Source organism: Macaca thibetana, chromosome 15, assembly GCF_024542745.1.
Source record: "Macaca thibetana thibetana isolate TM-01 chromosome 15, ASM2454274v1, whole genome shotgun sequence".
Lineage (NCBI taxonomy): Eukaryota > Metazoa > Chordata > Mammalia > Primates > Cercopithecidae > Macaca > Macaca thibetana.
Genome location: NC_065592.1, coordinates 58,652,161 through 58,927,911, shown reverse-complemented (window position 1 = coordinate 58,927,911; position 275,751 = coordinate 58,652,161). Strand labels below are relative to the sequence as shown.

The 275,751-nt window shown below is 39.2% G+C and overlaps 3 protein-coding genes and 1 long non-coding RNA gene across 9 annotated transcripts; 1 reads left to right on the top strand and 3 right to left on the bottom strand.

Annotated features, from left to right (window-relative positions):
- Positions 1 to 62,608: 62,608 nt before the first annotated feature.
- On the bottom strand, positions 62,609 to 101,418 carry LOC126937622 (uncharacterized). 2 transcript variants are annotated; one of them, XR_007719794.1, is made up of 4 exons: positions 99,922 to 101,418; positions 97,275 to 97,357; positions 93,442 to 93,569; positions 62,609 to 63,077 (listed from the first exon to the last, which is right to left on the bottom strand). It is a non-coding gene; the product is annotated as an uncharacterized LOC126937622 (long non-coding RNA). The 2 variants fall into 2 exon arrangements; XR_007719793.1 differs by lacking the exons at positions 62,609 to 63,077; positions 93,442 to 93,569 and adding an exon at positions 92,428 to 93,399.
- Positions 101,419 to 101,482: 64 nt separating this feature from the next.
- On the top strand, positions 101,483 to 219,308 carry MTAP (methylthioadenosine phosphorylase). 4 transcript variants are annotated; one of them, XM_050761140.1, is made up of 10 exons: positions 101,483 to 101,721; positions 114,194 to 114,280; positions 115,470 to 115,528; positions 116,782 to 116,949; positions 129,660 to 129,762; positions 146,277 to 146,516; positions 151,011 to 151,133; positions 208,429 to 208,537; positions 217,004 to 217,062; positions 219,162 to 219,308. In XM_050761140.1, exons 1-10 carry the CDS (start codon positions 101,689 to 101,691, stop codon positions 219,219 to 219,221), a joined length of 1,041 nt encoding a protein of 346 aa, XP_050617097.1. In that variant the 5' UTR covers positions 101,483 to 101,688; the 3' UTR covers positions 219,222 to 219,308. The 4 variants fall into 4 exon arrangements, with proteins under 4 accessions (XP_050617097.1, XP_050617099.1, XP_050617098.1 ...); XM_050761142.1 differs by lacking the exon at positions 151,011 to 151,133 and having other exon boundaries at positions 101,538 to 101,721; XM_050761141.1 differs by lacking the exons at positions 208,429 to 208,537; positions 217,004 to 217,062; positions 219,162 to 219,308 and adding exons at positions 141,753 to 141,836; positions 153,677 to 157,345 and having other exon boundaries at positions 101,550 to 101,721.
- Positions 219,309 to 243,473: 24,165 nt separating this feature from the next.
- On the bottom strand, positions 243,474 to 269,620 carry LOC126937619 (cyclin-dependent kinase inhibitor 2A). Of its 2 annotated transcripts, none has more exons than XM_050761170.1 (3): positions 269,447 to 269,620; positions 246,603 to 246,909; positions 243,474 to 243,960 (listed from the first exon to the last, which is right to left on the bottom strand). In XM_050761170.1, exons 2-3 carry the CDS (start codon positions 246,904 to 246,906, stop codon positions 243,947 to 243,949), a joined length of 318 nt encoding a protein of 105 aa, XP_050617127.1. In that variant the 5' UTR covers positions 246,907 to 246,909; positions 269,447 to 269,620; the 3' UTR covers positions 243,474 to 243,946. The 2 variants fall into 2 exon arrangements, with proteins under 2 accessions (XP_050617127.1, XP_050617128.1); XM_050761171.1 differs by lacking the exon at positions 269,447 to 269,620 and adding an exon at positions 250,356 to 250,769.
- On the bottom strand, positions 267,342 to 269,027 carry LOC126937617 (tumor suppressor ARF-like). Its single transcript, XM_050761168.1, has one exon. It carries the CDS (start codon positions 268,979 to 268,981, stop codon positions 268,592 to 268,594), a length of 390 nt encoding a protein of 129 aa, XP_050617125.1. The 5' UTR covers positions 268,982 to 269,027; the 3' UTR covers positions 267,342 to 268,591.
- Positions 269,621 to 275,751: the final 6,131 nt, after the last annotated feature.

The window sequence follows — 275,751 nt, the reverse complement described above, 5'->3', positions numbered from 1 at the left end:
CTTCCTCCTCCCTCAAAGTCCTGAGACTACTAGCCACCAAGTTATGTCAACGCTCCCTTCAGGATTTGCCTCTAATTTTGTCCACAGTGTCCCATTCCCTCTGCCATTTATTTCGTTGCTCCTGATCATTTCTCACCTTCGCTTTTGCAAAAACCATCTAACTTGTCATCCATACACCAGGTAGATCCCTTTATTCTCTGAAACATTGCCAGAATGATCTTCCAAAAAAAAACCCTGCTCAAGTTGCCTCCTTCTAGTATGTTCCAAAGGCTCCCTCATATCACTAAGACTCCAAAACTCCTCAGCATGGCAACCGAGCCCTGTTATAGATTAGCCCTCTAAATTTCTTGGTACCACATTCATCTCCTGCATATCATACCACATATCTTTCACTCCAGGCACATCAAGTTCTCACTTTTCCTTCCCTACTTTTACACAAGTTTGTACCGCTTTCTCACATCCACTTCCCTTCATTACACCTGCAGTAAGCTTAGCTCGTTCCAAACACAGAACAAAGACAGCCTCCTTGCTTAAGAATTCTCCACTTCTTGCTCCTCAAGTGTCAGAACAAGAAGATTATTTGTAAAAGCACAATGCACACTGATTTCTACAAAAAAAAAATGTAAGACATTAAAGATTTTAAAAATTGATAGGATTTCAAGGTAATGGTTAAGAGTTTGGAATCAGAGCTGAGTTTTAGATCCAATTTCCTAGACCTAGTTGTGTTATTTAGGGGAAGTTACTTACGTTTATTGCTTCAGTTTTCTCATTTGTGAAGTAAAAGTGTTTCCACCATAAAAGATACTTGTGAGGATTTTTTAAAATCACGTATATAGAAGAGCTTAGCACAGTATCTAGAATATAATAAATATTCAACAAATGATAGCCATTATCATTCTTATTGCTATTGATGGATTAAATGGTTGCATGCAGAATGAAAGAAAAGTATCTAAAGGTTAGGTATTGTAGAGAGACAAAATAACTTTTCTGATTAAGTTTGTGAAAAATAGAAGAGGATAGGAATTAATGCATGAGAATGTGGATTACAAATTAAAATCTCTACCCCATTTTTACAAATACGTAGTTTGTAGAACAAGAAATCAACATATATAAGAACACCAGAGAACCTAGAAATATCTATTACTATAAAATTGCACAAACTAACTATAAAAGTGCAGTATTGTTTGTAAACTGGCACCAATCTAAAATTTTGTATATAGACAAAGGTAATTATTGTACTAGTTTCATTCTAGGTCACGAGACAAATGATTTACCTTTTTAAACAATTATTATGTTTACAGTGCTACTAACAACCAATGTTGTATCCAAAGAGTCTTCAGTGTTCTGGGGTAAAAAGGATAAAACAGAAATTACCCACTGCCAGATTTAAATTGCTTGGTCTTGTGGCTTGTATTAAAAAATGATGCAAATTTTTTTCATCAATACATTGGTATATGTTTGAATATAAAAATATTTTTATTTAACAAGTAGTAAATATTGCCAATCTAGGAAGATGGGCTGTGTTCCTCACTTATCCCGGGAACACTGCTAAAAATCTTTGATTTGGGATAAATCAACATTTTTAGGTCCAGAGCAAACAACAACAAAAAAGTTTACTAAAACTGTCCACTTCTTCCAATTGTCTTAAGTTTATACTTATAAAAAGATTATAAGGTCATCACACAAGACGACTATTCAATTTGATTTTTTTAATCAGTCAAAATTGCTTTCATGCATTAGATATAAAAATATTCAATATAAAAAATAACTTAGTGGTTAAGTTATTGTTTTCAATTTTGAGTCAGTTTGGTCTAAGAAATAATAGTAATAACAATAACAAATATTTCCTTACAAGCATCAATGTAATTTTCAAAAATTTCCTGTGAATAACACTTGATTTATTTCATTTCCCTGCATATGAAAGTTCCACGGAGCCATGAATATGCCTATATTACTCTAGATAGAAATGAGTCTATTGGCTTTGTCTAAAACAATAGACTAACAATAAATAATTATTTGTAATATAGATAAATTCGTCTTTGCTTTACAGAGGAATTAGATACAAGATTTCCAATATGTTCTCTTACTAATAAATCTTAATCTTTTTGAACTTATAAATCCCTTTGTGATCTAATTAAAAGCTCTGAAACTTTCTTTCCAAAAAATAATACTTGAATTTGCATATAAACCACATTTTGAGTAGTCTTATCTACTCATAGACTATGAAGTTTGTTCCATGAATCCCAAGTCAAGAAGCACTCCCCTAGTGTATTTAGAATTTAGTTTAACTGTCTTTGAAATCCAATTTCCAAATCACTTTTTAGGGGCATAAACAGTATAAAATGGCCAGCTATCTCTAAGAAAAATACAGAGTCTTTTGGAAGTTAAGAGACCTCTTGGTGCCTAACACAAGCTTTATAATGGGCTTCATAGATGCTGGAGACTCAGCAAAGCCTGCGTATCCCGTTGGCTTCAGCAGGACTGCCTGCTGCTGGGGCTTGCCTTGGAAAATCATCCTCAGCTCGCCTCAACTTCTGCCCTTCCTTTACCTGGGGTAACATTTCGCCTAAATAACAACCAAGTGAGAAATATCTTTTGTTTGTACTCTTTTCCTATTTATTCATGCTGTGAAAATCTTTAGCAGGTATGATTTGATGAGTGCCTCTCTCTATGATATTTTTGCTTTCTGAATCTGTAACTTAGTGATAGCCTTGTGTTACATGTCAAAAGCATTATTTACGCATTTATTTAACAAATACTTACTGAGCTCCTACTCTATCCCTAGCACAGTACTATAATGGGGGGGGGGGGGGTCCAGTGAATAAAATCAGAGTCCCTACCCTCATGGGGCAGATAGTCTATTGCGAGAGATAAATAGTAATCAAAAGGAATATCACAAATAATTACAAGAATCATAGTGCTATGGAGGAAAGGTACATGGAGCTATGAAAGGATATAATTGCCCTGTCGGACAAGTCAGGAGGTCAAAAAAAGAATTGGATATGCTGAAATTTGAAGAAAGAGTTAACCCGGTGGAATGGACAGGAGTACAAAAGCATTCCTGTACAAAAGCCTGTGTCCTCTTCTGTGTCCTGACTTGCTTTTGCCTTACTCTGTGCTCAGATATTTGCTTCTTGCCAGAACAGCCTGTACAAAGGCCCTGTGCCTAGAGAGCAAACTAATTACAGGTACAGCTATAGTTCATACAACTTTTGCTACTATGTACTTTTTAAATCACAGACTTAGGACCTTAAGGTGCCCCTTAGACTGGAATTGCTCCTCTCCTTCTGTGTCTAGATGTGGAGGCATATGTTTAGCTGGAAGGAGGAGCTGTGGATCGCAGCATGAGAAGAGCTACCTACCACCAGTTGTGTGCTTCTGGACAAATCACACAATCACTAACATTTCAGGTCTTGTTTTCATTGGGAGAATCCATACAGGAACATTTTAGCAAATATCTTTTTCAGGTAGTTGTAAAGAGACTTACAAAGTATAGTGGATATAGGTGGTGGTGATAATTTCTGTGGTAGAGGTGGTATTTCTCTTTTAAATCAGCTTTTCTAAAACTGAGTCCTGCTCAATGTTCGGCATAAAATAATTAAATGGCAACCACAGGCTTCTGCTGTTGTGAGAGGGGCTAGACATGGAGAGAAGCTTTTTAACTTTAAGGCAAGGTATATGAGTCTGTATAAGAGAGCAGCCATGTGTTGGCTTTCAAATAGAACACAGAGCCAGTGTGCGTGTTGAAGGAGAGGAGAGGTCTTTAGAAATCTCCTCCTTCACAATATGCACAGGAGGGTACTGGTCTACAGAGAGAAGGCGGCCTCCAAAGACAACATAGTTTACAGCACAGGAAGTTCAGGTAAGAGAGCTAGAAGTGGGAATCTGCAAAACATTTCAAAAGGAAGCAAAATTTTTGGAAGTGTCAAATAAGAACAATGAAGATGTTATACTTTGTGCAAGTTTAATGTTTTGGCCAAGATTTCAGCAAGAAAAACATCTGAGCACAGACCAAATAAAGTAAGGAGAAAGCAAGTCAGGACACAAAGAGGATCCTTGCTGGACCAGCATAGCATCTTTTCCCCAGAGGCAAGGAGTGGCATCATCCTAGCTTCATTTTTTTCTTTTTTTTTTTTTTTTTTTTTTTTTTGAGACAGAGTCTCACTGCCGCCCAGGCTGGGGTGCAGTGGCACGATCTCTGCTAACTGCAACCTCTGCCTCCTGGGTTCAAGTGATTCTCCTGCCTCAGCCTCCCAAGTATCTTGGATTTTGGGATATACCACCACACTCAGTTAACTTTTGTATTTTTTGTAGAGACGGGGTTTCACCATGTTGGCCAGGCTGGTCTCGAACTCCTGATCTCAGGTGATCTACCCACCTCGGCCCCCCAAAGTGCTGGGATTACAGACATGAGCCGCTGCATCTGGCCCTAGCATGATCTTTAGAGGCGAGGAGTGGAGTGTCACCTCAGCACCCAGTTTATGCTCTTCTTAGTGTGTAGAATGCGCACAAAGAGTAAACTTTACCCTGACCTCATATCGAAATAGAGGTTCAGATATTCTCAGCAAGTCTTTTTGCCTTTATGAATTCCTGTGTAAAACAAATTTTTACGAAGAGATACTTCCACTTGGTAAATCCTTCCTGATTATTATCCAAGACTTTGGCGTGGAGATTAAACATAATCCGCTAAGGAACCACCCTAACCAAATTCTGTCTTGATTTCTATTTGGTAACCTATGTCTTAACTTAAATTACTTCTGTTAAATTTTAATGTTCCCAAATAACTTCTGAAGTAACTTTTCTATTTACAGCCAATGAGAGTGGGAACAATTCTGATAGAATCAGTTACTTCCAATACTTATTGATACATTGCTTTCTATCTGGGACCTAGCATTACTTACCTCACTCACAGACATGGTTAACATGTACATAACCTACTGGTCTATGTTACACTGTTTCACGTTCCAGCTGAACAATACTTCCCTTTAAGAAGCATCAGAGAACCCAAATTACTACATGATACCTGACTCAACTTGTTCCTCTATTGTAGCATAAGATTAAAGCATTTTTTCATCTACTTCTCCCCCTAACCCCCAGTCCTTCTTAATCCTCTATCTGGCTGATTCATAACAGCTGTTAAATAACTAGACATTTAGGTAAAGGCAAACTGAAGCTATAAATCAATGTGTGTGATTTAATAACCAACTCTTTCTGGCACAGCTTGCTCATACCGTCTTGGTTTGCTTTTTTTATGCTGACTTCAGCTGCAGCATCTGTATGAAGGGGTTTAGCACAATTGTAAATACTAATCTCCAGGCTGCCAGTGTCATTATGGAAATAGATACAAGTAAATGAAACTCACAGTACATTTCTAGAGACACTGTGGGTGATTTTGAAGACATATGTATCTTCCCAGCTGTTACAACCTTCCTGAATGTGAATATTTCTTAGGACTGTCTCGTTGTAAACTACAGAAACCAGCATCAGCTAGTTTAAGCAGAATAGGGGAATTAGAAGGATACAGAATGTCCAAAATGTCTTATAGAACCCAGCTGCAGGGATGCAGTGGGGCCTCAGGAAGGGGCTGACACCGGAGCCTAGAAAGCCATCGAGATTTTCTCACCATTTTACCTCTCTTCCTCTCAGTCATTTCTCTTGCTGTCTATTGACTGGTTTCCTCCACGTGGCAGACATTGGCTAGTTGTTCAGCAAATTCCTTTTTTTTTCTTCTGGGGATATATCTAGACCACATGGGACATTAGATGTAACCACGTAGCTCAGTTCTGGCTTCCACTTCAAATTCTGACCTATAGGCTCCCATGAAATTCTGTACTCTCTATCTCTCCTAATCTACCGGCAGAACGATGAAAACTAAGGCCTTGGAGGAGGTTAGGAGCCACAGGATAAAAGGAGATTGATCCCTGAATAATTGCACGTCCCCTGCCGTATCATCAACACCTCTCTCCTCCACCATGGACTTGGTGTTACTGAGAAGTGAAGTGCTATCTGTTAAGTTCTACCCTATTCCATTAAGCTATTAAGATTTGAAGATTTATCTTTTATTGCAGTTAGTATCACTCTAAATTTTCTTTCCTTGTGTGGAAAATACCCAACCTGTGGCTTCAAAGCTTATAATTTACAAATACAGCCTCCTACCAACGAGAAAAAAAAAAAAGCCTTTTCTCAATTGGTCTCAATTCCAAATTTTCAAAAATCAGACCCGGATTGAACAAACGGGTAAACTCCTACCCTTGATACCCTCAACTTTGGTAAGGGAGGTGAGGTTGTCATGCACAAAGTGGCCACTAGAGGGTACAGTATGTGAACATGAGCTTTAAAACCAAGACTGAGCCTTGAGTTCTTGTTTTAGCTCTGCTGCTAACTTGTTGAGTAGTCTTAATGATTGCACTTAACCACTTTAGGCATCAGTCTCCTCATATCAAAATGAGAAATTTAGATGAAATCCTTTCCAAAATATTTTCCTACTTTAGTATTATATAACCCATAAGATTTCTTACTATGCTCAGAAAACAACTCTTACACAACAAAATCAGAGTTTCCCTGAATATCTTTTGCAGTTTAGCACGCAATGCTCAAAATATCACAGCATTTTTTGTGGCTTCCCAAATATCTTGCTTAGTGTCCTAACATCATAGGAATGAATAAGGATACCATTCTAAAAGTTAATCGTATATTCTTTGTGAAGTACACTAATGGCTTCCTCTGCTGAACTTTCTTAAGAATTTCATAATTTCTAGGACTGTAATTTCTAGGACTAGATTATACTATATACATAATCATATACTACGTGTTGATTAAGAGCACAGATTCCAGAGCTGGATTGCCTGGGTAGATCTCAAGTCTACCATTTACTAACTGTGGGATAATATTTACTTTACAGAGTCATTGTGGGGATTTTTAAAAATTATATATATGTGGCTCTAGCACCTAAGTGTTCAATAAATGTTTGCTTAAAAGAAGAATTTCACTTCTTCTATTGTAGTTATTTAAATGTCTGTCTACACCAATAAACTTTGAGCCCCTAAAAGCCAGATACCCAGTTTACTGAACTTCTTGTGATTCAGACTCTAGCCTAGAATTTAAGCACATATCTGCTTAATAAATAATTTTAAATGAGTAAATGAATAGATGAATGGTACTGTCATGGAGCACTGAGTTTGCCTTACAAAAATACAAATAATCTATATTTTTGTCATTTTAAGTTCCTTCAATTAGTTACTTTTTATTACAGATAATTCTTCATAGGCTAGAGGAACATTCCTTTATGAACAGCCTTAAGGTATGGCCATTCTTCCACCGCAAGATTGATCGCATGAGGCTACAGATTAGCATTACTTGGGGAGTTGGGGAGCTCTTTAAATATTCTGATGCTTGGGTCCCACCCAGACCTAATAAATTAGAATCTTAGTGGTGGGGGTAGGGCCTATGCCTCAGGATATTTTTAATGCTCCCCTGGGCAGCAGTCAGACTTGAGAACCTCTATTCTGGCTTATCTGTTTATTTTGCTGTGATATATTAAGGATATGTTTCTTTCATTTTTGTAACTTATATTTTTTACCCTTTCACTTGTTCATCACAGCCCATTAGGCATTGTGTTACTCAGAGTTCTCCAGAGAAGCAGAACCAACAGGATATGTGTGCTTGCATGTGTGTATGGGTATATCTATGTGTTTGTGTTCGTGTGTGTATGCATGTATGTGTGTGAACCGACAGGATCTGTACCATATCCTGTTAGTACACATATCTTCATATATATAAGAAGAAAGATTTACTTTAAGGAAGTGGCTCACACAGTTGTGGGGGCTTGGTAAATCCAAAATCTGCAAGGGTAGACCAACAGGCTGGAGACCCAGGGAAGAGTTGCAGTTCGAGTGCAAAGGCAGACTGCTGGAAGAGTTCCCTTTTGTTCTGAGGAGTTCAGTCTTTTTCTACTAAGGCCTTAACCTGATTGAATGAGTTTCACCCACATAATGTAGGGTAATTTGCTTTACTCAAATTCTACTAATTTAAATGTAAATATCATCTAAAAAATCATCACAGAAAAATCTAGAATAATGTTTGATGAAATACCTGGGTACTGTGTGACCTAGCCAACTTGACACATACAATTAATCATCACAGGCACTTGGGACCTCAATTTTTGCCATTTCCTCTGCTTAAAAATGTTTTCCGGTAGCTCCACGTATGCTTCAACAGGGCTTGCTTTTTGATAATCTCCTTCCTGTGGTGGGGATTATGACTGCTCTCCTAACAGAAGCAGGAGAGGCAAACCTGAAGTGGGAGGGTTAAAAGTCTGACTCCAAGTCTTTGCTATTGTGAATAGTGCTGCAATAAACATACGTGTGCATGTGTCTTTATAGCAGCATAATTTATAATCCTTTGGGTATATACCCAGTAATGGGATGGCTGGGTCATATGGTACATCTAGTTCTAGATCCTTGAGGAATCGCCATACTGTTTTCCATAATGGTTGAACTAGTTTACAATCCCACCAACAGTGTAAAAGTGTTCCTATTTCTCCACATCCTCTCCAGCACCTGTTGTTTCCTGACTTTTTAATGATTGCCATTCTAACTGGTGTGAGATGGTATCTCATTGTGGTTTTGATTTGCATTTCTCTGATGGCCAGTGATGATGAGCATTTTTTCATGTGTCTGTTGGCTGTATGAATGTCTTCTTTTGAGAAGTGTCTGTTCATATCCTTTGCCCACTTTTTGATGGGGTTGTTTGTTTTTTCTTGTAAATTTGTTTGAGTTCTTTGTAGGTTCTGGATATTAGCCCTTTGTCAGATGAGTAGATTGCAAAAATTTTCTCCCATTCTGTAGGTTGCCTGTTCACTCTGATGGTAGTGTCTTTTGCTGTGCAGAAGCTCTTTAGTTTAATGAGATCCCATTTGTCAATTTTGGCTTTTGCTGCCGTTGCTTTTGGTGTTTTAGACATGAAATCTTTGCCCATGCCTATGTCCTGAATGGTACTACCTAGGTTTTCCTCTAGGATTTTTATGGTATTAGGTCTAACATTTAAGTCTCTAATCCATCTTGAATTAATTTTCGTATAAGGGGTAAGGAAAGGATCCAGTTTCAGCTTTCTACTTATGGCTAGCCAATTTTCCCAGCACCATTTATTAAATAGGGAATCCTTTCCCCATTTCTTGTTTCTCTCAGGTTTGTCAAAGATCAAATGGCTGTAGATGTGTGGTATTATTTCTGAGGACTCTGTTCTGTTCCATTGGTCTATATCTCTGTTTTGGTACCAGTACCATGCTGTCCATCAGTGACAGATTGGATTAAGAAAATGTGGCACATATACACCATGGAATACTATGCAGCCATAAAAAAGGATGAGTTTGAGTCCTTTGTAGGGACTTGGATGCAGCTGGAATCCATCATTCTTAGCAAACTATCACAAGAACAGAAAACCAAACACCGCATGTTCTCACTCATAGGTGGGAACTGAACAATGAGATCACTCGGGCTCAGGAAGGGGAACATCACACACCGGGGCCTATCATGGGGAGGGGGGAGGGGGGAGGGATTGCATTGGGAGTTATACCTGATGTAAATGACGAGTTGATGGGTGCAGCACAGCAACATGGCACAAGTATACATATGTAACAAACCTGCACGTTATGCACATGTACCCTACAACTTAAAGTATAATAATAATAAATAAATTTAAAAAAAAAAAAAAGTCTGACTCAAAAGCACACTGTCACAATAGCCTGGGGAAGGTTCTGCATGGCTGCCTTTGTCTGCCAGAGTTCTCTTGTTTCACACTCATCTCCCTGAGAATGTCTCTTAGAAGACTCAGCTGCTATGTCAAATGAACGTACACATTCATCTGTTCTTATGGGAATTACATCCAGGAAATCTTGATTAAAACCAGATCAAAACTGCCAATGTAACCAAGAGATTCTCCTCTGGAAGTGACACAATAACTGTCAATACGCAATTGTACTTTCCAAAAATGATGATTCCAAAATTTGAATCTAATCAGAGTTCTGAACAAAAAGTTTACATGGTGTTTTCCTTGCTTGAATGAATGAAAATCTACTTTAGAATCCAAATACTTGTACAAACCTTACCTGTGATTCCAAAATTGATATTATTTTGGAAAAGTATAATTGTTAAGCAATAGTTTTTCATCTAGATTGAGCAGTCAGAATATCAGAGGATCTGTATCCCCATAATTATTGGAAATGTGCTCAATTCACTTGGCCCCAAGCATTTAAAAATAGGTTTTGTATAAAAAGTCTGTAAAACAGATTTTGTGGCCAACATACTTTCACAACAAAAGCCCAAATTAGAATAGTGTTTAGACTGAATTGGAGTTTTAAAATAGTCAACAATTTTTGGTTAATCTCTCTTGAATCTGTTAGATAATCTTTATAATTTTCAAATTGAGGGACTTTATCTCTGATTAAACTGAATGCTTTATAGATTGATTAATTCTATGAAATTTTGAGATCTTTGAATAATAACTTCTGGCTTATGTATTCATATGTTAAACCATGCATCATCTTTATAATTGAGCTAAATTACCAGTAACATATGACTAATAATCCCACTTATTAAAAGGATAATTGCTAGCTTCAAAATTAATACTACTATCCCAATCTAGGGACCAACTGCTGCTAATGTTACAATGGCATGGAATGCCTCCTCCAAACTAAAAGGATCACTCTGCTGACTGACTAAAAACTTACTGTAAAAATTGAGTCATAACTCTTTTTAACAAAATAAAATGTTTGTAGGGCATATCTTTAGCTCAAAGTAAATTAAAATTAGGCACAATTTCAAAACTGTCATCAGATTTTTAGGGATGGGGAGCAAGCTGGTAGATTAGGAAACTACTGACTCCCCTTAAGAGTACTGGAAACTACCTGGCTGGAAATATAAAACTACTTACATCAGGTTTTCTCATACTGCCTTAGAGTTTTAGACGATTTACATGGCAGACGAATATAGCATAAGTTCTCAAGCAATGTGTCAAGATCACTTGCAAGGTACATGACAAACCGTTATTATGACAAGAATGAAAAATATGAAGCTATAAGATTTGTAAAACTGTTTCCTCTCTCCCCTTTGCCCCTACTTCTAAAGAGAAAGGCTTCTTGCTACCTGAATTAGTACTTTGAATCCCTGCCCCTGTGTTTTACAGAATGCAGGTAAAGAGGGGACTTAAAAATTAATAGAAGGAAGACAAGCAAAATTGATCTACAGGCTAAAGAGCTAAGCCAGAAAGCAGAGGGGAGAGGGATAAAAATTTAATTAGAGTGGGCTTGTGAGAGTTGTTGAGGGAAATATGAAAAGAGAGATAGTTGGAGGCATCTGGGGATATTTTGGAAAAACTAAAATAGAGATGAGGAACAAGGATTTATTTTAATGATATTTCCTGTGCATTATGAATGTAGGGTCTTTTTAGCATTTCAAGATAAACGAACTAAAGAATAAATTGCTTCCCAATCATTTTGAATCCCAGGCTGATGTTTCTCTGAATGTGATTCTTTGCAGACAAAGAACCACTGAGAGGCTAAGTTTTATTTAGGTTAGATCACTAACAATAAAAATTTACATATTTTTTTAAAAATCAGAGTAACCTTACTTTTATTCAGTTGCACTCTGCTATGTTTCCATAAGTAGGAAGAAAAAGGTAAAGTTAAAGCTCTCTTGCCAGAAATGACACAGCCCATAATGGCAGCTGGTATTCATGTATTGTTATTAATTGTGGCAGTTTCAATGTATTGGTTACAAAACAAACTATTAGAAGCAAGAGAAGCAAAGTTGATCTACATTATACATACCATAATCTCTAAAAAATATAATCTGCTCTAGTCTCTTCTATCATTGATATAAAGAAATACTTGAGCCGGGCACAGTGGCTCATGCCTATAATCCCAGCACTTTGGGAGGCCAAGGTGGGTGGATCACTTGAGGCCAGGAGTTCAAGACCAGCCTGGGCAACATGGCAAAACACTGTCTCTGCTAAAAATACAAAAATTAGCCTGGTGTGGTGGTGCATGCCTGTAATCCCAACTACTAGGGAAGCTGAGGCATGAGAATCGATTGAACCCAAAAAGTAGAGGTTTCAGTGAGCCAAGATTGTGCCATTGCACTCCAGCCTGGGCGACAGAATGAGACTCTATCTCCAAAAAACTAACTAACTAACTAAAAACTTGAGACTCGATATTTTATAAAGAAAAGAAGGTTATTCGTTCATAGTTCTGCAGGTTCCACAGGAAGCATGACGGCATCTGCTTGCTTCTGGGGAGGCCTCAGGAAACCTACAATCATGACGGAAGGCAAAGTTGGAGTAGGCATTTCACATGGCCAAAACATGAGCAAGAAAGTGAGGGGGAAGTGCCACATATTTTTAAACATCAGGTCTCATGAAAATTCACTCATATGAGACCTGGTTGTTTTAATGTGAGGACAGTATCAAAGAGATGGTTCTAAACCATTCACCAGAACTCCAGCCCCTTGATTCAATCATCTCCAACCAGGCTCCATCCCCAACATTGGGATTACATTTCAATAGAGATTTGGGTGGGGACATGCACCCAAACTACATCATTCCACCCTTGACCCCTCCCAAACTCATGTCCTGCTCACATTTCAAAATAAAATGTCTTCCCAATAATCCCCCAAAGTCTTAACTCATTCCAGCATTTACTCAAAAGCCCAAAATCTGGAGTCTGATCTGAGACAAGGCAACTCCTTTCTACCTATGAGCCTGTAAAATATAAAACAAGTTAATTACTTTCAAGATACAGTGGGGGTACAAGCATTTGGGTAAACATTGCAATTCCAAAAGGAAGACATTGGCCAAAAGAAAGGGGCTATAGGCCCTAGCAAGTCTGAAACCCAGAAGGGAAGTCATTAAATCTTAAACTCCTAAATAATCTCCTTTTACTTCATGTTCCACTCCAGGGCACACTTCCGCAAGGGGTGGGCTCTCAAAGCATCGAGTAGCTCTGCCTCTGTGGCATTACATGATTCAGTCCCCACAACTGCTCTCATGGGCTGGTGCTAAGTGCCTGGAACACTTCCAGGCACACAGTGCAAGCTGTCAGTAGATCTACAATTCTGGGGTTTGGAAGATGGTGGCCCCTTCTCGCAGCTCTGCTAGGCAGTGCCCTAGTGTGGACTCTGGGAGAGGGCTCTAACCTCACCTTTCCCCTCTGCACTGCCCTAGTAGAGTTTCTCCATACGGGTTCCATCCTTGCAGCAGGCTTCTGCCTAGACACCGTGGCTTTTCCATACATTTTCTGAAATCTAGGTGGAGGCTCCCAAGCCTCAACTCTTGCATTCTGCACAGTCGCAGGCTTAACACCACATGGAAGCTGCCAAGAATTATAGCTTGCACTTTCTTAAACAGCAGCTTGAGCTGTATCTGAGCCCCTTTGAACCATGATTGGAACACGAACAGCAGAAATGCAGGGAGCAGTGTCCCAACAGTGTACAGGGCAGTGGGGCCCTGGGACTGGCCCATGAAGCCATTCTTCCCTCCTAAGCCTCTGGCCCTGTGATGCAATGAGTTGTCTCTTAAATCTCTGAAATGCCTTTGAGATATTTTTCTCTTATCTTAGCTATCAGCACTTGCCTTATTTTCAGTTATGCAAATCTCTCTAGCAAGTGGTTCCTCCACAGCCTGCTTAAATTCCTCTCCCAAAAGAAAATGTTTTTTTTCTCTGTAACATGGTCAGGCTGCAAATTTTTCAAACTTTTATGCTGTTACCCTTTAAAATGTAAGTTCCAACTTGAAGTCATTTCTTTTCTCCTGCATATAGGAACAGATTGTTAGAAATAGCCATGTCACTCCTTGAACACTTTGTTGCTTAGAAATTTCTCCTGCCAGATACCCTAGGTCATCACTCTCAAATTAAAACTTCCACATATCCCTAGGGCATGGACAGAAGCCAGCCAAGCTCTTTGCTAAGGCATAACATGCATGACCTTTGCACCAGTTCCCAATAAGTTTCTCATTTCCATCTGAGATCTGGTCAGCCTGGCCTTCACTGTCCATATCATTATCAACATTTTGATCACAACCATTTAACCAGTCTCAGAGAAAGTTGCAAACTTTCTCTCATCTTCCTGTCTTCTTCTGAGCCCTCCAAACTCTTCTAGCCTCTACCCATTATCCAGTTCCAAAGTCACTTCCACACTTTCTGGTATCTTTATAGCAATGTTCTACTCCTCAGTACCAATTTTCTGTATTAGGCCATTTTTTTATTGCTATAAAGAAATACCTGAGATTAGTAATTTATAAGAAAAGAGGTTTAATTGGCTTATGGTTCTGCAGGCTATACAGGAAGCATGGTAGCATATGCCTCTTGGGAGGCCCCAGGAAGCTTTTACTCATGGCAGAAAGCAAAGTGGGAGCAAGCACTTCACATGGCAAAAGCAGAAGCAAGAGAGCAAGAAGGGAGTACTGCCCTCACAATGGTTACTGAGTTCTCACAAGATCTGGTCACTTAAAAGTTTGAGGCACCACCCCCCTTGCTCTCTTGCTTCTGCTTTGGCCCTGTGAAGTGCTTGCTCCCAATTTGTCTTCTGCCATAAGTTAAAGTTCCCTGGGGCTTCTCCAGAAGCAGATGTGGCCATGCCTCCTGCACAGCCTACAGAACCATAAGCCAATTAAACCTCTTTTCATATAAATTACCCAGTCTTAGGTATTTCTTTATAGCAATGCAAGAATGGCCCAGTATACCCCACCAAGTTTGAATCAGGAAGAAGTAGAAATCCTGAACAGACCAATAGTGGGTGGTGACATTGAATCAGTAATAAAAAATATTTCAACAACAAACAAAAAAGCCCAGGACCAGATGGATTCACAGCCAATCTCTACCAGACTTTCAAGAAAGAACTGACACCAGTCCTACTGAAACTATTCCAGAAGATTTAGAAGGAGGGCATCCTCCCTAACTCATTCTAAAAGCCAGAATCACCCTGATACCAATGCCAGGAAAGGACACAATAAAAAAAAGAAAGCTACAGACCAATACCCCTGATGAACATAGATGCAAAGATCCTCAACATAATGCCATCAAACCAAATCTAACAGCACATCAATAAGATAACTCATCATGATTAAGTGGGTTTCATTCTAGGAATTCAAGGATGTTGCAAAATACCTGGGAATATATTTAACCAAGAAGGTGAATGATTGCCACAAGATGAAAGAAATTGTAGATGACACAAACAAATGGAAAAATATCCCATGCTCATGGATTAGAAGAATCAGTATTGTGAAAATAACTATACTGCCCAAAGCAATCTATAGATTCAATGTAATTCCTATCCAGATACCATTGTCATTTTTCACAGAACTAGAAAAACAAATTATAAAATTCATATGGAACCATGAAAGAGCCCTAATAGCCAACACAATCCTAAGCAAAAAGAACAAATCTGGGGGCATCACATCACCTGACTTCAAATGATACTACAAGGCCATAATAACCAAAACAGCATGGTACTGGTGTAAAAGTAGACACACAGACCAATCGAACAGAATAGAGAACCCAGAAATAAAGTCAAATACTTACAATCAACTGATCTTCAGCAAAGCAGACAAAAACCTGCACCAGAGAAAGGACACCCATTCAATCAATGGTGCTGCAATAATTGAATAGCCACATGCAGAAAAATGAAACTGGATCTCTATCAATCACCATATACAAAAATTAACTCAAGATGGATTAAAGACCTAAATGTAAGACCTGAAATCATGAAATATTGTAGAAGAAAACCTAGGAAAAACTCTTCTAGACATTGGCATAGGCAAAGAATTTATGACTGAGACCCCAATAGCAAATGCAACAAAACCAAAAACAAATAAATGAGACTTAAACTAAAAAGCTTCTGCACAGAAAATAAATAAATAAAAGAGTAAATAGACAACCTACAGAAAGGGAGAAAATATTCGCCAACTATATGTCCAACAAAGGACTATTATTCAGAATATACAAGGAACTCAAATAAGCAAAAATAAAGAAATATTATCGTTACAAAGCAGGCAAATGACGTGAACAGGTATTTTTCAAAAGAAGACATACAAATGGCCAAAAAAAAAAAGGAAAAAAAATGCCCAACATCACTAATCATCAGAGAAATGCAAATTACAAACACAGGGAGATACCACATTACTCCTGCCAGAATGGCCATTATTAAAAACTCAAAAAACAACAGATGTTGTCACAGATTCAGTGAAAAGAGAACTTATACACCATTGGTGGAAATGTAAATAGGCAGAACTTCTATGGAAAACAGTATGGAGATTTGTCAAAGAACTAAAAGTAGATCTGCCATTCGATCCAACAATCCTACTTCTGGGTATCTACCCAAAGGAAAAAAGTCATTATATCAAGGACACCTGCACAATTCACAGTTGCAAAGATATAAAACCTACCTAAGTGCCCAACAGTCAATTAGTGGAAACAGAAAATATTATATATATACACACCAAGGACTACTATTCAGCCATAAAAAGAATGAAATAATGTCTTTTGCAACAACTGGGATGAAACTGAGGCCATTATCCTAAATGAAGTAACTCAGGAATGGAAAACCAAATATCATATGTTCTCATTTATAAGTGGGTATGCAGGGGCATACAGAGTGGTATAATGGACATTGGAGAATCAGAAGTGGAGAGAGTGTGATGGGGGAGAGGGATGGAAAATTGCCTATTGGTTACAATGTATGCTATTCAGGTGATGGGCACACTGAAATCTCAGAATTCACCACTGTACAATTCATCCATGTAACCAAAAACCACTCGTACCCCTAAATCTATTGAAATTTTAAAATAAAATAAAAAATGTTACCTTCATATTGTTTTCTATCTTATTGATGGAATTTTAACACAGCTGGTACTAGAGTTGGGGGTAGAACTCAGAATTTTTTATTAAAAAATATATTATAATGACCATACTATCACTAATACAAAAAAAGTCAACAAAAACTTAGTACCGTTAACATTTCCTTCATTATCTTTTCACCAGATACTCAGATATGTTATAGGAAAATAATTTTCATGGTAGACAAATTTTTTTATCAACCAGTTAAACTGTCATCAGTATTTTCTATATCAATTAATAACTACATTATTTGATTAAACACCAGAATTCTCATTCCCTAGTATTCAAAATATGCTTCATGGACCAGCGGTACAGATGTCACCTGGGAGCTGGCTAGAAATGCAGAATCTCAGATTTTACCCAGCTCTACTGAATCGGAATCTGCATTTAACATCGTGCAATGTGATGAGCTGTATAACATTATAGCTTTTGAAGCACTATTCTAACTTACACAATTTTTTCAGGCGAACCAGTGACTACCTGTAATAGAATCGTCTAGAATGTTTGCCAAATATGCATCTCCTAGATCCCACCTGAAATCTAATAGGTCCTTCGAATCCAAGTTTTTAAAATAATATTCTATGTGATTGTGATGCATATTAAAGCATGATGAACAAGGTGCTGTGCACTTTTGTGTTTCAATATTTTTACCCATCTGCTGCTTTATTTATATTTAGCTCGAAGCCCATAATCACACGGTTATTGAGTTTGCTGTACTTAATTGGGTTTGTTGCATTTCCTTCATTTCTGTTATTACCTCACCCTTCTTAGGCTATCCAATGCATAGATAGGCTCATTACACTTGGAAAACCTTTTTGGGCTATTCTTACAGGCTTTTCCTGTCTTTCTATATTTCCATTCAATGATTGGAGAAAAAAGGTTGAAAGTGGATGAAAACTAGGTTCCCAGGGCTTTTTATATCTTGAATGTAAAAGTCCCTCCCAAAGAGCCACCAAGAAACCTCTCTGTAGCTCTTTCCTTGGAGGACTTTTACAGAAAATACTTTTTAAATTTACTTCCAAAATATACTTTAAATTCATAACAGAATGCTAAAGACTTTCAGCCTAGTTTAAGAAAAAGGGCAATGCAAGAAAAACTACAGTAATTACTTCCAGTGCCTTCTCTACCGTCTATTAGCTATTGGCCTTGGGCAGATTATGTAACCTGTCTGAGTCTCCTTGCCTCATTTGTGAAATGAGGATAATGATACCTGCCTGAAGGTTGGGCATTGCTCCAGATTGTCCCTTGGTAACCCTTCCAGCTCTGACATCCATGATTCCATTATTCTGTCAAGTCAACATATATTGTAGTAATCACCATTTTGTGTTTCCATATGCCTGGCTTCTTTCTTTTTCTCTCCAATTTGTCATCTCCTTGCAATCACACATGCACACTTCTCTCTTATAACTATTTCTATTATCACACATGCAAACTCTTTCCTTATAACTATTTCTAGTGAAAATGAATTTAGAACATTGTTTTGGAGAAATTTACTTTCACCATAAGTGTAAAATATACTTATTTTTAAGATAATTAGCCTGCCACAATTAAAAAGCCATGTGTCTATTAATTATCTGGTTAAGTGGATGCAGATGAAATAAATGGGTGTGGATAAAGACCCATACTTGAGATATTTAATAGAAGCCACTTAATGTAACTACCCACTGAGCTCATCTAAAATGCATGACAATAAAATGGTAAAGTAGAGCCTCACAGGTTTCACTTGCAGTGAGAACAATTCGGCAAATATCACTAGTGAATAAGAAATCAGTAAAATTCAATGAGCTACTGAAACATGCAAGCTGAACAGATAGTTCCTTTAAATATCTGAATATGAAAAATGATCTGATCTCATATACATTTGCTGAGTTAATTAGAACTAAAAAAAAACCCTCTGAACTCTGTTTACATAGCCTCTTACATTTTCCAAAGTAGAGTAATAGAAGGGAAAGGTGCTTGTTAAACTACAGTAAGACTTGTCTAAGTGACCACTTGTACTTTGAAGAATTCTTGTTCAACATTCCCTGAACGCTACACTTAAGCAGCTGCTATAGTAGTGTGCTTATAAAAGACTTTGTTATACTTGTTTCTTGCTATGTATCATGACTGCATGATATACTTACTAAGAGCAGAAGCACTGGAATCAGACAGACCTGCATATGAATCCTGGCTTACCACCTATGTAACATGGGGCAAATGTAAGTTTTCTCATCTGCAATAACACTAATAACACCTTCCTTAGAAGAATATTGAGGATTAAAGGAAATAACGTATATAGGTCATGCATTTGTCCATTCTTTTATTCAACAACTGCTTACTCTGTGCCATCTATATGCCAGGCATTATGTGAGTGCTCAATATTTAGCAGGGCATCAGCTACACCAGCCCCTACCTTCATTGAGATGACATTCTGGTAGACATATCTGCCTGTTGCATAGTAATCACTACTGTTGCTGTCATTGTTGTTTTTTTCCTAAATGTATATTACTTTAATCCAAAATTAAATGCTAAAAATACTATTAAATATTTTAAAGGCACAACAATAAATAAGTACTTTGCCCATGTTGACATCTCCCATGTCCACATGCAGATCTTCTGAACTCAGCTCTTATGCGAAGGAACTAATCCTGAGCTAGACAAGCAGGACTGAGATTCCATCAAAAGGAATAATTTAAAATGAGTTTTAAGATTAGAGTTGTATTGAAATTGCCCAAAACAGCAGTATAGGATGATGCTTAAGAACATGAACTCTGTAGCCATTTGATTAGGTTTGAATTCAAATTCTGATATTTGCTAGCTTAATGACTTTGAGTAAGTTACTTAATCTATTTCCACCTCAATTTTCTCATATGTAATACAGGAATAATGATAGTTCCTACCTCAAAGAGTTGTTGTAAATATTAAATTACATGAATTAACTCATTTAATATTTACAACAACACTTTGAGGTAGGAACTATCATTATTCCTGACTTACTGTTTTATAGGTTGTGTAGACTTAAGAATGCCTACACATTAACATTAACATTATTAAGTGTATAATGCTAATTATATGTATTAGATGTGTTAATTAAATGTATAATTATACATATAATTGTATAACATACAAAATTATACATATGTAAGGTATACATTATACATATATAATGTACATCATATATACAATGTATATATAATATACACTTAATATAAATGTATATATAATATATACCTAATATGTGTATCTATACACATTATATATAAAATGTGTGCATACATTATATATATTATACATTATATAATGTATAATATTAATGTTAGAGATAAAGAAAACTTTAATAATGAGAATTTCACTTTAAAAAGTATGATATGCCTGTAATGGTTACATTGTTAAAAACAACATAATTTGAAAATATTATTTCAATATTCAAGAATTAGTATCCGATTCAGCAAAGAAGTCACTGACGTAATTTATTAACCAATAAAGTGAGGCTCTGACTTACATTTTCATTACTTCACTTTCATCTTGCTAATTAATGTAAATGAAAATATTAACCAACATTCATGTTGGAACTTGTTATGGGACTGATGGTTTAGAGAGAGCTACTTAGGTGAAGGACAGAAACATTTTTGTGGGAAGATGGCAATGTCACCAGTATTCATTAGGTGAAGCAGCAGTGTCATCATCCCCCAAAAGTATTTTATCCAGAAACTATTCAATAATTTTGCTTTGTCACTCTTTGACAGGCCAGAAACAACAATAATCTGGAAAGGGGGGACACTGTTCTTATGGAATTTGTACTGGGGGCTCATAAGACATTCTATTTCTCCCTCTCCATAACCCCTTTTCAGGTCAAGTTAAATTTCCTTTGTTATCCTGAGTTTATAAGGCTAGGTCAATTTTTCTGTAATACTTTTTTCCAGTTGAGGAAATTATACTTTGGATTCAATAATATGTACCCACAAGGGAGAGAATATGGATTAAAAAATAAACTTAATAATATAACTTAGAATACTCAGTCTGGAGGGGACCTGAGAGATTGTCTGATCCACTGCAGTATTGACCATATTCACATTATACTTTCATAATGTGCTTTTATTGTCAGGAAGATTAATGACATCAGGTGTTTATAATACTCTTTTCTCTTAGTTGTGTTTAAAATTTTCCTTTATAAAAGATATTAAAAGAAAGCTAACAAAATATTATTTATATAGAGAGAGTATATTAAATTGTTCTTAGCACCATCTATACTGACGAGTCTTTGAACAGATAACTATCAGCCTGATATGAACTTGAAAATTATTGATCATTAATATTGTAGAAAAGTCTATGTTTACATAGCTTCAGACCATTTTAGCACAAGTTGGAAGGATTTACAACATTGTCTCTGTCTCTTATCATCTCATCTGATCAAACTTTGTTCACTTCTTTCTCACCCAGATATGTCATCAGATTACTTTAACGCTCAAATTTCAGAAAGAGCAGAGCAAACCTCTCAAAGTTTGAACCCGTAACTATTCTAACTGACAGCTCTATTGATGGCTGGGTTAACTCTGGAAAAATTTGTCACTCATCTTCTTTAATCTTGTCACCCACCTACCACCAACACTAGCAACATTCTCCCATTTTAGTGGTCTCTCATACATTTCCAGAACTGATAATATTTCTAGGAAATGTGTAGCAATGCTTCTCCTAATAAACCCCCAGCTTTCATTTTTATATTAATATAAGGCAAAATGTATGTATCCTGTCAACATGTTTCATAGCCCTGAACCCAGACTTTTAGTTCTACGGAAATTACAGTTAATGTTAGAGATTAGGTCTGGTGCTTTCGAAGGCATGTTATACAGATTATTATTAGGCATTTGACAGAAAAAGGACTGCTTTACTGCAAGAATTCTGAGAACCTTAATGTGCTAACAAAACTGTGATTTCCTAGAGGGTTAAAGAACACAGCATTTTCCAAATGTATGTGCTCATGGGAACCTTTTCCCTGGAACACCCTTTGGGATCAGTATTTTATGAAGTATGTTTTGGTAACTAATAACATCCTCAAATAAGATCTAGAGAGTAGTAGTTACTTGTCCAGAATTCCTCAGATATATATGGTAGAACATAGGTATATAGGGTCTACTTGGTAGACTAGAATCCTTGAGTAATCTTTTGCACACCCAGGTTTTTAATACTTTTATGTGGGTCCAGCCACACCATTTTCTTGGTTCTTATAATAATCAATGGACCATGTAGACCTATTGACCAGTAAGAGTAAATGTTGCTGTAATGTGGAACCTTATAAATGGGGCTCAGTACAAGGGATCTCTAATTTTGTTAAAATGGAAGATAAAAGGAGGGCCCTAATATGTCCCAGACAAAAGATACAACAAATAGCAAAAACAAATCATTCAACAAATTTTGTTGGGCATTTTTAATATGCCACGCACTGTGTTAGGCCCTCAGTTTAAAACCGTGAACAAATTAAACACAGCTCCTGGCATCATGAAATTTACTGTCTAATGAGGGATACCCACTAGTGAATATGCAACAATGCAATATAGGTATAGGTTGAAGTCAAAGCACAAATGAGGGACAACTAACTCAGACTTGAAAGGGAGAAGGTTGAATAACACTTCACAATGATGTTCAAGATGACTCCTAAAAGGTGAGAAGGACTTAGGTGAAGGTGAAAGGGGCTCAGCACAAAGGGCTCTAAACTAAAAGAATATCTTCAAAGGCCCTAAGATTAAAGAGAAAGTCGGGCAGGCAGTTTGTCATCCCAGCACTTTGGAAGGCTGAGGCACGAGGATTATTTGAGGTCAGGAGTCCAGAACAGCCTGACCAACATGGTGAAACCCTGGCTCTACTAAAATACAAAAACTCGCCAGACGTGGAGATGGGGGGCGCCTATAATCTCAGATACTCAGGAGCCTGAGGCAGGAGAATTGCTTGAACCCAGGAGGCAGAGGTTGCAGTGAGACCACACCACTGTACTCCATCCTGGGTGACAGTGAGATTCTGTCTCAAGAAAAAAAAAAAAAAATGAGAGAGAAAGGGAGAGAGAACATGATATGCTTGAGGAACGGAGAGCGTCTGAGGTAGAAAGGGTGGGAGGTGAGGCTGGAGTGATAATGCTTGCTGGTAGAGATTTGGGGTGTTGAAGTGATGAGATGGGGAACCACTGGCCTGTTTTAAGAAGAGGAGTTCTGCATTGAAAGGCTCACTGGAGTGCTGAGTGGAGAACTGGTAAGAATAGAAAAAACCGGCTGGAAGGCTATTGTACTTATCTTAGGAAGACATAATGATGTCCTATGCTAAGGAAGTAGCAGTGTGGATTGCGAGAAGTGAGAAGAGTGTGAGGTGAACTAGCAGAACTTGGCGGTTGACACGTTGAGAGGTAAAACGAAGCAAGTAAAGGATAAACTAGAGATGGCAAACCACTCACAGAGTAAGAATGCCAGTGGGAAGAAAACATCTGAAGAAGAAGAAATAAGAATATATTAACAGATAGGTTAAGAGGAGACTTTTAAGATCATATTTCTTAAGTTAGCATTCCATATAAACCAAATGCAAAATGTATATTAAAGATGCATTTATGCCTCATGTCATATTGTCATACTACTGTTACACATCAATAGGAAGCATAATGGTAGATATTTCCTTTGACATAAGTTAGTAAAATTTGAAAACAATATTTGCTCCTCTCCTGGAAATTTTTAGATTATTTCTAATCCTTAACTAATGGGCATTATCCTGGCTTTCTTGGTTTTAAACACATATTTTGATTACATAAAAGAAAAACTAAATCTAGAGTTATCAGGCAGAAACAAATATAAATTGTGAGCTATAGATGAACTAAATTTTCTGACTTTTTAAAGGCATTGTATGTTGTTTTATACTTCCAGATTGCCTTATGCACCTCTTAAAATCTTTTTCTTACAGTTGGTATAAACCCTCTACGTGGAAATACCTACCATTATAGCAGCTGGTATTTATAGCAAGTAACAAGGCTGAATTAAACAATTATTATCTCCATTTTGGAATGGTTTATTAAAACAATAAAATCCTTTAAAGAAAGTACTGCATGTTGCCCAGGCACGGTGGCTTACGCCTGCAACCCCAGCACTTTGGGAGCCTGAAGATGGCCGATCGCTTGAGGTCAGGAGTTCGAGACCAGCCTGGCCAACATGGTGGAACCCTGTCTCTACTAAAAATACAAAAATTAGCTGGTGGGTAGTGGCGCGCACCTGCAACCCCAGTTACTCAGGAAGCTGAAGTAGGAGAATTGCTTGAGCCTGGGAGGCGGAGGTTACGGTGAGCTGAGATCCCGCCACTGCATTCCAGTCTGGGCAATGGAGTGAGGCCCTGTCTCAAACAAACCCCAGAAAGTACTGCATCTTTTTTTTTTTTTTTTTTGAGACGGAGTCTCGCTTTGCCGCCCAGGCTGGAGTGCAGTGACTGGATCTCAGCTCACTGCAAGCTCCGCCTCCCGGGTTCACGCCATTCTCCTGCCTCAGCCTCCCGAGTAGCTGGGACTACAGGCGCCCGCCACCTCGCCCGGCTAGTTTTTCGTATTTTTCAGTAGAGACGGGGTTTCACCGTGTTATCCAGGATGGTCTCGATCTCCTGACCTCGCGATCCGCCCGTCTCGGCCTCCCAAAGTGCTGGGATTACAGGCTTGAGCCACCGCGCCCGGCCAGTACTGCATCTTAAATGATGCCCAAGTAATACTAATTTTGTTTTTGCTGCTTCTTTTCAGACAGAGTCTCGCTCTGTGGCCCAGGCTGGAGTGCAGTGGCGATCCCTGCTCACTGCAACCCCCGCCTCCAGGGTTGAAGCAACTCTCCTGCCTCAGCTTCCCAAGTAGCTGGGATTACAGGCGCGCCACTATGTCAGGCTAATTATTTGTATTTTTAGGAGATATGGGGTTTTAAGAAACAGGACCAGCTGGATTTCGTAGGCCGACTAAGAATCTCTAAGCCTAGCTGGGAAGATGACCACATCCACCTTTAAACACAGGGCGTACAACTTAGCTCACACCCGACCAATCAGGTAGGAAAGAGAGCTCACTAAAACGCTAATTAGGCAAAAACAGGAGGCAAAGAAATAGCCAATCATCTATTGCCTGAGAGCACAGCGGAAGGGACAATGATCAGGATATAAACCCAGGCACTGGAGCCGGCAATGGCTACCCTCTTTAGGTCCACTCCCTTTGTATAGGAGCTCTGTTTTCACTCTATTAAATCTTGCAACTGCACTCTCTTCTGGTCCATGTTTGTTACAGCTTGAGCAGAGCTTTCCCTCACTGTCCACCATTGCTGTTTGCCCCCTCCGCAGACCCACAACTGACTTCCATCCCTTCGGATCTGGCAGGGTGTCCTCTGTGCTCCTGATCCAGCGAGGTGTCCATTGCCACTCACAGTCGGGCTAAAGGCTTGCCATTGTTCCTGCACGGCTAAGTGCCCGGGTTCTTCCTAATCGAGCTGAACACTAGTCACTGAGTTCCACTGTTCTCTTCCATGACCTACGGCTTCTAATAGAGCTATAACACTCACTGCATGGCCCAAGATTTCATTCCTGGAAATTCGTGAGGCCAAGAACCCCAGGTCAGAGAACATGAGGCTTGCCACCATCTTGGAAGTGGGCCCCAGCCATTTTGGAAGTGGCCTGCCACCATCTTGGGCGTTCAGGGAGCAAGGACCCCTTAACACTTTCACTGTGTTGGCCAGGCTGGTCTTGAACTCCTGACCTCAAGTGATCCACCTGCCTCAGCCTCCCAAAGTGCTGGGATTATAAGCGTGAGTCATCTTGCCTGGCTATTTTTGGAATCAAAACTAGCAACATGAAAAAGTGACCCCTAAAAGTTATTTAAAAATTAAAACACACTTTGGGAGGTCGAGGTGGGTAGATCATGAGATCAGGAAATCGAGACCATCCTGGCTAACAGGGTGAAATCCCGTCTCTACTAAAAATACAAAAAATTAACCAGGCATGGTGGTGGGTGCTTGTAGTCCCAGCTACTCCAGAGGCTGAGGTGGAAGAATGGCCTGAACCCGGGAGGCAGAGCTTGCAGTGAGCCAAGATCATGCCACTGTACTACAGCCTAGTCAACAGAGCGAGACTCTGTCTCAAAAAAAAAAAAAAAAAAAAAATTAAAACAGCCCATAGCAACGCATATTCCGAAAATAAATTTGATTTGGCAAAACTATCACAAATTTTCACATAAGAACTCTGATAAATTCCTAGTGTTGAAAAATAAGAACTTGTACCCTCCATATTAAAGGAAGGATACCAAAAAATAATAGAAATCTATTTTAAAAAAGAAAACGCATATCCAAGATTGAAGAACTGCTTTTTGTGTTTTACTTATCTATTTCCATTTTGTCTTAAATAGCATCTTACAGTATTTGTTACTTTCTTTAAATGAAAGTGGTGGGAAAAAATTAAAGAAAGGAATTCTCATTCACTTCCTCCCAGTTTTATGGGAACTACCTCCATATGTATTTAAAATGTCATTAAATGGTGAAGAAAGTATTTTTCTGATCAGAACATTTCAGAAGTGAAGTGTACAAGCACAAAATGCCAAATGCCGTGAGGCTTTATATCAGCAGCCATAGGAAATCTGCTGCTCCTCTCGTAGTATGGAGTATGCATAGCTTGTCCACTCACATTTACAATGAGTTGGCAGTTAAAACTTAACTATGAGTTTGAAGACACTGAAGAACATTCAGAGCAGCCAAGAATAGAGGATGCAGAGGGAAGAATAATTCATTGTGGTAAGTCTATATTTGCTGCTACTTTTTTCTCTTGGGCATTTGTTGATTCACAGCTCAGTGCGCCAAAGCCAGGGAAAGTCATGTTTTAAACTCTGTGGCAGTCTCACTGTGGGGGAGATCAAAACTTAGACTTCATGACTACAAAGATTAGTCATTACTGAAGGAACTAAGAAAAGTGAGCCCAACATTTGGCACCAATTTCATTTCTAAAACATTTGTTAATCCCTAAGCTATGCATTAGTGATAGGAGACAAAAAAAAAAATGAAGTTCATACCATGTCAAGGAAATACTGCCTGATAGATATTCCAGGATTTCACCCAAAAGCCTTAAAGGCTTAGACTATAGGAATAAAGACAAATTATAAACATATCAGTTTTCACAAATTGTGAAATCTAGTTTCAAATCAATTAGTTCCCTAACTGAACTGAGGTATCCAGCTGGTACTATATTGTCCTACTAAAAGAAAATTAAATTCTCTTTGGAGAAAATTAACATCTCCAACAATTTTTCATAAACAATGTTCAACATTCAATCCAAATTGACAGGTATATCTGTACAAAGAATCACATTACTGAAGTCAAAGAGCAAAAATAAACAATGGAAATAGATCAATAAATAATACAGATACGACCGGGCGCGGTGGCTCACGCCTGTAATCCCAGCACTTTGGGAGGCCAAGGCGGGCGGATCACAAGGTCAGGAGATCGAGACCACGGTGAAACCCCGTCTCTACTAAAAATACAAAAAATTAGCCGGGCGCGGTTGTGGGCGCCTGTAGTCCCAGCTACTCGGGAGGCTGAGGCAGGAGAATGGCGTGAACCCGGGAGGCGGAGCTTGCAGTGAGCCGAGATCGCGCCACTGCACTCCAGCCTGGGCGACAGAGCGAGACTCCGTCTCAAAAAAAAAAAAAAAAAAAAAAAAAAAAAAAATACAGATACTGAAGTTATCAAACACAGGCTTTAAAAAAACAGCTATGATTAATATTTTCAAGAAAACAGATTTAGAGTATATAAAATTTTACTAGATAACTAGAATCTATAATAAAAGGCAATTTAAATTATGACTTTAAATATACAATAACCATAATTAAAATTCAATTCAAGAAACAGGTTTAATACCATAGACAGCAGAATGCAGAAGCAATTGCCTGAAGCAGAGTTCAATATAAAGTATCAAAATTCATGTAAGCAAGACAAAAGGAGGAACAAAAAGGAGCATAAAGGACATCTGAGACTGACAGAAAAGATCAACATATGTGTAACTGAAGTTCCTAAAGGAGAAGAAAAGGAATACTGGGCAAAAATTTTGCAAAACTGATGAAAGACACCAGAAATGTAAGTAACCCCAAGCAGGATAACTACAAAGAAAACCATGCTTACAGACATCATTATAAAACAAACCACTGAAAGCCAAAAACAAAGAGAAATCTTAAGACCATTCAGAGGAAAATATTATTACCTTCAGAGGAATAACAAAAGACCAACAGCTGACTTTTCAAATTTTTCAACAGAAATGTTGAACAACAGAAGAAAATAAAATGACATTCTTAAAGTGCTAAAAGAAAGTAATTGTCAATTTATAATTTTTCATCTAGGAAAACTGAGGACAAAATGAAAATGTCTGGACAAATTAAAAAAAAAAGAATTTTGTTGCCACTACTGAAATAATATATTTAATGGAGTTCTTTAAGCAGAAGGAAAATTACTCCAGATGGAAGGTTAATCATATAAGATGATAAAAAGAGCACAAGAAAAAATAAATAGGTAGGTAAACCGAAATGAATATTAACTGTAAAAAATGGATGAAATGATTTCAAACTACAACTTTGCAGATTGAAACACACTGCCCATGCAGACTTTTATGCCATAGTTTAGTTGTTGGGCTATGATGGAGATAAGCACAGGATACTATGTGAGGACAGCAATAGCACCTGGATACCTTGGAGACACACAGGGAAGATCTTCCTGAGAAAGTAATAGATATATATCATCTCTGGTTACTCCCCTTTGTAAGTTCTTTGCTCCTGACAAATTGAATAGTCCACAGTTTCTTATACATATTGTACCATTTCTTTACTCATGATGTTTGCTTATTCTATTTTCTCTGACTAAAATGCAAACATCCCCTCCACCTCACCTCCCAATGTCCACATATTCAAATCTTTCAGGCTTAAAGCTCTGTACCGCTATCATTGTAAGCCTTCTCTGGCCATGTTCCACCACCATCCCTGACACCTCAACCCAAACTTCAAGAATTTCTTTCTTTTTTATAAGGAATGTATGTTTATGTTATAATTCCTATTAGGATTTAGGTTGTTCGGGAACATTTTGTCTTATTCATCATTGCTTACCCTCCAATAAACATCTGTTGAATAATGAATCAATGGATGGATGGATAGATGGCCAGATAGATGGGGAAGCCATTAGGACCATCCTCCAGGTAAGTATAAATTTTGCTCTGACTTGGCACTTGCTTAACTATAAATCAAGGCTCAACATGCCATTTTCTCTCCATTCCTGCTTTTTTCTGGTTTTAATCACACAGTTGCTGAATCATCAAATGCTATAGCAGAAAAATATCCAACCTAGTAAAAATTCTCAGTAGCTATTTTTGACTTTGAAGCCAGTTAGAAACATACTATTAAGGGAAAAGCGATAAGTTGTTAATATTATGGTTTAATGAAGGAGAAATATAGAACAGAGCTTTCTAATATATTTAACTGGTTTGTAATTTGTAGAGTAAAACATCAACAAGTACATGCCCTTGAAATCCATAAATCTCTCTGTATTGTTTTATGTCCAGGTCAGTACAGAGAGAATAAACAATATCCATAGTAAAATGAAAACAAAATATCAAGTTTTTCTTTTGTGGAATGCACAGGCCTGCATGAAGATAGATTAATTTTATAAAAATAATCTATGTTCAGTCATGGACAGATAAAAACTGCCACCAATACCAGCAATTTAAAAGAGAAACACTGCCTGAACTTACAGATACACAATGAAACAAACCTCCTTAATGGAACACATGTAATATTTTCAATGTTTTTCTGGTAAATATTCAAGCAGATGATCTAAGCAGGTCAAAATTCTCAAAAGTGAGTCTTGATTTTCTAATTGAGGGAATTTAGAAAGATGCGTTTTGGCATATGTGCACTGAGTAAATCTTCTATACTCCTTAGAAGAAAGGATAAGCAGGATTGATAACATATCCCATTAAGTTTCTTGGGTAGACACAACTACATGCCTACCTAGTATCTATTCTCCATTTCTTAAATTAATGATTTTCTTGGAGAGCTCAATGTGCTCAGCTTAAAACAGAACAAAACAAACAGAAAACGCATGCATTTCATAATCTTTCTTGCAGCTAAGGATAGGACAGGTGACACAGGTCTGGCCAATGAATGTAAGCAGAAATCAAGTGCACATTTCTGACATTTTTTTCTTGGAATAAACACTATTGTCTTCTTCTTTCCCCCTGTCTAAAAAATATAGACACAATTGCTAGAGCTGGAGTTTCAACAGCCATCAGCTAACTACAAGGAAAGTGCCAAGAACATTGCAGAAATCTCTGTTCTGATCTCCCAAGGTGTGAAACAAATGCTAATATAGCACACTACCAGACTTGCCATGTGAGGAAAATAAACATGTTTTTCAAACCAAAACTTTAAAGGTTTTCAGTTACATTTATAGCTGAAATTTAATCTCAGAATAAATAATTCCTTGAGAACATAAACCAAACCATTTCTTATCTTTTTCTTCTCCCAACTTCCTAACATACACTGTTTTCTCAACAAAATAGGAATGAATTAATAAGTGATTGAATGAATTAAGCAACCATTCCACTATTTATAGCAATATGTATTTGAAATTTCTAGAAAAAAAAAGCAAAGTTAAAAACTATGTCAGGTAAAATTACTTGAATTCAAAATAAACTACTGAACATTGTGAGTCACAGAATATATATTAAGATACTTTAAAAGTGGTCACTGTTCTAAGATCTGTCAGTGAGATATAGACCTCTATGACAGCTAGCCTCCTTCATGAAGAAGAGGCATTAAAATTTTGAAATCAGATCTATTATAATTAACTGCTTTTCTGTAATTACCTAGGTCAGAAATGGAAAGGAAGTTAACATGACCATGGAGAAAATCAGCAGAATCAATCTTAGGATAATGGAGAACGTAGAGGCAGAGGAAATACAGTAACAGAATTAAAGTTCAGCCCTTCCTTCCTCAAGAAAGTCTCCAAACAATATACAAAGATTGACAGATAAGGAAATGAAGTGTATCTCCTTTTCTCTTCAAGAACTTGTTGTGTCAAGGACCCCTGACTGCACTGGTCAATTTTAGATTTCAGAGAAGTCTAAACTTTTGAAAAGTAGCTCAGCATTATGAAAAAATTAGAGACTCCTCTACACTCTGCTACTTGAAGAGTAGCTCCTGGACCAGCAGCGTTAGCATCAACTGGAAACCCGTAGAAGTGCAGAGTCTTGGGTCCCATCTCAGACTACTGAATCAAATGATTCTTTTGTAAATTGAATTTTGAGATATACTGTACTAGAAAACCTTATTAAATATTGTCTGTTTGATGTTTGAGTAGTTATTTGACTATACTTCTCTAAGTTTTAGATGTCAAATAATTTTTTAGAATGTCTCTCTCAACTTTTCCACACAATTTTATAAAATGATTACTTTTTAAATATACTCTTGAGAGAAGCTGATAATGAAAAAAAAGTGAGCCCTCATTTTTCCCTGAAGCTTGGGAAGGCATGTGCCATTCACTAAAAATTACATTTACTAAATCGAGAAACTGGATCCTTTGGTAATGTGATATACTTTCTTTTGTTTTCTGTTTAAGGGTGAGGTTTTGACTGTGTCATTTAAGGGCCTACAAAGTCCTTGGAAATTTAAATTAGTCTTCTCTCCCTTTTATCAATGTACTTTCACTTGCAGGCAAGCTCTAAATGAATGGCATGAGGAAGAGCAGATGACTTGACTAGAAGGCAGATGATTTATTTTCCTTGAGTTTACCATCATTTTCAGACATTCTTAAGGAAAATAAATTATACAGAAGTAGGACATTGGAACTCTTTGCTGACATGGCCTATCCCAAGAATGATACAACTGTGAGTAAAGTTATTGTCTCTACATTCCTTCAAAGAAACATGTCAGGGTAGGAACAGGATGGTTAATTTACCAAGGGCTTGCTTCTCCCGTTCACAGGTGTGCATATTCTTTGGAAGTAATGGTTGCAGTTTTAAACACTATATCCCAGATGTGAAGATAAAATATAACTTCTTTATTTTCTCTGTGACCTATTATATTTTCCTTACTACCAGGGATGGGGACACTATACTTTAGTTCAACTTCATAAATATAGCCTGATTCAATAAATAGTCTATTTGGTAATTGTTTAATCTTTTTTAGGTAAAAGGCTCCGTACTTCAGATTCCATCTACCCCTGCCCAGCTCCTCACCAAGAACACCTTTGGATGAAGAGGAAAGGTATGGGGTTTACATGACCTCATGATACCCTAGGAGAGCGGTGCTCTTGAAGTCACACTTTGTGTTGTCCTCTCCTTTCTCTGCTGAGGCAAGGCTGTTTTGGATTGCTCTCCCTTTCCAAATAGTCCCTCTCTCAGTCACATCTAACTGCGTCTGAGTGATTTAGCTTCACCATGGATCACACTGATACTGCAGACCCCTCTAAGACTGTGGCATGTTCTTCATTTATATTTTGGCCTCGGCTACCCAACCCAGTTACTTGATGCCTTGCCTCAAGGCTCAGTGGTAACTCACTGCCCACAAATCAGATTCCTTCAGCCTCTGCAAGGAACATGCAGGCATCCCTGACTTCTTCATCTGCCTTCCTTGCTACCTTCAGACAATGAAGTGTGGCATTTTCCTTGGCCATGAAGGAAGTAGAAGTCACCAAGGTAGAATTCTACAAAGTCAGTTTGGTGGAGTAGAAAGAGTACATGAGCCTTGTATTCTGTCTTCTTGCTCTTTTTCTCTCTTCTCCTCCAACATCTCTAGAAATAGAGGGTGCAGATTTCTGGCTTTTCAATTTCCCTACACCAGTACTACCCAACCTAATGCCAGGCCATGGACTGTCACTGGCCCACAGTAAGATACACACAAAAATCAAGAGTAAATTTCTAGATACAATTTAACAGGATAATTTCATATCTACCAAATGTGATTTAAAATGTTAGACTTTTATTTTATGTGTCTTTGTTTTTCTATTTAATTTTTCTCATAACTCATTTTTATTGTATTTTTTAAATTATAGTGTGGGAGCTAAGGGAAAACTTCCTCTTCAGCCTCTAAAGAAGCAGTCCCCAACCTTTTTGGCACCAGGGACCAGTTTCATGAAAGCCAATGTTTCCACAAATTGGGGTTGGAGGTTGGCTTCAGGATGAAAGTGTCCCAGCTCAGATCATCAGGCATTAGATTCTCATAAGGAGTGTAACCTAGATCCCTCACATGTGCAGTTCACAATAGGGTTTGTGCTCCTATGAGAATCTAATGTCACCACTGATCTGACAGGAGGCAGAGCTCAGGCGTCAATGCTCGCTAGCCTGCTGCTCACCTCCTGCTTTACAGCCCGGTTCCTAATAGGCCATGAAGTAGTTCCTGTCTGTGGTCCAGGGGTTGGGGCCCCTGCTGTAAAGTTTTGCTTAAAAAACATCAACTGACAAAAGGCAGATTAATTGGAGAAAAGGCATACAAATTTATTAACATGTACATGGAGAGAACCACAGAGTGACTCCTACAACCCCTCAATGGGATGCAAAAGCTTACTTACCATCTTGAGGTTACAGAAAGAATGAAGGCTCAAAGCATGACCAAAAAGGTTATGGTGGTAAATCAGGATTTACTGGCAAGACAGGTAAGATGGAGAGGAGGGACTTGGCTGGCAAAGATGGTCTTGTTACCTAGGTGAAACCTCACAGGTAATAAATATCCCTCCAAGAGAATAAATGGTAAATATTTCTTTCAGACCTTTAAAGGTATCAGGCTCTCATTAATCTTTCCTAGATGCGGTCAAGGGAAGGTCTCAGAGAAAGCCTGGATGCATCAATGTAAATTTTCTCTTTAGATGCAAATCTCCACAAAACAGCTTTGCAAGGCTACTTCCGTTTGCAGGCCCTCTGAATAGCCGTCTCAAAATACATGAAAGAAGTGTCTATGGGAGTGAAATATTTTTATTTCTTTCAATAGAACAAGATGTGTTAGAAACGTTTTAAAAGTTATTTCTCCCACAGATAGTTTGAGAGGCACTGCTCCTCACTGCGTCTGCTCTCTATTCTGCAAGTCTAAGGAAGAGGATCATCGATGGAAGGGACATCCTGTCTGTCCTGCTCTCTGCACTACGGAAGAAACATTAGGAGTCCACCAGATTTGAGTCTCGGTATGCTACAAAAATGTGACTTCTTTTCCTGACAAAGCCTGGATTTTGAACCTATTTTCAAGTTGTAGATGCAAGCTAAAATCTAATTTGATAGTCAAAGCTGGGCAAGGACTCCCCTGTGTTCTGGTGGGGACTATGTTCTGACACCTTTTCCCTGAGGCACCGAAACCCATTGTTTCAACGAGTGGGAAGCCCTAAAGCAATGTGACCTACAGGATAAGAAGACATACCAAAAAAAAACATCCTGAACTTGCTGATGTAAGAAGGATTGGTTGGAGAATGGCTCTACTTCAAGAACATCTGAAAATGATGTTTTTCATAATCTTAAAAAAGCTTATATCAGTAATCAATACAATGCATCCCAAGTGACCTTATTTTTGTGCAAGAGAAGAAAAAAATATCTAGAAAATCATTTGCATTCATATAAACTTTACAATGCCTGAAACAAATGTTTAGGCCTCAGTCTTTTCCAGTTCAAAGACCAATGAAAATAATTTGTAGACCACATTTGAACAACCACAAATTGAGCACTGTTCCTAAAGGAAGCTTTTGCAGCTGGGATGCCTGAAGCAGTTCTGGCATTAAGTGGGTGAATATTATTAATATTTAATTAAATTTCTAGCTGAGCATCCTGCTGAAAGACTCTCTAAAAACTAGTCTAACATCCAAACCTGACAAAAACAAGAAATGGGGAAACGATTCCCTATTTAATAAATGGTGCTGGGAAAATTGGCTAGCCATAAGTAGAAAGCTGAAACCAGATCCTTTCCTTACTCCTTATACGAAAATTAATTCAAGATGGATTAGAGACTTAAATGTTAGACCTAAAACCATGAAAACCATAGAAGAAAACCTAGGTAATACCATTCAGGACATAGGCATGGGCAAGGACTTCATGTCTAAAACACCAAAAGCAACGGCAACAAAAGCCAAAATTGATAAATGGGATCTAATTAAACTAAAGAGCTTCTGCACAGCAAAAGAAACTACCATCAGAGTGAACAAGCAACCTACAGAATGAGAGAACATTTTTGCAATCTACTCATCTGACAAAGGGCTAATATTCAGAACCTACAAAGAACTCAAACAAATTTACAAGAAAAAAACAGACAACCCCATCAAAAAGTGGGCAAAGGATATGAACAGACACTTCTCAAAAGAAGACATTCATACAGCCAACAGACACATGAAAAAATGCTCATCATCACTCGCCATCAGAGAAATGCAAATCAAAACCACAATGAGATACCATCTCACACCAGTTAGAATGGCAATCATTAAAAAATCAGGAAACAACAGGTGCTGGAGAGGATGTGGAGAAATAGGAACACTTTTACACTGATGGTGGGACTGTAAACTAGTTCAGCCATTGTGGAAAACAGTGTGGCAATTCCTCAAGGATCCAGAACTAGAAATACCATTTGACCCAGCCATCCCATTACTGGGGATATACCCAAAGGATTATAAATCATGCTGCTATAAAGACACATGCACATGTATGTTTATTACAGCACTATTCACAATAGTAAAGACTTGGAATCAACCCAAATGTCCATCATTGACAGACTGGATTAAGAAAATGTGGCACATATACACCATGGAATACTATGCAGCCATAAAAAAGGATGAGTTTGTGTCCTTTGTAGGGATACGTATGCAGCTGGAAACCATCATTCTCAGCAAACTATCGCAAGAACAGAAAACCAAACACTGCATGTTCTCACTCATAGGTGGGAATTGAACAATGAGATCACTTGGACACAGGAAGGGGGTCATAACACACTGGGGCCTATTGTGGGGAGGGGGGAGGGATAGCATTAGCAGATATACCTAATGTAAATGACGAGTTAATGGGTGCAGCACACCAACATGGCACATATATACATATGTAACAAACCTGCACGTTGTGCACATGTACCCTAGAACTTAAGGTATAAAAAAAAAAACTAGTCTAACATCATTAATCTAACAAAATAAGGGCCAAATTAGGAAACAGAAGAAGGCTACAGTTTTATCATTGTACTGACTTATCTTAGAGGTAATGTTGACTCTCCTTAGAGATAGTTTCCAAAATACTGTTACTCAGTTGAAGAAAAGCTAGACCATGCTCAAGAATAATCGTTTTGAGATTGTCTAATGCCCCACAACCTCCCTGCAAGTGCCATTTTCTTACAACCACCTCTTTTTCAAGGATTCAATTCCCTCCAGTCTGCCTGCCAGCCTTTGTCTCAACTCAATTAAAAATGGCAAGGATATGACTTGGTTTATCTACCCAAGTTGATGGATAACCAATTAGACTTTAGTGTGACTGTATATATTTCTATACACACTCTATATACTTCTCAAGAAGTATTTGTAGATCTATTGTTTGTCTTTGATCTGCAATTGTAGACTAAAAGGTCTTTTTTTTTTTCCTATTAGTAGACTTCAGATAACCACAAGCCATAGGCGGTCTCTCTCATTTGAAAAGAGAGAATCTTTTCTTCAAGGACAATGTCTGGTCTTCCCAACCCAGACGGTCCCTGCTTCCTGAGAAGATGTATTTTGTTTGTTGTTGTTTTGAGACAGAGTCTCTCTCTGTTGACCAAGCTAGAGTACAGTGGTATGATCATGGCTCACTGCAGTGTTGACCTCCCAGGCTTAAGCAACCCCCAACGTCAGCCTCCTGAGTAGCTGGGACCACAGGCATGTATCACCACACTTGGCAAATGTTTCTATTCTTATTACAGACAGGGTCTCCCCATGTTGCCCAAGCTGGTCTCTAACTCCTGAGCTCAAGCAATCCTCCTGCCTTGGCCTCCCAAAGAGCTGGGATTACAGATGTGAGCCACCATGCCTAGCTTCTATTAGTAATGTCAGTAAGAGGGTACTGCCCTTCTCTACCAGCTCCTAAAATTAGGTAGGGCTGTGGCCTTCTTGCCTTTGAAGATGACATTCCCAATGACAGTTAATATATTAAAATATATTCACATAGATTAAATATAGTATATGTAATTATATTGTCTAAATTCTGCTACACCTGATGCTTTGATATATTGTCAAATTTTGTAGACATTTCTTTCATTTGGTAGCTTTATTTATTTTACTTATTTTAATGTATGTATTTCAGTGTGGTAGTTTTCTTATTTTGATGCCAATTTGTTTTTAGCGGTCTAATATTTTTATTAGTTGTCTTGGGTCAGGTTTCCTAGAAGCAACACCTGAAATGAAGATTCATGAACAAGTGGTTTGTTACAGAAGGATTCCTAGGAGAAAATGATAAGGATTTGAAAGAAGTAGTGGGGAAGTCAGGACAAGCCTGGGAAGAGGAAGAAGCCAAGCAAGGCTGCAATTGCAGGTAAAGTCCCAATCTCAGCCTAATCCTGTGGGGAGTTCTAGAGTATAAATCACATGGCAAGGTTTGCCCCACTTGTTGAGGCAAAGAAGTCAGGCTTTTGTACCCTTCCATCAGTCAGTCACCAGCTGTCAGCCAGTGGATAGGAATATTCTCAGGCACTTCCCTCACTGGTGAGACAGTTTATATATCCAAAGACAGTCCTCTGCAGAGGCAAGAGAGCCTTTAGCAAAAGAGAATATAGAAGCTGAGGGGACAGGGCATAGTGCTGGTGAAAGGAATTGGAGAGGGAAGCACCTGGGCAGGACAAAGAGTGTTCACTACAGCAGTCATTGAAAAGATCATAAGCACCATGCCTGGAGCACCGAAAAGATGAAATAAGCCTTGAAATCCAGATGGGTTCTGGCATATCACAGGTCTGCTAGACTTTTCTTTCCTCTCCTCTAACCTAATCTTATCTTTTACTCCCCCTTTCCATCCTTTGCCAATGACTTTCTGAAAATTGTTTGTAATATCTGGTACACCTGAAGAATCTGTTAGGTCCTCAGTATTAAACAGAACAGATAAATGTTTTTGCATCCGATCTGACAAAATGAAGGACACAAATTTAAAAAATGATTCTCTATTTTTAATCTTATAATTTCATATTTACCTCTCTCATTCTTGGATTGGTTCTTACTCAACAATAGCTTCCAACATTTTAACCTGGAGTTGTTCTCACTCTCTTACTAAATGATTTGAATCTGATTCCAGGAATAATGCTGCCACCCTATTTATAATACACTTACACCTCCAATTGATTCCTTTCAAAGTGCAATCATCAGATACAGATGTAAAGCTTTCTACTTCATAATGTATAGGAATGTAAGAGACTATCTCATGACAGGAAAAAGACTCTACAGAAAAACTTTTTTTTGAAACCCCATAGCCCAGACAGTAGCATGTTATTTTTGGTGAAGAATTCTCTTAATTAGTGCTCAATGGAGAACCAAGAAGGGAAAGAGGAAGGAGTAACCTTTGAGGACAGACTCTTTTCACTGATGTTGTTTAGGATTGCAAGCACCTAGTGTTTACGAAAAGCAACGGGCTTTTAGTTGGTTCTAATTCTCAGCAGGCAATTCATCCCCTTATTCCTTGAACCTCAGGCAGATCGCTTCTACTGCCACCATTCCTCTCCACTTTGGTTTGCTTTTGGGTGATGCAGTTTGTCCTAAGACCAGTGAGTTCCATGAGTATTATCACATTGTCATTCCTTTTGCTGTAAAACAAGTTCCTTGGATGAAAGCCCTATTAAGAAGGATATGATGACAGTGAATAAGGCACACTATCATCCAGGAATAGTGGTCTCGGCAAAAGCACTGCAAGCGTGGAAGGCAAATTTGAGTTTAGAATACATCTCTGTTCCATGTGGACACATCTCTGCCGTCTCCAAGTGGTCGGCTATTTTTCCCAGGAATCATATTGTATCAGGGACTCATCATTGGCCTCTGTGCTACAGCAATGGTCATAGCCAGATCAGCCTTGTTGATGTGATGTGGCTGAGCTCATACATACCCATATTTATGACATTATAAAAGTTTTGTTTTTGATTCCTGATTTCAGTTTTCAGTTCAAGGCCCTAACTTATTGTTTTCTTTTAATAAGCTCTCTAACACAGTCAGACACAGTTGACACACTGTCTATAACCTTTGTAACCACCATTATTGCATAGCAATCAGATGCCACCTGTATGTGATCACTCAAAACCTTGCTCTCCATCACCTAACACCATCACCAATGATAACTTTAGAAATTGTGGCACTGCTACCTGTCACCCATTAACAGGGTGCAATTTCTATCTAGCAAGGAGTTTATTCATGTGTGCATAAAACATGTGAGTCACCATAGTTTCAGAATCTTCTCCAGAATGTCTGTCTCATAAGGCTACTCTTGGTACCAACTACTATATCAGGCAGGGTCTTAACAAGAGAACAGAGCACAGAGCAGGGTAGAAAAGGTGGATAATGGAGCCAGAGGACAGGCGGGCCAATTCACAGGACACTTAACAAGGGCAAGTAATCAAAAACGTATTTATATTAATGTTTCTAGAAAAGAATTCCTATTGGTTTTGTCATTCTTTCTTAGGCATACACGCATGACTCTTCCTAACCTTTTCTTCTCTTATTCCACAGTTCTAGCTCTTGGCTTTCCATCAATATCACACCAATTTGATTTAAAGCCTGACTCCACTACTAGATTAATAGCCCAGTAGAGTGAGCACTGCAGAAGTCTTCAGTGGTAGCACCCATGACCATAACAAACTGTGTACCTAGGAGCTATTTATTTGAGTTTTCAGGACAAGCTCTACACAGATACCTCTACTTTTCTTAAAATTGTTGTATTTTTTTTTCAGCATGTGGGATGTTGCTTGGTCTAAACATGATGAGGCATGGCATAATAAGCATCAGGAGAGTCAGGAAAATGTAGGGGGGAAATTTGTCAAGGAAAAGAGAACAAATAACTTTCTGCCAGATCTTTCATTCCAGACATGCTGGAAACTCACACCATCATAGACTTTGGTAGTCAAAGCAAACTTTGAGTACTGCTAAGAAACCTTTGACATGTGTTAATTGGCAGTCCATGTTGCTTCTGATTCAGCATAATTTATTAAGCTTTTTGGCATGTCTGTTAGGAGTTATGAAGCACAAAAACTCATGCCTCTTTTAAAAGAGAAAAGGTCCGATTAGGTGATTGTGACAATTTACAACAGGATCAAGAAAGCTGGCACTTAGCAGTCATGGGCCACAGCTGGCAGCTCAGGACCTTGTGGTGGGTAGAATGCACAGCACAGATGTACCCATGAAACTAACATACAGACTTCTGCTTAGGGAAATCACAGTTTTACCTACATCTTACTCACATGCTATTGCATTGTCAGGGATGGTTTCTTCTCAGTTTCTCTAGATCTAAATCAGATGCCCAGTGTTTAATACCACCTTTGAATCAGTGCCATCAGTGACCAGTTGATTGCTTAGTACAAAAATAGTTCTCCAAAGACAGAGATATGGCTAAATCCATTTAAATTTTAAACTCATTGTCTTTCATGATCTGATTAAAGCCATTAACCTAACCATCCAACTCATAAATGCATTGCAGAGATGGGACGACAGGGTGCAGATGGACTAGTATAATTTCTCCCACAAGTGTTCCTGAGTGTTTGTTGTCCTGCTCTAGAATACCACACTGGACCTTCCCACACCACATCATATCATATTCAGTCAGTTTCCTTGCTAGTCCAGGGGAGATGGGAGGAAGCTTATTTTAATCTCTGGCTTTATTCCAAAATAAATATTCACTTCAGGTGTCTTAATTGCAGTGGGAAGTAACTCTTGTCTGAAAGGCATTCAATTTAGCAGGCATTTGTTGAGAGCCTACTATACGTCCAGCACAGTCCTAGGCACTTTGGATACAACAATGAACATAAACAAAAAGTCCCTGTCCTCATGAAGCCTATGTTCCAGAGGAAGAAGAAAGATGTTTTAAAAAATACTTAGAATAGGTCAAGTATATAAAATGATGACCAGAGTAATGAAAATAAAGTAGAAAAAGGAGTATCAGGGAGACAGGTAGGGGTCAGTTTTAAATAAGGTGGTCAAGGAAAACTTTATAGAAAAGAAGTCAGCATTTGAGCAACAACCTGAAGAAGGTGAGAGAAAGGGTTGCATGGAGATCAGGGAGGCCAGTATAGCTGGAGCATAGAGAGGAGCTCAAAGAGATAAAGAGGAGCCATTGCTTTGTTGAAATTGACTGCAAGGAGGCAAAGGCAGAGGCAGAGAATTCAGTCAGGAGTCATTGCAGTGACCCAAATGAGAGATGATGGTGACTTGGGCCAAAAGAGAAGCAGCTAAGTGATGAGAAATGGTCAAATTTCAAATATATTTTTCAGCTAAGGCTGACAGGATATGCTGATAGATAGGACATAGCATGGAAGAGAATAAAAGGAATAAAGCTGGATCCTGATGCTTTTGGACCGAGAAACTGTAGGACTGTAAGTAGAATCACCTAGCAAAGAAACTAAGGCAGATACAAGATGGATTTATACATTTATGCTCACATGCAAACGGAAGGTGACATGTGGCTATTTGCTTATGTCTTTCATACATCAGCACGAATTAACTACTGGAGCGTGTCATTTAAAGGACAGGATATGGTCTGCACACATTTAAGTTTAACAACAGTAAATATTATTCCTGTCTGGTTAATTGGGAGTTGACATCACCCTCAGTCAGCCTGTGGTTGAGTTTTGCAGGGAAAATGCCACTGAGTTTTCTCAGTCTTAAAAAAATAATATATGCTTTTATCTGACCTAAAGTCAGGAACTATAAAAGAAGAAATGCAAACTTGGACGCATGAGCTGAAATGAAATAGCATAGCAGATTACTTTGAAGTTGAGGATTTAGTGCAAAAATAAGTTTATCCTGTTGTAAAATTTTAGCCATAAGTATCTTTTTTTTTCAGAGTGTGTTTTTTTTTTTCTTCCTCACAGTTCTTGGCAGTTTTTTACTCTCAAAATGTGGGCAAGGTAACAAAAATTTGGTTTAAAAATTTGGGCAAAAGTAACAAAATATATAAATTGTGTTATTCTTTTTTCCCCGACAATTAGCCTTATGCTTTTCAAAAACAATCCCAATGTTTATCTCTATTTCCAAGGAAATACAAATCTCTGAGAACTTCAAGGATCACTATTTTGCTTTACTGTTCTCATGTCCTTAGTTCCTTGTTGTAACTACCTGGTACAACAGTTTTGAAATCATGTGAAAGAGGTATGGAAAAGTAGGAAAAAACCCAACCTGAAGCAGGTCAGATTTGGAAGTGTAACCATGGGGAAGTGACTAGAACCCTTTAAGCCTCAATTTACATAAAGGATAGTAATAGATAATATTATTGGATAATTATGGATAATGATACCTGGTTGGGTTGTTGTAAGGGTCAAAATAATTAACATGTACAAACCACCTATGCAAAAATGTGGAATGAATATCAATAATTATTACTTTCAGCATTTTCAGGAGATATAGAAACAAACCTTCAGTGGACATTGCCAAATTTTTAAAGAAATACAATTTTGAGATTAGTCCAAATTTACAAAACCAATTTTACTCTATCATAAAATAAGGCCTAGCTTTTAAGAACAAATGAGTAGCATTATTCCATTTCTCCTGGGTTTTTCCCGCTCATTTTTAAGACCCACGCAGGGCATCACATGTTTCACAAATGTAATCTGTCCGTGCTTTGTTTCCTAGATCACAATGCCAAACACAGAAGTCTAGTCATCACTAATCATTTGATCAAGCCCTTGAATCTGACAATCTCAAACTATGTTATCACGCAGAAAATAAGCAGATGATTCTGTAACACTAAAGAAAAAAATAGTTTCTTTAAAAAGTCTATTCTCCCCTAATGAAAGAAAGAATGTGGTGGACATTGTCTTAGCCTGCTAAGTGTGCCTGCCCTGTGTGCTTCCCCAGACAGACTCACCTGCCTCACTGATCAAAGGGTTGGGCACTGACAAACCGGTCACACTCCTTCCCCAGAATTTTTCAAAAGTTTTAAAAATTAGTTTGAGGGTATATTTGAGCTGAAGTCAAGGGACAGAGCTCACATTCATTGTGTAGATCAATGACACTCAAAGCATGGTCCCAAGCCAGCATCATCAGCATCATCTAGAAACTTATTAAAAATGCAAATTTGGGGGCATCACCCTAAACCTAACTGTGTGGGAAATTCTGGGGACAGAGTCCAGGAATCTATTTTTAAAAACCTTTCAGGTGATGCTGGTGCACTTAACTTTGAAAACCACCAGGGCAAACTAATCCTGATACGTAAGTCTTTTATCATATGAAATTTCTCTATTGAAGAAAAATAATGGAACCCGTGGTATATCCAAATATTTGTAGCTCTACCACAACAAAGTCCTCTACTACTTGCTCATACATATGATTTATTAAACTACAGAAGGAAAATGTCTTGAATGTATGCTAGTTTCTCATTTTAAGGACCTTTAGAGTTACAGATTAAAGGATAATCATTTTCTTATGTCTGAAACCTCCAACTACCCAATTCTCCCTTCATAACTGAATTTTTTACAGATTTAGATCTTGCCTATATTTATAACTGCTGCATACAGTCCAACAAACATAATCCACACAATAAGTTTGAATCTGAACTCTTGTGCAAGTGTCCCTCTGCACTGTGACTTTTAATCAGGAAGTTACAAAACAGCCATTTTTAATAACAATGCTATGTGTAAGATGTGCCATGAGATGTAGTCTGTCAATGTGTTTGTTCCTGAGGCCTCAAGCTCAAATTTTCAGGCAGTTAACAAATGAGCAAAGCATGCTAAGTATGAGACAGTAGGCAATGGTGGGGACGGCAAGCTGGAATATGCCTGAATGCATTTAATCCAGAGATTATATTCAAAAATTGTGAAAATATGGTATAGGCCAAGTGAAATGTCAGTTATTGGATTCAAGTTACAGGCTGTATTTTATGAACTTTGGTTTATTCCTACTGCATTCTTGTAGTTGTACACTTTTGGACTTAGAAATAAAGTGATCCCAGACCAATCACAGAAGCCACAAAGGACTGCTCTATGGAAAACAAGTGTGTTCCTTACTTCACTGCTTCTTATCCAGGTCAGTCCTATCTAAGAAGCAGGCTCAAAGTTTAGGTGAAATTTTCTTCTTTTTGTGGCAGTTTGATTGAGATATAATTCACATACTCTATGTTATAAGATGAATTGTGTCCCTCTCCTCCCCACTCCATCAAATTTATATGCTAAAGTCCTAAGCCCCAGTAATTCAGAATGTAACTGTATTTGGAGATATGGTCTTTACAGAGGTAATTAAGATAGAATGAGGTTATTAGGGTGTTCTAATCCAATATGACTACTGTCCTTAGAAAAAAAGGAAATTTGAACACAGACATGTATAGAGAGAAGACAATGTGAAGGCAGGAAGAAGACAGCCAATGACAAGTCAAAAAGAAAGACCTGGAACAGGTCCTTCCCTCATAACCCTCAGAAGGAACCAACCTGGCCAACACCTAGATCTCAAAGTTCTAGCCTCCCATTCTGTGAGATAATACATTTCAGTTTTTTAATCCACCCACAGTCTATGGTACACTTTGTTATGGCAGCCCTTGCTAATGAATATGCCATACAATTTAACACCCCACTGTCAACATTAAACAGATCAACGAGACAGAAAGTTAACAAGGATATCCAGGTACTGAATTCAACTCTGCAGCAAGCAGACCTAATAGACATCTACAGAACTCTCCACCCCAAATCAACAGAATACACATTCTTCTCAGCACCACATCGCACTTATTCCAAAATTGACCACATAATTGGAAGTAAAGCACTCCTCAGCAAATGTAAAAGAACAGAAATTATAACAAACTGTCTCTCAGACCACAGTGCAATTAAACAAGAACTCAGGACTAAGAAACTCAATCAAAACTGCTCAACGACATGGAAATTGAACAACCTGCCCCTGAATGACTACTGGGTACATAACAAAATGAAGGCACAAATAAAGATGTTCTTTGAAACCAATGAGAACAAAGATACAACATACCAGAATCTCTGGGACACATTTAAAGCAGTGTGTAGAGGGAAATTTATAGCACTAAATGCCCACAAGAGAAAGCAGGAAAGATCTAAAGTTGACACACTAACATCACAATTAAAAGAACTAGAGAAGCAAGAGCAAATACATTCAAAAGCTAGCAGAAGGCAAGAAATAACTAAGATCAGAGCAGAACTGAAGGAGATAGAGACACACAAAAAAAAAACCCTCCAAAAAATCAATGAATCCAGGAGCTGGTTTTTTGAAAAGATCAACAAAATTGATAGACTGCTAAGAAGACTAATAAAGAAGAAAAGAGAGAAGAATCAAATAGACGCAACAAAAAATGATAAAGGAGATATCACTACCAACCCCATGGAAATACAAACTACCATCAGAGAATACTATAAACACTTCTATGCAAATAAACCAGAAAACCTAGAAGAAATGGATAATTTCCTGGACACTTACACTCTCCCAAGACTAAACCAGGAAGAAGATGAATCCCTGAATAGACCAATAGCGGGCTCTGAAATTGAGGCAATAATTAAGAGCCTACCAACCAAAAAAAGTCCAGGACCAGACAGATACACAGCCAAATTCTACCAGAGGTACAAGGAGGAGTTGGTACCATTCCTTCTGAAACTATTCCAATCACTAGAAAAAGAGGGAATCCTCCCTAACTCATTTTACGAGGCCAACATCATCCTGATACCAAAGCATGACAGAGATAAAACAAAAAAAGAGAATTTTAGACCTATATCCCTGATGAACATCGATGCAAAAATCCTCAATAAAATACTGGCCAACCGAATCCAGCAGCACATCAAAAAGCTTATCCACCATGATCAAGTGGGCTTCATCCCTGGGATGCAAGGCTGGTTCAACATACACAAATCAATAAACACAATCCAGCATATAAACAGAACCAAAGAAAAAAACCACATGATTATCTCAATAGATGCAGAAAAGGCCTTTGACAAATTCGACAGCCCTTCATGCTAAAAACTCTCAATAAATTCGGTATTGATGGAACGTATCTCAAAATAATAAGAGTTGTTTATGACAAACCCACAGGCAATATCATATTGAATGGGCAAAAACTGGAAGCATTCCCTTTGAAAACTGGCACAAGACAGGGATGACCTCTCTCACCACTCCTATTCAAAATAGTGTTGGAAGTTCTGGATAGGGTAATCAGGCAAGAGAAAGAAATAAAGCGTATTCAGTTAGGAAAAGAAGAAGTCTAATTGTCCCTGTTTGCAGATGACATGATTGTATATTTAGAAAACCCCATTGTCTCAGTCCAAAATCTCCTTAAGCTGATAAGCAACTTCAGCAAAGGCTCAGGATACAAAATTAATGTGCAAAAATCACAAGCATTCTTATACACCAGTAACAGACAAACAGAGAGCCAAATCATGAATGAACTCCCATTCACAATAGCTTCAAAGAGAATAAAATACCTAGGAATCCAACTGACAAGGGATGTAAAGGACCTCTTCAAGGAGAACTACAAACCACTGCTCAGTGAAATAAAAGAGGACAGAAACAAATGGAAGAACACACCATGCTCATGGATAGGAAGAATCAATATCGTGAAAGTGGCCATACTGCCCAAGGTTATTTATAGATTCAATGCCATACCCATCAAGCTACCAATGAGTTTCTTCACAGAATTGGAAAAAACTGCTTTAAAGTTCATATGGAACCAAAAAAGAGCCCACATCTCCAAGACAATCCTAAGCCAAAAGAACAAAGCTGCACGCATCATGCTACATGACTTCAAACTATACTACAAGGCTACAGTAACCAAAACAACATGGTACTGGTACCAAAACAGAGATATAGACCAATGGAACAGAACAGAGCCCTCAGAAATAATACCACACATCTACAGCCATCTGATCTTTGACAAACATGACAAAAACAAGAAATGGTGAAACGATTCCCTATTTAATAAATGGTGCTGGGAAAATTGGCTAGCCATAAGTAGAAAGCTGAAACAGGATCCTTTCCTTACTCCTTATACGAAAATTAATTCAAGATGGATTAGAGACTTAAATGTTAGACCTAATACCATAAAAACCCTAGAAGAAAACCTAGGTAATACCATTCAGGCCACAGGCATGGGCAAGGACTTCATGTCTAAAACACCAAAAGCAATGGCAACAAAAGCCAAAATTGACAAATAGGATCTCATTAAACTAAAGAGCTTCTGCACAGCAAAAGAAACTACCATCAGAGGGAACAGGCAACCTACAGAATGGGAAAACATTTCTGCAATCTACTTATCTGACAAAGGGCTAATATTCAGAACCTACAAAGAACTCAAACAAATTTACAAGAAAAAAACAGACAACCCCATCAAAAAGTGGGCAAAGGATATGAACAGACACTTCTCAAAAGAAGACATTCATACAGCCAACAAACACATGAAAAAAATGCTCACCATCACTCACCATCAGAGAAATGCAAATCAAAACCACAATGAGATACCATCTCACACCAGTTAGAATGGCAATCATTAAAAAATCAGGAAACAACAGGTGCTGGAGAGGATGTGGAGAAATAGGAACACTTTTACACTGATGGTGGGACTGTAAACTAGTTCAGCCATTGTGGAAAACAGTGTGGCGATTCCTCAAGGATCTAGAACTAGAAATACCATTTGACCCAGCCATCCCATTACTGGGGATATACCCAAAGGATTATAAGTCATGCTGCTATAAAGACACATGCACATGTATGTTTATTGCGGCACTATTTACAATAGTAAAGACTTGGAATCAACCCAAATGTCCATCAGTGACAGACTGGATTAAGAAAATGTGGCACATATACACCATGGAATACTATGCAGCCATAAAAAAGGATGAGTTCGTGTCCTTTGTAGGGACATGGATGCAGCTGGAAACCATCATTCTCAGCAAACTCATAGGTGGGAATTGAACAATGAGATCACTTGGACACAGGAAGGGGAGCATCACACACTGGGTCCTATTGTGGGGAGGGGGTAGTGGGGAGGGGTAGCATTAGGAGATATACCTAATGTAAATGACGAGTTAATGGGTGCAGTACACCAACATGGCACATGTATACATATGTAACAAACCTGCACGTTGTGCACATGTACCCTAGAACTTAAAGTATAATAAAACAAACAAACAAAGTGTCTAATTCAATAGTTTTAGTATATTCACAAATAGGTGCAACCGTCACCATTAGTCAATTTTAGAACATTTTCATCACTCAAGAGAAAACCCTGTGCCTATAGCTATCAACATCCTATCACCCCATCCTTCCCAGCACTAATCTAGTTTATTTTCTTTATAGATTTGCCTGTTCTGGTTCTGGATGTTTCATATAAATGGAATCATATAACGTGTGGTGTGTTCTTGGTTTTCTTCATTAGCGTGATTTCAGGATTCCTCATTGTCATCGTATGTATTAGTCAAGAAGTAATGCATTCCTTTTCATGCCCAATTACTACTCCATTGTATGAATATACCACATTTTGTTTATCCGTTAATCGGTTAATGGATATTTAGGTTATCTCCACCTCTTGGCTATTATGAACAATGTTGCTATAAATATTCATGTAGAAAATTACTTTATAAAGAGAAAAGCTGTATGTTTTGAGGGGAAGCTAAAACCTGTACTAAAAGAACATAGTGATGAAAACTCCAATTTTTTTCAGTTGACTTCTGGCAAATTTCTACCTTTCTTATTTTCTCTGGGGCCCTTCCATGATTCTCACTTTAAACAAGCTATCATCATCTACACTTGCAGGCTGATTCATGACCTATTTGTTCAACAATTACATGGCACTGAGTTTACTGAAGGATATATGAGGACCCTCAGGGGAGAAGGAAAGGGTCATTTTAGATGTGGCATCACATCCATTATGAAGCTCAGGCTGGGAAAAGACATGGGTGAATGAGTGGGTGGGTGTGGGTATAAAGGGTTGAATTTGTGTTCAGAAGCATAAAAAGACTCCCCAGCTGTGGAGGGCTGGCCAAATTACATTCAATTTGAATGTACTGGTGGAAGAGCTGCCAGACAAGAAGAGGTATTTCAGTGAGATACAGTAAACCTAGCCCATTAGTTCATTAGGCTATTCTTCAGTGCTCACATAAAGGTGTGATTTACAAGAACTCTATTTTACAATTAGTTGTAATAAGAGCCAATAAAGAATGAGAGATTGGAAAAGTCATGGAAATCTTGATTGTTGCAAAATTATATCATGGAGAGTCTGAAAAAAGAAATTTGTGTGTACATTGATATAGCAGGTTGCCAAGTCGATGTCTCAACTAAGAGTTTCTCCCAATTAGTTTGGCATGGGAATGTAACTTCTAAAATAAAAGCATTCTCATAGTAATAATATACTGGTGGGAGTGTACATAGTGTGTGTATGGCAGCATTGTGAAAATAATAGTTTCATAGCGTTGGATCAGCAACTTACTATGTGCCAGATATGACACTAGAAGCTGGAGATGCTGTTGTGAAATAAGATAGACACGGTCTCTGCCCTCACATTGTCCCAGAAAAAATTATTTACCGACTTGTGGTTAGTGAATTGTTCCTGACATGCCTATTGGAAATTCCAGTCCCATAGAATGTGGTTAGATAGGTAATGTTTCTCTTGTGCCTTTGAATATTCTGATTCTTAAATAACAATGGAACAATCTGAGCACCCATATGTACCAGATATTACACTAGGCACAGCAAGTTCAAGAATCATTAAAATACTTGGCTCTTGCCTTCAAAGAACCAACAATGAAAGATGAACATACACCATATACATAATGAAAGATTCTGTAATAGAGGTATAAAAAAGTGAAAGCACAGAAGTTACTCATTCTTGCAAAGAGTATGGTTAGTCGCAGTCCAGAGGAAAAGGGTTGGGAAGTTTTCACAGGAAAAAGTAAGGGTTGAGCCAGATCTTTAAGACTCAAAAGGATTTAGTCAGATAGTGAAACGAGCGAAAATAATTCCAGTAAAAGGGAATAGCTTGAGGAATGGCCCAGAGACATGACAGTGGTGTTTGGAGAAATGGCAATTAGACAGACATTCTGTCTACTCGTTTCCCTGTTACATCCCAAAAAGGAAAGACTCAGACCCAGAGACTGTTCTGGTTAAATGTTTCAGTGTAAAGTTAAGACCGGTCTACCAGTCTTAACTATCATTTGAACACCTGGAAAATCTCTAAGCATATCAAAGCATGCACGGCTTTCTGAGGCTTACCACATATTAAACTTGAATTTCTATACAAGCAGATGACAAGTTTAATAGGCAAATAATCTTGACGTATAGGATCCCCCATGTCAACACTAAGTTGAGACTCAAGTTAAGGAAGTACAGTATGTCCTTTAGCAAAATTGATAGGCAGTTCTCAGTTTTACTGTGGATGACTTTAACTTGAGTATAACCGATAATGCTCATACCATGGATTTCTGTAAGATAGATTACTGCAGGTCAAGGGCAAACTACATCTGATGGAGACAGCATAGAATAGTGATAAGCTCTGAAACAAAATTGTCTTGGTTTTGAACCCCAACTCTTTTACCTGTTAGGCTTGACCTTCCTGAGTCATACAAAGTCGTTTGGCCTCAATTGTGGATAACAACTGCACGTGCTCCAAGGGGCTGTCATGAGGATTAAATAGTACATGTAGTGTTCAGCCTGATGCATGTACAACATTGGCATTTGCAAGCTGTTGTCATAAAGTAATGGTGAAGAATTTGAGCTTCCTAGATCTTACCTAGATCTAAATCCTGCCTCTGTCAGATCTTTGACAATTTTCTTAGTTTCTGTGCCTTGATTTTCTTGTCTAAACCAAGAGAAAATAGCACAGAGTTATTGCAAAGATTAAATAAGAAAGTATATATGATATGATTACCACAATACCTAGCACATAGTAGGTCTTCAAAAAGGCAGTTCTTGTTAATATTATATAATTTACAATAAGAAAAATTTTGTTTTCTCATAGTCATATTTTCTAAGCTTTTTAAAATTAATTTTGAATACATTATTGGTATCTAATAAGAACCTATGGTTGGCCCTTTTGTATAGTAAATATACACTGATGACTATTCATTTGTATTAAAAATTTTCCCAGGTAGCTTCTGCTTGACTAAAGTATTTCCTCCTTTCTATTTTAGGATTTAGCCTTCATATAATTAATATCTATTAATACATGTGTTTGCTTTAGGGAAGTGTTGGGATTGGCCTCCCTGGAAAGCAGACCCTGTGATGTACCAAGAAATGTGAAAGGTATATTTATTGGGAAGTAAAATGAAAGAAAAGAAGGCAGGATTGGGCAGAGATAGCCATCAAACCTGTTGCAGGCTGACAAGGTCTAGGCCAAAGTGGAGATGTAGAGCAAGATTTGCTTGGTAATGTCATCAAGAGCTTGGTGGAAAAGGCTAAGTCCTTGTTACCCCTGCCTTGTTCAATTTCTGGCCAGAGCCATCCTGAGAAGTATAAAACCTTGGCCACCAACACCTTGCTTATTCCAGAGTTCCCCAGATGGATTTGCCCTTTACTTGAAAACTAAGATGGATTGTGAAGGTGATCATAGCTGAAGGCCTTCAGCTAATGGAGTTCATCATAGCAGCAAGTCCCTTCTTGAAGGGACATCCGAACAGTGGGTGTCTGTGTCTACTACAGAAGATTTCAGGAGGTAATGGTAGTAACGGACCTAATTTAGTACTTCCCTACATTTTCTTAGCCTCGCCTATCCCTGGACTTTAGCCACTTTCTCAATGAAGAGTCCCAGCCACCTCCAATACCCCTGCACCTCTTAACACTAGCAACTGCTTCAGCTCCCCTGGGATGAGATATAGGTTCATATTCAGCATTTACTGCACTCCCCATGGCAGAAATTGCAGCAGCTCTGATGCTCATCCTAGGCAGCCAAACTTACAAAGGCTTTGGTTCTTCACACTTCTGAGCTCAGATGAGGCCCATGCTACATCTGAGGACATGGGATCTGGCCAGGTAACACGACCTGCTAGAAGTAGAGGAGAGTTAATGTCCCATGGACTGAACTTTGATCAATGAGAAACAGAAGATAAGGATTAAGCAAAAAAAAAAAAACAAAAAACAAAAAACCTCTTCTACTCCCTTGTGCTCAATGGAATGTCCCTGAATGCAGTGATTCCATATAGCCTACATGGATGAAGTCCCACAAGATTGAGCATTCATCTTTGTTTTCTTATGACATCATGGCCAGCTTAAAAACATACTACCTTGCATTTTCTTTACTTTTATCCCAACTTCATTTCTCTTTTATTCTTCTCTCTTGCTTCCCAGTTGCAAATAACTACGTTATATTTTAGTACACACGCTGAGGTTTGGCTCATTTCCCTGGGACCTGGCCTAAGAAAACAATTAACAACTGTTCAGTGCCTACTATGTTCCCAGTACTGTTCTAGGAGCTTTAAATGTATCCTCTCATTGTCTTCTCCAAACAATCCAATGACCTAGGTATTCTTAGTATCTTCATTTCTGTTTTATAGATGATGTGAGAAACTAGGGCACAGAAATGTTGGGCAACTTTCATAGGCTTCTACAGCTAGTAATTAGCAGATCTAGGATTTGAACACAGTCTTGACTCCAGAGCCCAGGCCCTATTCTGTTTCTGCAGTTGAATTTGATTCTCAAGTCTGTCTCTAAGTTAAATACTCATATATGGTGCAATTCCATGGCAAAAATGGAAGCCACATGTCATCCAATGGAAGTGCTGCTGAGCCAGACGTTATGTGAAAAATGTTTATCTAACCAGAAAAGTTGAGCCAAGTGAAGGAATATCAACCAAAAGTGAGATCTTTGGAGGAACAATTTGAAGGTCTGGATTCTCTCTGGCTTCCTCAGTTTAGTTAGCCATTTAAATTTGGGTAAAGCACATGATCATTCTATGCTTCAGTTTCCCTGGCTACAGTATGAAAATACAATTCCTAGGCTGCCTGTCTCTCATCACTTGTGTAAGAACTGAATACATTATGACTAGGAAAGCATTTCTAAATACTAAATTGTTATTATCATCTCCATAAGAGTAATTTTATTAATAAAAAGCTTACTAACTTTAATGTTACTAAAATTTAGATCAACTTTTACATCTCAGAAAAAAGGACTGAAGACACTAGACTGATATAACACGAATTTAAGACAATTAACAAAAGTAAGGCAAAGGGAAAAGAACAGTTGCAAAGCAAACACGTAGGGACAGATCAGTGCGTAGCATAAACGCCATCCTTGCTAGTGATAGAACACACATTTTGTTCTATGCTTTCTGGCAGCTGACACAAGGAAGAAAACACCATCAGCTACTGGGGTTCCAGTATCCACAAATCGATAATGAACCGATGGCCTGAAAATTTCTGAAACTGACAGCAGAGACAAATTTCACTATTGGTCTGCACAAAGAGGACATCACAAAAATAATGAATAATATCCTCGATAATATTCTAGCAATACATGCATTTTTCCCTCAGTATAGGCTGATGACAACACACCAGAGTGTGACTGTATAAAATAACCCTGAAAAGAGCCCACTCTGAAGCAGTCTGCAGCCTTCTGGCTCAATCCTGGGTTAGCTTTTAGAATTCCTAGACAAAACAGAAGCTTATACTAACAATAACAATAACAAAAATATTAATAGCTAATTCATTCATTTATTCAACTGATAGTGAGCAACTCCATGAGCTAGGCACTGAAGATACAACAGTGAACAAAACACATAAAAATCCCTGCTCCCATGGAGCTTCATTCTAGGCAGAGAAGATAGAAAATAACAAATAAATAAGTTAAATACATAGTATGTTGGTAATGATAAAAAGAAAAGTGGAATATTTATCATTACCCATGTGGAAAAATAGAAAAGTGAGACAGAAAGGCAATACAAGAATTAAAAACAATTAAAGTCGTGGTATATGTTCTCATACAATATATACCCCAGAATGCATGCATAAACCTGAACCCTTTAGAGACTATAATATTATGAGGCATTAATGGTTTTTGTTTTTTCCAAGTGGCTTTCAATCAGTAACTGTATGTTAGCTATATGAAGGTGAGTATACATATATATTGTGAAAGCAAAAATTGAATCCGACAAAGTTAAACAGCAAGGATAAACTTTATTCAAGGCAATTACAATAGGAGAGAGAGGCCAGAAATCAGCCTGCTCAACACCACTATAACAAGGGGTGGGAGGAACTTTGGGACTAGTATGAGCTAGTGGAAGGGAACTAGAGAACACTGGAGGATGGGGGCACGTTGATCACTGGGGTGTGTGAAGCACACTGAGTTTGCAAAATACTTTTCTCTGTGATTAGGTTATCTCTGCTTGCTAATTGGCACCCACTGAAGTTAGGCTCCTACCCTCCCTTAGAGACTGGTAGACAGGGGTGCTATCTTTCATGATTATTACATTTCAAAGGGTTGGCTCACATCTCCTTGAAAAAGACTTCCCTGAGTAGTACAACAGGCAAGAGGCTTTTAAAAATATTTACATCTCAAAAGGGTAGAGAAAGGATTTACAATTACAATTTTTTCTTGTGTAAATGCTCTAGAAAAAAAAGAGGTCAGGGGCTCAGAGTCTGGAAGAAGCCTGTCAAGTTTAGTCAAGCTGAGGGAAACATCAAGGCCTCCTTGATCAACAGGTATACACTCACATACACTTGCTTCTAATTTATCTTTAAAATATATGCTATGCTATCAGTGTTCAAAATGTTTTTTCTTTATTGTGCCATATTTATCTGACAGAACCTGCACAGTAAGCATTTTTAAAGTATGTTATAATTGCATGAAAATCACCTTATATCACAAATGATGATATAACCAACAGCAAAAATAATTCTTTGTACATAATCCATCATTGCTAATAGGATAAAGGCAAGTCAATGGAAGTATGATACAGGTGTTCCATAAATGTATTTGTGTAGATTGATTATTGAAGTTTGCTTGATTTCATGCTCCATGCATTTCTTCTTAAAGTATCAGAATATGTTTATTAAATTATTTTTTGCATTTTAAGAGCTTCTGGGGAGTATGTCTGGATGTTCTTTTTTTTAATTTATTTATTATTATTATTATACTTTAAGTTCTAGGGTACATGTGCATAACGTGCAGGTTTGTTACATATGTATACTTGTGCCATGTTGCTGTGCTGCACCCATCAACTCGTCGGCACCCATCAACTCGTCATTTACATCAGGTATAACTCCCAATGCAATCCCTCCCCCCTCCCCCATTCCCATGATAGGCCCCGGTGTGTGATGTTCCCCTTCCTGAGTCCAAGTGATCTCATTGTTCAGTTCCCACCTATAAGTGAGAACATGCAGTGTTTGGTTTTCTGTTCTTGTGATAGTTTGCTAAGAATGATGGTTTCCAGCTGCATCCATGTCCCTACAAAGGACACAAACTCATCCTTTTTTATGGCTGCAAAGTATTCCATGGTGTATATGTGCCACATTTTCTTAATCCAGTCTGTCACTGATGGACATTTGGGTTGATTCCAAGTCTTTGCTATTGTGAATAGTGCCGCAATAAACATACGTGTGCATGTGTCTTTATAGCAGCATGATTTATAATCCTTTGGGTATATACCCAGTAATGGGATGGCTGGGTCATATGGTACATCTAGTTCTAGATCCTTGAGGAATCGCCATACTGTTTTCCGTAATGGTTGAACTAGTTTACAATCCCACCAACAATGTAAAAGTGTTCCTATTTCTCCACATCCTCTCCAGCACCTGTTGTTTCCTGACTTTTTAATGATCGCCATTCTAACTGGTGTGAGATGGTATCTCATTGTGGTTTTGATTTGCATTTCTCTGATGGCCAGTGATGATGAGCATTTTTTCATGTGTCTGTTGGCTGTATGAATGTCTTCTTTTGAGAAGTGTCTGTTCATATCCTTTGCCCACTTTTTGATGGGGTTGTTTGTTTTTTTCTTGTAAATTTGTTTGAGTTCTTTGTAGGTTCTGGATATTAGCCCTCTGTCAGATGAGTAGATTGCAAAAATGTTCTCCCATTCTGTAGGTTGCCTGTTCACTCTGATGGTAGTTTCTTTTGCTGTGCAGAAGCTCTTTAGTTTAATGAGATCCCATTTGTCAATTTTGGCTTTTGCTGCCGTTGCTTTTGGTGTTTTAGACATGAAGTCTTTGCCCATGCCTATGTCCTGAATGGTACTACCTAGGTTTTCTTCTAGGGTTTTTATGGTATTAGGTCTAACATTTAAGTCTCTAATCCATCTTGAATTAATTTTCGTATAAGGAGTAAGGAAAGGATCCAGTTTCAGCTTTCTACTTATGGCTAGCCAATTTTCCCAGCACCATTTATTAAATAGGGAATCCTTTCCCCATTTCTTGTTTCTCTCAGATTTGTCAAAGATCAGATGGCTGTAGATGTGTGGTATTATTTCTGAGGACTCTGTTCTGTTCCATTGGTCTATATCTCTGTTTTGGTACCAGTACCTGCTGTTTTGGTTACTGTAGCCTTGTAGTATAGTTTGAAGTCAGGTAGCGTGATGCCTCCAGCTTTGTTCTTTTGACTTAGGATTGTCTTGGAGATACGGGCTCTTTTTTGGTTCCATATGAACTTTAAAGCAGTTTTTTCCAATTCTGTGAAGAAACTCATTGGTAGCTTGATGGGGATGGCATTGAATCTATAAATAACCTTGGGCAGTATGGCCATTTTCACGATATTGATTCTTCCTATCCATGAGCATGGTATGTTCTTCCATTTGTTTGTGTCCTCTTTTATTTCACTGAGCAGTGGTTTGTAGTTCTCCTTGAAGAGGTCCTTTACATCCCTTGTCAGTTGGATTCCTAGGTATTTTATTCTCTTTGAAGCAATTGTGAATGGAAGTTCATTCATGATTTGGCTCTTTGTTTGTCTGTTACTTTAAAATGCTTTGTGACACTGAAGATGTCACATATGATTTAAAAAAATAATAATAATAATAATAATAGCCCTGAACATAACCCCCGTAGCCTAGGAAGAAATTTAATAGTATTTACATAGAAGTTATCTTGGCATCCATTTCTCTACCATGTGCAAGAATCAGTTTTCAATTCAAACTCAGTCTGGAAGCTTTTCTTCCTTCCAAAGGGAATAGAATTAACAATTCCCCCTAGTTCTACTATTACGGAGATTGTAGACAGAACAGACTGAATGAAAGATAGCAGTCAGATGATGCCCAAGAGTGACAAAAAACAGTAGATCCAGACAAACAGAAAGGTAAATCATTCTGGAGGGGTCTTGAGGCCAACAGTGTGGGGGACCATCACCTTCCTTCAATACACTTCGAGATCTAAGTAAAATAATTCAATAATCAAGATTTTTTTGCTATTACTAACAAACAGGTATAAAAAGAAATGATCATTTTAATGAAGGTCAGTTGGGAACAGCAAGAATCATAGAAATAAGTGGGCTATAGATAACAAATGAAAAGAAACACAAATGAAACCAAATTGGACATACACTTTGCTAACTGTTGGAAAGGAAGGATTAGAAATTTTGACAGAAACCTACAATTATTTTACTTAGAGTTTATAAATAATTATGCTTAAGGTACTGTAACTTCTATACAGTTTCCATCCCAATGTGCTGTTTCAATTATTTCAACTAAAACTCCTGTATTGTTCATAAAGGCTAGAGTATAGGAGGTCCCTTTAGGCATCAAAGATGAGAATCCAAGTCAGAAAAATTCTAACTGACCCTTATGCTCAAGATTCCAGTGCTGAGCAGGACAGGGAAGACAAACAGAGCCATTTAAGCAAGTCTTATTCCTGTCTAGCATTGTTGCCATGACACAGTTTGGAAGGAAAAGGCCTATCAGCAACTTATTTCCCCTGTGCTTCAATGCGTTAAAGCATTTTCTCACAAGAAATACATGTGTAGTGTTTAAGGATCCTTGATAGAGCTCCTTGTAAACTGAACTCTCAGAGGTTGTCATTGGAGACCCACCATTTATTTTCTAAACAAAGGTCAAGATTAAACTTGAGGGATTTAGCCAAATCTCTAATACAAGAGGATTCAGTTAAGACTAGAGTTCACATCCTTATGACTAAACTTCACAAGAGAGAAAATGTTTCAGAGGCACTGGAGAGCAAGAGTGCCTGATTGATACACCCTTGTTATTTTAATATTGCCCTCTAGCACTTTTTGAAAATTAAGTCTCAGGAGGCAGTAAAACTCTCTTATTTTTATTTTTATTTTTTTCTGTTTTCATTTACTTCAACCCAGGATCATCATGTGACTGAGATGATCAGGTTCAAAAGAGAAGGGAAAATGTGGTATGGGTTTGTATTAGTCCATTCTCACACTGCTATAAAGAACTACATGACACTGGGTAATTTATGAAGCAAAGAGGTTTAATTGACTCACAGTTCTGCATGTTGTACAGGGAACATGGCTGGGAGGCCTCAGGAAACCTACAATCATGGTGGAAGGGTGAAGAGGAAGCAAGCATGTACTACATGGAGGAGTAGGACAGAGAGCACGAAAGAGTAAGTGCTACATAATTTTAAACAAGTAGGTCTCATGAAAACTCACTCGCTGTCATGATAACAGCAAGGAGGAAATCCATCCCCATGATTCAATCACCTCCCACCAGGTTCCTCCCCAAACATTGGGAATTTGGGAATTACAATTCTACATGAGATTTGGGTGGGGACACAGAACCAAGCCATATCAGGGTTTATGTTTCATTTTGTCTATCTGGCTTGATTGACCATTGTAGCAGGGATGGTATGTATATTGGAAAATGCATCAGGCAGGCGTAAGTAATCTCTATTTTCTTGGGATTTTAGTAGTTATTAAATAGAAGACATCATGCATCACTTTAGTCTGCAACAGTATTTTTTAAAGCAAAATGATCAGTTGAAAGTGGCACTAGGATTGTTTAAGTGTAGGTTCATTTATGGTTCATTTACAGTTTGTATGTAGTTTTGCCACTGTTTTGTATTCCTGACAGTCCCATGAGTCACTGACATCTTGTCAATTACAGTAGCCAACCTCTCTACCTGTATATCTGCAGAAAATTGGCTGAGATACAAATTTAGGAAATGTAAGGTGTCATTCTGTCAGTGAAAGTACAACAATGGCTCCAGGAAGTGGATAAAATTATCTCTCAAATGGAAAAAGGAGGTTTCAAGTTCCCTACCCCTCCTCCTTGGTTTTCATTATGTCCCCTCATTGTTTTTTATTTCAAACTTTGGATAGTGTGCAAGCTTCTTTACATCCAGGTTTTTAATCCCGCCAAGAAAACATTGTACTTTTGAGATAATCAAGCAGACAGCACTGCTCTTAATCTTGAGAAAAATAAAAGAAAAAAAAAATAAACCACAGAGCTGATGAGAAGACCCTAAAGGACTCAGAGCTTGTAATGAAACACATTATTTCCTTTAGTTTGAGTTTTTCCTTTCATGAGGAAAACTCTAAGATATACAAAAACAGTTCTTTATGGCTTGAGGCTCTTATATTGCTAATGGCTTTTGACAGTGGTATTACTGCTTGTTTAATCCAATTGAATTTGACTATTCATTCAGTAAGAAGATAAACTAGTTGACAGAGGAAATTTTTTTCAGTCACTGGTTCATATTAATGTCTGAAAATTCAATTGTCTAGAAAAGAAGAGATAGGGGTAGAAGAGAAGCCAGAGAGATGTAATTATAATCAACGATTTTCCTGAAATTTGAACTTGACTATGAAGAAAGTATTGTTTGTGGGAAGAAATAATGTTAATTCCCTAAAACACAGGGTGAGAACTTTTTAATGGAGTACACATAACTCATCAAACTATATTATCAAATATGTCTAACCCACTTTACACACACACACACACACACACAAACACACACCACCCTATGCTGCAGGTATATCAATCTTTATTGTTAACTAAATATAACACATTTCCTCCTTCCCCACTTCCGTGCCTTTGCACATTGTATTCTTTGTATCCTTTTCCTAGAATGCTCTCCTTTAAATTGATAAACTTATGCTTCAAAATGCAACAAAATTACCACCTTTTCAATGAAGTCCTTCAGGATCCCCCCAGTGTCCCATAGAAATTTGTATATCCTCTTAATTCAATGTTCTGCAACCTTCTTTGCACATTAGCACCCCTGGGATTTGGCATGATCCTATCAGTTATGCTGTCTCAGTGGGGTTTTATATGAGAAGGGGCTTCCTATGGGTGAGGCAACAATGGTTCTCTCTTGTGAGGTTGAAATTTCCAGCGTATGAGTTTAACTTGAAACACCCACAACTCCCCTTCCCCACCCCTACCCCATCATAAACTCTGGTATATCCACTTCCTATTCCATGGACAATCACTGCTCCAGTTATTGCTGTTGTCATAACATCTTGTGAATATTTGTTTCCGCCTCTCTTTCTGATACTAGACGGTATTATTCATTTTTATGGCCAATGTTCTCCTTCTCACAGTAAAGTATTTCACATATAGGAGGTGCTCAGTAAACGTTTGTTCAAAGAACAAGGGCATGAATGAATGAGTAAATGCCTGAATAACAGAATGATTTCTAGGACACCAGAGGACTTGGCATCCTTAATTGGTGAAGAGATGAACCAAAATACAGTTATACTCTTGTGCATGGAGTGGTCTGGGTAGCTTTAATCTGTCAGTAACCCTCAGCCATATGTTGCTATTGTGCATATAAAGTGTGAATAATCTGAATTGAGATGTGCTGTGAGTGCAAAACTTCACACTGGATTTAGGAGATAGTACAAATATCTATATATATCTACATATATGTATAAAATACATCAGTATCAAAAAGCAAAACATCTCAATTTTATGTTGATTACTTGTTGAAATGATATTTTGATCTATTGAGTTGCAGTATATTAGTAAAATTAATTTCACCTGTTTCTTTTTATTTTTCTAATGTGAATGGTAAAAAAAAATGCATATGTAGCTCACATGGCATGCATTATATTTCTCTTGAACAGCACTGGTCTTAAGAAATGAATCTCAGGCCCTGAATGGTTGAGTCTAACTTTGGCCCACTCAGATGAAAGTGTCTGTGCAGGGAAAGGAAGGAAGTTGATGTGCACACTTATTTCCTTGAAAGTGCGTTGATGCTATACTGAAGAGCACTGGGATCAACAGTAGTCTTTGAACAATTTCTGGTTCTCCATTACTTTCCAGGTATCTAGTGTGATCCATACTTCTCACTGTGCCTTTCATTACTTATCATTAGGTATTAGTTGTGTGCACCCTTCACCCCAGTGCCAAGGCTGTGTTACCTTCACTCTTAAGGTCCTTCACCTACTAATAACTTTCCCTTTACCAGGACAACACAGATGCTGCCCAAGCTGCAGTCTTCCTATGCCCTACCCCCAAGTATCTTACTGAGGCACCCCTTGCTATGGGTTCCCACTGCACTGATAGCATTTTCCACATTACATTGTAATTTGCTGTGTGTCTCAGTAACTAGCCTGTAAGTTCTTTGAAGGCAGAGACTGTCACAATCAATATTTAAATGTTACACACCAAGAGAATGAATCAGTTCAGTGATTATCTAATTTGCCCATAAATTTCCATCAAACATCTGCCCTAGAGAAATCATACTTCTTTTTAAAAAAACATACAGTATCTGACATAAAGAAAATATATCAAAGCCCTACCTGGAATCAAGCTTGATGACTAAAATCTACTTAATCCCCAAAAAGCCTTGTGTCAGGACCCACCTTCTGCAAAAGCATTACAGTTTATTATGGAAAAGTGATTGCTAAAACATGTTGGCTTCCTTTTCCCCGTCAGGAGGGCTCATTGCCGTGTTAACCTGAGGAGCCTGTGTATATTTGCCTTTGTCCCAGAAATATGTGAGTGTTCCTGTGCTGTGGAGAATTAGGCACTGGGCAGTTAAGAGAGGGAGAGAGAGCGCCCAGGATTGGAGTCCCAGTCTTCTAAATGCAACCTATAGCTCGGAAATAAATTAGACTTTTAAAAACAGATATTTATTGGAGGTACTCCTAACAAATTTTTACCTACTCAAGAAACCTGAGTCATACTTCTCATATTCCATTCTGGTGTACCTAACCTCAGCACACTTATGTGAGTACTAAAAACTTTTTGATGGCAACAAAAAAAGAGTGGTAAAAAACTTAAAAACTTTTTTTAACTTAAAAACTTTTTAAAACTTAAAAACTTTTATTAACTTAAAAACTTTTTGATGGCAACAAAAAAAAGTGGTTAAAAAAAAAATGAGAAAACATTTATATTATAAATAAAATCCAAGACTGAGTGCAGTGGCTCATGCCTGTAATCCCAGCACTTTGGGAGGCCAAGTGGGGTGGATCACTTGAGGTCAGGAGTTTGAGAGCAGCTGGCCAACATGGCGAAACCCCATCTCTACTAAAAACACAAAAATTAGTCAGGCATGGTGGTGCACATCTGTATTCCCAGCTATTTGGGAGGCTGAGGCAGGAGAATCGCTTGAACCCAGAAGGCGGAGGTTGCAGTGAGCCAAGATTGCACCACTACACTCCAGCCTGGGCGACAGAGAGAGACTCCATCACAAAAAAATAAATAAATAAAATAAAATAAAATCCAAAAATGGTTTATCATTTATTCCTTCACTCAGTTAACTCTAAAATTTATGTCTACACATGCCTCCCTAAGAAAGAGCTGATAAATCTTGACCACTGAGGTCAAGAAAATAGTTCTAGATTCATCTGTTCCCTCTTTTGCATAACCTAGTGTTTTCCTGTCTACACAGTCTAATCTGTGCTAGGTCATCCTCTTGTAATTCAGGAACCTTATTACTAATCACAGGTAGTTCTTGGCTTTTGTTTATAAACTTTCTCAAAGTATGGATTTAAAGAAGCGCATTTTCTCAATGTATTTCTACAAGAGGCAAAAAAAAACATGTCAACAAGTTTTACAAATGGCTGCTTGCCCTTACTTGCCTTTACTGTGATGCTGCAGTTCTCTGATCTTCCCCCCTGTGAGGACATAGCAAGAAGGCACCTTCCACAAGCCAGGAGGAAATTCTTCACCAGAACCCAACTGCACTGGCACCGTGATCTTGAACTACCAGCCTCCAGAACTGTGAGAAAATACATTTCTGTTATTTAAGCCACCCAGTATAGCGTATTTTGTTACAGCAGGCCAGATAGCTTAATATAGTTCATATTTGCAGAAGCTCCACCTAGATTATAGTGCTTGGACAAGAAAGAATAACTATGCTACCAAGATTTAACTACACCATTTTATTTCCCTTACACTTGATAGAATAGATTTCTAATTTAGGGCCCACCAGTGAATTTTAAGGGATCCCCTTTTTTTCTGGGGAGAAGGTTTATTACATTTGTCAACTTTTCATAAGGGATCTCTGATCTAAACCTCTTTTTAAAAATTGCTGTATGAGATGTCCACTGGGAAACCCACAGCTCATAAGCCAAATATCGGGATCAGGCTTCTGCTCCACAGACACATGATTAGACATCAGTAAATGAAGCATGAATATTTATCCCTTTCTACTTGTTTCTTTGGATACATTTCCCTTTCCAATACCAAGGTAAAAGTCTTGCCTTTAATGTGGTCTCTAAATTGTATACCTTTCTTCAAGAGAACTACTAAAATCAGACATGAAAGCTGTATAAAATATGATAGCTAAAATAAAGCTCTAAAACAACCAATAGTGGAGAAAATATTTTGAATCCACTTTGAGTGGGTTAGTACTGAGTGATAGGAAGCATATCTTAGAAAAGCTCACTTGAACATCAAGGGGAGCAGTTCCTCTTTCATTAATTCACATGCTTTCAGCTATTCCCTATCCAGATAGTCACCGTGGTGAAAGGAAATCTGCTGAAAACAAGGACCAAGCACTCCCTACATGTAAAAAGCTGACAGAGCACATCCGTTTCTAGCCACAGGACTCGCTTCTGCACTAGTCTCCAACCCTGAAAGGCACTTGTTTGTACTTCAGGGAGGTAAGGCTGGATGTCACCTCCAGATAGGTTCAGAGGGATAATTGTATCTATTCAAGACGTCTGTCAGCCATCACCATTACTAGGATCCTGAGTATCTGTTTAAATATATATATATGTGTGTATTTATATCAACATAAATTTATATATATCAATATACATAGATATATAGATATGTCTATATAAATACATATATAGATATAAAATATATCATTATACGTAATGTATTTTAAATACTATATATTATTATTTATATTATGACATATATAATTACATATAATATATTACACAATGTCTATATCTATATATCATGCACCCTACATGCTCTATTTTCCCAAGCAGATAGCCATCTTTTTCACTGCCTTAAAGGACTTTCAACAAGTTACTGTATATGTATATGTATACGTATATTTATATGTATATGTATTTGTGTATATGTATGTGTTTGTAGATATATGTGTGTGTGTGTGTGTGTGTATATATATATATATATATGCCAGCATTTTCTTGTACAGAGCAGTATTATGCCCATGTATTAGAGGAAACAAACTTTTAGAGGTAAGGTTTCATTGACAAACAATTTATTTAAAAAGCTTACGGAGAATTTCCCCGAAAACACTTCAGACTTTTTATTGTTTCATAAGGAATTAATGTTGTCCATCAGCAGGAAAAAAATGCAACACATTGCCTTAATTATTTAGAGGTTTCGCTTTTTTTGAGTAGTGGGAGGGATATGAATAAAACAAAAATATGCTTAAATTTTCCTAAATTTTTACCTTGGATTCCATTTACCACTACCTGTCAGAGAGACAGGTGGGAATGAGAGAGTGGCAGTGGTTGGGGTGGGGATGGAATGTGGGAACCAGGACTATGACTTTAGAGTTTTATTTCCACATCCAGTTTTCAAATCTGTCCTCGTTTTCATATTTTATTGGCAACTGGTTTGGAGTAAAGATGCTAAACATACCCATCTATGTGAAATACTTGAAAGACTATCAATTTAAATACAAAATCTGAAAGAAAACTGAAACAGTTCATCAATCTCAGGAAGTTTCAGGAATATCTAAATGCAATGAACATAATAAATTGATGACTGACTGGAGTTTTCTATTTTCTTCAAGACCATTGGAAATATTTTCATAAGAGTCTTTGAATTGTTTAAAGAGTCTATACTTCATATAGACTACTTAAATAGTCTAAAAGTATATAACAAATTAAAAAGAAGTTATAAAATTATAACTGCTATATGCTCCGATATTAACAACCAATTCTTTTTCAAAAGTGTAGGTGATGTTCTTAAGCAGCTGTGGCCAGAGTAGGTATCTGTGTCAGTACTAGTCTGGATTTGCCCCTCCCTTGTGTCCTGAATTTTTATATTTCTAACCCTTGCTGTTGATTTTTACAATATCCCACACTGCTCTATACTTGACTAGTCAATTCTCTGGTAACAGGATAATCTAAGGTGAAGAGTTTTGTGCACTTTGCAACTGTTCTAAATTTGTAGCTGCAAATGCAAGCTTTCCATCTCAGCCATGCAGGCTTCATCAACTATATTTCTATTGCTCTTGTTATTTCTATCTGTTTTGAATTGCCCCTACCACAAGAAGCAGAGCTGTGATGACACTTTTATGTAACTAATGTCAAATCCACAAGGTTTCTTACCTGAATCATCATGAGTGAAAGTGTTGGGATATCATCGTGGCTTTCAGAATGAATAAACCCTGCTCTCATTCAGCTGTGGTTTTCAAAGTTGCTTTCGTGTTGAAATTTAAGTGGGATTCTTTCTGATTTTTCACTACAGACACAAGCTTGGTATTTTAAGCAGGTCATAATCCTCAATGGACGTTTTTGAAAGATGCTGATTAACTGCTCAAGGAGGAAAAATAGTCTACATACTCTCACTCGGCAAACATTCCCCAAGTTTTTCAGCCTCTTTAGATATAATTAAAAGAGATAATGATGGTAGGGTGTCAGAAGGCTCCCGTTTTCCCACTGAAACCAAGGGGATTCAGATGAGGCTCAAATCAGTACAAATGGGATTCAAGTTAAGTCTAAGAATCTAATTTCTGAACCTAGGTCTTTAAATCTGTTAGACTAGTAAAAGGTTTGTTGTCAAGAGATTTTAGAAAAGAGGAGATAATTTGCATACAGTATTTATTGAGAATCTGCTAAATACTAGATAACTAGAGCTGCGAAGACACTGTTTCTGCTCCCATGGAGCATGCAGTATTGAATCAGTCAGCTAATTAGAGAAGAAGTTATGACAAAGTTTGGGGTATATTATGACACAGGAAATTCAGGATATTCTAGTATCAAGGAAAAGTAAAGAAAAGGACTTCTGGAAGAAGTGCTGCCTCAAAGGTACCCAAAGGGTGAGTTGGAATTAGTCATGAAAAGAAGGAGGTTTGAAGCACTCACCAAAGCGTTCATTTACTAGCGCAAATGAGAGCATGGTGGAAAAACATGGAACTGACAGCAACTTAGAATGGCTGGAATTCAAATGGAGAGAGTGAAATGATATGAGGTGAGTATGAAACCCAAGGTCATATTGGGGTGAAAATTGCAAGCCATGTTAAGGAATTCGTAATTTTTTTTTCCCTAAGGAAAATAGCCATTGAAGGTCTTCTTATTTTAGAAAGGACATCACTGGCAACGATTTGACCAATGAATTAGGGGCAAGTTAGGATGTAAGGAGACCAGGTAAGAGGCTACGAAAAGTAGTTGCAACTTGTACTAGGATAGTAGCTGAGGAAACAGGGAAGACTGGATGGAGTTAGGAAATTTCTAAAGAGTCAATTACTGTAGATTGATTGAACGCCAATGGGAAGGAGAAAAAGGGAAGCTAGACAATGGATACAGGGGAATTAAGATGATAGCCTGAAAGTAAGGGAATATACTGAAAATCAAAAATATAATCCAGGCTGGGCCTGGTGGCTCACGCCTATAATCTGAGCACTTTGGGAGGCTGAGGTGGGTAGATCACTTGAGCCTAGGAGTTCAAGGCCAGCCTGGGCAACAAAGTGAAATCCTGTCTCTACATAAAATACAAAGCTAGCCAGGCATAGTGGCATGCACCTGGAGTCCCAGATACTTGAGAAGCTGAGGTGGAAGGATCACTTAAGCCGGGGAGATTGAGACTGCAGTGAGCCATGATGGTGCAACTGCATTCCAGCCTGAGCAACAGAGCAAGATGCTGTCTCAAAACAAAACAAAACAAATATGGTTCCAGGAATTTAAGCATAGAACTTTGTTTTTATCAAAGACTAAAAAATAAATCATTCAGAGTCTTTCTTGTTCAATGATTTTATAGGTATTAACTAGTCGTTCAGTGCTGAGAGGCCATTTAATTTTTTAAGTTACCTCTAGCTGTAAGCTCAATTCACAGTATTTTTTTGTGAAATAACTATCTTGATTCAGAGTTTAGTTAGCCACCCCCACATGTAGGAAGAAATCCAAGGTTTATATATTTAATATTCTATAAAAGATCTGAGTATAAATATTAAACTCCTTAGCATAATTTGAAAAAGTTCAGATTCAGAAAATTTGAGTGCAAAGCAGTTTGAATTATACAGCAAAAGAATATACTCTATGTGACATACATTTTCTAAGAGGTATGAACAATTTATATATTTTATATAGTAAGAATTGAAACAAACAAAAAACTTAATAGATTTACATAGCTAAATTCTATCTTAAGAATTACCAAAAGAACATAGAATATTAATCTATTCATGACATAGGAGAATTGTCCATGTTTATATGTGGTGCTTTAAAAATATGTAATATATGTTCTGTATCTATATAAATTATTGATAAGAGAAAGATACTGAAAAATGGTTCCATACCAACAATTCCTATCAGACCAATCTTACCTCATCATATAATGAATGCTACAGGGGATGAAAGGAAACAAAAATATTAAAAATGAATGTTGGAATTCTGTCCTGATCAGTATTAATATGCCAGGAATATATTTTAGAAACCCAACAGTACTAGGGAAAACGATAATGAATGTGAAGCCCTAGTAATCAATACATTATTATGAAATACTATTTACAGTTTTGATTCATTTTTTCTAAAAATATTCAAAGCAAATCTACACTGAGTAAAGACTTTGGCATCTGTCTCATTTATAGATCTGCCCTAGATGTGTATGTGTAACACAATACAAATTTCTCACCTCTTCTGCCCCTAAACTTGTTTACCCTCCTATGTTCCCTGGGTCATTAATGGTTCGCCCTAGCTACTAGGCACCAAAACAAAATCTGGGAAGCATGCTAGACCTCACCCCTGACATCTAGTCAATCTCTGGATTCAGCCAACTATAATTCCTAAATATTGCTCAAGTCCAAATTTTGTTATATAGATATATCTTCTAGCCCTTGATATCACTCAGCTGAATTATTGCAATGTTTCCCTAACTGGACTCTCTGAATTGAATTCTCACTTTTCTTTCAAACCATCATTCACCCTTCAACCAGACAGATGAATCTAAAACACTGTTCAGACCAGGTCACACTCTGTCTAAACCCCTTGATCATCATTCCTGCTTCTTTCACTATATAGTTTTTATTCTTTATTTGTAAAATTGTAAGGGAAATTCAAATATTATGATTGCAGAGACTTCCAGTATGACAGAATATCTTGTATCAGATGAACCCATCCTCAGAAAACAATTATAAATTGTGTACAAAGTATTTTAAAAACAAAAATTTAAAGGCACTAAAGAGTGATCAAAAGCAGACAGAAACTAGTGGTGAATTAAACCTGGAAATTAGAGAGTCACATGGGTTTTATAGTTTTTCCCCAAGAGGCCCCTCTCTGGTCCCCACAATGTTTAGAATATAGAACTAAAACAAAACAAAACTTGCCTTCTTATTGAAGTCATATTAGGAATTTCCTTTTCAGGAAATGGAATCACAGAAGGGGAAGATGGAGTCACAGAAGGGGAAGCCTCCAAAGTTGCATAATAATATCCCCCTCAAATCCTTGGCTGACTGCTTGTGCATGGGGGAGACTCCAAGGAAGCTGAGGAAAACCACAGCTGAAACACTGAAAGGATAAAAAACCGATCATGTATTTCAGCTGCTACCTACTGCAGAGAAACAGTTTAGAGTTCAAGTTCAACTAAATTAGAGAGGCTTCAAAACACTGTAATTTTCCATTGAAATTCCAGAAAGGTTATACATATAAAGACAAGACTACATTCCAGGACTAAGGGATTATTTGCTCTTCAACTCGAGGCAAAACTAAAACGGGCTTAATTTAGCAAATTGTAAAACCAAACCCCACAAGTTAAAAATCATCTGCCTATAATTTAGCTATCTGCTAGAATAACACTACCTCTATTTAGCGTGACAGTTAGCAAACTAAAACCTATGGCCTCTTTTTGTATGACCCTCGAGATAAGAAAGATTATTACATTCTTAAAGGATGGAGGAGGAAGAGGAAGGAAGGAGAGGAGGAAAGAGAAGAGGAAGAAGAAAAGAAAGAGGAAGGGTTGGGGAAGAAGAAAAGGAAGAGAAAGGGAAAGGGAAGAAATACCAATAACCAAAGGTGGCCTACAAGGCCTAAAATATTTATCATCTATCCCTTTATAGAAAAGGTTTTCCAATATACCCTTTAAAGAAATATAGTATAATCCAGAATCTCTACAATGTATTATCTATGATATCCCAAATGCCATTAAAAATTACTGGTAATGTAAAGAAACAAGTAAATGTGTACAAAAAATGAGAAAATTGGTTAACAGAAATAGGTCTACAATTCTGGTCAGTAAATGAACCTTAAAATAATCATGACAATTATTTCAAATATGGTTTCAGTGGGTGAAAAGGGGAGAAATTCTAGGAGAGATTTGTAAACTGAAAAGAACAACAACAACCACCAAATGAAAAATTCTAGAACTAAAACAATTTAACATCTGAAATTTAAAAAGCATTGAATTTGGTTTAAGTCTATCAGAAAATAACTTAAAACTGGAAACAAAATATGGATTTTTTGAGTTAAAGTGCTGTTTTCTGATGTGTACGGTATAAATTAGGTAGTTATATCTCTTTCAGTAAACTACTTCATAATAGTGTCTTTGGCATCATATAGCAGAGCTTTAGTGTTGATGCCAGATTCCTTAGGGGTGACAGATACATCACACTAGCATATTTCATGATAAGCCCCATGTGTGTTTTTGTTAAATATGACAGTAAAAACCTCACCTGCATATTTTTAAATAAGTTATTTCTGTGATAAATCCTTCACCAGGCAATGATCTAGACTGAGACTAAAATTGCCTCAAGCACTTTCATTTTTAGTGCTTTGTTCCAGTGACTTTAATCTCTAGCTTACTTCATAAGCAAAGTATATACTGATAAATCCAATGAGGCCTAAGCCCTATTTGGCTGAATATACTATTCTATAGGGAAATTAAATGAAGTCAACTAGTAACACAAAAACTATGTTTAGCAATTTACTAATCTTATTTGTAAGGCAGTAGAGCAGAGAGCCAACACAACCACTGCCTTAATCCTTTGTTCCTTATCTTATTTCTACTGACAGGCAGCTTTTGTTTGTCTCCTAGGGCTAAGCTTAAGCGTCTGGCTGGGAAAGAGCTCTCACACCGACAGGTCTCCCCTCCACCTCTTACTCTGGAGTGACCCCAGTCCAGCAAATAAGCATTCAGGAACAGTCCTCTCATAGGTGCTCAGGCCATCTATTCAAATCTCTTAGTCACAGCCCTTCATTATTTTCCTGCCTTGGATGACTCAGAAATAATAAAGATATTTTTCTTCTTATATGTCTCCAGTAATTTTATATGGACATCATGGTTACATAAGTTGCCTAGAGCCACAGTATTGCTGCATAAAAAATGATCCCCCAAACTCAGCATCTTACAACAACATTTATTCTTACACTTGTGGATCTGTAACTCATATGGTTTGGCTAACTGAAGCTGTCTTTCAAGCTGTGGGTTGGTTGGCCTTGGCTCTTGACTGCAGGTTCACTTCAAGTCTCCAAGTTTTTTGTTCAGGCTAGACTGATGGGGAACCTGCCGTCCAGGGCAAGTGCTTATGGTGAAATGCTTCAGCCCAGGAGACCAAGCAGAACCATTCAGGTACATTTCTGGTCTCTGTTTCACTAACATCCCAGTAGTCAAAGCAAGTTATATGTTTAAGCCCAAAGTCAAAGAGTAGGAAAAATACACTTCACTCACATGAGAGCAAGGCAAGAGAGGGAATAAGATAAACCTGTCATGGGACAATGAAGAATTGAGACCAAAAATTCAATCTACAGTGGCCCATATCACAGAATAGATTAAGCTTCTTGGTGAACCAATTCCTGGAAGGAGTGAGGTAAAGGAGGGTGAAGAAAAAAAACTGCAGTTGGAAGAGCTATGAGTTCCCAGCAATAAATCAAATTAGGCAGTTCCAAATTTAGATTACATTAGATGGTTTTATTTGCTAGCATTTTTAATTCTTGCATTTTTAGCATAATTATAATATATTGGCACCTCCTTCTATCGTTATTCTCCTCATTTCCCACCTGTGTATATATTCTGCTACTAGTGAAGAATATATAAATGATGTTAGGTATAGAGTTTGAAAGACTTAGATTTTAATCACAGATCTGTAATGTACTTGCTAAGTAATCCTGACCAAGTCCTTCAAAGTTTCTTGGCCTGTTTCCTCACCTTTAAATTCCGACAATATCTGTGTGCAGAATTCTTGCAAATATTAGATATTACACATGTAATACTGCTGGCACATAATAGTGGTCTGAAAACAATGGAAACTGATTTCCTTCTACACCCTTAGTCTCTCCCCTTCTCTCTGTCCTTTCACCCAGCATCCCGCCCTAGAAATGTTTCTATTTGTCTATTTAGAATAGTCAGTAGGCATCAATGGCATTTTGGAGCCATTACATTGGGGACTTTCTCATTGGTTGGCAAGTCCCTGACTTTGTTCTCATTCCTCTTCTTCAACTCAGTATTCTGTGCTATAGCATAAAGGAAATTGAAGTAAGAAATTTTGAGCATGTCAGTGTCTAATTGTACAATCAGTTTCCAACTAGGCTATGAAGAAAGAGATTTCACCCCCTGCCAGAGTGCTTTAGGTCAATAGGGTTGAGAAGCTTTAAATATTACTAAGAAAAGATTCCTTGAGGCTCTACATCTCACCTCAGATGGGATGTTACCCCATTTCAGTGTTTTCATATGGATTATAATTAAAATTTTCTGAAAAATTGTGTAATTATTTACTAGCATACAGTCTATTTCAAAAAGGTAGGATGCATCTCTCTTTTTCACCACTGGAATCTTAGCAGTTGGCATAGCAGATGCTCTATAAATATCTGTCAAATAAATGAACAAAAGAATTATGGCTGAGCCTGAATTTTAGAGAAACTGAAAGACTTCCTAATTAAACACAAACTGAGCCCATTACTTTTACTTCTCAACTCAAAATTTATGTTTATTATGCTCTTACACATCATCTTTAGGTTGTTCTTCCACATAATTATCAGTCCTGAGCCTCAATATTTGAATTCTAATAAACTACTCTTAGAGACTTACTGTGTAACAGCTGACTTTTCTACTTTATATGCATGCAGTATTTAGAGGTTAAAGAGGAGGTCATTATAATCTAACCAGGAATATGTTTGAATTTATAAAACAAATGATAATGTTACAATGAAGCTCTCATCACTCCACAGTTTGACTTTTAAACACTAGGCCTTTAACTTTTTAATTCTCATAAATTGATATAATTGCACTTAGACTTATTTATCTTTATTGTGGTTTCTTTAGAACAAAAGCAAATGTTTGGCAATTATTTAAAGGAATCACCATAAAACACTCTTCAGCATTCGAACTGAAGTAGTAGTTCAAGTGCTGCCAAATAATTCACTAATCTATGAAATTATGTGTGTGTAGAAATAATATATACAATCCATTCTAATCTGTTACTTGATATAAATATATAATGCATAACTAAATATAATACTTTACATAGTTTTATATGCAATGCACATATAATGCAAGAATATAAATTAGTTTTAAACAATGCATAAAATGTTAGCATGCTCTTTTTATGGAAAGTTTCTAAATAACATGATTTTTATTCTAATTAAATTAATTTGAAAATATTTATAAGACTATATGGAAGAAATAAAACCACCTACAATGGGATGTTCCTACAATCCTCATTGGTAGCATCTAGGAAAAAAGAAGCCCTATTAAATTTTTGGGTTGTTTTTTTCTTTGCGAAAATATATATACAAAGAGAAAAAATTAATAAAACCAAAGTCATACTGCATAAACAATTGTGCTCTCTGATTTTTTCACTCAAAATACACACTATACAGTAAGCATCTCATACTATGTATTGACCCAGTCCTCTTATATTGGACATTCAAGATAATTTAAGTTTTCTAATATTATAAATAAGACAGTAATGATAGTCAGTTGCTACATATTCCATCCTACCCAAAAGCATGCTTCAGCCTAACTAGGTAATAGTGCATGATTTGGCCAGTTTCAAATTCAGTTGATAATCAAACTATAATAAACTGGTTGTTTTTTGGCCAGGTACCCATGCCTGATTGAACCAATCAGGGCCAACAAACCCTGGGTTGAAATGTTCACAGGATAGAAAATAGTGCTAATCAAAGTGTTGTACCTGGAGTGGCATTCAAAAGTAAGCAAGATGGTTTTAAGTGGCAGATGAACACATGAATAGTTTCATGTTTGTTTTCAATGAATAATGAGGTAACATCAGTAAGGTAATCTCTTTTCATGAATATTAACATCAGTTTTAGTGATAACATTTTATTAATTTATTGAACAAATACGTACTGAGGATCTCTCATGTAAGCATTGGGGATGCTACTATAAGCAAGACACAAAATTTCTAACCTCAGGAGGCTTACATTCTAGCAAGAGAAACAAATAATAAAGTAAACAAATAAATATTTAAGTTCAAGTACCAATGAGAATTATGGAGGAAATATCAGAAAGTAAGAGAATATAAAATAGGCAGCCTTAGCTTCACTTTAGATAAGGGAGATCTGGGAATTGGGAGGCATCTCTTCTAAGAAATAAGGGAATAAGCTGTGTAAGGATCAAGTACAAAGACCCAAAAGATGGAGCAAGCTTGGTGCACTCCAGAAAGCAAATTCAGCCAGCTTGGAGTAAGGGAGGGCTGGTAGAGATGACATCAGAAAGGATCTTACACACCAGGGCCTGTTGTGGGGTGGGGGGAGGGGGGAGGGATAGCATTAGGAGATATACCTAATGTAAATGACGAGTTAATGGGTGCAGCACACCAACATGGTACATATATACATACGTAACAAACCTGTATGTTGTGCACATGTATCCTAGAACTTAAAGTATAATAATAATAATAATAAAGAAAGGTGGGTCAGGGCCAGATCACAAACAGCCTTGTGAGCATTAGTAAGGACTTACCCTGTTCTCGGTGTAACAGCAAACTATGGGATGGTTTAAGCCAGGTTAATTGAACAAATTTATATTTTGAAAACAATGTGCTGCCATGTGAAGAATTGATTGAAAGGATGCAAGAACAGAAATAGGAAGACACGTTAGGAGATTAACGCAACAGTCAGATATAATAATAGTGTGGACCAAAATGATAGAGGTGGAGACAGTGAGAATTCTCAAATTCAAGGCACTTTAAGTAGAGGTGACAAGACTTCTTGATGATAGAAATGTCAAATGTGAGCCAGGCAGCATGGCTCTTGCCTATGATCCCAGCAGTTACAAAGGCTGAGGCAGGAAGATTGCTTGAGCCCAGGAGTTCAAGACCAGCCCAGGCAACACAGCAAGACACCCCATCTCTACAAAAAATAGAAAAAAATAACCAGATGTGGTTATGCATACCTGTAGTCTCAGCTACTCGGGAGCCTGAGGTGGGAGGATTGCTTGAGCCCAGGAAGATAAAGCTGCAGTGGGCCGTTACCATGCCACTGCACTCCACACTGGGTAACAGAGTAAGAGCCTTAAGAAAAAAAAGAAGGAAAGAAGGGAAGGAAGGAAGGAAGGAAGGAAGGAAGGAAGGAAGGAAGGAAGGAAGGAAGGAAGGGAGGGAGGGAGGGAGGGGAGGGAGGGAGGGAGGGAGGGAGGGAGGGAGGGAGGGAGGGAGGAAGGAAGGAAGGAAGGAAGGAAAAGAGAAGGAAAAAAGTCAAATTTGAGAAAATAAAGAAAAAGGATAGTGCCTAGATATTAGATTGTGCAATTTAGGGGATGGATATGCCAACAGGAATCCATATAAAGAGCAGATGTGAGAAGAAAAAAATAATTTTGGTTTTAACATGTTATGCTTTTTAGATAACACAAATGAATGTACATACTAGGCAACTGGATATTTAAACCTAGAGCTTAGGAGAAAGGATGGAGGGGGATTATCACCAGCATGAAGATGCTATGTGAGGACATGTGCCTGGATGAAATGGTCTAGGAAGTGAGTACAGGGAGTGAAGAAGGCAGGACCAAGCAAGAACATCAAGCGGGAGCGCTCTAATATTGAGAAAGGTAGAGTGTGCAAAGAAAACCAGGATGCAACAGCCATGAGATGGAACAACAACTAGGAGATAGTGGTATCCAGAAGGGCTCGAGAAGAAAATGCTTCAGGGTGGATGATGATTGTGCCAAATCTGCTGTGAGGTTGCATAAAATGAAGATTGAAAATTAACTGGTGCTCTTAGCAACATGGAGATTGCTGGTGATTTGACAGAGCAATTTCAGGAGAGTGATGATGACTAAATCCCAACTGAAGTGGGCTAAAGAGATGAGAAGTGAGAAAGTTAGAGTGAGTAGAGAAAATTCCCAAGAAACTTGCTATGAAGAAGAGTTGAGGAATGCAACTGGAGCTAGAATGCAACCGGAAGTCTAGGAAAGGATTGGGTTTGTTTTGCTGAGATGGGGGATCTATTTGTATGCTGATGGGAATGATCTACAGTAAGAGGGAAGAGTCATGTTCAGGAGAAAAAAGATGATTAGAGGAGTAAAGCCCTGGCACAGGTGGAAGCGGGTGAGGAGCCAGGCTGCAGGAGCTGTTTATCATCTGTGACCAAAGAGAAGATAGAGCACTTGGGTGAGGAGCAAGGAGGTTGATAGATTTGGTAAAGGGAAAGGGAAGTAGTTCTCTTCTGCTTACTTCTATTTTCTTATGAAATAAAAATCCAGGTTATCAGTTGAAAATGAAGACAAGGAGGGAATGTTGGAGGTTTAAAAAGGGGGGAAGATACCAAACAGTTATCTGGAAAAAGAACTGACCAGAGAATTCTATTACAAAAAATTTCCTGAAGTGTTGAGGACCCACCAGAGATTTGTGGCCATAATGTAAAGTAAATGTGTGTGTTGTTCTCTTATCCCATTTAGCTGCTTGAATGCAGATATAGATTAAGCGAGTTAAATATAATCAGGGTTTGTATTTTGCTAGGCAAATATAATGGGGAGAGAGAAGGACAAAAGAGTTGAGGGTACATGCAGAAGAGTTATAGTGACAAACCATGGAATCTAAGAAGAATAGGGAAAGAAGTAAAGACAAGCGAGGGAGATGATTAGGACAAAGGCTAGGAGTGAGTCCATAGATTACTGCAATGATGTACTTAAGTGAGGAGGCAGAAAGAGATGCTGTGAATATCTGAAAGTGGAATGATGAAAAACTAGATATTGGAGGTTACTGATAATGACAAACTCTAGGGTATGACTAGGGTGAACATGATGGGGTTGGGGAAAGAAAGAGATATTGGAGTCAGAAGGTCAAATCATTGAAAAGGCTTACTGTAGAACTGATCTAAGTAAGTGGTGCTGAACCCTGCTGCATATTCAGATCATAGGAGTTGTGGGGTTTTTTGTTTTTTTGTTTTTTTAAAGCAAAACAAAATCTGGTATCTAAATCCTACCTTGACTAAACTAAATCAGTACCTCTTTGGCTTGGGGGAGGAACTGAACACAGGTAGGATTTTTAAAACATCATGAGGTAACAAAAATGTGCAGTCAAATTTGAAAAATAATGACATACATAAATGTTGACATCATTAAATATAATGACAGGAGTCGTGGTACAAGGAAATGCAATGAGCCAGCTGCTAAAATCTTCCATCATGAAGTGGAATGGCTTGGAAAATAGGAGATGAAGGGTTTTTGAAAGAGGATAAACAATGAGAAACAAGGAGTATTCCTGTCCCTACCTCCAGGACCTGGAAGCATAGGGTGTGGGAGCAAAAACAACCACCCCTGAAAAGGCTGATGGTAAACAGGATATGGGTTGGGTTGGGTGGTGAGCCAGGGCTTAGAGCAAGAAGGTGAAGGTGTTGTTCAGAGAAGAGTTAGAAAATAAAAGAGACTGTGCTTCCCAAGCCCTGAATTCCAGCAGCTGCATTGGAAGAGACTGCAGTTTTGGAAGGAATGGGAGATTGAGTCAGATCAAGGGATATACAGAAATATATGGAGGAGAGTTCCCGTGATGACCTGGAATGCTTGGACTTCTATGGTGGCTGAGACCAAAAGGAGTATGAAACATGATGATTGGGTGGGAACTGAACAATGAGATCACTTGGACTCAGGAAGGGGAACATCACACACAGGGGCCTGTCATGGGGAGGGGGGAGGGGGGAGGGATTGCATTGGGAGTTATAACTGATGTAAATGACAAGTTGATGGGTGCAGCACACCAACATGGCACAAGTATACATATGTAACAAACCTGCACATTATACACATGTACCCTACAACTTAAAGTATAATAATAATAAATAAATTAAAAAAAAAAAAAAAAAAGAAAAGAAACATGATGATTAGTTCCATCACCACTGAAGGAAACGTGGAAAATTCATTCTAAGTATATCTTCCTTCTTGGGAATAGGATCCTTGGGTGGTATGTGATGATGGGGCAGGTTGAGGAGCTAGGTGCTTGGGGTGGTGGGAAAGGAGACTGGGAGGTTCTGAAACCCTTTTAAGTCAAGCTGGGGGCTGTGTCAAAAGGGAGATAGGATAATAGCCCCGCCACTGTTAACTGTAAACTGTGAGTCTCCTTTAAAATCTTTGACAAAAGCAGTTAAATGGTCTGGTCCTTAAGATTTACCAAATTATGTTGCAATCAGTTTTCTGTATCTGTCTGCACTAGGCTTTAAATTGCCCCAGCAGAAACCTTTTCTTATTTATCTTTTAATTTTCAGCACCTAGATTAAGAAACATTTGATGTACTGAAGTTAACTGCTTAAAGAACCAAAGACAAGGTTTTGTTGTGCTAAAGTGAAGTAACCAAATAAGGAAAAATTTTTTGTTAGCATTTCTGGATTGTAATTTTACCAGGCCGGAAGTGTTACTAAATGCACTCATATTTTTAACCACAAACAGGACTTTCCTTTTTTACTAGTTCAAAGAATTAAAATAGTTTCTGCCAGGAATTGATGCAATAATATATGTGTTTAAGTGTTACATTAAGAAATCAATATTTCTAGCTAGCACTAAGCACATTAAGTGTCCCTTAACTTAAAAGTGTGAACAGTGTGTTTGCTTGAGATTAATTTCATGAAAAGAAAAGATAAATTAGATCAGCTAACCTAAGCAGACAATGAGATGCCAGCATTGTCTTTAGTTCTAAACTCTGCTCTATTTGGGGCATAGATTTTTTTCCCTTTCTCAGAGCTTGTTGTTTGGATCAGGGAGATTTAAAGCAATGTGGAAAGTAAAGAGACCCTCTCTTCAAAAAATCTGCCTTCTGCTCTCAGCTTCAATAGTAAGTAGAATCCTGTTGTATTTCTCCCTTACTTATAATTATTATCTCATAAAACCAAATACCAGATGTTCGATGTGATGGTTTGCAGCAATGTTTTTTTTCAATCATTCTTATATGGTATATCACAATAAACCCCAAAGTTAACAATTTATTTATAAGAAAAAATAGAACAAGATAATTTTATCTAGATGAAACCAGATATAATAAAAAAGATTCAAAGACAAATTTTCAAATATGTAAAAATTTGAAAAATCACAATTATATAAATCAAAAAACTGCAATGGAAGGGAAAATCATTTCATCAGACGTAAAAAAAAAAAAAAGGATTCATATCTAAATTTAAGTGTATACGAAAATAATTCTGCCCAAGCCAGGTGGCTCACACCTTAATCTCCACACTTCGGGAAGCCAACCTGGGAGGATTACTTGGGCCCAGGAGTTCAAGACCAGCCTTGGCAATGTAGGGAGACCCCATCTCTACAGAAAATTAAAAAATTAGCTAGGTGTGGGTGCACATGCCTGCAATCTCGGCCACCTGGAGGCTGAGGTGGGTGGATCGCCTGAACCCAGGAGATCAAGGCTGCAGTGATTCATGATTGCACCACTGCATTTCAGCCCAGATGACAGAGTGAGACTCTGTCTCAATATAAAAGAAAATAAAAGAATTTCAAGAGTTTAGAGGTCAAATGATATGAACAAGACTTCACATAAGAAGAGATATAAACATTTGTTCATATCTATCAAATAATAACACAAATTCTAGTGAGGATATGCTGTAAAATATTCACATAATACTTATGATATTGTAACTTAGGGCAACCATTTTAGAAAGTTTTATTGAAATGTCATTCTTCTAAAAGTTCATATTTTATCTTTAGCAATTCTATTCCTTAAGCAAAAAATCAATAGAATTAATATAAATTTTCCAACATGTTCATTGTGATACTACTTTACAGTTATGAAATATAATTATATTTTGCCTCACTCAAAAACAAGGGTTAATCTGAGTGCTATCTTGCATATATAATAAAATAATAATAGGAACAACCTGTACATATTACAACAAAAGTATTGTAATACTATAAAAGGTATGTGGCATTCTTGCACTATTGCAGGACATAATGACGCAACAACTTCATGGAGCTATTAAAAGTAATACTTATAAAGTCTATACAGCCACATCAAAAAGATATTTATGCAGAAAAAAGAAAAATAAGTTTAAAATGGTATGCGTACTGAGATTACACCCCTTAAACACATACAGAATTTGGACTAAGATTAAAAGGAGCTACATTCTTAATATATTCATTTCAAAATTGACAATAGTAGTAGCTAATATTTACTAAGCACTTACCATGTGTCAACACTGTTCTAAGTTCTTTGTATTTTTAATCTAATATAATCCTGAAACAACCTCATTCGTTAGCTACTATTAATATCTCCATTTTATAGGTGAGGAAACTGAAGTGCAAAGAAGCTCAATAAAGTCTTTCAAGTTCACTCAGCTACAAAAGGGAAGAGTGGAATTCAAACCTATGCAATGTGACCTCATGAAAGTAGAACTATAGATTATTTTTCTTTTTCATGCTGTCCTATATTATGATTGAAATATTGCTCAAATTATTTTTAAACAAAGGAATTTTCTGTCATCTTTTCCACTCCAAAAAAGCTAAATGTTTAGAAAACATATCTCTGTAGTGCTTTACCAAATTCTGTGGTGATTTCTCTAACTCTTTGAGGATTACTTAGTTTTAAAAGCACCTGGGAAAACAAGAATCAGCACTCCACATCCTAGTATCATTCCTAATAAACCAGTTTCAGCTATAACTTGATTAAAGAGAGTGAATGCCGCCAGCTTCCAGGAACAATCAGCTCTACCGTGCCTGTTGGGACAAAGATTATTATCATATGTTCTCATTTACCTGGTGAACACACTGCACTCTACTGTAGGTGAACACTCCCACGCTAAAGAAACAACTACAATCAAATTATAGAAGATCATACTTTCCTTGATTGCAGAGGCACAGGTTAGAAAAAAATGTGTAACAACTTTTTTTTTTTCTTTTTTATCTTTTCATAAGTAAAATCCTGCAGGGAATTCTCTAACTTGAGCATTGTTAACAGATGACATACCAATCTCTTTTACTTTCACTCGAGAACAAAGGTAAAGCTGAGTGTCATCGTGTATATACACTCAGTTTAGATTCCTTTTAGAGAAATAATATACTGGTTTGTCTTGCATAGCTTGGGGCCACTGGATTGTAGTGACATTTTCAGTAAACCCCAAATACTGATTAATCTCTCCAAATTAGTCCTCTTACCTAGCTCATTCCTAAGAATCAATATTCTTTAAAAAAAATTTCCAATATATAAACAATTTAAATATTTTAGTCACTTTTCCTATAAGTCTTCAGCAATAATGAGAGAGACCTGAGACAGAAGAAGAAAACAACAAATACACAAAAACTAATTTCTACCTATGACAACTCCATTGATTTTATCTTTGGAATAGAAACTGCTTTCATTCTCTTCAGAATGTGCTGATTTTTTTTTTTTCTTAGATTGTATCTCAGTGACCTGGGTCGTGTACAAGATATTCAGCAAGTTGTTCAGTAGGTAGAAGGAAGTCACTAATTTATCCCCTCTACCTATTGCCAAGCAAATTCACTTAGGGGTGAGGCTCCAGAAATGCTTTCTTCATGACTGACCAGCAGTTCGATGACATGGCTTCTGGGACAGAATGACGGTGTTAGCGGTCAGAGTCAGGGCTAAACTTTGTTAGTGCTTCTCACCTTTGCATAAGTCATTTCAGCCAATAGTCTTGCTTTCACTTACTGTCCAAATGAAGAGAAGGGCAATGATTAAAACCTACTCCATGGCATATTTGTAAAACATTTTGAATTTCTCCTAATGGGATTTTTTTTTCTATGAAGTGCAAAACACTAGATTACATTAACCATCTTTAATGCTATGCTGAGAAAAATTATATATAATTTATAAAGGAATAATTTTAATATATTAAGAGGCATTGCTATGTTGGAGAAAATTTGTGTATTATATACATGACATTATATTTTGATAATAGATATACATCTGCTAGTTGAGATTTCTCTTTAGAAAAACAGTGTTACAAATTTATTTTTAAGAAAGTGGGTCTACTTGGAAACGGCATAAAGAAAGATTTCATTGGGACACAGGATGTTTTTGTAAATAAAGTATGATTCAGCATCAAATTTATAACAATTTAAACAAAAATTTAGGAAAGATTTCACAGGTCTCAGCTTTAACAGCTGAAAGGGTTTTTTGTTGTTGTTTTTTGTTTGTTTGTTTTTGTTTTTTTCCCAGTCAGCTTTTTTGGCTTTCCTTAAAGTGATCATGATGTGAAATGACTAGGAAGTACCTGCTGTCTTTCATGGGAATAGAAATTTACTTCCTTAAACCTATAGAGGGTTTGCTAGGATTTAATTTCTATGTAAGGCAGAGGTTAGAATATATTCACCTTTAATTGGTCTGTCCGGCTGTAAGATCCCTTTTTAGGAATTATTTCTAGGACACACACAGAAAATTGGTGGGGAAAACTACATTCCCATTTATTTCTTCCCTAACACTGGTTGTTTAAACCCACCCACAAAGCAGAATTAAGTGCTTCTTCTCTGGGCCATAAACTTCCCACTTTGCCCCTTAAGTACACTCTCATGTCACTCTGCTTTGAATTAAAATTGTTTGCAGGTTGATTTCCTCCACTAGAGTATAAGCTCCTTAGAGGCCAAAATCTGTGTCTTATTCATTCAAGCGGACCCTACAGCTAGGGTATCATATAATTTACTGTCCATCTTGGACAATAGCTACAAGTATACCTCTGGTCTCACACACACTTGGTCCAGACTTGATTCTGATCTCATCTGTACAATGGGCATAATATGAGTAGACATCTCATATTGCTTTGAGAAATAAAATAATTCATAAAATATACTTAGCTCTGTATCATGCCATTATATGTAGCAAGAATTTGGGGAGGAAAAGCTTGTTGAATCCTCCAATTGAATCAAACCTCTTCCTTTTCTTCCAATTTTTAAGCTTTTCTTTCAACTGTTATTTCCCCTCTTATCTGAACTTCAGGTAACTTCTTTTCCTTTCTGTTTTTCTCTAGAATTGCTTTTAGGGCCTTGTGACTTTCGTCTTTCTGTTTTCTTTTCTTTTGGCAGGAGGAGAGGGATATCTTTCAATTCATTCATTCAATGAGCATCTGCAGAGGACTTCTTGTATGCTCAAGGTGGTAATGGAAAATGTGCCAAAAAGCCTTTTTTTTTTTTTTACTTTATTTCTTACTGCACCTCCATCTTTATCAATCTCTAGTTTTTCCAATTCCTTCTCTAAGTACCTTGTTTTGAAGTCTGTATTTTCCACATATGATAGCCTGGAATTTATACAACTCTGACTCCCTTGAGTTGAATTCTTATGTTCTTGTTTGGAAATGGCCCCCAGATTGGCACAGCACCAGTAAGAGTGGGATGCCAGTTTAATCAGCTATGCATTTATCTGTGTGATCTGCATCCACAGTTATGAACAGCTGAGCTAACCAAATGTATATAATGTCATCCCTTCATAATTATTCTCTAATCATGACCTGGTCCTCTCCAGTCTCATGACCTTTGTGTCTCTGAGGATAAATGGAGATCTACTTGGGGGTAGAACTTGCTTTGGCTCACTTGCCCAAAACTCTAACAAAGTTACAGAGATACTAGTATCAGCTTTCCCATTGTTATCTACCACTAGTGATAGTATGTGCAGGTACTATTAACTAGCAACCGATGGTCAAGTTAAAATAATAATGTCTACCGCCATCAAATCACAGGGTGAAGTAATGAATTCACCTTTGAAGGACTAAGATAAAGTATGTGATCCCCTTACCATCCCTTTTCCCATCTTATACAGACTAGAAAACCTATTGTGCATGTTTTTAATAAGGCATCAAAAACCATAAACTTTTCTTTTTCTTTTCACTGGACATCTGTGGACCAAATATAGGTATTCTGTAGAACACACACACGCCAGAGAATGCAGTGAGAGAAAAGCAACATGATGTTAGCCCAACCCACAAACTGCTGTGGGAGCCTATGGAAAAAGTAGAGCCTGTCACTTTCAGTTATCGAACTAAGAGACCATAACAAACATTTGAGCAGCTTTGAGTTTTCTGTTTTTGAACAAGACATTTCAGAGAGGTTGTGCAAAGTATATACTAAAATGCATGTATTTTAACTTGTCTAACATAATCTTGTGACTATTTTGGTGTAAAACACTCTTAGACTACTTGGGATTTTCTAAGAGTTGAACTTTGGAATTTTTAGAACATGGCTTAAAATTCAAAACTCAAAACTATAAATGGAGATTGTGGCATAAGGGATTGAAAAGGGTGAGAATCATTCTGAAATGTTTATAGTCATACCATCAGGATTCTAGATTTCAGGAACAGCACCTCATTTTTACCAAATAGTAGATAAATATGAAGCCTCACCTGCACCACAGACCTGCCCCGTAGAGTCAGCTGGCCAGCTGACTATGGGGTACACCTGATTAAATGTTCCAATTTTCTGCCTCCAGTCTACCTTCAGACTCAAGGCTGCAACATCATGCCTGGTGCCATTTCCCTCACTCTGCCCCTCATCATAGTTTCTCACACCCCTTTTTACTTAGCAATGTGATAGAGAAGGAAGACAAAGAACTATTGTTGGTGACTTGTAATATATCAGAAATTGTTACATGTTTTATTCCATTAAATCCTGGGGCAATGCTGCTGCTGCTGATGATGATGTTGATGATGGTTTTACAGATAAATATAAGGCTTAGACAGTTTGCAGATCTTGATAAAATGGAATCACCAATGAGTGTAGAAGTGTGAAAACTTGCACAAAGTCACACAGCCAAAACCGGTACTCTTGTCTCTACAACCCAGTGCCTTTCCACCATACTAAGTTGCTTCCCAGAGTGTCTGTCTGCATCTGTACTCTTCCTCCAATTTACAACAGCAAAAGACCTCCTAAAAGCAGAGAATAATTGGCAAAGAACTTTGCACATAGCAGGTTTTTCCATGTTTGTTCAATGAGTATCAGATATAACGTGCAAGATAAAATTTGGTTTCTCAGAGATGGGCATAGCTCAGTAGCAGGGTCTTCCTCTCCTCTCCAGCCTAAATCATGCAGACCAGTCTGGACCCCAATGTGGTCATTAATTTTATGTGTCATCTTGGCTAGGCTATGACAGTACTTTAGTTTGACCAGTACTTTGGTCAAACACCAGTCTAGATGTTGTTGCAAAGGTTCTTTTTAGACGCGATTAACATTTACATCAGTAGATTGAATAAAGCAGATTACCATCTATTACGTAAGTGGGCCTCATCCAATCAATTGAAGGCTTAAGAAAAAAGACTGAGGTCTCCTAAGAAAGCAGGAATTCTGCCACCAGACTGTCTTCAGACTCAAGACTGCAGCATCAACTCTTCCTGGAATCTCCAGACTGTAAACCTGCCCCACAATTTCAGACTTAGCTCCTACAACTATATAGATATAAATATATACATGCATATGTATATAAGTACATGCGTGTGACATACTTACACACATACATATGTATGTATATGTGACATACACTTGACACATGCACACACACATCCTACTAGTTGTTTTTTTAGAGAATCCTGACTAATATAACCAGCATAACTTTCCTGCTAAAAACCAACCAGTGTTTTTACAGAAAGCCAGAGAATGAGTATAGGATTAGTTCATCCCCCTTCTCATAATTGACTTCCCTGTCCCCTTACTCCATGGATGGGAAAGGAAGTGGGTGTGAAATGATTCCTGAGGATGGGCATCATTCTGCATTCTGATGCAAGCATAGCTGCTTCTGCTGCCTTTGCTAACTTCACAGGGGCCTGACCCAAAAGCCAAAAAAGCCACGGGTTTATTTCATCTATCACTTCAATTTAAGTTATATGCCTTTCTTCCGGAAAGTCATGGAGTATCTGGAGATGAGAGGTTGTCTCTATTAGAAAAAGCAAGTTTTAGATAGCAAAACCCACTCTGCCAGAAATTCTTTGTTGCCTCTTGCTAACTATTGTTTTGTACCAGTTCCTCCCCTATTGAAACGTATGCATTCCCTTTAGCCCTTTTCCAGGTATGTTAAGATTGGATTATATTTCATTATCAGTTCCAAGAGGACTATCTGTTGATCCTTAAAGGAGCTGCCAGAGAAGGATGGGGCTTTCCTCTTAAAATTTTAGATCTTTTGCTTACTCTTGAAAATAAAAAGAATACAGGGTTGACTAGAAGATTGGTCAGTCTTCCATAAGAAGATTAAAGATTCCAATTTTCAAAGAACAGATTCTATTTTCTAAAGAAATTTAATAGTAAAATCCAATGATACTCAATTGCCCTCATATGTGTCATTGCTTATGATAGAACTTTTGTTAAAAGATGAAAACAATTTAGCATCTTGTCCTTCAATCCCTCCTCCACACAAAAACGTAAGTCAGATTACAGTAGAACCTCCTGCTTAAAACATTTCAATGCTCTGCATGCCCTGTAGAATAAAATCAGAAGTCTTTAGGGTGCTATGTAAAGGTCAGAAACACCAGTGCTCACGGGATTAGAGGCAAGGCTGGGACTGAATGTGAGAGGAAGAGGCCAGGGACAAACTGGGCAGTGCGCAGGTCATCCACTGATACTGTGTTGGAATTAGAGAATGATATTGCAAGACACTCCAAATTTTCTAGAAAGCTTGGAAATTCCTATTTTTTTCACGTGGAGGTTCTAAGTTGTAAATGTTTACAGCTTATTTTTAAGAAACACTAGCCACACAGGGTGGCATATGTCTGTAATTCCAGCTACCTGGGAGGTTTACGTAGGAAGATTCCCAGAGCTCAGGAGTTTGAGGTCCCCCTGGGTAATACAGTGAGAACTTGTCTCTAATAAATAAATAAATAATGAATGAGCCAAACAAACCTCATCTAATTTCCAAATTAACCCCTGGATTCCTGTTTCCAATGCTGGACTTTGACTTATGTCCACCCGAAGGGCTTCATCTTTCACTCTGACCCCTTATACTCACACCCTGTGCTCTGATCATATTCCAAGAATGGCAGTTCTTTGAATGTATCACACTGGTTCCTACTTTGGTGCCCTTCAACATGTGTTGCCCAGCCCTGCCTTCACCACATGTCCAAAAGTCCTTCCTTGTTCCCTTTTCTTGCCTGCAAATACATATTGCACAGTTCCGCTGAAGGACCTTTCTTCAAGGCATCCCTCACCCCTACCCAGGCCAAACTCACCATACCCTCCCTTGTCACCCCCTATCCCAAAACTCTATATAACCTCCTTATTATATCTATAACATTTTGCTCTTATTTATTTTCTTGATTCCTCCTAAAAGACTCTAAGTTCCCCAAAGGCAGAGATGGTATCTTTTCAATCTCTGTATTCTCAGCACCTCATGCAGTAGCTAGTATACCATCATCATCATCATCATAATTAACGCATTCAGTGCTTACCATGTTCCAAGTGCTTTACAGGTATTAACTTGAATTCTCACACAAACCCTGGATAATTACCCTAATTTTACAGATGAAGGAACTGAAGCAGAGTGTCATAAGCTTCAACACCAAATAGTGTAGAGTCAGAGAGTATGGGTCTAGACGATGTTTTCTCTCATATATATGGCACAGTGTTGTTTTTTGGAAATAAAATTAAACCTAAGGGTCATTTCCTACTAGTTGATCACTTCAGTATTTCCAATCTCTTTCTTACGTATCTTTCCGTTGCTAACAAAATAGAAGGGCTCACAGATAGCTTTGCCAAGAAGAATTTTATTAAAATACTGGTGCTTAAAGACTCTGTTCCCACCCAGCCCTCCTGAATTCATCTGGTCTTGATTCAGCGTTGGTGAAAACAGAGTGCAGTCTGACCCAGTGATAACCCCATTAGGCAGTTTCTTTTGATGCAAACAGCAATTTAAGCAAATATGCCCTTTTGTTTTTTCTAGTGCTCTTTGTTATTATAGTAATATCCAAGCTGAGCTTCATGTGGGAAATCAAAGAGCCGAAGACGGGGACTTTTCATTATACACAGAAATCCAACGGAATGCTTTTTATTCCTATTCAAGCAGTTACTACTTATCTGCATGACTAAGGCATGGAAGATCTAAAAAGAAACTAAGTGCTAGTCTGGTCTCTGCTCCTTCACCCACATGGAAGTTTCACAAGCATGTTTAAAGTTTTGGGTCAAGTGCTGTCACTCTCAAAAACCAGTGGGTCTGCATTTTCCTTTGCACTACAGGTACTCTACGGACATTGCTGCGGTTTTTATCTGATTAGAAGTATCCAACTAAAGTAGTTAAATGTTGAGAAAAGGTAAATAACTGATAGTACATAAGAGAACCTGAAGTACTCTGTTGACACTTAAATTATACAGCCAAGGACAATGGAGGAAATCATTTAGTGCTATTAATCAGTAATCCAACAGTATTGTGTCTGTGTGCAACTGTCTTTCTTTTGGCTAATATCTGTGAATTAATTGGTCATTGAAAAATCTGATAAAGGAATATTCTAAAAGTACACAGTGAAATCCAAATTATTTCTATCAATTACAGCTCACCTTTCCTGAGGCTTAAACTTGACATTTAAAAACATTTTAGTTATTACTTTGTTTTAAAATGAACAATATACCTCTGGTTAAAATTCTACCTTTTAAAAATTAAGGTATTTGAGACCTGGAGGACTTAATCCTCTACTTAATATTTATTTTACTTTAGTAGTTTTTGTACAGAAAGTTTGTGAAAGATTTCATCCCCTATATATAGTTTTTTTATCCTCCAAAATCTGGTCCTACACTATATTCCTTGACCCATGAGGTCAAGTGGTGCCATCTGCTGGTCATAAGAAGTGGTGTCATCTGCTGGTCAATGGTGTATAACTGTATGAGAAAAACCACATGCACTGCTCTAGAAGTAAGTTAAGTAAACTGCAGTAGAGTACACTTACCACTTTAGAATTAACCTTTAAGTTATAACTTCTCTCTTCCTCTTCCACCTTTCTCTCTCGTGTTTTCTCTTATGAAGCCAATATGACTCAAGCTTTAGACTATTTTAAACGGCAGATTTGAGAAAAAAAAAAAAAGCAAACTTTTGATGCCCCCTGGTGTTCAGATTCCTTAGTATTTCTGAACTTTCTCTTTTGCTAAAACTAAAAACATAATAATGTGTTCTTCATTCATTCATTCATTCACTTATTCATTCATCTAATGAACATAACTATATCATGAATCTATGAATTACGCTCTATTTGAGATAACTGGATATCAAATTGTGACCAACATGACAAGGAAAGAAAAAGGAAGAATCTCAAGACAAAGTTAAACTGAAATCTGTTTTTAAGTGTCCTTTGAGTTTCTCAGTTCAGTTGTACCAAATCTATGATGGCTGGCCTTATAAGCAACCTGAGGAAGAGAGGAAAAGAGGGTAGAAGGCGAAGGGGAGAGAGGGGAGGAAGGAGAGGGGGCGCTGGCTCAGTGAACATGACATAATCCACTCATGACACACAGAACAGACAACTTGTTGCTTCCTCTTTAAGTGCATTATAAATGTAACACTTTTTATTTTTTTGAGAGGGAATTTCACTCTTGCTGCTCAGGCTGGAGTGCAATGACCCAGTCTCGGTTCACCGCAACCTCTGCCTCCCGTGTTCAAGCGATTCTCCTGCCTCAGCCTCCTGAGTAGCTCGGATAACCAGCATGTGCCACCACACCCAGCTAATTTTTGTATTTTTTAGTAGAGACGGGGTTTCTCCATGTTGGTCAGGTTGGTCTCGAACTCCCAACCTCAGGTGATCCACCTGCCTCGGCCTCCCAAAGTGTTGGGATTATAGGCGGGAGCCACCACGCCCGGCCAACACTTTTAAATAAAGAGATAAATGAGGTTAATGGGAATATATTACTTTACGAGCAAGATTTGTGTCTAATGCTTTAATTTAATTGTGGCAATTATTGTCAGATGGTCTAGGATAAAATTTTGTATCCGGTACATGACCTTTGGGAAGCTCTAGGAAGCCCTCAGCAACATCATATTTCCCTTCGCACACCTCTGCTCCATTAGCCAGCAAGAGAGATTTTCACGGTTGGATAAGAAGCTTCTTAGATGATCACCAATACTCCATGACTACTCATCAATCTAGCCACCTGAAACAATCACCAGTACAACAGGACTGCCATTATCTCCATGATATGGAGTGAAGAAGAGCTCATCTACGTGCCAGGAAAGTGGTGCACCCCAGCTGCATGGGAACAGAAGCTCCTGTGCTCAGGACCCTTCTAGGCCTCACTTTATGTATCTCTTTATCTGGATGTTTATTCATATCCTTTCAAATACCCTTTGTAATAAATCAGTAAACTTGTTTCCCTGAGTGCTGTGAGCCACTTTAGCAAATTAATCGAACCCAAAGAAGGGGTCATGGGAACCCCAACTTGAAGCCTGTCAGTCCGAAGTTCCAGAAGCCCGGACTTGCAACTGGGGGGAAGGAGGGGATAGTCTTGTGGGAGTAAGCTCCTAACCTGTGGGATCTGATGCTATATCTGGGCAGATAGTTGGAATTAAATTAGAGGACACCCAGTTGGGTCCTGCTGCAAAATTGACTGCTTGCTTGCTGGAGGGGGAAAATAAGCACATATTTTGGGATCACAGAAGTCTCCTGTGCGATTGTTATGGTGTGAGAGCACAGGAAAAATGGTTTAAGAGTTTTTCCCAAACAACATGATATACATGTACCAAACTATTGCTGTATCCCACAATACATAAAATTATTTTGTGCCAACTAAAAAGAAAAGTAAAAACAAGAATTTAAAAATCCTAGAATGGTATTGGCATAGAAAGAGACATATAGAACAGTGGAACACAACAGAAATTCCAGAAATAAACTCGTATTTGTGGTCAATTTAGTTTTGACAAAGATGTCAAGAACAAACAATAGGTACAATGACAGTCTCTCCAGTAAGTGGTGTTGGAAAAACTGGATATTCACCCACAGAAGAATGAAATTACACCCTCATCTCACTCCATATACAAAAATCAACTCAAAATAGATTGCAGATTTAAATGTAAAGCCCAAAACTGTAAAATTTATAAAAGAAAACATAGAGGAAAAGCCCTGTGACACTGGTCTGGACGATGGTTTCTTGGATACACCCTGAAAAGCGTAGGCAATAAAAGAAAAAATAGACAAATGGGACTGTATCAAACAGAAAAAGCTTCTGGACAGCAAAATAAATAATAAAGAAACAACCCATGAATTGGGATAAAATATTTGCAAACCTTACTTCTGATAAGGACCTAATATGCAAAATATATAAGGAACTAAAACAATTCAGTGGCAAGAAAACAAATAACCTGATTTTTAAAAATGGGCAAAGGACCAAAGCTGACATTTCTCAAAAGAAGACAAATGGCCAGCAGATACATGAAAAACTATTCAACATCATCAATCATCAGGGAAATGCAAATTAAAATCACAATGAGATATCAAATCATGTCTATTAGAATAGCTATTATCAAAAAGATGAAAGAGAACAAGTGTTGGAGGGGAATGCGGAGAAAAGGGAACCCTTGTACACAGTTGGTAGGAAGGTAAATTAGTACAACCACTTCAGAAAACAGTACAAAGTTTCCTCAAACAAATAAAAATACAATTACCATATGATCCAGAAATTCCACTTCTGGGCATATACCCAAAGAAAATGAAATGAGTATGTAAAGGAGATATGTGCACTTCCATGTTTATTGAAGCCTTATTCATAACAGCCAAGATATGAAAGCAATGTGTCCATTATGAATGAATGGATAAAGATGATACACATTGAATATTATTCAACCTTTAGAAAAAGAAAGAAATTCTGCCCTTTGTGACAATGAGGATGAACTGGGAGAAAATTATGCCTAAGTGGAATAGGCCAGGCAGAGAAACACAAATACTGTACTGCATGATCTTACTTATACATGGAATCTAAAAAAGTCAAACTCACAGATGTAGAGAGTAGAAGAATGGTGCCTACCAGAGGCTGGGGATTTGGAGGTAGTGATTATTTGGATGGGGAAAGGGAAGATGTTGATCAAAGGGCACAAAGTTTCAGTTAACACAGAAGAAATAAGTCTGTGATCTATTGCACAGCATGGTGACTATAATTAAGAATAATGTTTTATATATTTCAAAATTGCTAAAAGAGATTTTAAATGTTCTTACATAAAGAAATGCTAAGTATCTGAGGTAGAAAATATGTCACTTTGATGTAATTATTCTACAATGTGCATATATGTTCATATATATTATTACATCACACCTGAGTATATACAATTATTTGTCAATTAACAATAAATTAAGAAAAATACAGTAAGCAAAAACGCCGCTTCCACTTTCCCTCAGTACTTTACAAATCATTTCCCATTACATTCTTATGAAGTGCTAGTTTAGTAATTAGCAAGCCTCTGTACCACTTCACCCCTATTTTAAGTCACCCTTTCCATCTCTTTTCTTTTACTAAAATCTAGTCTATCCTTTTACTCCACAGCTTTCTCTTAAGGAAGTTGATATTCTTCCATTCCCTACATACTAGAGGACTGTGATGAAGGGTAGCATTCTCCTGGTTTCTCATTGCCAACTCCAGGTTGGTTTGCTTCCATGGCCTCTAGAAAAACAAATCTCTTAGAAGGCGGTCTCTTCCATCTAGCTCTACCATCCTCTGATCATCCCTGTAGCTTTGATTTACCAGTCCCTCCAACAGCTAGACCTTGTATCATGGTCTTGCCCTTACCCCAAGTCCTATCTGCCACAGTTCCAGGAGATGCAATATGAATGTAGACAATACATACACAGAGATTTAAAAAAACAAAAAACAAAAAAACAAAAACAAAAAAACACCTTCCCCCTTTCACCCTATCTGACTAATTCAATTGCTCACTTCTTGGATCTTGCCATAACCTTTAGAACTTACTACTCTTCTAAAACCTTGAGCTCTGATATTTCCCTCCAGGACCTCCTCTCCTTCCCTCTTTCACATTCCTTCACCCTACCCTCATGGCTCTTAGACACCTTTAAGCCCTCCAGTCCCTTGATCCTCCACCCCCTTGATCCTCCACCTTCATCCATCATCCAGGTCCTTCATGGCTTCATTGTTCCCCACAGGGGCTGGATTTCTTTGATTGATAAGATAAACTCATACCTCCCCAACATCCTCAATTCCTTGAGGTCCTATCTGATCAGACAAGATTGAGGGGCTGTGAGAAAAAAATTATACGCCCTTGCAGATTGGTACCATTTCTAATTCATGGTCCCTATTTCTCATATGGTCAAATCTTTGTCATCTTTTCTCAAACTCATTATGCAACCCTTATCTCTTATTTTATTGAGAAAATGATACCATCAAGAGTGGTCTTCCTTAGGTTCACAGCATCTATTCTTACATTATCTAGAGGCCCCATTCTTACCTCCTTTCTTCCAGCCCCATGTCTCCATTCTAATAGAGGACTATGATTTCGGTCAGAGCTTCTGATCCCATTCCTCTGGGATCTTGTGCCATTAGCTATATCTTTCTTAGTGTCTTCCATGTGAACTTCTTTTCACCTGCTTACAAACATACTCAAAACTCTCTCACTAGTAAAAGAAAAAAAAAAAAAAAAAAACCCCATTGATTACCTATCCTCTGCTGTTCATCTCCCAGTATCTCCTCCCTCTTCATCCAGACTTTATGAAGGACAGGTTTGTTGTTTATTTTCCTCATCCACAGGCTGCTCACCCTCTCTCCAATTTGCCGGAGTTTCGTTCTTGAGGCAATAGTCCATGTGAGTTTTGTATTGGATATTTGAAAAAAAAAAGTCCAGGGTAAAATAAGGGTGAGAGCTCTGTGTGTGAAGTATTTAAAAGCTATTTGGGTTTTAAATTATATTAAAAGTCAGAAAATTTAAAAACAAGTCTTCCTTAAGCATTTCTGTTCAACTTACAAATCTTGTTATCCTGTTTACAAGTTGAGTACAATGAGAAATATCACCTTCACTTTTTTATTGATTACTGTATTAGCTATTTTTGGATTAACATTTCTATATAGAACAGAATAATTTTCCTCAGTACTTTAATTATATTCAATTAAATATTTTAAATAGTTTTTCAAAAATTTGACTTTAATTTTTAAGCATTTCAAATATCTGACATGACAAATTTATAATACCTATAAACAAAATGTTTCCAAGAACTCAGATAATGCTTGAAGTAAAATTATTTATACTCAGGAAATATAACAAATCAAAGTATCTTATATAATCTGATAATATACAGAAACTTTGTCAAATTATTTTTGCCTTTTGGCTTAAAATCATACTTAAAATCAATTGCACATTCAACTGGACTTATGAGGATAACCTCTGAAATTCTATGTATTTTATATACTGTATAAAGTTTTAAATAAGAAACAGAGTTTTTCCTTAAATTTAGCACAAATGTATTAATGCTATGTTGGCTTTATTTCTACATTTCTATATTTAATTCAAAACCATCCTATGGTGGAAAAGCACTTACCTAGAGTGAGCATAAAATTTATTTTCTAAACTGGGACATATTTGAGAGGGAAAAGGGAAACACAAAAAATAATTAAAACTTGTTAATTGATCTTCAATAGGTATAAACCAGGACTATCCCAGCCAAACCAGGCTGATGGTCACTCCTTCCTGATCCAAGTGTAGGGAATCATTTATAATTTGGATGAGCAGAGCTTTGTGGTCAAGTGTTTATGCTCACAATATGGCTATGTAGGTCAGAGATGTGAGCGAGACCAGATACAGGTCCTGAGAGTGATCTGCTTCCTCAGTGATTCCATCTGTGTTGCAAGGGGACCTCTGAGGTTTTTTATAACTGTTGCATCAACCAGGGACCTCAAGTTTATACCATCGAAGTGATTTTGTGATTCTTTCTCACTTTCTTTATTGCCTGATTTGGGTAGATACAAGTCACCACCACCAACATCATGGGTTGCTTTTAATGTTTCCAAGAGGTCACAACTCTAAAGTCATTTTAATGGCATCTCATTGGCTTTGGCATTTCCTTCATACTATTTTTCTGGATCTGAAACAAATGCTTGTTTTCGCTCAGGATAAAGGTCACTAACTACTTCCTAATAATCAAATCTAATCAAATTTATTTTTCTTAATATTAATGGACCACATGATTAATTATCTAAATGCCTGTCTCCTACACTTCAATTTCCTTCATATCCAACTTCCCCGCCAGCAACACACACACACACCCCTCACCTCTCTAATTTCTTAGTTCATCCCTTAAGGCTCACTTTCTCCAGGAAAACTCTAAAAGGTGCCCAGCTCTGTGTTTTCACAATATCTAACCTCACCCTTATCACGTTGTTTTATAATATTTGACTTCTCTTTCTGACTCCTCTCACCAGATCAGGAGTTTATTAAGGGCTCAGAGAGTATATAGATCATACATCTTTCTCTCTTAGCACTAAGTTTAAGGACCAGCACATGACAGTGTAGAGAAATTTTCCCGTTGGAGAAAAGGCATAAAAATTTCACACGGGAGCCTTCAGAATGAAGACCCAAAGATGCAGGGAAAATTTTCCATTTTTATGATTAGCTTTGTTAACCCAAAATATCTGAGACAGGTCTCAGTCAATTTCAAAAGATTATTTTGCCCAAGGTTAAGGATGCGCCAGTGACACAGCCTCAGGTCCATGATCAGCCTTCCACTGCATACACAATTTAGTCTGGTTCAATGAATTTGCATTTTTACATAAACAATAGGGCAGAGGAAGCAATCAGATATGCAGTTGTCTCAGGTGAGCCTCAGAGGGATGACTTTGAGTTCTGCCTGTCTTTCGTCCACAACGAATTTCCTTGGGCAAACTGTGAGGGAGGTATGTAGCTTCTTATATTTGTAGCTATCTTATCCAGGAATAAAATGGGAAGCAGGTTTTCCTAACATAGTTCCTGGCTTGGCTTTTCCCTTGGCTTACTCATTTTTTCCCTTGGCTAAATGATTTATACTTCTTTCACAGGTTCAACAAAGTATGGACAGCCACGTAGAAATATGATTGGACAAAAAGGGGATGACATACTGCTAACAGACTGAGTAGGGAAACCCAGCAAAGCTGTCTGTCTAGATTCTTCTCGGCCTCTCTGCGTAGCATTCCTTCCTAATGGGTGTGGGGCAGGTCTCTCTCTGGAATGGGGGTCTTATAACCCACAGCCAAACAAGATAGGTCAGATAATTTCTTCATGGCCATATTTGCATATTTTTTGGTTCTTATCTTTTACACAGAAAGGCAGAGGGAAGGTTAGAGAAATATGTTTAAGTTTTATGGCTGGCTTTAGGGAAAAAGTCTTCTGGTTTCTATTATCCACCTTGGGGAAGAAGGATTCTAGTTTCTATGGTAGCATCAGGGGGAGAATGGGAGTGAAAGACAGGCAGGAGAAGGTCAGAGAAAAACTCTTGCTTTTGAGGCTGCTTCTGAGGCCTTCATTTTTGGGGTGTTGTTTTCTGAATCTCAACACTGGAAAAAATAATAATTAATCAAGAGTTCAGACTTTGCAATTAGGACAGATTCAGGGCTGAATCTCAATTACTTTAGTTACATAAATTGGAGAAGACTTCTTAAATGCTCTGAGCCTCATGTTCCTCATGCAATGATAGTGATAATAAAACCTACACTTGTCCTTTCTCAAACATCACATCTGACCTAGAATTTTATTATCTCAGTTTAAGGCTTAATAGTGTAAAATTCATAAACCCCTGGGTGAGGTAACATTTTAAGCTGATTTTGGCAACTTAACAGGTTTGACAGGTTGGATTGACATTTTGATGGGCTAGAGAGAGGGAAGTCCTGAAGATTCCAAACAGACAAGGAAGCTTTGGGGAGAGGCAAATAAGCAGAAAAGATGAAGTTATAGCAATTCAACTTATCTCTCTCCCCTCCTCTGTAAAATGGAAATTATAATAGCAACCACATTAATAGCTGTGAGGATTAAATGAAGAATATGTGGCTCTTAATAAGTATTAGCTGTTTTGTTGTTGCTATTGAAGATGCTCAGAAGACAAACATGACTTTGTTCCCGATTTGTTTTTAGGATTGTATGTACAGACGGCATATGGATTTGGCAGAGAAGAAAAGCAACGCTCTTAGATTTATTTCCTACATTTTAATGTTTTTCACTGTATACAGGTGTGCCTTAAGTTTTTAAAGTGGAATAAAGAGCAGTGGGTCACATAAGAGCTCATTATATGGGTCTCTCATCGTAGCTTAGATCCTGACATGCTAAGGAGAGATTATGTTGCATCTGTGACATTAAAATACATCTGGGTATCTATTACTTTTTGGCCCTTTTCTATAAATAGCACAGAAGCTGAGAATCATATCTCTTTAGAGCAAGATTGAACATACTCTCTCTTTCACTGAGGGAGGTACAGGGTTCAGGGCTTAATCTTGCACTTTGCTTATCCTTAATAGAAATAATAATACCTACCTTATAGGATGTGAAGATCCTGGGATTCCAGGGTAGATGGCCATTCTGTTGATCTGAATATGCTTTTAATGTGCAGAATTAATCTAAGAAAAGTGAAAAACTGGTGAGATTTTACTTCAAAAAATCCAAATTATATGCAACTTAAGTCATCTTCAGTAGAGTTTCAGAAATGATAGGGGAGATACAATTTGAAGTGAACTTTGAAAACAAGACAAGGTGACTTGCAATGAAGGCTATTTCTAGGGTAAAAGGGACTTCAAATAGAAGGAATGAATAAAGAAAACTGAAGGAGAACTTGATTCTATTGCAACAAGAAACATATGGGAAATTCCAACTATCTGGAGCAAACCAACTTTAAAGCAGACTGTCAAAACTGACCCTGCTTATCTCATTTTAAAGCATGGGGTTCTTTCCTCAACCAAAAACACAGATGCCAGGTTACACTTTATAATTTCCACTTTCATTAAAGGTCATTATAAGGACTTGCCACCTAAAATGTGACGTAAATATTTTTTGAGAAAGCTACTATATCACTTGTAATTCCCTCTATAAAGTACCTGCAATAAATGCATTTTTTAAAATCAGATTTCAGTAATATTTTCTTCACCTGTGACATACTACTTATTTTGTTTATCATTATGATAATGGGAGAATGGAACACTTTTCTTTTTGTTCTTATTTCCTTAAAATTTTAGAGTAATAGTCACGTACTAACCTATAAGAAATTTAGAAAGGTTCAATTAGTTAGGCTTTCTATGACAAAAACATCTAAGTCTCTAGTTACTAAAATGTTAATGTTTATGTGGCATCATGGTCTATACTGTAGAGTCAGAGTAAAGACACATAGCTATATTTTTTAGATCAAGAATTTGTTCAGTTATTTACAATCAAGAGTGTTAAGAGAACTTGGATTGCAGACAAAATTATATTCTGCAATTATATTCAATTTTTTTCAGAATGTTACCTTAGGACTGGCCTGGTACATACTTGCACATCTTTTGCTTCTTATCTTAATAAACACTAGCCACTATTTTCTTTTCAGTACATTTTTTTTTCCTTCTTGGGTGGGGTAAAGAGAAGTTGATTATTCTGATAATTGCCTGTGGAGAAGTTTCTCTGGACACAATTTTATTAAGGGCATTGAGTCTCTTTGGGGTTTTTTTCTTCCCAATGACCACACTGTACACAATGGTGATGTTGTGAATTTTGAACCTGAATTTATACCAGTTCAGACATCTTTGGCTTCTCACGCTGACATAGGCTTGCCCGGCTGAGAATTTGAAGATGCAATAATTTTTAAAATGTCTTACCATCATTATTACAATTAGTTTACTTATTGTTCCCCCAGATATTTTTTTCAACAATGTTCTGCTAAATCTAGAGTGGCTGCTTGCTAATAGAATTTTAGTTTTTTCACTAAGCTGCCAGGATGGGACTCTAATCCATTGTCAAAAGTAGTGGCCAAAATGTCCCTACTCATTGTGGCTGTGATACAGGTGTATTGTAAAAAGATCTGATTAACACATAATTGGGGATCTCTAAGTACACTTCCATGTTATTTAGAATTTTTATTTTGGCCCAAATATCTATAAGGTAGTGGGGAGTTATGTGAGTTTCTTAGGCCATGGAAACTTGCCAGCTTTAATACCTCCAGATGAGGATGGGTTACCAGCCAGCTTGGGCCCATTTTGTAGTACCCATCCAGGACAGACACAATGGCCAGGCACAGAAATATAACAATTCAGTGGGAAAGCTGATGCAGTTGGTTGAGGTGATACATTTCATGCATTTGTATGAATACTTCCTCTTGAATATTTGATGATTCTGGAATGGTTTGGAGAAGACTTCAAAAATAACATGTTTAGTAAAAGGGAACCGTAGGACACTGAAGAACCATTGCTCAAGACCCAGTATAGTCAGCTACTGGTGATAACCATTTCAGTACTTTGTTGGCTAGGACCTAGAAGCTGGGAAGACATTTATGAGAGATTATCAAAAAGGGGAGAAGCTGTTGAAACCTTCATACTGTTTCATAATCAGAATTATTGTAAGATGACCTAGTTCTTTATAATTATCTTCAGAAAAGCAAGGGTACAGGTTAACAGAGGGGGATTTATAGGATAAGAACAGAAGGGCAGGGCAAAATCTATGCTCCTAGACAGACCGACTCTCCTTGTCTTGTTGACATAGTAATCAAAAAGGGAGACCACTGAAAATGTTTGCGTATTGAAAATTAATGAAAATTTTGTCTTCCTTTTTAGGACTTGTTAAGAAAAAACATGACCCAAAACTTGGAAATAAGGCAAAAATATTACCGCCTACCTTTTCAAAGATACTGCACTAAAGAAAGCACTGTCTCACAAGCCTGTCCAAGGGTTATCCAAGTCTGGGTAGCAAGGGGTCATGTGATTCAGGCACACTACCCTGAGCAGAAAACAATGGCCCAAGACCTCAGCCAAACCCAGCTCTCCACCTGTTTTTGTACAACTTTGAACTGAGAATGCTTTTTTACAATCTTAACTGGTTGGAAAAATATCAAAAGTAGAATAATATTTTGTCACATGTAAGTATATATGAAATTCAAACTTTAGAAGAATTTCCTCTTCACAGACATCACATCTTCAAGAGCAAATGCTTGAGCCCTTACCTGCAAGTTATAGTAGAAAAGTCCAGAAGTCCAGCCTGGTCCTCTCCAAGTTTCCAACTCCTATGCCTAGGGGTATTTTAAGCTTACAAGATCTAACTTGGTTATAGCGTCTAACTTTTAGCAGAGAGGCAGTGCTGAGTAGAAACTGGACTTGCTAATCATATCAAGTCACTTAAGTTGGTTAGAACCCCCTACTTAGGTAGCAGCCATAAAGCCCAGGGCATCCTTGTGTCCTCAATGGTTCACTTCTGAGTGGTGGGCTTCCTGCCCCTCAATAGAGCAATCAGCAGAAAGGCCCCTAGAAAGCTACATTGTCTTCATCCACGAAGGACTCCCTGTCTCCTGTTTCTCAAAGGAGCATCCGAATTCTACTTTCATTCCTCTTTTACCATTGCATTTTATAACTTAAAAGAAATAGATGATTGTAACAGAATAAAGAAAACTTTACATTGTGAGAAAATTTAGACCTAAAGCATATAGTAATAAGAGGACGAAAGTCTATACTGTTTAAGTAAACAGGTTCTATGAGGCTAACATCACACAGTGGTATTTTGAATTAAATTGTACTTGTGTTTCGTTTCCGTGTTTTGCTGCTGTAAGAGGAAAGCATCCCCTTTCTCGGCCCGCCTCCCACCTCCAGGCTAATTTGCAGCATTTCTACATCTCAGAGTCCACCCTTAAGATCCTTGTCAACCATTGTTTTGTTGCAGAACGCTTAATCCATCAAGGAAGGTTAAATTGGATTATCCCAGTAGGGAAGGGATGGGGGCTTTGAGCATGAGGGATTCTCCCTGTATAGGGCTGGTGGTGGTGGGGTGTGTGTGTGTGTGTGTGTGTGTGTGTGTGTGTGTGTCCTGCTAGTGTTGAATGATGGAGACCTTAGTCTGGATTCTGAATCCAGGTGTACTGGATAGCGCTCCGGCGTAGAAAGGGTTAAAAATGCCCCCAGTCGGGTAGAGCAGACTGGGAGTTGCGCACGGTCTCAAACGCCTTAAAGCCGCTCCTCACATTGAAGATAAGTAAATCATAGTTCGTAAATCAGAAAGATTATCCAGTAGTACGTTACTCTGTTTATTTCCCTTTCGTCATCCCTGAGTCTTGGGTCAAGTCCATCCCAGCTGTGTCCTCCAGGAATCAAGGCAAATACGCAAACCCCCGGTGGGTTCGCAGCCGTAGGAAGTGCAAACCACGCCCCCGCCACGGCAGCCGCCCCGCGTTAACTGCCTGAGAGAATCTCTGGCCGGCCAGTTCCGTCCTTGGTGAGGATTTTCCCTTGCGCGAGAACTTGTGGAACGCCGCCGGGCCAGATTTTGCTGCCGAGGCCTCTGGCGCCACGAATATCGGGCCAAGCAGGGAGTGCTGCTGTTCCTTACAGTGTTTTTGTGAATGTTAAGTAAGCCAATTAAAGTCCAAAACACGCAGTCTGGAACAATACAGCGCTCGATAAATTGTCTCCATTATTATCATTATCCGTTAGTTACAACTGGGGATAAAAAAAAAAAACCGACAAATACCCGGAGAACCGGAAAGGTCTGCAAAAGGGGCGGAACGCGGGAACTTCGATTTGGGGAAGGGGTGGCGGGGGAGATCCCACACAAGCAGCCAATCCAGCTGTCCCGGGGAGGAAGAGGAGGAGTCAAGGCCCGCCCCGGGTCCCCGCACTGCTCAGTCCCGCTCTGTGAGGTGGGCACGGTTGCAGCTCTTCGGTCCCTTTGGTTCTCTTAGTCCCGAGCGCTCGCCCACTGCAGCTTCCTTTCCCGTGCAGATATGGCCTCTGGCACCACCACCACCGCCGTGAAGGTGAGATGAGCCCTCCCAGCCGCAGCGGTTCGCCCTGCCGGGTGCCTTCTCGCCCCCGCCCCGGCGTACCGCGCCTCCCGGGGCCATACGCCCGGCCCGCGCGCCCCTGCCGCGGCGGGGAGGGACTGGGGCTGGGCACTCGGGACTCACTTGCCGCTCGAGGAAAGGGTACGCTTGCGAATGATCCCCTCCCCGACACACACACACACACACACACACACACACACACCACCTTTTGGCTCATCTGCACCCGCTGCCCTTAGGGCGTAGGCACCCCTTTAGAGAGAGGTGTCGTGGATGGGAGAGGCTGCGCCCAGGCCGCCACCATTCCTGAGCACCACTCTTCTCCCGAGAAAGACACCCGGCTAGAGCCAGCAGGTGTCCGGGCGCCTGCAGCTTCTGTGACCATCTCCTAGTGCCTTGCGGGACTCCAGCTTCCGCTCTCTGACTGCTTGCTGCCTGTGGCCCACGTGGGAGAACTGCTTACTTGCTCTTTTGCATGCTTCCGGCTTCTTCCTCCGAACGTAGGCCTCCGTGCTGAAGTTTTCCCCAGCAGCGCAATGCTGTAGGGGTTCTGAGACTTTCTTCGAAAAGTACAGGCGTCCCTTTTTAGGGCTGCACCGTTTGGAGGCGTCTGGCTTCAAACTGCTTTGTTTTGCAGCCTTGCAAGTTAGAGTTCAATTTCCTTGTGCCCTAGGCCCTGAGAGGTCTCGACACAAGGAATCATTGTGCGGTAGGAAGCTTTGTGCTGGAGAGGGCACAAGTTCTGAGAGTAGCAGCTGGCTTCCCTGGGGTTTTAAATACTTCTCTCCTGGTTAGTATTCTGAGAGAGAATTACAGCACATAAAGAAAAATTGATGCTAAAACTTAAGACCTCTTCTAGGGAGTTTATACTGGCTAAGAACGCAGTTAACTTGTTTGATTTTTAGAAATTTTTGACCTGTGGGATAGGAAGGTCTGCGATCTTCTCCAGAGCATCTCGATACCCTACACTCGACTGCAGTTTTCCCGGGAGAAGGCGAATCTCTGCGGTCAGTGTGTAATCAGCCAGATTAGTTTATTAAGCCCTTGCAGGTTTAAATGAGCCACTTAGAATGAGAGGAATGGTGAAGGGTGTTACATCCAGCCTTATTTTGAAACTTATTTTGTCATTTTGAGAAGAATCTTGCATCCAGCAACTATTTATAGAAGGCCTCGCCCCTGCCTTCATGGTTTGGCGGAAACAAGGCAGAAATGGTTTTCATGAAGCTCGTGTGAAGTATGTGACTACTCTTGGGTGCTCATCTATAAACTGAGAATTTTACTGCCGAATTTGCTGGGAGAGCTAGAATTAAATTGTCTATGTTGCACATGGTTGAAGCTTATTAAGTGGTAGTGCTTATAAGTGGGGGAACTGAGATTAATTTTGAGTGACCTTTTCCCCAACAATTATTAAGTTATTGTGTTAGGTATCATTTCACCTTACCCTTGCAGGAATACACTTCGAATGCCATTAAAAATAGAGAGATGGTGTTTGAAACAGTCTTACTTCAATCTGATTAGCATTCTCCCTGCCACACGGTTTCCCTTCAAATTAATGCAGTGCATTTAAGTGCAGAATGGGCAGTGTGATTCTCAGAGACCTGATGTAAATATTGAATAATGTGTATTTTTTATCTTGGCAAGCTTCTGGATATAAAATTAAGAGATACATATGGTGCCAGGACTGCCTGCTGATTTCTCCTTCAGTTTAGAACAGATGACAGCTTTGCTGTTGAGATTCCATGATGCCAGCACCATATTCCCCAGACTTCTAAGGCAACATTCTGTATAGAAAATGTGAGGTGCCAGTGTCCAGAGCAAAATAAGTTAAAAAAAAAACCACATCCTATTCCCAAATTATAGAATAATGGGACTGGAAAATGTTCCTTCAAGACCATCCGTATAACCACACAAATCCCTTTTGCGGGTGTAAAGTTGAGGTCCAGAAAGGTCAGCTAAGGTGTCCAGAATTACACAGCTGGACCTAGATAAGGACACAATTGGGCCTAGAGCCTGGCATTCCACCAACTAGATGTGAGGCATTTCTGAAATCTGAAGTGTGGTCTCTTTGCCCTGTTTTCTTGTGACTTAATGCACAATTAAAATGAGCACTTGATAGAATGTCCATCTTGAAGAGGGAGGCAGAGTGCGAGCAGAAAGCAGGCTGTCTCCAGTGCCTGCTGGACACCACCCAGGTAGAGGTGTAGGAGGCACATGTGTGTCTGAGCCCCATTGGTGTCGCTGGCAGGTCCTTTGAGAGGTGGCTGGATTTAAATACAGTAATGTGTAACACATTCAGTCCAGTTCTAGGTACTCCTTTAATGTCAGCCCAAGTACCTCTCTTTTTAAAATAGAGATATGAACAGGGAATGGATCTTAAATTCATTCTCAATTTAAGAGGTGCAGTTAACTCATGCAAGTGAAAGATTCCACTGAGTTTTGGATTGACAGTATAATAGTTGGCGAATCTTTCAAATCTAGCCATCTACTGGTGGAATCCTATTCAAAAATATTTATTGAATACCTGCCAGACACTGGGGATGCATCTTTGAGTAAGCAAGGCCTTTATTTTCTTCAAGTTTATATTCTAGTCAGGGTGGAAAACCAACTGACATGAAAGTGAAACAGCAGTAAGATTCCATTGGGTGAGGGGTGTCAGAAAAGACTCCTAGGGAGGTGGATTTTAAGCTATGCAGTAGTCTGCCTCCAAAATCTGTATGTTGAAACCTAATCGCCAATGTGATGGTATTAGAAGATGGGGCCTTTGGGCATGATTGGGTCATAAAGGTGGAGCCCTCATGAATGGAATCAGTGCCCTAGAGAGCTGCCTTATTCCCTCCACTAAGTGAGAGGACACCATCTATGAGCCAAAACGTGGGCCTTCCCCAGACACTGAATCTGCTGTGACCTTAGACTTGCTAAGCCTCCAGACTATGAGAAATTTCTGCTGTTTATAAGCCACGCAGTCCTAAGATACCTTGTTATAGCAGCCTGAATGGACTTAAACAAGCTGATAGTGAAAATAAGGATAAAGATCCAAGTGAAGACCTGAGGAGAGAGATGGGGGTAGGAGAGCAAAAACCAAGGTGTCGCAGCAGTGAGCTCAGTGTAGTGAGAATGGAAATTACGGATGCACAGTGAGAATTGGGTGGATGCAGCTCATAAGGCCATCCTTATAGACCACAATCAAGAATTTTGATTTTAAATGTTTTGGAAACTGTTGAAGAGCAGCAGGTGGCATTTGATTTACATTTTAAAATGGTTACCCTGGCTGTTGTGTACAGAATAGCCAGTGGGCAGGGGAAGAGCTAAGAGATCAGGCCAGAAGTCTTGGTGTTGGTGCTGAAGTCTAGGGTGGGAGCCATGGAGATGGTGAGGAATAATGAGATTGGGGATAGAACTTGCAGGTAAGATGTGGGGAGTGCGGGAAGAAGAACAGGATGATTTCTGCTTTTGACCTGGAAAAGCAAAAAGATGGTGGTACTGGTGGGTCATTTCAAAGTGGGCGATAAGGGGCCATGAGTGACTCCTTGGAGCCAAGGAGGGTGAGTGTAGGATTCCTTCCTCCCAGATACTGCTGGTTAGGGGGCCAGAGGCTGAGATGCTGAGGGGCCTCTTTGCTGTAGGAGCAGAGTGGGTGGCAGGTTGAGGGAAGGAGAAAACCACCTGCAGTGAGAGTAATTGAAACAGGCTTTTTTGTGGTTCACTGCAGTGAGAGGTGGTCCAGGCAGGGAGTAAGGCTATTACTTGGGGGGTAGCCATGGAGAGAGGCAGCAGGAGCCAGAGGCTATGGGATTAACACCGCTATTGTCTGAGAGGACCTCAGGGAGACATTGTCCTCCAGCATCAGCCAAGGGCAGGTAGTATTCCTGAGAGAGGGCCAAACTAGTCTTTGGCACCCAAATAGAGGGCATTCTGGAGGGCTCCAGCAGTGTACCATGACTCCCCTGGGCAGCCTCCCAGCTTTCACTCTGGGAGATTAAAAATAAGACTTGGCCAGGCGCAGCGGCTCATGCGTGTAATCCCAACACTTTGGGAGGCCCAGATGGGCAGATCACCTGAGCTCAGAAGTTCAGGACCAGCCTGGGCAACATGATGAAACCCCATCTCTACAAAAAATACAAAAATTAACTCGGCATGGTGCTGCACGCCTGTAATCCCAGCTACTCAGGCGGCCAAGGTGGGCGAATCCCTTAAACCCAGAAGGCAGAGGTTGCCGTGAGCAGAGATTGCGCCATTGCACTCCAGCCTGGGTGACAAGAGTAAGATCCTGCCTCAAAATAATAATGATAATAATAATAATAACAACAACTTGTTAATCATGGTTGCTGTGACAAGGAGGGGATATGGTCCCATTGTGGGTTGGTAGTGAGCTGTAAACATAATGATATTAAGGGAGATGGACAAGTCATGGTTTGTAGACTGTGGAACATGGGCCTTTACACTCTCCGCTTGGCTGTCTCGAGTGTGGCCTACAAGGCCTTCAGCCTGAAAGTCCTAGTGTGGCCATCTGAAACTGAGGACAACCCGTAGGCCCCAGTTGAAAATCAGATGACCAACGAGCCTTCATTTTTTTGCCTAGGGACACAAGGGCATTTTGGGCAGGACAATTACTTCTTTTGTAGGACTGTCCCAAGCATTGCGGGACATGGAGTACAACCCTTAACCCCCTCCGCAGAAATGCCATTAGCACTCCCCGTAGTCATGACAACAGCCAGAAATAGCCCTGTTTCCAGACACCCCCAGGAGAGCTGTTTGACATTTAGTTGAGGACCCTAAGGCAAAATCACAAAAAGACTACCTGCCAAAGAGAGGTAGGAGCAGCCAGATTTTGTACTGCTCAGCAGAGTAAAAGGAGGAAATAAGGGCTTTTTTTGTTGCTTTGAGGAAGTTTATTTTGATTTTTTATTTTTGCCAGGAGTGGTAGGGCATACAGAAACAGTGACTGATATTAATACATTATTTCCCTTTATTCTCTTGATAATTGTATGGATTAAGTAAAAATCTTACCCCTATAGGTGCAGTTGAGGAAGCAGTTAAGGAAAATGTTTGTATGCAGTGGATCCTGGATCCTTACCTGTGGTTGTTGTCATGGCATTCCAGTCTGTGCCTCAAAAGCATCTAAAGCAGTGGTTCTCAAAGTGTGTCATGCATTCATATCACCTGGTCATTTGCTAGAAATGCAAGTTCATAGGCCCCACCCCAGTCCCAGTGAATCAGAAACTCTGGGGCTGGGGCCCAGCAATCTAGGTTTTGACAAGCCTTAGAATATTCAGATGTCCACTGAAGTTTGACAGCCACTGACCTAGAGAGCTTTGGAAAGGGTGACCATCTGCATTTTTAACAAGCTCTTCCCTTAGTGTAATAGTTTCATGTTGCTGCTCTAACAATTTTCACAAATGGAGTGGCTTAAGACAACACAAATGAGGCCGGGCGCAGTGGCTCATGCCTGTAATCATGGCGGTTTGGGAGGCTGAGGTGGGTAGGTCGCTTGAGCTAAGGAGTTCAAGACCAGCCTGGGCAGTATGGTGAAACCCCATCTCTGCAAAAAATACAAAAAAAAATTAGCCAGGCATTGTGGTGCATGCTTATAGTTCCACCTCCTTGGGGACAGGAGAATCACTTGAACCCAGGAGGTTGAGGCTGCAATGAGCTGAGATTTCACCACTGAGCTCCAGCAGCCTGGGTGACAAAGTGAGACTATTTCAAACACACACACACACACACACACACACACACACACACAGATGTATTCTCTTACAGTTCTGGAGTCCACAAATCCAAAATGAGTCTTACAGGGCTAAAATTAAAGTGTCTGTCGGGCTGGTTCCTCTTATAAAATCCATTTCCTTGCCTTTTCAGTTTTCTGAACCTGTAGAACCATGAGCTAAATAAGCCTCTTTTCTTTATAAATTACCCTGTCTCCGGTATTCTATTATAGAAGCAGAAAACAGACTAAGAAAACTGTTGTGCTTGTAAGAGATTGGGACACAGACACATAGAGAGGGAAGACCATGTGAAGACACGTGGAGAACGCTGCCATCTCCAAGCCAAGGAGACTGACCTTAGAAGAAACCAATCTCAATCTCACCTTAATGTTGGACTTCTAGCCTCCAGAACTATGAGGAGATAAGTTTCTGTTGCTTATGGGGAAAACCCATTTCCTTGCCTTTTTAAGCTTCTGGAGACACCAGGACTTCTTGGCCCATGGCCCCACATCATGTCCCCTTTTCTCTCCCTCTGCTTCTATCATTATATCACTTTCTTCCTCATTTGACCTTCTTGCCTCCTTGTGATTTCATTTAGGTCCCACCCAGATAATCTAGTATAATCTCCCCATCTCAAGATCCTGGATTTAATCATATTTGAGGCAGGTTCTGGGAATTAGGATGTAGCTAGGATCTCTTTGGGGCAGGGGCATTATTCAGCTTACCACACTTAGCCCACGTTTTAGAAATTTATGGTCTAGGCCCTAGAGCAGGTTGCTCAGTTCTGAGGGCACTTTAGAACCACCTGCAGAGCTTTAAAAACAAACTACGCCTTGCCCAGCTAATCAGAATCCCTGGGGCCTGGGCTTTGGTATTGAAAGCAGGAGAGGGGGAACGTCCTAGTATCCAGCAGCTGGCTCAGGAGAGTGGATGGGTCCCACTGTTGTTCCACAAGCATAGGAGAGCTCTAACAAATACAGTATGCATTAGGGAAAATCCTCCTCTGAAAATATCTGGCCATTTCAGCAGGTGAAGTGTGTCTTCAAGAGGCTGTCTGTCCTTTAGACTGCTATCTGTACTTTACAAGGGGCGTTTGGTCAAATAAAAACCATGGATGTTTTGAGCCCTTGGGTCGTCCAAGCTTATCCGACTAAAATATAGAGTCACTGTATTAGTTCGCTAGGACTGCTATAACAAAGCACTACAGACTGGGTAGCTTATGCAGCAGAAGCATTGTCTCCTCACAGCTCTGGAGGTTAGAAGTCCAAGATCAAGGTGAGATCAAGGTGGATTTCTTGTAAGGTCAGTCTCCTTGGCTTGTAGATGGCAATGTTCTCCATTTGTCTTCACAGGGTCTTCCCTCTGTATGTGTTTATATCTCAATCTCTTATACGGACAACAGTTTTCTTAGTCTGTTTTCTGTTTCTGTAACAGAATACCTGAGACAGGGTAATTTATAAAGAAAAGAGGTTTATGTAAAAGAAATGATTGGGAGGCCGAGGCGGGCGGATCACAAGGTCAGGAGATCGAGACCACGGTGAAACCCCGTCTCTACTAAAAATACAAAAAATAAGCCGGGCACAGTGGCGGGCGCCTGTAGTCCCAGCTACTTAGGAGGCTGAGGCAGGAGAATGGCATGAACCCCACTGCACTCCAGCCTGGGCGACAGAGCGAGACTCCGTCTCCAAAAAAAAAAAAAAAAAAAAAAAAAAAAAAGAAAGAAATGAAAGGGAGACCAGGGAGATAGGAAAAGGAAACACAAAAAAGAGAGAGACAAACTTGGCTTCATAACAACCCACTCTTACTGGAACTAATCCAACTCAATGAGAGCAAGAACACCCTCCCCTGGGACTGCATTCATCCCTTAATGGGGTTGGATTATTACCGCGGCTTATGACTCAAACTCCTTTTAAAGGTACTACCTCCCAGCATCACTGTATTTGGGGAACAAGCCTCAACATGAGTTTTGAAGATGACCACATTCAAACCATAGCATGAGCTATACTGTATTAGGGCCCATCCCAGTGACCTCATTTGATCTGAATTACGTCTTTAAAAACTGCAAATACAGTCACATTCTGAGGTACTGAGAGTTGGAACTTCAACATATGAACTTGGGGAGACACAGTTCCATCCATAACCATTACCTACAACGGTGGCCTACAGAGGGGGGTGTCTTTTCTGAGATGAAGCCCCCAGCTATCCCTGTGGACCCTATTGCAGGTTTTTAACAGTCCTCCCAGCCTGAGACAGTTGGTTGCTCCCTCCCATACAGCTAGGCTTCCGGGATTTTGCAAGGCCCTGACAGGCCTCAAAGCCATGTCAGCCTAATAATGAGGGCTTCTGTCTGCTGTGCTTGCCAAAATTGTTATGGCAACCAGATCTGAAGGACTGCAATGCTCAGATCGGGCTGTGCCAGCTCCGGCTCTGGCTCACTTACCTCATCATGAGCTTGAGGCACTCAGAGGGAGCCCATCTCCCTGGCATGAGCTGGTCTGAAATGCTTGGGGTCATGGTATTTTGAGAATGCCATTATAGAGTGCTGGGTTCCTTACGGCAGTGCACCCAGGCCTCAAAGTGATGGTGAATGGTTTCTGGGACGAAGAAGGGTTGGTAAAATCCTTTGTAGCCAGGTACTAGTGGAAATAGACACAGAGTAGGGGCTAGTATGCACCCTTTCCACATTGCTGGAAGTAACCGTTCTGAGCAGGTGAGCTGGTATTTGGATAAATGCTTTCACAGTCTTAGAGAAGTCAGACCCTTGGAGTGATTTGCTCTTGAACAAAAATTTTTTTTTCACTATGAAAATGCTTTCTTTGGGGTGTCTTTAGAACATGTGATGTCAAGACACAAAGAACAGCAAGTGCACATACAGTAAGACATGGCTGTCATAGAACAGATTGTGTGTGAATAAAGGGTTCACATCACTTCCACCCTTTACACAGTAACAGAAGGCTTTAGGCCACCTACCTCTTCCTTGGCTCACTCAAACTCTTCTTCCTCCTCATCCGTGGCCTCCTGCTACTGCTGGTATTCAGACACCAGGTCGTTCATGTTGCTCTCAGCCTCAGTGAATTCCATCTCGTCCATGCCCTTGCCCGTGTACCAGTACAGGAAAGCTTTGCACCGAAACACACCTGTGAACTGCTCTGAGATGGACTTGATCAGATCCTAAATAGCAGTGTTGTTGCCAGTGAAGGTGGCAGACATCTTTAGCCCCCAGGGTGGGAAGTCCATACAGCTGTTTTTATATCTTGGGGGATCCAACCAACAAAGTAGCTGCTGTCATGTTTTGGGCATTAAGCATTTGCCTGTCCACCTCCTTCATGGACATGTGACCCCTGAACATGGCAGCCGCCATTAGGTAGCAGCCATGGCAGAGGTTGCAGGCAGCCATCATGTTCTTGGCATCAAACATCTGCCAGGTGGGCTTATGCACCATCAGGGCCTGGTACTGCCGGTTGTCCTGGCTGGTCAGCAGGGCGAAACCAAACATGAAGTGCAAGTGGGGGAATAGGACCATGTTCACGGCCAGCTTCTGCAAGTCAGCATTGAGTTGGCCAGGGAAGTGCAGACAGATGGTGACCCCACTCATGGTTGCAGACACCAGGTGGTTCAAGTCACTGTAGGTAGGTGTGGGCAGCTTTAGGGTTCTGAAGCAGATGTCATAGAGAGCTTTATTATCAATGCAGAAAGTCTAGTTTTGAGAAGTTTGGTTTGATGGTCAGTCAGTGGAAAAGTGTGGCATGAGCCACTAGCTTTTAAAATCTTTCAAGGACCTTGATTGACTCCATATTTCAGAACTCTATCTTGTGTAATAAAGAAGTCCTGGCTGGGCAGAAATTCCATCTCAGGTCTTGAACACATTTCTTACACAGTCTAGAATTAACTGAACTGGGGACTGACGCTTCCGGCCCAGGAGGCCTGGCAGGGTCTTGTCATTGTTTCCTGAGCGTGGATGAAGTCATTGAGAGTTTTCCTCCCCTCTGAGACGATTCACTCAGATACTGGAGTCACTGTTTCTGTGCTTGTTCTGTGACCTTCGTCATGAACTTGACCTCTCTGAGCATGATGCCTCATAACATGGAGACCAAAAAAACTTTTCTAATAAGGTGTAATGTTATGAAGGACTCCAGGGGATATTGGGAGAGGGCAGATCGTAGTGGTTAAGCTTGAAAGACCTGGATTTCTATCCCAGCTTTGCTCCTTATGATTTGCTCTTGGATGTTTTTAGTTTTTATGCTTCTCTTTCTTCGTTTGTAAAATGGGTAGCATTCTGTAGGGCCCATCTTATGGTCGTGATGATGAAATAAGGTAAGACCACTGAAGCACTTAGCACAGTGCCTATAACATGTAAGTCCACAGACACAGTTACTTTATTACTAAGGCAGTATTGAGTTGACACAAACTTAGAGACTCAAGGGAATGTGGATAGCATTGGGCCATCAGTGCTTGGGTACTTCATCCCAGTTGTACTTTGCTGTGGAGCCAGCAGGTGGCGACATTGGCCACATCTTGGCCCTGCTGGCCTCCATCTTAGAGGTCCAGTTTCCTGGGATGGCGTGACTCAGTTGCTACGCGTGTCCCTGTATCCGTCGCACAATGTAGGTTTCCATAAACAACTGGACCTAGTTAAGTGAATGGATGGGCTTGCCAGCAGATCATTCCAGAGCAGTAGCCACTCTTGCTTTCATGTCCAGGGCTACTACACGTTCCTTGCTGAGGGCTGAGTTGCCAGCTACCTAGTGCAGAGTCATTATGCAGTCAGGTGGTGCAGACTGAAGCTTGGGGCTGCTGAGAGTGAGCTCAGGGGCTCTGAATTTCAGCAGGACACCTGGTTAGCATTTTTCAACAACTGCTACAATGCTGGGCAAGTTCACGTAAACTCAGAGGGTGGCTCCAAACAAAGCCCAACTTGATTTGTGTATTTGATCCCGAGCATCCAGTGTTGAATCCAGAATCTGAGATGCCATGGCTCAGGGAAAACCCAGAGACAGCCAGGTCAAAGTAGTGATAAAATCTAGTAACTGAATCCCAGGGAGTTGGCTGAGAGTAATTTCAGAGTCAGCAGTTCATATCTGTGTCCCAGGTGAGGATGGGAGCTGGATGGTTTCTTAGCTTCCTCGTGACCTGTGGTGCTTCAGAGGTCCATGGAATGAAGGGTAAGTTGGAGAAGCCAGGCTAAGGAAGGGTTGGGATTTCCTAAAACAGCATGAATTTTTGTTGTTTTCTATTGAAGTGCCGTTATTTAAATTTATTGACTTAAGTGAACACTTCTGTTGATTTGAAAGCTATAATACTGGTTACCCTTTAACAATAATGTTAAGTTCATTGACATAAAGTACGTTAACCTGTTGTGGTTTTAATAATATACCTCCACAAGATGGCGCCAACATCAAAACCTGGCTTTGCCACTTAAGGAAATTGTGGTGGACAGTCACAAATTATGTAACCATGTCACGGGAAACAGGCAGAGTTCTTCATTAAAAACTTCACTAAATTGTCCTTATTTTCTTGTTTGTTTTTTGTTGTTGTTGCTTTTGTTTTTTTGTTTTTTGTTTTTTTCAGGAAACTGAGGCAGAAGGTTTTTTTACGTGTTGATAGGACTCAACTTGTGTAACCTGACCTGAAAATTATTTAATTCAGATGTTCACTGAATTCTTAACTCTGGAATTTTTTCTTGAGGCCTAATTTATTTAGTTACCCAAGTGACAATAGATTTAAAGCTTTTCATTGAAAAACAACAATGCCCAGGTCACTTCGCATTAATTAGGTTTCTATAAAGTTAGCCTGGCACTATTTACTTTGTCCTTTAGGAAGTACCAGCCCAAGGAAATTTCCCTAATGATTTGTTACTTAATTTTTAGTTTTAACAGTTTAGTTAATATTTATTTATTTTTATAATTGTTCTTGTTTCTGTTTCTTAATCATCAAATTAGATCAACTCTCAGGTTTCTTTAACTCAGACAAGGACTTTCAAGATAATCTCTGAAAAATGCAATACAATTCATGAACTTAAAAAAAACTTATAACTACCTTTTGAATTATTTATGTTTACATAAATGTATTTACTGAGTTGTATACATGAGTATCCTATATGTATATCTACAATATGTAAATATGAATTTGCATACATATATGAATGATTGTTTTCATAAATGTATATGCGGGTAACTTTTCATGCTATTTCAGTCTCCTCTGTCTGCATTCTCTCCTAGCTCTGTGATTCTAATGGCGTGGGAAAGATAATCTCTCATTTCTTTATCAAATAGAACAGTGAGGAGAAATCACTACCAAATGGAATACCTAATATTTTATATCGCAGCAGTCTTCTGGACATTCTTTACTCTGTAGTCCATTTGACAGAGAAACAAAATTGATTAGAAGGTACTTTCCACTACCATATTTGCCTACTTTTAGGTTTGACTTTCTAACTTGAGTTGGTTAAAGTACCTGTCTGTGCTGACTTGTAATTTAGACAGTCAGAAGTAAATGTGATGTAGTCCAAAAAGGTGCCCTACATTTTGGTTATTTCTAGAATATAGAAGGCCTTCAAATATTTGTTGGTTTTTATAGAAGGCTTTGAAATATTTGTGGATTGTTGTTCAGTAATTTTCAGATTTCAAAAAAATAGGGCTTGGTAGGAATGGAGAAGAGCATATGAATAAATGAATTTGCTTAGAATCTTATTTCTAATAAAAATTACCAAATACAATAATCTTCTCTGTCTTTTTCTCTCTTAGATTGGAATAATTGGTGGAACAGGCCTGGATGATCCAGAAATTTTAGAAGGAAGAACTGAAAAATATGTGGATACTCCATTTGGCAAGGTTAATATGTCCAATTAGTGGAGACATGTTAGTTTTTTCATTTCTCCTTGCTGGCTTGATTTTTAAATTAAAAAAAAAAAAAATTGCTTTTGTTTTGGCAGCCCAGGGCTGTCTGCTCACAGCAGAGAGGGCCAGAAGTGCTACTGTTGGGTTCCATCAGCTGAGAAGGTATCTGACGGATGCCTCAGACTTTGATGTTTTGAGAAAATGGCTACTGGATATGTACATCACTTCTCAAATTCTGTTGCTAGAAATCGGATACTCATTTCAGACCACAGACTCATTCCAGACTGTACTTTTCAAATCTACATTCAAATCACCTAATATGGGGCCAATAGGTCACACCACACTAATTACGGGACAAGCCGATGACTAATAGGATGAATTATTATGAAGTGGCATTTGAGTGAAAAGAACTGTTTTGGGGAATGAGAACATGCCTCATGTTAGTTGAATGCATAACTGAGCTAGAAATAAAACGTTCCTCCTTTTATAGGAGAGGTTGCTTTTTCTCCAATCCCGTGTCACTTAGCCTATGCCAGGGTGAGGGTGTCTGCATTCTCCTAATTTCATATTGCTACGTCCTCTGGTCCTTCTGTAAGATCTCTCTATCTGGCTGTCCCAACCAAACCCTCCTTTTCAGCTAAATTCTTAGGTTGACCTTGCGTGCTCCCAGTCCTGCAGTCATCTTGGTTCATTTTCTTAAACCCCTTGGTTCTAAGGGTCTTTCCAACCTTTGTTACCTCAGGTCATTTCCAGGATCATCTTAGACCTGGTTAACACAAGCAGACATTTCCAGTGCTGAGTTCTTAGTGTCATGACAGTGACTTCTTATCCTTTCTGCCTTTCACCCTCATACCTGTTCTTGAACCTGCCCAATAACCTTGACACATCTAAGTTTGACCAGTCTACCGTCATAGTCCCCTGGGGTACTCGTTACGAATAGATCTGACTAAATGGTACCTACACAGGTACTCATGGTAACCTTGAGTCCTGTGAATCTATGCTTGCAAGAGGGATCAATACGTGATTGATTAAATGATTATATTGATAATCAGATCTTGCCTGTTCTCTAAGTTGTATCCTCAGACTCTTCAGATTCCATGAGTACTGTTGTGGTTGAATAATTTTAATTTACATACCTGTTTTTAAATCACTGAATTAATTGACATTTTTTCATTGTACGCAGCCATCTGATGCCTTAATTTTGGGGAAGATAAAAAATGTTGATTGCGTCCTTCTTGCAAGGTATGGTATTGTAAGCTTTTTGGATGTTACTACTAAAGGATAATTTAAACTTAAATTCTGGAAAGAGTAAAGATACAGGTATGAGTTTTTATATGTTGACAGAATCAGAACATCTTAGTAACCTTTATTTACAATGTTTCATTTTTGGTTAAGTTATATTGACTTAGGAGATCAAAGATCTCATGCCCTTGCCCCTTAGATTGGGAAAGTAGATCAGATGACTAAAATCAAAGCTCTGGTTTTAGTTCTAAATGCAAGAAGAAATGTTTTGTTCATTTTTTCCCCTTTCTTATAAAGATAAAGAAAAACAATCCATCATTAATGACCTCTTGCTAGTAGTAGTTATATATCTGTGGAGAGTGGGCTTAGGGCTTCTGAAGTGGGTTACTTGTGTCTGTGCTGTTGTTTCCTTAAGGAGGCTGGTGCTGCTCCGTATTACAGAGGAGGCCAAGTCATTTTTATACCATTGTTAGAAATTAGTCAAGATATATGTATGAGTTCTCTACTGTTGTGTAACAAATTATCACAAATTTAGCAGCTTAAAAGAGCACACATGATCTCCTGGTTCCTGTTGGTCAGAAGTCTGGCACAGCTTAGCAGGTCCTCTGCTTGTAGTTGCACAAGGCCCCACAAGGCATATTCAAGGGCTGAGTTCCCATCTGGAGCTTGAGGTCCTTGTTCAAGCTCATGTGGTTGTAGGAGAATTCACTTCCTAGAAGTTACAGGGCAGAGGCCTTTGGCTCCTAGAGGTGGTTCACATTCCGTCGTGTGGCCTGCTCCACAGGCTGTTCATTTGGCAGCAGCTTGCTGCTTGCTATTAGGGTATGGCAAAGGTGCTAGAAGTCACCTCCATGGCTAGGCTGTACCTTGCAAGTATGCAGGAGGCCAGTAGGAGAATCTCACGTGCATGCTTGCAAGGTAGAGCCTAATCATGGGAGTGACTTATAGCCCATTTGCCATTTTCTAATGGCCAGATGCAAGTCCCAGGTTCACTGACACTTTATACAGAGCATGACAGTGGGAACCACACTACGCTCTGTCTGCCAGTCTACATTTTTGAAACAGAAGTGGCTTCTCAGAATCCAGGGAACCTAAATTTTAGTTTTAGTTGGTCACTGGAGTGGGTTCTAGGAGACCCCCTGTGTTAGTCTGTGGTCATTGCTAGAGAATCACTTAATTTTTTCTGGACTCTAGGAGAAAACAGTTGGTGGTGTGTTCATCACAGGTTGACGATTTCTTCTGTCCTTCCTTAGGCATGGAAGGCAGCACACCATCATGCCTTCAAAGGTCAACTACCAGGCGAACATCTGGGCTTTGAAGGAAGAGGGCTGTACACATGTCATAGTGACCACAGCCTGTGGCTCCTTGAGGGAGGAGATTCAGCCCGGTGATATTGTCATTATTGATCAATTCATTGACAGGTAAGCAGTCATACAAAATGCTTTAGGCTATTGTAGCTTGTAGCTGGTCATTTCCAGCTCAAATGGACGATGTTTGGGAACCAGCAGGGAAACCGGGAGGGTAGGGCCACAGACTTTCTTGCCATTTTTTTTTCTTTTTTTTTTTTGGGCGGGGGGACAGAGCCTCACTCATCACCCAGGCCGGAGTGCAATGGCATGAACTCGGCTCACTGCAACCTCCGCCTTCCAGGTTCAAGCAATTCTTCTGTCTTAGCCTCCCGAGTAGCTGGGACTACAGGCGCCTGCCATAATGCCCAGCTAATTTTTGTGTTTTTAGTAGAGATGGAGTTTCACCATATTGGTCAGGCTGGTCTTGAACTCCTGACCTCAGGAAATCACTTACCTCGACCTCCCAAAGTGCAAAGTGCTAGGATTACAGGCGTGAGCCACCGCACCCAGCCTGCTTTAAGCTTTTCATTGTGAGTTTTTGTTTTTGAATTTCAATTGACAAATGATAAATGTATATATGAGGTATAACATTATGTTTTGATACATGTATACATTGTACAATGATTAGCAAAGCTAATTAACGTATTACCCCACATATCATCTTTGGTGCTGAGAACATTTGATTTTTACTTTAACAATTTTGAAATACATAATACGTTGTCATTAGTTATAATCACCCTGCAGTATAATCTCAAAAACTTATTCCTCCTGTCTAACTGAAATTTTGTGCTTTGATCAACATCTCCCAAAACCCCAGCCCCTGGTAACCTTTCTACTCTTTACTTTCATTAGTTTGACTTAGTTAGATTCCACATATACGTGAGATCATGCAGTATTTGTCTTTCTGTGAATGGTTTATTTCACTTAACATAATGTCCTGCAGGTTCACCCATGTTGTGGCAATTGACAGAATTGCCTTCTCTTTTAAGGCTAAATGGTATTTCGTTGTGTATATCGACCACCTCTTCTTTATCTGTCCATCTGTTGTTGGACATTTATGATGCTTCCATGTCTTGGCTATTGTGAATAATGCTGCAGGGACCATAGAAGGGCTGATGTCTTTCTTGACATAAAATTTCATTTCCTTATACACCCTGAGATGGGATTGTTGGATCATGTGGTAGTTGATGTTTTTAGTTTTTTGGGGAATTTTAGTAACGGCTGTATTTATATTCCTACCAGCAGTATACAAAGGTTCTGTTTTTGTCACATCCTCATCAACACTTACTATGTTTTGTCTTTTCGATAAAGGTCATTTGTGGCCTGGCACAGTGGTTCCCGCCTGTAATCCTAGCACTTCGAGAGGTTGAAGCAAGAGGATTGCTTGAGCCCAGGAGTTTGAAACCAGCTTGGGCAACATAATGGGACCTTGTCTCTATAAAAAATAAAACAAAAATTAGCCAGGTGTGTTGGTATACACCTGTTGTCCCAGCTACTTAGGAGACTGAGGTGGGCGGATCGCTTGAGCCTGGGAGGTCAAGGCTAGAATGATTCATGAATGCACCACTGCACTCCAGCCTGGATGACAGCAAAAAAAAAAAGCCGTTCAAACAGGTGTGAGGTGATACCTTATTGTGGTTTTTATTTGCATTTTCCTAATGACTAGTGATGTTGAGCATTTTTCATACAGCTGTTGTCCATTTATGTGTCTTCTTTTGAGGAATGTCTATTCAAGTCCTTTGCCTACTTTTTTAATCAGGTTGTGTTTTTGGAACTTTCTTTCAGTTAGTTTCCTTACGTGGTGCCAAAAAGGTTGGGGGCCGCTGTACTAGGGCCACCCCCTCCCCTATTCCTAGTAGAAATAATTGCCTCTCAAAATGCTCTGGATGAAGACAGGAGCCCCCTGGGCTGGGTGGAGAGTGGGGAGTAGCACAGAGTTAAATCATTTGGGGATCCTTCCACAGTCCCCCATCCAATCACCCTGCCTACCACCTCAGTCCATGCTGCTTCTCCCGTCAGTTATCTCTGAGCTTACGGCACTCACAGCCCTCTCCTAGAGCTTCTGCTGTGGGAGAGAGGGTTGTCCAGTCCAGGCCACTGTGTCTTCTGCCTTTCAGGGATTCATTATAATTTCTGGTCCATCAGAAGCATTCTTGGTTGTTTCCTGACGGAATGAAACTGTTTTGAAATTGCCCATCCCATTGGTCAGAAATGGTTGAATATCAGCAGTTTCATGTGGTTCAACCTAATAAATAATTGGTTTAGACTAAAGTGGTTACATGTCTCTCACCCTGAGTTATGTCCTTATCATGTATTTATACCTGACACTATATATTTATGACCTGTTTCCCTCTAGAATATGTCATATGAGATAAGAGACCCTGTCTGCCCTGTTTGCACCATATCACCAACGCCCACAGTTCCTGGCCCATCTTTGCTCTGTCAGTATTTTTTGAGGGCTTGAACATAGTCATTTGAATAGAGGGATAGGCTGGAGTTTGTATTTTGGAAACATCTTGATCATAATCTCAATGGCTGTCAACGTCCATGTGTTTGGAGGTAATAGTTTAAGAAAATGATTATAATATGATTGCTAAATAGAGCAGAATACAAAACTCCATATTCAGGATGATCCAGATTTATGAAGTATTACAGATGATACTGTAAAGTCCGAATTGGGCACTGAGCCTTGGGTTAATTTGTTAGTTAAATGATATAACTATATGCTGTTGCATTTCCCAGATCTTTTAGTCACATACTGGCTCTTTCAAGAAAGCAGTTGGGTCAGAAGATGGAGACTAGAAAGAGAACAGGTATTGCCATCAGATCTGGTTTCATTCTATCTTAGCACATCTTGGCCAGGTAACCTTAAGATCTTCTAGTATTTTTCTGTTTATGAGACATATGGATAACCTGCCTTCTTAATGTTTCCTTGGAAGTTCAAAGTCTCTAACAAGTGCCTTTTGTGGGATCTTGCATGTGTTAACCTTCTGAATAACTGAGTGCCATTATTGAGAGTGTGGGCGGAGTGGCTGGAGGGTCCACTAGTTGATACTACTTTACAACAGCAGGAGAAAAGAATCTGTTAAAAGAAGGATCCCTGGTAGGGCGCGGTGGCTCACGCCTGTAATCCCAACATTTTGGGGAGGCTGACGCAGGCAGATCACCTGAGGTCAGGAGTTCATCAACATGGTGAAACCCCATCTTTACTAAAAATACAAAAAAAAATTAGCCAGGTGTGGTGGTGAGCACCTATAATCCCAGCTACTCGGGAGCCTGAGGCAGGAGAACCGCTTGAACCTGGGAGGCAGAGGTTACAGTGAGCCGAGATTACTCTGTTGCACTCCAGCCTAGGCAACAAGAGTGAAACTCCGTCTCAAAAAAAAAGAAGGATCCCTAAGAGAATATAATTTAGCATGAAATCTCAATTTTTACATTGATTACTTATTTGCAGTGATAACGTTTTGAATATATTAGGTTAGACAAGATTTTAAAGTTAATTTTACCTGTTTCTCTTTTACTTTTTCAGTGACCACTAGACATTTTTAAATTACCTAGGTGGCTAACATCATATTGCTGTTGGATGCATCTTTTAAGTGCTACTGCCTTTGATTGAGCTGAGTGGGTTCCAGTTAACCAGGCTTGAGCACGTATATGATTCATTATGTGTTTGAACATCTTATAGCAGAAGAGAATCAGAACTTTTTGCCTTGTGGGTAATGCCCTCTATGTGTTTTACTGATAGCACATTTCTTAGTAAAGTGAATCTTGGTGTGTTGAGACAGGCATCTCCTACCTCCACTTGCTGATGGCATCAGATACAAATAGCTACAGGCTGTGCCATTTTTAGCCTGGGGTTTCCCAGAGTCATACCCACAGCCTCAACTTGTTTAACAGAATTGTAACATCCTGTAAAGCCACCCGGTGGATTATAGATTCCAGGGCAGCTGGGGCAGGAGCATTGAATCAGGAGGTTTCATCTTGACTCTTTTTGGCCCTGGGCAAATCACTTTACCCACTGCATGTTGGTTCTTTCTTCCAAATGGAGGGCTGAATTGTACCATCTCTCTCTCTCTCTCTCTCTCTCTCTCTCTCTCTCTCTCTCTCACACACACACACATTCACTCTTTTGTGTGTGTATGTGTGTTTTGTTTTTTTTGTTTTTTTTTTTTTTTTGAGACAGTCCCACTCTGTCACCCAGGCTAGACTGCAGTGATGCAATCTCAGCTCACTGCAACCTCGCCTCCTGGGTTCAAGCAATTCTCATGCCTCAACCTCCTGAGTAGCTGGGATTACAGGTATACACTACCATACCTGGCTAATTTTTGTACTTTTAGTAGGGATGGGGTCTCACCATGTTGGCTAAGCTGGTCTTGTACTTCTTGCCTCAAGTGATCCACTCATCTTGGCCTCCCAAAGTGCTGGGGTTACAATTGTGAGCCACTGTGCCTGGCCCAGGCTCCTTTTCCCTACACTGCCCTTGTATTCTCTCCAGGGACTTATCTAGAACCACACACATTGACCTATTGCCATAACTTTGTCAGCACGTTGTCTCAGGAAAAAAAAAAAAAAAATCCTCATCCTAAAGTGTGCTTCAAAGGCTATCGAGATTGTTTAATAATATGGCTATTCTTATTTTATAGATGGCCAAGCTAAAGCACATCACTTTCTTTTCCTTCAGTGCCAGCATGAGCAGGGCAGGGGGACCAACCTCAGACTTAAGAAAGACATGTGGCTGATTTTTAGGGTTGTTTTTAGAAACATTAGATTTCTGCTCTGGTAATGAAATATACTCTTGAAGGACTCTGACAATGCTGGAAGCTCTTTTAAGAAAAACATCATTCTTTTCTGAAAATATTTTTTCTTCTCTTTCTCATGCTACATTACAGCTGATGAAGTTAAAAAGCCTGGGCATGAGAAAAGGGGAACTCTGGGTATGACTGTCCTGGAAAGAGAGATAGAGAGTGCAGTAGGCTCAAGTATGTTTGCGTATGTACAGTCAGTCTTTGTGTCTTTCTCATTCGAGGAAATTCCATAGCAATTAAAGTGAAAATAATAATCTTTCATTTGTGGAAGAGCATCCATAGAAAGCAACATATATCTTGCTCTGGAACCCAAAAGAATGGGTTATATTTTTCATTTTCCCATTTTTGTTGCACAGGGACGAGTTTCCTGATGCTTCCTTGCCATCGGTCCTGGCCTCTGTGTGTAGTGTTCTTCCCAAACCAAAAATTAAAAATAGGAAAATCAGAATCTCTACCAAACACTTTGTCTAGAAGGCTTGTCTGCAGTAGGTTTCTTCAGTGCCTATGCCTCCTGCTGGATTGTGTTAGATTAATCCATTTCTTTTAACTTGTACAAGGTCCCCATTGTTAGAGCCACAAGTCATTTGGCCACTGAGGGTAGAAGATGGTTAGCAGTGGGATTTGTTCCACTTCTTTGCAGCGATTAAACAGTCTATTTGAACTGGGGAAAGTATTTGACCTTTGGTCTGTCCTGAAAGAAAGTCATCAGGCTATTTATACATTAAAAGGCTCTCATAAGATATGTACTCCAAGTCCATAATTTTGGAACTTCTCTCCTGTGGTACACACCCTTGTATGTATGCACACCTGGCTCTCACTGAGTCACTTATGGGAAACTGAAGCAAGATGTTCTGTTTATGGGGGAAAAAAGACTCATAGAAGAGTCAAAGTAAATGAGACTTAGAGAAATTTAGAAGCATGACTACGCATCACTGGCCTTCGCTTAGTTTTTATTCATCAGCCATGGAGAAGAAAGGCATGACTCTTTCCTGCCTCCCGCACCCACCCGACTTCTAAAGCTCAACTTCGATGATGCATTATAAAGTGGTGCACAGGATTGGTTTTTAATGGGATTTTTGCCATTGGAGCAAAGCAAGACTGTTTCCCTGCCAGCTGCTTTATTCAAATCATGAGGCATTTTGTTGTTTCCTCCTGTACTTGTGGTACATGGGCCCTCCATTTTCTAGCCCAGTTCTTGTGAGATACCTCTACACAATCATTTGTATGTGTGGGGGAACTGGTGATATGGCCTTTCTTTCACCCCCAACTACTAACTGTCCATGCCATTAAAGATACATGGGCAGGGGATTCCAGCAATTTCTACACTTGCTCTTCTTTCTCTTTACCATTAATCCTGATGATTGTAGGAAATCAGTACACCATATTTATTATGCAAATCTAAGAAAAACAAGATCTATAAACTGTTTGAAAAGATGCCCACATTGTATTTTTTTGTTGTTTTTTTAGATAGGATCTTGCCCGGGTTAGAGTGCAGTGGCCTGATCAAGGCCCACTGCAGCCTCGACCTCCTGGGCTTAAGCAATCCACACACCTCAGCCCCTCTAGTAGCTAGGATTACAGGAATTTGCCACTATGCTTGGCTAATTTTTTTTTTTTTTAAGGAGATGGGGGTCTCACTATGTTGCCCAGGCTGGTTTCAAACTCCTGGCCTCAAGCAATCTTCCTGCTTTGGCCTCCCCAAAGTGCTGGGATTATAGGCATGAGCCACTGCACCCAGCTACATATTTTTTAAAAAAGGATCAGATGAGTAGGACTTGCTCAACTGCTGTCACTGTCAGAAGTATCTCAAGATGAAACTTGGAAACATATCAGTAAGGAGAAGGATGAGATTTCTTTTTTAATAGTCTTCTTTATCAGGAATGTTTTGCAGACATTGATTTTTTTTTTTTTTACAATGAGAAAAATATGACCAAAAACTGAATATTAAAGGAAGCACAGTGTGATTCCTGGAGCTAAGTAGTTTCTGTAAAATGTGGCTAATAACATATTGGCCTGTTGTGCCCAAGGCCCGTGTTTGGATTCTACCTTCTCAAAGAATGCAGTGAAAGAATCCCAGCTTAGAAGTGAGGACATCCAGAATTCTTTCCTGGCTGTGCTGTGAAATTCGTTTGTCACTTAATGTCCTCATCTGCTAAATGAGAGTGTTGAATTGATTCCTAAAAGTTCTGGTATCCTCCCCTCTTCAGATGATTTCTTCAACTTATTTTCTTGCTAGAACTGGGAGGGGTTCGACTTCGCTTTTGTCACGCATTCTTACTCATCAGGAAAGCCCCGCTGTAAACACAGTGCTGAAGGATCAGTTATGTCAGTCTTGTTTCCTTCTCCCAGAGACCAGCCCTGCCTGGGCTTCCCCTAGAACTTTATGTCATAGCATAAAGCTCTGGTCCCTGAGGTTGGGAGTATGCTCTGATGTCAAGTATTTTGTCATTCTCTTTCTGTCTCTTGATGACTAGAAAGTGTTTTACGGTAAAGAGTTACGCAAGAAGCCTTTATTTAGCTCCTTCTCTCATTCCTGTCAACAGCTATTTTTAACCCTTACTGTTCTTACTGCTTCTTCCTCATTTCCCTCACTCTTTAGCTGAGAATGTCACCTCCACCTTTATAGAAAAGACAGAAACTTAAGCATGAACTCATCATCTTCCTTCACCTTCCCTTTCCCCAGTTACTTGCATCCCCATTCTTTGCCATCCTCTTGTCTGTAGCTGTCCTTGAAGTGGTGTCCACTGTTCCCCTGGATGAGATTCATTCTTACGTTCTATTCCATAACCTAGTTGTGTTATTAACTTCCCATAATATATCCTGTTATTAAAAATCCTACACTACCCATTTTTGAGTTCCTATTAGGTGTCACAATCAGTTAATCCCAATTATGGCATACAGCAGTCATTCCAGTTTATAGTTGAGGAAACTTAGGCCCTTACTATGTTTCTGACACTGCTTATTATCATAGCTGTAGAAGACATCTTCTGTCTACCTTATCCTTCCCTTTCACAAAAAGTGAGAAAACTGAGGCCCAAAGAGATTGTTGTCACCACCTGTGTAGAGTGAGGATTTTTATTTTTGTGCTACTGTTTAGCATGATCTCATGAAATATAATAGAAAATAAGGGAAAACTTACCTGTTTATTAAGCAGCCTTGCTTGACTGGGATATAAACATCCATTGGTTTTCCTCCTTTTTTATGCCACCATCAGCACTCAGGGGCACTGTTGATATTAGAACAGTAGGAGGATCTTAATGATATTGCTCCAAATTCATAAGTTTTCACTTCTCTTTTTTTGAGACAAGATCTCACTCTGTTGCCCATGCTGGAGTACCGTGGCACCACAGCTCATTAGAGCCTCTCGACCTCCCAGGCTCAGGTGATCTTGCCACCTCAGGCCCCCAAGTACTGGGACTACAAGCGTGTGACGCCACTCCCAGCTAATTTTTCGTATGTTTTTGTAGAGACGGGGTTTCACTATGTTGCCTGGGCTGGTCCTGAACGTCTAAACTCAAAGGCTGCAACCACCTTGGCCCCCTGTAGTGCTGGGATTACATGTGTGAGCCTCACTTACTTCTGGTTATTAAGACAGAATTGTTCCACTTCTTAGTCTGATGTTGTTTCTGTCCGAATTTTTTCTCATGACTGCCTATTCACGCTGCTGTTTGATTTTTGGGATATATTTTAAATGATGGGTAGATTCACTTCCCCTAAACCATCCTCCTTATGAGCAGCCGTTATTCTGCTCTGCCAGTAAATTAATTGACTCATGATTCTGCATGTTGGGGCTTGTTGTGGATACAGACCATATTCTGAAACGTCCTCAGAGATCGATGATTGTGTTTGCTTCTGCTGGGGGATGGGTGCTTGCCCTCAGCTTGTTTGCAACACCACATTTCCTCAAAGGAAACGTATTAACCAACGGCTATCTTCAAGCCAATGTAAGAGTCTTGATTCAAGAAACAACCTACCAGTCAATCTATGTCTAGGCTTTTCTCCCTCTCTTTGAAAGTGCCAGTGTTCTCTCTTTAACTGTCTTGAACTCATTTTTCTTGCCAGAACACATCATTTTGTCTCCTTTACTTTTCCATAGGCAGGGTTTTTTTTTAAATTTGTCGGCTAACTTCTTATCACATATCCCTGCTTGACAACCTTAAGCAATTTGTTGGATACCCTTGACTTGAGGCCCATCAATATGTCATACTTTGGGATTGGCAGAAGAAATGTTCAGAAGCATATTTTCCATAAATGATAGTGACAAATGCCAAGCACTTGCTTCATGTAGTCTCATTCGGTTCTCACGGGGACTTTATAGGTCAGTGGGATTGCGCCCGTTTAAGGAAACTGATTCAACTGAGGTGCAGAGAGACGAGAGTGACTTTCCCAGAGGCACACAGCTAGTGAGTGGTAAAGCCAGTGGATAAGTCAGTCCCTGAAATCCATGTTTTCCAGTAGGATCCCAAGCTAATTGGGAGATAAAAATTAGTCCCCTTGCCTAGCTAGAGGGGTTTACTGGTTAAAGCAAGAGTAAGAAGCAGACCTTACCTTTTAGTTTTGTAAATTAGGAGTGTATCATGGGTCTCACTGAAACTAAAAAAATTGTCAGCAGGGCTGCATTCCTTTCTGGAGGCTTAGGGGAGAATCCCTTTCCCTGCCCTTTGCCACTCACATTCCTTAGCTTATGGCCCTCATCCATCTTCAGAGCCAGCAATGGCAGTGGAGTCCTCACCTGTCATCATGCTGACATTGACTCTTCTGCCTCCGTCTTCCACATGTGAGGACTCATGTGAAGACATGCCACACACCTAGTTAATCCAGAATAACCTTTCTATTTTAAAGTCAGCTTGTTAGCAACCTTAATTCCATTTGCTCTCTTAGTTCCCCTTTGCCATCTAAAGTAATATACTCATAAGTTCTAAAGGTTAGCATGTGGACATCTTTGGAGGGGCCATTATTTGAAATCTAAAATGGAGATGTTATTGCATCATCATCTATTGGGAGGTAGCCACTGGAGGTTTTTGCAGCCTTGTTTTTATATTTAAGCAAGGGTGTAAATGTGTGTCTTAGTCTGTTCAGGTTGATATAATGGAATACCATAGACTGGGTAGCTTCTAAACAACAGAAATTTCTCACAGTCCTGGAGGCTGGGAAGTTGCCAGCAGATTTGGTGTCTGATGAGGACCCTCTTTCTCACAGATGGCACCTTTTCATTGTGTCCTTACATGGTGGTAGAAGGACGACCTAGCTCTCTGGGATCTCTTTTATAAGATAAGGGGTCTGATCCCAATCATGAGAGAGCTGCCTAATCACCTCCAAAAGGCTCCATCTCCTAATACCATCACATCTTGGAAGTTTGGATTTCAGCATAGGAATTTTGGGAGGACACAAAACTTCAGACCGTAGCAATAGGGATGTTGCTAATACCTCATGAAGAAAGAACTTGAAGAAGCTCAGTAATTTGCCCAAGACCACACAAAAATTCATTTGAATCCAGGGACAAAACTATGTTTCCTGTGTTTTCTCTGTGTCACTCAGAAAATTCAGCATGAGGGAGAAATATGATTCTTAATATAGAAGAGCTGTTTTGGCTGGAACTTGGAAGTGAACAGGCAGGCTTAATTGGGCAACAGTCCCCATTTTGTGGGGTGTGACTGGCAGACTTATTCCAGGCTTCTTGCTAAGTTGTAAAACTTCTGATTTCTCTGATAGAGACCTTCAGAAGGAGGACTGGTGCTATTAAAGTTATACACATTTCATTCTAGAATTTCTTTTGAGGGCATCATCCACTCCCCTCAGCTGTGATTGTAAACCCCATTGCTCTTGGTCAGAATTTCATTCAGCATTAACAATGACACATCCTGTTATGCTGTGCAGGTGTGTTGCTGTTTATAGGAATTTAAGTTTAGATCATTAAACGTTTCAATACTGGATGTATTGCCAATTAAGTTGATGACGCAGAAAACTGCAAATAGGTGGGCAAACTATAAGAGGTGTTCCTCATTTGCACATTCCCTTCTAGTGTCTTGATAGTATAGCCCAAAAATGGTTTTAAGGCCTTGCTTCTTCCCCAGAGCTAAACTCTTTGCTTGCACCTTACAAAGTTGAGTGTTGTGAGGCCCCATCTGGTGCTGACTCCAATTCTGTCTCTAGCCCAGACCCACACTTGTGAGCTGCTATGAGTTATCTGGACATCTTGGGTGACTTAATCTTCCTAACATCCTTGTAAATAGGTGGATGAATACTATGTTTTACAATTGGAAAATGAAGACTCAAAAAGATATGGCAATTTGGTTTAAGTCCACATAGCTAGTAGTTAGGGAGCTTTGTTGAGAAAGAAAAATGCATGAGAAGAAATTAAGACTGTAGTTAATAATTATCAGGTGCATGTTAACGTTGCATGAAGTTTAACATAAATACATGTTATTCTTAACGTTAAAAAGTTCAAAACAAAGGTGGGGGTTCCAAGGCAAGTGGGTGGGGATAGACAAGAGATGGGCAGAGGTAGATGAGATGTGAGTGTTATGGTGTGGAAGTCAGTTGGAGTATAGCCACTGGAGGCTTTTTTGGCCCTGTTTTCATATCATAGTTATAAGTGGGGATATTGCTAATGCTTGACTCATCAAAGGCTGAAACAAAGCCAGAGCTGAAGTTGAGTACGTGGCACTGTTTTATTGGTTAATCTTTCAAAAAGAGAAAAGCCTCTGTTTATACAGGCTGAAACAGTCATTTGACCTGTTCTTCAACTCCATCTGGAATTGCTTTGGGGTTAACTTAGCATTTCCCCTAAAGCACATATGACAGAGGGTTGGGAGGAGCTCGGATGGGGTTTTCATTCCTCCAGAGCACTGAAGCCTTATTTCTGAGTGAGGTGGCCTTGGTGCCAGCTAATGCCACTGTTTAGTGTGTGATGGACTAGAAGTAACAGGTTAATTTTGGCCAGTAGACATGCCAGCTGTGTAAACGGAACCAGCGAAACTATTTCTCAGTGCTGCCTCCCACCCCTGGAAGAAGACATCATGTTATCTACCTGCCCCTGTTGGCTTCCCTTGACCCATCTTTCCCATGCTGTCCCCTCCTCCCTGTGTTACTCATCAGTTCAAATTTAGAATAATTGAATGCACAGAGAAAGTGGCTTGTTCTGAAAACTTCTGACAAGAAATTTCCAGGTGACTTGGTGCTAGATTAATTTTAGCCTCTCTTATGGATTCACAACTGTTTTGCTATAGGACTTGAACTAAGACACTTTAGAATTAATTACGGCTGGGAAAAAGAACAATCTAAATGAGGCAGCAAACAGATTCCTAAATATGGAGCAAGACAAGTGGCTGTTTATTTCAGTGGGTCACTGGCATGAAACAGTGTAGTTGGCGTTACACGCAGGAATTACTCTTAGAGACATGGGAATTAAATGCAAGGTAAGTACTTGTTTGGACCCTGAAACTAACAAAGCAACTGTTTAAAAACAAATTTTCTTAAGACATTGGGGAAATTTGCATCTGCTCTGAGTCAAAGCCTGAGATTTGTGTCTGTGAAAAAGCTAATAGAGGAAGCAAGTTGGACAAAATTTAAGAAATTGTTGAATCTGGCTGATGTGTATATGTTGTTAACTATATGATTTTCCACATCTGTGATGATGAAACATTTTCGTATTGACTTCTTAAGTGTTTTACCTGGCCTTTCTGAGCCCACAGTTGAGTTGCACCTGCAATCCAAAGTGGTTACCCCATCACGGCTGCCAGACCACAGACATTTTAATTCTTGTTGTGTGGTGTGTTGCTGCCAGCCCAGAGCCAAAAAAACTGAATACCACCCTGAAGCTTTTGTAAACAATTGTCTTCAGCTTATCCAGAGGAATTGAGTCTAGAGTAAAGACCAAAATATTGACCTAGATAAAGTTGACTCACCAGCCCTTGGAGGATGGAAAGATGGCCTTAAAGTAAAACAAACAAAAACCTTCTTTGCTTTATTTTGTAGGACCACTATGAGACCTCAGTCCTTCTATGATGGAAGTCATTCTTGTGCCAGAGGAGTGTGCCATATTCCAATGGCTGAGCCGTTTTGCCCCAAAACGAGAGAGGTGTGTAGTCTTTCTGCAAGGTGTACCAGAATAAATCATATGGGCTTGGGGTGGCATCTGGCATCTGGTTAATTGGCAGAGCAGGTGGCCCCATACCCTCACTCAAGTTTGCTTTATATTATGCAAAGTTTTATGAAGAGTTATTTCCTGTTGCTCATAATGCCTCTGTTACTCTCATTTTAAGCTAAACCACTCAAAGTTGCAACCTACCTTTTTAATAAGTTTTGATTTTGCTATCTGGATAAGTTTTAAATGATTTAACATAGAATATCACATTACTCAAGAGTATGCAGTCTGGAGCCAGATTACTTGGGATCAAATCTCTGCTCTTCAACAAAGTAGCTGTGTCCAAGAGGACAAATTATTTGACATCTGTGGGTTTCAGTTATCTTCTAAAATGAAGATAATTATAGCATGTACCTTATAAGACTGTGTGAGGGATGAGAGAGTTAATACTTAATGAAGTCTCTGAACCATGCCTGTCAGTTGTGGAACATCCAATGGCTGGTAACTGCTTTTATGAATTAATTTACTGTTATTGATCTTCTAAAAATGGTCAGATTGGCAGCTGTTGCCTTTGACCTGAGTTTGGTCATTACTGCCCAGACTTCTGTCTACCATTATAGCCAAATCAGAACTATGGGGACAGCCCCACAAGGGCCAGTGGTGGTATAAGGTGTGGAATCATAGTTTTAGTTCCCAAGGAACAAAAATGGCTACCATGACTAAGAAGTCCGTGGCTTGGTCCACATGTGCTACTTCTCTTATAATCCCAGGTTTGAAAGTCAGGTACAACTCAAAAGATCAGAAGTATTGTTAGAGATTAACTGCTTCAAAAAATCTCCTTTATAAGTTAACTCAGAGAATATAAATACCTAAACATGTTAGTCATTCAGATAATGTTAACACCTGCATATAGAGAGGAGATGATTTCTTTTAGCATTTATGTTTTATCCTACATAATCACAGAAAACCCATTTCCTTATAATTAACAGCAAGGGCACCTAAACTGAGGACACAGGGATGGGAGAAATATTTCTAGTCTCAAACAAGAATTTGGAATATAAAACTGAGTACTGAGTGAAGCCATTTCAGAGTTACCACTGCACATGGATTTTCTCTGACTTCTAGGAAAGTATGTTTTTTACTTGTTTTTTTTAAAAAAAAAAGTGGCAGGCAAAGTTTGTATATGTATATATAGCATGTTTCTGGATAGTTATCCACAGAATGTATCAGAATGCTGCTAGTCTTTCTCTGAAGCACAGATCAGTCCACATAATAAATTTGCTATCTTGGGGGAAATGGAGTATGGATAAAATTCTTGTCCACTTCAAAATGGGGGCAGCTTGGGAAGAAAAAGTCTAAGGAGACAGTATGCATGCTGTATGAATCTGAGTCAGTTCTCAGGCAAAATACAGTGATTTGGGGAACTAGGAGTAGAGGTAGGTGGGGGAAGCACAATGGAACTATAGAGAGCACATGTAAATGTGAGTCTGTGGTGATAATTTCCAGTAATCCAAGTTAGCCTCCCTTGAAGCCAAATTAATTCAGCTAAAGAACCCTACATAAAGACTGAGAGAATACTGGGGAAGACAGTTTTAAGAAAATGGCAAAATAAGCATTCAGAAAGAAATTTTTAAATATTGTCCAAAAACATGAAGAGTAAATAGTGCTGCCAGTTGGTAATTTTCACTTTTAACATCCACATGATCTTTCATGTACTGATGGAATAGGACTGTCATGATAAATTGTCAAGTGGCAAGTAAGATACTCAGTGGTTGTACCATATTCTACAATTTATGTTAAAGTATGTATATATACAAAGAAGTAAGTATGTAAATATTTATATGCAAATAAAATATTTTTGGAAAGTTAACAAAAAAAGCTGGTAACAGGAAATGGGGAAGATGGCAGATAAGAGACAGGGCTGGCCACCACGGTGGCTCACGCCTGTGATCCCAGCACTTTGGGAGGCCAAGGCAGGCAGATCACGAGGTCAGGAAATCAAGAACTTCCTGGCTAACATGGTGAAACGCTGTCTCTACTAAAAATACGAAAAATTAGCCAGGCATGGTGGCAGGCGCCTATAGTCCCAGCTACTTGAGAGGCTGAGGCAGGAGAATCGCTTGAACCCGGGAGGCAGAGGTTGCGGTGAGCCAAGATCATGCCACTGCACTCCAGCCTGGGTGACAGAAACTCCAACTCCATTTCAAAAAAAAAGACAGGGCTAACATGCAGCTCCACATGGATGGACAGAATGGCATATAGAGACACTATGATCTTCTGTTCCAAGAACCAGGAACTTACCAGGAAAACCAAAAGAATTCAAAGATCCTTTGAAAGAAGTGGCACACCACTGCAAATTCTGCAAAACAGGCAAAAAAACTGAGTTCCCAAAGTGTGAGTCGGGGAGAACCTACCTCTGAATACACATCGCCACTGGGGAAATCTAAAAATCCAGATCATGGAAGAAGAATTTAACCTTACCTAAAGATGAAACGGATTTAGGGGGTTATGTGAAATATGAAAGTAGAAGTAGCAGCGGGAAGTGCTTTGGATGTACTCCTAGTCTCCAGCTTGAGTCCAGGGAAGCCAACCCTGACTGTATCTCACAATGGCCCTCAGGAAAGGCAGCCAGTGGAGTTGGAGAGTGGTGGCAGGGCAAAGGAAGCTCCCAAATGAAATCAGTAGTGGTTTCAGCTGGGCACAAATTTTCTTGGGCAGAGTCCAGGGGACTAGTGGGAGCCGTGGCAGATACAAGTGAGTACGGGAGCTGCTGCCAATGGAGTGGGCAGACAGGAAGGGGTGAGGTCCAAAGGCCATGCTTGCTTTCCCAGTGGGGTAACTCACATCCTGGGGCAAGGTCTAAGCAGGGCACTGCAGGAGTGAAACTAGCCTCACCAATTGCATAGTAGCTGGATGAGGCCTCTTGCTGCTGGCTATCCCCCATTACCCTGGTGAAGTTTATGATACAGCAGAGGCAGTCAAGATCCCCTCTGGAACATAAATGCAGTGGCCTGACAAACCATCCCCAACCCTTAATTTCCCACAGTGGCTACAGCAAGCCCTGACCAAGAAGAGTCTGAGCCCAGAACCACCTAACCCTGCCCCCACCTGATAGTATTTCCCTACCCACCCTGGAAGCCAAACACAAAACATAGAAACTCTTTGGAGCTTTATTGCCCTGCCTATTGCCTGAGAAACCAAAATAGATACCTTGGGCATCTTAGGGCAAGCTTAGAGCCCACTGCAACTACTGCAGCTGGTGCCCTCTTGAAAACACCACCTCCTGGCTGGCTGTCAACTCAGGCCATTACAGCAACTCATGAAAGAATAACCCTGATCCCAGGACAGAAAAGACAACACCTAATTTCACTGCCTGCAACATCCTAGCTAACCAGAGATCCTGAATGTGTCCACATGACAACTTCACTGCTAGCATAAGCAGCATTCAAGAGAGCCAGCACACTAAATATACCTACAACCAATGAGTCTTGCAGTTTACTTCACTTCCCTGCCACCTCTACCAGAACAGGTGCTGGTAGCCACAGCTTGGAGACCTGAAGATGGATCACATCACAGTACTCATTGCAGACATCCCCCAGCACCAGTCCAGAGCCTGGTAGCCTCAATGGGTGGCTAAACCCAGAAGAGCAGTAACAGTCACTGCAGTCCAGCTCTCAGGAAGCCCCATCCCTAGGGGAAAGGGGAGAGCCCACATCAAGGGATCACCCCATGGGACAAGAAAATCTGAACAGCAGGCCTTGAGTTTCAGCCTCTCCACTGAAATAGTCTACCATAATGACAAGGAACCAGAAAAGCAATTCTGGTAATATGACAAAATGGGATTCTGTAACATCCTCAAAAGATCACACCAGCTCCCTAGCAAGGGATCCAAACCAAGAAGAAATCTCTGAATTGCCAGATAAGGAATTCAGAAGGTTGGTTATTAAGCTACTCAAGGAAATAGCAGAGAAAGGTGAAAACCAGCATAAAGAAATTTTAAAAAACAATACAGGATATGGATGAAAACTTCTCCAGAGAAATATAAAGAAAAAATAAATCACAGCTTCAGGAAATGAAAGACACACTTAGAGAAATACAAAATGCAGTGGAAAGCTTCAACGACAGACTAGAACAAGTAGAAGAAAGAACTTCAGAGCTTGAAGACAAGGCTCTTGAATTAACTGAATCAGACAAAGAAAAAGAATTTTAAAATGAACAAAACCTTCAAGAAATTTGGGTTTATGTTAAACGGCAAAACCTAAGAATAATTGATATTCCTGCAGAAGAAGAGAAATCTAAAAGTTTGGAAAACTTATTTGAGGAAAACTTTGTTGGCCTTGCTAAAGATCTTGACATCCAAATACAAGAAGATCAAAGAACACCTGAGAAATTTATTGCAAAAAGTTGATCAGCTAGGCACATATTTATCAGGCTATCTAAAGTCAAGATGAAAGAATTTTAAGAGCTGTGAGACAAGAACATCAGATAACCTATAAAGGAAAACATATCAGGTTAATAGCAGATTTCTCACAGAAATCTTAGAAGCCAGAAGCCAGAAGGGATTGGAGTCCCATTTTTAACCTCTTGAAACAAAATTATTCTCAGCCAAGAATTTTGTATCCAGTAAAACTAAGCTTCATAAGCTTCATAATTAAAGGAGAGATAGTCTTTTTCAGACAAAAAAAATGCTGAGAGAATTTGCCACTATTGAGCCAGCACTACAGGAAATGCTTAAGGGAGTTCTAAATCTTGAAACAAAACCTCAGAATACACCAAAATACAGCCCCATTGAATCATAAATCTCACAAGACCTATAAAACAATAATACAATGGCAAAAGAACAACATTTTTGGGCAAAAACTAGCATGATGAATAGAACAGTACCTCACATCCCAATACTGATGTCGAATGTAAATGACCTAAATGCTCCACTTAAAAAAAGGTACGCAATGGCAGAATGGATAAAAATCTACCAACTAAGTATCTGCATTCTTCAAGAGCGTCACCTAGCACATGTGAACTCACATAAACTTAAGGTAAAAGGATGGAAAAAGATATTCCATGCAAATGGAAACCAAAAGCAAGAAGGAATAGCTATTTTTATATTTTAAAAAAACAGACTTTAAAGCAACAACAGTTAAAGCAAAGAGGGACATTATATAATGATAAAAGGAGTAGTCCAACAGGAAAGTATCACAGTTCTAAATATATATGCACTTAACACTTGAGCTCCCAAATATATCAGACAATTACTAATAGATCTAAGAAATGAGATAGATGGCAACACAATAATAGTGGGGGACTTAAGTACCCCACTGACAGCACTAGACAGGTCATCAAGACAGAAAGTCAACAAAGAAATAATGGATTTAAACTATAACCTAGAACAAATGGACTTGATAGATATGTATAGAACATTCTACCCAACAACTGCAGAATATACATTCTTTTCATCAGCACATGGAACATTCTTCAAAATAGAACATATGCCACAAAAGAAGTCTCAACAAATTTAAGAAAATCAAAATTATTTCAAGTAATCTCTCAGATCACAGTGAAATAATATTGGAAATTAACTCCACTCAAGAGGAATCCTCAAAACTATACAAATACATGGAAATTAAATAATCTGCTCCTGAATGATCATTAGGTCAACAGTAAAGTCAAGATGGAAATTAAAATATTCTTTGAGCTGAATGATTATAGTGACACAACTTATCAAAACCTCTGGGATACAGAAAAAGTGGTGCTAATGGGAAAGTTCATAGCATTAAATTCCTACATCAAAAAGTCTGAAGGAGGACAAATCAACAATCTAAGGTCACATCTCAAGGAACTAGAAAAACAAGAACAAACCAAACCCAAACCTGGCAGAATAAAAGAAACAGCAGAGATCAGAGCAGAACTAAATGAAATTGAAACAAAAAAAAAAAAGATAAATGAAACATAAATATTTGAAAATTTAAAATTGATAGACCATTAGTGAAATTAACCAAGAAGAGACAAGATCCAAATAAGCTCAATGAGAAATGAAACAGGAGATATTACAGCCAATACCACAGAATATAAGACTATTTAAGGCTACTATGAACACCTTTATGCACACAAACTAGAAAATCCAGAAGAGATGAGTAAATTCTTGGAAATATACAACCCTCCCCAATTAAATCAGGAAGAAACAGAAACTCTGAACAGACTAATAACAAGTAGCAAAATTTAAACAGTAATTTTAAAAAATTGCCAGCAAAGAAAGCATCTAAGACCAGAGGGATTCACTGCTGAATTCTATCAGACATTCAAAGAAGAACTGGTACCAATCTTACTGAAACTATTCCAAAAGACAGAGAAAGCAGGAATCCTTCCTAATTCATTCCATGAAGCCAGTATCCCCCTAACTACAAAATCAGAAAAGAACATAACAAAAAGACAACTACAGATCAATAACCCTGATGTACATTGATGCAGAAATCCTCAACAAATTACTAGCTAGCCAAATCCAACAGCATATGAAAAAGATAATACACCATGAGCAAGTGGGTTTCATACCAGCGATGAAAGGATGGTTTAACATAGGCAGGTCAATAAATGTGATACATCACATAAACAGAATTTAAAACAAAAATCATATGGTCATCTCAATAGATGCAGAAAAAGCATTTGACACAATCCTGCATCTAGTTACAATTAAAACCCTCAGCAAAATTGGCATAGAAGGGACATACCTCAAGGTAATAAAAGCCATCTATGGGCCGGGCACAGTGGCTCACGCCTGTAGTCCCAGCACTTTGGGAGACCGAGGCAGGCGGATCACGAGGTCAGGAGATCAAGACCATCCTGGCTAACACGGTGAAACCCTGTCTCTACTGAAAATACAAAAAATTAGCCGGGTGTGGTGGCGGGCACCTGTAGTCCTAGCTACTTGGGAAGTTGAGGCAGGAGAATGGCGTGAACCCAGGAGGCAGAGCTTGCAATGAGCCAAGATCACGTCATGCACTCCAGCCTGGGTGACAGAGTGAGACTCTGTCTCAAAAAAAAAAAAAAAAAAACCATCTATGACAAACCCACAGCCAATGTTATATGGAACAGGGAAAAGTTGAAAGCATTCCCTCTGAGAACTGAAACAAGACAAGATTCACACTTTCACCACTTCTCTTCAGCATAGTACGGGAAGTCCTAGCCAGAGCAATCAGACAAGAGAAAGAATAAAGGGTAAAAAATCGGTAAAGAGGAAGTCAAACTGTTGCTGTTCACCAATGATACGGTCATATACCTGGAAAACCCTAAAGACTCATCCAAAAAGCTCCTAGATAAATGAATTCAGCAAAGTTTCAAGATACAAAACCAATATACTCAAATCAATAGCACTTTTATACACCAACAGCAACCAAGCTGAGAATCAAATCAAGAACTCAACCTGTTCTATAACAGTTGCAGGAAAAAAAAAGTAAAATGCCTAGCCAACGACATGAAAGATCTCTACAAGGAAAACTACAGAACACTGCTGAAAGAAATTATAGATAATACAAAAAAATGGAAACATCCCATGCTCATGGATGGGTAGAATTAATATTGTAAGAATGACCATACTGCCAAAAGCAATCCACAAATTCGATGCAATTTCCTTCAGAGTAGTACCATCGTTCTTCACAGAAATATTAAAAAAAAAAAAAAACCTAAAATTTATATGAGACCAAAAAAGAGCCCACATAGCCAAAGCAAGACTAAGCAAAAAGAACAATCTGGAGCTATCACATTACCTGACAACAAACTATGCTACAAGGCTATAGTTACCAAAACAGCATGGTACTGGTATAAAAGTAGGCATATAGACCAGTGGAAGAGAATAGTGTACCCAAAAATAAGGCCAAATATTTACAGCCAACTGATCTTTGAAAAAGCAAAACAAAAACATACACTGGGGAAAGGGCACCCTGTTTAACAAAGGATGCAGGATAATTGGCAAACCAGATGTAGAAGAATGAAACTGGATCTTCATCTCTCATCTTATATAAAAATCAATTCAAGATGGATCAAAGACTTAAATCTAAGATCTGAAACCATAAAAGTGCTAGAAGATAACATTGGAAAAACCTATCTAGGCCTTGGCTTAGGCAAGCAGTTCATGATCAACAACCCAAAATCAAATGCAACAAAAACTAAGACAAATGGATGCAATTTAATTAATCTAAAATGCTTCAGCACAACAACAAAAAATAATAATCAGCAGAATAAACTGACCACCCACAGAAAGGGAGAAAATATTCACAAACTATGCATTCAACAGAGGACCGGTATCCAGAATCTACAGGGAACTGAAACAAATCAGCAAGGGAAAAAAAAAAAAAACCATTAAAAAGTGGGCTGAGTACATGAATAGGCAATTTTCAAAACACATGGTCAATAAACATATGAAAAAATGCTCAAAATCACTAATCTAGGAAATGCAGTAATTAAAACCACAATGCGATACCACCTTACTCCTGCAAGAATGGCCATAATTTGAAAATCAAAAAATAATAGATGTTGGTGTAGATGTGGTGTAAAGGGAACACTTTTACACTGCTGGTATGAATGTAAACTAGTACATTGGAAAACCATATAGAGATTCCTTACAAAACTGAAAGTAGAACTACCATGTGGATCCAGCAATCCCACTCCTGTGCGTCTGCCCAGAGGAAAATAAGTCATTATATGAAAAAGATACTTGCACACAGATGTTTGTAGCAGCACAACTTGCAATTGTAAAAACTATGGAACCAACCTAAATGCCCATTGACCAATGAGTGAATGAAGAAAATGTGGTATATATACAGCACGGGTGTGATGATTAATACTGAGTGTCAACTTGATTGGATTGAAGGATACAGAGTATTGATCCTGGTTGTGCCTGTGAAGGTGTTGCCAAAGGAGAGTAACATTTGAGTCAGTGGGCTGGGAAAGGCAGACCCAACCTTAATGTGGGTGGGCACAGTCTAATCAGCTGCCAGCATGGCTAGAATATAAGCAGGCAGAAAAATGTGAAAAAAGAGACTGGCCTAGCCTCCCAGCCTATATCTTTCTCCTGTGCTGGATACTTCCTGTGCTCAAACATCAGACTCCAAGTTCTTCATTTTTGGAACTTTGACTGGCTCTCCTTGCTCCTCAGCCTGCAGATGGCCTATTGTGGGACCTTGTGATAATGTGAGTTAATACTTAGTAAACTCCCCTTTCTCTATCTGTCCCATTAGTTCTGTCCCTCTAGAGAATCCTGACCTATACAGATTTTAGTACCAGGACTGGTTATAGAGGAACAGAATATTAATGATGGAGTTCTTTTGTTGGTATGGGGGTTTCTGGAGTTGGCTGCTTAATGTGATTAGACCCAAAGATGCTAAGGACTCTACTTCTAATAATATGGAGAACACCAATAGTCCTTGGCATGAACTGTTTAGAGAGTTATGCAAAATAAATACATTTGAGACTCCTGATTCATCACTCGTGAGAGGCAAGGACTCTACATAATACCTTTGACCATGTGTGGAATCACCCTTAGTGACTCTGTACATAATAACTTTGACCATGTGTGGAGAACCAGGGAACATAATGAAGCTGGTTGGTTCTCCTAAGTTCAGTGGACAAAGTGATGAAAGAAAATAATGAACTCAGGGATTCTGTCTCTCAGCTCCAGAAGCAGATACTGAACCTCAAATCTGCTAAGATTGCTCTGAATGAGAGTCCTATCTCCTGTAGAGAAAGAGCTTAAATTGTGGAAAAACAGACACAAGCTCTTATCATGTGCGTGGCCGACCTGCAGTGAAAGGTAGATGCACAGCCTCGCCAGGTGTCTACTGTTAAACTGAGAGCATTGATTGAAAACGAAAGGACCCTGCAACTTGGAACTGGGATGTGTGGTAGGACCCTGATGAAGCTGGGGACCCTAAGTTTGAAAAAACTGATGTACCTTATTTTCCAGAAGAAGCAGCTTTCCCATCCCCAGAAGTGGCAACATTCCCTCCCTGACCTATGCTGCCATCAGCCTTTTCACCTTTGTCTGAGGAGATAAACCCTGTGCGGCCTGAGGCAAGAGTGATGGCCTCCCCTGAGGCAGTTGCCAGGAAAGATAATGTTGATTCTTCTCAGGAGCCACCTCTAAAACCACCATTTGCTTCTAGATCTATAACTGGACTGAAGTCTCAGCAGGCCCCTAGTGGTGAGGTTGAGATTGTGACCCATGAGGTGGTGCGCTACATTCAAAAAGAACCGCTTGAGTTTTCTGATTTATATAAACAAATCTGGAGAACAGGCATGGGAATGGATACTAATGGTGTGGGATAATGGTCGAAGGAAAAATGGAGTTGGATCAGGCTGAATTTATTGATTTGGGCCCACTAAATAGGGACTCTGCATTTAATGTTGCAGCTCTGGGAGTTAAAAAAGGTTCTAATTGTTTACTTGCTTGGTTAGCTGAAATGTGGATTAAAAGGTGGCCCACTGTGAACAAGCTGGAAACGCCTGATCTCCCTTGGTTTAATTTAGAGGAGGGGATCCAAAGGCTTACGGAAATTCAGATGGTGGAGTGGATTAGTCACTTTAGACCTATTCATCCCTGGTGGTCCAGAAAATATGCCCTTGACCAATGCCTTGCAGAAAGATTTGTGAGGGCAGCACTGGGATCTTTGAAGAGCCCTGTAATTGCTCTTCTCTGTATGTCAGATCTAACTGTGGGAACCACAGTCACTCAACTATAAAACTTAAATACAGTGGGAATAATTGGATTCCAAGGTGGCAGGGGCCATGGCAGCACTCAACCGCCAAAGGCAAAGTAGGCATAGCTACCATAATGGGCGGCAGAGGCAAAACGGCAATCAGAATAGTCTGACTCGTGTAAAGCTCTGGCAATGGCTAATTAATTACAGCATTCCTAGAAGTAAAATTGATAGGAGGCCTACTGATTCCTACTTAATTTATATAAGCAGAAACTTCTAGGTCAAATGGACAAAAGACTAATTTGAATTATAAAAACAGAATCACAGCCCCTCAACCAATTTCCAGACTTGAGCTAGTTTACAGACCCAGAACCCCTTGAATGAAGGGGAGGCTGGGTCCCCTTGAGGAAGGACCCCACTATATTACCAGCAATTTATGCTATGAATCTTTCTCCCATCCTTCCCCAAGGAGACCTCCGACCTTTTACTAGGGTAACTGTGCATTGGGGAAAGGGAAATAATCAGACATTTCAGGGACTACTGGACACTGGCTGTGAGCTGACGTTGATTCCAGGGAACCCAAAATGTAATGTGGTCCTCCAGTTAAAGTAGGGGCTTATGGAAGTCAGGTAATTAATGGAGTTTTAGCTCAGGTCTGACTTGCAGTGGGTATTATGGGTGCCCAGACTCATCCTGTGGTCATTTCCCCAGTGCCAGAATGCATAACTGGCATAGACATACTTAGCAGGTGGCAGAACCCCCACATTGGCTCCCTGACTGGTAAGGTAATGGCTATTATGGTGGGAAAGGCCAAATGGCAGCCCTTCGAGCTGCTTCTACCTAGAGAAATAGTAAAGCAAAAACAATAGCACATCCCTGGAGGGATTGCAGAGATTAGTACCACCATTAAGGACTTGAAAAACTCAGGGGTGGTGATTCCTACCACATCCCCATTTAGCTCTCCCATTTGGCCCATACAGAAGACAGATGGATCTTGGGGAGAGTGACAGTGGATTATAATAAGCTTAACCAAGTGATGACTCCAGTTGCAGCTGTTGTACCAGATGTGGTTTCATTACTTGAGCAAATTAACACTTCTCCTGGTACCTGGTATGTAGCCATTGATTTGGAAATGCCTTTTCCTCCATTCCTGTCCATAAGGCCCACCAGAAGCAATTTGCCTTCATCTGGCAAGGCCAGCAGTATACCTTTACTGTCCTACCTCAGGGGTATATCAACTCTCCAGTTTTGTGTCATAATCTTATTCAGAGAGACCTTGATCGCTTTTTGCTTCCACAGGATATCACAATGGTCCATTACATTGATGACAGTATGCTGATTGGATCCAGTGAGAAAGAAGTAGCAAACACACTGGACTTATTGGTGAGGCCTTTGCATGCCAGACAGGAAATAAATCTGACTAAAATTCAGAGACTTTCTACCTCAGTAAAATTTCTAAGGGGTCCAGTGGTGTGGGGCCTGTCGAGATACTCCTTCTAAGGTGAAGGATAAGTTGGTACATTTGTCCCCTCCTACAACCAAGAAAGAGGCACAAGAAAGAGGCCTAGTGAGCCTACTTGGATTTTAGAGGCAACACATTCCTCATTTGAGTGTGTTACTCTGGCCCATCTATCGAGTGACCCAAAAGGCTGCCAGTTTTGAGTGGGTCCAGAACAGGAGAAGGCTCTGCAACAGTTCCAGGCTGCTGTGCAAACTGTTGTGCCATTTGGGCCGTATGACCCAGCAAATCCAATGGTGCTTGAGGTGTCAGTGGCAGATAGGGATGCTGTTTGGAGCCTTTGGCAGACCCCCATAGGTGAATTACAGTGAGGCCCTCTAGGATTTTGGAGCAAGGTCCTGCCGTCTTCTGCAGATAACTACTCTCCTTTTGAGAGACTGCCCTTGGCCTGTTACTGGACTTTGGTGGAAAGTGAACATTTGACTATGGGTCATCAAGTCACCATGCCACCTGAACTGCCTATCATGAACTGGGGGCTTTCTCACTCGTCTAGCCATAAAGTGGGTTGTGCACAGCAGCATTCAGTTATCATATGAAAATGGTGTGTGTGTATATATATATATATATGACTAGGCTCAAGCAGGTCCTGAAGGCACGTTGCTGTGCCCATGCATAGCCTCCATCCTTGCCACCTGGATACTTTGGGCTCCTCCTACCTTTAAGTCCACAGGCTAAGAAGGGAATTACAGTGCTGGCTGGAGTGATTGACCCGGACTATTAAGATGAAATCGGTCTACTAATCCCCAATGGAGGTAAAGAAGAGTATGCATGGAATACAGGAGATCCATTAGGGTGTCTCTTAGTATTACCCTGCCCTGTAATTAAGGTCATTGGGAAACTACAACAGCGCAATCCAGGCAGGACTACAAATGACCCAGTTTATTCAGGAATGAAGATTTCAGTCACTCCACCAGGAAAAAAACCACAACCTACTGAGGTGCTTGCTGAAGGCAAAGGGAATACAGAATGGGTAGTAGAAGAAGGTAGTCATCGATACCAGCTACAACCCTGTGACCAGCTATGGAAATGAGGACTGTAATTGTCATGAGTATTTCCTCCTCCTCTTGTTAAACACAGTTTGTGCATGTATACAATTGTACTAAGAAAATATCTTCATTTTATTTTTTTTCTCCTTTATCATATGACATAAGATTTATTGACTTCACATCAACATTTAAATATTGCTAACTTTATGTAGTAGTATTTGGATTGGTGTTTGGTGCATTTCTAGTTGCACAAAGGATAGTTGTATTATGTTAGGTGTAATTATGACCTTATTGTCTTTATTTGAAGATTATTATTTCAGGAGATGTATATGGATTCATGTGGACTTGTGATGGTTAATACCGAGTGTCAACTTGATTGGATTGAAGGATACAAAGTATTGATCCTGGATGTGTCTGTGAGGGTGTTGCCAAAGGAGATTAACATTTGAGTCAGTGGGCTGGGAAAGGCAGACCCACCGTTAATCTGGTGGGCACAATCTAATCAGCTGCCAGCATGGCTAGAATATAAGCAGGCAGAAGAATGTTAAAAGAGAGACTAGCCTAGTCCCCCAGTCTACATCTTTCTCCCATGCTTTATGCTTCCTGCCCTCCAACATCAAACTCCAAGTTCTTCGTTTTGGAACTTGGACTGGCTCTCCTTGCTCCTCAGGACCTTGTGATCACATGAGTTAATACTTAATAAACTCCCTTTTATTAGTTATGTCCCTCTAGAGAACTCTAATACAATGGAATACCACTTAGCCATAAAAAAGGAACAAAATTATGGCACTTGCAGCAACCTGGATGGAGTTGGAGACCATTATTCTCAGTGAAGTAACTCGGGAATGGAAAACCAAATATCATTATGTTCTCATTTGTAAGTGGGAGCTAAGCTATGGGGATGCAAAGGCATAAGAATGATATAATGGGGCCGGACGCGGTGGCTTATGCCTGTAATCCCACCACTTTGGGAGGCCGAGGTGGGTGGCTCAGGAGGTCAGGAATTCAAGACCAGCCTGGCCAAGATGGTGAAAGGGGTCTCTACTAAAATACAAAAAAATAAAATTAGCTGCCCGTGGTGGCGGGCACCTGTAATCCCAGCTAATCAGGAGGCTGAGGCAGAGAACTGCTTGAACCTGAGAGGTGGAGGTTTCAGTGAGCCAAGATCGCACTAATGCACTCCAGCGTGGGCAACAGAGTGAAACTCCGTCTCAAAAAAAAAAATGATATAATGGACTTTGGGGCCTCGTGGGGAAGTGGGAGAGGAGGATCAGTGATAAAAGACTACACATTGGGTACAATGTACATTTCATGGGTGACAGGTGCATCAAAATCCCAGAAGTCACTACTAAAGAACTTATACATATCACAATAAACCACCTGCTCCCCAAAAACTATCGAAATGAAAAAAAAGCCTGGTAATAGTGGTTTCCCTTGGGAAGGGACAGTGGTTTTACTTGTACTATTTAAGTTTTGTACCATGTACAAATATGTGTTCCAAAAGCAGTGTTACTTCTATTCATTTTAGGAGTTAATACGAAAGTCCTGACATTAAATCTATTTAGGCTGGTGATCTAATACTGCTAGTTCCTTGGTGAGGGTTGTGGTAGTTTCACTACCACATCCGTCTTTTTAGTAGTTCACAGTGATTACACGAAGTAAGAAAATGAAATCATCTTAACCTCAGACCTGGACCTTGACCCTGTATTTGATATTTTTTGCTACCTTAAGATAGTGTTAGCTGTTCTTAAAGGAGTGCAAAATGCTCGTTCAGGTGGCTGACACATATTAATAGCCTCCATTTCTTCCTCCTCCTCACAAGCATGGTACCTATCTCCCAAAGTGCCAGAGTGACAATGAGGACTTGTCAAGAGCCATTCATCTCTAGAAGCACTCTGAACTTTAGCCAAGGCATACAACTCAGTTATTCGGGATCTTTAAAGACATTATTGAACCAGCAGGAGTGGGCTTGGTATGTCTTAATTTTGGGGGGAAAAGGGGGTGGGGTAGAGATTTAGGCTTTTGCATTTGTAACATACACTTTTTAGGGAAAAGTGTTAATTAAGCATAATTGTATTTTCAGCATTTATAAGATAAACATGATGTAGCATCAACTGTTCATTGTCCATAGCTTGCTAAATTTTGAGTTGCCAAGACTCTTGTTAAAATTCTGTTTCCCATTGCAGTGGCATAGTGTAAGTTATTTTTTAAGGAAATAAGTTAATTTGTTTATGTGATGAGCACACGTGCAGGTGAGACTTTGCCCAGATTGGAGACTTTGACTTTGAGTCACTCCACTTTATTTATAGAGTATCCCAGGAAGGTTAGCCAAATATGTGTAGAAGCTGCGAGTATTAATAATTGTTAGAAGACCAGCTTAGTGCATACAGCGTACCTGGCATGCTTCTCTGCTTGTGTATACCTTAGTTCATTTAATCTTCCTCATACATTTGAGTTATGCGATATCATTATTCTCAGTTTACACTTGAGAAAACTAAGGCATACAGAGATGATTTTTCAACAGTTCTTCAGTAAGTTAACAGTTAAGTTGAAAAGACTTTTTTTTAATTTAAAGGGAATATTGAAGCATAAGCTAAGAAAAAGTGAAGGTAATTAATAACTTGAAGATTAGATGTGAAGTATTAGATAAAACACTGGAGAAAACCATCAAACTTTTCAATGATGTTTCTAAAAACCCATGCCTAACCTTGCTGCTAAAGGAATTCCAAGATGTTTATCCCTGGATAGAAAAACAATCAGCACAAGTCTGTGGAAAGGCAGTAGGCAAAAGAGAAATCACTTTCTAACCAGAAAAAGCTTTTACAGAAGTCTTCAGATTCTGTGTTTTTAAAAGTAATGAGAATTAACTTTTCAGGAACCTGGAAGTAGAACTCAACACACCTGTTTGAGAAGATGAGCAATGAGAGGCATCTTAGCTTAGCCTGCGAGGTTGAAAGTTAAGACTCAAGTCTGTATTCTCAAACCAGCTTAGTCTCTTAAAGTTGTTAAGCAGCAGATGAGATTAAAGCATATAAACAAATGCCTGGTGAGTAGAAAAAGCTGGGTGGTCACTTGTGTAGCTATTAGTTTCTATATGCAAAGGGCTGGGGAAACAGAGGATTATGTAAATGAGAAAGGGTCCAGGAAACACCCTTCTGTGGTCCTCTATGTTGTTTCTGAGAGCCTGGCAGATAGTAGGCATTTATTATGGTGACAAATCGTCTTTAAGAAATCAACTTGTTAAACACTGGGGGGAAATGCAGCCTTAAGTTGTGCATGTGCTTGTATGTTTTGAAGTTTCTGGTTTTTCTTTTCTAGGTTCTTATAGAGACTGCTAAGAAGCTAGGACTCCGGTGCCACTCCAAGGGGACAATGGTCACAATCGAGGGACCTCGTTTTAGCTCCCGGGCAGAAAGCTTCATGTTCCGCACCTGGGGGGCGGATGTAATCAACATGACCACAGTTCCAGAGGTGGTTCTTGCTAAGGAGGCTGGAATCTGTTACGCAAGTATCGCCATGGCGACAGATTATGACTGCTGGAAGGAGCATGAGGAAGCAGTAGGTGGAATTCTCTTCTGAGCACATATAGCATGGGTTTCTGGGTGCCAATAAGAGGATGTCTTAACTGTTTGTTTCTATTACATTAGTTTCAGAAAGTGCCTTTCTACAAGGTTTTAAGTTGTCAACATTTTCTATAGTTCCTATTGGAAGGTAAGAACAAAGATCATAGGAAAGAAAGGGACACTTTTACCCAAGGATTAACAGTGAATAGTACATTGTAGGCATGTAGATGTGTTGAGAATCATGCTATGACCTGGTCCTTATTTTAAGGATAAAGGTGTATTTTGATTGCCAATTTCTTCTGCTGTGCTACTTTTTGTTTTCAAGAAGGAAAAAAATCTATAACTTAACCCTTTCCTCGTGAGAGGGCTGTATGTTCACATCCATCTATTTAACCTACTGTGGCTATATACTATGTTTAGCATAGAAATGTGACAGCAAATAGACAAGTCCTTAAGGAGACAACATTCTGTTAATGGAGATAGAAGTTAAGCAAACCAATATAAGAAAGCTAATGGTTATAAAGAAATAGAATGGTGAGGTACAAGGGTACAGTAGGTCAACTGAATAGAGTTGACCAGACTAAATATTTGAAGTATGAGAAGCCTTCCTGTTTTAAGTGTGATGGGCAAGAAGGGCATGATTGAGTAGAGTGGAAAGGAGGGAGACCGGGGAGAAGGGAGAGAGAGGAGGGATGCGATACAGCCGGGCCAGGCCTTATAGACCATGGTAAGGGTTTCAGATGGAAGTTCAGTGAGGGGTTCAGGCAGAGAAGGCAGCAGGATCCAGCTGGAATTTGAGGACACTGAAACAATGTCAGCTTCCAAAACAAAACAAAACTTTAAACATCTGTGTAAGTACAGGGTGGAATATAATGAATTCCAGGTACCCATCACTTAGGTTCCACAATTAGCCATGGCCAATCTTGTGTCATAGGTATGTCCCTACCTAATTCCCTCTCCCCTGCCCTCATTGTGAAGTAAATATTTTCCTAAAAGGTCTTTTTAAAATTAAGTTATAACCATGCCATCATTGTACAAAAATAGTGATATTAATTTCTTAATATAATCAACTATTCAGACTATTCCTTTTTCCTTCAGTCTCATAATTTTTAACAATTTGATCAAATCAGAATCCCTTACAATCCATACATTGTATTTTAATGATATACCTCTTGTCTCTTTTAATCTGATTTTCACCTCTTTCTCTTTTTATTCCTTGTATTACTTGAAGAAACTAGATCATTTGTCCTGTCATTTATCTCATTTTAAGATAAAGAAAGGGACAAAACTGCAGTCACTTTTGAAGTAGGGAAAAAATTTAGGGGTGACCTTTCTGAGCACATTTAGGGTAAGTGACGTCTCCAAAGAGGACTAATATTGTACCACTGTTTTAGAGAGTTGTTTGTTTTACTATCTAATTTCACGTAAAATGGGGTTAGATCTTTTTGCCATCTGTCCATCCATGTGTACAGTATTTTGGGTCGTAGATGAACACAGGTTCTTTGTTTTTCATGAATTCCTTACGATGACTCCTCAGTGTAATAGACTGTTTGCTTAGTACTAGGATGCCTTTTATGTAAGAGATTTGCAAATTCTTACATTAAGTCACAACATAATATCTTATTTGGCAGCTTTGGTAACCTAAGGAATAACTCAGCCTCGTAATGTCAAGAAGCTGCTTCCAATTAATAGGAAACTCCAGCCCCTGCCACACCCTGAGAGCGGTTTGCTTCCTGCCTGTGGCTTTCTGCTCAGTCTAATAACATATGTCTCTTCCTTTGTAGAACCAGCAGTGATTTCCTTTAGTAGCCAAAGGAGGTTGGGGAAATAGTCAGCTGGAGCTACTTTTGAAAAGCAGAGAAATTAAGCTCTGTAAGTGGAAAGGCTTGAAGACAGTGTTAAATGCCACAAGGAGGGCCCACATAAAGATGGCATTATTTCAGCCAATCGTGTGTATCGTTGTGCTTTGTGCAGATGTGCAGCCTGGCGTGGCAAGAAGGATTTGGAGTTTTCTAAACCCATCTTCAGATTCTAGTTGCTCCATTTGCTTGTCACATTGGGCGAGTTATTTCACTTGTTTACTCTTCTCTAGAATGAAGCCAGGGCTCTGGGTGAGGAGTGGAGGTTGTTTAGTCATTGTTTAGTCAGTTAGACCTTGAAGGATTACTGGAAGAATTAAACCAAATGATATATGTAAAACAACTGGTATAATGCTGGCTCATAAGAGGGTGGTCATCAGACGGTGACTGATGGAGTAGCGGGGCCTGAGAGGTGGGTAGTATCGGGGAAAAGCATTTGAACTGCACCTTGAACAGAGGGTTTATTGTGGAAAGGATGTTTTGGGTGAAGCCCAACAGCTGGAACAAAGAAAAGGGAGGTCAGTATCTATACAGAAATAACCAGTCACAGGAAAAATATATAAGGCAATAAGTAAATACAAGGCAAATTTCTTGGATGCTTCATGTCTCTACATCCAAAGACTCAGCTTAAAATACATCATTTACATGTACCTGGCAGATACCCAGCCTGTCACTGCTTTGTGTTCCCATAGTAGTGCAGACTCCCCTCTGCTGCAGTCTTCATCATTTTTTCCTACACACATCTTGGTGTTTCTGGGTAGGGTCTGGACTATACTTAAGGAAATAGAAAGGTGTAATCCTTGTGTCCCGAATGTTGGATTTCTTCGAAGCGTAGGAAGGCATGTCAAGTACTCTATCTTTGATGGTAATTTTATATTCACGTTCTTCAACTTTTTCTTATGAAGCTATTTTAGTCATATACAGAAGTAGCCAATAGCACGAGCTTCCATGAATTCAGCATCTAGCTTCAACCATTATATTAACTTACAACCAACATGATTATTGCTCCCATCAATAATTTTATCCATAAACACTTCAGGAGGTATCTAACATGAGCACATTATCATTTTCATTCTCCAATAATAATTCTTTAATATACCCAGCCAAAATTTAAATTTCTTGTTAAATGCCTTATTTTTTTGGTTGCAAGCTTTTATGAAGGAACCAGATCATTTGTCCTGTTGAGTTTCCCACAGTCTGAATTGCTGAAATGGTCTCCTTGGAGTAGTTTAATAGGCTTCTCTGTCCTCTGTGTTGTCTATAAATTGGTAGCTAGATTTAGATATTTAATCAGATTCAGGTGTCTTAAGGTAGCATTTTATTTTTTCATCAGGAAGCACATAATGAGTGGTTTATTTGGGATTTTGTTTGTTTGGTTCTGTTTGTGATGTTAGCAGCCAATCCATTAATTCACTGGGAGCCATAAAAATGGTGGTATTTTAATTCCATAATATTTTTCTTTATTAGCTGGAATAATTTTCTAAGGAGAAACATACTTCTGTTGGATTATCCAGTGTAGCAACAGTTTTAACATTGTAATCCATTCAACTGTGGACATGAAGAGAACAGCCACATCTTTCTAGACCATACTAACCCATTATACATCTGAGATATTTTCTCAGATACCATATTGAAATCTGTATTAGTCTGTTATCACATTGCTATGGAGAAATACCTAAAACTGGGTAATTTATAAAGAAAAGAGGTTTAATTGGCTTATGGTTCTACAGGCTGTACAGGTGTGTGATGGTGGCATCTGCTCAGCTTCTTGGGAGCCCTCAGGAAACTTCCAATCATGGTGGAAGGCAAAAGGAGAGTGAGGCATCTCACATGGTGGGAGCAGGAGCAAGAGAGAGAGAGAGAGGGGAGAGGTGCTGTACACTTTTCAACAATCAGATCGCACAAGAACCCACTGTCAGTAGAACAGCACCTGAGGATGCTGCTAAACCATGAGAAATCCAACCCCATGATCCAACCGCCTCCCACCAGGCCCCACCTCCAACAGTTCGGCATAAGATTTGGTGAGGACACAGATCCAAATCATATCAGAATTCATCAGTGCTTTTCAGAGATGTCACTGAGTTTCTCCGGGACCTCCCTAGGTCTCCTAGGACTAAGACCATCTTGATAAATGCAGAACTTGAACTCAGGGGTTTAAATGTAGAATAAAAAGCCTTCACAAGTCATGTTTTTCTTACTCTGGACTGTTGTAACAAAATACCATAACATGGGTGGCTTCTGAATAACAGAAGTTTATTTTTCACATTTCTGGAAGTTGAGAAGTCCAAGATCAAGGGACTGGCACATTTGGTGTCTAGTGAGAGCCCACTTTCTCATAGACAGCCATCTTCTCATTAGAACCTCACACGGTGGAAGGGGCCCTCGAAGAATGGCACTGGGGCCTCTTTTGTAAGGTCATTAATCCTATCCACGAGGACTCTGCCTTCATGACCTAATTGCCTCCCAAGTGCCCAACCTCCAAATCTCCTACATTGAGGATTAGGTTTCAACAGATAAATTGAGGGGACACAAACATTTAGACTGTAGCAAGGCTGGAACTCAGAAAAATGTTTTATGACAAGCAGTGGAATTTTAAGTTCTAGTAACCTCCAGTGCTGTTGTTTCTCTAGGTTTCGGTGGACCGGGTCTTAAAGACCCTGAAAGAAAATGCTAATAAAGCCAAAAGCTTACTGCTGACTACTATACCTCAGATAGGGTCCACGGAATGGTCAGAAACCCTCCATAACCTGAAGGTAAGTGTCAGCCATGTACAATCAGGCATGTCTGTAGACTCTCTATTCTTTTCTTACATGCATTTCACCTTTGGTCCTCATGTATTTTATGCCCTAGATGTTTTCAACAAGTTTTTGTGACATCTACTACCATACTACCCACTTGTGAAATTGAGTAGTCATATTTTCTGGCTGGTAATGCAAGACCATTGAGAGAGTTTTATTATCTAGTGTACCAGATTTCCACATTATCCTGCTCTGTAATATCCCTAAGTCTTACTTCAGAAGACTGATAATGCTTTCTCTGCATATTGCTTACATTGTTGACAAAGCTATTTTCTCTTTGGCAGATCCATTCAAATTTGTGGCAATCCTTTAAAGCCAAAATTCTGACAATAGTACCAAAATGGTGCCAGAAAATATCTGCTTAAGGTTAATCATGCATCAAACTAAACAGTAATTAATGATACCTCTGGGATGTTTGTAGATTGGTAGCTTTCCAACTCTAGTATTAATTCTCAGAATATAATTTAACTGATAAACTCAGAGTTGCATGATTTTTGTTTGGGCACTTTGTGACTCTTCTTAACCACATAGGGAAAGACTTGTCTCAAACTGATCAGATATTGCATTCCCCTACTATGCAAAGAGGACCATACCTCGAAGTCTCCTAGAATACACCTGTACTTTTGGGTCTTCTGGCGGTGGTGGAGAGAGGATTTGAAAGGTTGATCTAAGCCCTCCCTACCTGAATTACCACCTAGGAGCTCTGGAATAAGAGAGCCACAGTTTTAGTATAATGAGGACGTTGTATGGTGGTAAGTGACTGCCAATCACTGGGCATGGCAGACCCTTGATTTGTAATGTTTGCTGATTTACATAGTACAAGTGCTCCAGTACGGCCAATTTCACACTACTAATGTGAAGCCACTGACAAGTTGAGAAGTGATACACACAGTCAGCTCTTGCAAGCTGGTACGAACAGGATCCAGCACACCACTGTAACTAAGGTGTCTCTCAGCAGTTAGGACTGACAGTCAGGAATGTTGGAATTTGTAGTTTATCTTCCCTACTAAGAAACAAATCTATTGGTTTCAACACTGTATACCTAGGAGCTAAATTTATTTAATGAATAAATGATATCCCCTTTCCCCCATGAAGTGTTTTATCATAATAGAGATGCAGGAAACCCTTATTATTAGAATTAAAAGGGAAAAAATACATTTGAGTGCAGTCAAGTGGCACAACTGGAGCTTGCATAAAAAACGCATGTTGGTTTGCCAGAAATGTGACTCGTACTATTATTAGCAAAATGTCATAGAAGTTTGCTTGTTTGTTTGTTAGAGACGGAGTCTCATTCTGTCACCCAGGCTGGAGGGCAGTGGCACGATCTCAGCTCACTGCAACCTCCGCCTCCCAGGTTCAAGCGATTCTCCTGCTTCAGCCTCCTGAGTAGCTAGGATTACAGGCACGCGCCACCATGCCCAGCTAATTTTTGTGTTTTTAGTAGAGACGGGGTTTCATCATGTTGATCAGGCTGGTCTCAAACTCCTGACCTCGTGATCCACCCACTTCGGCCCCCCAAGGTGCTGGGATTACAGGCGTGAGCCACTGCGCCCAGCCAAGTTCATTTATTTAAGTCTCCCAACTGACCCCACTTTGACCATAGTCTTTCAAAAGCTTGAAGTTAATTTCTCAAGTAATATATTTACTGTTTTAGCTTTATTTTTAAGTAAAAATGCTTGGAGAGTAGAAATCAGTGTTCTCCTTTCCTGGAGCTTCTGAAATTGTGTGGTTTTATTTGTATGCATTTTTAAAGAGGCTTAGTTTACATAACTTTCATCAGATTTTCAAAGGGGGTTATGAGATAGATAGATAGATAGATAGATAGATAGATAGATAGATAGATAGATAGATAGATAGATAGATAGATAGATAGAGAAAATATATATAGAGAGAGAGAGAGAAAATTAGGAATTCCTGCTCTAGACAAAACTGAGAATCTTGGCCTTCATTCTGTAACATTAAGGAACACCATACTAATAATCCCTTATTCTGGGGTAGTATTTTTAGTCCTCTAAGCACTGAAATATATATCATTCATTCCCTCACTAAGTCATTTCAGAAACACTTAGCACCTACTATATGTCAAGGTCTGGTTTGCAAAGTTAAAGACTTGTGATGATGATCCTATGGTGTTTGGAGATACACATAAAAATTTCAATGATTTCTTACAGTGGGGTAAGGATAAGGGATAGAGGTTGCATAAACAATAATCCAGGCTGGGGGTTGGTGTGGCAGTAAGTGATTATCAGAACAATGCTCTGAGATAAGCATTATTAACCTCACTTAACAGGAAAGGGAGGTGAGGAACCAAGAGTTTAGAGTACCTAAAGTTCCACATCTGGTTAGTGAACTTGAAAATTATCTGTAGAATTTATTTAAAGTGTATGTTTCCTGAGTCCTCACTTTGATCTAGAAAATCAAAATCTGTTTTTTTTTTAACAAACATCTCAGTAATTACGCCTACATGTGAATATCACTGCCTCCTTTCTTCCTTTCAGAATATGGCCCAGTTTTCTGTTTTATTACCAAGACATTAAAGTAGCATGACTGCCCAGGAGAAAAGAAGACATTCTAATTCCAGTCATTTTGGAAATTCCTGCTTAACTTGAAAAAAATATGGGAAAGACATGCAGCTTTCATGCCCTTGCCTGTCAAAGAGCATGTTGTAAGAAAGACAAGACATTGTGTGTATTAGAGACTCCTCAATGACTTGGACAACTTCAAAATACAGAAGAAAAGCAAATGATCAGTAAACATGTGGGAAAAAATATTACATTGTAGAGGGAAAAAAAAACCACCATTATCTTCTCCCCCTATTACATTTGCAACAATAAAGGTTGGAGGGTAATCTCTACTTTCCTATACTGCCAAAGAATATGAGGAAGAAATGGGACTCTTTGGTTATTTATTGATGCGACTATAAATTGGTACAGTATTTCTGGAGGGCGATTTGGTAAAATGCATCAAAAGACTTAAAAATACTGATGTACTTTGTGCTGGGAACTCTACATCTAGGAATTTCTCTTTAAAACCGTATCAGAGATACATACAAAGAATTACATATAAAGAAGGGTGTTTAATAATGATAGTTATAATAACAAATAATTAAAACAATCTGAATACCCAGCAATTGGAGGCAAATTATGTCTTAGTTATAATTAGATTGTGAATCAGCCAACTGAAAATCCTTTTTGCATATTTTAATGTCCTAAAAAGACATGGTTGCTCTATATATGAAATGAAAAAAGGATGCGGTAGCATTTTATAGTACTAGTTTTGCTTTTAAATGCTGTGTAAATATACAACAAAACTAGAAAGAAATATATATATAATCTTGTTATTGTATTTAGGGGAGGGATACTGGGATCATTTTTATTTTCTTTGAATCTTTCTGTGTCTTCACATTTTTCTACAATGAATATAATCAAATAGTAAAGTTGTTGTAAAAATAAAAATGGATTTAGAAAGATCCAGTTCTTAAAAACATTGTTTCTGGTAATGAAGCAGAATTTAAGACAGTAATATTAAGGTGAATGTCATTTAAGGGAGTTACATCTTTATTCTGCAAAAGAAGAGGATCATTGATTTCTGTACAGTCAGAACAATACTTGGGTTTGCAACAGCTTTCTGAGAAGAGCTAGGTGTTTAATAGTGAGGTAGTCTAAAAGCAAACTATTTAAAAGACTAAAGGCACATTTTATGGTGTCTGATATTTTAAGAAGTAATGTTTGATTCTCCTTTTTATGAGTTAAATTATTTTACACAAGTTGGTGATTTTTGCTTTTTAATAAAGTGGAAGCTTGCTTTTTTAACTCTTTTTTATTGTTAATTTTATAAAAATGGCTTTTTGTTTTCTTCAGGTTTTTATCATGAGGAGATATTTTTCCTCAGAATTATTTTCTTTTCACTGTAGACTATTACAGGATACTTAAGGATCAGGATACAGAACCTTTTATTTAAAAAGTTTGTAAAGTCAATGTGTTTGTTTGTGTCTGTGAGATTGACTTCAAGATAATAAGCTGCTGATTGTAAACAAAACAGTTACTCCCCATTATTAATTTGAGTCATTAGTGTGAGCCATTTGGGTCAAGTATGATTATGACCCTTGGATTCCCTCATGTAGTATTAAATTTCAACTCTGGTTATCCATTAGCAATCCGTAGAGAACTTAATGAACCTGAACCCAGGCTTCTCTAGCTCTGTAACCTGTGATTGTTTTCGCTACAATATGGTACATAGTTGGTACCTTACTTTTCCTCATTCTTAGTAGGTGTCTGAATGTCAGGGCAAAAATATGGGCATTTTTCCTGCTGTGTTCAGAAAGTACAGTTCTCTCCAACTTGCAGAGGTACTTTTCTTGATTAAATAGCCTTCTCTAGCAACATCATTTTCAGACTAACCAAATGAATGCAGTATACTCTTTTCTTTCACCCAATCATTCATGCCTTACGCAAAGCCAATATACTTTTCCTCATACCTTATGCTTGAGGATATTGTTGAAGAACACTTCCTGGAATACTTCTCACTTGTGATGCTGTACTAGTTTTTTTTTTAATTATTATTTAAGCTAGTATATTAAGTGAACACCATGGGTCAGTTGTGAGCATTTTGGTTTCCCCAAAGGATGAATGGTGAGCATCATGAGAAGCTGTAGTTTAGTAACTTAGCCCTTACTGATTAATAGATTTGCATGTACATAGAAGTCTTTGTTGGCATAATCTGCTGTTGTGTTTGGCATTGATTTTCATGGTTTTGAGAGTGACATCCTGGCCCTGTGGTCCCCGAGGGTCCTGGTCCTTATGACCTGTACCCTGTTCACTGCCCCCTTCATTAGCATGAGTCGCTGTGCAGGGCCAGAGGTAGCTACCATGGCTTGGTTCAAGGAAGAAAACTCCGGGACAGTGGCACCCTCAGGAGCAGAGGACAGCGAACTTCCTTGAAGAGGGAGTGACTAAGGTGACCCCCAATGTGCCCTGAGCCAGCCACCCTGCAAGTGCCATGTGAGCCTGCTCTGGCATCCACAGGATGCTCCTGGAGCCTCTTCTCTGGCTGTTACTTCAGGGGCATTATTGTGACCACAGCAACACGTATTTTCCAAATAATTATTCATTCTTGTGACAGTGGCCTGAACATGTTTTTAATTTTCTCAACAAGCATTTAGCCAGCACTTATCCAGTGAAACAATTTGATAAGGTTTCGAGGAGCATCTGCTGGGTTAGGAAGTCACGGACTGAGGAGTTTGTGCCACAATTTCTAGAGTGCCTCCTTGATGTGTTTTGGCTATGTTCCCACCCAAATATCATCTTGAATTGTAGTTCCCATAATCCCCACATGTTGTGGGAGGGACCCAGTGGGAGGTAGTTGAATCATGGGGGTGGTTACCCCCACGCTGCTGTTCTCATGATAATGAGTTCTCACAAGACCTGTTGGTTTTATAAGGGGCTTTTCCCCCTTTTGCTCAGCACTTCTTCCTGGCATCATGTGAAGAAGGACGTGTTTGTTTCGCCTTCCACCAAGGTTGTAAGTTTCCTGAGGCTTTCCCAGCCATGTGGAACTGTGAGTTAATTAAACCTCTTTCCATTATAAATTACCCAGTCTTGGGTAGTCCTTTACAGCAGTGTGAGAACAGACTAATACACTCCTCAAATGTTTTGAAGATTGTTGCACCTTGGAACACCAGTGTGCATGGAATCCGGCTTAATATATGTATTGGCCCAGCAAGGCAAAGAACTGAAGTTTCAACATGGAAGAACCTGTGTTGTCCTCATAATAGTATAGAATAATTCAAGATAGGCAAGAAGGACAGCAGTGAATGAAGACCGTGGAAGAAAAAAAGGAATGCCAAAGATAGAGGAAATCTACCAAGACTAGTAGGGTAGTCCAGAGGAAGCCATTTCAGGGCCTGTTGCCAGCTATGCCTTTGAGAACCTTGGGATCCAGAAGAATGAGGGGAATTTCTTCAGAAAGACAATTTCAGCGTGCATTATTTCTTTGTTTTGGAGATTCACTCATGTTGTTGCATGCATCTCTAGCTTGTGCCCTTTTGTGCCTAGTAGTATTCTGTCATATGCCTATCTTACAATTTGATTATCTGTTCACCTGTTGATGAATGTTTGAATTGTTTCCATTTGAGGAATTTTACGAATAAAGCTGCTATAAGCATGAAATTACAAGTCTTTTTGTGAACATATTTTCACTTGTGCAAATGCCTACACTCCCACCAGTAATTTTTTTTTTTTTTTTTTTTTTTTTTTTTGAGACGGAGTCTCGCTCTGTCGCCCAGGCTGGAGTGCAGTGGCCGGATCTCGGCTCACTGCAAGCTCCGCCTCCTGGGTTTACGCCATTCTCCTGCCTCAGCCTCCCGAGTAGCCGGGACTACAGGCACCTGCCACCTCGCCCAGCTAGTTTTTTTGTATTTTTTAGTAGAGACGGAGTTTCACAGTTCCACCAGTAATTTACAAGAATTCTTGACAAAGCTTGGTATTGTCAGCGTTTTTAATTTTAGCCATTCTATTGGGTCTATTTTGATATCTCACTGTGGTTTTGATTTGCACTTTTCTGATTGAAAATGTTGAACTTCTTTTCATGTGCTTATTGGCCATTCACATATTTTGTGAACTATCTGTACAAATATTTTTATTTAAAAATTAGATTGTTTTGCTTTATTATTGAATTGTAAGAATTGTTTATTCTGGATATACTCTTTTTCAGATACATGTATTGTGACTATTCTTAGTCTTTAGCTTGCCCTTTCATTTTCTTAATGATATCTTTCAAAGAACAAGTGTTTCATTTTGACGAAGCCTAGTTTATCAATTTTTTTTATGGTTGGTACTTTTTGTGTATTCCAAGAAATCTTTGCCTACTGATTGAATTACCTGTGTGCCCTTGTCAAAATCAATTTACCGTTTATCTATGGATCTGGATGATCTATTTATGTCATTTATCTGTGTCTCTTCTTATGCCAGTACTCTACTGTCTTGATTATTGTGGCTTTATGGTGTCTTGAAATTAAGTATTGTTAAGCCCTGCAGTCTTTTCCAAGATTGTTTTGTCTATCAGGTCCTTTCTTTATAAAGTTTATATTAAGCTTGTCCATTTTTCTTTAAGAAAAAAAATCTGCTGGAATTGCTATTGGGATTGCACTGAATTTTTAGGTCGATTTGAGAAGAATTTACAATATTGAACCTTTCAATCCATGAACATGGTATGTTTCTGCAGTTATTTGGGTCTTTTAAAATTTTAAATTTATCTCAGCAATGTTTTGTAATTTTAGTGAAGAAGTCTTGTATATCTTTTGTTAAATGTATTCCTAAATATTTTGTGGAAATGTCATTGTAAATAGTACTTTAATTTCATTTTTAAGTTTATTGCTGGTATACAGAAATACGTTTTATTTTTTTATATTGACTTTATATTCTGTAATCTTATAACATTCAGTTAGTTCAGTAGTAGTTCTTATTTTTATTTTATTGCAAGTGCCTTAGGGATACCTTGTGTACACAATCATTTCATATATGATTAACAACAGTTTACTTCTTCTTTCCAGTCTTTACCTTTTATTTCTTTTTGCTTTGTTGTATTGGCTAGGACCTTCAACCTAATGTTGAATAGAAGTGGTGTGAGTTGTTATTCTTGTCTTACTCTCAACAGCAGGGGACAGCGTCTAATTTTTCACTATTAAAATATGTTAGCTATAAGTTTTTTCTGTTTCATGTTTTTATCAGATTGAAGATCTCTTTTATTCCTATTTTGCCAAGAGTGTCATGAGTGCGCTTGAATTTCGCCAAGTACTTTTTCCTGCATCTACTGAAAAAATCTTGATTTTTTTCTTTTATTTCGTTAATGTAGATTCTTTAATGTTAAACTGATCTTGCATTCCTGGTACAAACCTTACTTAGTAATGGTATGTTATCCCTTTTATATAATGCTGGATTTGGTTTGCAGATATTTTGTTTGATTTTTACATCTATGCTCATGAGACAGATTTGTCTGTGATTTTCCTTTCTTGTAAGTCTTGTCAGGTGTCAGGGCTTGGTTAATTTTGACATTTACAAACATATTTTTAACATAAAAATAAACTTAAAAAAAAAGATGACAGCCTGAATTGTTTATATACAGAATGTTAACCAAAAAGATTGAAAAAGGCTGGAACAGCAGGTTACATTTGATACCTAAAAATATTTTGCAGATATAAGTGCATCTTGGAACTGTTATAGGCAAAAGCTTGGGAATGACTAAAATTCTCAGGGTCATAGGATGTTCTGAATAAACTAAGGTACATCAATTCAAATAAGTAATGTGAAGTTGTCAAAAAGAATAGATATCTGTTTATGCACCAGTATGGAACAATGTTCATGACAAAAGTGGAAATCAAAAATACATAGAGTAAAATAAGTATAAGTTTGTGGTGATGTATAGATAGGATGTTTATATTTCCCGAAAGTTTCTGGAAAGAAACTTATTGATAGATTCTGAGGGATGAATCAAGAGACTTAAACTGTCGACTTCATACCTTTCTATAGTGGTTGAACTTTTCACCGTAGGCAACTGTTCCTTTAATGTATATATTTTAAGGAGTGGATACTAGAGGAGACCTAGCTTCATAGCAGTTCATGTAACATGAGATAAAATATATGATTCTTGGCCTTAACTTCTGATAGGTTATGCTTGAGGCACTGTATCCAGTTCTGGGCACCATGCTTTCAGGAGGATGACTATCTAAAAAGCACCAAGAGAAGGGTGAAGGGACTGAAAAAAACCGTGCCACATATGTAATACTTAAATGGGTTAAGTATATCTAACTATTTAGGAGAAAGCCTTGAATGATAACTTTGTTTAGGGGCTGTCATTCTCTTACAGACATGTGCCTCCCTCACTGTTCTGTAAGCTTTTGTAAAGACAGGAAGTTGTTTTTTTAACTCATCAGTTTAGGAGCCTCTTTTCCTTGTATTTAGCACAAGCTCAACAAATATTTGTGTAAATAAAAATCTGATTATATTTCTTTCCTACTTAAAACCCTTCATCAGCTCTCCCAAACACCTCCCCATTTTCACTTTCAGCAGGTGACTTTAGTTCCCTCTTCACGGACAGAACTGAAACAGCAGCAGCACACTTTCAAGACCCCCTCTCTGTTCTCTCCCAAACTGTTTTCCCTCTTGTTACCATCTGTGACAGTTCTTCTCAAACGGGAGCATGCATCATCATCACCTGGAGGGCTTATTAAAACAGGTTGCATGGTGCCACCCCAGAGTTTCCGATTCAGGACATCTGGGGCATGGCCTGATAATTTGCATTTCCAACAAGTTCCAGATGATGCTGGTCCCACTTAGAACTACTGTCATAGGTGTTTCTCCCTAATCATTCTCTTATGCACCACCAGACCCCATGCTTCTCACCTAGTAAGGACATCAGTCTAGTAACTACCCCTTTCATAATCATTTTTCTCCTTATTATTGAATCACTTTTTCAGCACACAAATATGCTTATTTCTCCCATTGAATTCTTGACCCCAGTTCTATGTGCTGTCTCATTTTTAAGCTTTTCATTGGCATAAAGTCCCTTGAGTTGATTCTCCTGCCTGCAATTCCTCTTCTCCAGACTTTCCTTAGTCCTCTTCATTTCAGATTTTGCCAGTGCACCACCTTCAGCACCACCAAGATTCTCAAGGTCGCCGATTTACTAATTGTCAATTTTCACACTTAACCCTTCATTTCCTATCAGCCACATTTGATACACTTGACCCCTTCCTCTTCTTTGGAAGCTTTCTTTACTTGACTTCCAAGGACACCACACTCTTGATTTTCTTCCTTCATTGATGGTTGTTGCTTCTTAGTCTCCTTTGCTGGTTTCTCCCTGATCTTTTAACGTTGCCTGCTCTAGGGCTCAATCCTTGAACTTCTCCATCTTCACTTGTTCCTTCGTGGTCACTCCTCAACTTCCCCTACACCTGCTTTCCCATCTCAGTCTAGCAGTTCCATCCTTCTAGTTCTTCAGACTAAAAACTTGAAGTCCTTGACTCTTCTTTTCAAAACCCACATTCAAACCAGGAAAAATTTATTTACCATCCAAATGTGTCAAGATACTGACTATTCCTCACCACAGCTACTGCTTCCAACCTAGTCTGAGCCACTCTCATCTCACCTGGATACTGTAATAACCCCTAACAGGTCCTGCATCTACTTTTGTTCCCTAGATCAAGCAACCCAGGAGGCAGAATGATCTGCTCAAAATGCTATTTCACTTGTATTAAAATCCCACATCTTTATGATAGCCTATGAATCCTCATGTGATTTGCACTTGCCCTCCTATCTCTCTGACTTCCTCTCACTACTGTCTTCTCACTCACTCTGCTCCAGCCCTTTTCCAAGAACACACCAGGCCTCCTCCTGCCTTTAACATTAGAGTATTTGGTTTGTGTTCCTTCTACCTGGAAAACTCTCCCAGCAGATAACCACCTGGCCTCACTACAGCACCTCCTTCAAATCTTTGCTCCAGAATCACCTTAGTGGGTCAACCCCAAATATCGTATTTTAACAGATGATAATACCCCTCACTCCGTGCCCAAAGTACTCCTAAGGACTCTTACAAGCACCACCTTTCAATTTTCCCATAGCTCTTAACTTCTCCCTACATACTCTAGTGTTTGTATATATTTGTTTATTGTTTTGTGACTCCCAACACACACAGTTCCTCCAAAATATAGAACCTCTGTGACAGCAGGAAACTTGTCATTTACTGATATCCCAAATGACCAGACTAGTGCTTGGGATTTAGTAGGCTTCCAGCCAATACTATCTTGAATGTACAGCTTCCCAATACATATGACTTGCAAAGCCCTGCATGTTGTGACTTACTCCAGCCTGTTTCTCACCTCCTACACCTCATGGCACTCTAAATCAGTGCTGTCTGATAGAAATATGTGAGCCAATATGTAATTTTAAATTTTCTAGGAGCCATATTTACAAATTAAAAAACAGTTGAAATTATTTGTAATATATTTTAATATATCCAAAATGTTATGGAGACATGTAATATTTTAAAATTATGAAATGTTATATTATTCAAATACTAAACCTTTGGAATCATATTTTAATACTAACAGTACATCTCAATTCAGAGGTTAATTTTTTTTTTTTTTTTTTTAGATGGAGTCTCTGTCTCCCAGGCTGGACTGCAGTGGCATGTTCTCGGCTTACTGCAACCTCCACCTCCCGGGTTCAAGCAATTCTTCTGCCTCAGCCTCCCAAGTAGCTGGGATCACAGGTGCTGCCACCATGCCCAGCTAATTTTTGTATTTTTAGTAGAGACAGGGTTTCACCATGTTGGCCAGGCTGGTCTCAAACTCCTGACCTCAAGTGATCCGCCAGCCTCGGTCTTACAAAGTGCTAGGATTACAGCCGTCAGCCACCATGCCTGGCTATGAGGCTAAATTTTTATAAGAAATGTTCTATCTGTGTTTAAAATTCGTAAAATTTACTTTGAAAAAATAGACTCACATACCTAAGTTGTTCCAGTTATATTGAAGTGGCTATCAACTTTTAAATTTAACTTAATTAAAACTAAATAAAATTAATTTCATTTGCTCAGTTGCACTAGCTACATTTCAAGTGTTCAACAGGCACACTTGGCTAGTGATGTATTAGCATGACTCTTTGACTCCATCTCCAAGCAGGCCAGCCTCCTCCTTGTCTCTAGCCTTTTGTAAGTTGTCCCTCCACTTGGAAGACTCTTCTTTGCTCCACCATCATCTCTTTTTATCTGACTCACTGTCTGAATTAGCCCTTTCTCTGCACTTTGCAAACACCCTGCTCTGTTACGTTACTAGTCATACTGTATTATAATTGTCTGATTCATTGTCTGATGGTTCAGGAATTATTTCTACCTTGTTTACTTTTGTGTCCCCAGACTCTTCAGACAGTACCTGTCATTTAAGTGATACTATGTGTGTCTATATATATATATAACATATATATGTTAAATAAATTTATAAATCTATGAAATTTATGCCTATAGAAGTTTTAGCCATCCTTCTGTTTCCAACTCAAATTGCTTCTTCCCAGGATTCTTGTCAGAGCAGTCTACAGCAAATATTTCCTCTTTTGTACTCCCAAACCACCTGGAGCTCATATTACTCATAGGCCATTTGTAATACATAATTTTACTGTGTAAAATTCTACCTCCCCAGATAGTGAGCACTCCCTCGCAGGAGTGTGAGTCTGGGGTCTGGCCCTCTCTAACAGTTCATGCCTGGTAAGGATCATGGTGTCCTGGCATGACAGACACCCAAGTCCACATTTTCCAAGGGAATGAATGTTTATAAATACATTGGTTCCTTAACATTACTAGAGCCCTCTTCCTATTCTCTCCTCTTTTCCTAATTCATGCCCCCTTATTACCTTAACAGATGTGAGAGTTAATCAGGATGTAATTAAGTTGAAAAAGTACCTAGGATGGAAGGAATTTGGAATTCTGAATACTGTGTTTTAAGTTGGAAAAAAATTTTATAAAATGTATTCTGTTGTCTTGACAGTTATTTACTTTGTTTTTTATCTTATAGTTTGTCTTCTTGAGACTGTAGGCTTCTATTAAATTGTGAACTAATTTAGATGCCACTCCTGAGGGCCTGGCACATGATTTGCACTTAATGAACAGCTGCTGTGGTCTGAATTTCTGTGTCCTCATAAAATCCATATATTGAAATCTAATCTCCAATGCAATCGTATCAAGAGGTAGAGCCTTTGGTGGTGATTAGGTGGTGATCGTTTTTCCTTCATAAATGAGATTAGTTCATAAATGAGGCCTGAGGGAGCTCTTTTGCCCCTTCTGCCATGTGAGAACACGTCTAGAAGGTGGCATCTATGAAGTAGAGTGGGCCGTCATCAGACACTGAATCTGCTGGTGCCTTGATCTTGGACTTCCACCCCCCCAGAACTGTAAGAAACAACTTTCTATTGTTTTTAAGTTACTCAGTCTAAGATACTTTGTTATAGCCACCCAAAAGGACTAAGACAGCAATGTTCATTTTATCTCAATCAGCAATTTAAAAGGAACAGCTATAGAAGTTGAACAACAGTCATACTAATTGGATCCTAAGGAAGTTATTTTTGAAAAAGTATAAATATCAAAATGAAAATGTTTCAGAATTCAGCATATAAGTGAAAAGGGGACCTGTTCTTGGTTTAGTAAGCATTTTGTTGCAGAGCACTTTTTTTCAGAATAAAAAATAAAAACATTTGATGATTTCATTTAGGGAAGATTAACAGGAAATAGTGTTATCAAACTGTGCCCTCCGTTTTATAGATGATTCAGCCTTAAAAACTCCACACAGCGGAATGTGATGATGTGTTCATTAGCTGCTCTCTTTGACCTCACTTTAGTTTACAAATTCCCACCCCTTAGGAATCAAGATTACAAGACTAAAGCAGTAAGTGATACGAAAGTCAACTTCAAATGTATACAGAAATACAAAGATCAATATAGTGAACCCCTGTCTGCCACCCGGCTTCAAGAATTACTTCATAGACAATCTGTTTATTCTATAATCCCACTGACTATTCACCTCCGATGTTATTTTGAAGCATTTCTCATGTATGATTTCATCTATGAATATTTCAATGATACTATTAAAGGATAAATATTTGTAAGATAACCACAATACCACTAGCACACATAAAAAATAAAAATTTCTTAAGTCAGAAAATAGTATTCAAAATTTCAAATGTATTATAAATGCCATTTTTTACATGTTGTTTATTTAAATCAGGATCCAAGTAAAGTCTGTACATTGCAATTGGTTAACACATATTTTGTGTTTCTTTTATTCTACGCCATCTCTTTTAGTAAATGTCCTTGAATGTTTCTTAACTTGCTGTATGTTCACGGACGATTTCCAGACACTTTGAATGGTTATTTTAAAATAATTTTCACTCATTCTGTAGGTTGCCTGTTCACTCTGATGGTAGTTTCTTCTGTGTAGAAAAGAACTCTGGATTCAGTTCCCGGAAAGACTAGTGAAAATTATTTTTTAATCATTTTTCTTTTTTTAAAAAATTATACTTTAAGTGCTGGGATACATGTGCAGAACATGCAGGTCTGTTACATAGATATACACGTGCCATGGTGGTTTGCTGTACCCATCAACCCGTCATTCTACTTTAGGTATTTTTCCTAAGGCTATCCCTCCCCTAGCCCACACCCTGACAGGCCCCAGTGTATGATGTTCCCCTCCCTGTGTCCATGTGTTCTCATTGTTCAGCTCCCACTTATGAGTGAGAACATGCAGTGTTTGGTTTTCTGTTCTTGTGTTAGTTTGCTGAGAATGATGATTTCCAGCTTCATGTCCCTGCAAAGGACATGAAAAAAAAACATCTTTTTTTATGGCTGCATAGTATTCCATGGTGTATATGTGCCACCTTTTCTTTATCAGGTCTATCATTGATGGACATTTGGGTTGGTTCCAAGTCTTCGCTAATAAACATACGTGTGCATGTGTCTTTATAGTAGAATGATTTATAATCCTTTGGGTATATGACCAGTAATGGGATTGCTGGGTCAAATGGTATTTCTAGTTCTAGATCCTTGGGGAATCACCACACTGTATTGTTTCCTGACTTTTTAATGATAGCCATTCTAACTGGTATGAGATGTTATCTCATTGTGGTTTTGATTTGCGTTTCTCTAATGACCAGTGATGATGAGCTTTTCTTCATGTTTGTTGACTGCATAAATATTTTCTTTTGAGAAGTGTCTGTTCATATCCTTTGCCCACTCTTTGTTGGGGTTGTTTGTTTTTTTCTTGTAAATTTGTTTAAATTCCTTGTAGATTTTGGATATTAGCCCTTTGTCAGATGGATAGATTGCAAAAATTGTTATTTTCTCTGCTCCTCATCCTCCTCCCACCCTTTACCCTCAAGTAGGCCCCAGTGTCTGTTGTGTCTTCTTTGTGTCTGTGAGTTCTTATCATCTAGCTCCCACCTGTAAGTATGAACATGTGGTATTTGGTTTTCTGTTTCTGTGTTACTTTACTAAGGATAATGGCATCCAGCTCCATCTATGTTCCAACAAAAGACATGGTCTCCTTCATTTTAATGGCTGCATAGTGTTCCATGGTACATATGTACCACATTTTCTTTGTCCAGTCTGTCATTGGTGGCCATTTAGGTTGATTCCACTTCTTTGCTTTTGTGAATAGTGCTACATGTGTCTTTATGATAGATTGATGTATGTTCCCCTGGGTATATACCTAGTAATGAGATTGCTGGGTCAAATGGTAGTTCTGTTTTTAGCTCTTTGAAGAATCCCCACACTGCTTCTCACAATGATTGAACTAATTTTGACTCACACCGGTGTATCAGTGTTCCCTTTTTCTTCACAACCTTGTCAGCATCTGGTTTTTTTTACTTTTTAATAATAGCTATTCTGAGTGCTGTGAGATGGTGTGTCATTGTGGTTTTGATTTACATTTCTCTAATGATCAGTGATACCAAGCTTTTTTAAAGTATGATTGTTGGTCACATGTATGTCTTCTTTAGAAAGTGCCTGTTCATTTCCTTTGTCCACTTTTAAATGGGGTTGTTTTTTTCTTGTGAATTTAAGTTCCTTATAGATGCTGTATATTAGATGTTTGTCAAATACATAGTTTGCAAATATTTTCTCCCATTCTATAGGTTGTCTGTTTACTCTGTCGATAGTTTCTTCTGCTGTGCAGAAGCTCTTAAGTTTAATTAGATCACACTTGTCAATTTTTGCTTTTGTTGTTAATAGCTTTTGGTATCTTTGTCATGAAATATTTGCTCGTTCCTATGTCCAGGATGGTATTGCCTAGGTTGTCTTCCAGGGATTTTATAGTTTAGAGTTATACATTTAAGTCTTTAATCCATCTTCAGTTGATTTTTTTATATGGTATAAGAAAGGGATCCAGCTTCAATCCTATGCATATGACTACCCAGTTATCCCAACACCATTTATTGAATAGGGAATCTTTTCGCCATTGCTTGTTTTTGTCAGTTTTGTCAAAGATCAGTCATAGATGTGCAGCCTCATTTCTGGGCTCTCTGTTCTGTTCCATTGGTCTATGTATCCATTTTTCTACCAGTACTTTGCTATTTTGGTTACTGTAGTTTGGATTATAGTTTGAAGTTGGGTAACGTGATGCCTCCAGCTTTGTTCTCTTTGCATAGGATTGCCTTGGCTATTTGGGCTCTTTTTTGTGGTTCCATGTGAATTAAAAAAAAAAAAAATTTTCTGTGAAAAATTGTCATTGGTAGTTTGATAGGAATAGCATTCGATCTCTAAATTGCTTTGGGCAGTGTGGTCATTTTAATGATACTGATTATTCCTGTTCATGAGCATGGAATACTTTTCCATTTGTTTCTGTCATCTCTGATTTCTTTGAGCAGTGTTTTGTAATTCTCCTTGTGGAAATCTTTCATTTTCCTGGTTACCTGTATTCCTAGGTATTCCTAGGTATTTTATTCTTCTTGTGGCAGTTGTGAATGGGATTGCATTCCTGATTTGGCTCTCAGCTTGACTGTCATTGGTGATCTCAAGGTTTATGTTCCCGCCCCAACTTGGAGGCAACAGAGGAAGGGACCTTAGTAGTGGCTGTGGCCAAGGGTCTTTTGCTTGTCTCCTGGTGGAGGCTCCACCCCAGAGATGCAGATCAGCAATCACTCAGTGTAATCAGCCTAGGATGGATGGTCTGTGATGTGGGCCCAAGCTGGGGGTATCCTGTCTGGTGATGAGCAAGGGGATGGGTGAGACCCACAGGAGACAGACTGGCCTTCTCTCCTTGTGTCAACAACAGTTTATTGGAGGTATGGATAGGGCACTTAGGATCTTTGTTCCTTTGTTAGTCTGAGAGTAGCAAGGGCTGTTCCACTGCAGGGGAATTTTGGTTTCCTATCAAACCATGAGATGTAGCCAAATATATTCAGAGGGAAATTTATAGTTTTTAATGCTTATTTTCAAAAAGAAAAACAAAAAATTAAGAAGTGAGGCCCCTAACTCAAGAAGTTATTTAAAAAGAAAAGCAGAACTTAATTAAATTAATGAAGTAGAAAACAACGAGGATACATTTAAAAATAAGTTACAGGACAGGAGAAGATATATGCAATACTTATAAATGAAAAAAAAAAACTGATATCCAGAGTATCCAAAAACACCTTCACAAATCACTGAAAAAAGGCAGACAATCAATTAGAAAAGGGAGCAAAAGACTTAAATAGTCAGTTCAATAAAAGAGAAACTCTGCATGGTCAATCACTTTATGAATAAATGCTTAGTGATAAGAGAAATGAAAATTTAGAGATACCTCTACAATGAGATACAATGAGATACCTCTACACCCCATCAGTTGAACAAAAAATTAAGTCTGACAACTCCAAGTTTGAGCATCAAGAATTCTCATACAGTGCTAGTGACAGCATAAATTGATAAACCACATTGAGAAAATAATGTGACATTATCCAACTAAATTGAAGATAAGCTTACTGTAGCAGTCTGGATCCAATCAGGAGATAGAAACCCCACAGTAGGCTAAACATGGAAGTTAAATATCAGACTTAGTACCTATGATTAAATAGCAACTATAAAATATGAGGAAAGAGTACCTAAGGAAAGACAAACCTGAAAGAGTTTCAGACCTCATTGGAGAACGTGTGTTTGGCCATTAGATAGCAAAAAAATATCTGCTGATGTAGCCAGACCACAGCTGGTCTGGAGTTCCCAAGCAAACAATAGGGAACCCTCTAGTGTACAGGTAGGGAAACAGGCAATCAGCAATACCTAGTGTGGCCTGCAATAGGAAGCTGGGGATGAAAGCAGGAGACCAGAGCATACCCACACACGGGAGCCCACACAGGAAGTGGTAGCTCTGTGTTGTGAGCCTCTGTGCCACAGGGGGCTGTTGTGAAGGTCATGTGGGAGCTTTGGTTTTTATGTCCAGAGGGCTGTGGAAAGGTTATCATCAAGCTGAGGCTGCAATATTGCAGAGTAATCTTAGGCCTTAGTGGGTTCTAGTGGATGTCCTCACATCCATACCTCTGAAAAAATTGCAAGAAACTTCTTTATCCTGCAATGTCCCGTCAACATCCTCCCTGAAAAATAGTTAGCGTAATGCTCACTTTAAAAGAGAAGCACTTGGGAGAATTCTATAATTAATTGTAGACCATATATTGAAGAGTGCATTTAGAGCTGAAAAGTGAACAATTGCTAATGGAAATACCCTGTAATTTGAAAGGCATGAATTTGTGTTGGATACACCAACACATATATAAAAACGGTCATAGACGCTTTGTTTTAATTGCCCCAAATAGACACAACACAATGCTCAGAATGGATAAATGGATTGTGGTATAATGGAATAATAACATCAATTAAAATCAACAAAGTAGAGCTTGTGCAACAATATGGCTGAAACTTTCAAACATAATGTTAAGTGAAAAACAGCAAGACACTGTATAATACAAATTACATGTCTTAGTCAATTCAAGCTATTTATTGTAAAAATACTATAGACTGAATGGCTTAAACAACAAACATTTATTTCTCACAGTTCTAAAGGCTGGGAAGTCCCAGATAAAGTATTGGCAGATGTGGTATGTAGTGGAGCCCCACTTTTCGGCTTGTAGAATTCTTGCTGTAGCCTCACACGGCCACTAGTGAACTCTAGTTTCTTTCTCTTCTTATAAGGACATTAATCCCATCATGGGGGCTCCACTTCCATGACCTCGTCTAACCCTTGTTACCTCCCAAAGTTCCCGCCTTTGAATACCATCAAAAGGGTTATGATAGACAAGGAATATATGGTGGGAGGGGCTTTCAGGGTACCAGAACTATCTCTCTCAATCTGATGATAGTTAAGCTGATGTTTGCTTTATAAATGCTTATTTGGCCGGGCGCGGTGGCTCAAGCCTGTAATCCCAGCACTTTGGGAGGCCGAGACGGGCGGATCACGAGGTCAGAAGATCGAGACCATCCTGGCTAACACGGTGAAACCCCGTCTCTGCTAAAAAATACAAAAAACTAGCCGGGCGAGGTGGCGGGCGCCTGTAGTCCCAGCTACTCGGGAGGCTGAGGCAGGAGAATGGCGTGAACCCGGGAGGCGGAGCTTGCAGTGAGCTGAGATCCGGCCACTGCACTCCAGCCTGGGCGACAGAGCAAGACTCCGTCTCAAAAAAAAAATAAATAAATAAATAAAATAAAAAATAAATGCTTATTTACAATTCATACTTTATATATAAATTTTATGTGCTTTTCTGTCTATATGTGTTATATCTTTTAAAAAGAAAAACAGTTTATGCCAGGAAACAACAAAATCCAGCCAGGCCCACCCAGAGATTTTATAGGCAAAGTATATCATACATTTATGGAAGGAATAATCATAATTTTATGTAATTATTTCCAAAGAATACTTTGGAGAAAGCTCTTCTTTGAATCTTGTATACTCCAATATATTTGTTCTTAAGAGATTGGGCAGGATTAGTAGAACCTAAAAGTTCTGGGCACCATCCCCCAAGATTCTGATTTAGTAGGTCTGGGGTGGGGCCCAATAATTTGCATTTCTTTTTTTATTTCAGTAGTTTTTGGGGAACAGGTGTTGTTACCTGAGGATGGTCTTTAGTGTTGATTTCCAAGATTTTGGTGCACCTATCACCCAAGCAGTGTACACTGTACCCAATATCCAGTCTTTTATCCCTCACCCACCTCCCACCCTTCCCCACTGAGTCCCCAAAGTTCATTGTATCATTCTTGTGGCTTTGCATCCTCATAGCATAACTCTAAGTGAAAATATACGATGTTTGTTTTTCTGTTCCTTAGTTACTTCACTTTTAATAATGGTTCCCAACTCCATCCAGGTTGCTGCAAATGCCATTATTTCATTCCTTTTTATAGCTGAGTAGTATTCCATGGTGTGTGTGTGTGTGTGTGTGTGTGTACACATATCACGTTTTCTTCATCCACTCTTTGAATGATGGGAATTTGAGCTAGTTCCATATTTTTGCAGCTCTGAATTGTCCTGCTATAAACATGCCTGTGCAAGTGTCTTTTTCATATAATGACTTCTTTTCCTCTGGGTAGAGGTAGATACCCAGTCGTGGGATTGCTGGATCAAATGGTAGATCTACTTTTAGTTTTTTTTAAGGAATCTCCATACTGTTTTCCACAGTGGTTGTACTAGTTTACATTCCCACCAGCAATGTAAAAGTGTTTTGTTTCACCACATCAATGCCAACATCTATTTTTTTATTTTTATTTTTTAATTATGGCCATCCTTGCAGGAGTAAGGTCATATCATTTTGTAGTTTTGTCTTACATTTCCCTGATAATTAGTGATGTTGAGCATTTTTTCATGTTTGTTGGCCATTTGTATATCTTGTTTTGAGAATTGTTTATTCATGTCCTTAGCCTGCTTTTTGATGGGATTGTTTTATTCTTGCTGATTTGTTTCAGTTCCTTGTGGATTCTGGATATTAGTCTTTTGTCAGATGCATAGTTGGTGAAGATTTTCTTCTACTCTGTGGGTTATCTGTTTACTCTGCTGATTATTTCTTTTTGCTGTGCAGAACCTTTTTCATTACATTAAATACCATCTATTTATCTTTGTTTTTGTTGCATTTGCTTTTGGGTTCTTGGTCATGAACTTTTTGCCTAAGCCAATGTCTAGAAGGGTTTTTCTGATGTTATCTTCCATAATTTTTATGGTTTCAGGTCTTTGGTCCATCTTGAGTTGACTTTTGTATAAGGTGAGAGATGAGGATCCAGTTTCATTCTTCTATATGGCTTGCTAATTATCTAGCACCATTAGTTGAATAGGGTGTCCTTTCCCCACTTTACGTTTCTGTTTGCTTTCTCAAAGATTAGTTGGAGGTAAGTATTGGACTTTATTTCTGGGTACTCTATTCTGTTCCATTGGCATATGTGCCTATTTTTATACCAGTACCATGCTGTTTTGGTCACCATAGCCTTATAGAATAGTTTGAAGTTGGATAATATGATACCTTCAGATTTGTTCTTTTTGCTTAGTCTTGCTTTGGCTATGTGGGCTATTTTATAATTCCATATTAATTTTAGGGTTGTTTTTTCTAGTTCTGTGAAGACTGATGGTGGTATATTGATACGAATTGCAATGAATTTGTACGTTGCTTTTGTCAGTATGGTCATTTTCACAATATTCGTTTTCCCTATCCATGAACATGGGATGTGTTTCCATTTGTTTGTGTCATCTGTGATTTCTTTCAGCAGTGTTTTGTAGTTTTCCTTATAGAGAGCTTTCACATCCTTGGTTAGGTATATCCAAAGTTTGGCGGGGGGGAGTTTGCAGCTACTGTAAAAGGGTTTCAGTTCTTGATTTGAATCTGTTTGGTCACTGTTGGAATATGGCAGTACTACTGATTTGTGTACATTGATATTGTATCCTGAAACTTTACTGGATTAATTTATCAGATCTAGGAGCTTTTTGGATCAGTCTTTAGGATTTTCTAGGTATACGATCATATCATCAGTGAAAAGCGACAGTTCGACTTCCACTTTGGTGAGTTTTTACTCTTTATTTCTTTCTTTTGTCTGATTGCTCTGACTAGGACTTCCAGAACTATGTTTAATAGAAGTGGTGAAAGTGGGCATGATTGTCTTGTTTTGCCTTGTTCCAGTTCTCAGGGGGAATGCTTTCATCTTTTCCCTGTTCAGTATAATGTTGGCTGTAGGCTTGTCATAGATGGATTCTACTACCTTAAGGTATGCCAATTTTGCTGACAGTTTTAACCATACAGGAATGCTGGATTTTTTCAAAGGTTTTTTTTGTGCATCTATTGAGATGATCCTGTGATTTTTGGTTTTGATTCTGTTTATGTGTTGTATCACATTTATTGAATTGCACATGTTAAACTATCCCTGAATCCCTGGTATGAAACCCACTTGATCATGGGGTATTATCTTTTTGATATGCTGTTGGACTTGGTCAGCTAGAATTTTGTTGAAGATTTTTGCATCTATGTTCATGCGGGATATTGGTCTGTAGTTTTCTTTTTTGGTTATGTCTTTCCTAGTGTTGGTATTAGGGTGATACTGGCTTCATAGAATGATTTAAGGAGGATTCCCTTCTTATCTTTTGGAATAGTTTCAGTAGGATTGGTACAAATTCTTTGAATGTCTGACAGAATTCAGCTGTGAATCAATCTGGTCCTGGACTTGATTTTGCTCGCAATTTTTAAAAATTACTATTTTAATCTCACTGCTTATTATTGATCTGTTTAGAGTTTCTGTTTCTCCCTGATTTAATCCAGGAGAGTTATATATTTCCAGGAATTTTGTCATCTCTTCTAGGTTTTCCTGTTTGTGCGCATAAAGGTGTTCATAGTGGCCCTGAATGATCTTTTGTATTTCTGTGATATCAGTTGAATTGATATCATTTCATTTCTAATTGAGCTTATTTCGATCTTGTCTCTTCTTTTCTTGGTTAATCTCACTAATGGTCTATTTATTTTGTTTACCATTTCAAAGAACCAGATTTTTGTTTCATTTGTCTTTTGTAATTCTTTATTTCATTTAATTTAGTTCTGCTCTGTTCTTTGCTATTTCTTTTCTCCCTCTGGGCTTGGGTTTGATTTGTTCCTGTTTCTGTACTTCTTTGAGGTGTGACCTTCAATTGTCTATTCGTGCTCTTTCAGACTTTTTGATGTAGGCATTTAATGCTGTAAACTTTCCAATTAGCACTGCTTTTGCTGTATTCCAGAGGTTTTGATAGATTGGGTCACTATTATCATTCAGCTCAAAGAATTTTTTAATTTCCACCCTGATTTCACTGTTGACCCAATGATCATTCAGGAGCAGGTTATTTAATTTCCATGTATTTTCATGCTTTTGAGGATTCCTTTTGGAGTTGATTTCCACTTTTGTTCCACTGTGGTCTGAAAGAGTACTTGACATAATTTTGATTTTCTTATATTTGTTGAGATTTGTTTTGGGGTATATCATATGCTCTATCTTGGAGAATGTTCCATGTACTGATGAATAGAATGTGTATTCTACAATTGTTGGGTAGAATGCTCTGTAAATGTATTAATTCCATTTGTTCTAGGGTATAGATAAGTCTATTGTTTCTTTGTTGTTCTGTGTTCATAATCAGTCTAGTGCTGTCAGTGAAGTATTGAAGGCCCCACTATTATTGTGGTGTTGTCTATCTCATTTCTTAGGTCTAGTAGTAATTGTTTTTTAAAATTGGAACCTCCAGTGTTGGATGTATATATATATTTGGGATTGTGATATTTGCCTCTTGGACTAGTCTTTTATCATTGCATAATGTCCCTCTTGGTCTTTTTGAACTGTTGTTGGTTTAAAGTCTGTTTTGTCTGATATAAAAATAGCTACTCATGCTTGCTTCCAGCATCCATTTGAATAGAATATCTTTTTCCACCACTTTACCTTAAGTTTATGTCAGTCCCTATGTGTTAGGTGAGTCTCTTGAAGACAGCAGATACTTGGTTGGTGAATTCTTATCCATGCTACCATTTTGTATCTTTAAGTGGAACATTTTGGCCATTTACATTCATCTTTAGCATGGGTAAGTGAGAAGTAAAGTACTATTCTGTTTATTGTGCTAGCTGTTGCCTGAATATTTTGTGTGGGTTTTTTTTTTTTTTCTCTCACTGTGTTATTGTTTTATAGGCCCATTGGGATTTATGCTTTATGGAGGTTCTATTTTGGTGTATTTTGAGATTTTGTTTCATTTAGAACTCCTTTTATTAGTTCTTAGTGCTGGCTTGGTAATGGTGAGTTCTCTCAGCATTCGTTTGTTTGAAACAGACTTTATTTTTCCTTCGTTTATGAGGCTTACTTTTGCTGGATACAAGTTTCTTTGGCTGATAATTGTTTTGCTTAAGGAGGCTAAAGATAAGACCCCACTCTTCTAGCTTGTAGGGTTTCTGCTGAGTAATCTGCTGTTAATCTGATAGGTTTTCCTTTATAGGTTACATGATGCTTTTGCCTCACAGCTGTTAAAATTATTTCCTTCATATTGACTTCAGATAACCTGATGACTATGTGTCTAGGTGATGATCTTTTTGAGATGAATTTCCTGGGTTTTCTTTGAACTTCTTCTATTTGAATGTCTAGATCTCTGACAAAGCCGGGGAAATTTTCTTTATTTCCCCAAATAAATTTTCTAAACTTTTAGATTTCTTTTCCTTCTCAAGAATATCAGTTATTCTTAGGTTTGGTCATTTAACATAATCCCAAACTTTTTGGACTTTATTCATTTTTTAGAATCCTTTTTTCTTTGTCTTTGTCAGATTGGGTTAATTCAAAAGCCTTGTCTTCAAGCTCTGGAGTTCTTTCTTCTACTTGGTTTCTCAGGTGATAGGAAATTACCTGGGCAATTTTTTCAGGTTTCTCAGGTGATAGGAAAGACCATAGAGCTCCCAAGAGATTATGTCTTTTGTCTTCAGCTACCAGGGCAGGTAGAGAAAGACCATCAGATGGGGGCAGGATTAGGTGTGTCTGAGCTCAGACTGTCCTTGGGTGGGACTTGCTGTAGCTGCTGTGGGGAATGGGGTGTGGTTCTCAATCCAATGGAGTTATGTTCCCAGGTGGATTATGGCTGCCTCTCCTGCATCATATAGGTCGCCCGGAAGTGGGGGAAAGCTAGTAGTGCCCAGCCTCACCCAGTTCCCATGCAGCCAGCAAGGCCAGTCTCACTCCCACCACCAGCACCAAGTTTATATTCAGGCAACCAGCAATCAGGGCTGAGATCTTGCCCCAGGCTACATGCCTCCTTGCTGAGAATCCAAGCAGGGCTTTCAGGCCCCATCCCTTCTCACTTGCCATGGCTTCTGCACTCATATCTGCACTTCTCATTGACCTCTCACTTCTGGATTCTGCCCAGGAAAGTTCATGGTTGGTCAAAATTATTACAAAGTTCAACTGGATGTTTTCTTCTCCCTGTGGTTCTTTCCCAATTCCACTGGCAGCCCTCCCCAAGGACCCTTGTGAAAAAAGTCAGAAATGGCTTCCCTGGGGATCAGGAGTGCCCACAGGGCTCTTACTGCTGCTTCTTCTACCTTTACATTTTGCTGTGTTCTCTAAATTCATTTCAGCTCTAGGTAAGGTTAAATCCTTCTTCTGTGATCTGAATTTTCAGGTTCCCTAGTGAGGATGTGTGTTTAGAGGTGGACCTTCCCCCTGACACTTTGGGCACTCCCAGTTTTTTGACTGTCTCACAGAGCTTGCAGTGGCAAGCTGTTTCCTTCAAAAGGTCTGTGAATTATTTCAGTTTTCCTGGTACATTCTTGTGGTAGTTCTTGGAGCAAAAGTTTATGATGTAAGCCTCCACATACTGTTCTGTTCGTCCAAGTGGGAGCTGCAAATTAGTCCTGACTTCTAGCCACCATTTTCCCCAATATTTTGCATTTCTAATAGTTGCCATGTGACTTTGATGCTGCTGGTCTAGGAATCATAGTTTGAGAACAGCTCTTCTAACATAACCTTGAAAGAAGGTTATATGGCCATAGTCAAACCATCAGGGGAACCAACGAATATAAAAGCAAAAATTCCCAACCGAAAGGCAGTAAGTTCAAAGATTCAAGAAACATCAAGCCACACAGATGAAAAAGAACCAGCACAAAAATGATGGCAATTCAAAAAGCCAAAGTGTCTTCTTACCTCAAAATAACCACACTAGATCCCTTGCAATGTTTCTTAACCAGGCTGAAATGGCTAAAATGACAAACATTGAATTCAGAATCCGGATGGCAATGAAGATTATTGAGATTCAGGAGAAAGATGATGCCTACTCCAAGTAATCTAAGGAATACAGTAAAATGATACAAGAGCTAAAAGATCAAAATAGCCATTTTAAGAAAAAACCAAACTTATCTGATAGAGCTGAAAAACTCACTACAAAAATTCCACAATACAATCAGGATTAACAGCAGAATAAACCAAGCTATGGAAATAATCTCAGAGCTTGAAGACCAGTTCTTCAGATCAACTCAATCAGACAAAAATAAATAAAAAAGAATGAAAAAAACCTCCAAGAAATGTTGAGTTATATAAAGAGACCAAACCTATGAATGACTGGCATCCCTGACATTCATCGCTCCTTTCGGGAGTGAGAGCAAGAAACCTGTAAAATATATTTAATGACACTGTGCACAAAAGTTTTCCCAGCCTTGCTAGAGAGGCGAACATTCAAATGCAGGAAATTTAGAGAAACCCTGTGAGATACTATACAAAATGACCATCCCTAAGACACATAGTCATCAGATTCTCCAACGTCAACACAAAAGAAAAAAATACTAAAAGCAGCTAGAGAGAATAGGAAGGTCACTGACAAAGGGACAAAGGGACCCCCATCAGGCTAACAAATGGACCTTTCAGCAGAAACAATATAAGCCAGAAGAAATTGTGGCCTATATTCAACATTCTTAAAGAAATTTTAACCAAGAATTTTATCCAGCCAAACTAAACTTCATAAGAACATGAGAAATAAAATCTTTTTCAGAAAAGCAAATGCTAAGGGAATTTGTTACCATCAAACCTACCATACAAGTCCTAAAGGAGGTGCTAAATGCAGAATCAAAAGACTGTTACCAGCCACCATAAAAACACACTTAAGTATATAGACTATTTACATTATAAAGCAACTACATAATCAAGTTTGCATAGCAACCAGCTAACAACACAGTGACAGGATCAAATCTGCACATAGCAATATTAACCTAAATGGGCTAAATGCCCCACTAAAAAGGCACACAGTGGCAAGTTGGATAAAGAAGCAAGACTCAACTCTATGCTATCTTCAAGAGACCCATCTCGTATGCAATGACCCATAGGCTCAAAGTAAAGGGATGGAGAAAAATCTACCAAGCAAATTAAACAACCTTCTCCTAAATGGCTTTTGGCTAAACAATGAAATTAAGGCAGAAATTAAGAAATTCTTTGAAATGAATGAAAACAAAAGTACAACATACCAGAATCTAGTGTTGAGAGGAAAACATACAGTGCTAAATGCCGACATTAAAATTGCCAATCCAATTACCTCCACCTGGTCCTGCCCTTGACACATGGGGATCATGGGGATTACAATTCAAGGTGAGGTTTGGGTGGGAACACAGATCCTAACCATATCAGCACTGGTACAAAAACAAAAACACAAATAATCTCAAATAAACAATCTGACATTATACCTAGAGGATCTAGAAAAACAAGAGCAAATCAACCCAAAAGCTAGAAGAAAAGAAATAACCAAAATCAGAACTTAACTGAACAAAGTTAATGTGCAAAATACATACAATTGTTTTCAAACATCAATGAAACCAAAAGTTGGTTTTCTGAAAAATTAAATAAGATTGAAAGAGTGCTTTCTAGACTTATAAAAAAAGAGAGAAGATCTAAAGAAACACAATCGGAAATGACCAAAGGAACATTACTATCAACCCCACAGAAATATAAAAAACCCTCAAAGATTAAATGAACATTTCTGTGCACACAAACTAGAAAACCTAGAAGGAATGGATAAATTCTGGGAGCCATACAACCTCTCAAGATTAAACCTGGAAAAAATTGAAACCCTGAACAAACCACTAATGAGTTCCAAAATTGAATCAGTAACAAAAAGCCTGTCAAACAGAAGCCTTAGATTAGATGGATTCACAGCTGAATTCTACCATATGTAAAAAACAAAAGCTATTACCAATCCTACTGAAACTATTCAAAAAAAAAAAATCGAAGGAGGAGGGACTCCTCTCTAACTCATTCTATGAGGCTAGCATCATTCTGATACCAAAACCTGGCAGACACACACGCACACACAGAAATTCTGGCCAACATTCCTGGTGAATATATATACAAAAATACTCAACAAAATGCTAGCAAATGAAATCCAGCATTATATCAAAAAGCTAATCCACCATGATCAAGTAGCCTTTTCTTGTTCTGCAAGGTTGGTTCAATATACACAAATCAATAAATGTGATTTGTCACAAAAGCAAAGCAAAAATGAAATACCACATTATTTCAATGAATGCAGAAAAGACTTTTGACAAAATTCAACATCCTTTCACGTTAAAAAAAAAAAAATCAACAAACTAGGTATTGAAGGAGCATACTTCAAAATAATAAGAGCCATCTTTGACAAACCCACAGCTGACATGCTCAACAGGCAACAGCTGGAAGCATTCCCGTTGAGAACTGAAACAAGACAAGGATACCCACTCTCACCACTCCTATTCAACATAGTACTGGACGTCCTAGCCAGAGCAATAAGGCAAGTGAAAGAAATAACAGTTTCCAAATAGAAAAAAAAAGAAGTCAACTATCTCTCTTCACAAACATGAATCTCTACGTAGAAAACTCCATAGTGTCTTTCCAAAGCCTCCTACCTCTGATTAAAAAAAAAAAAAACTTCAACAGTTTAGGGTAGAAAATCAATGTATAAAAGTCAGTAGTATTTCAATACATCAATAACATCCAAGCTGAGAGCCATATTGTGAATGCAGTCCCATTCACATGGTATTTGATCATCTGAAACCTTCTTCTCTCAACTTGTCAAAGTCATTCTCCATCCAGCTTTGTTCCCTTGCTGGCACAGAGCTGCATTCCTTTGGAAGAGAAGAGGCACTCTGATTTTTAGAATTTTCAGCTTTTCTGCTCTGGTTTCTCCCCAGCTTTGTGGTTTTATCTCCCTTTGGTCTTTGATGATGGTGACGTACAGATGGGGTTTTGATGTGGATGTCCTTTCTGTTTGTTAGTTTTCCTTCTAACAGTCAGGCCCCTCAGCTGCAGGTCTGTTGGAGTTTGCTGGAGGTCCACTACAGACCCTGTTTGCCTGGGTATCACCAGCAGAGGCTAGAGAACAGCAAATATTGCAGAATGGAAAATGTTGCTGTCTGATCCTTCCTCTGGAAGCTTCGTCTCCGAGGGGCATCCGGCTGTATGAGGCATCAGTCGGCACCTACTGGGAGGTGTCTCCCAGTGAGGGTACTCGGGGGTCAGGGACCCACTTGAGGAGGCAGTCTATCTGTTCTCAGATCTCAAACTCTGTGCTAGTAGAAGCACTATTCTCTTCAAAGTTGTCAGACAGGGACGTTTAAGTCTGCAGACGTTTCTGCACATCAAAACCACAATGAGATACCATCTCACACCAGTTGGAATGGCAATCATTAAAAAGTCAGAAAACAACAGGTGCTGGAGAGGATGTGGAGAAATAGGAACACTTTTACACTTGGTGGGACTGTAAACTAGTTCAACAATTGTGGAAGACAGTGTGGCGATTCGTCAAGGATCTAGAACTAGAAATACCATTTGACCCAGCCATCCCATTACTGGGCATATAACCAAAGGGTTATAAATCATGCTGCTATAAAGACACATGCACATGTATGTTTATTGTGGCACTATTCACAATAGCAAAGACTTGGAACCAACCCAGATGTCCATCAATGATAGACTGGATTAAGAAAATGTGGCACATATATACCATGCAGCCATAAAAAAGGATGAGTTCATGTCCTTTGTAGGGACATGGATGAAGCTGGAAACCATCATTCTGAGCAAACTATCGCAAGAACAGAAAACCAAACACCGCATGTTCTCACTCATAGGTGAGAATTGAACAATGAGAACACTTGGACACACAGTGGGGAATATCACACACTGGGGCCTGTTGCAGGGTGGGGGGAGGGGGGAGGAATAGCATTAGGAGATACACCTAATGTAAGTGACAAGTTAACAGGTGCAGCACACCAACATGGCACATGTATACATATGTAACAAACCCGCACCTTGTGCACATGTACCCTAGAACTTAAAGTACAATAATAAAAAAAGAAAGAAAGAACTGCCCAAGATTGGGTAATTTATAAAGGAGAGAGGTTCAGTTGACTCACAGTTCAGCATGGCTGGGAAGGCCTCAGGAAACTTACAATCATGGTAGAAGGTGAATGGGAAGCAAGACACCTTTACAGGGTGGCAGGACAGAGTGAGTGCAAGCAAGGGACATGCCAGATGCTTATAAAACCATCAGATCTTGTGAGACTCACTCATTGTCATGAGAACAACATGGGGAAACCACCCCCATCCAATTATCTCCACCTGGTCCCGCCCTTGACACATGGGGATTATGCGGATTACAATTCAAGGTGAGATTTGGATGGGAACACAGAGCCAAACCATATCGATACTGGTACAAAACAAACACAAATCAGTGGAAGAGATTTAGAGAACTCAAAAATAAAGCTGCACACCTACAATCATCTGATCTTTGACAAAGTTGACAACAACAATTAATGGGGAAGGGACTCCCTATTCAATAAATGGTGCTGGGATAACTGGCTAGCCATATACAGAAGACTGAAACTGGACCCCTTCCTTACACCATATACAAAAATCAACTCAGGATGCATTAAAGACTTAAATGTAAAACCTAGAACTATAAAAACCTAGAAGGAAACCTAGGAAATACCATACTAGACATAGGCCCTAGCAAATATATCATCAGGAAGACTCCAAAAGTAATTGCAACAACAAAAAAAAAATTGACAAGTGGGACCTAATTAAACTAAAGAGCTTCTGCCAGCAAAAGAAACTATAAACAGATTAAACAGACAACCTACAGAATGAGAGAAAATATTTGTAAGCTATGCAACTGACAATAGGTCCAATATCCAGAATCTATAAGGAACTTAAATTAACAAGAAAAAAAAAATTTTAAATGGGCAAAGGAGATGAACAGACACTTTTCCAAAGAAGATATACATGCAGCCAACAAGCATATGACAAAAATGCTCAACATCACTAATAATTGAACAAATACAAATCAAAGCCACAATGAAATACCATATCACACCAGTCAGAATGGCTACTATTAAAAAGTCAAAAAATAACAGAGGCTGGTGAGATTGCAGGGAAAATGGGACACTAATACACTGCTGGTGGGAATGTAAATTCGTTCAGCCACTGTGGAAAGCAATTTGGAGATATCTCAAAGGATTTAAAAACAGAACTACCATACAACCCAGCAATCCCATTACTGGGTATGTACCCAAAAGAATAAAACTGTTCAACCATAAAGACTCATGCATGCTTATGTTCATCACAGCACTATTCACAACAGCAAAGACATGGAATCAACCTTGATGCCCATCAACAGTGGACTGGATAAAGAAAAAGAGGTAAATATACACCATGCAATACTACACAGCCATGAGAAAGAACAAAATAATGTATTTTGCAGCAGCATGGATGTAGCTGGAGGTGATTATCCTAAGTAAACTAACGCAAGAACAGAAAACCAAATACCACATATTCTCACTTACAAGCGGGAGCTAAACATTGAGTACACATGGACACAAAGAAGGGAACAACTGATGCCAAGTCCCACTTAAGGATGCAGAGTGAGAGGAGAGTGAGGACTAAAAAACTGCCTCTTAGGTACTAGGCTCATTACCTGGGTGATGGAATCATCTGTATACCAAACTCCATGACATACAGTTTACCAGTGTAACACACCTGCACATGTACCACTAAAACAAAAGTTGTAAAGAAAATACCAAAACACACATTCACACACAAAAAAAAGATACTAAAGACAACCTAAACAGAGATCTTCATAGATGGAAAGGCTCAATATTACAAAAATGTTAGTTCTCCTTAATATAAACTATCCAATACAATTCCAATTTAAAAATTTGAAGAGTTGAGCCTTTTAAATTTTTTTAGTATTCATAACAAAAACAATTTTAAGTTTAATAGCACATGAGGAAAATTAATGAAGCTTGAAAATTAAAAGGGATGCAGAATCCTAATGACACTTTGATTGACTATCTCATAAAGAATCAGACATGAAGCACACAAAATTGCCACATTTTAGATTCTTGGCTACTTGTATTTTGCTAGTTTTTCATATGATTATTAACTATAAAACCCATAAATGAGCCTTTATTAGGAATCAAAGGGAATAAAGGACTAGGAAGGCTACCTCAACCTCCTTTGCCAGGTGTATGAAGTTTTTTAAAAAAAGGATAATAGCTATAAGGGCAAAGGAAAACAACTGAGTCTCAGGGGTTTGCCACAAGGAAGAAATGAGCTTATAAGGAACCACATGGGCCTGGAGAAGTTTGTGACATTTTCTCATAGGCTATTTACAGCCAATGCCATCACAATACAAATAAATTTAAAATAGTGAGGAAAAACAAAAGTAAGCTAGTTTTACTGATTATAGAGATTACTCTCTGTGCTATGATCAAGTTCCAAATTTGTTTGAGTTTTCTAGCTGCTAGAAATAAAAAAGAAAAGGAAAATATGACAAATGTTACAGTGTTCAAAAGTAGAAATGAGGCAACATGTTAAGTCCACCTGAAATCCCTAAGAATGTATAAGAAATAGCTCTCAGTCTGGGTTCCTACAGGCAAGGAACAGGTGCCATCTCCAACTGAGTTAAGCAAAAGAGTAATTCACTAAACAGATACTGCAATAGCTCACAAAATCTACTAGGAAGAATAGAAGTACAGGCTCAAGGCTAAGCCACTAGGAAAGACACACTGAAGCATGTTTCAGAATTGGTCTGGAGATAAAACAGCTTCCTCCAGTTCCACAGATACTACCATTTCCACCTGCAAAGAGAGTGTCCCTTCAAACCCTTGTTTCCTGTAGCTCATGAGTCAGATCCCATTTGGTTGCATTTAGTTCCAGAGTCTTAAGTCACATGCCTATGCCCTACCTGCAAAAGAGGAAGGAAAAGTAAGTATCTGGTATTTTTAGCTCCTATAGTGGATCATTCACCCTTACCACATGTTTGTGACATTATGAATTCCCCAAACATAAAAACTAGTTATACTGGTACACAACTAAAACAACATGACAAATGTGACAATAACCATATACCATCCACTTTCAAGTTTTCTGCATAACCAATTAAGTCAATCCTTAGAGGGACTTAAATTAAGATTACAAATTGTTATTTGTGCCCTTATGAACTTTCTGACCTAAGTATTCTCAATCCAATAATGTAGTTATAATCCTGCATTTATTTACTGTTTTCATCAGGGTTTTTAAAAATACATCCATATATGTAACTTTCTTGGATCAATTTAACTTGATCTAGGTTATTCTGGAATCTATCAGAATAGAACCCAGAATGCCTGGAGGTCTGGATAGAATAGAAAATTTCTTTTATTGCCTTTAAGAGCTGTTAAACAAAACTGAATTCACCAGTTACGAAAGCAAATGATTAAGGTAAGAACAAAAATATCAACACATTATGCTTGTTTACTTTAAAACAAACCTTCTATATGAATAAAAACAAATTCCCACCAAAATGTAAAGAATTTAAAAGGTAAATTGTAAACATTTTAAAAAGGCATTGTGGAAAAGATGAATTCAACTAAATGTGCAGCTATCTGAAAATGAGGCGGTGTTGTCTTCTCCTTAAGTATAGTGATTACAAATAAGGAAGGAGGATTGGAGGATTTCCTGCTTCTTTCTGTAGCATTGAATGGGGCCTGCTTTGTTAGATGACTTCAATTGCAGGATATTTCAGAAGGTGGATACATGGACTACTATATTTAGACTCCAGCTGCCAGTGAGTCTGGGGGAGGCATACTTAGGCTTGCTGCAAAACGATGATCCATGGCTTTTGTGAACAAGTTATCCTGAAATATATGACACAAGATTAAAAAAAAAAAAAATCTTCAGGCCCAACTCAGAAACATCCTTTACTGATAATATGTAAAGAAGTTACAGAAGAAAATGCTTCTGGATAGATGAGATGGAAAATATTGAACAGAGTCATTGGGAGAAGAAAGTCCTTTTCAGCTTCTCACATTGCTGCCACCTGTCCTAGAGACATCCAGGGATTCTAATTTTATGGTGGAAAATGTCCAGAATTGCTTATAGCTATTATCATTAAGTTTTGACCTACTCATTATTCCTTAGTGAATATGAAATGGGAAAAGTGTTCTCTTATCCTTCTCACAGGGTATGTGACAGGGGTGTGGCTCACTTCTTTGGTACCCCGCTGCTCAAACCTCTAGGGGGAGCATTTTTTGGGCTCCGACTCCATGGCAGTGTCTAGAGTTGTTTACAGCTCCTAAAGCCCCAGTGGGCGTGTGTTACAGTATGCTCTTTTAGTTTTGCCATCTGCAGGCAGCTTGTGTTAATCAGCTCAGTTAGACCCTCCACCTCATTGCAAGGACAGAGGGTTTTCTGTATCCTGGGTTCCTGCCCTAGTGTATCGGAAAAATCAGATCACACGTGGGCTTGGAGAATGAGTGCATGAGTGCAAGGTTTTACTGAGTCATGGAAGTAGCTCTCAGCAAATGGGTGGTGAGCCAGAAGGGGAATGGAGTGTCTTAGCGTCCAGTTGCCTGTGTGTGTGCCCGCTAGGGTTTCCAGGGGTTTTACAGGCACAGGATGGGCATGGCACTTCCCTGCCCCCTCCCTGTATCAAATAGACTGCATTTTTAAACATAAGGCAATAAATTAAATCCACCATAAATTGAAAAAAAGGTTTAGTTATGTTTCTCCCCTCCAAATTTAAAACACACACACACATAAAATCACTGTCTTTTCCAGGAATATGGAAGACTAGAAAATATAAAATTTTTTCACTACAGGAGGTTAGAAATGCTGGACAAAATGTAGCAGACATTCTGTTAAGTCCATAGGTGAGAGTTCAGTAAAGTGAAATAATTCCCAAGTGACCCAAAACAAGTGGGAACTAAAAAACAGCACTAAGAGAATAAGAAGGAGCTTCTGATATTAGGAATCAAGATTTAGGTTATACCAGCTGCTCCCTGATGGAGACAAGACTTTTTGAGACTAAGAAAATAAGGACTCAGAATTTAAATCCCTACACAGAATTGGATCATTTGAAGAGCTATACATTGATGGTGAGGAGATCCTAGAAAATACTGCAAAGGGAGATGACAACACTTATATTACTATAGTGGCTTTGGGTGGGGAGAAATTATTTTGTGTAAAAGCCTGCTGTCAAGTGGGTTTGGTATTTAATTTAGTTACATGATATGAGTACCTTCAGCTAAGAAATTAACCAAATAACTGGTTACAAATTGGTAGTATTTTTGTGAGGCCAGAAAGAAACAAACAGAAGCAAAATGTTTCTAAGGAATTCACCTAAAACCCAGACTACACAAGATTTCTATAGGTAAAACGCTTCTTAAAATTAACTTGTCTTCCAAAATACAAAACTACAAAGGGAACAGTCTTCCATGCACAAATGTTAGCAGAAGAAGAGATGGAATTATCAGCTCAAATTTCCAAATAAGGGGTAAGATGTCAAAGCAGGAAATGAAAACGTGATTTTAAAAAATATATGTATATATGTGTGTGTGTGTGTGTGTTTAAAATATACTTTAGAAAACAAAGTAGAATTGAAGATGTGAAAAAAAATTAAAAATCATTGAAAGGGTTAAACATCAGATTGAACACAACTGAAGAGAGAATTTGTTAACTGGATAATGGATTTGAAGAAGTTACCCAGAATGCAAGAGAGGAGAGAGGAGGAGAGCAGAGAGGAGAGAGAAGATGTGAGAGGACTGAAGGACTGACATAAAATCTATTAAGAGTACCAGACAGAAAGAACAGAGGAAATGGAGGATTGGTGGGTAATATTTGAAGGAAATATAATGAATGAAAATCTTTACCAAATTATAGAAACATTTAAATACTTAGATTCAGAAAAGAAAATAAGTTCCAAGCTGGAGGAATGAAATTAATTTAGCTTAAATTAAAAGCAACTAAAGATAAAATGATAAAGATTATCTATAAAAGAACATTTATTGGTATAACAGCAATTATTTATGTCAGTAGCAGTAATACAGATATAAATTAATGGAAACAATTACCAGAATATAGAGTAAACCATGCCCTTTGATTGTAAAAATAAACGCTTTTTGCCAAGAAAAAAGACAGAATCATCTCCTGTCAAAGAATCCTTGGCAGTAATTCAGTAAATTAGCAGAATAGCCTGGAAACTGAAAGCTGAACCCAGTAATTTAATGTTATACCATAGTTATTTTCCACCAACTAAAGGTATGTGATTGTATGAAGGCATGTGGTTGGGTTAAGGGGGGTGAGTGGGTGTGCTTATTGAAGAAACAGCATGTGATGACTAAGTACAATCCCAGATGTTGAAGTCAATTCATCTAGAGTTTGGATATTTAGACAATGGAATCACGATGGTCAGTAGTGTTTAACTTATATTAGGTTCTAATATACTAACCTGTAAAGGCTGTCACACAATGCTGTTAGTGATTAAGTAGTTTGTATATAAGGCTAGGCAGGATGGCTCTTGCCTATAACCCCAGCACTTTGGGAGGCCAAGGCCGGCTGAGGCGGGCAGATTGCTTGAGCTCAGGAGTTCAAGACCAGCCTGGCCAACATGGCAAAAACCCATCTCTACAAAAACATACAAAAATTAGCTGGGCATGATGGCAGGTGCCTGTAGTCCCAGCTACTCAGGAGGCTGAAGCGAGAGGATGGCTTAAGCCTGGGAGGCTGAGGTTGCAGTGAGCTAAGATAGCACCACTGCACTGCAGCCTGCGTGAGAGAGCCAAAGCCTATCTCAAAAAAAAAAAAATATATATATATATATATATTATGTGATAAACCAGAGCTAGCAATGTGTTTCACATACTTTCCTTAAATTTCAGGGTTATCCTTTCTCATTAATAATACTTGTATGGGTTTTTTTTTTAACTATAAAAGTAATTCGTGGTGGTCATAGGCAATTTGAAAGATATATATGTAAATCACAAGAAAAATTTTTAAATTTCCTTTACTCTTACCACCCAGAGAAAATATTAATCAGCTTTTTAGGACATTTTAAGTTGATTTCAATTTTTTTAATTCAACTTTGCATTTCAAGATAATTGCTAACATGCAAGTCTTAGAAATAATCAACTGATCTTGGGTGTCCTTTACCCAGTTTTTCCCAATGGTAACATCTTTAGTACATTTAGTATAGAAAAACTGTAGTACATTCAATGGTAGACTGTCATAGAAAAAAAAAAAAAGAAAAGAAAAGCTTTTATAAAGCTTAAAAGTCAGGATATTAACATTGATGTAGTCAAGATACAGAACATTTCATTCACCACAAGGATCCCTGAAGTTGTTATTTGATCGTCACAATCACTTTCCTTCTTCCCTCACTCCTTCCTTAATCTTGGTAACCACTGATTCTTTCTCCATTTCTATACTTTCATCGTTTTAGTAATGTTATATAAAATAGAATCATACAGTATGTAACATTTTGGGGTTGACTTTTTTGTTTAGCATAACTCTATGGAGGTTCACCTAGATTGTTGCCCGTATCAATACTTTTATTCCTTTCTATTACTAAATAGTATTGTATGGTATGGATATGTGTAACCATTCACTTGTTGGAGGACATTTGTTTCCAGTTGTTGATTACTGTAAGTAAAGTTGCTATAAATATTCATGTACAGGTTTTTTGTGTTACATGTCTTAATTTCTATGAGGTAAATGCCCAGAAGTGAAATTGCTGGGTCATATGGTAGTTGCATGTTTAGTTTTTTAACAAGCTCCAACTTCATATCATTACATTTGAAGTAAGTTTATTATATAGTAGGTCATGTTTTTAAATCCGCTCTGACAATCTGTCTTTTAATTTGTGTAGTTAGAATAGTGTTATGACTTAACCCTGACGTTTTTTGTTGTTGTTTTCCTCTATTTGTTTTCTCTAGTTTTTGTTTTAGTTTTCCTTTTCTTGCTTCCCTACAGGTTACTTGAATATTTTAAAATTTTATTTTAATTTAGGTACAGTGTTTTTGAGCATATCTCTTTGTATAGCTTTTTTTAGTGATATTAAATTATACTTGATATTACATTATATGTACATAACTCATCACAGTCTATTGTGTTATTATTTTGAGTGAAATACGGAAGTCTCATCTCTTTATATTATCCCTTACCCTTCCCCATTTGTAGTATGATTATTGTAACTATTTCCTACCCATATATTTAGAACCACATCAATCAGTGTTATAACTTTTGCTTAATCTGGTAAATATAACTTAACAAAATTTAAGAAGAAAAGGAAAACTAATTACATTTATGCATATTTTTGCTTAGTATCTTCTTTCTTCCTTCTTGCTGTTTTAAGGCTCCTTCTTTCATCATTTCTTTTCTGTTTAGAAAAATTCCTTTAGCCTAAAAGGAGTAGGTCTGCTAGTGACAGATTATCTTAGTTTCCCTTTAACCGAGAATGTCTTAATTTTCCCTTCGGTTCTGAAGTACATTTTTACTGGATATAGGATTCTGGATTGACAATTCTTTTCTTTTAGCACTTAGAAAAATATTGTGCCACTTCCTTCCTGCCATGGTTTTTTATGAGAAATGTTTGGTCATTCTAATTTTTCCTCCTATAGGTAAGGCATCGTTTTTCAATAGCTATTTTTGAGATTTTCTTCTTTGTCTTTAGTTTCCAGATATTTAGTTATAATGTAACTTGGCATGGATTTTGGGGGGGGGTTATTCTATTTGGGATTAGATCAGCTTCTTAAATCTGTAAATTCATATCTCTTGTCAAATTTGGGAATTTTTGGGCTATTATTTCAAGCACCTTTTCAGCCCTGCCCTATGTCTCCTCTCCTCAGGGACTTTGATGACAGGAATGTGTAATCTTCTGTTATATGCCCACAGGTCCCTGAAGTCTGTTCTTTTTTTTTTTTTTTTTTTTTTTTTTTTTTTTTTTTAGTCTATTTCACTATGTTATTCAAATTGGGCATTAAATTGCACTATTGTTCTATATTCCAGCTCAATAATTATTTCCTCAGTTTCCTCCATTCTACTGGTGACTCCATCCACTGACCTTTTAACTTTGATTATTGTGTTTTTTTAATTCTTAAGATTTTCATTTGGTTTTTCTTTATATCTTTTATTTCTTTGCTTAGACTTTCTGTTTTTTTACTGAGGCTTTCTTTTTCATCCCCATTTTTTTCAAATCCATGTGTCATAACCCATCGAGTAACTTTTATCATGGTTGCTTCAAAATCTTCATCAGCTATTTCTAACTCTCTGATGTCTTGGTTTGGCATCCGTTATTGTCTTTTTTATTCATCTTGAGATTCTGGTCTCGGAATAAGTGACTTTTAATTAAAACCCGGACATTTTTGTCTTATGTGATGAGACTCTGGATCTTACTTAACCCTTCTATTTTAGCTAGCTTTCTTGGCATTGCTGTAGCAGAGTAAGGGTTGAGGAGTACAAGTGCAGGTGGAGGTTGAAGAACAGACAGAGATAGAAGTAACAAGTTCTCCCACTTGGCCTTTGTTGGCACCCAAGGATGGGAGCACCTTGTAACTTCAGGTTGGCACCAGGAGTTCTGTGTCCATTGACACTAAAAAGGAGGGAGGCTTATTAATAGCAGGTGGGATGACTGTGCTGTCTACCTATACAGTCTAATTACAGCTTAGCAAAAATGAAAGTCTAGGCTCCCCACTGAGCCTTTGCTAGTGAAGATGGGAGTTAGGATGACATTTTTTTTTTCTTTCATTTTCTTTTTGACTCCTATATGTCCCAGGCCTGGAGCTGAAAAACCCAGTGAGCTGGGTTGACATTTTTTTTGTGGTGTTTGGCTGGAGTAGAGCAGCTATTATCTAAAAATTTTATCTTATTAGGCTGCTGCTTACTTGGTCCTTTAGCTAGAGAAAGGATGCTTTTTCTGGGAGCCTTTTTTTTTCTTTTTCTTCTTCTTTTTTTTTAATCTGTGCCCATTGGTATTTCCAGCTGCTGGGTTTTCAGCTGCAGGCCTGGAATATAGGAGTCAAAAAGAAAACCTAGGAAACTCATCATTGCGTTTTTCCTTTCCTGAGTTTCTGACCTGGTCTTCTTCCTTCTTCCACATTTCAAAATCTTCTTATGTTTGTTTTATGTATAACATCCAAGGTCTTTAGCTGTGCTTAACTAGAGGACTAGGGAAAAGTACGTCTTACTTCATCTTCCTGAAAGTAGAAGTCCTATTTTATTTTCCTTTAGTTTAGTTTATTACTTTTTTCTAAAGTTGAATAATATTAATTTTTCTAACTTAAAAGTATATTTCAAATACTTGAATTTGTCTTTTAAGAAGAGTAGAGTTTTATCATTTTGGAGCTCTGCCTTCTGAGATGGTTTTACCATTTTATATTCATAAGTTTTAGAATTTCATTGAACTACTTCTCTACTTTTACCACCACCACTGGCAGTTTTTCATATAGGTATTACTTTAAAAATTGTTAAGATTATTCTAATTAAGCAGAGAGAGTAGAAAATAAGGAAATGAATTACTTTTAAATACTATTTTTACTATTACTTCATGAGAGTTATGAAGACAAGACCACATAGATTCTACACTGAATGGGCATCTAGGCTTACTTATTAGCTTAGTATGCCTCTTACACAACAAATTCATAACACCACAAGGTAAATGTATGCCTTGGAAATATAACACATTACTACATATCAAGCACGTTTGTAGTTGGTTTTGAATAGCTTAATTCATGAAGATTAAATTTGAGAATACCTAAGCCCTATACTGAACAGCAAAACCATTATAGAGTACCCCACCGTGACATAAATTTAATTCTGTATGGATTATGTACATTCTCTTGCACTCTCTCTCAACATTGGACATTTCTCTTATTCCTCAACATCAGCAATATAAATGGTTTATTCAATATTTGTAAATAATTAACTCTACCATCATCGTGAAAAGGGAAAGAAAGATGAATGGTAAGTATTAAAATAACTGTGCTAAGCATAAACAATAGCTAACATTAATTTAACACTTTCCATATGCCACATAGTATAGTATTTATTTAACAGGTGTTAACTATTTTTGTTCCCACAATACATTGTTTGAGGCAGATACTACTAATTTCCCCATTTTATAGATGAGAAAACTAAAGCTTGGGATGTTATGTAACTTGCCCAAGCCACACATAATAATAGTGGCATAACCAGAATTTAAATCCATAGTCTGTCCCTGATTCCATGCTTTCTATGCTGTTTAACTTTTACATGAGAGTGATATCTTTTATAGCATTAAATTGCACCAGGGAACTCTAACCCATCTTGCCTGGGTCAGAAAAGGCACAAAATGTCAACTTTAAAGTATTCAAAAATGATATTTGTTTCTTTCATTTATTCATCTGCTATGTAGCAATCACCATTGTATAATATCTCCATAAGAATATATTATTTGAAAGGAAATCCATCATTTGTTTATTTAAAATATGCATAAAATGTTTACTATGGGCCAGGCATTGTTCTAAGTACATGAGATACATAAATTACCAAAACACACAAAGATTCACACCATTAAAGAGTTTGTATCTTAGCATGAGGGAGGAATAAAATAATAGCTTTAAAAAAAGAAATAAATAAATTATATAGTATATTTGAAAGTGAAGATGAAAAAAATAAAACTAGTATAGGTAAGTGTGATCATCAGGGAAGCAAGCAACATTAAATGGGGTGGTCGGTATCAGAAGATGACATATGACGATGAGAGAATTTGTCTTTGAAGAAGAAGATTCCAGCTAGAGAAGACAATTCTATATCCCTAAATTGGGAAGGCACCTGCATGCCTGAAGACTGGCAAGGAGGCTAGTGTGATGGAAGTAAATGATCCAGTGAAAGAGTAGTAGGAAATAAAGTAAAAGAGACATGTATAATCATGAAAATCACTGAAAGGTTTGGAGATGTTTTGGGGGCAGTCCTTGTTTGTTTGTTTTTTAATAGCAGTGATATAATTCACATATAAAGTTTATAAAGTATACAATTCAGTAGTTTATGATATATTCACAAAGGTGTGCTACTGTCATCACAGTCCAACTACGGAGTATTTTCATCACTCTCCAAAATCACCATATCTATTAGCAACCACTCTTCAAGTCCCCATCCCCCAGCCTTTGGAAACCACAGATTTCCTCACTGTCTCTATGAAATTGCCTATTTTGGACATTTATATAAAAAGAGTCATATAATATATGGCCTTCTTTGTCTGGCTTCTTCATCTGACATAATGTTCTCAAGGTTCATCCATAGTGTAGCATGTATCAGTACTTTGTTCCTTTTCAGGGCTGAATGATATTTCATTTTATGGGTATACCACACTTTGTTTATTCATTTGTCACCTGGATTGTTTCCACTCTTTGGCTATTACAGATAATTCTGTTATAAACATTCTTGTACAAGTATATTTTTCATTTCTCTTGGGTAAGAACCTAGGAGTGGAATTATTGGACCACATGGTAACTCCACATAAGTTTTAAAATTTTACTCTGAGTATACTTATTTAAATAAGTATAAAGAAGAGTGATATAATCTGACTTGCATTTTAAAAGATCACTCAGACTATGGTGTTGAGAATATACTGTAAGATAACAATTTTTTAAAAAGCAGAGAACCATCAGGCCCAGCATGGCAGCTCACACCTGTAATCCCAACACTTTGGGAGGCCAACACAGGAGGATCACTTGAGCCCAGGAGTTTGAGACCAGCCTGGGCAACACAGAGAAACCCTCTGTGTCTCTATAAAAAATATAAAAATTAGCCAAGTATGATGATATATACCTGTAGTCCCAGCTATTTGAGAGGCTGAAATGACAGGATCACTTGAGCCCAGGAGGTTGAGATTGAACTGTGGTCACACCACAGCACTCCAGCCTCAGTGACAGAGCAAGACCCTGTTTTGAAAGAAAGAGGAAGGAAGGAAGGAAGGAAGGAAGGAAGGAAGGAAGGAAGGAAGGAAGGAAGGAAGGAAGGAAGGAAGGAAGGAAGGAGGGAGGGAGGGAGGGAGGGAGGGAGGGAGGGAGGGAGGGAAGGGAGGAAGGTAGGAAGGAAGGAAGGAAAGAGGGAGGGAGGGAGGGAGGCTAGTTAAAAGTTTGTACTGGGTAGGCCAGGCGCGATGGCTCATGCCTGAAATCCCAGCACTTTGGGAGGCCAAGGCGGGTGGATCACGAGGTCAGGAGATCAAGACCATCCTGGCTAACACGGTGAAACCCAATCTCTACAAAAAAAAAAATACAAAAAATTAGCCGGGTGTGGTGGCGGGCGCCTGTAGTCCCAGCTACTCGGGAGGCTGAGGCAGGAGAATGGCGAGAACCCAGGAAGTGGAGCTTGCAACGAGCCAAGATGGCGCCACTGCATTCTAGCCTGGTCAACAGAGCAAGACTCTGTCTCAAAAAAAAAAAAAAAAAATACTGGGTTGAATAACTACCCTCCAAAATTCATGTATACCTGGAACCTGTGAATGTGACCTCATTTGGAAATTAAGATGAGGTCATACCAGGTTGGGGTGAACCCTAATCTAACAATTGGTTTCCTTATAAGAAATGAGACATTTTAGCTGGGCATGGTGGCTCATGCCTGAAATCCCAGAACTTTGGGAGGCCAAGACAGGTGGATCACTTGATGTCAGGAGTTCGGGACGAGCCTGGCCAATATGGTGAAACCCCATCTCTACTAAAAATACAAAAATTAGCTGGGCATGGTGGCGGGCACCTATAATCCTAGCTACTTGAGAGGCTGAGGCAGGAGAATCACTTGAACCCAGGAGGTGGAGGTTGCAGTGAGCCGAGATCATGCCACTGCACTCCAGCCTGGGTGACAGCAAGAATCCATCTCAAAAAAAGGAATGAGACACCTGGACACAGACACAGGAAAAAAAAAATCCATGTGAAGTTGGATACATAGATAGAAATGTTGCATCTACAAGCCAAGAAATCCCTGATGTCACTGACACTCGATGTACCAGATCTAGAAAGAAGAACCTATATCGCTCCTGGATCCTTCGAAGAGAGCATGGCACTGCTAACACCTTTATTTTGGACTACTATCCTCCAGAACTGTGAAAGAAAAAACAAAAAAAAAATCTGTTGCTAAAAGTCCCCCAAGTTGCAGTACTTTGTTACGGCGTCCCCAGGAAATGAATACAGAGGATATTGTTGTTATTTAGGTGAGAAATAGAGTTGGTCCAGACTAGTGTGATAGAAGTCAAGGTAAAGAAAAAAGGTCAGAATCCAGAAATACTTTGAAAGTAGAGCTATAGGATTTACCAAATGATTGAATGTAGGTTTTGAGGGAATAATAAAGGAACCAAGAATAATCCAAGACTTTTAATCGAAACTATTGGAAAGATGTTGCCATAAACTGAATGAGGAAGGCTTTGGGTGGAGCAGCACTCAGGGGAAATACAAGGAGTCCAGTTGCTAAGTTTTACAAGCCTATTTAACACCCAAGTGGAGATGTCAAGTAGGCAGTTGTACATAAAAGTCTTGAATTCTGGAGAGAGGTCTCAGCTAGAGATATAAATCTGTGAGTGGTCCACATAACAGAGGCATTTTCAGCCATTAGATGGCACAAGATTGAAAGAGATCACTAAGGAATGCAGTGCAGAGAAGACAGCAAGAAGAGAAGCAAAAATGCAGTGCAGAGAAGAAGTACCTGGGTACTGCACTGTTAGTAGGTCAAGGAAAAGAGAACAAATCAGCAAAGGAGACTAGAAGGGAGCAACTGGTGAGGAAAAAGGAGAAGACTAAGAAATTGTGATGCTTGTCACTAATCATCAAGCAAATGCAAATTAAACCTCAAGGAGATACCAGCTTACTCCTGCAGGAATGGCCATAATTAAAAAATCAAAAAACAATAGACGTTGGCATGGATGTGGTGCAAAGGGAACGTCTTTACATTGCTTGTGGGAATGTAAATTAGTACCACCACTATAGAAAGTAGTATGGAGATTCCTTAAAGAACTAAAAGTAGAACTACCATTCAATCCAGTAATCCAACTACTGAGTATCTACCCAAAGGAAAAGAAGTCATATTTAAAAAGACACATGTACATGCATGTTTATAGCAGCACCATTTGCAAATGCAAGAATATGGAACCTAAGTGCCCATTGACCAAAGAGTTGATAATAAAAATATGGTATATATACGCCATGGAATACTACTCAGCCATAAAAAGGAACAAAATAATGTCTTTTGCAGCAACTTGGATGGAGCTGGAGGTCATTATTCTAAGTGAAGTAACTCAGGAATGGAAAACCAAATATTGTATGTTTTCACTTATAAGTGGGAACTTAGCTATAAGGACACAAAGGCATAAGAGTGATTAATGGACTTTGGGGGCTCAGTGGGGGAGGTTTGGAGGGGGTAAGGGATAAGAGAATATTGGGTACAGTGTACACTGCTTGGGTGACAGGCACACTAAAATTTCAGAAATTAGCACTAAAGAACTTACCCATTTAACCAAAAGCCATCTGTACCCCTAAAAACTATTAAAATTTAAAAAAAAAAAAAAGAAATGTTGATTGATATGGTTTGGCTGTGTCTTCACCCAAATCTCATCTTGAATTTTAGCTCCAGTAATCCCCACATGTCATGGAAGGGACCTGGTGGCAGGCAACTGAATCATGGAGGTGGGTCTTTCTCGTGCTGTTCTCGTGACAGTGAATAAATCTCACGAGATCTGATGGTTTTATAAAGGGGAGTTCCCCTGCGTATGCCCTCTTTGCCTGCTGACAAGTAAGATGTGTCTTTGCTCCTCCTTGCCTTCTGCCATGATTGTGAGGCCTCTTCAGCCCTGTGAACTGTGAGTCAATTAACCTCTTCCCTTTATAAATTACCCAGTCTTGGGTGTGTCTTTATTAGCAGCGTGAGAACAGACTAATACAATTATGCCTGTACTAGAATCCACTTGAAGAAAGGGAAACACGAAGTGATCACCAAGGTGTGACATAGGAAAGCAGAGTTTGATGGTCCATCAAACGCTATTAATAGGAAAAAGTGAGAACTAAGAATTGATCGTTGAATTTAGCAATATAAAGATTATTGTGACTAGGATGAACAATAGTTTCAGCAGTGTTGAAAGTAAAAGCTTGATCAGAGTAGGTTTGTAGCTTGAAAGAGAGGAAATTGGAGACAGCAATTATAGACACTTGAAATTTTTGTCATGGAAGATTTCAAGCATATAAAAGTAAGAATTAACAAAAAATGAAACCCATCACCCACATTCAGTTGTTTTTAACTGATAGCCAATGTTGTTCATTTATTTCCCCACTCCCTCTGTCCCTACCTTACCAGATTATTTTGAAGACACTCTGAAAAATCATTTAACTTCATTCATAAAAATTTAGACTTCTGCTTTGAGGCTGTTGCATTTTTTCTTTTTCTGTAAAAGGAGAGAAAAACACATGGTAATTTGCAGGTGGAAGTGAGGTTAAGAGAAGACATTTGTAAACCACATTTGGATCCCTGGGTTCAGATGTGGACTAGCAAGAGAATTGGAGTTAACCAGGTTTTGGTTTTGCCATGCAGAAAACAGTGTGAGGTTCAAGGGTGTATACAAAGGACTGATTACTATCCTTTGAAAATTGACTGTGTGACCATAAGCATTTTAGCTGGGTAAGGAGTGGAGTGATGACATAAAGTGGATGAAATACACTGACAACGTGGTAGAATCATAGATTAGAGGTCAAGGTGGGGTAATAAAGAGGTGGTAGTCAAAGAGTACAAGTTAATCAGAGAAGCAGGCTTACAGAAAATAAGCCAGAGAATGTTCGTCCACGTGTATGTTAACCCATTTCCTGTTTAGAAAAAAAAAAAGTGTGGCTTGCTGCCAGCACTCATTGAATTTTACATAAACACACTCTTTGAGGCTGAAGCAAATCTGACTGATTTTTCAATGTGAAAATAAAATATAAAAACTGTTCATGGAGTTATTTCTAAACAGAACTTGTCTCTAATCCTAATGTAACAGAAATGTATATAATATTACATTAGAATTAGAGACAAGAGAACAAGAATATTGTTGGGGCAAACAGGAAATGGGTTAATGAATTAGACTAGAGTAGATTTACAGATAAGGAGACTAAGTTCAAGAGCGAAAATCATAGAGAAATGAGTTGAATTACAGAATGGGAGTGGCTGGTGGATTTTAGAAAGGAGGGAGTATATTCAGAACATAGCAAAGAGGATCAAGAAAAAATTAGCCCATGACAAGAGAGAGCGTGGGAGTATAAATAAACAATGCCCACCTGCGAAGACTGTAAGATAAGCAGGAGAGAGAGCTGTAATTCTATTAGAGCAAAGAAAAGAGATTTTCCTTGACCACTGCATGATGCTTTTTTAACATGTTTTTTTTCCTCAATAAACAATTGCAGGCACAGTTGTGAGCATGGGCAAATTCAGGTTTTATGTGACCTGAAACTTACTTAGTTTGGAGGACTTTCTTTAAGGAAAGAATGTAAAATTTTTATTTTCCCAAATTTTACCAACAAAAAAGTACAATTATGTAAATCTATTATCCACTTACCTTCCAATAACCCACTTGAAAGGGGCTATTGGGAAACAATTCTCTATGGATATTTTCATCCTTCTGCGTGATCAGGCTTTCTGAGCAAAGAATATTGTCAAACTTGATTAAATAATTATTAAGTAGTAAACATGCCTTGGAAGCCAGAGATTGTTATTACTCTGGAAATATTTATCCCTTGGATAAATCCCACTTGATCTTGCTAAATGATTTTTTGTTTTTGTTTTTGAGATGGAATCTTGTTCTGTCACCCAGGCTGGAGTGCAGTGGCACAATCTCGGCTCATTGCAAGCTCCACCTCCCGGGTTCACGCCATTCTGCTGCGTCAGCCTCCCAAGTAGCTGGGATTACAGGCACCCGCCACCTTGCCTGGCTAATTTTTTATATTTTTAGGAGAGATGGGGTTTCACCGTGTTAGCCAGGATGGTCTTGATATCCTGACCTCGTGATCCGCCCGCCTCGGCCTCCCAAAGTGTTGGGATTACAGGCATGAGATCTTTTTAATGTATTGTTGAATTTGGTTTGCTAGCATTTTGTTGAGGATTTTTACAACTATGTTCATCAGAAATATTGGCCTAACGCTTTCTTTTTTTCTTGTGTCTTTGTCCAGTTTTGCTATCAGGGTAATGCTGACCTTGGAGTAAGAGTTTGGAAGTATTACCACTTCTCCCATTTTTTTTGAAGAGTTTGAGTTTTTTCTTTAAAAGTTTGACAGAACTTAGCATTGATGCAATCAGGTCCTAGACTTTTCTTTGATGGGAGACTTTTTATTACAGCTTTGATCTCATTACTTGTTTGTTCAAGTTATTTTTTTCTTTATGATTCAATCTTAACAAGTTGTATGTGTTCAGGAATTTATCGATTTCTTTTTGATTTTCCAAAAGAAATGTGTTGTTTCTTTTGGAAAAAGTTGTCCATAATTGTTTTTAATGATTCTTTGTATTTCTGTGGTCTCATTTGTTAACTTTCTTTTTTTGTTTCTGATTTTATTTACATGGGTCTTTTCTCTTTTCTTCTTAGTTTAGCTAAAGGTTTGTTAATTTATTTTTTCAAAAAAACCTTTTTGTTCATATTTTGTATTTTTTAGTCTCAATTCCATTTACTTCTGCTCTGATCTTTATTATTTCTTTCTTTCTACTAAATTTGGTTTTGTTTTGTTCTCTTTTCTAGCTCCTTGAGGTACATCATTAGTTTGTTAATTTGAAGTTCAAAGATAATGTAGAATTACAGTGGTCATTGTAAGGAAGTTTTAACCTAGACAATACTGATCAGTTATGAAGTGGACTGGAAAAGAAGAAATTCAGAATTCCTCAAGAACAGTGGAATGTAGATTTTGATTATCATGCAGAGCCTTCCAAAAGACGCAATGAATCAAAATTTGCCTCTCTTAAAGACTTCTGGCCAGAAGCAGTGGTAATCCTAGCACTTTACGAGGCTGAAGAGGGCAGATTGCTTGAGCTCAGGAGTTTGAGACCAACCTGGACAACATAGGGAAACCTCATCTCTATTAAAAACAAAAATAATAATAACAATTAGCTAGGCATGGTGGCACAAGCCTGCAGTCCCAACTACTCAGGAGGCTGAAGTGGGAGTGTTAGAGTAGGTAGTTAGGCAGACATGAACATCAGAAGAAAAGCCCATCCCCCACCAGTAATGTCAGGCAACCATTAGGTGATGGTCAGGTAGTTGTTAAGCAGTCTCTTTAAAATAATAATTGGTTGCAGCCAGTGCCAGAGAAGGGCAGTCTCCCAATATATAGAAAACACTTGAAGGTGGTGGCCAACAGCTTCCCAATAAGGAGCTGGGCAAGCAGGCTCAAGCATGCACTAAGAGGCAAAATGGCATAGTTTAACTGGTGTATGACCTTCCTCTATGAACACTTGAGAAAAAACACCTCAAGTGAGCATGCACACAACTTCAGTAAATACACTGTGCATGTGGCCTCTCACAAGTGCTGGCAGGCCACTGTGCATGTGGACAGCCCACCCCAAGAAAAAATCAAGAGAGGAGAGACACAAAACTCCAGAAGAATGCCAACATATAAAACCCCAAGTCAAAGGTCAAACAGGGCACTTGGATTTCTCAGGTTACCCACTTGGCCCTCTTCCAAGTTACTTTACTTTCTTTCATTCCTGCTCTAAGACTTTTTAATACACTCTCACTTCTGCTCAAAAACTTGCCTTGGTCTCTCACAGTGGCTTATGCCCCCCAGACAAATTCTTTCCTTTGAAGAGGCAAGAATCAAGTTGTTGCAGACCGATACAGATTCATTGCTGCTAACATAGTTTGATGCCACATGGCTTGGATACGTTCCCCAGTGACAAGAAATCTCTATGCCTCTCCTTCTTTGGCTGGAGAAGGAGGAGACCTGTACGCAGTTTTCTTCTCCCCTTTCACTCTCCTGCTTACTAACCAATCCCCAGAACAACTATTTTCAGCCACAGTGGCTCTGCACCCCCTGGCTGATCTCTCAGCTTATCCTGACAGGTGGCTTACGGTGGGAGGGGGAAGGACCTTGGAGTCCACACCATGTAGACCTGAAATACTAATGGCCCACCTAGACAGGAGGCTCACGAGAGTGGTAGGGCTAAAGCCTAAGATTGTGCAATGTCTGCAATTTCCTCTGCTTTTTCAAATATAATTGGCTTTTTCCCCAAAATCCACACCACCTATTCTCCTGTTTTCTCTATGTGTATTCTGAAATGGCCTTGTGTGCCCACCACTCTGTCTGCCTCAGGGGCAAGTATGCCTTTTCTCTTCTTTCGTTTTGTATGCCATGCAAGTTCCTTCTCTACCTTAAACACACACTCCCTGTTATTCGTGCACCCATGGCTCTTGTTGCATTTGTACAGCAGCAGAGAAACAGGCTCCCTTGCAGATGTCTGTTTGCTTGTTGCCAGGATAGACACGAATCAGAACCCCAGTTCTGTCAGCTCCTTATGACTTACCATACACTTTTCATCCTTGTTATGCTCCAGGGTCAAGTTTTTGGTGGCTTTTGAAGCAGTTTTTAATGGCTGCATAGAACATCGTTTTATGGTTCTTTAAGGATCTCTCCTACTTGCTTTTTTTGAGTTAGCACCCCTTTGGGAGGAGAGAAAATTCTTCCTTTGCCATTTGTGAGCTCTTATCCCAAGCTCCAAGTTCTCCAAAGATTCCTCTTGATGTCAAGAGGGCAAATAAACATTGGTATTTTGAATCCCAGGGCTGCTGTTTATGTGAGCATATGAAGGCTTTCCATCAGTATTCCTCACGCTTCCTCCCACTTTCTCCTGTAGCAGAGGGATTGTCCTGTCTACTCAAGCATCTGTTCTGGATGTTACCCCAGGAGGACAGGGAACCTCAAAAACAAAATTTTCTCCATTCCTCTAATCACTTCCATACCCTCCTCAATGTACATAAGGACTCTCAAGGTCATATTTAAAGGGAGGGAAGTCCAGCCCCTTGCAGCAGTTGGCTGAAAAACAAGCTTCTCATCTACTTAAAGAACATGGGAAATGGATCATTAAAAAAAGAAAAAAGAGATAATCATTTTGTTGCTAGAATGCTCTGAGTAAGAGTCACTGTAAGATCATGGAGATAAGGATATAGGCCGGCCCAAGGTTGCAGGTGCAAGAGAAAAAGTACCCATAGGACAGAGAGAGATAAAGGCTGGTCCCAGGCTACAGGCACAGAACAGACTACCATTAGAACAGAGATGAAGGCAAGCTTAGGGGTACCCGGTAAAACCGGTTCATTCTGAAACTCCAAGGATAAATAGGGGACCCCTTTTCACTTGGGTATTTCCTCTGTTCTCAAGTGGATAATTGTGATGAGATGGGACAGAGATTTGGGTGCCCAGTAAGACATGTTCATTCTGGAACCCTAATGATGAATGGGGGATGCCCTGTTCAGGAAAGGATAATAGGGAAATAAAAGGAGATACCTTCTTTTTCCTTTTTTTCTCCTTTGTTCTGTCTTCACAGATGGGTAATCACATCTCTTTACTACAGTACAAACCCTTCGGATGCATCCTCGAGAACTGAAACTTTGACCCCCAAACCCTGAAAAGGAAAAGGCTAATATTTTTCTATATCACAGCCTGGTTTTAATACAAGCTCCAGGAGCAGAAATCTTGACCAGAAAGTGGAAGCATAAATTTTAATATGCTCTATCAACTAGATTTGTTTTGCCGCTAGCAGGGAAAATAGACAGAAATCCCCTATGTACAGGTCCTAAGAAAAAACCCAGACCTTTGTTGGGCTTGTAAAATTGATCCAGTGATGATAGCAGCCATAGTCAGGCTGCCCCATCTGGTTGGTTCGGGAGACCCCTCGTTGGGTTTACCCAGGGCTCAAGCCCTGGAGGAACCAAGAGTGGAGCTTAGCTCAAACCCTACCCTTTGACCCCATTATATCCAAGTCTCCTGGCTTTGGAGCCTTCCCTTTCATACCCAGGGCCATCCTCTGGACACCACCCCCTTGAGTTATGCTCCCTTCAAGAAGTTAGTTGACCTACTAGAGTTCAGACTCCATTTAATATGCAAGACCTGAGTCAAATTAAAACAGAACTACGGAAGCTTATGGAGATCCTGACAAATGCATCAAAGGGTTCCATAAAGTGGGCTTAACATTTGAACTCACTTGGAGGGATCTCTCAGTCATACTAGGACAAACCCTGTCTAAGGGAGAACATGACTCCATTATGGAGGCTCCCCAACAATTTGCAAATGCAATGCACATGTCTCCCTTGGGGGCTACCCTGTATGGGTCACCACAGTTCCTTGGGTCAGCCCCAGTTTGGATTACAATACCCAGAGGGGTATATGAGCAAGGAATTGCATGTTCCTACGTCTGTTAGAAGGAATGAAAGCTAGCAGAGCCAAGCCTGTAAATTATATTAAAATTGGTCTTAATAAATCAAGGACCTCTTGGAAACCCCACCACTTTCCTAGAGAGGCTACAAGAGGCCCTGGTGAAACACACTAACCTAGACCTAGAGACACCAGAAGGGCAACTGGTCCTAAAGGATCATTTTTTAACTCAGGCAGGCCCACATATTTGGAGGAAACTCCAAAAACTAGCACTGGACCCCAACACCCTTATGCCTCACATCTTCAAAATAGCTTCCTCTGTCTTTTACAACCAGGACTAGAAGAGGAAAGCGCTCAGGGAAAGAAGAGGTGAAAGGAAAAGCAGCAGTTCCAACTATTGTCTGCCCTGAAAATCCACCAGCCCTCTCCAAGTTGCCCTCAGAATACCCTCCCAGTTAACTGCCATCAGTGTGGGAAGCCAAGACACTGGAAGACAAACTGCCACAGTGGGACAGATGGGAAAAATCCCTACATGGCTTGCCCCTTCTGTCACAAACTCAACCATTGGAAATGGGACTACCCTGAGGGCTGAAGGGCCCCTAGGACAGAATCCCAATTCCTAATGGCCTTAAGCTAAAGGGGTCCTCCACTCCAGCCAGCTCCTGGATTGAATATTACTATTGAAGGGATGGAGCTAAGGGCTGCTTTGGATGTGGCAGGTAGGACTATAAGTTTTATTTGGGAAATGGCCTGCTTGGTGCATATCTCTTCATGGGAAATTATCCTCCAAGGTGATGGGGGTAAATTGGGTGCCCATAACCCAAAGGGTCACTCCTCATCTTTGCTGCCTGTGAGAGGAGACTGTCTTTTCTCATGCATTTTTAATGATAGCAGAATGTCCTACACTGCTTTTGAATAGAGATATTTTATTAAGATTGGGGCTCAGTTAACCTTTACCAAAAGCAATCTTATGCCTCAAGGAAGTCACACACAAGGATGAACTTTCCACAGACTTTTCCACTAATCCAGAGACATGGGGCTCAAGAGTACCAGGAAAGGTATTATACCTTTCTGGGGTCACAAGATATTCCAGACTTTCAATACTGGCATATGGTGAAATTATTAAGTCCTTATATCAGGTTCTAAAAGAAGGGACTGATTGGGACCCACTTCTCTGGGAAAAAGATCAGAAGCAAGTAAAAACTGAACTAAAAACTGTCAGTTTTAGTTCTAAACTGCCTTCTCACAAGCCCCAGCCCTTGGGCTACCCATACTAACCAAACCATTTCAACTTTTTGTCACTGAAAGGTAAGTTGTAGCCCTGGAAGTTCTAACTCAAACCATCAGGCCATCAAATGTCCTATAAGTTACTTTTTAAAGAACCTAGACCCAGTAGTGCAAGGGTGGCTGCACTGCCTAAATGTAGTGGCTACAGCAGCCCTTTTACTCAAGGAGGCCCTCAAAATCACAGTGCAACAGTCAGGCTCCTGACATCCCACCAAATAGGTCCCTTATTGGATATAGAAAGACCACAATGGATCACTGATAACAAACTGCTAAACTACCAAGTCTTGTTGTCAGAAAGCCCACAGGTAACAGTTGAGTAGTGTTCCACTCTTAACCCAGCGTCCTTACTGCCACTACTAGGAGAGGATAACTGAACACATTCATGTTGTGAGATACTTAACCAAATTTATGCCAGCCTGGAAGACTTAAAATATCAGCCCCTAGGTTATCTAGATGAAATATGGTTTTCAGATGGGGTTGGCTTTGTCAAGAATAGAGATAGAAATGCACAGTATGCTATAGTGTCCCTTCACCCAGTTACAGAGGCGGTAGCTCTATACCCAGGGACCTCAGTGAAACTAGCCGACTCATCACATTGACCAGAGCCCTAAAACTTGGGGAAAGAAAAAGAATAACCATGTATACAGATTCTAAATATGCCTTCCTGGTGCTTCACACCCACATAGCTATCCGGAAGGGAAGGGGATACTTAACAGCTTGGAATACTCCTATTACGTACAGACCTCCAATCTTAGAGCTACTAGAGGCTGTTCATTTGCCTCAGGAAGTGGCAATAGTGCACTGTAATGAACACCAGAGGGGTTCTGATGAAACCGCATGGGGAAATATGTTAGCTGACCAAAAAGCTAAAGAGGCAGCCATCTCAAAAGATACCTCCGTGGGAACCTTACTGCCCTCTCTCCCAAGTAAACTGTCCCTTCTCTAATACACTAAGGAAGAAATAGATTGGGCCATCCAGCATGGGTATAAAGAAGAAACCAATGGAGGGTACATGTTGGGAGAACTTCTCCATCTACCTAATGCCTCCCAGTGGAAATTCATCAAGTGTTTACATGACTCATGCCACCTTGAAAAGGACAGTCTAGGGCAAATTTGTAAACGGGCGTTCAGTGGGAAGGGACTAAACAAAACTATTCAATAGGTTTGTCAAGCCTGCACCTTGTGCACCATAAATAATCCCCAGATGGGGAAGCCCTCTCCATTAATAAGTCAAATCCAAAGGAGAGATACAAGCCTGGGGAGGACTGGTAGATGGACTTCACTCAGCTACCCACATGCCACAGGTATAAGTACTTCTTGGTCTGTGTAGGTACCTTCACAGACTGGGAAGACTCCGGCCCCACAAGGACTGAAAAGGCACAGAAGATAGCTAACTTGCTCCTAAAGGAACTCATTCCCTGCTTTGAACTCCCCAGGTCATTGCAGAGTGACAGTGATTCATCTTTTTTTCCTCAAGTAACTCAACAGGTTAGTAATGTCCTAGGCATAAAGTAGTACCCTCACTTTGCCTGAGAACTGCAATCTTCAGGAAAAGTAGAAAGAATTAACCAAACCCTGAAATGCATCCTCAATAATCTCTGTCAGGAAATAGCAGTCATGGGTAGACCTCTTACCTTTAACCCTCCTTCAAATCTGTATTGCCCCTAAGGCTCCCTAGCAATTATCTTATATGGTAGGCCATTTCTATATTGGGACTTATCTGATACTAGATGAAGAAACTGCCAAAATCACCCAGTATGTTTCTTCTTTAGCAGGCTTCCAACAGACTCTCTGGGAATATGGATTAAAAACAAACCCAGCATCGGAAGGGGAAAAATCCCAGCCTCTGTATCTTCCAGGCTCACTAGTTCTCATTAAAACTTGGAAGGTTGAAACCCCAAATTCCCAACTAACTCCAGTCTGGAGGGGCCACTTCACTGCTCCAGTATCTATTCTCACAGCCATTAAAGTTCCAGAGATAGCCAGCTGGATACATTATACCTGCGTGAAGTCATGGAAAGGCCCTGGAACACCAGAGCCGGAACCAACACCCTCAGCTCCAGAATACACTTGTGAGGCACTGGAAGATCTGAAATTCCTCTTTTAGTGAAAACATAAGTAATTCCCCCTCAACATCCTTTCACATCAAAGTAAGGTGATCCTAGTATTCAGAATTTTCCTAATAATTACTCCAATTATTATCACTATTTTAACCCCAACTTGTACACCACCAGGATTTCCAGTGGCAGCTTGCTTTATGATCAATTTATCTCTTTCACAATCACCTTAGGTCACCGTGGCTCTGCCCCTTTTGGTTCTCATACTCATCGCTTTACTGGCAGCACACTGCCATCCTGATTTCCCATTATTAGAAAAAGCTCAGCAATTGCTCCAAAACACAGGATCCCCTCACTCCACCAAATGCTGGTTATGTACTAGCTCTTCTTCTAAAACACCAGGGAGAGCTTATCCAGCCTGTACCAGAGATTGGACAAACATAGACATAGAATTATGTATTTCCTCTCAACAGGACCCTAATCTGAAAGAGCTATTTGGGTCTGCAAATAACATTTTTTGCAAAAGCAAAGCAGTATTTCCTTGACATCCACAAGGAACTTCCCATTTTTGGATCAGTCTTTTCTAATATCACTTTAATGAGAATAACCCCTATTTTGTCTTATGGCCAAAAGAAAAAAAATGGAGTGGATGTAGGTTATTTCCCAATATAGCCTGTAATGTTACTCGCGCTGTAGATTCTAACCAACAGACTAATCAAACATACACCCAAAACCAATTCCACCATCAACCAAGATTCCCCAAACCTTCAAATATTATCTTTCTTCAGGGGACTTTGCTAAATAAGTTCATTCAGTTTTGCCAGAAATGCCCAAGCTCATGCAGTACTTGAAATTTCTAGTTCCAGCCTGCTGATTGAAACCAATGTCTGCAAATTGCCAACCTCACCTCCACAGCAGAATGGGTTCTATTGGACTAAACTCAAAATTCTTTTTTGGGAAAATGAAACCAAGGCAGCTAATCAGAATCAAACCCCATGCACCCAAGTATTAGCAGGCATGACTGTAGCTACTGGCTACCTGAGTGTGTTGTCATCCTTGGTGTTTTTGGGGGCTGTCCTCATCTCTTATTTTGTTTCGACATCTATACTTGTCTTAAAACCCAAGGAGCCTTCTGTGTTTGTGGCCAGTTTACCAATGCCTTCTCACTAAATGGACTGGAACTTGTACCATAGATTATGCACCCCTGGCCATCTTTATACTCCCTGGCAATCTCTCTCTTCCAGTACCAATCCATGGGAATTCTATCTTGTCCAGGTGAAAAGGGCTATCCAATTAATTCCCCTTCTTATGGGCCTCAACGTTATAGCTGGTACAGGAACCTAAATTGCCAGAATCTCAAAAGCCTCCTTGACCTATAGGCAACTCTCAAAGGAAATAGCCAGCAATTTTAATGTGATAGCTAAAACCTTAACCATGCCAAAACAAATTAACTCTTTAGCAGCTGTAGTCCTCCAAAATTGTCTAGATATGTTAATGGCAGCACAGGGAGAAATTTGTTTAGCCTTAGATGAAAAATGTTGCTTTTGGGTAAATCGATCAGTAAAAGTACAAAACAACATCAGACAACTCCTAAATCGAGCCTCCAGCTTACAAGAACAACCCTCTCATGGTTGGTTAGATTGGTAAGGACCCTGGAAATGGGATCTTCCCTGGGTTCTTCCCTTTTTAGGCCCACATGTTAGCCTCTACTTTTGCTCCTTTCAGTCCATGTCTTCAAAAATCTAATAACCCAATTTGTCTCCTTTCTCTCACCTTTAGATGATCAAGTTCCAGATGATCCTCAGTGAGGGATACCATCCTCTTAGTATTCAAGAGTCACCCTTCTACAGAGGACCCCTAGACTTCCCATCAGTGGGACATGGCAGAGGTGAAATCCTGCCCATCTCCCTTAGACCTGACTGGGTACTACTTTCACCAACCCATGCAGCCACCCTGCCCTGACAGCTAGCAAGAGGCCAAGACTCACGGAACAATCACCACCACACCTCTGTTGGCAGGAAGCAGTTACAGAAGACTGATCATCATCCATTTTCCCAAAGAATTGGGTCGTGAATTCTTGTGGGGGGAAATGTTAGAGTAGGTAATCAGGCAGACATGAGCAAGGGAGGAGAGACCCCCTCCAACTAGGAATGTCAGGTGACCATCAGATGATCGTCAGGTGGTTGTTAAACTCTCTCTCTAAAATAATAATAGGTTGCAACTGGCAACAGGGAAAGACAATCTCCCAATAGATAGAAAACTCCTGAAGCTAGTGATCAGCCGCTTCCTAGTAAGATCTCAGGAGTTGGGCAAGCAGGCTCAAACATGTGCACTAAGAGGCAAAATGGTGGAGTTTAACTGGTATACGGACTTCCTCTAGAAACACATGACTCATGCACATGTGGACAGCCTTCCCCAAGGAAAACTCAAAAGAGGAGAGATGTAAAACCCCAGAAGCATGCCAATATATAAAACCCCAAGTCTAAGGTCAAATAGGGCACTTGGATTTCTCAAGTTGCCCACTTGGCCGTCTTCTAAGTGTACTTTACTTCCTTGCATTCCTGCTCTAAAACTTTTTAAACTTTCACTCCTGCTCAGAAACTTGCCTCAGTCTTTCACTCTGCCTTATGCCCCTTGGAAGAATTATTTCCTTCAAGGAGGCAAAAATCCAGCTGCTGCAGACCCATACAGATTTGCTGCTGCTAACAGGAGGATAGCTTAAGCCCAGAAGGTTAAGGCTGCAGTGAACCATGATTATGCCACTGCTCTCCAGCCTGGCAACAGAATGAGACTCTATTTTTTTTTCATTCTAATAAGACTTTTTACAAAAAGCAAAATGATAATGGAACTAAAAATGTACGTTGACTGACTTAACTCCAACTGCTTTTTCCCTCAATTGAAACCACCTTTGCAAAAATTATAACAGTGAGAAAATTATGGCAGTAGGGGTGATCTGATCAAGCCAAACTCCATCTTGCCTTTAGCCTTCAAGCTGCCCATAATTATTCCTGGGCTTAGGCCAAGCTAACTGTGGGAGACACTTGGTCTGTAGTTTAAATGATAATAGTCCTTCCCTAACATTCCACCACCTCAGCAAAGCTGATGAGAGGCCAGCAGGCTAGGAGGATAGAGGAACCTGAATTCTGCTAAGGTGTAGATATAAACAATTTCCAGCCACTATTCTGGAGGTCACAAAATACACAACTGCTTCAATTACTCCTGCAGATAACATCAGTATTTTAGAATCTAAGATTGGCCTTTTGAGGTGTCTTTTCAGGTTTTCTGTGTCTGACTACTGATGGCTCCACCTGGACCCACCAACCACTCCTGTGGCCCCTCCAGAAGCGACTCAGCATGCATAAGGACTATTTCCCACACCGCTGTGATTGCATCCCCAACCAATTAGCAGCAAGCACTTATTGCCTAACCAGCCCCATTCCTCCCCAAACCATCCATGAAAAACCCTAGCTTTCAAATTTCCAGGGAAGCTGATCTGAGCAATAATAAAACACGTCTCCCATTTAGCCAACTCTACATGTGTAAAACTCTTTCTCTATTGCAATTCCCCTGCTGCCTTGATAAATGATAAATCAGCTCTATCTGGGCAGCGGGCAAGAAGAACCTGTTGAGTCCTTACAGTATCCTTCTTTCTACACTCCTCTGCCTAATTACTCTGAATCTACTAACTTTTTCACTCAGTTATTTTTCCACTTTGAAGACAAAAAGTTAGAAAAAAAAAATGCCTTTTGAAATTAGTCCCTCAGAATAAACCAGCTGGGCTTTCTTTAGCCACCTGTATGCCTTAGTCAAATCTAAGCTCAGAGACAATAGTGAAAGGCTTTCTTATCCCAAAGGAAAACTCTCAGAAATTTGCTGACGCTCTCCATGCTGAATCTTGGTATAGAACATGCTTTGCCCTATTTACTCATGGGCACCATCCTGAACTCAGTAATCTAGCTTTTTTTTTAAAGCTGGGTTGGGAAGACACAGCTCTAACTGAATTAGTTGCCAAACTATGCTATCTGGCATAAAGATTATTTTGAGAGAGTTACTTTGAGACTCTTTGTAAGAGAAATTTATGTCTACAAAGGAAGTCTATATTTATAAGCTCGTCTCTCTCTCTCTCTGCATCAGGAAGAAAAGAAGGACTAAATCACCAAACAGTCTTAACCAATAGAGAAGGAGTTTAAGTAACAAACCTTCCCTTTGTTTAAGGTGCTTTTTCTGGCTCTCTGCCATTAAGATCTACATTTTCCACCCTGTCTCCTCTGGGACCTGAGGGTTACCTCTTTGACATGCAAATGCCAGGGAGATTACTCACCAGAAGAATAAGAAGAAAAAGAGCTATTTGGAAATTGAGCAAATAAAAAAATCTTGTTTTTTCTCCCAGAAACAGCGAAAAGCTTTAGCCATCTTGTAGATAATCTTAACTTGTTCCATCTGCCAGAAACACAATTTGGATTCAGAAATTTTGTTATAAACTGTTTTTGTATTATTGTACCTGGCACATGGCTACAGTTTTCAAATGAAAACTGTGAAATCTGCTTCTGTCTGTATTTTATGCATGTCTGTGTAATATTTTTCTACCTCTAGAGACTATCCTAAAATTAACTGGTAAAGAGCTGTATTTAATTGCCTTAAAGAAAAAACACTTATACAAATTAAGTATTTTTTAAACTTTCAGAAAAATAAGACCTAGCCCAAATGTTCTTCAAGTTGATATTGTTAAAAGAAAAAACTTCAGCCAAGTTAAACTTAAAAGAGTTTAATTGAGCAATGAATGATTCACGAATCCGGCAGCCCTCAGAGTAACAGCTGATTCATGCAGACTCCAGGGATGCCTCATGGTCAGAAGAAATTTATAGACAAAAAAAGAGAAGTGACATACAGAAATTAGAAGTGAAGTACAGAAACAGCTAGACTGGTTGCAGGTTGGTGTTTGCCTTAGACACTCAGAAGTGTCTAAGTGGTTGAAGTATGGCTATTAGAACTGGCCAAGACTCAGCTATTCTTATAGGCACATACTCCTAAGTTAGGTTTTCAATCTTGTCTACCTGTTAAGTTAGGTTACAGTTCATCTGCAAGGACTCAAATATAGAAGTACAGAGTCCTTCTCAGGCTATCTTTAGTTCTCTTTAACAATATGATATAGGAAAATCTTCAGTAAATAAAAATTAAAGTTTGTTGGATTAACTAAAGCAGGCATGTCTTCAGAGCTGTCAACATTAAATATAATACATACATACACACAGTTTTTTCTACCGGGGTTACTAGGCAAATAAGTTTGTTATCGTAACTAGATGTTTAAGATTATAAAACTATCAGTTTAATCTAACAGCAAAAGTGAAAATGTAGTAGCTACTACTTTATTAAGTACAGCAGTAAAGCAAGTATATATTAAGTATAGCAGTAAAGCAAAAAAAAAAAAAAGAAAAAAAACAAGTATTTAACTTTTTTTTTTTTTGAGATGGAGTCTCACTCTGTTTGCCCAGGCTGGAATGCAGTGGCACAATGTCAGCTCACTGCAGCCTCCACCTCCCAGGTTCAAGCGATTCTCCTGCCTCAGCCTCCTGAGTAGCTGGGATTACAGGCATGCGCCACCACGTCTGGCTAATTTTTGTAGTTTTAGTAGAGATGAGGTTTCACCATGTTGGTCAGCCTGGTCTCGAACTCCTGACCTCGTGATCCACTTGCCTCGGCCTCCCAAAGTGCTGGGATTACAGGCATGAGCCACTGAGCCCGGCCTTAACTTTTTTTTAGGTTCTTGCTTTTGTGATGTTTGGCTAACATACATATGCTTAAAAATAGTTAATAGGAAAATATTAATAACTTGAGATGTTGACTACCTTTGTTTAATGTCTAATGACATTTCACAAATAACTCAATTACAATGAAGAACAATTGGATTAATGTAAATAGAATAGAAATTATAAGTGAACTTTTCAATAGTAATTATTTTTTAATACGGATACTTAAAAACAGTGTCAACTTCTTAACAAAAGAAATGGAGGCAAAATTAATATAAATAGTTTATTTGGGCCAAGTTTGAGAGCTGCAACGTGGGAGACACATCTTCAAGTTTCTATGAATATAAACTCCAGTTAGCAGCAGTTACAAGTGTTTTGTTTTTTTGTTGTTGTTGTTGTTTTTTTAAAAAAAGAAGGGGCAGTTCTTTAGTTGCATGTAAACTATTGATTGGCTATACATTTTTTTAAATCATAAATTCCAGGAGCATGAACATAATGGGTGAGGGTCACATCCCCTGGGAATAGGCATGGATTTGGGGCAGGGCGTGACAAAAATCTCATACTCATGTCTCTCTGGGCCTGATAAATTTTGCATACTTTATATAGTTAAGACTGTTCTGAGCTACATTTCTTTCTCTTCCTTTTGGTTGAGTTTTTTTTTTTTTTCTTCTGAAAGTATTGATCAACATTTTAGATGTAAGTTTGTCCCATGTCACTGGGAAAACTTGGTTTCAGCTAGTCTCATCCCACATTGGAGGAAGAGAGGAGAGAGAAAATGGCTTAAGAATGCAGTGACGTCTCGAGGCCAAGTTGATTGGCAACGCAAAGGGACAGGGCAATGGTATTTCAGGTCATCTGCTTACAAAGGAGCCATGGTATGTTGGATCATTTCTAAGCATCTAGCTATCATTATTTTAGTTTTTTGTTGATTTTAGACATCTAGAAATGCAAAGCATAATCAATTTGAGAATAAAAGACATGATGCAAATAAAGACAATTACTAACAAAACCCACATCTGAAAAATGTTTTTATTTCCAATGGCAATCAAATAAATATGTTGTCTACTTCTTGTGCTGATCTAAAGATCAAGGTATAGGAGATCTCCAGTGTTGAGGTTGTCCACTCAGGCAGAGCTGCCTTTTTAAAATAAAAATTATGAATCCATAAGTCAATGTATTTGAGCTTAGCTCCACAAGTATTGGTTAACAATACAGATATGGTGGCTTCCGAGGTGTTTGGAGGGAGTTTTTTATTTGATGGCGTTCCACATTGGAGGCCATGGTATTTGATGTCTTCATCTCCTGGAACCACACTGTATTCTTTGGACATATCTATCCAGACAGATGATGATAAATTTTGCATACCTCACATAGTTCAGACTGCTCTGAGCTACTTTTCTTTCTCAATAGCTTCTCGTTGTTAACATATGCCTGTAGAGTTTTGCTAAATTAAATTAGATAATGGACATTCACTAAATATTTAGATCATTTCCAAATAACATAAATGCTGAAACATTAATTGCTTAACATAAGTTAATCTACTTTTGGTTTTTATTATAAAGGAACTAAATATATTTACATCTGTTAAAAACACTTTTAAATGTACCATGAGAAAGAATATGCTTCTAGAGAAGTTATAAAATGGTATATTTATAGATTTACCAATTTATGGAATTCCCCATAACAGTTCACAATCTCTTATTTCCCAGTTTTCACTAGAAATTGAAGTTACTAAGAGTTAACAATTTTGACTAATATATAGTAGTTAAAAAAACTAAAAATAATAAGGGAGATAATGCAAAGAAAATAAGACATGTTTTTGGTAAGGAAAGCTATAAGGTATAAGGATGTACTTTTTTTTTAAGGAAAAGGAAGAATAATTTTGTCTAGTTTGGAGGTTAAAGGTTGTTTCAGAATGAATGAAAGATAAAATCTAAATGGATACAAAAAGGAAGAGAGACGACACACACACAAAATGAATGACTCTTGTAAGGACAAGTTGGCTAGAACTGAATGTATTATAAGGTTTTAAAAATGAGTCTTGACCAAACGCAGTGGCTCACACCTGTAATCCCAGCACTTTGGGAGGCCAAGGCAGGCGGATCACGAGGTCAAGAGATCAAGACCATGGTGAAACCCCATCTCTACTAAAAATACAAAAATTAGCTGGGCGTGGTGGTGCGCACCTGTAGTCCCAGCTACTACGGAGACTGAGGCAGGAGAATCACTTGAACCCAGGAGGCAGAGGTTGCAGTGAACAGAGATCACACCACTGCACTTCAGCCTGGCATCAGAGAGAAACTCCATCTCAAAATAAATAAATAAAAAAGAGTCTTAATATCAAAAGTAAACCAATGCAAAACTAGAATGTGGCCTTCTCTGTGAAAAATGACAGTTTTCTTTTTTAAGAGTGTTGCTCCAGTTTTTAAGAGTCATTGTGAAAAATTTTCCTTTCCTTTGTAACTAATCGGCCTACAAAATGAAGATTTTGTGTTTCTCAAAATAATTCTTTGTGCTTCATGTTGCCTTTTTTTGGTCTTTAATTACTTAAGAAAATTGAATCTTCTCAATAAAATAGCTAAAGTTTTGGTTGTTTGGTTTTGTTTAACAGTTATTAAACTTTATTTGCCTTTGAAACCTTTTAGTTGTTACTTTTTATGTCTTCACAGTGACTTGTGATATATTTAATCAAGTGTTCAAAACATTTGATATTTTTGCCAGACTTCCTAAAACCAAGTTCTAAACTAAATCTGTTTTTTAACCTCAATCTAAGTAGGATTTTCCAGATGGATTCCTGGAATATCTCAAAAGACTTTGTTATCTTTCCTTATAGAAAGAGAGGTCAGGCCCGGCGCGGTGGCTCAAGCCTGTAATCCCAGCACTTTGGGAGGCCGAGACGGGCGGATCACGAGGTCAGGAGATCGAGACCATCCTGGCTAACACGGTGAAACCCCGTCTCTACTAAAAAAATACAAGAAAATTAGCCGGGCGAGGTGGCGGGCGCCTGTAGTCCCAGCTACTCCGGAGGCTGAGGCAGGAGAATGGCGTGAACCCGGGAGGCGGAGCTTGCAGTGAGCCGAGATCGCGCCACTGCACTCCAGCCTGGGGCACAGAGCAAGACTCCGTCTCAAAAAAAAAAAAAAAAAAAAAAAAAAAAGAAAGAGAGGTCAGGCACAGTGGCTCAGGACTGTAATTCTAGCACTTTGGGAGGTCAAGATAGGCAGATCTCTTGAGCCTGGGAGTTTGAGACCAGCCTGAGCAACATAGGGAGACCCTTCTCTATCAAAATTAGCCTGGCGGCCCAGCATGGTGGCTCATGCCTGTAATCCTAGCACTTTGAGAGGCTAAGGCGGGCTGATTGCCTGAGCTCAGGAGTTCAAGACCAGTCTGGACAGCAAAGTGAAACCCCATCTCTGCTAAAAAATACAAAAAATTAGCCTGGCATGGCAATGTGTGCCTGTAGTTGCAGCTACTTGGGAGGCTGAGGCAGGAGGATTGCTTGAACCCGGGAGGCAGAGGTTGCAGTAAGCCAAGATCACACCACTGCACTCCAGCCTGGACAACAGAGCAAGACTCTGTCTCAAAAAAAAAAAAAAAAAAAAAAATTAGCCTAACATGGTGTCTCGTGGCTGTAGTCCCAGCTACTTGGGAGGCTGAGGTGGGAGGATCACCTGAGCCTAAGGAGGTTCAGGCTGCAGTGAGCCATGATTATGCTACAGTATTCCAGGCTGGGCAAGAAAGTGAGACCCTGTCTAAAAGGAAAAGAAAAGAAAAGAAAGGAAGGAAAAAGGAAGAAAGGAAGGAAAGAAGGAAGGAAGGGAAAGAAAGAAAGGAAAGAAAGAGAAAGAAGAAAGAAGAAAGAAAGGAAAGAAAGAAAGAAAAAAATAAAAAAATTAAAAGAAGAGACGTTACACTAATTAGGCTGATTTGATATGTTGAATTGCATAGGAAGTTGTCAAATAAGGGTGATGTTTAACCTTTTTACGTTATAATGTTATTTATGTAAGTTTTCCAGATGTTCTGTGAACTTCTAGAACTCTGATATGTCCTGATATGTTATCAGTCATAATTTTAGTTACCTTAAAATGTATTTCTCAGAAATAACAAATTATATCGTCAATTGCATTATAATGAACTTTCATCAGATCTTTAACCATGGCCATTTTTAAGTCTCTTGTCATCCACAAACAGTAGTTTTACTCTGATACTTTCCTGAAAGTTATTCCAAATGCTTTGTTTTCAGGAAGATTTATGGAAAATATTGAAAGGTATGGGTTTCTGGTAACTTTAAGGTCATAACATTGGACTGCATAACAATTTCCAGGACTCTATTGGAAAAACTAAGTTTATAAAATTGCTAACCCAAGATCAAGGAGAAGAAAAATTAATTACATGGTGATATGGTTTGGCTGTGTCCCTACGGAAATCTCAACTTGAATTGTATCTCCCAGAATTCCCACATTTTGTGGGAGGGACCCAGGGAGAGGTTATTGAATCATGGAGCCTGGTCTTTCCCATGCTATTCTCATGATAGTGAATAGGTCTCATGAGATCTGATGGGTTAATCAGAGGTTTCTGCTTTTGCTTCTTCCTCATTTCACCATCAGGTAAGAAGTGCCTTTCACCTCCTGCTATAATTCTGAGGCCTTCCCAGCCATGTGGAACTGTAAGTCCAGTTAAACTTCTTTTTCTTCCCAGTCTCGGGTATGTCTTTATCAGCAGTGTGAAAACAGACTAATGCACATGGGATAAAGTGTATTGATAATAATGATAATTTTATGACTTTTTGTTTGAAAAATTGCTGTTTCTTTAATGTCTTGTTTTTCAGATTTAAGATAACTCTTTTCTTTTTTCCTTAAACTATCTATAGCTTACAGAAATTTAGCAGATTATGCCTTTATCAACAGAAAAGAAGCATACAATTTTTCTCTTACCTGATCCCTCCAGAATTCAGAAACTACTAGCAAGTATTATTATTTCCAAGGCAATATCGTTATATGCACAACTGCAATAAGAATGTGTTCTTCTGGGCTGTGTACAGTATCTCATGCCTTTAATCCCAGCACTCTGGGAGGCCAAGGAGGGCTGATCACTTGAGGCTGGGAGTTCAAGACCAGCATGGCCAACATGGTGAAACCCCATCTCTATGAAAAATAATAATAATACAAAAATTAGCCAGGTATGGTGGTGCATACCTGTAATCCCAGCTACTCAGGTGACTGAGGCACAAGAATTGCTTGAACCTGGGAGGTGGAGGCTGAAGTGATCTGAGATTGTGCCACTGCACTCCAGCCTGGGTAAGAGAATGAGATTGTCTCAAAAAAAAAAAAAAAGAATATATTCTTCCTATAACAAGACACAATTAGAAACACTGGTTGTATTACCAAGGCTTTAACTAGAATATCATATTTAAAAATACACATAAAATTTTATATGACCAGCTGGGCGTGATGGCTCACGCTTGTAATCCCAGCACTTTGGGAGGCCGAGGCAGGTGGATCACCTGAGGTCAGGAGTTCGAGACCAAGCCTGGTCAACATGGTGAAACCCCGTCTCTACTACAAAAAAATTCGCCAGGCATGATGGCGGGCACCTGTAATCCCCGCTACTCGGGAAGCAGAGGCAGGAGAATTGCTTGAACCTGGGAGGCAGAGGTTGCAGTAAGCCAGGATTGCGCCACTGCACTCCAGCCTGGGCAACAAGAGCGAAACTCTATCTCCAAAAAATAAATAAATAAATAAATAAATAAATAAATAAATAAATAAATAAATAATTATATGACCATACAGTTTTTAGGAACAAAGTTTGACTTTAAGAGCCCAATAAAGCCCCTTGGAAAAAACCGCCCTGGTACCTTGCTCACAGGATTCCTGACCTTACAGATTGAGAGAAAATTTACTTTTTTGAAGGGTGAGGACCCTTAAGGAGATTTTAAGAACCTAACGAAGAAGAGAATTCACCCAAATTTATAGGTATTGCAGATGAAGTCTGATGACAAGTGCTTGGCTTGCCTTCCTAGCTTGGAAAGACTTTTTAAATTCTAATTTGGGACTCCTTATTAAAAGCCCCAGCAAAGTACACTTTAAAAAAGCTTATATAATGAATCACTATTCATATGTAAGTAATCAGGCCAAGTGTAATGGGACTAGGCCTATTTTGCAAACAAATCAGTTTTACTGTGATTATTTTTGGAATGGGCATGACTATAAAGAGAAAAAGTATGTATTAGTAGAAAACTATAGCACACTCATTGTTAGATTCTAGCCTAGTTCACTGTCTTTGAGGTTTTGTTATCTACTTGTAAACTGAACTGGGTCCTGAATTCTAATTTCCTCCAGTATCTGGCTATGACTTCCACGCAGCTAACTACAAATTTGAGGGTCCATTGACCTCTTCCTCACGTTCAATAATTTACCAGAATGATTAACGGGAACTCAGGAAAACACTTTGATTGCCAGTTTATAATGAAAAATACAATTTAGGAATAGCTAAGTGTAAGAGATTCATGGGGCAAGGTGTGGGGGCTCTTTCTTCCATGCCTTCTCCAGGTGCACCATCCTCCTAGCACCTCATTGTGTTCACCAACCCAGAAGCTCTCTGAATCCCAAAGTTTAGAGGTTAGTATGGAGGTTTTATTACATAGGTATGATTACTTAAATTGTCAACCATTGGTGCTTGAACATTATCTTTATTCCCTTCCTTCCCCCAACCCCCAGAAGTGGACAGGGGTGCTAAAAGTTACAACCCTCTTATATTTGCTTTCAGGTGACAACTTTCAAAGTGAGTTGGAGCAAAGACCAAATATGTGTTTGTATGAAATCATGACACCCTATAGTAATATTCGATTTTTCAAACCCTGCACGTGTAATAGTTACTTAAAATTTTAAATTAAATTTTAAAATGTACCAGTTATGCAGCTGAATTTTGGTACGTTTTCCCTTGGGTTTGTGTGATATCTGAATCCACCATCATTTCCCTGTACAATGTCTGCCATTGGAGATCCAATTGGGAAAATACATTTAAAGAAAAAATCTAAGAAGCATCTCATAGGCTGTGGCTCCCTTGCATCCACACTCATCACCACGGTATTATCTTCCCCAAGGTGAGTAATAGTATATCCCTGGCTAATATCAAGATTAGCACTAGCTGTCTGTGGATACCATTTAGAAAAGTTTTCTCTACATGCCTTCTCTCACCACTCCTATTCAACATAGTATTGGAAGTTAAAAAAAAAAAAGTTTTCTCTACTTGAAACTAAAATTTATGGCAGACTGTATGCTTCTGAATGTTCTAAAGCCTCACTAGAAGACAAACACTGTCAAAGGTAGGAGTGTGGCCAAGATGTCAGGTAATGCCCATAACAAATTAAAATCTGGCGATTGCTGCCAAGATACCCACAAAAGTATCAGAGGCAGCTGCTGCTAAAAGACCATAAAGATGATTCTGGAGACCAGAGGCCTGTGGAAGTCAATAAAATAATGATCAAAGTGGACAAGATAAAAATTTAGGATTCAGAAAGAAGCCAATTGTCATTTAGGAAACAATTATTTGACAACAAAACTCAGTGCCCTCTTAGGGCTTCCATTCATGTACATATTAAATATTGTATAACTGATAGGGCTTGGTGGATTATATTTGCCAAAGGTTATTTGTATTTCAAAAAGGAATCAACTTTTGAGACAAAGGAATGCTTTAATTCATTCAACAAGTATTTGCTAAGTACCTACTTTAGGGATATGATGGTGTGTAAAAAAATTTTTGCTGCTATCTTGGAGTTTAGAGTATAGAGGTAAGGCTAATATTAATCTAGCAACATTAAATCTTGTGTAATTGCAGACTGACGTAGATAAGTGCTGAAGAAAAAAAAGGTTCTGTAAAAGTTTATATCAAAGATCCTGATCAAAGAAGTATTCTGGAGGAAATAATCATTAAACTGATAGCTGAAGGAAGAGTTGGGTTGAATGGCCTAAATCTTAAAATGAGATAGGATTTAGGGTTGGTATATTAGTTTACTAGGGCTGTATAACAAAGTATCACAAATAGCATAGTTTAAATAACAGAAATGTATTGCCTCTAAGTTCTGGAGGCTAAATATCTGAGATCAAGGTGCTGGTAAGGCTGTTTCCTTCTGGGTTGATGAGGGAGATTCTTTTTCATGACTCTCTCCTAGATTCTACTGATTTGCTGGAAATCTGGTGTTTCTTGACTTGCAGACCTCTGCCTTTGTTGTAGATTGAATGTTGTCTCCCCCTAAAATGTATGTGATAAAATCCTAACCCCCAATATGATGGGATTAGGAGGTGGCTCTTTGGGGCAATAATTAGGTAATGAGTGTGGAGCCCTCATAAATGGAATTAGTACCCTTAGAAAAAGGAGTCCAGAAAGTTCTCTCATCCCTTCTGCTATGTGGGGACACAGTGACAAGGGGACCATCTGTAAAGCAGAAAACAGGCCCTCACCAGACACTAATTCTGCCAGTGCCTTGATCTTGGACTTCCCAGCCTCCAGAACCATGATAAACAAATTTCTGTTGTTTAAGCCACTAGCTTATGGCATTTTTGTTGTAGTCCAAGCAGACTGAGATAGCCTTCATCTCCACATGGCATTTTTCTGTGTGTCTTTGTGAATAAATTTCTTCTTTTTATAAGGACACCACTCGTATTTGATTAGGAGTCTACTCTAATCCAGTATAAGCTTATCTTATTGAATTACGCCTGTAATGACTCTATTTCCAAACTAAGTGACATTTTGAAGTATTGCAGTTAGGACCTCAACATATGTATTTTTGGGGGGGACACAATACAACCCATACCAGTTGAGAAAGAGACAATGGGAGCAAAGAAGATTTGAAATTTACCTGCTGACCTAGCTAGGTTAATCATGAGAGGACAAAAAGCTTTCGCTTGAAAACGCTTCAGGAAATTCAGTGTCCTCAAAGGAGAGGGTACCTCTACAAGCTTTGGCCCCTTGAGCAGACCAGCAGTGGCGTCACAGCCCCAAAGCAGGGCACAGTTGAAGTGCCTGGGAGCAGTAAGATTGCCCCAGCCTCTCTTGCTGGACAGGGCTTGATGCCAGTTTCTGGCCAAGCAGTCCCACTTCAGCCTGAACTTGTCTAGCCACTCCAAACACCCCTCACCACTGGTATCCTGCCGGGCAACCCTCGATAGAGCTTCCAGCCCAGTAGTCCCACTTCTGTGTCAACTTAGCCCATGGACACAGCCTCCTGTTGTCCCAGGAAGCACTCAGACGTCAAGGCAGGAGAATGTACCCATCCTCACCACTGATAGCCAGGTGGGCAATGCTGCTACAGCTTCTGGCCCAGTGCTCCTACTTCAATGAGGACTCAGCTGGAGGGCTCAGCTTCCCGTTGTCCCAAGAAACACATGGACAGCAGGGTGTGTAGACCCACCCATTCCTGCCACTGGTAGCCAGGCAGGCAATGCCTCCTAGACCTTCTGGCCCAGAGGACCTATATCTGTGGGAACTCAGCCAATGTGCACAGCCTTCTGTTGTCCCAGGAAGCATCTGGATGGTAGGACTGGTGTCCCCAACCATGCCTGCTGCTAGAAGCCAGGTGAGCCATACCTGTTAGAACTTCTGGCTCAGTGGTCCTACTTCTGCCAGAATTTGCTGAGGGTCACAACCTCCTGCTGCCCTGGAAACATCTGGAGAGGAGGGTGAGCAACTCCACTCATCCCTGCCTCCCATAGCCAGACAGAGCCCACCCACTAGAGCTTCCAACCCAGCAGTTCTGTTCTACCTGAACTCTGTGAACAGACACAAGCCCACATGTCTCCAAGAAGCACATGGATAGCATATTAGTGCTGCCTGGCAAAGATACATCTTGTCTGCCAACAGCAGCTCCTGCCTGAGGGAACACTGTGGACCCAAACACCCAACAAAAGAAACATAGGCACAGAGACAGTAATTGGAGGGGGCTCCTCCAAGACCCAGGAGTGGACTAGAATTGAAACCAGTCAACCAAAGCTGCCTTATACAATAAACACCCAAGGGCATCAAAGAAGAAAAAAGAAAAAAAAAAAAATCCACTCAAATTACAGCAATGTTAAAGACTGAAAGAACAGCCCATGCAAATGAGAAAGATCCAGCACAAGAACTCTGGCAACTCAAAAAACCAGAGTGCCCTCTTTACTTCAAAAAACTGCACTAGTTTTCCCAGCAAGGGTCCTTAACTAGGCTGAAAGGGCTAAAATGATGGAAATAAAACTCAGAATACAGATAAGAATGAAGATCATTGAGATTCAGACAATGCTGAAACCCAATCCAAGTAAGCTAAGAATCACAATAAAATGATACAGAAGTTGATCGATAAAATAGCCATCATAAAAAAGAACCAAACTGATCTGATATAGCTTAAAGATACACTGTAGGAATTGCAAAATGTAATTACAAATATTAACAGCAGAACAGACCAAGCTGAGGAAAGAATCTCAGAGCTCAAAGACTGGCTCTCTGAAATAACTCATTCAGATAAAAATTTAAAAAAGAATAAACAAAACCTCCAAGAAATAGAGGATTATGTAAGGAGACCAATTATAGGACTCACCGGCATCCATGAAAGAGATGGGGAGAAAGCAAGACACTTGGAAAACATATTTTAGGATATCATACATAAAACTTCCTCAACCTCATGAGACAGGCTAATATTCAACTCCAGGAAATGCAGAGAACCCCTGCTGATATTACACAAAAAGACCATCCCCAAGACCCATAATCAACAGATTCTCCAAGGTTGAAATTAAAAAAAAAAAAAAAATGGTAAAGGCAGCTAGAGAAAAGGGGCAAGTTGCCCACAAAGGGGATCCCATCAGGCTTTCAGGAGACCTTTCAGCAGAAACTTTATAAGCCAGAAGAGAGTTGGAGCCTATATTCAGCATTCTTAAAGAAAAAATTTACAACCAAGAATTTTACATCTGGCCAAACTAAGCTTCATAAGTAAAGAAGAAATAAGATCATTTTCATACTAGCAAATGCTTAGGGAATTCGTTACCAACACACTTGCCTTATAAAAGATCCTGAAAGGAGCACTAAATGTGGAAAGACCATTACAAGCCGCTACAGGAACACATTTAAGTACACAGACCAATGACACGGAAAAGCACACACACACAAAAAAGTCTGCATAATAACCAGCTAAAAACATGATTACAAAATCAAATCCACACACATTAGTACTAACTTAATGGGCTAAATGATCCAATTAAAAGGTGCAGAGTGGCAAGCTGAATAAAGAAGCAAGGCCCAATGGTATGCTGTCTTCAAGGGAACCATCTCACACGCAGCGACATCTTTAGGCTCAAAATGAGGGATGGCGAAAAGTCTGTGAAACAGAAGAAATCAGAGGTTACAATCAATTTCAGACAAGATGGACTTTAAACAAACAAAGATCAAAAAATATAAAGAAGGGTATTATATAATGCTAAATGGTTCAGTTCAACAAGAAAATATAACTATCCTAAATATGATAGACATCTAACACAAGAGCACCCAGATTCACAGAACAAGTTCTTAGAGACCTACAAAGGGACTTAGAACCCCCTCACAATAATAGTGGGAGCCTTCAACACTCCCACTGACAGAATTAGACAGATCATCAAGGCAGAAAATTAACAAACATATTTAAGACCTAAATGTAATACTTGACCAAATGGACCAAATAGATACCTATAGAACTTGCCATCCAAAAACAACAGGAAATACATTCTTCTCATTGCCAAATGGCACATACTCCAAAATCAAACACAAAATACATTCTTCTCATTGCCAAATGGCACATACTCCAAAATCAAACACAAAATTGGACATAAAACAATACTCAGCAAATTTAAAAAAAAACAAAAAACAAATTATACCAACCACAATCTTGGACCACAGCACAACAAAAAATTAGAAATAAGTACTAAGAACATAACGCAGAACCATAAAATTACATAGGAATTAAACAATCTGCTCCTGAATAACCTTTGGGTAAACAATAAAATTAAGGCAGAAATCAAGAAATTCTTTGAAATTAATGAGAAAAAGATATAACATATCCAAATCTCTGGGAAACAGCTAGGGCCATGTTAAGAGAGGAAAGTTTTTAGCACTAAATACCCATGTCAAAAATTTAGAGAGATCTCAAATTAACAGCCTAACATCACAACCAGAAGAACTAGAGAAGCAAGAGCAAAGCAAGACCCCAAAGCCACCAGAAGACAAGAAATAACCAAAATCACAGCTGAACTGAAGAAAACTGAGACACTAAAAACCATACAAAAGATCAACAAATCCAGGAGTTGGTTATTAGAAAATATTGATAAGATTGATAGACTACTGGCTAAACTGATAAAGAAAAAAAGACAGAAGTTCCAAAAAAACACAATTAGAAATGATAAAGGAGACGTTACCACTGAACCCACAGATATATAAAAAAAACAAAGACTACTATAAACACTTTTAAGCACACAAACTAGAAAATTTAGAAGTCTGGGTGCGGTGGATCATGCCTGTAATCCCAGCACTTTGGGAGGCCAAGGGTGGATCACAAGGTCAGGAGATCGTGATCATCCTGGCCAACATGGTGAAATCCCATCTCTACTAAAATACCAAAAAAAAAAAAAAAAAAAAAATTAGCTGGACATGGTGGCACGTACCTGTAATCCCAGCTACTTGGGAGGCTGAGGCAGAGGAATCACTTGAACCCAGGAGGCAGGTTGCTGTGAGCCGAGATTGTGCCACTGCACTCCAGCCTGGTGACAGAGTGAGACTCCATCTCAAACAAACAAACAAACAGAAAACATGAAAGAAAATTTAGAAGAAATGGATGAATTCCAAGACACATAACACCATCCCAACAATGAACCAGAAAGAACTGAATCCCTAAACAGACAATGAGTTCCAACGTCAAGTCAGTAATAAAAAGCCAACTGTATTAATGTGTTCTCATGTTGCTATAAAGAAATACCTGAGATTGGGTAACTATAAAGAAAAGAGGTTTAATTGGTTCACAGTTCTGCAAGCTGTACAGGAAGTATGACAGCTTCTTGGAAGACTTCAGGGAACTTTTAATCATTGCAGAAGGTAAAGGGAAAGCATGTATGTCTTACATGGCCAGAGCAGGGGGAAGAGAGAGAGAGGGGAGATGCTACACACTTTTAAACAATCAGATTTGTGAGAACTCTATCATGAAAACAGCAGTAGTGGGATGGTGCTAAACCATTAGAAACCACTCCCATGAACCAATCACCCCCCACAAGGCCCCACCTCCAACACAGCGGATTAAAATTGAACAGGAGATTTGGGTGGGGACACAGGTCCAAACCATATCATCTAACAAACATAAAAAGTCCAGGACTACACAGATTCACAGCTGAATTCTACCAGATGTAGACAGAATAGCTGGTGCCATTAATAATGAAACTATTCCAAAAAATTGAGGAAAAGGGACTCCTCCCCAACTCCTTCTGTGAGGCCAACATCATCCTGATAACAAAACATGGCACAGACAAAACAAAAAAAAGAAAACTTCAGGCCATTATCCTTGATGAACATATATGCAAAACTCCTCAACAAAACACTAGCAACTGAATCCAGCAGCACAGTGTAAAGCTAATCCACCACAATCAAGTAGGCTTTATCCCTGGGATGCAAGATTGGTTTAATATATACAAAACATATGTTTGTGTGATTCATTACACAAACAGAACTAAAACTGAAAACCACATGATAATTTCAATACATGCAGAAAAGGCTTTTGATAAAATTCAGCATCCCTTCATGTTAAAAACTCTCGATAAACTATGTATTGAAGAAACATACCTCAAAATAATAACAGCCATGTATTGCAAACTGAATGTATGTTGCCTTCTTTCAGTATGATCATACTGAATGGGCAAAAGTTGGAAGCATTTCCCTTGAAAACTGGAACAAGCCAGACACAATGGCTCATGCCTGTAATCTCAGCACTTTGGGAAGCAAAGGCAGGCAGACCACTTGAGCCCAGGAGTTTGAGATCAGCCTGGTCAACAGAGGGAAACCCTGTCTTTACAAAAAAATAACAAAAATTAGCCAGGCGTAATGGCGCACCCCTGTGGTCCCAGCTACTCAGGAGGCTGAAGTGGTAGGATCACCTGAGCCTAGGAGCTCAAGGTTGCAGTGAGCTGTGATCACACTACTGCACTCAAGCCTGGGTGAGAGTGAAAACCTGCCAAAAAAGAGAAAAAAAAAAAAAAAAGAGGCCAGGCGCGGTGGCTCAGGCCTGTAATCCCAGCACTTTGGGAGGCCCAGCACCTCAGGTTGGGAGTTCGAGACCAGCCTGACCAACATGGAGAAACCCTATCTCTACTAAAAGTACAAAATTATTGGGCATGGTGGCACATGCCTGTAATCCCAGCTACTCGGGAGGCTGAGGCAGGAGAATCGCTTGAACCCAGGAGGCAGAGGTTGCAGTGAGCTGAGATCATGCCATTGCACTGCAGCCTGGGCAACAAGAGAAAAAAAAAAAGAAGAAAAAAAAAAAGGAAGAAAAAAGAAAGAAAGAAAAGAAAACTGGCACAAACATGCTCTCTCTCACCACTCCTATTTGACATAGTATTGGAAGTGCTGGCTGGAGCAATTAGGCAAGAGAAAGAAATAAAAGGCATCCAAGTAGGAGGAGAGGGAGTCAAACTATCCCTGTTTCAAATGACATGATTCTATACCTAGAAAACCCCATAGTCTCTGCCCCAAAGCTCATTAATCTGATTCACATCTTCAGCAAATTTTCTGCATACAAAATCAACGTACAAAAGTCAGTTGCATTCCTGTACCCTGATAGCATTCAAGCTGATAGCCAAATCAGGAACACAATCCCACCACAATTGTTACAAAAAGAACAAAATACCTAGAAATACAGCTAGCCAGGGATGTGGAAGATCTCTGCAACAGGAATTATATAACACTGCTCAAAGAAATCTGAGACGACCCAAACAAATGGAAACACATTTCATGCTCATGGATAAGAAAAATCAATATCATTAATATGACCATAGCACCCAATGCAATTTACAGATTCAATGTTATTCCTAACAAACTAGCAATGCCATTAGTCACAGAACCTAAAAAAAGATGTTTTAAACTCCATATGAAACCAGAAAAGATCCCTTATAGACAAGGCAATCTTAAGCAAAAAGAACAAAGCTGGAGGCATCACATTACCCAACTTCAAACTATGCTACAGGGCTACAGTAACCAAAACAGCATGGTACTGGCACAAAAACAGGCACATGGATCAATGGAACAGAATAGAGAGCCCAGAAATAAGGCCACAACCACTTGATATTTGACAAAGCTGACATCGTTCTACCATAAAGATACATTCACACAAGTGTTCATTGCAGCACTGAAGACAAGCAATGGGGAAAGGACTCCCCTTTCAATAAATGGTGCTGGAATAACTGGCAAACCATATGCAGAAGACAGAAACTGGACCCCGACCTTACACCACACACCTTAAGTTCCTATAAGGAACTTAAATAAATTTACAAAACAAAACAAAACAAAACAAATAACGCCATTAAAAAGTGGGCAAAGAACATGAACAGACACTGCTCAAAAGAAGACATACATACAGACAAAAAATGCTCAACATCACCAGTTATTAGAGAAATGCAAATCAAAACCACAATGAGATACCATCTATATTAACCCATTCTCACACTGCTGTAAATAGCTACCTGAACTGGGTAATTTATAAAGAAAAGAGGTTTAATTGACTCACAGTTCCACATGGCTCAGGAGGCCTCAGGAAACTTACAATCATGGGGGAAGGTGAAGGAGAAGCAAGCACCTTCTTCATAAGGTGGCAGGAAGTGGGTTGCAGGGGGAGTGCCACATTTTTAAACCATCAGATCTTGTGAGAACGAACTCACTATCATGAGAACAGCATGGGGGAAATTCACCTCCATGATCCAATTGCTTCCCACAGAGTCCCTCTCCGGACATGAGGAAATTACAATTTGACATAAGATTTTGGTGGGGACACAGAACCAAACCATATCACCATCGTAGACTAGTCAGAATGGCTACTAATAGAAAGCAAAAAAATAACAAGTGTTGTTAAGGTTGTAGGGAAAAGGGAACACGTATACACTGCTGGTGGAACTGTAAATTAGTTCATCCATTGTGGAAAGTAGTATAGCAATTCCTCAAATAACTCACAAAAAAATTACCATTCAACCCAGCAATCCCATTATCAGGTATATACCCAAAGGGATATACATCATTCTACCACAGAGATACATGCACACAAATGTTCGTTGCAGCACTATTCACAATAGCAAAGATGGGAATCAACCTAAATGCCCATCAAAGGCAGAGTAGATAAAGAAAATGTGATACATATACACCATGTAATACTATGCAGACATAAAAAGGTATGAGATCATGTCTTTTACAGCAAAATAAATGGAGCTGGAGGTCATTATCCTAAGCAAACTAACACAGGATCAGAAAACCATAATACCACATGTTCTTACTTATAATTGGGAGCTAAATGTGAGAACACATGGATACTAGGAGGGGTACAACAGACACTGTTGCCTACTTGAGGGTGGAGAGTGGGAGGAGGGAGAGCATCAGAAAAAATACCTATTGGGTACTATGTTTATTGCCCAGTGATGAAATTTTCTGTACACCAAACCCTTCTAACACACAGTTCATCTATATAACAAATCTGCACATGTACCATTGAACCTAAAATAACTATTAAAATAAGTAAATAAATACTTTAAAAAATCATTAAGAATGTCAGAAAATTCCAGGATTGTATTATTCTGCTCTTGCACTGTTATAAATAAACACCTGTGACTGGGTAATTTATAAAGAAAAGAGGTTTAATTGGCTCACAATTCCACTGACTGTACAGAAAGCATGACAGCTTCTGGGGAGGCCTCAGGAAACTTTCAATCATGGCAGAAGGCAAAGGGCAAGCAGGCATGTCTTACATGGCTGGAGCAGGAGGGAGAGAGAGAAAGTAGAGGGGCTACACACTTACACAACCAGATCTCGTGTGAACTCTATCACAAGAACAGCACTAGAGGGATGGTGCTAAACCATTAGAAACCACCCGCACGATCCAATCACCAGACCCACAAGGACCCACCTCCAACACTGGGGATTGATTGAACTTGAGATTTGTTTAGGGACACAGATCCAAACTATATCAAGGATAGAGTGTAGAATATGACAAAATAATCTAACTGTATTACAAATGTGTGAAACAACCTCACTGCAGGTGGTGGTGAAAGAAGTGCAGACCTAAGAAACTTTTGGAAATTAGTGGAGTCTCTAATACTAAATGAAAAACTGTGTATAAACACCACACTCTTGTTTTTCACAGGGATATGGGTTAACAAGTCTAACACTTCTATAGACGTGTATTGGAATTGAGCAGTTAAGTAAATTATGGTAAATTGTGGATAGTGAGGCTGGTTTCTCTCTGCTGGAGTGAGAATTTATGCCTATTCAAAGGGAGGAAGCTAAAATAATCTCTGTGGTAATGGATTACAGTTGGATATATTAAGATTAAATCACATTTGGCTTAATGTAGATACACATGGCTACATATACATACACATGGCTACATATAGACACGTATAGATAAGTGTGCATACATGATTAGTATACAAACATTTCCTTCCACTGACAAATGAGAAAGCCTAGAAGCAACAGTACCCCAGTAGTAACAAGCACATCTGGCATCCAGTTCATGGTTTGTAATAGCACTCTGCAATAAAGGGAAACAGGGCTTCTTAGAAAAATTGGTGTTTCTAGGACTAGGGCAGGAAATATACAAGATGAACCTGTAACATTTTGTAGTGCCAGAAAGTAAAGAAGTGCTAACAACAAAAACAAGCCCACAAAGATGGGGCTGTGTCAAAGAGATGTACTGAAAGAACCAAGAGCTCCTGACGCCAAATCTGGAACAGTCTGGGGAGCCAAATAAAGCAGTATTGAATTGTAACGCAAAGTATAAAATAGATAGCCACGAGTCTACACTAATGCAAGTAAAGAAGTGAATAAAAATAAATAAGTAAATAAATAAATAAATAAATAAATAAGTGGTGGCAAAGAAACAATCTTGCATGCAGAAAAAATCCAAATGATTTATGTAGATACTCCAGCCTAAAGGAAATAAAGCATAACTCCTCACTGTTACAGTTCAGGCCACACATAGTGACTTTCTTCCAAATAGTACAGTATGAAAAAGGGAAATAAAAGAGCAACTTGTGATGGAAAAGCCTGACATGCACAAATTACCTCAGCGGGGTGATCAGGGTCAACATAAACAGTAATAAATCATATCAACAGTATGTTCTCTTGGTATATGACGAAAATCCCCCCCTCTTTCTTTTAAGATGGAGTCTTGCTCTTGTCGCCCTGGCTGGAGTGCAATGGAGTGATTTCGGCTCACTGCAACCTCCCTTTCCTGGGTTCAAGCGATTCTCCTGACTCAGCCTCCCGAGTAGCTGGGATTACAGGTGCCTGCCACCATGCCCAGCTAATTTTTGTATTTTTAGTAGAGACAGGGTTTCACCATGTTGACCAGGCTGGTCTCGAACTCCTAACCTTGGGTGATCCACTCTCCTTGGCCCGCGAAAGTGCTGGGATTACAGGCGTGAGCCACCATGCCAGGCTGAAAATTACCCTTAACCTCTGTAGTCTTCTTCCCAAAAAAACCATTGTCCCATCTAATAATGAGAAAAACATCTAACAAATCCCAAAAGATAGATATTTAAAAAACATCTGACCCATTCTTCTCAAACTGTCAAGGTGACCAAAGCAAGGAACAACTGAAAAGCTGTCACAACCAAGAGGGGCCTGAGAAGACAAGATGATGAAATGTTATATGGTATTCTGGATGGGTTCTTGGTTTGCAAAGGGAATTTATGCAAAAACTAAGGAAATTTGATTAAAACATGGACTTTGGATTGTGGTAATGTATTGATATCGGTTCATTAATTGCAATAAATATACCTTGCTAATGTAATATGTTCATAAAGGGGAAACTAGGTACAGGGTTAATGAGAACTCACTAGACTATATTCTAATATTTCTATAAATCTAAAACTATTGTAAAAATCAAGTGTACTTTAAAAATATTACTGACTGTCTTGCTTCTGTTTTACTACCTTTTTTTTTTTTTTTTTTGAGTTAGGATCTCCGTCTCTCACCCAGGCTGGAGTGCAGTGGGGTGATCTTGGCTCACTGCAACCTCTGCCTCCCAGGTTCAAGCAATTCTCCCACCTCAGCCTCAGAGGTTTGAATAATACTTTGTTTCAATCATTCAGCTCAGATTAAAAACAACACCTAATTTCTTAATGTCAACTATTGCCTTGCCCTCTGTTATATCCTCCCTTCTCCCATTCGCTATACTAACTGTCTAGTATGGTATTGAGTTGGGGATGTGCATCTGCCCAACTAATTTTTATACTTTTTGTAGAGATGGGGTTTTGCCATGTTGCCCAGGCTAGTCTTAAACTCCTGAGCTCAAGCAGTCCGCCCACCTTGGCCTCCCAAAGTGCTGAGATTACAAGTATGAGCCACATTGCCCAGCCATTTCCATTTACTTTTCTTTCCCATTGAGCCCGATTCTTAAAAACATCCAGTGGCAGTTTAGCTCCGGTGTCCTCGTTCAGCTCTGGAGGTTTGAATGATACTTCTTTGTTTTAATCATTCAGCTCAGATTTAAAACAACAACTAATTTCTTAATGTCAACTATTGGCTTGCCGTCTGTTATATTCTACCTTGTTCCATTCAGTATCCTAACTCTCTAGTATGGTATTGAGTTGGGGTTGTGCACACACAGGCAAACACACACTCATCCACATCCACATACATACACAGTGGTGTGCTGAAACTGTCTCGAACCAGCTAGTGAGATCCAATTGTTAAATTTTCAAGAACATGGCAAACCAGTTGTTAAGCACATCCATTATTAAAAATTACAGGATAAAGTTACAATTAAGTAAATCATATTAAAAACAAAGGTTATAAATAATATCATTACTCCCTATTTATTTTACTATTATCTATACTTTTGAGGTTATGTCTATTGTATTTCTATAATGGAAATACTGCATATTGGTGTGCTTCTTCTTGATTTTATATTTGGTGATGTCACCCTGATATAACATCATATCATTGATATGATATGAAATAGACCATGGGTGGTGTATTTCTACCATGGATATTGAAAAAACTTAAATCAGAGCTTGAGTTATTGTTTTTTTGATTGTCTACTTAAAAAAAATGAATGTGCTTAATAACTGGCCTTAAAATGATGGGGGGAAATGTTAACATGGTTAATACTGTAGGTTAAACTCTAAAATGTCTGTAGCTGTTACATTGTGAATACCACAAAATATTGAGGAATATTCTTTAAGTGTTTGAAAACAGTTTTAAACTCAGCAAAGAGGTTAACTGATATTGTTAACAAGACTCAACTTCAGACATTCAATTCTATTGTTATACTCTCATCTTACTCATCAATATAAATGAAATTGTCAATCGATATTTATTTCAGAATTACTTTCATTTGTTAATTGCAACCATAGGTTAACTAAAGATACAAGAGTTTGGCTAAATCGGTGAGAATATTCTATGATAATAAGTTCACCATACAGAATACAGAATATTGTATATTTTATTATTATTTGTAAATTGTGTATTACATATCCTTTATTTCAGTAAAATTTATAATAAACATGTATATATTTATTTTTTGCAGTTTGTTATTAAACAGTTACTAGCAAATTGCTGTTTACACACATTCCTTATCAAAAACATAAATGAGAACATATGAGGTTATAAGTAGTAGGTACAATCTTAAAGAGACAAACCACAAGTATGGTTGATACTTCCACTAGATATCTTGTCAAGAGAATTATATTCCCAAATAAGTATCACCACAAATTTTGTTGAAACTAGACCTTTCCACAAGTTACGGGTTCCTATAAATCCATATTTTTACCAGAGTTTCTTCATCTAATTAGATTTTCAAATTGTAGTAAGAATAAGATTCAGAGAAATCAATTAGATGCAGCCTGGCCAATACGATGAAACCCCATCTCTACTAAAAATACAAAAATTAGCCAGTGTGGTGGCAGGTGCCTGTCATCCCAGCTACTCAGGAGGCTGAGGCGGAAGAATCGCTTGAACCCAGGAGGCGGAGGTTACAGTGAGCTGAGATCGCACCACTGCACTCCAGCCTGGGTGACAGAGCAAGACTCCATCTCAAAAAAAAAAAAAAAAAAAAAAAAAAAAGAAAAGAAAAGAAAAAGAAAAAGAAGAAAGAAAGCAACTAGGTATATTAATTAGGAATCTGCTATGAAATGAATTGTGTTCCCCCAAGATTTATATGTTGAAGCTCTAACCTCCAATGTGACAATATTTACAGATCAGGCCTTTAGAGGTAATTGAGGCTAAATGAGGTTGTAAGGGTGGGGCCCTAATCCAGTAGAACTGGAGTCTTTACAAGAAGAGGAAGACACACCAAGGGTGCATGTGCACAGAGAAAAGGCCATGTAAGGACATAGTGGAAAGTGGCCATCTGCAAGTCAATGAAAGAGGCCTCAGGAGAAACCAAACCTGTCAACATCAACATCTTGATCTTGTACTTCCAGCCTCCAGACAATGAAAAAACAACTATTGTTTAAGCCGCCCTCTCTGTGGTATACCATGTACCATGGTATTTGTAGGGAAGCCCTAGTAAACTAAAACAAAATCTTAGATTGTAAGTAATAGAAATCAACTCTAGGTAGATTATAGCAGAGAGAGGACAGAAATGCAGGTAAAAGTTACAGTTGGAAACTGCAGTGCTATAGGAAGTCCAAGATGTTCTCTTTTTCTGTATCTGTTCTCTGCTATATCCTGCTATCTATTTTATTCTGCACATCTTTATCCCACAGCTATACTGTCCAATATGATAGGCACAAGGAACATGGGGCTTTTTAGATTTAATAAAATTCAGTACTTCAGTCACATTAAAGACATTGCAAATATTAAATAGCTATAATATGGCTACTGCGTTGGACACTGTAAATATAGCACATCTCCATCATTGTAGATAGCTCTTTTGGACAGCACTGGATTATAGGATTACCAGAGATCAAGGTAAACTTCCCTTGAAGTTGAAGGTAAACTTCCATTTAACCATCAGGACACCTCAGCTGTATCACTCCCTTTAAAGGACTATATTTAGTTTTGAATTTATAGTTTTTTATCATTTTTCTTAGGGACTGATATCACCAGTGACCTCTAGGGAAAGAAGTAGTAGTGAGGAGAAACACTAATTTTATTTTGTATTGTTTGAACGTAAATACATCCATGTACAAACTGCATAATATTTTTTAAGGTATCGGAGTTTTGTATTGCTCATCATTGTATCCAAACACCCAGTATAGTACCTTAACAGGTAATGTTAGGAAGTCTAAGAGATGGACATACGGTTAATACTAAATCCTGTGATGGTGAGAAGATGCTCTGGTTATGCTTAATTCTTTCTACTTCAAGCTCAGCTAGGTCTGGGAATTGCTTGGGGAAACTGGAAGCCTGAACCAGAGGACTGCGTGTGTGTGTGTATGTGTATGTGTGTGTGTGTGTACTGGTAGGTAATAACTACTGTGTATCTGACACTATGGTAATTTATATTTTTATGTCTACTCTAAACAACAACACTACAAAGTAGTTACCCTTGTACCCATTTTATAAATGAGGAAAATAAGATTAACTCATTTATCCTGGTGTGTTCTTTTTTCTTTTCCTGTTAGTGCAATTTGACAGTTACACAATTGTTACTAAATAGAATGTGGCCAATTCTGGAGAAACTTCATCCTACCAGTGCTTATTTTATTATTTTATTAGATAATTCATCACTTGAATCAAAAACTGGTAGCAAATTGTATTTAGTACTAAGTAAATCTTCCTCCACACACTACCCTCAGGCAGCAGTCAATAACTTCTTGTGTGTCTTTACAGAAATATTTTATGTATATACAACACACATATGAATACTTCTAAAATTTAATTTGGAGTATTTTACATACTCCAAATCTTTCTTTTTTTCACCCAACAATATATCTTGAAAATCATTACATATTACTAGATCTGCTGAATTTCTTTTAATAGCTATATGTTATTTGTTGTAGGAAAGCCTCAAATTTTATTCAAATCCCTACTCATTTATGATTGTTGTTTCGTATCTTTTGTTATTACAAAGCTTCAGTGACCATTCTTATAAATGGGCCCTTTTGCACATGTGCAAATATATCTGCAGAATAAATCTCTAGAGCTGGAGTTGCTGAGTCAAATTTAAAGACAAAGGGTCTTTAAACTTTTCTTAGATATTGCTAATTTTTATCCATAGATGTTATACAAATATACTTCCCCTCAGCAATGTTTATCCATACCCTTTTCAATACTAAGGGAACACTTTCTTGTACAAGAGAAAAACAAAGAAAGAAAAATCAATCTAATTTGCCTATAGGCACCTAAATATAGATATACATTTTTTTGCCTTGCCCAGAAGTTATGCGTTTCAATCAACCCTACCCTCACCATCCCCATTTCCTGGAATATTAATACTACTTTCCAGCTGAAACTGTGAGATCACGTTCTTTCTTTTCTATTTAATTCAATACTGGTCTACTTTACATATGACTGGGATGGAGATTATTCATTCTGCTCATCTGTGTATTATGCAAATTTCCCTCCAAGCAGATGGGCCTCTTGCAACCCTGAGTCACTTTCTGACCGCACTTTGTTGAAGTCTTTGGTCCTGTGGTAGTACCCAGTGGACAATCTCACTTTCCTGTGAGCTACTTACTTGGGGTATTTTCCTTAACAACATGAAATACATTCCATTTCTCTCCTTGCTCTTTACATCAATCTCATTTCAATGGTCCTTAAAAAACACTTTTTTGATTATTATTTAGCTTTGTAATACTTATTTCTTCAGTTTCCCATCTATAAAGTCTTTGATTTAGAGGTCAAATCTGTTTTGCTTTACTATTCCTATCTAAAGCTTGAAAGTATGGCAATTAATAAAAACATTCTACATGTTAAATTAGCTTTAACATTAGCTTTAAAAGAAGATAGCAGTTAATCAGTCTTGATGACTTAGAGGTTGACAAGTAGAAGGATCCTAAAATTTACTTCCTGGGCTGCTAACTTCAAATCTCGTCTGTATCAATAGTTTTCTCACTTAAGTCATGAACATCAAAAATTATTTTATTAAATGATTTATAATTGGGAGAGTAATATTTCTCTTTTTCCCCACTTCCAATTATGAGAAAATACTTATCCCTAGCTTTTTCTAGGTAGAGCTATTCAATTTTTTGTTTTTTTAGATGGAATTTCACTCTTGTTACCTAGGCTGGAGTGCATTACTGCAATATCTGCTCATTGCAACCTCCACCTCCCAGGTTCAAGCGAGTCTCCTGCCTCTGCCTCTGGAGTAGCTGCGATTACAGGCAAGTGACACCACTCCCGGCTAATTTTTGTGTTTTTAGTAGGAATGGGGTTTCACCATGTTAGTCAGGCTGGTCTCGAACTCCTGACCTCATGTGATCCACCCGCCTCTGCCTTACAAAGTGCTGGGATTACAGGCGTGCACCACTGCACCCAGCCCAATTTGCTTTTTAAATCTTTTTGGCACTCTTTACCAAATCATGAAGACTCGTCTTAGTTAGGGGAACAGGAGGGATTTGGTCTGTTAATAAATTTTTCTCCATGCCATGGGGAAGACTCTCTCAGAAGGCAGCATCTAGAACAGAACATTGAAAAGTTTATGAACAACACCAGTATTTACTACTTTTGTTTTATCTTCCCTTTGAGATAGATGTTTAGTCCTTTGCTGTTATTACCTAGCACAGTACCTGGCACACAGTAGGTGGCCACTGATTATTTCTTGAATGAAGTAAGGAATGAGAATATTACTTACAGAGTTAGAGCTCTGCGCATTACTTCCTTCCAGATTTTATATATCTTTTTTTTTTAGTAATGAGTGCAAACAGACTTTGGGGCAGCTACATTATCCTTCTGAATGGAGACAGGGATTTGGCAATGCTTATTTTCAATTTCTTCAGAAATGCCTTAAAGATATTAATGGAGGTAACAACTTAAATAATCTCAAATGGTAATCCATAGACAGAAAATGTAACAGCTACGTCCTCTGATCTGTTCTTTGGCTTCTATTCCCTAGAGAAAAAGTTCTCTAAGACCAAACAGTCTATAGATAGAATTGTAGCAACAGTCAATTACGATTTTTGAGAGATATTTGAGAGACAGTTGAGAATTCGGAAAACTACTGAAATGTAAGACAACTAACTCAAAGAAAAGTTCTAAGAGTGGAAAAGGGAAATGATGATGTATTCATTTATTTTGTTCTGTTTTTTCCAATTCAAAGGGTAGAAAGTGCTGCCCATTTAATTAATTAACTAATTAATTAATTTTTCCATAAGTTATTGGGGTACAGGTGGTATTTGGTTACATGAGTAAGTTCTGTATCGGTGATTTGTGAGATTTTGGTGCACCCTTCACCTGAGCAGGATACACTGCAACATATTTGTAGTCTTTTATCCCTCACCCCTCGCTGTCTTCCCCCTAAGTCTCCAAAGTCCATGGTATCATTATTACGCCTTTGCATCCTCATAGCTTAGCTCCCACATATCAGTGAGAACATATGATGCTTGGTTTTCCATTCCTGAGTTGCTTCACTTAGAATAATAGTCTCTATTCTCATCCAGGCCACTGCAAATGCTGTCAATTCATTCCTTTTTATGGCTGTGTAGTATTCCATTATATATATACCACAGTTTCTTTATCCACTCATTGATTGATGGGCTTTTGGGTTGGTTCCACGATTTTGCTATTGTGAATTGTGCTGCTATAAACATGCATGTGCAAGTATCTTTTCCAAATAATGACTCCTTTTCCTTTGGGTAGAAACCTAGTAGTGGGATTGCTGGATCAAACGGTAGTTCTACTGTTAGTTCTTTAAGGAATCTCCACAGTTTTCCACAGTGGCTGCACTAGTTTATATTCCCACCAGTGGTGTAAAGGTGTTCCCTGCTCACCACACCCACGCCAACGTCTACTGTTTTTTGAATTTTTTATTATGGCCATTCTTGCAGGAGTATCGCATTGTGATTTTGATTTGCATTTCTCTGATCATTAGTGATGTTGAGCATTTTGTGGGTCACTTGTATATCTTCTTTTGAGAATTGTCTTTTCATGTCCTTAGCCCACTTTTTAATGGAATTGTTTTTTTTTTACAGATTTGTTTGAGTTCATTGTAGATTCTGGATATTAGTCCCTTGTCAGATGCATAGATTGTGAAGGTTTTCTCCCACTCTGAGGGTTGTCTGTTTACTCTGCTGACTGTTCCTTTCGCTGTGGAAAAACTCTTCTAGTTTAATTATGTCCCAGCTATTTACCTTTGATTTTAATGCATTTGCATTTTGGTTCTTGGTCATGAAATCCTTGTCTAGTCAATGTCTAGAAGGATTTTTCCTATATTATCATCTAGAATTTTTGTAGTTTCAGGTCATAGGTTTATGTCCTTAATCCATCATGAGTTGACTTTTGTATAAGGTGAGAGATGAGGATCCAGTTTCATCCTCCTACATGTGGCTAGCCAATTATCCCAACATCATTTGTTTAAAATGGTGTCCTTTCCCCATTTTATATTTTTGTTTGCTGTGTCAAAGATCAGTTGGCTGTAAGTATTTGGGTTTATTTCTGAGTTCTCTATTCTGTTCCATCAGTCTATGTGCCTATTTTTATACTAGTACCATGCTGTTTTGGTGACTATGCCTTTATAGTAAAGTTTGAAATCAGTAAGCATGATGCCTCCACATTTGTTCTTTTTGCTTAGTCTTACTTTGGCTATGTGGGCTCTTTTTTGGTTTTATATGAATTTTAGAATTGTTTTTTCTAATTCCGTGAAGAATGATGGTGGTATTTTGATGGGGATTGCATTGAATCTGTAGATTGTTTTTGGTGGTATGGTCATTTTCCCAATATTGATTCTACTCATCCATGAGCATGGGATATGTTTCAATTTGTATGTTGTCTATGATTTCTTTCAGCAGTGTTTTGTAGTTTTTCTTGTAGGGGTCTTTTGACTCCTTGGTAAGGCATATTCCTAAGTACTTGATTTTATTTTATTTTATTTTATTTATTTATTTATTTATTTATTTTAGCTGCTATTGTAAAAGGGGTTAAGTTCTTGATTTGATTTTCTGCTTCGTTGCTGTTTGTGTATAGAAGAGCTACTGATTTGTGTACATTAATCTTGTATCCACAAACTTTGCTGAATTATTTTATCAATTCTAGTAGCTTTCTGCAGGAGTCCTTAAGGTTTTCAAGGTAAACAATCATCGTCAGCAAACAGTGACAGTTTGACTTCCTTTTTACCGATTTGGATACCCTTTATTTTTCTCTCTTGTCTGATTGCTCTGGCCAGGACTTTCAGTCCTAGCCAGTTGAAGAGGAGTGGTGAGAGTGGGCATCCTTGTTCCAGTTCTCAGAGGGAATGTTTTCAACTTTTCCCATTCAGTATTATGTTGGCTGTGGCTTTTCATAGATGGCTTTTATTACATTAAGGTATGTCCCTTGTATGCCAATTTTGCTGAGAGTTTTAATCATAACGGGATGCTGAATTTTGTCAAATGCTTTTTCTGCATCTATTGAGATGATCATTTGATTTTTCGTTTTTAATTCTGTTTTCGTGGTGTATCACATTTATTGACTGGTATATGTTAAACCATTCCTACATTCCTGGTGTGAAACCCACTTGATCATGTCATGGTGGATTTTTTTTTTTTTTTTTTTGATGTGTTGTTGGATTCTGTTAGCTAGTATTTTGTTAAGGATTTTAGCATCAATGTTCAACAAGGATATCAATCTGTAGTTTTTAAATGTGCTTTTCTGGACCGGCACCGTGGCTAACGCCTGTAATCCCAACACTTTGGGAGGTCGAAGAGGGCGGACCACTTGAGGTCAGGAGTTCGAGATCAGCCTGGCCAAAATGGTGAAAATCCGTCTCTACTAAAAATACAAAAACTAGCCAGGTGTTGTGGCGGGCGCCTGTAATCCCAGCTGCTCAGGAGGCTGAGGCAGGAGAATCGCTTGAACGCAGGAGGCGGAGGTTGCAGTGAGCCAAGATCGCGCCACTGCACTACAGCTTTGGCGACAGAGAAAGACTCTGTCTCAAAAAAAAAAAAAAAAAAAAGGTTCTTTTCTGCTATTTCCTAAACTTGATTAGGTAAATAAGGCACGTGAGATCTGGAAGGAGGTGGAGGTGAAGTGAAGACCCTCCCACCTGGCCGCATCCAGAGTACCTGGGTGTAGGGCACTGGCGTGGGCCCCAGGGAGGATCCCAGCGAGTTTTGGTGCTGGAGGCCCGGCCAAGGGAAGGGCTGCTCTCCCGTCCCGCGGGCTCCGAGGTCGCCGCACCCCGGGCGCGCCTGGGCCTCGCCAACCTCCTGGCGCGCGCCCCAAAGGAAGCTTTTACAGGTTTCGGTCGGCAGAGCCTTTTATTCCCCCTCTGCTCCACAGCCCAGGCGCTCAGTCGGTTGGTTCGGAGGTTTCTTTAGTCCGTGGTTATGGAAAGCCCTCGCCTCCAAACTGCAGTCCCGCATTCAATTCTGCAGCCTCAGGGCCTGGAACAGCCATGCTTAGAACCCATCCTTCTTTCCTGCTCTATCCACCCTTTCCCTCTGGCTTCTGTTTTTTTTCACTGGAGAAAGCCCACCCGAGTCTCTCAGCCTGCTTCGGAGGTTACTGCGGCCTCCTCCACCGGTAGTTCTGGGACCTGGGTCTAGTCCTCAGTTCCGGAGCAGGTCCTTCCCTGGAGTCGTCAGGCCCAGTACGCGTGTGCTCGGTGTGCTCGGGAAACGCGTGGCAGCTTTAATAGCAGATCTCCATAAAAAGGTCCCGGAGATAGGCTCTTCCTGGCCTGAGGTCCAGCGCCTCAAAGCGGACGCCTTTGCGCTCCCCGAGGTGCTCACACCACAGCGGAGCCTGCTGGCGAGTGGAGCGTAGGACTGCGAATCAGCAATCGCCCGAGAAGCGGCGAGGGGGAGGGGAATGTCTTCGAACCGGTTATCCCTCCCACCCCCAGCAGAAGTCGGGGAAATGGGGGTGGAAGGGGGAAAAAAGGGAGAGAACAGGAGTGGGGTTGAGGAAGGGTAAGGAGGACGGCGAGCTTCCTACAGTTGCGGGGGGAGGTGGAGAAATTTTTCAGGGGGACAGCTGAGTGGTAGAGCTAGCGAGCTTCAGAGAAATGTTGACAGACGGATGCCCAGAAAGTGAGGATGCCGGGCATGGGCACTGAGTACCAGACACAGGAGATATATGGAGGCAGGAAATTGGCACATCAGAAGCATTTGACCTTCCTGCCCTAAAACACAAATTGAACAACAACAAAAGATAATAGCGAAAGTGGCACAGTAGTGAGCTCATAGGGCCCATTCCTATACAGAAACACAGAAAAATAAGCAAAAGCTGCCAGAATTGACTTCGTGGGAACTCAGGGAAACAGTAAGAAACTTTACAGCAACCAAGGGAGTGCTGAACCCAGACAAACGTAATTGAAACACAATGATAGGGAAGAGGGGCAGGGAAGTGTTGGGTAGACAAAGACGGGTCCCTGGTAAGGGCCCTCCCCTGGGCCTATGCCCACTGGACCTAGGTGAGGACAGGCACTCCTTCCTTCATGCCCAAATGTTGCATATCCCAAGACCACCCTGTCCCGCCACGCTCCCATCCTTTGCCTATGAAAACCCTGAGACCCTAGCAGGCAGACACACAAGCGGCAGTACGTCCAGAGGAACTCATCGGAGGAACTGGACGTGGAGCTGGGCACCCCAGCGGCAGGGAGCACGCCAGTGGAAGAGCACACCGACAGCCCATAGGAGTCGGTCTGTTATCATAGTATAATAATATTATAAAATTATTATAATACAATAAAATATAAAAATATAAATAATAATTAATGTAATAAATAGAAATAAAATAATAATTACATATTTGTATTTATATGAGAACACTATGAATAAATTTAAGCCAAAAAAACAACTCGATGTTCATCACTGGATGAGTAGATGAGCAATTTCCAGTATATTCATGCAATGGAATATGATTCAGCCATAAAATGAAATGAAGTACTGATACATGCTGCTGCAGGAATGAACTCCTCAAACACTACACTTGGTGAAAGAAGCCAGACACGGAAGGTCACATATTGTATGATCCCATTTATAAGAAATATTCAGAATAGAGACAAAAGGAGATTTGTAGTTGCCAGGGGCTGGAGGCAAGAAGGGTTTAACAGGTATGCTTAACGGGGCCTCCTATGCAGTTGACGAAAATGTTTCGGGCTACATAAGTGATGGTTGCATAACATTGTTCTAAATGCCACTGACTTCTACTCTTTAAAAGTTTTAGTTTTATGTTATGTGGCGTGTACCTAAAAAAAAAAAAAAAAAAAAAAAAAAAATAGAGGCGCGGTGCTCCAGCCTGGGATGAGGAAGCGTGGACAGGAGCATCTCCCAACCCCAGTGAAGTCTGAGCTGCGTGCCTGCAACAATCCCACTGTGGCAGAGAACCGCAGAGTTCCTTCCGGTTTGGCGGCAGTCATTCGCAACCTCACATCCCTCTGGAACCGGGGAGCCAAGTCGGATTCCGAGACTGTGGGCCAGGTTTAGCCGGATTCAGTTACCTGGCTGAGGCCTAGTGAGCAAAATATCCCAGACCTCGCGTGATTTGGAACCGGAAGTCGGATAAATACGGATCTCCAGATGTGCTAGTCTACCGATATGAGGTCGCCCTAGAGTTTCTATTCACCATTTTAACAGCATTTCATCCATCTTGAGACACGCTTTTTGATATTTTATCATCTCAAGATAGTGTTGGATGTCTAACAGCAGCGTTTTTCTAAGAGATACATGAAACAACAGTGTCAGAAAAGATGCTGTATTCCATGCAATTAAATTGTTGTAATAGGTGCTCAATAAATGTTGATAATATATAAGTGAATGAATGAAAATTATTTTATTTTTATTTGAGCTTTGGTTCTGCCATTTGCTAGCAATGTGACTCAAGAGAAGCCAGTAACCCCTCTGAGCTTGCCTAGTTCACAAAAGCCTGTAATGATGTCGACAGCTTCCTCAGGCTGCGAGGCTCGCAAGAAGTGCTCACATAAATGTGCACTTAGGACGTGAGTACTCACTCCCGAAAACTCCAACACAGTGAAAAGGCAGAAGCGGTGTTTTTCTTTTTTACATTTTTATAACAATATATAAAAGATGACATAAATGGAAATTTACGGTAGTGGGGGAAGGCGTATATCTACTTCAAAAGGCAGGTCATTTTTAAAAGCTCTATTTTCTAATTAAAACTACGAAAGCGGGGTGGGTTGTGGTGGGGGCAGTTGTAGCCCTGTAGGACCTTCGGTGATTGATGATCTAAGTTTCCGGAGGTGTCTCAGAGCCTCGGTGGATCTTTCAATCGGGGATGCCTGCGGAGGGCAGAAAGAAAACAGGCGTTAGAAACCAGAGGTCAAAGATGTGTGGCGCATCCCGCCCTCCTCTCTTGCCGTCCCTACCGGCATTGAAGTACTTATGGACAAGGTTCTCGCAATGGCTTCACGTGCATGTACCCGCCACCACCGCTCTCCCACACCTTCCTGGTCCAGCAGCGAGTCCACTGCCCGCCTGGCTGCTCCAGGCGCGCCGACCGCTCAAGCGCTCCAGGTCCGCCCGGTCGAGGGCAGAGAAAGCGCGACCGCCCGGCCCGCGGGGTTGCAAGAAGAAAACGAGTGTTATGTAATGAGTGTCAGTGGTTGCTCCCCATGCAAAGGCGAGAAGATGTGGCCTTTCCCTTCCCGCCTTCCCAGGCATCTTTTGCACCTGGTGCGGAATGAGCCAGCCAGCTAGCGATAACCAAAGGGCGCCTCAGGCTCTGGCGTTCCTCGGCTGAATCCCGTAGCTTCCCTGCGCATGCCTGCTTCTACAAACCCACAAATGGTTTCCTATCATTTCTGAAACAAAATGGATGCTCATTTATTCATATGATCTGGCTTCTGCCTTTCTCTCTAATCTCGTTGTGTACGGGCTCCAGCTTGCCGTTTGGTTCTCCCGAGGCAGCATTTACACTTGAGAGTCTCAAGTTTATTTTATTCCTGGGGCAGCATTTGCACTTGAGAGTTTCTTTTTATGTTTATTCCTGAGGCAGCATTTGCACTTGAGAGTTTCTTCCTCCCTAGCTTTCATTAGATTCTCCAACCACTCTTTATTTTCTCCTCCTATTCACACTTCATATTTACCCATTGCATTGGTTTTATAAACTGGCTCTCTGAAAATAGGTTGTTATCTTGCTTAACGTCTATTTCCCAGGTCGGCCACGATAGCTTGGGACTGTAATCCCAGTACTTCAGGAGGAGGAGGGGGGAGGATCGCTTGAGCCCAGACAACAGGGTGAACCCTCGTCTCTATTAACAACAAAAACAAAAACAAAAACAAACAAACAAAAACAGGCATCGTGGCGCGCACCTGTGGTCCCAGCTAGTCGGGAGACTGAGGTGGGAGAACCCCTTTAGCCAGGGAGGTTGAGGCTGCAGTGAGCTGTGATCGCGCCATGCACTCCAGGCTGGGCAATAGATCGACCCTGTCTCCAAATGTAAACCCCATGAGAGCAAGACTCTTGTTTGGTCTCATTCACCTTGGCGTGCCCACCACCTAGAACAGGGCTGATCACGCAGTAGAATCTAACCATGTAATTAATTGTGCTTGAAGAGGGGGTGTTGGGGAGTAAGAGAAGGAAGGGAGGAAGGAAGAAATGAAAGACTTGTGTGCTTGGATTAAATATCTTCGGTTTGGTTGAGTCGTTCAATTTATTCATTTGCTTGTGGCCCAATTCGATAGTTTTACTCCCTCTCCCACTTGGCTCCTCCAGCTTTTCGCTCAGCCCTGGAACCGAGCTGTAATTGGCAACTCCTTCTAAATCGGGACCGGATGCTAGTTGTAACTGGAGGCGAAGTCTCCTTCTTCACCGGGACCCGGATGCTAGCTGTAACTGGAGGGAATTGGTGGGGAGCAGAGGCCGAGTAAAGAAGAACTTCGCGTCTTTAACTTCGAAGGTGATTTTGCGTTCTGTATTTACAGCATCTCCAAGCAGAGGGCTTAGAGCTAACTCTCCACCCCGTCCTCTCCAGCTCCCCTATGGCCCAGGGAGCCCAGTGCCCCGTTCTGGGCCAAAATAAGATGGATTTCAGAATCTTCAAGGTCATGTTTTACCTTAAATATTCGTGTTAATTCCCGTGTATTGCTTCATATATATATATATATTTTTAAAGGTGTTCCTCCTCTAGAAACAATTGAGTAATGTTGGCACTTTCAGCAGACAGCTGTGGGGGTAAGGAACTGGGGTCATGGAATGGGGGCGGAGGGAGGATGTTTTGAGATCGCAAAAAGGAAAGGCAAGGGCAAGGAGGACCACAATTCTATCTTCATCTCTCAGTGATCTCTTGCACAAGTTTAAGAGGGAAAGGAGAGGGCCTCTGTCTGCCACAGAGTGCTGCAAATTCCGGTGCACAGACTGCCAGGGTCAGCGAAGTCTTGGTCCTATTGCCCTCAAAATCCCCTGGGGCAGCTCTGGAAAACTCTACCGCATAAAGCGGAGGGTCAAATTAGTTGAGTTGTGCAGAAGAGCTGAGATTGAGAGATCTCCAGATGATGTCACGCATAATTGGGTTTGGAAATCCTGGGGTTGGTCCAGCCAGCTTGGTATGCAAATGAGGAAACATACCTGGTAAATGGATGCAACTGGCCCTAGTTTGGAGGAAGAGGGGGCACTAGACCTCTAGCCTCTTGAGTCTTCATTGCTCCGCAGTCTAGGCCTTGAACTAGGAGAGGGTAGGTATGCTTTGGGAAGTATAATGTACAGAATGGGCTTTCACGTGCGCAAGTTCATGTCGGGATTATTTCCCATTTGCTGCCCTGGCGGGGAAGAGCGATCGGGAGACTCAGGCCCTCCCATGGATTGGCACGTGAGCTGAGGCAAGACCCGAGACTGGTCTCCCGGGCTGAACTTTCTGTGCTGGAAAATGGTCTGAGCTTTGGAAGCTCTCCGGGTACAAATCCTTAGATCATCAGTCCTCACCTGAGGGACCTTCCGCGGCATCTATGCGGGCATGGCTACTGCCTCTGGTGCCCCCCGCAGCCGCGCGCAGGTACCGTGCGACATCGCGGTGGCCCCGCTCCTCAGCCAGGTCCACGGGCAGACGGCCCCAGGCATCGTGTACGTCCAGCCGCGCCCCAGCCCGGTGCAGCACCGCCAGCGTGTCCAGGAAGCCCTCCCGGGCAGCGTCGTGCACGGGTCGGGTGAGAGTGGCGGGGTCGGCGCAGTTGGGCTCTGCGCCGTGGAGCAGCAGCAGCTCCGCCACGCGGGCGCTGCCCATCATCATGACCTGCCAGAGAGAGCAGAGTGGTCAGAGCCAGGGTAGGGGCCGGCATGATGGAAAGGAAGCTTGTGTGAAGCCCCCTCACCGCCAAGCAGACACCCACACAAGCCACAGGTGTCTAATTACCCCTACATTTGCTTCCAGTTTCCAATTTCCTTCTCGAGTTCTCTATCACATTGAATTCCATTATAACCTCTGAACTTCTGCGGAGCTGTCGCCACAGGCAGACAGCATTGTGAGGCATGGGCAAAATAGCAAAGGGGCAGGGACAAACTGACTTTTACTCCAGTCTAACTTCCTGTATTTCCCTTGAGATAAAACTACTACTGAAATTTCTTCCTGAAATTATGTTAGGCCTGGAGATTTTTTTTTTTTTTTTTTTTTTTTTTTTTTTTTTTTTTTTTGTTCCCTGCTGTATATCCAAGCGCAGAATGTGGTAATTGTTAAAAAGAGAAAACTTGTTTGTTTTTTTAAACAAATTCTCACAAAACTTTTAAGTTACCCTTAGTTTCTGGGAACGTTGAACTTAAATTTCTTTTTCATTAAATTAGTTTTAAAATTACATATTGGCATAGTACAGTTGTATATATTTATGTGGTACAATATGAAGTTATGATCTTTGAACACAATGTGGAATTAAGTCAAGCTAATTAACCCATCCATCATCTCAAATATTTGATATTTTTGTCAAATGAGAGCATTTGGGATTTACTATTTAGCTATATTTATCATGCTGTGAAACACATCTAAAAAAAAATCAAACTTATTTCTTCCATCTTAACTGAGGCTTTGTATCTTGATTACCACTCCCCATTCCTCCCACTGCCCCCCTCCCCAGCTCCAGCAACCACCATTCTACTCTTTACTGCTAAGAATGTAATTGTTTTATATTTCACAGATAAGTGAGAACATGTGATATTTGTCTTTCTGTGTTTGGCTTATTTCATTTAGCATAATGCTCTCCAATTCCAAAAATTCAGTTTCTTCAAGTATAAAATAAGAATGCTAGACTAACTAGCCCTAAAATTCCTTCCTGTGGTAGGTTGAATAAGGTCCCCCCCCCACAAATGTCTATGTCCTGATCCTCAAAAACTGTTAATTTATTAACTTATGTAGCAAAAGAGGCTTTGCAGATGTGATTTAAGTAATGGTCTTGAGGGAGATTATCCAGAATTTTCAGGGTGGGCCCAATAGAACCCCAAGTGTTTTTATTAGAGGGTCACAGTCAGAGAGAAGATAAAAGAATGGAAGCACAGGCCACAGAGAAAATACAGGGAATATGAGCCAAGGAATTTGATGGTCACTAGAAGCTGGAAAAGACAAGGAAACAGATTGTCCCTTAGAGTTTCCCAAAGTGGACCCATTTTTGACTTCTGATCTCTAGAACTGTACTGTAAAATAATAATTTTGTTTGTTTTAGCTAACACATTTGTGATAATTTGTAACAGCAGCAATAGGAAACGAAAAGGCTTCCCAGGTTTATGATTTGAGAGTTCATTAAACAAGAGATGGTCACCTTTTTGGTTCCTAAATCATCTTGGAAACAAAGCCATTTCCAGAGAGGAATTTTAAAATACTGTCTCCAGTCATAGCAACCTTAAAATTTGAGTGTTGCATGGTGGAAATAGACAATTTATTTTAGGATAACTGTTATTTGTTATATTAGCTTGAGGATGGTTGTGTTAAAGAGGAATTACTTATTTTTAGGTACATTTCATACTAAACACAAATTGCATAATTTGCCTAAATCAAGGAATTATACTAAATTATATTATGGTTATTAAATGCTGTCCTGAGAAAGTGAAACTGACTTAGTTTTCAAAGAGACAAAGAGAAAGTATAAGCAAACCAAATTGCAGCTACAAAAAGAAAGACAAAATGTTGCAGCATATTTATTGTTCCGTGTGTTCACTGAAGTTCTCTTCGTCTTGGTCATAAAACTAGCCTTAAAGGTTTTTATTATATTTCATAGAATGAAAAACCTAAAAAGTAACCCATATGTAAATATTTAAATCATGATAGAAATCCAAAGCAAAAAGAAAATGAATTCATTGAATTAAAATGTGTAGGATGCTTAAACCCATTTGATAATAAATTGATATGAATTTAGCATTTAAAAATATTATACAAATAAGTGTTCCTATATTAAACACCAATGTAGTTAGGATTCTAAGCCAACAACACTTCCCCTTTTCTACATGTTCTTCTCCCTTCCCCATTAAAAATTGTCAAAACTATCCACTTTTCTTTTTCCTTTTTGTTTTTAAACAAATAAGGTCTCTTCTAAGATATTTTAGGACTACAAAGCCAAATTCCCGGGTCCAAGCTGTTGGCAAAATTTTAGAGATGCTAAGTTACCCATGCATTAATTACTTTTAAATCATCCCCTAACTCCCTCACAAAACCGGAGTAGGGAGAGGAGAAACACCACTGTTCAAAAATGAGGAATTGAAAACTCTATCACAAAATAAACTATTATCAAGAAGCTAAAGATAGCAAAACAGTAAAAATATTAGCAGACATTCCCAAAATGGTGACTACATATTACTTCTGGCACGATCACATGAATGTAGCTCATTATTTCCTAAGTTCCTACAGCAAACATGTATTTATTTGCCCTACTCAGTTAAAAATAAACACAATATGTAGTTGCTTCTGAATGCTTTTTTTTATCTCTCTCTTTCTCTTTCTTTCTTTCGACAGTCTCACTCTGTCACCCAGGCTGGAATGAAGTGGCTCCCTCTCGCTGTTCACTGCAACCTCAGCCTCCCGGGTTCAAGCGATTCTCCTGCCTCAACCTCCCGAGTAGCTGGGATTACAGGCGCCTGCCACCACCCCCGGCTAAGTTTTGTATTTTTAGTAGAGGCGGGGTTTCACCTGTTGGCCAGGCTGGTCTCGAACTCTTAGGTGATCCCCCCGCTCCTTGAGCTCCCAAAGTGATGGGATTATAAGGCGTGAGGCACTGCCCCCGGCAGCTTCTGAATAATTTCGATCAGAAATTTATATTCGATATTTATTCCAACATACACCACAGATTTCCACTGATAATCCCTACTAGTAAGAAAGATAAACTCCATCCAGGCATCTGTGAATTGGGGGCTAAGTAGTCCCAGCACATCTTACATTTCTTTAAGACTCCCGTTTTATCTCAAACCTTCGTAAGTTTTGTATCTGATAGAGCATACTTCCATCTAATACAAATATGTTCCCCCCTTCAGATCTTCACAGCATTCGAGAGATCGGCACGCGCGTGCCTCCTCATTCCTTCCTTGGCTTCGCAAGCACCCAGGGCTTCGCCAGGAGGAGGTCTGTGATTACAAACCCCTTCTGAAAACTCCCCAGGAAGCCCTTTTTTCCAGACTCAAAGCGCTACCTGATTCCGACTCCCCTGCAAACTTCGTCCTCCAGAGTCGCCCGCCATCCCCTGCTCCCGCTGCAGACCCTCCACCCACCTGGATCGGCCTCCGACCGTAACTATTCGGTGCGTTGGGCAGCGCCCCCGCCTCGAGCAGCGCCCGCACCTCCTCTACCCGACCCCGGGCCGCAGCCGTGGCCAGCCAGTCCGCCGAAGGCTCCATGCTGCTCCCGGCTGCTCGCTCCCTGCTCTCCCACTCTCCGCAGCGGCCAAGTGCACGCGGCCGCCCCACCCTCTGGTGACCAGCCAGCCCCTCCTCTTTGTTCCTCCGGTGCTGGCGGAAGAGCCCCCTCGGCCTCTGTCCCTCAACTCCTCTGGAGGGATCGCGGTATCTTTCCAGGCAGGGGGGCGCCGTTCTCGAGTGCTTGGAGGAGGTGCTATTAACTCCGAGCACGTAGAGAATGTGGCACCCCTGAAGTCGCCCCAGGGTGGGCCTCCCCCGGGGGCACCAGCCGGAAGCAGCCCCCGCCAGAGCCAGCGTTGGCAAGGAAGGAGGACTGGGCTCCTCCTCCTCACCTGCCCCCAACACCGCCCTCCGGCCTCCCTGCTCCCAGCCGCGCTCCCCCGCCTGCCAGCAAAGGCGCGTTCGAGTGCGTTCACTCAGTTAAAAAGAAAAAAAGAAATCCCCCCGCCCCCCGCCCCGTTTCCTTCCTGCGCGGTACAACCTTCCTAACTGCCAAATTGAATCGGGGTGTTTGGTGTCATAGGGAAAGTATAGCTTCTTCTTTTAATCATAAGAAAAAGCAAAACTATTCCTTCCTAGTTGTGAGAGCCCCACCGAGAATCGAAATCACCTGTACGTCTAGAAAGTGTCCCCCTACCCCCTCAACCCTTGATTTTCGAGAGCGCGGGGTTCACTAAGTCAGAAATCCTAGTTCAAAGGATTCCTTTTGGAGAGTTGGCCTACCCTCTCCTTCTCCACCCCTTCCCCTCCTACGTGTAAAATGGCTGTCTGGGGCAAGGGTTTCTCAGACGTGTACATTGCCTGGTATAACAGCAGACTCTGAAAAGATGAGGTTTATTTAATACGGGGGAGATTTCTGCCTGTAGGCAGATAGGAAAATGGAGATGGAGTCATTGGAAGGACGGACTACATTCTCAAAGTCATAATTCCTAGACCAGAAAAAGTGCTCAGTGTTCTAGAGGCAGAGTTGCACAGTGATCCAAAGACCCACTTTACACATTGTCCTGTCTCCTACACACTCCTCACATTTCTCTTTCCTACTGAAATTACTTTGCATTTTTCTTAGTTATAAAGGGAGAAGGGAATATGAGTACCCCCTGCTTTACAGGGGTTGTTGTGAGTTTAAATGAATTGTTGTATATTAATACATATAAGCCTTAAGAACACTGCCACACATCCTAAACTAATACCTGTTAGCTCTTGAATTATCCGTTTTGAGGATTGGCTTGCAATCTTGTTTTGAGGCATAGAAAGAAAATGCTTTGGAGCCGGACGCGGTGGTTCACGCCTGTAATCCCAGCACTTTGGGAAGTTGAGGCGGGCAGATACCTGAGGTCAGGAGTTCGAGGCCAGCTTTGGCCGTCTCTACTAAAAATACAAAACTTAGCCGGGCGTGGTGGCGCACGTGTGTAATTCCAGCTACTCAGGAGGCTGAGGCAGGAGAATCGCTGGAATCCAGGAGGTAGAGGTTGCCGTGAGCCGAGATCGCGCCACCGCCTTCCAGCCTGGGTGACAGAATGAGACTCCGATTCAAAAAAAAAAAAAAAAAAAAAGCTTTGGATAGAATTATCACTATTATATAAAAGGAAAGGCTGGACGCGGTGGCTCACGCCTATAATCCCAGCATTCTGGGAGACTGAGACAGGAGGATCACCTGAGGTCAGGAGTTCGAGACAATCCTGACCAATATGGCGAAACCCTGTCTCTACTAAAAAATACAAAATTAGCTGGGCTTGGTGGTGCATGCCTGTGATCCCAGCTACTGGGAGGCTGATGTAGGAGAATCGCTTGAACCTAGGAGGAGGCACAGGTTGCAGTGAGCCAAGATCGCGCCATTGCACTCCAGCCTGGGAGACAAGAGCGAAACTCGGTCTCAAAAAAAAAAAAAAAAAAAAAAAAAAAAAAAAAAAAAAAAAAAAGAAAAAAAAGAAAGAAAGATCAAGAAGACCTTATTCCCTGAAAAGATTATGGGCCCCTCCACCACCCTCACTTATAAAGAAAAGTTAAACAGCACTAAAGAGTATAACAAGTGCAAGGAGGTAAAAGTTCTAATTTTTCCTGTGACTATTACTTTTTAAGCTTTTCAAAAACATATATTACGTTTTTAAAAAATGGATTGCTCAGACTTTGCTGATGCCTTAAGCACATGCTTAACCTACCTACTGGATAATCCAGCTCTGTTTAAAAGTTATATTTCAATCCCTGGTTGACTTAAACCTTGTAGACCCAGTATATCTTGTACTTTTAGTGTCTGCTTGATGTTAAAACACGTAGTTTTTAAAATGAAGCCAATGGAAACAATTTGGGATGTCAAGTATGTTATTAAAATCTACAATGCATTACTGTGCCATTTATATTTTCCTCGGAGTACCTCTCATTTAGCTGTGTAGCAATGATATGGAAAATTCAAACTATCGATAAATAAAATTCGTTTAGTTTAGCTTAAGGTATTTTATGATGGAGGAGGAAGAAAGAGTGGTTGCCAGGTTGGGAGGGAGGGAACACATTTCCATCACTAATACAATGTGTTTTTTGTTTGTTTTTTGAGATGGAGTTTCGCTCTGTTGCCCAGGCTGGAGTGCAATGGCACGATCTCAGCTCACTGCAACCTCCACCTCCCGCGTTCAAGCGATTCTCCTGCCTCAGCTTCCCGAGTAGAGTAGCTGGGATTAGAGGCGCATGCCACCACACCCAGCTAATTTTTGTATTATTAGTAGAGACGGGATTTCACTATGTTGGCCAGGCTGGTCTCGAACTCCTGACCTCAGGTGATCCACTCACCTCGGCCTCCCAAAGTGCTGGGATTACAGGCCTGAGCCATTATGCCCGTCCTACAATGGTTCTTAATGGGGGTGGGAGAGTGGGAAGAGTAGGCTCCTTCAAGAGGCTGTTGAAATACCTTCTTCTCAAAAAATAAAGTATGTAATGATTTTTTTAAAAAGATGTGTTCACTTCCACATGTATTTCTAGATAAAACTTTCAGGGAATTCAGGGATTTCTCCGAAACTCTACCATGGATTTCTACATCAAGAACTCTTTCAACTCTTCTGAAATACATGTATAGCTATTGGTGAAGAAGATGGGAGATGCAACCATACAAAAAAACAACATTTGGATGCATCATATACAGGTGTAAAAGTTGACTGCTTTGGAAATACCAAGAACAAGTTTTAGATATGTATACACTCTCTTACCTTGCAGTAGAGCACTGGAAGGATTATGGCCTCCTTGGGTGGGGCCCTTTTGCTCTAGAAATTGAAGTCCATTATCTATTATAAATCTTATGTAAATAGTTAATAATAGTGGGAAAACTTTCCTAGTTTTTCTATTAAAGAACCCACCACGCTCCCAGTTTACTCATACATATCGACCTGAGTTGCAAACCCCTAGAAGAATGAAAATATACAGTCCTGGATCTCGGTGCTCCTTATGCCAGCCTCAGATTTCCTATGTGCAAAATGAGATTATAATATATTTCATGTGGTCATAAAATATGATAATGTATGTCCAAAAGCTTTTAATGTAAAAATTTACTACATTTACTAGAATTTACTAAAGTTTGTTGGTTATTGTTATTATTATTCTCACACTTACTTTTCCTCTTTCCTGAGAATGCCATTCTTTTTTAGATTTGCAATGCCTTGGCAGTTTTGAAAATCTATACTGTGAAATTTAAACCTGTCTTAATTCTGATCAGTCTTATAACAAAAAAAGACTACCACCTGTTCATTCATTCAGCAAGCTCAGACGCTAAGGGCCGACATGGGGTGGGGGTAGGGGGAAGTAGGTCAAACATAATATCTCTAGAGTCAGACTGCCAGGGTTCAAACCTCAGCTGTTCCACTTATTGGTTAACTTTTAACAAAGTTACTCAACATGTCTGGGCCTCTGTTTTCTCATTTGCGTGATTAGGATAATAACTGTACTTGCCTCAAACAGTTGTTTAGGGATTAAATGAGGCATGTAATGCTCTTAGAAGAGCAAAATAAAGTGTAGAATGATACAAGAAAATGAAAATGGGACAAAACTCATTCTCATTTGTCTCTAGTAGGCAAAGGCTTCCTGGACGCTGAGAGCTGATCCCAGTCTTGAAGAATGATGTGAGTTTAAAGATGGAAAAGCAGGAGAAAGATATTCTAGGCAGAGGTAGAGGATGTGCAAAGGCATAGACATTTAGGAAAACTGAAAGTAATTCATTTAGACTTATTCCTGAAAAACAGCCTGTGAAGGACTCCTCAGACAGTCAAAAGAAAAACTAGGAGAAGGGGTGGCAAGGAAGTGAGGACACTGTGTTGACTACTCTTTCATAACTTGGTTGTGATAGTTCAAGGCCCTATGCCATGAAGTGAGGCAGATGGAAGGTGGAAGAGACCTGAACACACACATACCTAGAAGGGCAAGTGCCAAGTGAAGAGAAGGGAAAGTCAGAAGAGAATAAAAGTGAAGTACACAGGTAAGATGGGATATTTTTGAGGACCCGAGGTCCCTCAAAAGTAATGAAGAAATAGAACTCAATGTACAGTGGTGGTTATAGATTTTGTCACAAGAGATACATGGATTTGGGAGGGAGAAAAGGTCAGAATGGGGAGGAAGTTGAGGCACTTCATTCCATGAATAAGGAGGTTAGCTTGTTTGCAGAGTGAAAATAAGATGGTGGGTTAGGAAGTTTGAGAATGGTAAAGGTTTGGAATACCTCTTATGAGTACAGAGGAGTAAGACTCAGATAGAGAAGCGTTTTGTTTTGTTTTTTAAAATCAGAGTGGAGAACCCAACTGAGGGTTCATGATACAGTAGGGACACCTGATTACTTTCTTTAAAGAAAGCCCTGCAGTGGTGTTACTACTTCAGCAACCCTACAAATCAAAGACTAGTCATACTAGATGTGAATATTAATTCAACGTATTACCAGAAAGAGACAGAAAGATACTTGAGAAAGTAGTGTCCTAGAGTTAGGTTCTGGTTCTGACGTGGCATTGTGGGATTGGCAAGGTACGATATGTACGTATTTCATGTGATAAGCAGATGATTTCATTAAGAAAATAAAAGGAGTTGAGGCAATAGCTCTACACTGAGACCAAGTGACAGTTCTCATGTATCTAATGAGAGATACATGAGATACATGAGATCTCATGTATCTCATGTATCTATTTTTTTGACTGTGAAATCTTTTGAGATTATATCTAGATTCATTGTCCATAATTTTCAAAATGGGCTCTCTCTTGTTCTATTCTTTATACTTGAAGTGAGATAATACACACATATTTCTTTATCACTTTCAACATTATTATTAAAGATAATTGTTTTAAATATAGCTTGATGTTAAAAACAAAATATACATAGAATATCTCTGGGGAGATACAGGAAAAGCTGTTACCCATAAGGCAAGGAAATAAAGAACTGGGATGGACATGTGACTTACTTTTCACATTCCATGATTTGTACTGTTTGAATTTTGTACTATATGCATGGCCTTTCTAATGAATTAAATAAACATAATAAAACTAGCAGACAAAAAAGAGTTACTTTTATTAGAATTATCATTCATAACTGTATTTGAAAAAGAGTAACTGAGTACCTACTATATGTCAGGCACTGGGCTTAAAGTTGTCAATATTAATTAAGAAAGAAGGGTTCTTAGTCAAGAGCATGTATTGGTAACAACCATCAATATATTTGTTTCTCTGGAGGAGGAAGGTGGTATCAACTGGGATGAGCTCTTGAGTAGAGCCCACAGTAATCATTTGAGGAGGGAAGACTGGAGTGATGCATTCTGATAAATGACACTTCACACTTGTGTTACCAGGAAAAAAAGGTTTCAGAGTCTGGAGACAATCCCATAATTAAAGAGAATTCCTTAGGAAGTAGCTTAAGAGAGCAAGACATATGCCCTGTAAAGGAGTTCCTAGGTGCAGCTGTGTTGAGCCTTCTTGATGAGTTCTAGAATAGGATATTGGGTGCAATAGATAATTATTTGAAGGCAAAGGCGATGGAGGAATAATTCCATGCATCCCTTTAATTTAGAAAAGCAATAATGTAAGGAAATTAGAGTCCCTGGCCTAGCTCTACCACCTACTTTATTACCCTGAATAAATGACGTTTTTTTTTTCTAGCTTCAATGTCTTGATCTACAAAATGGGCAAATCACAAATGTGTGAAAACAGATTGTGGTTTGGCCCTGAAGTGCCAAAGTGCTCCTGAAGCTGCCCCAGATAAAAATTAAAAATTCTGATAATTAAGGTCCAATGTGGGTGGTGAGAGTATTTTAAATGGGAAAGAAGTACTTTCTTAGGTAAATAATTGCAAGGTATTTAATTATTTATTTTCTACAAGGAAAAAAGATCGCTTCAGCATGAAAGGGAGACCTCTGAGAAAGTAGAGCAGACCTCCAAACAGATTTGCTAAGAAAAAACAATGTGTCCCTGGGAGCAGATCTGTAGAAGTTTCAAGACAGAAGATGTTTCTTTCTCCCCTTTACTATCCTCTATTTAATTAAATTCAGTATAACACAATTATTTAGTATTTGCTATAAGGAAGGTACTCTTTTAGAAACTCTATGCTATCTTCGCTCATTCAGAATTATTGTAAAATTTCTCTTCCTGCTCAAACTGGATCTTAGCAAGGAGTACAAAATGCAAAATTCTTTGATGTTTTGCAGATTTAATGCCTAATTATAGTTAAGTCATAATTTCCAATCTTAGTTTCCAAAATGTTAACTGGGTGTAGAATTAGCAGTACCTATTATCATCTTCCCAAGAATATTCTGAAGGAAACTTAAAAGTATATTACTTATTATATAGCAGGTGTCTTTTCTAAATTATGTGCAAAACAAATGTGATTTTAAATCTATGTAAGAAATTTAGTAATAAAATGTCTCTAGGGTGTATGCTTGTGAAATGAGGAATCTTTGCAGCTCATGAAAACAATTATTCCCTAACGTTTTGGTAAATGTTTTTTATGTTGATAAATTACTTGTGGTGAATTACTTATACCTATTTGTAGCTATTTGATCAGCTGAGAACACTAAAACATTAGCACAGTATGTATGTATGTACATATTATATGCACATATTTGGTATATATGTATATTATGTACAGCACAGATATTGAGAATTGGCCTCATCCTGAGGAACAAAATAAGTAATAAACATAATTAGAGGAGATAGGCAGGAAGAAATAGAGATAATAAAAAATTCATTAAAAGTTGCCCAGAAAATAACGGCTATCATTTTTTGAACCCCAACTATGTGACAAGCATTAAGCAGTTTTATACGTGTAATTTACAATTCCACAGCTGTCCCATGGGATAGCGAGTATTATTCTTTCTTCATAATGCAGACAACAAAAGGCTCAGAGTGCTTAAGTAATAAGGAAAATAAGATAAAGTTCAAACTTAAGGTTCTCAGTTCTGTTCGAGAGGTCCTCACTCTCCCTACTACAATATCTGTTTTCCTAATGATAATTTATCCAGTATGTGGTGGACAACTCATCAATGCTTCCTTTTCTTTGAGGATTGTGCTTTAGAGCAAGTTGCAAAACCTGGGCCAAGATTACTGACTCTCCATTTTCAGAAACTACTGTGCTTCTATGATTATTCTTCAGTAGTAATACATAGTGATAGAAATTTGGAACTTAAAGACACGCAAAGTCTCCTGAAAGTCACTTAATTCAGTCCCCTCATTTTTGAATGATTTGCTTTCCTGATTAAAGCTCACACATGTAAAAATAATTAAGGAATTAGCTGCACATAGAAGATGAAAAACTACCCTACACAAAGCAATAATTATTAACATTTTGAAATACTTCCTCTTTTTCTTTGCTTAATCTTTACATTGTGAATATTATGCAATTTTGAAATGAGCTTTTTCTAACTTATTAGAGCATTTTCCAAACTTCTCCAAAAACACTTCATAAATGCTACTTTTGACAGCTGTAACACATTCCATTGGAAAAATAGTTATAATTTACTTAATGATGTCCCTGTTGTCAGATATTTAAGGTGTTTCTAATTGCTACTAAAATTAGTATTGCAGTTTTTTAAGGGTAGAAAGGTCTTGAATATATTGCAAAACTGCTTTTTTTAAAGTCACCATTTTGATTTATAGATAACAAAATGGAGGAGTGGTACATATTGAGGAACTATGTAGCTATGGTTACTCAGCTAATAAATGTTTGCTGTAACTGTTGAACTCAGTTCCTCTCTCCATTCTCCATTCTTTTATGGCCACAGCTACTTAATTGGACTTAATGTGGGTGGTGGGAAATGCCAACCATATCCTTAATCATAATGAAAATGACACATATGCAAGTGGGACAAGGCTAGTCTTTAAACTCAGATAGAACTGACCTCTCATTTACCAGCTCTGTGGGCTTGAATAAGTTATGTAAACTTTCTGAGCCTTTATTTCCTCACTTCACAAACTGGGGAAAATAAAATTTACCCCATAAGGTTACTGTGAGGAATAGAGAATGTCAGATATATAAAAATCCGGGTGCAGGGTAGGCTCTCAATAAATGGTGCTTTTTAATTTTTTGAGAATATGTATGACATTTATTATCAAGTTATTTATTTAGGTCATCAAAATAAATGTCCTTTTGAGTAATTTTTCATTAATTCCTGTACATTCTGGCAGGTATCTGTGATTTCAACAAGCAAATTCTCTTCTAAAAGGTGTGATGCTACCTCTGAATTCTAACTTCCTAAAAAAAACAGCTTCTTTGTAACAAAGCTGCCCATGTTATGACAGAAGAATTTCCAAAAAAAATCCCTCATTAAATCATGAGAAGTGACACTGGAGAGTGTCACCGTGTTCAGTATTTCCTCTGCATTCATTGCTACCCACCTCCACTGCTTGGAGTGCATTTTAAGTGGAAGGTACAATGGGGAAACTACAGTTAAAACTGAGGAATTGCAAAATTTTCTGTCTCTAAACTTCTATTCCTAACCTCCCTCTTTTTCCTTCTTGATGGGACAGATTTTCCCCTCTCAAACATGCTGTCTTTTTTAGTTGCTAACACAAGCATATATAATATCTCATTTCTGCTTATGCTGCTGATGGATGTATGTGCTGTTAGAGCTCTGAGATAATGTTGAAAGTTACAGGAAAATAATATTGTATTCGGTTTTCACTCCCGGGAGTGGAGGTTTAGTATTCATGGTTCACTGATAGGTTTAACAATGGTTTAGGATACTCTAATTTCAGGGGGACCACCTACATGGAAGCTTTCCTCATCAAATGGAGAATGGTTGTCCCCCTTTTGCCCCTCTAAAAAACTATCATTTAAAAGTAGCCTGCTTTTTTGGGACTTTATAGTCTTACTGTTAATGTTCAATTTTCTGTGTCCTTTCCTGAACTTAGGAGAGCTCTGAAGCCAATCTCCCCTCTGATATTATTAAAGATTGCAAGAAAATTTTCTTGTGTTAGACCATTCTTCCTCAAATCACATTCTTCACCTGATAATGTGATTTAACTCCCCTCAGGGGAATCAACTTCTTGATGAAATGTAATCAACTTTGATTAAATAAGTAAATGCTTCCTATTCATGTTTTAGCAGTTTTCACAGGCAGATTTAACATTTCCACTCATGTTTTCCTTTGAGTCTCTGACTTGAGGGTAGAGTTTTATCTTTTGTGTTGTCATAGTTAAGATAACTTCCATAATTAATTTCTCGAAATGGCAGTGATAACAGAATATACTGTATATTTACTCTGTACTGATTTAAAACCCCCAAGTCAATTTAGCCTTAAGAAAGCATACTATTTAGTGTATTTTGTGTCTTTCTTTGATATCCTACTGTTTAATATTTCTTTAATGATTATGAATACTAGAAGAGTTTAGAGGCACACCCTAAAGGTCACCATATAGAGCTTCTGTACAGATGTGAATTTAAAAGTATGCAAATTTACACTGATTTTACCTAACATCTTGGAATATACCAGGAGTCTGAATACATACATTTTTATTATATGTATATTTTTAAAGTGGAGTTTAGAAATTTCTAGCTACACTGAAAAATTATAATGAAGTAGGTATTTACTGTAAAAAACTAATGTGCTTTCTTAAGGGCATAGTTTAGTTAGGCACTATAATAACTGACAAACATATGCTGTTTAAAAATTTACAGTGAATCTTCACACATACTATTTTATCTATCTCTTATTACCTGAATACCATAGGGTCTCAGGTTTACAGATGAGAACATGAAAGCACTGAGAGTTTCTCATACTTCATTCTGGTACCATGACAGCTATTAAGTAAACGAAATACAATCTGCTCACAGGTCATGTGAATGCTAAAGAAAGTAATCTTTCAACTGCTTGCTTCAAGTGGTTCCTGTGCTGGTGAATAGGTATCCCATTTATTGCTTTTAAATTAAGGTAGGAATAAGTAATTTATACGTACAGTCATATGAGAATTTTTCATTGGTTTTATTTTGATCAAAAAATAAATTTTTGAAAGATGTTAACCTCTTTTCAACCAATAAATATTTACTGTGACTTATATGACTGATGCTTGAGTATAGCAGAGGCCCAAAGGGGTTAAGCAACTTTCAAAAGAATAATTAACTAAAAAAGATGGAGCTGAAACCATATAAATATGTACAGCACTCCATGGGCAACCAAGTTCAACTATATACGAATTACCAGTCAATGACTTTTGGCAGGCCATGCAACCTATCTGATCCTCAGTCTCCAGATCTATGAAATGAAAAAATGAAACATCTAAAACATAAAGATATTGTGATAATTAAATGAGATAATGGAAATTGAAGTGTCCTATTATTGTTAAGCTCCTCCTAATTATTTTTGAAGAAAATGATAACTTTACCATGTGATTTAGGAAGAAAAGTTTTAATAAGCTTCTTTTAAAAATTAAATGTTTAATATATTCAACTTCAACTATTCAGTATGTAAATTGCATGGAGTAAAATTCAAAGTGTCCGATGTTGGACATTTACCAATTAGATTTTCAACTGGGGGAGTCACTGTTCTCTAGATAGCTGCTGTTTCTTTAAATTGGGTGAGAGAGTTATACAATTGCTGAGTCAGATGATCTGGCAGCCTGAAAGAGAATGAGAGCAAGAAAATGGTGGCACTCGAGAAAAGAAAGCAAAACAAGCTTTTTCCTAATACATCAGCAAAGTCACTGGTGTAATATTAGACAAATTGTAGCTTAAAAGCAGAAAAATGATCATTTGAAAGGCATGATATTTTACTTTTTCCTATAATTGTTACTTTTTAGCTTACATTTTCCATCTATATTTTCCCCCTTCTCACTGTGCTTTTACAGAGACATAAAGACCCATCATTTTGTCCATAAATGCTTTATTCTGCTATGGCTACATTTTCATGCAATCTTGCCCTGATCTTAGATAAGCACAAGTTAAACCTGTGAAACACTTGTGCTTTGATTTTTCTTTCTTACATAATTTTAGGTTGTCATGTTTATTACGAGCCTGGTCTGGATCATAAAATGAAAGAAACCCCCATTACAACACACACACACACACACACACACACACACACACACACACACAGAGATCCATTCATTCTGTACAAAAAGAAGTAAGTGTATATAGTGTTTTAAAAAGACAACGTATAGCCTATGTGGAAAATTTCTGTATGGTTCTGTAAGCTTTAAAACACAAATATACCTTGTTATATTTTTTCTCTTAAACTATGTTCTGATTGTAAAAATGTAGTATCTAAGAGAAATTCTTTTCCAATTCATACAAAGGATCACATAATAATAAAGGGTCTCCTTCATTTGGTGAAATAACTCCTCCACTGATTACTCAGACTGTCCTCCCTGGGATCCAGTAAACTGACTCTAAACTTAAAATCTTACCTAAAATCCTGGACCTCAGTTCAAAGATAAATAAGCAGAAATAAGGTTAAAAAAGTAAAATTGGTCATATTCATCAAATTGTGTCCCAATGGGCCACTTGTAATAGTATCTCCTTCAAGTGTTTATTTAAAATGCAGACTTCTGGGACCCACAGCAAATCTGAATCAAATTTTCTGAAAGTGAACCCCAGAAATACGTATTTTTAAAGGCAGCCCAGGTAATAATGCTGTTGTTAACCTTTGCCATATTTTTAAAATTTCTAGTTACTCACATTATTCAATTAAGAAAGCAAAGACTTTTTCAATTTACATTACCTCTATTGTACGATTTTATTAGTTTCAATTTGATTAAGAGATTACATGTCTTTGTTCATATAATTCTGAACCTCTATAAAACCTTTCTCTCTTAAAAAAATCCTACTGCCTTCACAACTATTTAAATAATTTATGATATTTTATTTTGAAGGTGAAAGAGAAAACTAAGAAATAGTTGAAGAAGAATTAAAAAGTCCTTTGTGATAACATGTTTATATTTTCATGAACAAAGCCAATCAATATGTCATAAAAAATAAAAATCAACGTACTATTTTTTGAAAGGATCTCTGATGCTTTGGGAATTTCAGTCTTGTAGTTGATGGCTTTCACTTTTTTTTTTCCTTTTATTACTTCTTTTTGATTGTATAGTTCTGCCAAAATGCAACCATCATTCCAGGGCTCATTAATTAAATAAATGCACTGAGAGACACTGACAAGCACTCAGAATTTCTTCAACCACCCTTTTTAAAAAGCAAATGCTAATTGGACATAAAGATGAGAACAACAGACATTGGGGACTACCAGATGGAGGAGAAAGGGAAGGAGCCAGGGCTGAAATACTACCTACTGGGTACTGTGCTCACTACTTGAGTGACAGATTCAGTCGTACTCAAAACCTCAGCATGGTGCAATATACCTTTGTAATTAACCTACACATGTGCCCCCTCTTTCTAAAATAAAAGTTAAAAAAAAATCTACGAGGCATTATATATTTTTAAAAAAATACCACTATGTACAATGCACTGTGCTATATCTGGAACTACAAATATTAGTTAAACAGTCCAAGACTCAGTGGGTTCAGGGACTCTAAGGATTTGCCATTCCTTTTAGATGGAAACCTTCCTTGGTCCACCAAGCCCTATCTTTCTGCCCTTTGAAAATTCTCCCTCACTTTCTTCATAATGCCGTCCTTGATTAATTCTCCTCTAGCAATACTACTGGTTTTTTGTATTTAAAATCATTCCTGTAATTTCTTCTGTTTAGATGGCTTCGTACATGAGATTCACGTTCAACAAATAGAAAAAAAACGCTATTGACATTTGGTAGCTTCGACAATTGTAAACACATGTGGGTTTGCTGAATACACATTAAAATAGCATGAATTAGGATATGGTGAATCTGTTGAGGTCCCAAGTTGGTGGGTATTTTCCAGGAAGGGTCAGACCCTTTAAAAGGACCTTTTATCATCTACCAAACAAATCCTTCATTTATTAATTCCTAAGGTTTTTTCCATCGGTTGGTTTACTGTCATGGAAATTGATCTTGTTTTAATAGCTACTGTCGTTTTTTAATTCTAATCAATGATTTCATTTGAAAAGAAAATTTTCAAACATGGGGAAAGCTGCAATACAAGAAGAAAACAATGGACAGACATCATCACTGGAAAAATACTACGCCACTCTCTATACCATCCTGCACCACCAGATGGAGAAACTGAGGGAAGGCGAGGCCTTTCAACACTCTTGGGTCTCCATCGGGCATGTAAGGGAACGAAATGGCTGTCGAGTCTCGAAGCGCACTTTCCCCGTGGTTTCTCCGAGTAACCCTGACTCACTTCTCATCTACCCATCCCCTCCAAAACAAGGCCTAGCCAGTTCCAAGCTGGAGAGGTGACCCAGAGTTGCCTTCTGTCATGTCTTGCCTTTCGTCCACTAAGCCCACTCAGACTCTGTCTGCTCCAACCCCCACTCCGGCTAGTGAAATCCCAATCGTCCTCCACGTGGAACCCCAGGTCTGCAGTTATGATAGCTGATCACATCGCTCCTGCGGAAAGTGCGCGCGGTGGAGTGATAATTGGACCAAGCGTCTAAATTCTTGATGGAGGACCTCGCTCCAGCTGCCAGTTAAACCTCTGGGATCCGCAGCGTCTCTAGGAATTGAGAGAGTGGGGAAGTTAGGATCGAGGAGGAGGATGGTGGGGGCTGAGGAATGGAGGAGCAGCGTGCATCTCATCTCTTGTCGTTGGTCGCTCTTTGGGGTCCAGGGCCCTTGCATCCCCAGCGTGGCTCGGAGGCAGCGAGACCTGCCTGAAATTGATTGGAGGGGACTAGAGTGTGCTTGTAGGGTGGGGTAGTGGGGGCGGAGAGAAGGGATCCCAAGAAGGGCGCCAAGTGCTGTTACCAGAGGCCTAACACGAGGAACCTTGGAAACAGGTATAGCTACGGATTTATGGGTTTAAAAATGGAACTTCTTGGTGAACGGACATAGCGTACATTACAGTCTGAAGTCACAGCCCTCGCAGGTTTTCCCAGACCTTAAAGCCACGTTCTCGTGTATGACACTTAAACAACTCAGTTTCCTTGTCTTTCCTCCCTCCCTCCCTACCTAAGGCTAGAGAAGTTCTTAGTTCATCCACTGTGTAGGATTGTTACCGTGTCAAAGGCTTTGGAAATGTATATTTTACTGGTGATGGTCATAGCACTTTGGAAAACTCAAAAGTGAAACGAAGAAAATAAGTATCACCAACCATTTTCCCAACCCCTCTCATCCTGAGGAAACCATTATAACTAATGGGGGAGGGGGGAGGGGGGAGAGAGAGAGAGAGAGAGAGAGAGAGAGAGAGAGAGAGGAAACTGTTTACTGTTTTGAATCTTGCTTTAAAAAAAACCTGACTTTATAATGCAATCATTTAACCGTCTATGAAATATTCTTCAGATATCTGATGATCCAGAATATAACTGTACCATAATTTAACACTTTATTGCTAGAATTTTATGCAGTTTTTTATTTCTTGCTACTACTTATCCATCTGTATTAATCTTTGTCAGAACCTTTCTTTCCTTAGGATGATGCCTGAATATAAAATAGCTGAATGAAAGTGGATGGGTTCATTTTAAAATACAAAATTGTTTTTCTTGACGGTGAGGTGTTTAAGAGGTGGATTAATCTCACTGGGCAAAAAATAGAGAAGATATTAGTAATATGAGAATCAGAATTTAGATAATTTGTCTTAAAAGTTCGTATTCAATGTAATAATTTTATATTTAGAAAATGAAACTGTACCCATTGTTTATATAACTTAAACTGCCAAAATAAAGCACCACAAAAACTTTTTATCAGGTTGATTTTTGTATCAGGCTGGGCTTTGCAGCAGATGGAAAGGCTAGGGCAAGCTTGTCCAACCTGTGGGCCCGAGGGCCACATGCAGCTCAGGATGGTTTTGAATGTCACCCAACACAAATTCATACATTTTCTTAAAATATCATGAGTTTTTTTTTTTTTTTTTAAACTCATCAGCTATCGTTAGTGTTAGTGTATTTAATACGTATCCCAAGACAATTCTTCTTCTTCCTATGTGGCTCAGGGAAGGTAAAAGATTGGACACGCCTGGCCTACAGTGTTCTACTATGAAGTTTCAGTTTTAGTTCGGCCTATAATGTTTTAGTACAGAAGGCAAGTGAGATTTTCTCTGTTTCTCCAAGGATTTTTGAAAAAGTGTAAAAGCACTTGGTCCACTGTTGAACCTTGCTATAAAAAATATTTTTGATACCATTTGTATCGCTTTACTAACAGGAATTGTTCATATGTTGGGAAAATGGTTTAGCTTAACTCTACCATGGTAGTTGATAGTGATGAACTAACATGGAATAACAGACCTGTAAGCCATCATAGATGGTACTAGGCTATGTTGTTGCTACCTTAAGATGATAACAGACTTTCTAAAATTCAAGAGTACTCAAAGTAGTAAAATGAATATTAAGTTTTAATTTCTAGAAGGGCTATGATTCATTTGGAAGTGCGAATCATGTACACATTGGGAATAATGGTTTATACTAACTGTACAGTGCTTACCTTGAGAGAACTCTATGCTCTTAAAGAAAAAAATAATGTGAGCCTTCTAAAGTAGCTATAAACAAATTACTATTTAACTTCATAATAAAAATATGACTATTTTGTAAATGCACCAAGGTAGAAGTAACAAATCAGCTGAGGCAATTTATCAGGTTTCTGTGGTTAAGAAATTGGTAATGTGGAATTTTAGTATACATATTTCCAATCATATAAAAATAAAAAGTAATAAACATATCTGCAGAAACTTTAAAAAATTTTAAAATAACATCTTATTTGCAATGATATTAAATAATTCATACGGGTAATTTTCAGCATGTGTGCCTCTGAAGGAATTGTATGAATCCTAACACAATTAGTATCCATATATATTCCCAAATCAATGTAACCATAGGCATAAAATATATTAATGTGAAATATATAATTACGTATCATTATAATTAACACCGCTAGATTTTATATTATGTATATCCTTTTACATATGAAATTGGAAAAGCGCATATATTTCAAGGCAAACATTCTATCCAAGCTGTGTGTTCTATCTTCAGAAACTTCCTGAAGATTGGGCTTTTCACATATGTCCTGAATATTGATTTATACCTAAATAACAAAAAAATGATTTATTTCAATGAACCTATCATTTAAATAGTTTTGCATTTCATGCATATACATTAACATACTATAAAATATTTTCTCTAACTTAAAATCACCACAGTGTTATGTTTTATAGGCCTAAACTAAAAAATACATATTTATGGCATTTATATACATTGATATGTTCTACTTTGTTACTATAGATTTTCAGAAGCAAATTAATAATTTAAATAAAATGATTTTATATAGAATAATATTAACTAGAGTAATAAATATTTTTATATAGACAATAATATTAAGAACTATATTCAAACAGTTATGGATCACAGTGGCTAAACTTTTGCTGATACGGCTAAACCACTGTTAAAAAAACAACCACCAGGGTCTTTCAATGTTTCAAAATGAATTAAAATCAAATCCAGCAACGGGCCCTGAAATCCTTTATAAGCTCCTTTGACTAAATTAAAAAAAAATTAACTTTCATAATATGAAAAGTAAAATATGCTTTTATCCTATAGATTATAAATTTTTGCTAATAGAAAGTGAGACACTAAATTAAACACTGATAGTTTTAACAGATTTATATTTCCATGTCAAAGAGACAATTAACATTGCAGTAAAAAAATAATTACCCCTCCGCTGGCCTTTGCTTTTTGAAGCTATATATTCCTGGCGAAGCCTCATTAAATTACTTTTAGACTTATTATACAAGTTTTAATTAGCATTGTGCACATTTTAACTGTATATATATTCTTTCAGTTTTCCTGGTTATAGGAAATTACACCGGCTGTGTCAACATTTGTCAATGTGAGGACAAAACTACCTCCGATTCTGTTTTTCAAGAAGTAGGCCTCATTTTTAAACTGTGCTAACTGTAGTCTGAGATGACTAAAATATTATCAGTTGGGATTTTTCAGGAACAGTTCTGCATTTCTGTCGTTTGCTAAACATACGAGCAAAGTCCCGAGCAGTTTCAATCACTCAGGCCGCCGGACCTCTACCTCTAACTCACAAAGAAAGCCCATTTTCCTGTTGGCTGCAAAACTCCCCCCAGAAGCAAGTGCTGGCTCCTCGCAGCAGTAACTGATCCTACGATCCTTGTTAGCATTTCAGGAAGTCACTGCCTGCGTGGTCCTTCTCTCTCGGGTCCTCCACTCTCCTGGAAGGTGGGAGAGGGTGACCCCGCCGGCAGGTTGGGGAGAAAAAAGGCCGCCTCCAGAAAACTTAGATGGTTAGCAATAATTCCCCCCAAGGAGAAAGAAAGTGTGCTTGAAATACACCTTTCCTACTGTGTGTGTGTGTGTGTGTGTGTGTGTGTGTGTGTGTGTGTCTTAGTCATTCCTACCCAGGATATTCGGGAGTCACTGACTTCTGAGGTGGGTTTAGAAGCTCTGTTCGCCTCAGTTTCACACGATTGAGGGGGCTGTGTGAAGGGAGGTCCAGGTTCAGTGGTACTGCGAGAACCACATGTCTAAGTCGTTGTAACCCGAATGGGGAAGCCTCCACCGCCGGTTATCTCCTCCTCCTAGCCTAGGCTAGAGACGAATTATCTGTTTACGAAATCACACCAAACAAAACAAGTGTCGAATGCGCCCCGGACTTTGCGAGGGCCTTTCCTACCTGGTCTTCTAGGATGCGGCTGCTGCCCTAGACGCTGGCTCCTCAGTAGCATCAGCACGAGGGCCACAGCGGCGGGCGCCCCTGGCGCTGCCCACTCCCCCGCGAGCCGCGGGATGTGAACCACGAAAACCCTCACTCGCGGCGGGCCGCACGCGCGCCGAATCCGGAGGGTCACCAAGAACCTGCGCACCATGTTCTCGCCGCCTCTACTGCCGAGCTCGGCAGCCGCTGCGCCGCCCTTTGGCACCAGAGGTGAGCAGCGCCGCTCCTGCCCCCCTAACTGCAGACTGGGACCCACGCGCCGCCCCCTGCCCATCTCCGCCCTGCAGGCGCGCACCCGCCTTCCCTGAGCGCGCCCGCCCCCCACCTCCACCCCCACCCCCACCCCCGCCCCCACTTCCACCCGGACCTCCAAGATCTCGGAACGGCTCTGAGCCCTGCGCACGCGGGAAGGGCTGCAGGAGGCGCCGGTAGAGAGGCGCGCGCGCGGGCGGCTCGGGGCCCGCGTTCCTCTCCCTCCCGCCTACCGCCACTTTCCCGCCCTGTGTGCGCCCCCCCCCCCACCACCATCTTCCCACCCTCAGCGCGGGCGCCCCGCGGTGACGGCCCAGGGGCCGGACGCCTGGAACGCAACTCCAGGCAGCTCGCCCCCTAGCTACATCCGTCACCTGACACGGCCCTACCAGGAACAGCCGCGCTCCCGCGGGTTCTGGTGCTGCTCGCGTCCCCGCTCCCCTATTCCCCTTGCTTTATTCCTAGCTCCCCTCGTCGAAAGTCTTACATTCTTCGAACTAGATTGTTTAAAAAAGCAAAAGGAAGAAAGGAAAGCGAGGTCATCTCATTGCTCTCTCCGCCAATCAGGAGGCTGAATGTCAGTTTTGAACTAAAAGCCGCTCCGCTCCTCTTCTAGATTGGGAAAACAAGCGAAATTAAACGAAACCGCTGCACGCCTCCGACGCGACATCTGGACACGGCGTGGCGCTGGCGCTGCGGGAGCTGCGGGCCCGGCCTGGCGCCGGACTAGGTAGGTGGAGTCGCACCCGGGGGTCCCAACTGGGTCCGGGCGCCCCTTCCCCTCCCAGTTGCTCGGTCGCCGAGGGCGCCGGACTGGGACAAGAACGGAGTCCTTTGTGTCTAGCCCATTTTTATTTTCGGTTTTAACCTTCATGACAGGCGCAGAGCATCTGAGCGCTTCTTCCTCTTTCCTCTTCCCCCCGCGCTCTCCTCCCCTGCGGGCCGCTCTCCTCCTGTCGCCGCGTCCTCGCGTAGAATGGTTGTCTTGGCCACCGTTGACTGCAGCCGCCTCCACGCTCTTTCAGGCGCCCAGACACCCCGACACCCCTTGATCCCGCCGCCTGACTCCTAGGCGTAAGCTCTCGCTCCTGTCTCCCCCTCCGTGTCCCCTCCTCCCCTTTTCTTCCACATCGCCGATCCTTTCTGGACTGTCTGTCTCCCTTCTTCCTTTCCAGCCGGGGCACAGGAAAAGCGGTCCTGTCTGGGAACAGTAAAAGCAGGGCAAGGAAAGGAAGGAGTGGCAGAAAGGAGGGGTGAGTCGAGGACACAGGGGTAGCCCGAGAATGCGGAGGAGCCGGGTCCTGAGCGCGGTCTAAGCGAGGCTCGGCTCTCGGCCAGGAACTCCGACGCGGGCTCGCAGGCTCTCCGCGCGCGGGAAGTCGAGCCCAGGACGCCGCCTTCAGGCCGGCGCGCTGACCCGGTGCCCCGACCCGGAGTCTGCGGTCTGCTTGGATCTGTCCTAAACCCGCGGCCTGAGTGGCTGGGTGTATGCCAGAGGATACGGGACTAGGCCCAGCTCCCGGAACCTGGAAATGTGGCCAGCTTCTCAGTGGCTTCCTGTTCATGCGCTTGGGCCTAGTGGCCTAGTTGAAGAAGTGGAACCACAGCGTGAGCCGACAGGGCCTTACAGATCAGAAGTCAAGCCCCCCAACCTTACAGGGGAGGAAAGTGAGGCCTGCACTGGAGAAGCCACCCACTAAAGGCGGTGCGGTAGCCTAGAGGAGCGGCAGACTTCTCTTTCCCCATCCCCCGCCCCATCGCTTGACTTTGCTGCCGGACCTCTGTCCAAACCCAAGACAAAACGGGGCCGTTTGGATAAAGTGAGATTTAGTGATCACTCTTACGTGGCCACTCTAAATATCTATCTAGATATTTACAAATGCACCTCACCGGTAGGTAGAGTTCACTTAGAATTTACCCAACACCGTGCTTTGTGCTGGGGCCACATGCCACCTGTCTGTCTAGCATGACTGCTCTTTCTCCCTCTTCACAAATCTAGCTCTTTTTCCTTCAGGTCTCTTCTGAAGTAGCCCCTCCTCAGAAATGCTTCCCTTTCCAGGCACCCTCATACCACCGTGATTTTTTCCTTTGTTTACTTTTTTGTTGTGTAGAATGTCAGCTCCATGGGAACCAGATCCTTCTATGTGTCTTCCTGTGCACCTATGCCACGCCCCCAGCATTCCCCTCCTCCCACCACCTTCACCAGGCCTCTGCCTCTGTAGGAGGGCATTAGATTTTGTGTCCTACAGAGAAAGGGCGCTTTAGAAAGGGTTAGTTCATCCTGGAAGAAAAAGGATGTCGGATGCCAGCATAGTGTCATTTAAAGATACTGGAGGAATGGAATGGGGGCGGTGAAGAGTTTCTTGGGCCTAGACAATGTAACTAGTTGTTGCAATGAAGCATGGTAGGGGAAGGAGAAAAGGCAACTTATTAAACATCTTTTGAAGTCACTATCTATATCAGTCAGTTCTCCAGAGAAACAGAACCAATCGTGTGTGTGTGCGTGCCACACATATGTATATGTATATACACACAGTCATGGGGTTGCTTAACAACAGATACATTCTCAGACATGTATGTTTAGGCGATTTCATTGTTGTGCAAACATCATATGCAAACCTGGATGGTATAGTCTATTATACATCTAGGTTATATGGTATGGTCTATTGCTCCTAGGCTACAAACCTGTACAACATGTTACTATACTGAATACTGTAGATAATTGTAACAGAATATAGTTTTATATCTAAACATACCTAAACACAGAAAAGGTAGTATGTTGTGCTACAACTTTAGGACAGCTATGACATCACTAGGGGGTAGGAATTTTTCACCTCCATTATAATCTTATGGGACACCATCAATATGTGACTGTGGTTGACTGAAGCATCGTTATCCAGCACATGACTGTGTGTGTGTATACAATTTTATGTATACATACATTATATGTCTACACACATATGTTGGGGGGGGAGAAAGAGAGAGAGAGAGAAAATACTTATTTTAAGGAATTATCTCAGAAGATGGTGGGGGTTGACAAATTGGAGACACAGGGGAGAGTTGATGTTGCAAGTCTTGAATCCAAAGGCAATCTGGAGGCAGAATTTCTTCTTCCTTGAGGGACCTCAGTCATTTCTCTTAAGCTCTTCAACTGCTTGGATGAGGACCACCCATATTATTGAGAATAATCTGCTTTTTAAAGTCCAGTGACTTAAATGTTAATCACATCTAAAAAATACCTCCACAGCAATATTTAGACTGGTGTTTGACTAAAACACTGCGTACCACAGCCTAGCCAAGTTGACATACCAAATTAACCATCATATTATCCCATCGTGCCTGAGGGGTTCTCTGACCCTCAGTTTTCTGAGGATCAAATTTAAATTGAGGGATCTGTTTTTATTTATTGGACCCATATAGCTCAAAGTATAATCATTTTCTCTCCACAGGAACTAGACCTAGAGATAAGGGTAATTGCTTATTTCAGAGGAATGCCATCTGAATAAGAGGATAATTACATAGTAAGCTCTCTGTTCAAAAAATGTAAATGTTAAAATTTGAACATTGAAATTCCATCTTAGTTTCCGCCACTGCTGCTGCCCAATAATTGTTCTCTTTCAGTTGCAGTATGCAGGGGAATTTTAAGTTTAATATTAGTCTCAGCAAAATACAATGATGAAGATGACTCTCTAGCATAACAATGGGTATGTGGTATTCCAAATCCTTTTGGAATTTGGAGTGAGTTTTGGCTATGTGCTCTTCAAAAAATTAATAATGAAGAACCAAGCATGCACTTTCACTTATATTACTTATTTTATCCTCACAGTGGCCTTTCAAAATTGGGATTATTACTCCTGTTTTACAGGTGAAAAGAATGAGGCCTAGAAAGGCTCAAATCTTGAACACTTCACAGCCAGCAAGAGCCAGGGCTGGAATCATCAGGCAGGCCTTTGGGCTACAAGCCTTGTGCCCTTTTTGTTGTCCCAAAGGCCAGGGTCGATAGGGAGTGAGTTATCTGTGGGTCAGTTACACAGACAGAATCACTGAATATTGGAACTTTTTGGGGTTCTCTTCCATTGGCCTAATAACCTGAGTTAATTGAGTTTTTTTAACAGGGGTAAACAATTTGCTGTTTTAGATCAGTGAATTCATTCCATAGGTGGAGATAGGAGAGAAAAATATTAGTGAATATCCCTTGTCTTGTTCTCCTCCTCCCGCAACTTAATGTCCTAGGACACTAGCTTTATCCCTTAGGTAACTCTTCATTATCCAAATTTCATGAGAAACTTTCCTAACATTGCACATGCTCAAAGTCAAAATCCCAAAGTCATAAGAAAAAAGATGCCATAAGCAAGATTAAAAAACAATTATTTGATCATATACGTTAAAAGAGTAATTACTAGACTCTATAATACATAATCCAGTAAAACAACAATTGAATTAAAAAGGGCGAAGGATATAATAGTTTATAGTAGAATATGTGCAAATGGTAAAAAAAATGAAAAGATAATCTTACTCATTAATAAACAAATGTAAACAGAAACAATGACATATAACCACAAGTGTGGCAAAAAGAAAAAAGACTACTTTGACAAAGTTGTCAGGAAACAATCACTCTTACTATTACAACTTGGCATAATTGTTTTGAAAGGCAGCATTACAATATCTATCAAAACTGTATGTGCATATTTGTACCCTCTGACTCAGCTATTCCACTATTTTAAGTATGTAAAGACACACAAATAATGTATGGCAATATATACACACATACATACTATATAATATATAGTTCATATGTATATGTTTATGTATATATCTATATACTTATATACACCCTTCGACTCAGCAATTCTATTCCTATAACTCATGTATGAAACATATATAATACATATGTTTATATACACATACGTACACACATATCTGTAAGTATGGGAAGATGTACACACACGTACACATATATACATACTTATGTATATATGTATTTTATGTATGGATACATATGTATATATGGATAGATTTTACACCCACAGACACATTTAGATGTGTAACTTCAGCTAAAGCAATTTCACTCCTATATAAATTGCTACAGACAACTTGTATAAGTATGCAGAAATGTTTCTTTATAGCTGTGTGTATTAGCAAATAAAGTGCAAGAAAGAGAAAAACAATTGACATGCTTGTGAGGAGACTGTTTTATTTATTTATTTATTTTTTTGTTAGGGCTCATTCATAAAATACAAAACCGTGCAGCCATAAAAAATAATGAAGTACATCTATATGCACTGACAACAGAAGTTGTCAAAGATCTATTGCTAATTAAAGAAAGCAAATGACAGAATAGTATGATCCCATTCATGTTTTCCAAATACACGTGCTGGGGGAGAGATGTTTGCAATTATATGTGCTGCTTATATTTCTGGAAGGATAATTAAATATTTGTAATAGTGGTTACCTTTGGGTAGTAAGAATGAGAGTGGGAAAGTTTCAGATTTTTGCTTACCACTTTTTGCTTTCTGGACTGTTTGAAAGTTTACCATAAAGCAAGAATTATTAAATAACAACCACAGGAATGTTGGGGCTCAAACCTAGAAATTCTAATTTTGTACACCTGGAGCTGATCAGCAAGTCTAAATGTTAAAACATCCCCATGGGTGATTCTGACATGGAGCCAGGGTTGAGAAATAATTTTCTCAAATGGAAGGGGTTTTAAACTTGTTGCCCTCAAATGACTACTGAGGCAAACACCATTCTTACAGACATAAGAAACACTTGGAGCAAATGTGTAATAAAGTGTTATGCTTCCCTAGAAAGGGGACGACCTTAAATCTTTCTGTTTATGGTGGTATTTAAACATATTAGAAACTCCTAATTTTGGAATAGGCTTATTGTGATAAATCTAAATATCAAAGGCAAGATTAGCAAGTAATGGAGGATGATCAAATGTTTTTCGGAAAATATTATAGGTGGCATTTGGGCAGGAGATTCCGAGAATGGCGAAAGGGTACCTCTGTGCCCTAGGAAAAGTGATAGAGCTTAGAAACTCAGAACTCAGATGGAATGAGGAGCCATGCCATATACATCTTTCCAACAGTCACCCTCCAGAAGAAAACTCTGTATTGACAAAAATCTGCTGACTTGTCTGTGGGTTTGTGAACAGAATAAACTGTTTCTTCTTTTATGTTTATGTATTATTGCTTATAACTATATTCTAAAATATATAATAACAAATAATAACAGTACTTGCAGCTTAATGAAAGAAAAAATGCAAGTATCTTATTTATACTAAGAGAGGAGAGAAAACTGAAGAACAATGGATTATCCTTACATATTTGGTTTGGGATTACATTGAGAGCTACCTAAATACCAGAAACTCATTCTTGGTCCTGACTCCTACTCTGTTATCCATAGCTCATACCTACTATCTGGTGCAGAAAGAAGTGGAATGGAATTATCAGGAAGACCCAGTTTTTAGCCAAGACTAAAAGTTTTTAGCTAAGGGGATAGAAGAATTTGTGCACAGATAGAAGGCAGATGGGAATTTGTTTAAAACGGAATGGAGACCCAGAGGTCACATAAGACAGGGTTTAGAGGAAGTAGCCCCAACAACATCATAACACAGAGCACTGATAATGAGATGATAGATAGATTATGCATTTGGGAAGGAGGCCAAATATAAAAAATAAGACATGGTTTATTTACTGTAATTGGTCTTAAAGTTTTGAGTGGAACTCTGTTGTAAAATATTTTCTGTGCCAGAGCTGACTCCTTATACCTACTGGAAGTCTAATGCCA

Bases quoted from the DNA above. Each gene is read 5' to 3' on its own strand.
- MTAP (XM_050761140.1), top strand. From the start codon at position 101,689: ATGGCCTCTGGCACCACCACCACCGCCGTGAAG. The intron at 116,950-129,659 runs GTAAGCAGTCAT...TTTATTTTGTAG, and splicing joins ATTGATCAATTCATTGACAG to GACCACTATGAGACCTCAGT. The intron at 151,134-208,428 runs GTAAGTGTCAGC...TCTCACCTTTAG, and splicing joins AAACCCTCCATAACCTGAAG to ATGATCAAGTTCCAGATGAT.
- LOC126937619 (XM_050761171.1), bottom strand. From the start codon at position 250,481: ATGGAGCCTTCGGCGGACTGGCTGGCCACGGCTGCGGCCCGGGGTCGG. The intron at 246,910-250,355 runs GTGGGTGGAGGG...TCTCTCTGGCAG, and splicing joins ACGGTCGGAGGCCGATCCAG to GTCATGATGATGGGCAGCGC.
- LOC126937617 (XM_050761168.1), bottom strand. From the start codon at position 268,981: ATGGGCAGGGGGCGGCGCGTGGGTCCCAGTCTGCAGTTAGGGGGGCAG.